The sequence below is a fragment of the Talpa europaea genome, assembly GCF_964194135.1.
Source record: "Talpa europaea genome assembly, chromosome: 10".
Lineage (NCBI taxonomy): Eukaryota > Metazoa > Chordata > Mammalia > Eulipotyphla > Talpidae > Talpa > Talpa europaea.
The window spans coordinates 48,377,167-48,665,524 of record NC_140077.1 but is presented as its reverse complement, the minus strand read 5'-3'; the positions used below and the strand labels follow the sequence as shown (position 1 = coordinate 48,665,524).

Genomic DNA, 288,358 nt, shown 5'->3' with positions numbered 1-288,358 from the left:
TATCTTTGCCTTCACTATCACTGCTTTGGGTGATGTGTCTGTAAAGATGTCTTTGATGTGCAAATCACGTAGTGTTTTGCCTATATTTCCTTCTATATATTTTATGGTTTCAGGTCTTATGTCTAGTTCTTTAATCCATTTTGAGTTGATTTTTGTGTATGGTGTGAGGTGGTGGTCAAGCTTCATTCTTTTGCATGTAGCGACCCAGTTTTCCCAGCACCATTTATTGAACAAACTTTCTTTGCTCCAATGCATATTCTTTGCTCCTTTGTCAAAGATTAGTTGACCATAAATCTGTGGGTTTATTTCTGGATTTTCTATTCGATTCCATTGGTCTGTATGTCTGTTCTTGTTCCAATACCATGCAGTTTTGATGATTATGGCTTTGTAGTATAGTTTGAAGTCTGGGAGTCTTATGCCTCCATTCCCTTCTTTTTTTTTCAGGAGAGCTTTGGCTATTCGGGGTTTTTTGTGATTCCATATGAATTTCATCAATAATTGTTCTATTTCTTTGAAGAATGACATTGAAATTTTGATTGGAATAGCATTGAATCTGTATATTGCTTTTGGAAGGATGGCCATTTTAATAATGTTTATTCTTCCAATCCATGAGCAGGGGATGTCTCTCCATTTCTTTGTGTCTTCTTCTATTTCTTTTAACAGTGTTTTATAGTTTTCTTTGTATAGGTCCTTTACCTCTTTTGTTAGATTTATTCCCAAATATTTGATTTTTTTTGTTTCAATAACAAAAGGGATGGTCTTTTTGATTTCTTCTTCTTCAGATTTATTGTTTGTGTATAGGAAGGCTACTGACTTTTGCGTGTTGATTTTGTATCCTGCTTTACTGAACTGATTGATGAGTTGAATTAGCTTTTCTGTGGAGTTTTTGGGGTTCTCTATGTATAATATCATATTGTCTGCAAATAGTGATAGTTTGACTTCTTCTTTTCCTATTTGGATTCCTTGGATGTCTTTCTCTTGTCTTATTGCCCTGGCTAGGACTTCCAGTATTATATTGAAAAGCAATGGTGAGAGTGGACATCCTTGTCCACCAAGGAGTATTTAGACAGGAAAATATACCTTGTTCAAACCACTCATTACTATGAATTAAAGTTTCCATATTTATTGAAGCTATATGTTAACATAGATTTGGTAAATACTTTCTGTTCTATAGAAAAGATAACCCTTTAGGTTATGAATTATTGCTCTGAAGGTCATTAGCTAGTTTTGTATTTAACCTAGTGATCTTATTCTAATGTTGTTCTGAATTCTTTTTTTTAAAGATTTATTTATTTATGCATACAGGAACTGGGGTACAGGTCAGAGGTGTGGGGGTGGTGGTGAGAGGATTCACCAGAGACAGAATGGGGAACGGAATAGGCAGATTGTGAAGTACACTGCTGAGGGGAGCAACAGGCAAGACGGGAGAGGTCTGCTGTGCCATGTAGGTTAGCTCCCTGGCCAGCGATCGAACTTGTGCTGCAGTGGCTGCAGACAGCTTCATAGGTTGTATCTTAACCCCTTGTGCCACCACGGAGGCCCCAGTTTTGAATTCTTATGAAAATTTATGTCCTTAAAATGTTGACCGAATAAACTTTATCATCTTAATGTTGCCTCTTAAATAATTGAATAACATCTTTGATACATGTACATTTTGTATTTGTTTGACAGCTAGGTTTCTAACTTTGAAAATGATACTTTACCAGGCATTTTAGATTATTGTATTGGAAACGCAGGTGTTGATGCCCTTGGGACAAAGTTAGCATTTGTGATGTTCTTATGGAGACTTTTTAAAAAATGTTTTCCTGAAAAAGATGATCATGGATCCATTTGTAGTCTCTAGCTGAGCACTGCAGATTCCCTAGAGGCATTGGGCTCCCCTCTAAGTTTTACTGTTTCATGGGATATTGAAATCTTACCAGGGTTAATTCCACTTCTGTGTGGCCACGTCTTCACATCTAAAAGCTCTGGGCCTTCTGCTCCCTGATTTCTCTGTGCTTGTCCATTTCTTCAGCATCTTTCTATTCATGACACAAACAACCGTCTAGTGAGACCTTTCATTTCTAATTGTTTTAAATCTTCTCTCAAGAAGATTAAGACTTATATATTTAGACTTATGTATTTAGAGATTCTAGGAGCTGCACTTTTTGGGCCACTTAATACCTTTTGAAGTTAATTTCTTCTTCTGGTTGTCTATGAGGCACATTCCTGAGCTGGTTAGAAGAGAAACACCACAAGTTCACAGAGTAACTTGTCAGTTCTCATGGTAAAAACTTGGCTTCAGATTGAGTTGAGTCTTTCTAGTCTTTGAGGCTGAGTGAGTCTGTTCTCAATTATAGCACTACTGAATGTGGAAATCCACTTCCTGTCATCAGTTCTGCTGGCTGTTTAATCTCTTAGTCACTCGTCAGGAACTTGGGCTGTTCTATTTTTCCCTCCTATGTGTATTTCTTCCCACTGAGCAATCCCAAATTTTCTGGGTGAGCTCATTTTATCCTCTTTCCTCATCTCCCACCCCTTAGAGAGCCTTACTCCTCTTTCTTTTAGTTCAGTGTTTGTTTGTATTTCACCTTCTTTATGCTTCTTAGATAGAACAGGCTCTTGAGAACCAGATTGTTTTTTCCTGAATTAGACTGGATTGTAGGGATGGTTTCTGTTGTGTCTTCTATTCTCTATTCTTCTAATGGCCTCTTAGAGGTGTATCAGTTTTCCCAACTTCTGGGATTCCATGACAGATCAAGGCTGAAGTGTTGAGGCGTTAGCTCTACGTCCAGAGGTCCTATCTATCCTGAGGTAAGTTTAGCTTTTCCCACCAGCCATATATTCGTGTTGATATCTCTATGAGAGGATACTAGTACCTTCATTTTTCCATCTCTGGATCAAAAAAAAAAATGAGGATCTCTGCATTCTCATTATGTCTTCTTTGGTTCTGCCTACATAGAGACTGAAGGAAGCTGTACCCTCAACCTCTATTCTCAGGTCATCAGAATCATTGTAATGGGATTCTCAGATGGAATAGGACTCTGACTTTATACTCTTCAATGACAGTTCTCACTCTGCATTGGAATATGATGATCGTAAGCTTTATAGAGCCTAGAATATTTCCAAAGAAATGTTGCTCAATCTGTGTTTGATTAATAAATTAATGAATTAAATCAGCAGAATTTATTTTGGTCCTTGGATTTTGCTTTACTTTGGGTCTTGCTTGGTTCATATATATTATTCCCACAGATCTAACTATACAGTACTCTTTAAATCAAATGTTACTATAATATCACTTTAAGAATTTCATATTAAATATGGATACCGGTATAAAGGAGATTAATGAAAACCTGGGGTCTGTCAATTTTTTATATTTGGCCACACACAATTCCCATCTCATGGAACATGAGCAAGAGCCAGGTAAAACATGGCAGGTCTATTTGGCACATGTCAAACCAAGACAGCAGTAATAACAGTCAAGATTTGTGGTTGTAAAAAGAAAAAGAAAAATACCGGATGGTCTCACTCATAGCAGGAATCTAGAAAACTTAAATAAGGGACCAGGAAAATGAATAACTATAAGAAAGTGAAAATCAAAATCAACAAAAAACTATGAACCAGAGACACTTTTTGGGGGGTGGGGGCGGGAGGGGAGGGATTGGGGTCAGAATGGGGGGGTTGCAATTGTATGGGGAATATAAAAATAAAATTTATTATAAAAAAAAAAGATTTGTGGTTGTAATGGTAGAAAGAGGATCTGTGCAGTCTTCTTATTGCATTCCTGATTAAAGAATAATCAATGATATGAAACTATTTTGTATTAATATTCATACAAAAGAAAAACAGACTCTTCCTTGCATTGACTACACACTGAGACTGAGTGCTTCCTTTCTGAAATGAAGAAAGATTAGTCACATTCTTAAGAATTCACTCTTAATTCTTTTTTATTCTTGATTTCTATTTTCAAGCTGTTGTTGATGGGATCTAGGTTTTCCCAAAAGGGACAATTTGAAACAGAAATGAATTCATTCTCAAATGAGATATGTGAGGAGAGAGAACAGCATTGGTGTGTATTTTGGTGATCGCCTTCAAATCAGGAAAGGTCTGCTGTTGACTGGAATCATCCTTATCAAATCTACATTTATTTAACTTCCTTAATACATGGTCAAATTCCTGTTTTAATAGAGGAAAAAGTCCAAATAAACATTTTTTAGCATGCATTTTTGAGGTTGGGAGAAAAGGATTTAGCCTAAAATACACTTATGTACAGTATTTGTGTAAGAGAAATTTGAAATTTGAGGAAGTAAATGAAATTTGATAGGCTCAAATCCTCTAAGGAATGAAAAAATCATGTGTACAAATTACTATTATGGAAAGAGTTTTCTTAAATCATCTTTAGGTACCAGAAGCTGGGAGATAAGAAGAGAGTAAGTTTTCAAGGATTGAATGAGTAGTGTTTTTCTGAGAGGTTTATGAAACTCTGCAACTTTCAATCTGGATACTGATGTATTTAGAAACGAGAAGCAAAAACAGTCACACAAAGAAAATATGGAACAAAATGTGACTCATAATGTTGGAGAGACTTTAGAGAGGTTATTTTGTTCATTTTAAAAAGTTTCACTCAAAGGAAATTGGTACTTAGAGAGGTTGAGTGATTTGACCAACATCACTCAGTGACATTGTTACCGAAACTAGTATCTCCTCAATAAACCAGTATTCCTGTGATGTGGAATGACTCTCTGGCCTCTGCTAATCTAAAGTGGGCCACATGAAGGATTGGGAGAATCCAAAATGATACAATTGAAGGGACAGTGAACTGCAGAATAATTTACAACTCAATGACCCTGCTTTGCAGTTGTAGAGTTCTCAGCTCATTTTATTTAAAATATGCTAGTCTCTAAAGGATAGTTTTACAGCAGGGGTATAGTTTAATTTTTTTTTGCATTTTTCCTTTAAAAATAGATTGAAAGCTTCCAAGGACATTGCAAGTAACTCACAGGCTTTTGCCATAATTAAAATTTTCAGGCTGTGTTCTCCATTCAGATTCACTTGAAACAAGGACATGTTAACTTCCACTACTCTACTCGTTTGGTAGCTAAGAATTTGGACATTTATTTTTTATCCTGGGGCATGTCTTTGTGAACATTTATTGGTAAACATTATTTCAATTAATTCTTTTTTTAAAAAAGATTTATTTATTTATGCATACGGGAGCTGGGGTACAGGCCAGAGATGCGGAGGGTGAGAGGATTCACGAGAGACAGAGTGGGGAACAGAACAGGCAGACTGACCGAAACACACTGCTGAGGGGAGCAGCGGGCGAGACAGGAGAAGTCTGCCTCACCATGTGGGTTTCTCCCTGGCAGGCCGGGGATTGAACTCACACTGCAGAGGCTATGGACCACCTCACAGCACGGTCCCCAACCCCTTGTGCCACCAGGGAGGCCCTATTTCAATTAATTGTTTCTGAGAGTTTTAAAAAGCTGTTGCTTTAACAAAACTCTGTTTGGCTGGGCATTTACCTATGAGGGGTTGGGTAACTGGATGTTTCATGGAAAAATGATTTTAATTATATTCTTTCTTTTCTCCTCTCTCTACTGCACATTAATTGTTCTATCGAAGGCCTTACACACTAAGTATGTTTTGTCTTCATGTGGTGACTGGCAGAACCCATTTAGAACAGGTAGTTTGGGAGCCATGGGGTGCTCCTCATTCTGCCGACTAACACACATATATATAACATAAAATTTACCATTTTAACTATTTTCGAAGTGTACAATTCAGTGGCATTAAGTACATTTGTGGGGGGGGGAATGCTGTCCTGAACAAATGCCACAAATAGGTTTTATGGACCCCACCCCCACCCCAGGGCATAGATCCAAGACACCAAGAACTACAAATCCTATAATGTCATCACCATGGAAGGGAGGATTGCTGGGAACTGAGGGTGGAGTTAAGCAGCCAGGTTTGGTATAAAACCAGATATGTGGGCCTTGGGGGCCCTTGGTTTGCATCAGCTTTCAGTGTGCTATTGGGGTTCCAGCTCAGTGGAAGTGGTAGTACGCATTCACCAATATATTTCTCTTTCTCCCTGAGTTATTCCTTTCTTCACTTCCCCCTTTGGTAAATAAACTCTTCATTAACCTTTTTGTGTGTGCCTGCAATTGAGTCTCATTATAAGTCCCTTTTAAGTGAGTGGGTGAGGACCCACAGTCAGGCAACCCATTTCATCTTGGGGTTGCCCTATAACACATTCATAGCCCATATAATTTTTTAAGAACATCACCACTGATTATTTCCAGAAACTTTTCATCATCCCAAATGGAAACACTGTAGGTATTCAATATCAGTTCCCGTTCCCCTTCCCCTCATTCCCAGTAACTCTAGTCTACTTTTCTCTCTTTGACTTTCACTACTCTAGGTATGTCGTATAAACGGAATCATACAGTTTTTGTCCCTTTGTGTATAGATTATTTTACTTAGCACAATATTTTTAAGTTTCATTCATGCTTCAGAATTTTATTCCTGTTTAAGGCTGAATAATATACAAGTATATGGATATATCATGATTTGTTTATCCATTCAATGTTGATGGACGTTTGGTTTGTTTCCACTTTTTGGTTGTTGTAAATAATGCTGCTAATAATATTGAGTATTCTTAGAAGTATTTGCTGGAATCTTTGTTTTTGATTCTTCTGGATACATCTCTGAGAGTGGAATTGCTGGGTCATGTGATAATTCTATTTTAATTTTTTGAGGATTCTCTACAGTGATTTCCATTATTATGTCATTTTACATTTCCAACAACAAAGCACAGGGTTTTAATTTTCTTCTATCTTCATCTATATTTGTTATTTTCCATTTTCCTTCCTTCTTTTTTTTTAAGATTTAATTATTTATGTATACAAGCACTGGGTACAGTCAGAAGCATGGGAGGGTGAGAGAATTCACCAAGCCAGAGCAGGGAACAGAACAGGCAGACCGATGAAATACACTGCTGAGGGGAGCAGTGGGCGAGGCAGGAGAGGTCTGTGGTGCCATGTGGGACCCTTGCTGGTGGCCGGGGATCAAAGCTGCCCTGCAGTCCAGCGCTCAACCGCCTGAGCCACCAGGGGAGGCCCTATTTTCCATTTTCTTGATAGTAGTCATCCTAACAGGTGTGAAGGAGTATTTCATTGTGGTTTCAATTTCCATTTCCCCAATGAGGAGTAATACTGAGCATCTTTTCCTGTGCTTGTTTGCCATTTATATATCTTCTTTGCAGAAATGTCCATATTTTTGGGTTCAGGATGCTTATTTTTATATAAAATTATAGGAATTCTTTATGCATTCTCAGCATTAATCATTATCAGATATAATGATTTACAGATTTTTTTTTCTCTTTCTGTGAGTTGTTTTTGTCCACTTTCTTGATAGTTTCTTATATGTACACAAGTTTTTAATTTTGGTGAAGCCCAGTGTACTTTTTCTGTTGTTACCTGCGTGAGAGGCTTACAAAATCTTGAGTGTCAAATATGCTGGTGGTAGAGCTGTGAAGTGACTCTTACCAGCTATCATCACCAGCCTTGGAAATGCTGGCCTCTGCCTTCACTCGGGGGTGCCTCTCACCAGTCAGTCCCTTTAAGAAGGTTGCTTAAAACCTGGCAGAAGATGGTCAGGCCACAGATCCACTACTGTGCAGTCACATTACTGTGCAGACTGGTGGTCATGTATACTGACAAGGACCAAGCTGGAAATACCGGCGTAGATTTGACTGAATACAAGACTGGGTGAGGGGGGGCAACTGCAGAGTTGTAGCTAACTATCTGTATCTAAATCCTGGTTCTGCTATTTACTACCTGTGGGAGCTCAGGCAAATGACTCAATTCTTTGTGCCTGAGTTTTCTCTTAGGTAATATGGGGATAGAATTGCTAAATGCTTTCATGAGTTAATACATAAAGTGCTTGGAATAGTGCTTGGCATATTGTAAGCACTCAACAAATGTTCTTATGAGGATTAAATGGATTCAAATATGCAAAGCACTTAGAAAAGTACCTGCTGCAGCCAGCATTATTCCTAGCTCATGACATTCAAATGCAAAGGTCTAAAAAAGTTTTTGAAAAGCGAATGTAGACCAAACAACATATTTCTACGGGCCAAATTCAGCCTGAGGACTGCCAATTTGCAATGCCTGAACTGAGACCAAAGAATTTTGTCAAGCCTCCTGGTCGAAATTCACTTCTGAGTGTGGTTGCTCTAACTTTATTGGAATCTTAGATCCTGATCCCAACCTTCCCTCACCCCGAATCTCTACCTGAAATCAGCTTCTGCTTCTAATTTGAACTTGGCTTCTAGTTCTTTTGAAGTAGGAACCTTCCACCTTTCTTTCCTTCACTTTGATGTAAAGTCCCAAACTCTGTTTTTACTTTTTCCTCCAGAAATCTGAGTCCAGCAGACTTGGCTCTGTCACTTATCTGCTCACTCCATTTTAGACCCATCTCCAAGCCCAACGCTGACCACAAGCTGGCTCTCACAGGTGACATACGTTTCCATTGACCCAGCTGATTCAAATGCTTAGATCAGTCTTGCAGATGCCTGGTGCTAATCCAGTGTGTTTTGAATATAAGCATTGATCCATCTTAACAGACTCGGAAATAATGGAAGCTCAAAATAAAAACCCTAGAAAACCAAGATTCGGGAATGTGATGCCACTGCTTCTGTTCATTAATTTCACAAAAATTTTAATTTCTGTTTCTTAAAGATTTATTTATTTATACATACAAGAACTGGGGTACAGGCCAGAGGCGTGTGTGTGTGTGTGTGGGGGGGCGGTTAGAGGATTCACCAGAGACAGAGTGGGAAACAGAATAGGTGGATTGACTGAAGTACGCTGCTGAGGAGAGCAGCAGGCTAGACAGGAGAGGTCTGCTGCACCATGTGGGTGTCTCCCTGGCCGGGGATCGAACTCTTGCTGCAGAGGCTGCTTTACAGATTGTGTCTTAACACCTTGAGCCACCAGGGAGGCCCTAATTTCTTTCTTTAATGATTCTGTGTCACTATATTTTCAAGGAATTATTTTTATGTTTAGTCACTTTATTAAAAAACACAATGTTTATCATATTTGATCAGTTAGAACTAATGTTTTTTCCCCCATTATGTCTGTATTATTCACTCAAAGCACATAAATTGTGATAGTGACCAAGAATTCAGAGATGAGGAGATATGATTCCTACCTCTCCATAGTGAAAAGTCTAGTGTTACATAGATACCTTCTCAGTCTAAGCTCCAGGAAACATATGGGAATTGATATATTAAAGGCAATATTTATTCAGTATCAGTACTGTCAGTTTCAAATGAGGGAAACATAACTCAAACTGGTAGCACTGTATTTGGGGGTTAAAAAATACTGAGATCATTGAGACCCTGTCTCTTCAAATTCCCTGACTCTGCTTCCTTCCTTTTGGCTTCATCCTCAGGCACTTGCTTTCCAGATGGTGACTAGATGGGTCCGAGCAGCTACTGGCATGCATGATCATTAAAGCGTTGAACTCAAAATCCCCTGATCTCCACATTTGTAGTCTCATGGTGGGATACTGATTGCTCCTGTTGAAGATGTTAGACTACCTGAAGTTCACCCACTGGTCTTCAATTCTATTGGATTTATTTTATATAAAATTAATAATAATCATTAGGCATTGTTTTAGGTGCTAGTATGGTGACATTACAGCAAAGGTTCACATCTGGTCTAAAAGCCCCTCCTCTGAGATTAGTGCAACCTCTGGATTGGTTTTCTCGAGCTATTGGACTCACTCTTTGATATCCTACTGTTCCTTCCCCCATCTAACTCCCTCCCCATATGTTGGGGTAAAATCTTAAAGGGGACCAGATAGGTAATTTAATGAGATCTGTGTTTCACTATCCATTGTGATACAAAATGTGTGATGCTTTCTTGTTACAGAGTAAATACCACTATGATTTGTTTCACATGGAATGTATCTTTTTTCCATGCATTATGTTTCACATTAAATCATGTTTGTGACAGAAAAATGAAAATGGTTTTAGAATTTTTACTCTACTATAAAATGATAAATACACATTGTAAACAATTCACAAAGTATAGAGAATTACAAAGAAGAAAGAAAAATTGCTCCAATTTCTGTCACCCAGAGATAAATACTGTTAACAGTTTGATGAATATCCTTCTGGATATCCTTCTGGATATTTCTCTATGCACATATATTATTATCTATCTAAAAAAGGTAAGAGTGAAGGCCATATTTCCTCAAGTGCCATTTGGAGTCCTTGGAAATGCTCATGAGAGCTATTTGAGCATTTTCTTTGCTGACTTATCAAAACAATGAAAGAGTATTTATTTACATACTTGTCCATATGTATATTTCTCCCTATAGAAGTTGCTGCTGGACTTATATTTCAGTCTGGGCTTTTATTCCTGAATTTCTGCTCTTTTCTATATTAAGTCCTTCTTATTTTCCTTAGACTTTTGCTGTCCTTTTTCTTAATTCTTGGTTAAATTTTTAGTAACACATTATGGCAATCTAAATTGAGTCCTGTTTTCTGACCTTCCTTTTATCATCAGAAGAAACTCAAGAGTTCATACTAAACAAACATCTTTCTGTTTTGTTAACTCCCAACTTGGAGTAAAGAGACAGTGGGAGAGGCTGGTGACCTTTTCACATAGCCGGCTGTAACAGATGGTATTGCCATTTACTTTTGTTTTGGAAGCTAGAAGCAAATAACCATAGCATCTGGGATGAGATCAGTTAAATTTAAGGATGGAAGAAAAGAATTTGGTTTTTCTGCAAGATGAAGTTGTAACAGTCCATTCTAAATGTCACCACTGAAGGAAATGTTACCCTTTGCATAAACTTAGCAGTGTGGGCTTACCCAGCAGGCTTGCTTAGTGTTTAGTAAGGATTGTGAACTCCGATGTTCTTAACTGAGTTTGGTGACTTCTCTGACCTATTAAGGCAGGAAATTTCTGGAAATCATATTTCTCCTGTTGATTTAGTGTGGCTAGTCTATTCAGTCTTAGGCCCAGCAATCTGTGACATTAAACCTGCCCCTGTTGGAGGACCATGAGCTTAAATTGTAGCTGATAGGACCAGTGCTCAGTCACTTATGAGCAGTGACAAATGATCAAAACTTGTAGCTCTTTAACCCTTAGTTTCTTCTCCCAGAATATAAGAATAACATAAGAATGAAGATGGGGGTGATTTAAAAAATATTTAGTGGGATGTTGATCCATCTATAGAGGCACAGGTCATGCATTGCAACAGAATCCTAGAGACCTACTTTTCATGCTTTTAATTCCTGGGTGTAGGAGTTATAGGGGATCCTAGGGGAGGAATTTAGATGATCAGGTCTTGGGAGCTCTTTGAGGGTGCTCAGCATAATAGCTATTTGGTATTGGCTAGGATAGCATTCCAATATTCTAATAGCTAGCATTTCAGCCTGGAGGAAAGCACTTAGCATAGCTGGGCACAGTAAACATTCAATAAACGTAAGTTATTGTTCCTGTTATTTGAAAACTATGAAAATTATAGTAATGATGAGGATAACTACAGATATTCCCATCTACAACTTTTGCTTTCGAGTTCCCTGCTTGAAGAAAGATCTTGAGGATTAAGAAAGAATGCATCAGTCCAATTTTTTTTGTTAGTGACATTTCCCAAGCAATTTCTGTTTCTATCATGATTTTCCTTACTCCATCTTAGTTCTTCTCCAAGGATCGTTTTCCTCATTGACAGATACCATATCCGTCAATCCATGAGTATTTAAGACCTCTGATGTGCTCAGTACTGTTAGCACATTATGTCTGATCCTTGTTCTCAGGGTCCTGAAATATCCCTTTGATGGCCTCCCTCTGTTATTCCAAAGCCTTCAATGGTTTCCACAATCTCTGGGCTTCCCATCAAAATTTCTAATCCATCTTTGGCTCTCTTTGCATTCCACATTCCCCAAGCACAGGGGAAGATTTTCTCTTTCCCTATTCTCTTTTATCAGCATATCTTCCCCTTTGTCTTCACCAATCAGGTCTCCTCATGTTTTCTGAAATGCTGTGAGAGTTTCTGATTTTTGCTAGTCCTTCTACAGAATGCTTCCTTCCTCTGTCTCTCTGCTCATGCCTCTTCCTCTAAATGCCCCAATCTTGTGATAACATCCTTCACAGAATTTTCCTACGGCAAGTGCTAACTTGATACCTTATATTTCCTGGTGTGCTAATTTTACATCTTTTACAACTTATATCTTCTGCAATTTCTGTAATTGTTTCATAGACTCCTGGAGGATGTTTGGCATCTTTACACTCACATATTCATAATCATTAAGTAATACTTTGTGGATGGCAGTGATGATAAGTCTGCATTTACTTCTAAATAGGGGATTACATACCCAATGCAAAGAGATTGGATATGAAAAGGAAGATTTTGCAGTGATTTACAAAATGAATAGGATCAAGAGAAAGCTGAAAGCAAGAGGTGAGTTAAAAATTGTTGAAATAATTTATGAAAGGACAAAGGTAATGAAAATGGGGATGACAGTGAGAATGGGGAGGATGGAAAAATCTATGGGCTACCTATAAGAAAAGCACCACAGGATTGTAGTTCAGATTCATTATACAGGATAAAGGGTAAAGTCAGAAATAAGTTCTGGTTCATTTGTTTATAGAAAATTGAAAGAATGGTAGATTACTGAGGAAAAATTGGATACAGATAATTTTGCTTTGTACATTTTTTTTTATAGAGGCATGTTTTATTTTTATTTAATTATTTGTTTGTTTATACAAGCACTGGGTACAGTCAGAAGCGTCTGAGGGTGAGAGAATTCACCAGAGCCAGAGCGGGGAGCAGAGCAGGCAGAAGGACTGATGTACACTGCTGAGGGGAGCAGCGGGCGGCAGGAGAGGTCTGAGCGCCACGTGGGACCCTCCTCTAGTGGCCGGGGAGCAGCCGGGGATCGAACTGGCACCGCAGAGGCCCCAGGCAGCCTCGCAACCCAGCGCTCAACTGCTGCGCCACCGGGGAGGCCCGCTTTGTACATTTTTTAAAAAAGATTTATTTATGCATACATGTGCTGGGGTACAGGCCAGAGGTGCAGGGAGGGGGTGAGAGACAGAGTGGGGAACAGAACAGGAAGACTGACCAAAGTACACTCCTGAGGGGAGCAGTGGGCGAGTCAGGAGAGGTCTGCTGCCCCATGTGGGTTGCTCCCTGGCTGACTGGGAATTGAACTCGCTGCAGTGGCTGCGGATAGCTTCATAGGTTGCGTCTTAACCCTTGCATCACCATGGAGGCCCTGCTTTGTACAAGTTGAATTTGAGGAGATTCATGGACAAGTAAGAGCTGAAGAATAGTCAAAAGTCATAGGACTGGTATTGGGTAAGGTTGTTAAAAGGAAGAATAAGTAGAAAGACTATGTAAAAAGAAAGGTAGAAATACATGGACCGAGACAAGGATCCACTCAAGGACTGACCACTGAGGAGAGAAGCACCTGGAAGAAGATATGAGAAAAGGCTGAATCTAGAAAGTCATGGAACTAAGAGAAGACAGAGTTTGAAGAAAAACAGGTTGTCATATTACTAGTACTTGTGGGTAGTGAAGAAGAGCAGACTGAGAAAATGGGACAGGATCTGTTCTGGGAGGTAGATAAACCATAGGGGAGGTACTTTAATTGGGTAGCAGCTCGTCTGTGAGAAAATGGTGGACTGGAACTAGAAAAATGTATTTAAGCCACTGCCTTAGCTAGTTATTATTGATAAAAAGAAAATGAGAATATGGAGGACCATCTCATGGGACCTGGGATTAGGACCTATAAGCCAGGCTCTCAGAGAGTCTGAGCGGAAACTGGACAGCCACCAACACTGTTTTCCTTTTTGCTGTCTACAGAGTGACCTTCAGAGCTCTGGTGTGGCATAGCCAAAGAAATACCCTATCACTCCTGGATTTCAATGTCCTCAGTTCTAGTTATCAAGTTTCAATTATCTAAATTATTTTTAAAAAAAGATTTATTTTATTTGTTTATGCATGCAAGAACTGGGGCATAGGCCAGAGGTGCGGAGGGTGAGAGGATTCACCAGAGACAGAGTGGGGAGCAGAAATACTACTGAAATACACTGCTGAGGGGAGCAGTGGGCGAGACAGGAGAGGTCTGCTGTACCATGTGGGTTAGCTCACTAGTCGGGGATTGAACTCATGCAAACATGTCACAGAGGCTGGTGATAGCTTAATTGCTTGATCACACTGAGACTTTAATCCCTGTGCCACCAGCGAGGCCCCCCAAGGAGGCCCCTCTGGCCAAAGGATATTATGATAAAAATAAGGATTCTGGGATACAGCCTATGGCTGGGAGGAAGTTCTCAGAGAATGGGTATTTGCTAGGGGTGAAGAGTTATCTAGCAAAAGGAAGAGCAACTGAAGAATGGCAAAAGGGAGGCAACGTCAAATATCTAAGCCTACGAGATGGTCTCACTCATAGCAGGAATTTAGAAAACGTAAATAAGGGACCAGGAAAAAGACTAATTAATACAAAGTAAAAATGAAAATCAACAAGCAACTATAAACTAGAGACACACTATGGGGGGGATGGGTAGGGAGAGGAAGGACTAGGGTCAAAATAAGGGGGGTGCAATTGTATGGGGAATATAACCAAAATGAAAATGCATACATTGTGGAAAAAATGAAAAATGATGTAAGAATTATACAAAATAAAATATTAAAAAAACAAAAACAAAAACAAATATCTAAGCTTAAGGTGGAAAGAAACATTTATATTGAAAGACAGGCAAGAGATGATCCCTTTCAGAGGGACAACTTTATTTTTTTTAAAAAAAGATTTATTTATTTATTTATACAAGCACTGGTTACAGTCAGAAGCGCGGGAGGGTGAGAGAATTCACCAGAGCCAGAGCGGGGAGCAGAACAGGCAGATGGATGAAGTACACTGCTGAGGGGAGCAGTGGGCATGGCAGGAGAGGTCTGCAGAGGCTGTGGGCAGCTTTGCAGCCCAGCGCTCAACCGCTGCACCACCAGGGGAGGCCCTCCTTTAAGATGGAGGTAATTGGGATTTCCAGAGAAGGCAAAATTATATGGAATCTATTGAAGAGGTAGTGGATTAATTTCCAGGAAAAGAGGATATTTTTACTCTGGCTTCAGGGACAAGATGAAAGAAGAAAGGATAATATATTGATGTGAGAAATCGGAAAGCAAAGAGCTTTGATTAGATATCTGTGATAGACAGAAGAATAGCTCCCACAAATGTCTGTTTCCTCCTCCCCAGAATCTGGAATATGTTACATGGCAAAAGTGATTGAGTTAAAGATACTGAGATGGGGAGATTCTTGTGAATTATCTTCGTTGGCTCAGTGTAATCACAAATGTCTTTACTAAAGGAGGCAGGATGTCAAAGTCAGGGAGAAGATGTGATAATGAAAGCCAAAGTGAGGGGGGGATGTAGGGTGGAGAGAAGGGAGGGAGGGGGAAGGAAGAGAGAGAGAATATTGGACATTGAGAGAGAATATTGAATATTTGAAGACTTTACTGACATTGAAGAAGGAAGAAGGGACAGGGATCCAAGAATTGTGTGTTATCTCCAGAAACTGGAAAAGGCAAGGGAACAGATTCTTCCATAGCACCTCCAGAAAGAATGCAGCCCTGCTCACATCTTGATTTCAGGAATCCTCACCTCCATAATTGTATGATAATAAATTTGACTTAAGTTGCTAAACTTGTGGTAATTTATTATGACACAATGGGAAATTAATGCAATCTCAATCTTTTCTGACAGGTATGTGATATCATTTGCTTAATGCGTATGTATGAGAAAGCAAGACAAGGGCGCTCTGGAGAATGTCTGGAGTAAGCACAGGGTCTGTTATTGAGTCATTAGAGTCCTGAATAGAGAACAGATCATGAGATTTGTACCATAGGAGCAATATTAAGTGACAGAATGTCACAGAATGCCAGGTATCATTGTGAGTGGTTTACATAAATTATCTCATTTAATACTTTCATTAACTCCCTAAAATATTATAGGTACTATTTTTTAAAGATTTATTTATTTATGCATACAAGAACTGGGGTACAAGACAGAGGTGCGGGGTGGTGGTGGTGAGAGGATTCACCGGAGACAGAATGGGGAACAGAACAGGAGGATCAATTGAGGGGAGCAGCGGTCAAGACAGGAGAGGTCTGCTGTGCCATGTGGGTTGGCTCCTTGACCAGGGATCGAACTCGTGCTGTAGAGGCTGCAGATAGCTCCACAGTGCTGTGATTAACCCCTTGTGCTGTCAGGGAGGCCCCTATAAGTACTATTATTTGCCCTATTTATCATGAGAAAACTGAGGCATAGAATGGTGAAGTGACTTGCCTGCTGTTACATAGAGTAGCATCAGTGTCAGAAATTGACCCCAGGAAGTTGACACTAAGGTCTATGCTCAAAGCTCTACTATATCACATGATGAGGTGGGTCTATTTGTATCTCAATCCAGAAGTCTTATGTCTGGGGCCAGAATCAGATGGGAGCCTGACTGAGCAGTACCTGACCTATTCCAGCAAGTGAAATGGAAGTCTGGTGTTCCAGTGGGGGTTGAGAGACACAATTCGGGGTCGGTACCTTTTTCCATCTCTGTCCTCTTTGGCAATCTCCACTTTGCCTTCTGCGTAAGCTTTCTCTTTTCCTTAACATTTACTTCTGCAACTCTTCTTTAAAGAGCCAAATATTGAAAGTTAAGATAATAGCGGAAGTTTTTCTAAGTGTCAAACTTAACAATAAAGTAAAATGTGTTTTTCATGTGCCTGAGTTAGAGTTAGCACCTAGTAAATGCGAATAATCTTCCTGTAGAAGACTGTTTTTGTTAGCTTGGGTTGTTATAACAAAACATCACTAAGTGGTTAAAACAACACACATCTATTTTGCACAGTTCTAGAGTCTGGAAAGTGTAAGGTCAAGGTGCTGGCAGATTTGGTTCTTGGTGATGACCTTATGCCCAGCTTATAGGGAGCTGCCTTGTTTCTATAGTCTCATATAGTGGAGATAGATGATGATGATAGATAGATAGATACATAGCTAGATAGCTAGCTACCTATCTCTGGCCTTTACCCTCATGGGCTTATATAAACCTAAACAGTTCTCAAAGGTCCTACCTCCAAATACTATCACATTGAGCTTTAGGGCTTCAACGCATGAGTTTTTGGAGAGAGACAAAAAAGGCATATTTAATAATTGGAAATAAGCTCCTATAAACTAAGTGGTTTCTGACTTGAAGCATCCTTAGAAGACCTAAACAATTGTTCAAGTTTAATAAACTCTGCAAAGTGGAAGCCAAATGAGGACTATTGAAAGAATTTTATGGACAATGTTTTGGTGTTATTTTCAATCCTCTCCTCCCAAGATCCTCAAAGAGAAGGTCATTTGGACCTTGAAAATCAAGAACTTGACAGTCACTGGCTAAAAATAAAACCCAGACACCCTGATGCATTATATATGCTAAGAAAGGTAATATTTAGTTGTGGCTACAAACATGCTTTGCACTTCTTTAGTATTCTGAAAGTAATGCTAGATCCTTTAGGGAGTAGAGAGAATGAGTACATGTCCTAGGTTTCAAGTACTTTTAGTACAAGCTTTTGTTTTAGAATCAAAGAGGCTGAGATTAAACATTTAGTTATCTTTTGAAAACTCTGAAAGACAGATCTTTGCACATGTAATGATTCCAACAACAATAGCACAGAGCAGATGGGTTTGTGTTAGCGGTGGGGCAGAGGGCTCTTGTATGACATGGGCCCTGCACCTTCACACCCCATTTTGAGTCAGGCTCAGTTGCTTACTAATTTCATGAAACTAGGGATGCTTTCCAGTTTCTTAGAGACTTTATTTTTTAAGATTTATTTATTTATGCATACAAGAGCTGGGGTACAAGCCAGAGATGCAGGGGGCGAGAGGATTCACCAGAAGACAGAGTGGGGAACAGAACAGGCAGACTCACTGAAACACACTGTCAAGGGGAGTAGCGGGTGAGACAGGAGAGGTCTGCTGCACCATGTGGGTTTTTCCCTGGCCGGCCGGGGATTGAACTTGTGCTGCAGAGGTTGTGGATTGCTTCATAATGCAGTGCTTAACCCCTTGCGCCACCAGGGAGGCTCAGTCTCTTAGAGACTTTAAATCTGAGATATGGGTCTAAGAGTATAATCTTTGTGAGGATTAATGACATTATCTGGAGTACTTATAATGCAGACTTAAGAAAGTCTTCAATAAATTTAGTGTCATTATTGTAGTAAGAATGCCACAAATCTACTGGCAGTTCTTGGGCTCAGAAATTCCTTGATGCACTATTTTTTTAAAGATTTATTTATTTATGCATACAAGAGCTGGGGTGTAGGCTAGAGGTGTGGGGGGTGAGAGGATTCACCAGAGTGGGGAGCGGAACAGGCAGATTGACTGAAATACACTGCTGAGGGGAGCAGTGGGCGAGACAGGAGAAGTCTGCTGTGCGCCATGTGGGTCACTTCCCTGGCCAGGGATCGAACTTGTGCTGCAGTAGCTGCTGATTGCTTCATAGTGCTGATGCTTAACCCCTTGCACCACCAGGGAGGCCCTATTATTCAATTGTTTTTCATACTCCTCATTACTAACTGCTAGGGATGTTAGATTTAACCAAATGCAAGCTACCCTTCAAAAAACAGTTAATTTGAACTTCAGATAAGCAATGACTACTTTTTAGTAGTTATACCTTAAGTTTTGCATGGGACACAGTTATACTACACATTATTTTTTGTTTATTTGAAATTCAAATTTGGCTTTATCCTGTATTTAATCTGGCAGCTCTATTAGCCTAGGGGCTCTGTGACCTAGGCAAGCTACATAACTTTTCTACATCTCAGTTTTCTCATCTGCGAAATGGGTGATTAAATGTTTTTATATGTTAAATATGTTATTATATAAGCACTTATCACAGTGACTGATTTATAGGAAGTGAGCTGTGTTATTATCATAAGTGTTACCATTCAGATGGAGGTTATATCTGGTTAATGCCAGGTTTTTGGTGATAAGTTATAATATTGAGGATTCAGGCTTGGAAAAAAATTGCATATTTTGGCACTACTGTATTTAGCATTCTATTTGATATTGTATTTAAAATGTAACCTCAAAATGAAATCAAAAGAGATTCCATCCTTATAATTGGTCCCTTTGGTTTTAATGAATTTTGCTCTCTTAAATTCTTATGACAGGATTTCCAAATCTCACTCTTTGGAGTTGAAACTGAAATGACATTGTCTAGTTTCCTCCTTTTGCACAAGTTGCAGAAGACTTGTCTGAAGAGTTATTAGAAGCTTCAAAACAGCTCAGAATACTCCCTCAAATGGAGACATTTGTATTTTATTTATTTTTACATAGAAGAAGTAGGGTGCAGGCCAGAGGTGCAGGGTGGGTGAGAGGATTCACCAGAGACAGAGTGAGGAGCAGAACAGGCTGCTCAACTGAAATACATTGCTGAGGGGAGCACCAAGAGAGACAGGAGAGGTCTGCTGCACTATATGTGGGTTAGTTCCCTCACTGGAGATGGAACTCAGGCCAACACCGAGGGCTATCATGGTGAGAGCTCTGAGACTTAACCCCTAGGCCACCAGGGAGATCCTTGAATGTAGACCTTTGGAATTGAGAGTGTTTCAGAGAAGAGGCTCTGAATCTAAGGTGTAGTTGTGGTTGTTATGGAGAAGATGTTTATTTATTAATTAGACCCAGATAATGCATTTCAGATTTGTCAGAGGTTAGTATTTCACATCATATATTTTTTTTTAATAATAAATTTTATTTTTATATTCCCCCATACAATTGCAAATGTCCCATTCTGACCCCAATCCCTCCCCTCCTGGCCCCCACCCCCCAAAAAGTGTCTCTGGTTCATAGTTTTTTGTTGATTTTGATTTTCACTTTCTTATAGTTATTCATTTTCCTGGTCCCTTATTTAAGTTTTCTAGATTCCTGCTATGAGTGAGACCATCCGGTATTTTTCTTTTTCTTTTTGGCTTATTTCGCTGAGCATGATCCCTTCCAGTGCCATCCATGTTGCTGCAAATTGCATGTGTTTATCTTTTTTGAATGCTGAGTAATATTCCATGGTATATATGTACCACATCTTCTTGATCCAGTCATCTATTTTTGGGCATTTGGGCTGTTTCCAAAGCTTAGCTATTGTAAATAGTGCTGCTATAAACATAGGGGTGCAGGTTCTCTTTGGAATTAATGTTTCTGTGTCCTTTGGGTAAATACCTAGGAGTGGAATTGCTGGATCATATGGAAGCTCTATGTTTAGTAGGTCCAGAAATCTCCACACAGCTCTCCATAGTGGTTGGACCAGTTTGCACTCCCACCAGCACTGCAGGAGAGTTCCTTTTTCTCCACAACCTCGCCAACATTTGTTGTTGCTAGTTTTTTTAATATGTGCCATTCTCACTGGTGTAAGATGGTATCTCATGGTAGTTTTGATTTGCATTTCCCTGATTACAAGTGATTCACATCATATTTTTTCCACTGCTAGAATCTTTACTAATGTAAATGACTATATTAGTCTTTGGTCTGAGAAATTAACTCAAATAAAATGATTTCCCCTTCACTTGAAATATCCCTCCAACTCTTCATCTCCCCCAAATTCTACTAGTCAAAGTTCTACTTATCCTTCCAGTCTAATAAGTTCCACTTAGTTGAGGCTGGGTCCTGCCAGAATTAATCTTTATCATTTTCCTTCTTCAGATGTTGGTGTTCCCTCCCTGGAAGTGGGGAAGGATGGAGATCATTTGTAATTCATCTTTGAATTTGCTACAATGCCTTGCAGCCTGTAGACTCAATATAATGTTTGCTGAAAATATTCCAGCACTTGCTAGAACTTTGTCATTACAAATGACCTGTATTTTAATAAATGATGATGGTCCCTTATGTATGATGGCTCAACTTATAGTTCTTTGCATTAGGTAGAAACTGTGCTTTAAATTTTGAATTAGGTCATTATATTTTTCACTTTCAGCAAAGGATTCACTAAATTACATGAGCTAGTCAACACTGTAATAAATGAGACTTTGGGTTAGATGAATTTGTCCTAGCAGGCTAATGTGAGTGTCTTGAGCATGTTTAAGATAGGCTCAGTTAGTTGTGATTTTCAGTAGGTTAGGTATAGTAAATGTATTTTGATGGGGAGAGGGGTAAAAGAGAGTGTGCTTATTCTAGATGTACGTTCAGAAAATCACAGCAAAAAACAAACACAAAAATGTGATTCATAAAATCATTTGAAATATGGAATTATCTGCTCTGTTAAATGTATACAATAGCTTAGCTTTTTTAAAAATATAGAACACTTCATGGATTTTTGTGTCGTATTTACACAGGGACCATGCTAATCTCTGTATGCTTCCAGTTTTTGGTATATGTGCTGCTAAAATGAGCTCTAAATGTATTTTTGTCTTATAATATTTTCAACTTATGATGGTTTATGGGGAGATAACCCCATCACAAGCCAAAAAAGATTTGTATTTAGGGCCTCCCTGGTGGTGAAAGGGATTAAGATGCAACCTATGAAGCCCTCCGCAACCACTGCAGCACAAGTTCGATTCCCGACCTGCCAGGGAGCAACCCACATGGGGCAGCAGACCTCTCTTGACTCGCCTGCTGCTCCCCTCAGCAGTGTACTTCGGTCAATCTGCCTGTTCTGCTCCCCACTCTGTCTCTGGTGAATCCTCTTACCCACCACATCTCTGACCTGTACCCCAGTTCTTGTATACATAAATAAATCTTTAAAAAAGAGTATCCTATGTTGATACTTAAAAAAAAAGATTTGTATTCCCTTTCGTGAACCAATCTGAAATAGTTACTTTTTTTTTTTTTAAGATTTATTTATTTATTTATACAAGCACTGGGTACAGTCAGAAGCACGGGAGGGTGAGAGAATTCATCAGAGCCAGAGTGGGGAGCAGAGCAGGCAGAAGGACCGAGGTACACTGCTGAGGGGAGCAGCGGGCGGCAGGAGAGGTCTGCGCGCCACGTGGGACCCTCCTCTAGTGGCCGGGGAGCAGCCGGGGATTGAACCGGTACTGCAGAGGCTGCAGGCAGCTTCGCAACCCAGCGCTCAACCGCTGCGCCACCCGGGAGGCCCTGAAATAGTTACTTTCACTACAACAGGGGAAGTTCAAATGGGGGGAAAAACAGAGATTTAAAAAAATCCCAAAGCATATAGTATTTATGTTTTCAGGTTCCACAGATAAAATAGGTTGGAACATGAATAATTCACAGTGGAAATAAGAAATCGTGTTTTGATCAGCATTTTCTGAGTTGAACAAAGGAGCCTCCCTTCTCTTCCTAGATGGAGAAGAATGTTCTTGCTAAAGTCAAGGGCTGACTGGTCTTCCGGCTTCAAGCCAATGTGCCAGGATCAGCTCTGTCATTTGGGAGAGTTGCTTTCTATTTTCCCCACTGGCTACCCCACCCCCATACCCCCTACAGTCTGTCTGGTTCTGAGCCCAAGAACAGCCTAGTCAGAGTACATCTCCCTTGTTCACCTGCTGGCTGTTTCCTGTCTTTTGTTGGCTTTGGGCAATGAAAGGCACCAGTAGGGCAGGAAAAAGAAGCTGGGGTTCTTTTCCTGTTTCTTACTTGTTTTTACATTGCATCCTTGGCAGCAGCACTCCTGCTGGGCCCCTTCTCTAAAGCTGGTTTAGCTCTTCTGTTCTTACTGGCCATAACCCTCTCTCACTATTACTAGTTTCTCACTACCCCTGTTTCTAAAACCCTGCCTTTACCTCAATGACAAGTACTTTTTAAAAAATCTCTCTTTATTTGAAAGATTTATTTGAATCCTTTTTTTCTTTTTTCTTTTTCTTTTTTTGGTTGCTGAGATATTAGCCCTCAAAGCAAAGGCTTAAGAAAAAGGTTAAGGTTTTTGAAGCAAAGTCTTCCCTCAGTAAGTTTTCCTGAGGTGACAACTGTATTCCAAACCCTTCCGTAGGGGTTTGTTCTCTCATCCAAAAGAGTAGAAAAAATTGTTTCTGCTTTTAAACCAATCACAGTCTAGTACTGTGGTGTCTAAAGAGATCTTTAGATTCTGGGAGAAAATTTCTATAAAGAATATAAGAATAAATGTGATAATGTATTGATAATAATATATAGAACAGAGAACAATTCTTTGGGAAACTAGGGGATTCCTCAACACAGAAGTGTTGAGCAGAGCGTTTTCATTTTTGGTTGCTTTTGGCATATTGTGCCTACTTGCTACATATCATTTGCAAGATTAATATTTAAAAAACAGGGGTCTGGGCGTCCCCGGTGGCACAGTGATTGAGCGCTGGGTTGCAAAGCTGCCCGCAGCCTCTGCAGCGCCAGTTCGATCCCCAGCTAGCAGCGAGGGTCCCACATGGTGCACAGACCTCTCCTGCCACCCGCTGCTCCCCTCAGCAGTGTACTTCGGTCCTTCTGCCTCTTCTGCTCCCTGCTCTGGCTCTGGTGAATTCTCTCATTCTCCTGTGCTTCTGACTGTACCCAGTGCTTGTATAAATAAATAAATAAATCTTATAGATAAACAAACAAACAAACAAATAAATAAATAAATAAATAAATTAAAAAACAGGGGTCTCCCTGGTGGCACAAGGGGTTAAGAATCAGCACACTACGAAGCCTTTGGCAGCTACTGCAGCATGAATTCGATCCCCAGCCAGGGAGTTAATCCACATAGCACAGCAGACCTCTCCTGTCTTGCCTACTGCTCCCCTCAGCAGTGTATTTCAGTAGATCTGCCTGTTCTGCTCCCCATTCTGTCTCTGGTGAATCCTCACATCCCCACACACTGGCCTACACCCCAGTTTTGTTTGCATAAACAAATAAAATAAATCTTTAAAAAATATTATAAAAACAATACTTTTAATGTAATGAAATAAAAATTTAACATTCAAAACTAGTCTTAAAGACACAAGGCACATTTCTTTGATACAACAAATATTTGCTTTCCCCTCTGTTTTTTGTGAAGACTAGTGGCAGGAAGGTATATTCTATTTGGGACACTATACCTGTCCCTTCCAGTTAATAGTTGTTTTAAAATAATGAGAAAGTAACTGCTCTGCAAGTAAACTCATGCGACAGAGAGCATTTTGACAGATACTAAAATCAGATGTAGATTTTAATAGATGTTGATTTTAATAGCTTAACCTAGAACCAAAGGAGCAACTTGCTCTATAACTAAAAATTTTACCAGGCTTCAATAATGAAGCATATACAATTTAACTGCTCTTACTAAATAATAAAAGATATTAAAGTTTTTATTATTTAATTTGACAATACAGTTATTTATTTTAATAGATATGATTTAAAATAAGTTACTTATGGCAAAAGAGTTACTTATGCATGCTACTATTACATAAAATTTGTTCGAAATGTTTTGTTTATGATATCTTTTATTGTTCATATTTTTTCTGTATATATTTTTATTCCATGCAATGTAATAGTGCAGTAATTCAAGCATAATTTAACATAATGTAAATCTTAGGGTGTCCTAGAAGCCTTTTTTTTAAAAAAAGATTTATTTATGCAAACAAGAGCTGGGGTACAAGCCAGAGATGCGGGGGGGGGGGGTGAGAGGATTCACCAGGGACAGAGTGGGGAACAGAACAGGCAGACTGACTGAAATACACTGCTGAGGGGAGCAGCGGGCGAAACAGAAGAGGTCTGCTGCCCCATGTGGGTTGCTCCCTGTCTGGCAGGGGATCGAATTCGTGCTGCAGAGGCTGCGGGATTGCTTTATAGTGTGGTACTTATCCCCTTGCACCACTAGGGAGGCCTTAAAAGGCTTTTTAGTAACTTGAATAAGTGATTTGTAAAGGAACACATACAAGCTACGAGAGAGAGAGAGAGAGAGAGAGAGAGAGAGAGAGAGAGAGAGAGAGAGAGAGAGAGAGAGAGAGAGAGGACAGGTGACGTGGGAGCACAGAGAGGAAAAGATGACTTCCTACAAATTTAAGGAGACTGCACCCAGACAACCTTACCTTGTTTTTTGAGAGCAGGAGCAGAGACGGGGTGGAAAGATCATTTTGGACAGAGCCACAGAGACCAGAGAGAGGGGGAGAAAATTTTCTTATACTCTGAGACTCAATTTTGTCTTTTGTAAAATGATGTTAATAATATCTGTCTTGAATAGAGGTGGATATGTTGGAGTGATCAATAATAGCATGTGAAAATGTGAGCACTGTCACTCACAGGTGCTCAAGAAATAGAAGCCTCCCCCAACTTGATTTGAATTTTGTCCTCTTGTATGAGAAGTCTATTCAAAACTCAGTCTTGTCTAACATTCTCTGTGTCTTCCATGTCAGCTTCTGCACTGACTGCAGCCATTTTGACTACTTTCTGTGTCTCATCAGACCAAATGGCCCCAACCTGGGACCTGTCACTTAACAAGGATTACAAAGACTCTCAATGCTCAGTGATAACTGGTATTAACTTACCCACTGTAGGGTAAGGAAAAATGTCAAGCTTTTCTGCCCTCCCGCCATCAGGATAGATGATGGATGGATCCTTGTGGTCCTGAATTCATGCCCGATGGTGGGCACCTGGAATAGGGTGGGGGGGACATAGGTAGATGGGATTCACCTGGGCTAAGACTGGACTTTTAAGGGCGGCGTCATGAGGATGCCAGTAGAAACCAAGAATGAACAGAAGCCAAGAGAGAAGCCAAGAACGCCGGAGAGCCCAGATAGAGTGAAGACTTGCTGGGGGCTGGGAGGCCTGCCAGCCTCCTGGCCCCCCAGCACCCCTGCCTGCTGTGTACCTGGTAATCCCAATAAAAGACCTGCAAAAAACCACTGAGGACTCTGACTCCTTTACTTGGTCTGCTGGATCCTAGAAAACCTGCACCGTGTCCGTTCCTGACCCTACACCCACCAACCTTCAGATCACCTTCTTTGCAATCCTACTATCGTAAGGGAGAAAGTCAAGAGTTGCTACAGGTGTCTGGGTTCTAAGGGGAGATATCTTTACAACATGGCCTCTGTGAAGTCATAGATGGGAGCTGAAACAAGGTTTGGAGATCATGTAGCCCAACCCTGTCATTTCAACAATAAAGAAATGAAGGCAGAAGTTAGAAGACATTTCTAGATTTAGAACCCAGGTGTCCTAGTTCCCAGGACCTTTCTTTACAGCATTCTTCCTCTATGGTGTAGCATTATAGAAACAGTAAAATATAGACTCCAGTCTGTGTCTTATAAGTGGCAGCCTATTATCAACACAAAGTTGTGAATCCATTAATGGGGGAAATAGGAATTTTCCAAACTTACTAGAAAGTATGACTTTGTGATGATAGTCCTTGGAAGTATAACAAAGTCCAATCTGAGACTGATAGGGCACTAGGGAGAAAGGACAGGGCACCATACCCAGCACAGGGATCTGCACACGCACACCTAGCACAGGCTGTATGCACACACTGTATTACTGATGTTCTGTTTTCTTTAACTAAAACTTGCTTTGAACTGAACTGAGATTCCTGCCCCGATGCTTGTATGAGTGCCAGACATTGACGCCATCAGAAATAAACCAAGCAGGCCAGGATGTCCCCAGGTCAAGATAACAGAGACGCTGATAACAAACTCTGGGGGCTGAAAGTGATGGAAAACAGGGACCATAACTATGATGGAGTGATTCAACAGATTCAACTTTGATGGGCTATTCTGATGGGCTGATTGCTTATGACTAACTATTTTTGTTTAACTCATTATAAAAAGGCCAGCTAGAGTTGAGATGGCAGAACAGTCCCTCTGTTCTCTCAGGCCAATGGCCAGTGATCTGAAAAATAAAAGTGCTTATAGATTCAATTCCTGTTTCTGCTTACTGGCTTTTTGGGAGTGACAGACAGCAGAACCCAACCCTATTCCCAGCAATAACTGAACTGAATCTGGGACTCAGTCTCTGTGTCACACTGTCTACATATTCCCCACTCAGTGCTGTTACTCATTCCTCTCATTCAAACAACAAAAAAATAAAAGCGCACACAGAGAGCAATGTGAAAAAAAAAACTTGATCAAGAAGTGAGAAGGTAGCAGCATTCACTTCCTGAAGAGAGACCCAGCTATACTGTGTTCTATTTTTTTTTTAATAAACATAGCTATTGTTTTTATTTATTTTTTTTAAAAGATATATTTATTTATGCATACAAGAACTGGTATACAGGCCAGAGGTTTTGGGGGGTGAGAGTATTCACCAGAGACAGAGTGGGGAACAGAACAGGCAAACTGACTGAAATACACTGCTGAGGGGAGCAACGGGCGAGACTGGAGGGGTCTGATACGCCTCCCAGGCTGGGGATCGAACTTGTGCTGCAGTGGCTGCCAATTGCTTCATAGTGCTGAGATTTAACCCCTTGTGCCACCAGAGAGGGCCCCTATACTGTGTTTGGGATAGAGGTTCTGCTTGGGTGATGAGAATTTGGGTGTGTGAAAGGGTACTTGTAATATTAATGTTTCCTCTCTTTTTTATTGAGAAGACAAAATACTCATTAATTGGGAAAAACTCTCAGAACCCTTTCTAAAGTGATATTTCCAACAAATATTGTGCTTGATCGGGATAAACCAGAGTTGGGTGCCTGAGTTGGGAATGGGTTGTGTTTCTATTCTAATGCTACAATAACAATAGTTTGTGTGTCTCCATTTCTCTCATTTGTAAAATAAAATATTTTTCCCTACCTGTTTCACAGTATCCCTTACAATGACATTTTAGAGCATCTTCCAGTTTACAAAATGCTTTTAATTCCATTACAGCTTCCCATGGATGGAAACCAGACTGGCACATGAGTTTTCCAGGTCCCCAACCAAGACTTGTTAGAGTAACTGTAGGGGCAGGAAGGACACAGCGCAGGTTTTCTGATCCAGCAGACCGGGGTAAGGAGGAGTCATGGAGCCCTCAGTGGTTTTTCAGGCTTTTATTGGGATTTACCAGGTGCATGGCACATAGTGTTGCTGAGGAGCTGGGAGGCTGGCAGGCCTCCCAGCCCCCAGCAAGTCCTCACTCTATCTGGGCTCCCTGGCCTTCTCTCACGTTCTCTCTGCTTCTCTCTGCTTCTTCATTCTGCTTCTGCGCTTCTGCTGGTGTCCCCATGATGCTGCCCTTAAAAGCCCAGTCTCAGCCCAGGTGAATCCCCTCTACCTATGCCCACACCCTACTCCAGGTGCCCGCCATCAGGCATGCATTCGGGACCACAGGGTTCCGTCATCTATTCTAATGGCGGGAGGGCAGAAAAGCCTGATACTTTTATTTATTTATTTATTTATTATATTTGTTTGTTTTGTTTATACATGCACTGGGTACAGTCAGAAGCGCGGGAGGGTGAGAGGATTCACCAGTGCCAGAGCGGGGAGCAGAGCAGGCAGAAGGACCGAAGTACACTGCTGAGGGGAGCAGCGGGTGGCAGGAGAGGTCTGCGCACCATGTGGGATCCTCCTCCGCTGGCCGGGGAGCAGCCGGGGATCGAACCGGCGCCGCAGAGGCCGCAGGCAGCTTCGCAACCCAGCGCTCAACCGCTGCGCCACCGGGGAGGCCCAAAAGCCTGATACTTTTTACCTTACCCTACAGTAACTTAACGCTGTGAAAGCTCTTCATAAATTCCAGACTTTTACCCATATGAACTAGCAGCATCATTGCTAAAGTGCCTTCTGCAGGAGCTCAATATCCAAAACCCATTTATTCTACTGCTTCTCTTTCAAATAAGGTTTCAGATTCCACAGCTGAAACATTCCAAACCAAAGCCTTATAACACAAATTTAATTTTTAATTTCCCATCCTTGCTATAACCTTGGTGTTTGCTGCTTGGTTAATGTCACTTCTAGTGAGTTCCTCTAATCAAGATTTCTGTGTTTTTATCCTGATTCTGTGTTTTTTAAGCTGAGTTTTTCCAACTGTAAAATTAGTACAATTGTTATATAAGAACTTGGAAACTGTAAACGAGGAAAGAAGAAAAGCTCACTCAGAAACAAGCACTGTTATCATTTTGGCACATTTGTTTCCCATTTTTTCAAACATGTTTATAAGTTGGGCTTGTGCTGTTGATTCAGTTTTTGTACTGTGCATTTTCCACTTAACATTATAATGTAAGCTTTCCCTCTATGGACTTTAAGTGGCCAAAATTTACCCAGAAAGGAAGTCTGTGTCTCCAAGGAAGCTCATTCTCAGAAAAGAAAAATTCTGTTCTTTACAAGGTTGTGGGAAAAATGTCTGTTTGGTGGTTTAGACTATCCCTGAGTAACTTTGATTAAATGCAAGTAAACTTCTATTTTCTGTCCTGGTTTGGTTTCCAGAAAGATAATAGCTAGAATAAATGAAATGTGTAAATGCATGTGGTTATATGTACATTTATATATCACATGTATGTGTTTGTGTGGATATACATGTGTATACATGATTAGATGTTTGTATCTACACACACATACACACAAACACACATACATGCTCATACACAGAGACATATACCCCTTTAGGGAAGGAGTTGCAATAAGACATCAAAAAGTGTTACTTTACTCTTTTGAGGAATCAATTTGATTTTATCCTGATTCTGTGTTATGATCTTAATCTCAGTTTTCTCCCAGTAAAGTGGTGAAATAATTATTAAAGACAGTTTGTAGTACAAGTTAATTTGTTGTTGGAGGAACTAATTATCCATTCCAGGTGTTCTCCATCAGTGTAACAAGATAATCTGTAATGACTGACTGTTTCTTATGATGAAGCTAATTAAAACTAATTAAACAGATTTGAGTTTACAATACAACTAATTACAAGTAATTAAGGCATACTAGGTTTGTAGTATACATAAAATAACTACCTTTGAACCACAATCTAGTTTTCTTAGCTTCAAAGAACATGTTTGTAATATAAGCAGGAACCAAGTCAAGAAATCTACCAGGAAATTTTAAAAAATCCAATATCAATTTTTAAAAAATTTACATTATGGGATGTTGCCTAGTATTTTCATTCACAAAGTTTGTAAGGGGATGAATTTCCCCAAGCAAGATACAACATAGAGTGGAACCAATTAGCTGTGAAGTTATAAAACAGATTATTCTTTGGAAGTGTTGAAAAGCTTTTGAAAGTCATAGTGAATAATATTAAAAGATATTCTCCAGTTTACCTGAATTCACCCTGGTCTTCTTTTGTGGATTGAAAGTATGTAATAACTTCACCCCTATTGCCATTGAAGAGCTGAAAAACATCTCCTGATTTCATGCTAGTATTCTGTTCAGTTGCGGGACAGGCCTGTCCAGGAGAGAATCATTCTCATTGCTGAATCCCCTGGGTGATCAGCTCCTCTCATCTCTGGGCTGGTTTTCAGAAGTAAGTTGGAAGGGACAGCAAATGTTATTTCCTCACCCAGACCTCTGCCTGGCTTGAGACTGGGATTTCCTGATGAAAGAGAATTAACATTGGGATTTTGAGTGTCTGTCTTTAGAAAACCTAGTTAGGTGGCTAGTACAAGAGGGAATGAGAGCTGGACTAAGTCAGTGGCTATGAAAAGGGAGAAAATCAGAAAAGATGGGAGAGATACATATTTGTAAGAGAAAGGATTTGGTGATATTTGGGTGTGGGCATGTACTGCACATGCCTTGTACAGCACTTCGAAGCCTATTGCCCTCACCATTTTTTAACCAGAGCCCTGGAGATGAGCTTGAACAGGTTTATACACCCTCAACCTGACAGCCCTCCCAGGCTGGAACCGTGTGGTTCTTGCTCTGCCCTGGAATTCTATGCCCTTGAGGTCCTGCAGGGCACTCAGTATTCAAAACATGGGGGGTGGGGGAGATAAAGCGCTGTGGGGACTGACAGGACTGGAGCCAATAGACACATGCTCTCCTTGGTGGAGAACCCAAAGACACATTTGATTAGGGGATTAGTGCCAGTAGCCATGGCTTTGTTCAACTTGATATCCCATACTTGTAGTGGGTCTCCGTAGAGGAAAAGAAAACCATGAATGAGAGGCAGATTGATCAGTTCAGTTTGGGTTACACTGAGCTAAATTTGAGGCAGAAAATGGGATGCTGGTCACAGAAATCCCAACTAGCATATCAATGACATTGCTAGACAGTGTTTTCTTGAAATCAAAACCCAGGTTTCTTAGCTTCCAGTTTTAGCTTCTCACCAATGCAGTGATGGCTCTTGAGTTACTCTTACTTCTCCAGGGGTTAACAGTCTGTATAAGTTATTTATTGCTCTACAACAAATTATCCCCAAACTTAGAAACTTAAAATAACAAATATTTATGTTCTCACATAATTTCTGAGGGTTAGGAATTCAAGAGCAGCTTAGCTGGGTGGTTCTGGCTCAATATCACTAATGAGATTATATTTAGTCAAGGTGTTGACTGGGGCTGCTTATATGGAAGCTTAATGCGGTTGAGAGGTTCGCTCCCCACTCACTCAAGATGTGATTTCTCCTTGTAGGAGGGGAGAGAGAGAGAGAGAGAGAGAGAGAAAAGCATAGTTTTAAACTTTTTAAAATTAATTTTTTATTTTTACTTTATCAATTAGCACATTTATTTATTTTAAATTTTATTTTTTTAAAATATTTACTTCCCCCTACTCCCTCAGGTTGAGTCCCCATAGAATTTCTTTTTTAGGGGACTCCCTGGTGGCGCAAGGGGTTAAGTACCACACTATGAAGCAATCCTCAGCCTCTGCAGTACTAGCTTGATCCCTGGCTGGCCAGGGAGCAACCCACATAGCGAGGCAGACCTTTCCTGACTCACCTGCTGCTCCCCTCAGCAGTGTATTTCAGTAGATCGTCCTGTTCTGTTCCCCACTCTGTCTCTGGTGGATCTTCTCACTCCCCACAACTCTAGCCTGTACCCCAACTCTTGTATGCATAAATAAATACATCTTTAAAAATTAATAAAAAAATTTCTTTTTTACATCATTGTTCATTTTTAAACAATATTTGCTTGATATGTCATCACTTTTTTTTAAAGATTTATTTATTTATGCATACAAGAGCTGGGGTACAGGCCAGAGATGTGGGGCTGAGAGAATTCACCAGAGACAGAGTGGGGAACAGAACAGACAGATTGACCAAAGTACACTACTGACGGGAGCAGCAGGCGAGTAAGGAGAGGTCTGCTGCACCATGTGGGTTGCTCCCTGGCCTCCCGGGGATCGAACTCGTGCTGCAGAGGCTGTGAATTGCTTCATAGTGCGGTGCTTAACCCCTTGCACCACCAGGGAGGCCCATGTCATCACTTTTGACATAGACAACCTTAGCACAATCTGGGAGAAAGTTTATATAAGGGTATAAATACTGGGAAGTTGGACTCATTGGAGGCCATCTTGGAACATGGCAGCCTTAAAATCTTTTCACTGCAGTCTTTTCATTTCCTTCCCTTAAATAGCTATTTATTTTATTATAAAAGTAAAGTAGACACATTATTTAAAAAAAATCAAATGCTGTAGAAGAACTTAAATGAAGAGTAAAACTCTTCCTAATATTCTACTTCTAGGTCCAGTCTTCCCACAGGAAAGTTGGCACACTTAATTCTGACTTTAAGCCCAACACTTCATAGAAAAGAATTATTATCTGTTTTGTTATGGGAAAGTATTAGTCTAAAATCCTTTCATTAGAAAGAATTGGGAATCTATATTTATAAAAATAGTAAGATTTAGCTACCATTTTACTGAGAATACCAGTCATTTATTGATCATTATCAGGATGATAGACATGTGACATACATTATCTCTCAAGCAACTTTGTTTTTTTAATTAATTTTTTAATTTTTCATTTTTAAACAATATTATTGCTTTCCCCCACCCCCTCAAGTGTAGTCCCCATAGTTTCCTTCCCCAATGCACCCATGCACCATCACCCCTGTGCTCCTCCTCCCTCCCCTCTGATCCCTCTCCCACCTCCTCCCCTGCAGTATGTCTCTGATTTTTAATTGTCTGTTTTTGCTTTGTTGTATTTTGTACTGTTATTGTTTTTTTACACTGATGTCTTATTTGGTTCCCCTATATTCCTGCTATAAGTGAAACCATCTGATATTTTTCTTTTTTCTTCTGGCTTATTTCTCAAGCAACTTTGAAAAGTAGTTGCTATCACTCCATTTTATAAGGAAACAACCTCAATGAGTTAAGATAATGTCTCCAGGGACCTCCCTAGTGGGATTAAGCACCCCACTATGAAGCAATCCGCAGCCTCTGCAGCACGAGTTCAATCCCCGGCCGGCCAGGGAGCAATCCACATGGCACAGCAGACCTCTCCTGACTTGCCCGCTGCTCCCCTCAGCAGTGTAGTTCAGTCAGTCTGCTGTTCTGTTCCCCACTCTGTCTCTAGTGATCCCCTCACCCCCCATCTCTGGCCGGTACCCCAGCTCTTGTATGCATAAATAAATAAATAAATCTTTAAAAAAAAATAACTCCTTCAGAGTCACCTAGTCAGTAAATTCAAAACCAGGATTTAAACCCAGGCATGCTGGAGGCTCCAAGTCATTGTTTCTAAAGTGCTTCTTTTATGGTTTGACAAAAGATGAATAAATACAACAACATTTCAAAAAGTCTCACATTTTTCTTAACTGTTTTTCAATTATGCATAAGAGAGTGTTTTTAAAAGCAGCATTTGGCATGGTTTTCGTCGTCCCTCATGTACAATACTATTTTAAGAATCAAGACTTGTTTACCGGGAGAAAGCCAATATAGAATTTTGAAGGATTTTCTTACAAATAGATGGATCTATAATTTTGTGGAGAGAGAAGGGGAAGGTTTCTTTTGGAAATGGTACTAAGTTTAAAGGTATTCCCAGGGAAAGGGAACTAGATGAATTAGAGTAGCTTATTGCGTGAGTGTAACTTAAAGATTTAGACAATTTGTATAGCAAAAGATCTTTATCAAGGTCTGTAAGGGTTAATCAGATACCATAATATTGAGAATTAGAGATCAAGGAGTTCCAGGATTTACAATATAGGATTTACAATATAGGACTATAATATAGGCTTTACAATATAGGACTTTAGGAGAAATAAGTAGAGGGTTAAATAAATTATGATATATACATTAAATGAAATCCGTTGTGCCATATACATAACCACCACTTCCACAGGCTACTGATGTTTCTTTCTGGGTACCTGGGTCCATGAAATTTCACTAAGATAATGCCAATCATGAATAATTAGAATTTACTGTGTATTTTATTATGGACCCCAATTAGTATTCCTATTCCTTTTAGAATCCTGTAAACTTCCATTTTGGAAGCTATTGCTAATTTGGCTTGCACTCCCCCTAGTGGCATAACCAACAGCATTGTGGATTTCACCAAGATCAAAATTACAATTTGTTTAGTACCAAAAACAAAAACACAAAAGCACCTAATGTCATTAGTTTTATAGGCTGTTAGAATGACCAGAGGTGGAAAGGAAGATTATTATTAATATACAATCAACCTGCAGGAATTCCTCCATAGATGATGACTTCTTGATTCATTCTATAATTATTCAGAGTAACAATGCTCTAGATAGCAGACCAAATTAAAATGCATGCTGAGTAGAGCTGTAATTTTTTAGTTCTAATTAACCAACTCTGTCTTCTTGAGTAAAATGACTCTCTTTCTGCTTTGGGATTTTAGTGTTTAAAATTACTCAGTAGAAATTTTCAAGTAGATTAAAAAATGAATCTATTCAAATATTTCAAAGATAATGCTCCTATTTGTCTTGTCATCAGTTACTACTCTTGTGTGCCTGAGGCACCATCATGGTAATGGGTTGGTCTACTTTTTATATTCTCTCCTGTGTCTCTTAGCCATTTGGGTAAATGGTGGTGGGTGGATCTGCAGACAGCAGCTCTCCCCTTCTCCAGAACTACATGTGAATATTCTATCAACTAAACCCCCTTCTTTAAAAAGCTCACATGCTTGTCTTTTCAGGGTAAGACAGAAAATAACAGAACATGGCCAGCATCCTGTATAAAAATCTATTGAGCATTTGTGAAATAATATACATTGACCTCTGCCCCCCACTCCTTACACAAAACTCCCAAAACTCTTGTAATTTCCTAAGTAATTAAAAGCATAGGAATATCTTTTTTGATCTACTATTTTTTTTTTTAAAGATTTATTTATTTATGCATACAATGACTGGGGTACAGGTCAGAGGTGCGGGGGCTGAGAGGATTCACCAGAGATTGTGGGAAACAGAACAGGCAGAGTGACTGAAATACACTGCTAAGGGGAGCAGCGGGCGAGTCTGCTGCGCCATGTGGGTAGCTCCCTGGCCAGGGATTGAACTCGTGCTGCAGTGGCTGTGGATAGCTTCATAGGTTGGGTCTTAACCCCTTGTGCCATCAGGGAGGCCCTACTATTTGGTTTTTGACACTGGTTCTTGACACAGAGTTCCTCAAACTCTTAGAATTTCCTGTCATAATGAGGTGACTTTAGGTGGAGGGGGGTTGGTCACCAGGAAAACCAAGCCATGACTAGAAGTTTGAATTTTCAGCCACACCTTCCGTTTACAACAGAAGAGAGAGGGGTTGGAAATGGAATTAATGGCCTATATGATGAAGCCTCCATAAAAATGTAAAGTTTAGGTTCTGGGGCACTTCTGGGGGGTGATCCATCCATGAATTGGGAGGGTGGTGATCCAGATCCATTGGAACAAAAGGTCTTGAGCTTGGCACTCTTTCCATCCTCCCCCTATGTATCCCTGCATCTAGCTCTTCATTTATTTATCTATATCCTTTATAATAATCCTTAATATGTAATAAACTGTTAAATATAGGTGTTTCTCTGAGTTCTGTGAGCTACTCTGGCCAATGATCAAATCCAAGGAGAGGCACGGAAACCACTGCTTTGCCACTGATTTGGACAGAAGTTGTGAGCAGCCTGGGGACATACAACTTGAGGTTGGCATCTGAAGTGGGGGACAGGCTTGTAAGACTGAGCCCTTAACCTGTGGGGTCTGTGCTAACTCTGATTAGTATCACAATTGAATTGTGTTAGAGAGCACCCAGCAAGGGTCTTAGAATTGCCTCATGTGTAGAAAACCCACATAGTTGTTGTCAGAAGTATTGGGAGTGTGGTAATATTTTGAGAGTAAAGAAGAAAAACAGGAGGAGTGTGTCTTTATGACACAATGTGTTATCATTCTTTCACTCAATATTTTCTCACAGTATGAATATTGCACAAAGTATTTCCTTTGGAAGAAGTGATTATAAGATGTGTTGTATGTCATTGTATCCATCTTTCTGTCCTTTCTCAAGTAATATTATTTAACTTTTTATTTAAATTTGTTTTTTATGTAGTAAAATGTATAAAGATCTTGTAAAACTTTTGCTCCAGTATACAGGCAACTATGTCATAAAAAGACTATGTCATAAAAAATGAATGTAGTTTTAAATCTCGGTTAGAAATCATGCTTTTTCAGGCCTCCCTGGTGGCTCAGGGATTAAAAGTCTCAGCGCTATTAAGCTATTAGCAGCCACTGAGGCAGGATTTCCATCCCTGGTCAGGGAGCTACCCACATGGCACAGCAGACCTCTCCTCTCTCACCTACTGCTCCCCTTAGCAGTGTATTTCAGTAGATCCATCTGTTCTGCTCCCCACTCTGTTTCTTGTGAATCCTCTCACCCCCCCACACACACCTCTAGCCTACACCCTCAGTTCTTGTATGCATAAATAAATAAAAAGAAATCATGCTTTTTCTTCTTATATTTTTTCCAGTAAAGTTGAGATTTTTGCCACAAAAAAGAAAAGAATAAACTAAGCCAAATAACAACTTGCCTAAAAAAGATTTTGACAGGCTCAAAAATAAAAACAAAAATCTGTCAATAATCTAACTTCCATGTTATACTTCTGCTTAGTAAGATAAATATATTGATGACAAAAGAAAACTTTTCTCAGGTAGAAGGAATTTCCCTAGAGGCAGTCATGCAGTCTTAGTCTGAGATCCAAAATCATAATAAGACTGAATCCCCTCTCTTTTCACAGAAATTAGTGATTATCAAAAGAATTTTAGAATTACTAAGAAAAATTTGTGACTGATAGACCTGCAGGTGGAATAAGAACAGATGTTTACCTAAGCTTCTTTCCTTGGGTCATTTGGCAGCTGAAAAGAATTGATTTGTTACATTTGATGTTAAGCCCTCCCCCCTCATTCTCATATTGCCTTAAATGTTCTATCCCTGTGTTTTCAATAACCATTAAAATGAATGCTTGGATTTGATTATTAGACTAAATAATTCTTCTTTGGGTGACTTTAATCAACAATGCCAATTTTCCTGATAGAAAGGCTCAACACAAAAGGACTTTTAGGAATTCTTTGAAAGACAGGCTTTCAACCTGCCTTGGTGGTGCAGCGGTTGAGTTGAGCGCTGGGCTGCGATGCTGCCCGCAGCCTCTGCAGCGCTGGTTCGATTCCCGGCCACCGGCAAGGGTCCCACATGGCGCGCAGACCTCTCCTGCTGCCCGCTGCTCCCCTAGGCAGTGTACTTTGGTCCTTTTGCCTGTTCTACTCCCCGCTCTGGCTCTGGTGAATTCTCTTAACCTCCCGCGCTTCTGACTGTACCCAGTGCTTGTATAAATAAATAAATAAATAAATTAAAAAAAAAAAAAGAAAGACAGCCTCTCATGTCCCTTGAAGGGGATTGAAGTAGAAAGTCTCGCCATTGGAAATGCCTCAGTGCTGTGAACAAGAAATCTAAAGAACTGATTAGAAGGGATAGAAATGGTGGAACCAAGTAAAGTATGTGTCTAATTTTCTGCTCAGTAAATATAAATTACATGTCTTATTTTTTTGTCCAGCATTTGTGTTTTGCGAGGCATTGCCCCTCCTCCACTGTGATGGGAAAGTAACTCATGGCATCTTGCCCATAACCATTAGTAGGTGGGGAATAGGTCGTCGTTACCTGACCCAAACTAAGTCAATTAATGTTTTCTTCTAGAAGTTTGAATCTTTAAGGGAGAGATCAGTAAAATGTGAGTTGCTGCTGGTCACCTGATGACTGGAGTGAGAGCAGTAGTACCTGAATTATTATTCCTCATGTGCCTAGGGTGACCCTGCCTTCTGTCCTTCTGATGAATATGGTGTTCAGTTATTTTTTCCATAAGTATGAGCTACCCCAGTATATTTCCAACAAACTCTTGCTTAATATAGCAGGATCAATTCCCATTGATTGCCACAAAAAGAAATCCAATGGATGCTTTCAGGTATAAGCAATTTCTGATTTGGAAAATAAATGTGTCTGCATGAGAGAATGTTATTATACAGTATTGTGGCTCCAAGTTGTCAGTAGCTGATCTGCAGACCCTGGTTGGAATTCTTTCATCTTCAGGTTCTATCAAGTGTGGTCCAGCAATTCCAGAGAAGCTGTGAGACAGTGAAGGCTAGCATGTTTCCAAATGTTTTCTGAGAAACATTAACCCCTTGGAAAACTGCAAATGAACAAATGAAAGCATCATGTAGCCAAATAAGATGGAAAAACAATTTACCTTCTATTTGCTTTATGAAGATTTGTAAGGCTCATAAACAGTAAAAACTTTGATGGGTTGTGTAGGAAACTTTGAATATGTGTTTAACTTTTTCTAACCCAGCATTTCCCAAGCTTACTTGAGTATAATCCTTTCTCGCAGAATGCCTATTAATATCTTTTGGAACTAGGAATTTGTAAAACATATTTGGGGAAACAGGTGTAGAGAAATTAGAAAAACTAGGCTTTAGATACTTAAACACATATTTGGTAGAGTGCTGACAGATGAATATTTACTTCATTGCCTTATTTCCTAAAACAGTATTTCATCTTTAATCATATGACTTTTTTGATGATGCTTTGGAGTATTTTATTTAGCTCATTGAAATGAGTATTTAATAAAATGGCTATTTGGATTTCAGTTTCTTAACCACTAACTTCTCCTTTCCTGATGGAAAGACAGGCGACTTCATTACAAACTTTCTTATATGTGATGGCAAACAAGTCCATTGGCAGCTTGAGAGGATTCCATTTTATAACCTTTTCTCAGAAAAGGATTGACTTTCTCAGAAAAGGATTGACTTTCAGAGAAGTCAGAAACAACATCTTTCTTTGGTTTGGGTTGGATCAGATGCTTGTTCTGGGCCAATCAAATCTACCAAGTGGAATGTGGAGAACCCACTTTCTCATGGCAGATTAGTGGGGAGGAACATTATTTAATCTCATGGTAGATTTGGGGGAGAAACGTTATTCAGATGTTGGTGGGAGGTGACTGTTGCCAGAAGAAGGGCAGGATTCTGGACAGGCAATAATTTGGGTTCTTTATTTTCTTCTGTTCCGTGAAATATGATTTTATTTTATGTGACTTGTACTCCCCAAACCTAACATAGAGGTTGGTATATGATTTGCTTCTGTCAATGAGCATTCTTATTCAGAAAAGGAAGAGTACTCTGAGAAGGACCAATGAGGTAGAAAAGTACGGGAAAGAGCTCTAATTATTGCTCTGATACAGTAGTGGCCATTGCCTGTTTGGGTGGGGAGTAGTGAGAAGGTCAATTTCATAAAGGATAATTCCTTCTGATGTTTCCTTAGATGGCCAACCACATTTACTACATGAGAGATCAGAGGGCTCTTTGCAGATAAGATTATCTCTTTAGCTTTAGTTTTATTCACTCAGTGATTGATCAATAAGTACTATCCAACAGCAAATATCCCATGTCATTAATACTAAGTTTTCAGTGTAGACAAAATAGGTGTTTTTCTATCTTGTAAGAGCTAAAAGGTTAATTTTAAGTTGGACAGACTTATTCAGTTTCCCATTAATGAGTTCAATCCCTTTTTCAATGAATGAATTTCTCATATTTCTTTATTATGGGTTCATGCTGAGTTAAAAGAAATTTCATGTCACCTTTCATTCAACCATTTAACTCTTCTATTTTTGTTTAATTTAATGTAGCAGAAAAAGCACAGAATTTTTCAATCATGAAAACCTGAAACATCAAAGGACATTTGATATTCATGGCTTAAATTTCATGATTTTAGAGGAAACACTTCCCTAATGAAAATGGTTCAGAATGGGATCCCGGAAAATACAGCAATGTAATGACTTTGGCATGTATTCATGTAGCTGCTACATTCCATTTGTGAACCCATATTCAACATTTTATATACTATTTAAAAAGGGGTATAAAGTTATCATCTATCAATGCTTATTTTTGCTGAAAAGATAGCTGAGAATTTCTTGTTTGCAATTACCAAATATATAAAGAAAAAAATTCCCTCCAACAAATGGCTCCCAAAGACCATCTCATGAGATGGAGAAAGGCAAAAGTTATTGGGAAGGTGTTCTCCATCATAAAAGCTTTTATATAGAATAAATAGAGAAGACTATGACTCTACTCTGTGTGCTGGATGGTCTGTTGTCAGCTTGGAATTAGGTCTAACTTCTTTTGTGATCTCTATTTAAGGAGGCTGGCAAGGCAGATTCCAGGAACTGGGTTTTCCAGAATCTTTCTCCTGTTACTGAAACTGGGCTAGGGTTTGCCAATGAGAGGAGACTGAACTGTGGAAGAGGAGAGGACTTTATCCTCTCAAGAGGCTCTGAGGGCAGAAGGAGATGTGAAGTTGAATTGATTTCTTAGTTAGCTTCTGGTAAGACATTCAAGTCTGTGATACAGGTTTTCAGCAATGAGTTTTGTGTCTTCTGACTGCTTCTAATTTTGTGTATTGAACACTCCATACTTGGTGCGTGCACTTGATCTTGACTGATACACCCTTCATGCTAGTTACTTCAATTTTGTTTAAACATGAGGCTGACCTATTAACCTATTTGTCCACATGGATGTTAAAATTCTCTAGGATGAGGGCAGAGTGGTGGATTGTAGAGAAAATTATTTTTTATTTCTATATAGTTAGGGCTTTCTGAGCAAAGAAACCTTGAATCCAGGTCAAAGGACAAGTTTTGTTATTTAAAGGGTTACTGGGGAGAAAGAGAACAGCCTGGGAGCTTTACCCCTTGTATGTCAGAGAGGAATGAAAATCAGGACCACAGAGATATTCCAGGGATTGTGAAATTGAAGGTGTTTGGCTTCCTCCCCTAGAAGTAAATGGACACATTTATTCTAGTCCAAAGGATTAGAACCCAGGATCTTTCTGTTCTCTTTCCTTGGAGACTTTGTTTACATCAGGGAGAAAAGTTTTATTTTCTCTCTCTTTTAGCAAGATTATCTGCCAGTTGTGGGTGACAGCTGCTGTTCTCCTTGATATGATCCCAGATTGACATGTTTTGGGTTCCTTGCCTATCACACCAATCCTGGCACTTGTAGGGCAACATCTGCTTCTTGTTGCATCACCACAGTAGGGAATGACTAAAGCAAAGGAGAACTGATGTGCTTATTGCTCAAGTAATAATTTGGTTTCAGAAAACTTGTGTCTACATTCAGGAATGAATATAGATACAGAAGACTTATCAGGTACTGTGATCAGATGGTTTAAATCTTAAAGGTGGCTGTTGTGTTTTGAAGTACAAATAAGAAACCTAGAGAAATCCCCAAGAGGCTGGCAAGGCAGATTCCAGGAATTGTGGAACATGATGAGGATGTCAGTTTCCCCTGGAGAGTTGAGGGAATTTTGTGCCATCACCTCCAGCTTCAGTGGAAAAAGTCTTATTGAATGAAAGATTTAGACTTCAAATGACTTGAAGTGGAATTTACCCTCACATTTATGGGGAGACAGTAAGCACAGTGATAGTGGCTATGTATAATTTTGATTTGAAATGCAACCCCATCAATTAGTCTATGCTTCTGAGCATCTATTATGTAAAAGGTTATTCTGTTAGGTGCTGAGGAGAGGGATGATCTCTGCTCTCATGGAGTTTATTGCCTATTGCAAAGTCTAGACAGATTATAAATGAGCAAAAATATATATTCAATATATATGAATATATCCACATATATGCATATATACACATATGTAATACATATATGTGCATATATCTGAACATATATACACACACTTACAAGCTCTGACAAGTGTTTTACATAGTATATTTTCTATAGACATAGCCACCTATTTATTGAGTGGTCAGGGAAGGCTTCTATGCAAAGGTGAAATTTAACTAAGATCTGAAGGAGAGGAAGAAACAGACCACATGAAGAGTGTCAGTTTTCTAGGTGGAATAACTAGCACTCACAAGCTGAAATTAAAATTCAACATTGCAGAAGTGTGTTTGAGTGAGGCATTTAACAATTGTGGACATTTCTACATTGGTTTGTTGTTGGCTCTGTTTTTTTTTTTTTTTAAAGATTTATTTTATTTATTTATACAAGCACTGGGTACAGTCAGAAGCATGGGAGGGTGAGAGAATTTACCAGAGCACAGCAGGCAGGAGGACCAAAGTACACTTCTGAGGGGAGCAGTGGGTGGCAGGAGAGGTCTGCGGCCATGTGGGACCCTCCTCTGGTGGCCGGGAAGCAGCCGGGGATGGAACTGGCGCTGCAGAGGCTGCGGGCAACCCAGAGCTCAACCGCTATGCCACTGGGGAGACCCTGTTGGCTCTGTTTCTTCATCAGGATAATGGGGATAATGATACCTACCTCCCAGGCCAGAAGCTCTACTATCCTAATGAGACTGATCTAGAGATGACCATCATTCTCCAACTTTGGTATCCAGATAGACTCTGTTTCTTATATGAAACAACATCATATCACAGGAGCACAATGTACCGTTAATGAAGCTTCTTTGGAGGTAAGGGAAAGTGACCACAGATGAGTCCCATTGTTTATTCAAGACCTTGAATAATTTCTGGTCCAGTCTTGTCTGACTGTGACAGATACCAAAATACAATAAACATTGGGTGGAAGATCTCACATCTCTCCCTGCTTTAGGCCTTACTATTATTCCTTGAAATTAGGGGTGCTTGAGGCTGGGTAAAGTCTCTTATTCCTATGAGTTGGATTTGACAGATTGATATGGTAACCACAAAAATGCACCCTCAGAGTTCTTAATGCAGGAAACTAATAGCATGAGCTGTCCTAGATACACCACTGCTCACGCTGGGTCCACACTTCCCCTAATAGCTCCCAGTCAATGCCTGAGCACAATGGGACTACCAATGCAAGCCATTCCTATAGGATTCATGGTTCCTTTTGTTGGGGACTTTTACTCCAGGACTGCTTAATGGCCTGTCTGAGACTTTCTTGGCATTGCATTTCAGTCTGATATTTTATACTCCATTCTATGTACCCAACCTTTCACAGACACCAGACCTACATTATGGTCTGAAGATATCCTTGCCACCAGGTAGGCCAGCTAGAGGTGAGGAGACATAAAATTAAGAGAAAAAAGGACAAGGAAGAATACTATCAGTTGTGACCCTGAGATTCACTTCCTTAATCTGTATTTTCACTTTTCCCTAAGGAAGGGTGGTCCACAGGAGAAATAGAGGAGCTGCCCCTCAAACCTGGAATTAGATCATGAGGAAATCTGTGGACTTTGGTGACCACAGAAATACACCATTTCTAACACCTGCTATGGGGAGAACATGGTTAACTGATTCTACTGTCTCACTCTTTTCAATACTATCCTCTACGTTATTCCCAGTCAGTCCTGAATCCAGTGAGACTACAAGTACAGAATGATTTCTGTGGGATAGGAGGGCCTGCAATGGTCTACTTTGCCTTGTGGATGCCACCTCGGCCTGTCTCAGACTTTCTTAGATTTTCCCTGCAGGCTAAAACTTAATCCTCCTTCCTTCTCCCTATCCTTTCATAGGTGTGGATCCGTATCTTAGTCTGAAGTTTCTCCCTGTCTACTCCTCTTTCCTCATCTTTTCCCTTCAAAGACATTTATCACCATAAATCTTTTGCACATCTACTCCCATCTTGGATTTGCTTTACCGAGGGCCTGAACTAACAGAGCTCAACATGCACATTTATCCAAGGAATAGATTGAATATGTTGAAGAGTGGAAATGAAAGGTTTAGGAAGGCCAGATGGTGAAGGGTTTTATCTGCTATGAAAAGTGTTTTTGACATTTTCCTCAGGTCAATGGAAAGCTACTGCAAGATTTTAAGCAAATGAATAACAGGTTTTAGAACTATTGCTCTTGTTGTAGGTGGAGAAAGAATCAGAAGATAACGAAATGGGAGGAATGTGCATATTGTAGTTACACCAACAAGCAATGATGATGGCCTGGATGGAGGTCATTACATCTATGGTGTAATGCAAATGTCTGTCTGTCCTGGAAGATTTTGAAAAACCTGGAGTCCAGGACTTTATTCTTCTTGCCACCCTAGTCCAGCAATAGCTACTCAATAAATGTTTGCCAAGGATATTTAAATTTTCCCTCTCTACAAAATGCATTTGAACATTATTTATCCCTTTATGATGTATGTTAGCCTAAAATCAATTGCTCTTCTCATATTGAGCTGTCAGCTTGAGCTGTGAGGCATTTTAGTAAATTATCTGTGATCACTGTTCTTTGCAATTCTGATTAGCTTTCCCACAGGATCTCTGAGGAAAAAAAAAAATGTTAGCTATTATAGTCCATCTTAAAAGTCAATTTCAGTTTTGCTCTGTCAGGTATTTCTAGAAGCGATTTACTTGTATATTCAGCCATTCTTGGTTTTAATCATACAATACATGTTAAAATGGAAAGGAGAAGGATTTGTTAAGAAAATGTGTTAAAATGGTATTTATCCTAGTAGCAGTTACATTTGAATACTTACACAAGCCCAGTGACAACTTTTTAAAAAATATATATTGTCCTCTCTTCAAAATAAGAAAAGCAGTTTGACAAGTGTGTGACCTATGCATGGCCCCAGCACTTAGGAGGGCTCTATGATTGGATTAATGCTTATCTGTCAATATCAGAAAATTATTAATAATTTTTGAAAAGGGACCTTACATTTACATTCTGCACCGAATCTCCAAAATTATGTAGTTCGTTCTCTCTGAAAAATAGGTGTTACCCTCCTAAATTTCATATGATGAAATTCAAGTACAGAGAATTTAAATAAGCTTCCTAAGGGCACACAAATGATAAATAACAGAGGAAATTACTGAACTCTGGTTTGTTTGGCATCAAAGATCATGCTTTTCCCATTATATTGTGTCCTTCTGTGTGCCATTCTGCCTTGGGTGGATGTGAGACTAGGCCACAAAGAGTAATGATAAGACGACTCCATGTGTAGCTCATCAATAATTCAATGAGGCAGGAGACTCAGAGCCTTTGGAGTTCAAAAGCTGTGCTTTCCATTAGGGTTGTTTCCTGTAGATTTAACATTACATTATTTCAGATTGCATTTTCAGAGAACATGGAATCTTAGAGATGGACATCACCTTCTCTACGATGAACTGTGTTAGCAGCATTGTTGCTTTTAACTCTGGTGGTACCAGGAATCACCTATTGGACACTTTCACCTCCGATTCATGCCTTTGTCTGGAATAGGTCTCATTTGAGTAGTGGTCAGGGATGAGAATCACTATAGCCAGTGTTCCAAGGTGAGGTGTCCTTTTCAGACAGTCCGTAGACCTCACATTTTTTCTCTCTTGATGAAAGTTGGGGCTTTTGTCCAACTTAATCCATGTATGTCTTATTTTCCCCATGATTTTTCAAAAGTTATCAATTGTGGTTGTGTTGTAACCTCCACAACTTCTTTCTAGATCGAGGATGTAAATATTATGATTTTTGAGTCTTTAATTCACTGTTGTGGATAGGACTACTTTTACTTTCTTCTTTTCTATCTTGGGTTTTTGTTCTTTCCTAGGGTGGCTTGCACTGATTTTCCATTTATCAATTGTAGGTGAAAATAAAAACAAATTAGCAGTAGTTAATTTGGGTGGCTTATCATCTCTCTGTTAAATGCTCATCATTAATTAAAATACTGAAAGCGGGATTGTACCTCTCTTTTTTTTCATCTTTTGGCTCATAATTGCCTTACCCACCATCACTGTTCCTAGCCCGACTTTTCGCCTTAGCTATTTCTACTTTAGTCTTCATGAAGCTGTATTATGCTTAAAATTTACATGTCTGTAAATTTTATGTGATGCAGAATCAGCATACTAAAGAATTTTAATTTTGTGAAGAATTGGTGGTGTTGGATTGCAATGGGGAATGGGAGTGATCTAATCTTATTTCTTTATCTGTTGGTTTCTTTCAGATAAGTTTTCTATTCAGGATTCAAACTTGATAAATTTAAATTTTAAGTGTCTTTAAAGGATCATTCTCTAGTTTACCTCAAACAGTAGTTTGTATTATTTATGTCTCCTTCCCTATAAGAGGATCATATGCACTTTTATTGCCTTGAGACTGGTAAAGAAGTCTCCAACCCACTAAAAAATTCAAACCTGACCACGGACTTATATTTAGCCAATAAATAAATAGATGTGACCAAGTGCAAATTATGAGCAAAGTTTTAAGACCTTTAATGTGGTTTTGCCCATGCTTTCAGTGTTACCCTCTATCAGGAATGCATGAAGTTGACCAGGGCTTCTCCTTCACCCTGGGTCCCAGAATGAAGGTACCTAGAGGGCTAGAGCCCTGCAGTGCCAAAGTCAATCTGTAATCAATACATAAAGTAGAAAGTAAAGAGTGCTCAGTAAAACAGAGATGCTTAATTAAGCCATTTCCATTTAAGAGTTCATTTTCTCCCTTAAGCTCAAAGAATTTCATTTTTCACAGAACCATCAAGTGTTAGAAATGAAAGTGATCTTAGAGACAATTTTTGTCAATTTTCAATTTATAAATGACAATACTGAGGCTCAGAGATGTTACATGACTTACTTACAAAGACATAATTGTATTAGTGTAATGTTTATGTCTGGATAGGGCTAACTGCTGATAACATAACCCTACATCTTAATGGCTTATAAGAAATAATAAAGGTTTCTTGTTTGCTTATATCATAGTCTATGTGGGTCCTTGTGCATGAGACTGGCATGTTTCATGCAATCACCTTGAAACTCAGTGTTTTCATTATCTTATAGGGTCTTAGAGACATAATTCTCTGCATTTAACCAGCAGACATAAAAAGACTTGCTCTGAAGTGCCTCAGATCCAAAGGGGTGAATCATTTTTATTCATCTGCTGTGGATGAGAATTGACCTTATGAACCCACCTAGCTGCAAAGGAGGCTGGGAAATGTAGTTTAGCTGTGTATCTAGGAAGAGAGAACAGGTTTGGTGCCCATATATTCCATATTGCTGCAATTGTTCAAGTGGCAGAACTGTTGGCATCACCTGAAAAATTGTTAGAAATGCAAACTCTCAGGTCTACCCAGACATACAGAATCAGACTCTGAGTGATTCTTGTGATTTTGACATATGTTAAAGTTTGAGAGCTACTGACATATCCTGCTAGATATAGTCCAGTGGTTCTCAATCCTGGCTGCGTGTTAGAATCACCCAGTGAAACCTAAAGCAAAGTAAAACAAAATAAAGTTGCCTGACCCCACTCTGATTAATCAAATCAGAATTTGTAGAGGGTGATCCAGGCACTGGTATTTAGAAGAAAAGTTCCTGGTATTCTAAGTGTGCCCAAAGTCAGGAACTATTATTGTGAATGTTAAAAACTACAGTTTATATTCCTTTCTTGCATAGTATAGCACGCAGCTTATTACCCATGTAACTTTGGATTAGTCAGTTAACTTCTCTGAACTTCTGTTTTTCTCATCAGTAAAATGGGGTATAATCTTGAATCTACTTTACTGAAGTGTGATGATTGCAAGAAATTGTGTCTATAAAGTGCTTATATAACAGCTGGCACATAGTCAGTGCTCATGCATAAAAAATAAAATTTTATAACATTTGGGTTATTCTACTGAGAGAACTATAGAGAGAAAAACAGAGTTGCTAAATCAGAAGTCAGAAGAGTATCACATCTTTCCCTAAATTTTTAGTTGTTTTCTTTCTCACTCTCTGTTTCAGCTTCACCCTAAGCTTAAAATTTGAGGCTTTGATTTGGAATTACTCGCCATTTGGGATTGTCTATATTATTCTTTTCTTTCAGGGGCTACATTCCCTAAGCTTCCTATTGGGCCTTATTTTAAGTACTGAATTTGGACAGGACATTGATCTAATGTGTTAAGTGAAAACAAGGGGGTGGGTTTTCTTACCTTCACAATTGCTTGTCAACCATGTGGTGTTTATTTGCACCTGGACCCCAGGAGGCTCATCATCATCTGTGAGTGACACCTCTATAGTTTCTGAAAGAATGTAGAGATGCATGTTGCCTTGTATTTGGTGGGCTGCTAGAAAAGAGAAAGAGCTAAAAAAAAAAAAAAACAAGTCGTGGTTGCTTAGGTTTGTTTCTTTTACACGTAGCTTGCTGATAATGGTGATTTTTTTTTTTTTAAAGATGTATTTATTTATACATACAAGAAGACTGAGCGGGGAACAGAACAGGCAGACTGACTGAAATACACTGCTGAGGAGAACAGCAGGCGAGCAGGAGAGTCAGGAGAGAGTCAGGTTTCAGCTGTGCTATGTTGGCGGCTCTCTGGCCAGCCAGGGATTGAACTTGAGCTGCAGAGGCTGCAGACAGCTTCATAGGTTGTGTCTTAACCCCTTGCACCACCAGAGAGGCCCCATAATGGTGAAATTTTATTAAGAGTCTGGATCACCTAAAAAATGCTCAGGATAATCACCCATCCACTGTGGCCTTTTAGCGGGACAGCTTAATCCTGCAGAATTTGCAAGCAAAATAGCTCATTGACAGGGCAAAATAGCTAGCTCATTTACCCTTATTTCAATGGAATTTAGGTTCTACCTCTACTTAGAATTAAGTGTTCTCTTCTGGTGTATATCTGTAAGATTAGCTAGAATATTGGATAAAATCTTCTATTGGTTAGTAAAACACTCTTCAATTTGTGGTTGAAATAACTGTGCTTTAAAGAAATGCTTTGAATGACAGTGGTGATGGATTAAACTTGGAAACAAGACATAAATGGGTCCTATACTTGACAGAGAGCAGATGAATCATGTTAGGGTTAATATTCTGACAGCAAAATACTTGCATTTAAACTTCTGAAGGGCTATATATAGTTCTGTCTATTCAGATATCCTTGCAAGGAGAATTTAAGATCCTGTTAGGATGCTGGTTTTTGAGAAGCATAATTTCCAAGGAAATAATTCACAAAACTGGGTGTTGATAACTTTGAGTTCAAATTCTGATTCTATAATATTACATAAATCACTTAATTTCTCTCTGTAAAGTATGATTCACCATGTTTCTCTCCTAATCTCATTGTAAAACTCATTCAAATACTTCATATTTCATGGATTAGGAGAGAATGAAAAATATTTCTTACCAAATTAGAGACATTTTTCTTGAAAAAAAAATTCTTTACTCTCTCCCTGTTAGAAAAATGAAGAGTCTTAGACCAATTAGATACAGGAACAATGAGAAGCGTTAAGTACAAGCTAAGTTATAACCAAGTTCTGTTAAGGGAGTCAGACATCATTCACTTGGCTTTGATAATTCCTCTAAGCAAGAGGAAAATCTGACTTTTTAGGAAAGCCACTTTACTCTGTGGGCTCGTTATTTTGGCTGACAAATGGAGAGGTAAATTGACAGTGACTTTCCAGTTAAGAATACCGTGTATGTTTACCACCATAGGGAGCCAGAGTTTTGTCAGTTAGCATGATGGTTTTTTAGCTTTCCTTACTAAGATTTCCAAAGGAAACAAAAAAAAAGAGTAAAATTTTATTTCTATCAATGAAAAAAACCATTTAAGCTAGGGAGGTTTATTGTTGGCGCTGGCTGTTCTTTTAGAGGAACTTGATGAGACTGTGTTAAACTGTCATAGACTGGCTTCAGGCATAAGAGGGAAGTTCTCGTATCATCATCAGACATTGAATCAGCATGGACTCACTGAATAACATGAAACCAGCTAGTAGGGTTGTAAAGTGTTGAAGACATCCTAGAGGGGCAGTTAGCACTGCGAGTAAGGGGTTAGGGGATTATCTTTAGGAGTTCAATAGGACTAAGAGGAAATCCTAGCTTAGGATCCAATTTATGTGTAACTTTGGGCAAATAACTTAAATTCTTTGTGTATGGGCCTCCATGATGGCTCAGGAGGTTGAGCGCAGTGCCGTGAAGCTGTCTGCATCCTTTGCGGTGCGAGTTCGATCCCCGGCAGGCTAGAAGCAACCCACATGGCATGGCAGACCTCTCCTGTCTTGCCCGCTGCTCCCCTCAGCAGTGTATTTTGGTACATCTGCCTGTTCTGTCCTCCGCTCTCTCTGGTGAATCTTCTTACCCCCGGTGATTCTGGCCTGTACCCCACTTCTAAAAAAAATTTTAAAAATTAAATTCTTTGTTTGCCTTTGAATTCCATTTTTTTTTAATTGAGATGTTAGTTTATAAAACTGTATGTGATTTAGGAGTGTAGGCTAACTGCTCTTCAGATATACGTTACCACACCTACAATATTGTCCCATAGTCCATTAGGCCCACTCCTGCATTTGCTCCCCAAGTCCCCTCCCTCTGGTAGCCTCAATTCTACATTCAGATTTCTAGGGTTTGTTTTGGTTTAGTTTTGTTAGTTTGTTAGTTTTGTCAGTTCTTGTTTGTTTCTTTGTATTCCACATATGAGTGAGATCGTCTTGTATTTGTCTTTCTCCTGATTTATTTCACTTAATCCCCTCCAGTTCCATCCATGTTGTCACAAACGACAACATCTCATATTTCAAAAAAGGAGTTGAGTAGTATTCCATTGTGTGTGCGTGCATGTGTGTGTGTGTATACACACACATTATTAGCACTGTCAGCATAAATCGCTGTGTGCCTTGCTCTAAATGATATTGGGCCTCTGCGGTAGTGTTAGCACCTTTTGCAAACTTTTATGTTGGTGACTTTCCTGACTGCAGGAAATTAAAGATAGATTCAAATTTCCCCCACCCATCCCACGAAAAGTTAGTACATATTTCCCTTTCCCTTGAAACTACAATGGTTCTATGACTTTACTTGACCAACAGAATGTGGCAGAAATGAAGCTCTGTAATTTCAGCGGTCGGGCTTCAGGAGCTCTGCGATGTTTAGCTTTTTTTTTTTTTTTTTAAGATTTATTTATTTATGCATACTAGAACTGGGGTACAGGCCAGAGGTGGGTTACAGGGGGTGAGGGAATTCACCAGAGACAGGGTGGGAAGCAGAATTGGCGGATCTACTGAAATACACTGCTGAGGGTTGCAGCAGGTGAGACAGAAGAGGTCTGCTGCCCCATGTGGTTAACTCCCTGGCCTGGGATCGAGCATGTGCTGTAGAGGCTGTGCACAGCTTCACAGGTTGCGTCTTAACCCCTTGCGCCACCAGGGAGGCCCTGATGTCTAGCATCCAGCCCCCTGCTGTGAGAAAGCAGTCACAAGGCTACAAGGACCATAGCTCCTCTGACAGCCAGCACCAGTTCTCAGCCACGAGGGTGGCCATTTTGGATTAGGTGACATTATGTGAAGCAAAGAAACACTTGGTCTACTTAGACAAATAATGGAAGTAGTTAACTACCGATGCTTTAGTTCATGAAAATTTGGGGTGGTTTGTTGCACAGCAACAGATTATTTGTAGTTCAGGAGAGATAGTGCCCAAGAACTGGGACAGAAAAGGAGGAAAATTGCAACCTGATAAAATAGCTAACAAGAAAAGTTAAAAGAGCACACTTGAGAAGACTTCAGAGGACTCCCTGAATTTTGGGACTGAAAGGAGATGTGTTGCTCATTTATAAGGGATAATTGAAGTTATTGTACAGATTACATGAGATAATGTATGTGAAACTGTAATTTTTGGCATAAATACACTAACTAGTAGTCATTATTGTTACCCTCATTGTATCTGAGGCTAGTGCCCTAGTTTGACACTCAAAAGAAAGCAGGCACATTCATTGTATACACATCTTATTTCCACTGCAAGATGGTTGCATTGAAGACTATAGTTTATATTTTTCTCTCTTTTTTTGAGTTTAAATGCATTTTATTTTTAGACAGCCTATAAGAAATGTTTTCCTTAAAAACAATGCCTCCACTCCCTATAAATCCAGGTCAAAATAAATGAAGACCTCAAGATGACAAAAGTCTCATCTATCCTGCTGTTGTGTGAATGAAAAGCAGCAGCTGGTTATATGACAGGTGATAGATCCAAAGTAATAGCCAAATTTATTAACAGTTTTCCATTTCCAAGCCACTTTTAAAGAAAGTCACATATGGGGTGGCACTAACCTCCTGATAGTCCAGCAAAGCAACCATACCCTCTGGATTCATGCTTTCACCAATAATGTACTGGTAGTTTTTGAAATTAGCAAGGTTATGCTCATGTATTCTGCAGTTCCTGTCAATAAAGGTTTTCCTTTTTTAGTCCCTGTTCTTCAAGTTCGCCTTTAAGTGATTTCATATAATCTTTGATCTACTTTTTGTAGGCTTCTTTTCTGAAGCTGCTTTCCTGCAAGTGATGGCTCATAACAATCTCAACATCAGTGATTATTATCCTTTTGGTACCTTTGCCCTGAGGGCCTTCAGTGGAGGTGTTTCTACCAATAAGTGAGTCATCAATTTTACCCTCTGTCCTACTGACCTACTTCCTCTCCACCTCCAGGGACAGCCTGTCAGTGATGTCCCAGATCTTGTAGATGTGGCAGAACATCTCATCATGACCGGTGAGAGTCATGGCAGGTCATCTTCATGATGCCTGGAGGGAATAGTGGGCAGCGCTAACTTAGCAGGATCCTGTGGGACAAGGTTGGGAGAGTGTGGAGTGGGTGGAAAAGTGCTTACATTTCTTCATGTGATGTAGATGCTGAATAAATACTTGTTGGTTTATTGCCTAGTAGTACAGCAGACTATATCACATTTCTTGTAGGAGTCTAGTCTCATTCATGTTAGGCTCTTGTGTTAGTGTCCGATCATTGCTGAATTTCTAAAGCTGAAGGACAGGTCCTCCCCGGTGGCTCAGCGGTTGAGTGCTGGGCTACGAAGCTGCCTGCAGCCTCTGCAGCACCAGTTCGATCCCCGGCTGCCAGGCGAGGGTCCCACATGGCACGCAGACCTCTCCTGCCACGCCCGCTGCTCCCCTCAGCAGTGTACTTCGTCATTCTGCCTGCTCTGCTTTCCCCTCTGGCTCTGGTGAATTCTCTCACCCTCCCGCACTTCTGACTGTACCCAGTGCTTGTATAAATAAATAAATAAATCTTAAAAAAAAGAAAAAGAATTTCCTTGAGAAAGAATAAATTATTAAAAAAATAAAGCTGAAGGACAAATTGATTGAGTTTCAACTAGCATGGACACTTATTAGAAGGATACATAAAACCATATGCTCTGTTGTCAAGGAGATTGTTCTCTTTTTTCTTGACCTTAGATCAGTTACACTTGTATCATGAACTCCAGGTTGCCTTTCTCTGGAGATATGGACAACTTTGTTCAAAGTCAGACACCATAACAGACCCGTAATTACTGGCAAAATAACTGTAAGAAAATTGAAGCAGTATTGCTTTACATTCTTATTAGTGTTTTGGAAGACTAGGATCTCCCCCTTCAGGTGTAGTGACCAGAGTGCACCCCCCACCAAGGCACCCAGAATCCTCCACCATAGTCCACTGGGTGCTTCTCATCCCCTCTTCCTCTCTGGATGTCTCAGTACTATCATCAGCTTTTTTTTTTTTAATCACCCTACGAATTTTATTTATTTATTTATTTATTTTTAAATAAATTGTATTTTTATATTCCCCATACAATTGCAACCCCCTTATTTTGACCCCAATCCCTCCCCTCCCTGCCCCGCACCCCCCATAGAGTGGTTCATAGAGTGGTCTCTGGTTCATAGTTGTTTGTTGATTTTGATTTTCACTTTCTTATAGTTATTCATTTTCCTGGTTCCTTATTTAAGTTTTCTAGATTCCTGCTATGAGTGAGACCATCCAGTATTTTTCTTTTTCTTTCTGGCTTATTTCGCTGAGCATGATCCCTTCCAGCACCATCCATGTTGCTGCAAATTGCATGTGTTTATCTTTTTTGAATGCTGAGTAATATTCCATGGTGTATATGTACCACATCTTCTCGATCCAGTCATCTATTTTTGGGCATTTGGGTTGTTTCCAAAGCTTAGCTATTGTAAACAGTGCTGTTATAAACATAGGGGTGCAGGTGTTCTTTGGAATTGATGTTTCTGTGTCCTTTGGGTAAATACCTAGGAGTGGAATTGCTGGATCATACGGAAGCTCTATGTTTAGTAGGTCCAGAAATCTCCACACAGCTCTCCATAGTGGTTGGACCAGTTTGCACTCCCACCAACAGTGCAGGAGAGTTCCTTTTTCTCCACACCCTCGCCAACATTTGTTGTTGCTAGTTTTTTTAATATGTGCCATTCTCACTGGTGTAAGATGGTATCACTTGTAATTAGGGAAATGCAAATCAAAACTACCCATCATCAACTTTTATTTATTTTATTTTTTAAAGATTTATTCATTTATTTATACAAGTACTGGGTACAGTCAGAAGCCTGGGAGGGTGAGAGAATTCACCATAGCCAGAGCGGGGAGCAGAGCAGGCAGAAGGACTGACCGAAGTACACTGCTGAGGGGAGCAGCGGGCTGCAGGAGAGGTCTGTGCGCCATGTGGGACCCTCGCTGGTGGCCGGGGAGCAGCTGGGGATCCAACTGGCGCTGCAGAGGCTGCAGGCAGCCTCGACGCCCAGTGCTCAACCGCTGCGCCACTGGGGAGGCCCCCATCATCAGCTTTTAAAGGTTGGCTTTAAAGTTTGCCTTTGACCATTTATTTGGTTTCTCTCTATTCTCTCTATTCGTTTCTCTCTATTCTTTCTATAAGTGACACCCTCTGGTATTTATCTTTCTCCTTCTGGCTTATTTTGTTAGTGTACTCTCTTCCAGCTCCATCCATTTTGGCAAAATAACTTCATCAGGTATGTAGAGTTGAATTCTTATAAGTAGGCTTGAAGCTATGACTGTATGTGATTGGTCCTCTCAAGTACTATCTTTTCTGATTGGCTGCTACCACCTGTGGCATATATGTAAACAGTGGCAAGGGTCTCCTCAATCAACTGAGTGTGTTTCCAGCACTGCTCTGCTGTCAGTCAGGTCCGGGAGTAGTCTTGATCCGTTATGACAACAGCAAGCAAGGGGTGTGTGTGTGTGTGCGGGTGTGTGCGCATATCTGGTTGCCAAATATTAAGTATAGCAAGGCTCTCTGGCCAATACAGTCTAATTTCATTTAGAGTCTGGTCACTTACATCTATTCATAAGAAATTAAATTCCATATGTGTGGAGGAGCAGGTATTTTATTTCCAGGAGGAACAATAAACAATTTTAAATATCTATTTAGGCAATGCATGTAAAGTCTCCTCCAGCACATTCCATTCTTCACCAGGAAATTCTGGTCTAAGAAGAACAAAAAGACTTAATAATCAAATTCTTTAAATAGAATGTGTGAAATGATTAACTGTGACTCTTTGAGATATATTGATACATGATAGAATAATTTCTATAAATTATTTGGAGTTAGAAATTCTCTCTTGAAATTCAGATTGATGATTGGTTTTAGACAGTGCCCCTCTTTCAGGAGCTTAAAACAGGACTAACTTTATAAACTTAGTAACTAATTATTTATTTGGTATGATTTGGGTGGCACCAAGAAGGATTCTATACTTCAATACAGTTTTCCTACCCAAATGACATGGGTTCTGAAACTCTGTCATTAGAGAGACTCATTCTTTTAGGTTAGACAGGGCCTCCTTAACTAGCCCTCCTTGTAAAAGTAGATAACATCACGTATATTTTGAGGTGAACTATCTTATTCAGTTACCCCTCCATCTCATGATGAGGAGTGTGTATGTGTGTGTTTGTGTGATGTGATTTATGTGTGTGTGCATGTGTGTTAGTCACACAGGGTTGCTGCTGTAGGCCACTGTCTACACAGAGAGAGTGTTGGAGATTGGCCGGGGAGGAAGCATCTGTGAGACATCAAAATTTTGCACAGGGTCTTATTTTATTTATTTATTTATTTTTACCGAAGTACACTGTTTTGCATCCTTATTAGAAATTTGTCACTATAAGATATCTCCCCTCAGGTGTAGTCATTGTAGCACTCCTGCCACCAAATCACCCATAGTCCTTCACCATGATCCATTGTGCTCTCTCCTCCCACCCTATCTGCCCCCCTCCCCGATGCCTCACGTTTATGGTCAGCTTTGAAGGATTGGTTTTGAAGTTTATCTTTGATTCTTTGTTTGTTTCTCTATATTCCACATATATGTGACTCCATCTGGTATTTATCATTTTCCTTCTGGCTTAATTTGCTTAGCATAATCCATAGGGGCTTATTTTAACAAGGTCTCTTTTGGGGGTACAGCCTTAGTTTCTCTCAATGATCATAGTTTAAAAACCAGGTACACATTCTGATTGGTCTATTATCATGTGCCGTGCCTGCAGTGAATCACAGATTTAAAGACTTGCGATTGGTCAGCTGGGTCACATGCCAAAGACTTCCTTAACGCAGGGGTAGGAGGTACACTGCAATTGACAGCCTCACCAGAAGCATCTGGTAAGAGGGCTCCCCAAAGGTAGGTTTCCTAGAAAATAGAGGTTGGAAAAAGTCTTGGGAGGACAGAAATGACTCTAACTGGACTCTTCTGTCTCAAAAGCATCTCCACTTAGAGTTGTAAAACAATTTATTCTAACCCGAAGAGTGTACGCCATCGAAAGGGTTTACAAGAGCAAAATATGTGCACTACAAGGGAAAAGATAATATTGAAACTGAGCCTCTCTGGTTGAGACAAAAGTAATCAACATCAAACAGATGTATTTGACCACATGATATGATCACATAAGTTTGGATCGATCATGAATGTGCTAATGATGAGACCAAGTTAAGATATTCCATTATTCGGCATTAAAGGTGTGGCTTCGGAACTATATTTTTAATAGAGTACTTGAAGGGGGATGAAGACTGGTTTGGGGAAGGGTGAATAAATCTTACCAATAACAATGATTTGTGGCCTTTCAAAAGGGCTACATCACATAAATATATTCACTATCATGGGGGGAGGGATTAGGAAGATACATCTAAAAGGACTCTTTCGGAGGACAAAAATTAAGAAAAAAAGGTTGAGAAACACTGTTCTAGATCTAAACAAGTTGGTGTTTCATAGGAATATATGACAGAGGTTGTGAGACTCGTGGTCAGAGATGCAGTGTGAGTTGTGAAAACAGTGTGATTTGTGTTTGAATCCAACCCACTTTCTGGTGATGTGGACATGAACAAGTACCTTAAGCCCTCTGCACCTTAATTTCCTTCTAGTAGCATTTACAGTAATCTTTGCTTCAATTATGGGTCCCAGACAACCATTGTTCTGCTCGCTGTCACTACAGTTTATTAGAATTTCATTAAGTAAGCTTATGTAGTTCAAGTCTATTGTTCTGACTTCGTTTGCTCTTTATGTTTTTGAGATTCATCCATGGATGTATGTATTAGTATTTCATTCCTTTTTTATTTCTACATTGTATTCCAGTTATCAAGTCATAGGTATTTGGATTATTTCTAGTCTGGGGACAGAACACCTTGTGAATAAAGTTGCTACAAACATTTGTGTATGAATCCTCTTATAGACATATCTTTTCTAACATTTTTTTCATATTTCTTGATTCCTGCTGCTAGATGGCATTTGATAGCCGATATACTCTCTGTTTAACACAAGTCTAAACTACATCATGACAAAAAGACACAGGCAATAAAAAAAAAGAATTTAGTAAATTCTTTTGGAAATGCTGAGGATTTTTAATAAGTATATATTGCTTGAAATAGCATTTTTTAAAAAAGATTTATTTATTTATTTATTTATACAAGCACTGTGTACAATCAGAAGTGCAGGAGGGTGAGAGAACTCACCAGGGCCAGAGTGGGGAACAGAACAGGCAGACCCACTGAAATACACTGCTGAGGGGAGCAGTGGGCGTGGCAGGAGTGGTCTGTTGTGCCAAGTGGGACCCTTGCCTGCAGCTGGGGACCGAACCGGTGCTGCAGAGGCCGTGGGCAGCTTCACAGCCCAGCGCTCAACCACTGCGCCACCAGGGGAGGCCTTGAAATAGCATATTTTAAAAAATACCCGAAGTATAGAAAAGTATGTGATCATATTAATATTAAAATGTTGTAAAACGAATGTGTAATTATATAAAATACAAAATTAGCTTAAAGCATTTTTGGCAAATTTATTATAAAAACCTTAATTTATAATTCCTAATTCAGAATTCTAGACAGAAAATATCATTAGGGAATTGATCATTAAGCAAATAAATTTCAGGTAAACAAATTTTTTTAGGCAAATTTATACTAGGCAATTTCATTGTTAGTGGAAAGGAATTTGTGATTAATTGAACATACATGCCAAAAGGAGAGATCAAAGCTGGAGCGATTCTTGGATTTCTCTTGTGGATGACCTGGGAGGGAGATAGAGCTGTTATTCATGCAGATGGGGAGCACAGGAGGAATCAGGATGGAGAATGGAGGAGGGGATATGAGTTCAGGTTCATTTGTGCTGAGTTTGGGCTGCCTGGGAGACAGCCAGAGATAGGCGGTCAGTAGGCAGTTGAATTTATGGAGCTCAAGGTCTCCCACCAAATCAGACTACCTCCATAAAGAAGCGCATGTGATGGTGAGAATATAACCTTGTTTGGGAATTGTATTAACTCCTAGCACTAGGGAGACTGCAGTTGTGCTAGCTCTAGAAAAGTTCCCATAAACATCTTGAATGGAGAAAATATCTCCAAGAAACAAGAGAAAAATTTAAAAATAAGCATTTCAAAATATTGAACATAAATACTGGAATTGTATTTTGATTTTTTAAAATGAAAGCTGTCTAAGTAACACCCCTGCTCTTCTTGGCTGGCTGGCAGGCTGTCAATCTGCCTGACATCCCAAGGCAGGGGTTAGCTTTCGGAGTGGGAAAAAACTCCTTCCATAGCATCTGGTCAGCGGCACGTGTCTTGCAGTGTGGCACTGTGTCCTCTAGATGGCGATAAATCTCCATCTTTGGTGTCTCCTCTGAAAATTGCTTTCGGGTTGAGAAAAATGAGAGGCACTTTTTCAGAATTGACTAGAAGCTGCTGAGAAAGCTCTTCCTTGCCTCTTAGTTCTTGAAGGGCCTTTGAAACACTGGCAAGGGTTCACTGTTTGGAATATTGAAATCTAAGTGAGGAAGCAACTGCTGCATTTGTTAGTACCCTGGAGCTGGGATATACCTGTTTGGAAGGGAGGCTGTGTAAAGAGCTCCCGGGGCAGTTTTCCTGTTGATCAGGAACCACCTCTCTCCTGTGGCCTAAAACCTGATAGGTCAGTCCCCTCTGGACAGGAGCAGGTGTTCATTCCTCTGTAAGGCAGCTAACACGAGCCAAGCTTTGTGTCTTTGCCTTTGCTCTTATCTGCCATATGTCATGATTGATGGCCAGGTGTTTAGAAGTCTCATTTAACCCTCCAGGTAGGTTCTTTTTAAAATAAATGAAAAACTAATACAGACAAGTATTAGTATTACGCTGGAGTTGGAACACTCAACCACTATATTTCCTCAAGGACAATAACTAAAAATACCTTCAAACCTTTGGAAAAAGGAGCTGAGTAATGGGTCGGGAAAGTATCTCTAGGAAAAATGGCTCAGGTTGTCAGAAGGGAGCATGAGGTACCCTGGAGGGGGTCAAAGAGGTCTGAGGTGTGTGTGAGAGCCGAGGAGGATATGGTTTTCTTTTCTGCATCAGCCAGGGGCCTGTTCCATCTGTGATTAGGGACTGGATTTTTTTTTTTTTTAAAGATATATTTATTTATTTATACAAGCACTGGGTACAGAGCCATAGCGGGGAGCAGAACAGGCAGAAGGACCGAAGTACATACACTGCTGAGGGGAGCAGCAGGCTGCAGAAGTCTGCGTCCCATGTGGGACCCTCGCTGGTGGCCGGGGATAGAACCGGCGCTGCAGAGGCTGCGGGCAGCTTCGCAACCCAGCGCTCAACCGCTGCGCCACCGGGGATGCCCGATTAGGGACTGGATTTAATGGTGGTTATGTGGCACCACCAAATGCATTCAGACTTCTCAGTTTGGTAGTGAATAACCTCCTTGGAAAACTGTCAATGAAGTGATGTGTTCAAAGAAGTGTGCAAATACAGATTAGACCTAGAAGTGAAATTGGCTGTTGCTGGCCTATTGTATTTTAGGGCAGGGGCAGCTTTTCCTTTCAGCTGTGTTTCAGAGAAAGGCCAAGTGTGATACACGAGCCAGGAGAGTTTGGGGCCAGTGTGGTGCAGGAGTGTCCACTGTGGTCTTTCATAAGGGAGTCACCACCGGCCCGATTGCTCAGGTTTTCCTTTTGATAACACAGACAGCAGAATCAAGAGTATATTCCCTGCCCTTTCCCCAGTGTGCCTCTAGAATGATTAACTATGTTAACAATAGTCATTTATTGATTGTGTGCTTGCTATGTGTCTAGCCTTGTAATGAGCCATTTATATGCACTCACTTAGCTCTCACACAACACCATCTGCAGATCAGGAAACTGAGGTTCAGAGTAGTTAAGTAACTTCCTAAAGGTCACACAGTAAGTGGCAGAGGCCTGGTGTGGATTACTCCTGAATCTTCCTCTTACCCACTCTTAGGCAGACCCTGCCTAAAGTCCTAAATTTGGTTCATTGGCTGGAATGGTCAGAACACTGCATTTCAGAGAAACAACTTCCGTGATTAGAAGCAGGTGGAGACAGGTACATAATTATGGCTGCAATTCTGAAATCACAGGTTCCTCTGTGCCTCTCCAGAGCAGTTAAGATTTAGGTTGCAAATAAGGTAAGTGCAACATAAAGGGAATTTGATTTAGAACTGCCAGACCTGAAGGAATGATATTTCTACTCTCTGCCCACTACTGTGGGAAAGAGATTCCAAGGCTGGAGGGAGGTCATGAGGTTGGCTACCAGATCCCAGTCCTTTGCTGGCCCTATGGCTATTGTTCATTTTATTGGTACTTATTCCATGGACTGTCTTTAATAGCAACATTGATATTCCTGATGCCATGACTGCAGCAGGAGCTTGTGGTAGATGGGACGGCTCAGTCCTGCTGACTGTAGCGTGGCTAATATTGCAGCCACATTCGTCTCAACCCCCCCGCAAAGGCTCCTACTGTATTTTCAACATCCATCCTAAAAATGCTGTCAATAGCTGTTTTCTCTTTTCCACAAGGATCCTGCATTGCTTCACATGTATTCTTCCCACTGAAAGATAGCAGCTTGGTGTTATAGTTTATCCCCATTTACAAGATGGATAACCTGAGCCTCCTTTCATATACCATGTTGCTCTCCAGAGATAAGTATGTACAGAAACACAGATGCCTTATTTATGAAAATATAGGGGAAAGCATTTTGAGTATCTACTTTTATCAGCACTGCATTTTCCTACTTAATATTAATCCCTGGTTCATTTTTGTTCTTCAGTAGAAACACATTGCCAAGTTAGCCAAGAAAGAAAATTAAGATGATGTCAATCATAAAAATGAGTTGCTTGTCTAAATGTTTTTATCTAAATGTCCTTTTCTGCATCTGGGCCTGACTTTACCTTACCATATACTTTTCAGGAAAAAATCATGTTCTTCAATCTATCAACTAACTGATCAAACTCTTTGTATATGGCACTATGCATGACTCTGGGGGATATGTGAATAGGTTTGTGCATATTTCCCTCCATAAAGAAGCTTACATTATAGTGCTATACATCTGAAATCTATATAGTGTTATAAACCAATGCTGCCCTCATAAAAAAAATTAAAGAAAGAGTTTACAACCTAGCAAGGAAGAAACCTGCCTCTTGATGGGTATGTCAGTAGAAATTCATTGCTTCTGTTGTTAGTTGTGACAGATGAGAGGCACAGAGATAGCCCCTAGAACTTCACAGGAAGGAAAAGACTAGAGTGGGCTGTTAAGAGACAGTTCTAGGAAGGGGCTCACTCATTCATCCATGCAACAAATATTTGTTGTGGCAGCCACTGTGCAGCTTGCTTGGCTATGATGATGGATTAGAAAAGTTCTTTTAGGAACTCTTTCAGATAGGGTGAAACATATATTAATAGCTGATAATAGTCCAGGCCTAGGTGACTGAGAAAAATTGCACAGTTTGCACTGTAAGTGTGGCCTGAGGGGGGAAAATGAGGTGAGTGGGGCTGAAACCAGCCTCTAGTGTCTCCTCCAGGGGTGTGAGTATTCGAGGGGTTTTGGTCACCAGAGAGGTGTCTTTTTGTAAATTCTGCTGTAGCGCCATGTTTACAGTGCCTGCTTTTACCATGATCAATTTTTTTTTCTATTTATAAATTTTTTTTTATTTTTTAAAGATTTATTTATTTATGCATACAAGAACTGGGGTACAGGCCAAAGGTGTGGGGGGTGAGAGGATTCACTGGAGAGAGAGTGGGGAACAAAACAGGCAGATCTACTGAAATACACTGCTGAGAGGAGCAGCAGGCGAGTCAGGAGAGGTCTGCTGCGCCATGTGGGTAGCTCCCAGGCCGGGGATCGAACTCCTGCTACAGTGGCTGCAGATAGCTTCGTAGGTTGGGTCTTAACCCTAGTGCCACCAGGGAGGCCCCTATAAATTTATTTTTAAATTTACATACATAAAAAGACCTGGTCTTTTTTGTTAAATTCATAGAACTGTATATCCACCATTATACTCGTGGTATAGAATATAGGTCTAAAAATTTTTCTCCTACTTCATTATAGTCAAATGCATCCTCATCCTGGCCCCTGGAATCCATTAATCAGGTCTCTGATCCTCCAGTCTGTGTGCCAGCATATCATACAGGTGGAATCATACTGAAGGTGGCCTTGTGAGTCTGACCTCTTTCACTCAGCCTAATGAATCTGAGATTCATCCATGTTGTGTATATTGTATTCATTGGTTTACTTGTTCCTTTTTATTACTGAGCTGTATCCATTGAACGAATTCACCAGTTTGTTTATCCATTCCCTAGCTGAAGGATATTTTGGTTGTTTCCAGTATAAAGCTGCAAAAAATATTTGCATATTGTTTTCATTTTAATGAACATAGTTTTTATTTCATTTGGATAATTATCTATGGCATTCCTGGCCTGTAATGGTAACATATATTTAACTTTATAAGAAATTAAAGAGAAAATAAAACTAAGATAAAAACAAATTCTTTATTTTTTCATATTTTTAAATTTATATATATTTTACATCATTGTTCATTTTTAAACAATATTTGCTTTTTTTTCCTCCCTCGGATGTAGTCCCCATAGAGTTTCCTTCACCAATGCACCCATGCACCATCACCTCAGTCCCCTGTGCTCCTCCCTCCCTCTGATCCCTCTCCTTCCCCATCCACTGCAGGATGTCTCTGGTTTATAATTGTCTGTTTTTGTTTTGTTTTGTTGTATTTTGTATTGTTATTATTTTTCCCCCGATGTCTTATTTGATTCCCCTATATTCCTCCTATAAGTGAAACCATCTGATATTTTTCTGTTTCCTTCTGACTTATTTCACTGAGCATAATTCCTCCTACCTCCATCTATGTTGCTGCAAATGGCATAAATTTATCTTTTTTGATTGCTGAATAGTATTCCATTGTGTATATGTACCACATCTTCTTGATCCAGTCATCTATTTCTGGGCATTTGGGTTGTTTCCAGGTTTTGCCTACTGTAAATAGTGCAGCAATAAACATAGGGGTACAGGTGTTCTTTTGAATCAGTGTTTTTGTGTTCTTTGAGTAGATATCTAGGTGTGGAACTGCTGGGTCATATGGAAGCTCTATTTTTAGTAGACTGAGGAACCTCCATACAGCTTTCCATAGTGGTTGGACCAGTTTGCACTCCCACCAGCAATGTAGGAGAGTTCCTTTTTCACTGCATCCTTGCCAACATTTGTTGTTGCTAGTTTTTTTGATATGTGCCATTCTTACTGGCGTAAGATGGTATCTCATTGTGGTTTTGATTTGTATTTCCCTGATTATAAGGGATAAAAACAAATTCTTTTAAAGTGATTGTACCAGTTTGTACTCCCACCAGCAATAGATAAGAGTTCCAGTTGCTCTGCATCCTTGTCAGCACTTGGCATTGCTAACTTTTTCATTTTTAAATTTAAGCCATTCTAATGGTTGTATAATGACATCTCATTGTGGCTTAAATTTTCATTTCTCCAATGGTTATGTTAACATATTTCCATATACTTATTTGCTATTTGTATATCTTCTGGTTGAAATTCTGTTGCATCTTTTACTCACTTTAAAAATTGGGTTTGGGGCCTCCCCGGTGGCTCAGCAGTTGAACGCTGGGTTGCAAAGCTGCCCGCAGCCTCTGCAGCTAGGGTTTAATCCCCGGCTGCTTCCCAGGCACTGGAGGAGGGTCCCACATGGCGCACAGACCTCTCCTGCCGCCCGCTGCTCCCCTCAGTGGTGTGCTTTGGTCCTTCTGCCTGCTCTGCTCTCTGCTCTGGCTCTGGTGAATTTTCTCACCCTCCCGTGCTTCTGACTGTACCCACTGCTAGTATAAATAAATAGTAAATAAATAAATAAATAAATAAATCTTAAAACAAAAACAAAAACAAAAAACAAACAAAAAATGGGTTTGGCTGTTTGCTGTTGAGTTTTGAGAAGTTCTTTTACCCAGTCTAGATATAAATCCTTTGTCTAATATATAATCCATAATTATTTTCTCATAGTCTATGACTTGTCTTTTCCTTTTTTAGTTGTGTCTTTCTCAGAGCAAAACTTTAAACTTTTGATAAATTCCAAATTGTCAATTTTTTCATTTATTGACTTTACTTTTGGTATCTGATCTAAGACCTTGTCTAACTCAAGGTCATAAAGACTTTTCCCCATATTTTCTTCTAGAAGTTTTATGTCGTATATTTAGATGTTATCCATTTTTAGTTAATTTTTGTAAATGGCACAAGGTTTAGATTGAAGCACTTTTTTGCATATGGATGTAAGTTATTTCAGCATCATTTATTGAAAAGACTATCCTCTCTTCATTAAATGGCCCTTTTTTGGTTAAAAATTAACTAGCCATGTGCCTCCCTCGTGGCGCAGCAGGTTGAGTGCCGCGCTGTGCAGCTGTCCACAGCCTCTGCAGCACAGGTTCGATTCCTGGCCGGCCAGGGAGAACCCCACATGGCGCAGCAGACCTCTCCTGCCTCACCTGCTGCTCCCCTCAGCAGTGTCTTTGGTCTGTCTGCCTGTTCTGCTCCCTGCTCTGTCTCTGGTGAATTCTCTCACCCTCCTGTGCCTCTGACCTGTACCCTAGTTCTTGTATAAATAAATAAATCTTAAAAAAATTAATCAGCCATGTTTATGTGGTTCTATTTATTGCTTTCTATTCTGGTCCATTGCTCTGCCTGTCTATTTCTGCAGTATGAGTGTGGTGACTCTTAAGTTAGGAAAAAATACAAAGTGAGAGGAAAGCTTGTGGGAGAGGCAGGAAGGGCTGGAGACTTTCTAGGGGACTGCCTTGTCAGCTGAGGTCTACAGTGATTAAGACTGAGTGAGGAGAAGAGAATGGGCAGATGTTTTAGGTAATTTCACTCACTGGGAGCACCATGTGTAAAGGCTAGAGGGCAAGAGCTGTGGATGGGATAATTGAATGACTCACAATGACTAGATCAGAGTGTGGGAGACAGGTTGGAGATGACCCAACCAGGGTCAGGTCAAGGGAGGTGTGGATTTGATCCTCAGGGGACGGTGGATGCATTCATTTTAGAGAAGGATATATATTTTTTAAAGATTTATTTATTTATGCATACAAGGACTGGGGTACAGGCCAGAGGTGTGGGGGGTGAGAGGATTCACCAGAGACAGAGTGGGGAATAGAACAGGCAGATTGACCACAGTACACTGCTGAGGGGAGCAGCGGGCAAGTCAAGAGAGGTCTGCTGCACCATGTGGGTTTCTCCCTGGCCGGGGATCGAACCTTGCGCCACCAGGGAGTCCCTAGAGAAGGATATTTAAGAGGTCTCCAGGATGAGTAAAACAGTTCTACTTTGTTATTCAAACAGCGCATTGTCTCTATCTCTAAAAGAGGGAGTCGTCCTATTAAAAAAAAGCAGATCCCTGCCCCAGTCCTCAATCCGCACCGTCCACCCGGGAACCATCCACTCAGCCCATGACAGACTCCACCTTACTCATAAGCACCTGTGAGAACTGAAACCTGCTCTCCACTTTTTCCAGTTGCCTCTGACCCTGTAATGTGAGGAGTCGCTGTGCGTTTCCCGGGGTAGACCTGTAGGTGGCAGCAAAACCAAGGTTCAGAGCGCTGAAACCTCCCGGTTCTCCGCCTGCAAATGAGAGCAGCTCTAATAATGCAGTAATTTGGTGTCTGCATAACAGCAGGCTTGTTTTTTAAATCTCCACCGCCCCCAATTCGGAAAATAATATTTTCTAAATCTTTTGGACTCAAACCTGCCAAACAGAGTGTAACATGTTTTCTAATCATTTGGGCCTCATTCTCCCTTCTGAATGGGTGTTGGTTTCAGTGAGAATGTTTTCTGCGGCTGTGGATCATTGAGAAGATGGTTCCCATTTGCTCTGGTAATCTGAAGAAATAGTCAAGCAAGTGGCATGAAGTGAAATAAGGACAGAGGCAGGAGATCCCGAAGGCAGCCAAGTAGGGACACATTAAAGTTCTGCAGGGCAGGTGAACCAAGCGCCCCGCCCCCGCCCTACACTGTCGCTGGTGCTCACCTGGCCTGGTAAGCCTCTTTCTCAGAAAATACTCCTCCCCCACTGCTCTGGACTTCAAGAATTTTGTTGTGGAGGACAAAACCTACCACAGAGTTTAACTGTTATTTCCTCTGGAAAGTGATCTCCCCAGCACTCCTCCTGTCCCCACAAGCCTCCCTCCCCCTAAGCCAGGTTATACACTGGCTCATAGGGTGCAATGCCCCCTGTGCTGCCTAGATGTCACAGTGTGAAGAGATGACTGGGTGTTACCATTTCTGTGCTCTGTCTACTAGATAGTAAATCCCATGAGGGTAGTAATAGTCAGTTTTGCCTAATTCTGTATTCCACAACCTGGCATAGCAATAGGGATTAGGATGGCACAATGGCTTATTAAGGAAGTATAGAATACAGAGGTGGAAAGGGAGACTGGTCTGGGTGAAATCCCATGTCTGTCACTTACCCACTTTGTGTAATTGGATATGTTGCTTAAGTTTTCCAAATTTAAGTTTTCCCATCTGTGAAATGGAAATGCTAATCCCTATTTTGCAGGGAGATGATGACTATACAATGAGAAAATCTGAAGTATGAACAGAGTAAGTGCTTAAAGAACAGCATAAGTACTTAAATATCATAGTGTCATTTGTGTGAATGAGCCTTCATATCTAATTTGCTGGGGCAAACAACATGGTTTTGAATTCACAAGGAGATGAAATGACTAACACAAGAAACTGTCATAAAGCTTTGATAGGAGTGATGAAGATGTGCTGCTGCTGTGTTGCTGAAATGAATGACTTTGAAGTTCTGAAACCGCTAAAATGTTCTGAGCTAAGATTTTGACTGGGAAAATACTGTTTGGACTCAGAATAAATAATAAGTTAACTAGGCAAAAGCATATTCTATTTTAAAAAAGGAATGTGGTTTCTTAATTGATATGTGTCAAGAATATAAGACTGAGAAAAACAATTAGACCTTTAAGTTCCAGCAAATCAGTTGTAAATGAACTGAATTCAGTGCTGCGCTCCATAGTGAAAGAATGGTGTGTGTAATGCAAGCCATAGTCTAGAAGGAGGAGCTTTAGTGCCCTCACCCTGAGGATGCTTTTGAACTGTTCAAACTGTTGTATAATGCTTTAAAAGAAGGCCTTAAAAATGCTTTTAAATATTAGGGATATTTGTAATCGTCAAAAAGTAGAAACAAGCCAAATGTGCATCAACTGATGAAAGATAAAACAAAATCATGCAAGGAAGAAAGTTCTGACACATGCTATCACACAGACGTACTTTGAAAATATTGTGCAAAATAAAATAAGCCAGACACAAAAGGACAAATAACATATGATTCCATTTATATGAGGTATCTAGAATAGTCAAATTCATATAGACAAAAAAAAATAGAATAATGGTTGCCTACACCTGGGACTAGGAATGGGGACTGTCTGCTAATGGATATGAGTTTCTTTGGGGGGAAGATGATTACATTTTAAAATAGATTATCCTGATAGTTTTAGAACTCTGTGAATATACTAAAAACCATTGAAGCATACACTTAAAATGGGTGAATTATATGCTACATGAATTTTATCTCAATAAACATATTAAAAATGTTAGGAATAGATCAGTGGTTCTCAACCCTAGATACACATTACAGTCACCTGAGGAAGCTATAAAATCTTGACTCAGGGTCCCACTTGCAATTTAAATCAGAGTATTTGAGAGGTGGGATCTGACCCTGGGGATTTCTTTTTTTTTTTTTCAAAGATTTATTTATTTATTTATTTATATAAGCACTGGGTACAGTCAGAAGCACTGGAGGGTGAGAGAATTCACCAGAGCCAGAGCGGGGAACAGAACAAGCAGAGTGATGAAATACACTGCTGAGGGGAGCAGCGGGTGAGGCAGGAGAGATCTGTCACACCATGTGAGACCCTCATCCCGTGGCCGGGGAACAGCCGGGAATCGAACCAGCGCTACAGAGACTGCGGGCAGTTTCGCAGCCCAGCTCTCAACCACTGTGCCACCAGGGGAGACCCACCCTGGGGATTTCTGAAGCCAGAGTTGAGAGTTTGTGGGCTGGATGATTAAGGATAGTTTGGTTTTTCTATCTCTAGTGAACCTACTATGGGCAAAGAATGGGTACTCAATTTTTTTGTTGTTGTTGTCTTAGTTTTTAATATTTTATTTTATATAATTCTTACATCATTTTTCATTTTTGTACAGTGTATGCATTTTCATTTTGGTTATATTCCCCATACAATTGCACCCCCTTTATTTTGACCCTAGTCCTTCCTCTCCCTGCTCCTCCCCCTCCCAGTAGTGTGTCTCTGGTTTATGGTTGCTTGTTGATTTTGAGTTTTACTTTGTATTAATTAGTCTTTTTCCTGGTCTCTTATTTAGGTTTTCTAAATTCCTGCTATGAGTGAGGCCATCCGGTATTTTTCTTTTTCTTTCTGGCTTATTTCGCTGATCACGATCCCTTCTAGCTCCATCCATGTTGCTGCAAACTGCATGTGTTTATCTTTTTTGATTTCTGAGTAATATTCCATTGTGTATATGTACCACATCTTCTTGATCCAGTCATCTATTTTTGGGCATTTGGGTTGTTTCCATAGCTTAGCTACTGTAAATAGTGCTGCTATAAACATAGGGATGCAGATGCCCTTTGGAATTAATGTTTCTGTGTCATTTGGGTAAATACCTAGGAGTGGAATTGCTGGATCATACGGAAGCTCTATGTTTAGTAGGTCAAGAAATCTCCACACAGCTCTCCATAATGGTTGGACCAGTTTGCACTCCCACCAACAGTGCAGGAGAGTTCCTTTTTCTCCACAACCTCGCCAACATTTGTTGTTGCTAGTTTTTTTAATATGTGCCATTCTCACTGGTGTAAGATGGTATCTCATTGTAGTTTTGATTTGCATTTCCCTGAATACAAGTGATGTTGAATATTTTTTCATATGCCTGTTGGCTATTTGCATTTCCTCTTTGGAGAAGTTTCTTTTTAGCTCTTCTGCCCATTTTTTGACTGGATTATTTTCTTTGTTTTTGTTGAGTCTCATCAGCTCTTTGTAGTTTTTAGTTTTTTGTGATCAGTCCTTTATCATTAGTGTTGTGTGCAAAAATGTTCTCCCAGTTGGTGGGGTTTCTCTTTGTTTTAATTTTGTTGTTGTTTTTACAAATTTCTGTGTTTGAAGTAATTTCTATTTAGTTTTGCTTGTTGACAGATGAGTAGTTGTACTATTTGACCTTATTAGAATCTTTCCATTTTTAGGATTTTGTGATTAAATTCATCTGTTGTAAAAGTGATAAAAAGAGACAAGCATTTGTTCTAATAATATCTGGACTTTAGTATAACTAGACACATTCTGTTTATTTAAATGTAGTAAGAGGGGTAGTGACATGAACATTTTCATGCCAGAATTGTACTTCTCAGTTAGATGAATGAAAATGATTAAGATTTAGAAAGAAACTTTGTTTTATTAATGTTGCCATTATTGTTAATATTATAATCAAAAGCAATTAATTGTCCCTTTATTCTACATGCTGGAGGGGGACATGTCAGACCTGTCTTGTTAGACCAACCACTGTATTTTCTGAAGTATAATAATAAATGAATGTCCCTGTCAAAATTTTTATGAAAACTGACCAGAACTTGTTTGAATTGCAATAACCTTTTAAAGAATGGAGAGCGTGACTGATATCTTGAATTTTGCAGCGCAAGAAATAATATCGGAAACTTTCAAAATAAACACATTAAAATAGAGAATGCCATCTTATTAAATTGGATTTTGGAAGGGCAACTCTGGTGGCATGAAAGGAGGAAGAAGAGATAAAGAAAATTTACATTTATTGAGCCTCTATTATGAGTAAGACACAAAGCTTAATGCTTTAATACAGGATGTCACTTCATTCTGTTCTCAATTGGTTTTCTAGATAAGCATTGTCTATTTTTTTTGTTGGTGGTGGTTTTTTTTCATTATCATTAACTTAATTCTTCAATCTAGTTAGAATTGGAAGGGGGTAAGGAAAATATGGAACCCAAAGAACTGTGGGGAGAATATAAAGATTATAGAATATTTAGAGCAGATGGGGGTGAGGCCTACTTTCCTGAGCTACAAAAGGAATGGTCTGGTGGTTAAGAAAAAACACAAATCCATTAAATTTGTCCACAGCCAGCAGTGGTGATCTTCTAGCTGGTCTTGCCATTTGTGAACCTGAAGTACTCCATGGCTTCTGCAGTAGTCAAGTCCTCTTCCACCTTGCCAAAGACCACATGTTTGTCATCCAACCACTCAGCCTTGGCAGGGTAGATGAAAAACTGGGAACCATTTGTGCTGGGTCCAGCATTTTCCATGGACAAGATACCAGGACCTGTGTGCATCAGGATAAAATTCTCATCATCCAATTCTTTCCCATAGATGGACCTGTCTTGATAGTGTGTTAAGTCATGACCCTGGCACAATTCGTGAAAGAAGAAAACTTAATAAGCAAATACTTTTTCCCCAGGGGACAAAAGTTTCTGCTTCTTTGGAACTTTGTCTGCAAACACCTTGATGGAAACACAGTCCAAAGGCTCACTATTGTGATGTCAAAGAACAAGTTGGGGTTGAGCATGGCTGTGTGATATACCATGGCTGCTGGTGGCAGTGGTTTTCAAGGTGGCCTCTCTCTCTATTGTGGACTCACTCTCTATTTAATTTTTTTGCACATGAGGAAAAAGGATTTAGGGAGGTCACCTATTTTGCCCCCGGCTGCAGGCTTGTGAGTGGGGTCCTAACCCAGCTTCAAGTAACTTTGCCAACCTGCTATTCTGAAGAAAGGCCAAATTCTTTCTTTTTTTTTTTTTAATAGAGGCATGTTTTTTAAGGGCCAAATTATTTCTAATTTACAATTGTGCAGAAAAGAACACTGAATATTGGAAGAGGTAATTTCAAATTCTGGGTGTCTTGGGCAAGTCATAACTCCATGTCCCAGTTTCCTGAGCTATAGTTGGGGGTGTGGGCATTTGCCTTGTGAAGATTAAGATGCACATCAGTCACTGGAGGTGAAAGTGCTTAGCATTTTGCTTGGGACAGCACAAGTGGGACATCACAAATGTCAAATGAGAACTTCAATTCTGGATTTCTAAGCTTGGAGTAGCAAGATAAAGAGGTGACCTATCATGGTAAAATCTAACCAACTTCTTTTAAAACCATCCACAACAGGGTTGGGAGTGAAGACCCAAGTTGGCAAAGGACCCCAGTGGGTTTTTTCTGTCTGGGCAGCTATTTTTGTTTTCTTTCTTTTCTTTTCTTTTTTTTTTTTAAAGATTTATTTATCTGGGGTAGAGGCCAGAGTTGCAGGGGGTGAGAGGATTCACCAGAGACAGAGTGGGGAACAGAATAGGCGGATTGACTAAAATACACTGCTGAGGGGAACAGCGGGTGAGACAGGAAAGGTCTGCAGTGCTATGTGTGTTGCTTGCTCCCTGTTCTGCTGGGGATCAAACTCATGCTGAAGAGGCTGCGGATTGCTTCATATTGCGGGGCTTAACCCCTTGCCACCAGAGAGGCTCTATTTTGGTTTTCAAAGGAATTATATTCCTGGCTTGAGTTCTTTCAGAAACCCATTAATCTAGAAACCAAGGGGAAGATGTTGAAGACCTGCTCTGTGCTAGGTATTCTGGGGAGCGATCTTTATTTTAAAAAATTTAAATTTAAATTCCTGTAGTTGTGAGACAGCAAGGGCCCTGAGACAAGGACAGAACAGGATTCAAGGACAAAATTTTGCTATTCTAATGGAATGGTAAAAAAGAGGTTAAAATACTTATGACTCTGGACCTGGATACCTGCTGCTGTAATTTGTCTTGGCCCATGGTTTTTATTACTAATTTTCCTCAGCCTAGGCATTCCTGAGCTATTTTTTTTTTTTTAATAGCTTAGCAAGTTGGCTGCTATGGAAGAAGGAAATTACAGACCTTGAAACCAGACCAGTTTAAAATGGAGCTGTGGGCACACAGCCTCCATGAGACTTTCACCTTGGAGGTGATCGCCAGCCCTGCACAGCCACTGGGCTGCAGCTGATCAGTGTTCACAATTAGCAGCAAGAAACGGACTTAGCCAAGTTCATTCTCCTTGCTTTCTCGGCCCATAAAATTTAATTCCTTTGCTTTCAACCTCCTGTCCTAAAACCTATACAGATCTCTGGGACCACAGAGTATCTTATCCCCAGAGAGCTCTCCCCAGAGTTCTCTATCTTGCTCTTTCACTAAACAATAAATGCTGCCTCCTTCCCTGCCCTCAACAGTGTCTGTGGAGTCTCTTTTCCATCTTGACAGAGGGTCTCACGAGATCTTTCCTGGGTTGGGAGCAGGGCCCCTCGGTCCATCCCTCCGATTCCCAGCCAGTGGAATGATGGACAGATTCTGGTACCCTCTCAGTTTTTCTGCCTATGTTGTTGGAAGGTGGGGTAGGACTGAGGATCCCCCCATCCCGGATCCTTTCCCTTGTCTGGTGACATTTCCGGGGGATAAAACAAACACTTGTGAAATAATAGTAATACCAGAAAAGATAGTATAGCAGGTCTTTGAGTAATGTGTTTCCTTCAGTATTGTTATAATATTGATGAGGAAAAAAAATTCCAGTGCATGTTCAAGAGAAGACTTTATTTGAGGATCTGCTTTTGCTATATTTCATCTTGCTTAAAGTCATAATTTCTAAGAACCTAGCAAGGATCTTAAGTGAGGACACTGCATTCATTTAAAAAGAGAAAGTAACATAGATAGTAAGGATTCAAAAGTGCTGAAGGACGTAAGGTAAAATGTCAGTCCACCTACCATCCCTGCCTTTCAAGCCCTGGTAATCTTTTCTTCTGATCAGTTTCTCTGTAATTGTGGAGAGTGTCGGAGAAGGTCAGCCAGAAAACGTGAAAGCTGGTAGACCTGGGATCTCGACTTAGACCATTGGAGGCTACTTGCTTCTCCCTTCTACTCGGAATATGCCCAACGACATAACTGGAGCCATTTCAAGGCTGAAACCTTGCGAGAATGACAAGTTTTTGAGACGACCTGGATTACATATGCATGATTGAATACCGTTAAGGCCTTGATAAACTTTCAAGATCCTGGGGTTGGGGTGGGGGTGGAGAGGGTGATGCAGAGATCTACTCATCCTACAGCCTCCAAGACAAGTTTCAAAAGTTAAGACCTAGACCTGCGAATTGGAGATAATGACCTTTCTCTTTTGTTGACCTCTCCTTGTCCGAAGGACAAGCGCCCATTTGTCCCTTTTTCTGTGTGTGAACCTGTTTCAGGGAAACTCCTTAAGGGTGCTAAGCAGGAGAAATCTATATGCAGACACATAGGTACATTGCAGCACCTTTCCTTTTATCAAAATGTCAAATGAGACATACTGTAATACTGTTCTGCACTTTGCTTTTTAAAATTCATAATAGATCTCAGATATTGTGCTGTATCAGTATATATTGATCTCTCTCATCTTTTCTAATGGAATTTCTTTGTATGAATGTACCACACTTTATTTAATGGCCCCTTATCAACGGTCTTTTAGGTTGTTTCCAGGATTTTGCTACCTGAACAATAGTGCAATAAATTCTCCTGACAAAGAGCTGTAATTAAGGGCTAAATTGTGTGGTCCAGACTGTAAGTGATTCCCATTCACAGTGCGGGTACTAATAGCATTTTGGATGTGACAGTTTTTTGTCCTGTGGAACTGTCTTGTCCGCTGCATAATTTTTGGCATCTCTATTCCCTCCCTCCCCTTCCCATCCCAAAGTTGTGTACAGTATGCTGTTACCATGACAACTAAAAATACTCAGCCCTCTCATTTCTAAGTACCCCCATGGGATGTTATTGCCCAAAGTGGGAACTGCTGTAATGGTAGGGGTTCGAGTTGGAACTCTGGAAGGGAACTCAGAGCAGGACTTCGAGGACTGCACAGGCTTTGGAATCAACCTGAGAAATGACCAGAGGCAGAAATCCTCACAGAAGGATTTCCCTTCTCTTTGCACCTTCTGGCTTACTTCCAAAGAGAGGGTGTGTTGTCCGTAAAGCTGATTGGCTTTACAGGCCAAGAGGTGCTTAACTAGTAGTGTGAGTCCTGGAAGCACCCACACTGTTCCATCTTCTTTCTCCAGGCTGCCAAGCTGGCCCCAGGTCTGGAGGGACCTCCAGGTACAGTGTGAAGATGCTGGCGTCATGGCTTCACCAATAGAACAGGGAGGGGTATGCCACAGCTGAATGGGGCTTGGGACAAGTTATGTAATGCCTGGATTTTTACTCTGCCATTTTGTGACAATGAATCATAAAGTCCTAGCAAGTCAAAACTAGAAGGAACTTTTTATATCACTAGCCCTTCTCAAATACAGAGCATTTAACATTAATCAAAGACAGGTTAATGTTTCAATTAGTTGCCAGGGGAAAAACTGCAAAAACGCCAGTTGGTAAGGGGTGTTAGGAATTGGGAGGGGAGATAGGGCTGACTGTGATAGACTCCATGCCAAGAGGAAAATAATCAAAATTAGTGGTCCCTAGCTTGCTTGACATCAGGATTATTTGGGAAAGTTATAAAAAGAAAACAATACATTTTCCAAGTTTCTACCTCAGACCAAAGAACTTAGACTCTCTTGGAGTAAGGTCTGGGAATCTGTATTTTATTATGATCCTCAGGTGGTTCCTATGCCAGGGAATGGCCAGAGTCAAGCTTGGGAAACTGATTTAAACAGACTCCAATCACATAATTCCCACATCACAAATATGAGTGTAGAGGAGCCTGGAGTGCAATGCTTTGCTGGCTGTCTGCCCTATTGGTTAAGATAATGTGCTAGGTGGTTAATTACACTGGCATTTATTCATTCTGTAATGTTTACAAAAGTAATTAGAAGTCAGATTAGGTTTGATGCTCACTGACCTTTAAGGAAGAGCTTGGCTTCAAGCAACCAAAAGGAGAAAATAAGGAAAGGGAAAAAAAAGAAATGCCTATTTCAAAGGTTAATCAGAGCAAAACACAACATGATTAGAGGGGGTCTCTAGCTTGCAAGAAGAAGGGTTTTATTTGGCATTAAGGAGGAGAGTAGGGGAAGGAAAGATCATCACTTCTGGGGCATTGTTTTTCTGGCTTGGGGATGTGAAGGCAAACTTCTTAGAAATGTGTCCTCCTGAGAATGAGGCTGAGAAAAGGTATTGGAGGTCTGACAATATTGCTCAACTCTTTCCTTAGTCTGGAATCTTTCCTGGCTGGCTCAGAAGTTTTAAAATAGTTCCCTGTCTTGCTGGGAAGATCTTTTCAATTGTGAGTTTAGAGTCTTTGCTCCATGAGGGCATATAATCAATTCAGACCCTTGTCCATTCATACCTCAAAGCCTAGATACTATCACCCCACCTTGTAATGGTTCTAATTCCTCCAGCGCCCACAAAATAGCTTTCTCTTAGCTAGGGATGTGTATTTGGATCCTTGGTTGTTGCTGTTTTGGTGCAGAGTGAAGCTGTGACCCTCTTCCCCTTACAAATCCATTTTCCACCCTACTCGGAGCCCTGACAGTCTGACTCTTGTTGACTACATCACTCTGACTTCCTAGCCAGATGATTTCCTGCTGGGATCTGCGCCTTGGTTGATTGCCAGGGCTCTCAGAAGGACAGCGACTCCCATGGCTACATCTCCTCCACGTGACTGCACCTTCCAAGTCCGGGTCTTCTCTGACATCTGGTATCGCCATTTCTTCCCTTTGCACCTTTTCGATTAGCTGCGGTGATGGCCCCCTGTTGGTGATCGCTGGATGTTTCCTTATCTCTTGCATACCAGGGTAAATTACCCATTTAGGGATCTCTCCAGTTAGCACCTGGAGGGAAGTGTTTTTTTATCCAAGTTTTTACAGCTATTAAATGGCGAAATAAACCTCGTTCTGCCCGTCTTGTGTAGCTGTGAGGATAATGTGAGATCCTTTGGCCGCTGGTGCTTAAGTGGAAGCATCACTCTTACTGTGATGGCACCTATTAATAAGGCCTGAGACATTCTCATAACCCCAGGGCACTTTAGAGTTTTCAATATTTGATATTTGCACAGTAAATACTTGATTAATTCAGGGAGCAGAAAGTGGGGAGTGATGACAAGACTGAGTGCCTACTTTGACGTATACAGACTCTCTGTGTTTCTGGAAGATACAGGAATGTCTAGTTTTATGATCTTTGTTATTTATCATAATTTGTGATTCTGGCAACAGATTGATGTACAGCCCCAGTTTTCAGAGTCACATTAAATTTTCTTTTATGTTTGGATTCCACAGGTGTTTTGTTGAAAGTTAGAAGATAAGTGAGGGATTACGGGTAAGATTTCATTGTAACCTGAAAAACCTTAAAAGCAAAGTCTTTTAAATGACTGCTCACATAAGTCATAATTTATTAGCCATTGCCCCATTGTTAGATCGTTAGATTGTTTCCAATTTTGCTTTATGATGGATAGTAATAGAGGTGACCATTCTATTACAGTAGCCATCACCTCATTCAGCAATGCTAGACATTGCATCGGTGAGGTCCTTGTGGATACAGCAATAAACAAAGCAAAGCCCTGCTTTCAGGTACTTATATTCTAGTTGGAAGAAAGACAATAAACAAACTAATGAATAAAATGGGTAAAGCAGGGTAAGGAGACAGAGGATGGATTGCCTATTTGAGTAGGTTAATCACAAAAAGTCTTTTAAATATGGAGACATGTAAACAATGATCTAAATGACTTGAGGCAGCAAGCCAGACAAATATCTGAGGGAATGGCATTCCTGGCAGAGGGAACAACAAATACAAAGGCCTGGAGGTTGTAATGTTCTTGGTGTGCTTGAGGACTAACAAGGGGGTCGGTGGAACTGGAGGGGAATGAGTAAGGGAGATTAGTAAGAGCTGAAGTCACGGGGAGAACTGGGAGAAAGATCTTGAAGGTCTCTAGACCACTGGGGGTGTGTGTGTGTGATTGTCCTTTTAGTGATGGACTAGGGGAATCACATGATCAGGCTTTCATTTGTTTTTAATTTTTATTTATTTATTTCATTGCAGTAGCATTGGTTTACAACACTGTATGTGATCTAGAACCAGAGGCCTATGATCACAGCTCCTCAGATGCTTTATTTTATTTTATTTTAAAGATTTATTTATTTATGTATATAAAAACTGGGGTCCGGGCCAGAGGTGTGGGGGTGGGGTGAGAGGATTCACCAGAGACAGAGTGGGGAACAGAATAGGTGGGATGACTGAAATACACTGCTAAGGGGAGCAGAGGGTGAGACAGAAGAGGTCTGCTGCACCATGTGTGTAGCATCCTGGCCAGGCATTGAAGTTGTGCTGCAGTGGCTGCAGATAGCTTTATAGGTTGAGTCTTAATCCCTTGTGCCACCAGGGAGGCCCCCTCAGATGTTTTAAAAGGCTCTTTTGGTCATTGTGTCTAGAAAGGCTATAAAGGGTTCAAGGATAGAGTGAGGGTGATGAGTTAGGAGGGTTTGGTATAATTTGGGGAGAGATGCTGGTGTGTTGGTATTGGGGTTGTTGCAGTGGAGGTAGTGAGAAGTGCTTGGATTCTGGGTATATTTGGAAGGGAGAAGTGGCAGATGTTGTTCGTGGACTGGATACAGTGTATGAAGAAAAAGAGTTAAGGATGAATCTGTGTTTTGCCCTGAGTTCATGGTGGTTGAAGGTTAAACATGTATGAAGTTAGTTTTGTCAACTAGGGTGATGTGTGTTTTACAGAAATCTAATGGGCAGAAGGCAGGGATACAGCTAAACCTCATACAATACCCAGAACAACCCTCCGCAACAGAGAATTATCTGACCCCCAATGTCAATAGTGCTGAGACTGAGAAACTGAGTTGGGGAGATCATTGCTGTTTTCTTTTCTCAGCCTCTTTCTTCTAGGTTTTGTTCTTTTCTCCCCTCCAGATGGTTTCTTTGCTGCTTCTTATACAGGTTAGGAAATGATTGGCTCAGCTCTCCCTCTCCCTCCCACCAAATGTGATCTTTAAACTCCCAGATCCAATCAACTCAAAGAGTATACAAATACTCTTTGTCCCAATTCCACATTTCCAAGAGAGAGAATTTCATTGGCCCAGAGGTTCCCTGGGTTCCGATCAGGCACATCATGGGGTAGGCTCGCCTGGGACCCTGCCTGCTTCCAAAGACTGCCAGAAAGATATTCTGGGAAAGAGTGAGGGTTGGATGAGAAAATTAACTGAAGTGTCTATTGTATGGCCGTGGAGATGTCAACCAAAAGATTTGACTCCTGGGGCTTAGCACAGAGAATTGTCTTGGCATCTGCAAATTAGTAAGGTCTTCAAAATTAGCAGCAGAGGGAGACTGGGGATGTGGTGGACTGACTAAGGATCTGCTGGACCATGTTCAGAATCTGGATCCCCACAGAGCTGGAAGATGAATGCTTGCTACTTCCTCTTTCCCCTTTTTAATTGATTTTGCATCCGGTATATCTGCATAGGAAGTCATCTGGAGCAACAAACACTCAAAGCTATGACTGGCATGAAAAATAATAATGGAGAGAGTATGGAATGCAACGTGCATTTATTATGACATATGGCTCTCCTCCTGGATTTCCATTGACTGTATTATCCAGGCAGGAAGTTGTTTTCAGAGAGACAGGAGTATTTTGCAGATGGCGGCATGTTGGAATCATTGTCAAAAAGAGGTGAGATTATATCAGACTCATATTGAATCAAACATTCAGATCAGAATTAGTCTGAGATCATGCAGTAATGAGCATTGTAATATCTCCAGCCCGCTGTTCCACATGACTGATGCACTCCTTACAAAGAGGAATCCCTGAGGGTCTCGAAATAATGCTAATAAAATCTGTTGTAGTAACAGACTGGTGATGTTGAGGAGCAGGATAGCCAGTTCAGGCCCAGGGAAGTGCTAGCCTCCCGGCCTCAGCAAAACACAAGTCTCCTGGCAACCAAATGTCTCCTTTGCACCTCCCATCTGTTGAAAGTACCTGTATTTCCTAAATCTTTGAGGTAGAACTTTGAAAGTCTCTGCAGAAGGGTGGTTATCATTTAATATTTAAACCATGAGGGGCCATTTGTACATAAAGATTACTTTATTTATTATTTTGTCAAGGGGCCTCCCTGGTGGCCTAGGGGTTAAGTCTCAGAGCTATCACCATGAAGGCCCACCACCATGGTTGGAGTTCGATCCCTGTCCAGGGAGCTAACCCACATAGCACAGCAGACCTCTCCTGTCTTGCCTACTGCTCCCTTTAGCAGTATATTTCAGTAGATCTGCCTGTTCTGCTCCCCACTCTGTTTCTGGTGAATCCCCTTACCCCCTGCACCTCTGGCCTGCACCCCAGTTCTTCTACACAAAAATAAATAAAATCTTAAAAAAGTTATTTTATCGAGTTGTAATTTACATACAAGTCACCCATTTAAAGTGTCATATTCATGGTTATGCCTTTATCACCACAATCAATTATAGAACATTTTCATTGCCTTCAAAAGAAAACCAAGAAATTCTAGCTCCAGACAATCACCTTACCTACTTTCTATTTTGATAGACTTGCCTAATAGGAAAATTTCATATAAATGGTATTGTGTAATATGTGGTCTCTTGTGTCTAACTTCATTTACTTAGCATAATGTTTTCAAAGGTCGATCATGTTGCATTATGTATCATTCATTCTTTTTTGTGACCAAATAATATTCCATTATATGGCTCTATCCCATTTTGTCTATTCATTCATCAGTTAATGGACATTGGGGCTATTTCCACTTTTGGGCTACTATGAGTCACACTGCTGTACACATCCATGTATAGTCTGTCTGGATTTTAACACTAACTACTCAATCTAAAATTTTTTCCAAAAATTATTTCACTCATATAGTCATTTGCTCTAGAAGTCTGCTATAAGCTCTTCTCCTTTCTCTGGACCCTTTGTCCTTGTCCCAGTTAGCTACTCGCTCCATTCTCATAGCATCTTATACTCTTTCCATTATAGAGTACTTGTTGTACTCTACTGTGATGATTTTCTTATTTTCCTAGCTGTCATCATGGCAAGAGCCATGGATTATTCATCGTTCTGTGTCCAGCACCTATTAAGTTTTAGCTGGTTCTACTTCTTAAATAACTGCTACATTTCTAGGTATTACCTTTAAAGACAGCGAGTTTTTATATCTTACCCTTTAAGGGAAATTCAGTCTCAGTTTTACATCTTTTTCTTTAGTGTCCTTCTTATGGGTCATTTTAAAAAAAGATTTATTATTCATGTGTACAAGCCAGAGGTGTGGGGGGTGAGAGGATTCACCAGAGGCAGAGTGGGGAACAGAGCAGGTAGATTGACTGAAATACAATGCTGAGGGGAACAGCAGGTGAGTCAGGAGAGATCTGCTATGCCATGTGGGTAGCTCCCTGGCTGGGGATTGAACTTGTGCTGCAGTGGCTGCAGATAGCTTTGTAGGTTGCAACTTAACCCCTTGCACCACCAGGGAGGCCCCTTATGGGTCATTTTTTGTTTTGGCCAAACTCAAAGCTGGCTGGAACCTGTTTGTCCTGGTATTTCATGATGAACTAGAGGGAGGCATCAAGGAGATTAAAAATCAGATTATTATAATTTTTATTATATTATAAAAATTATATAAACACAACATATAAATAAAAAAGTATGCAATATAAAATTATAATTATTATAATTTTTTGCTTTTACTGGATATGTTAGATAATCTTTTTTTTTTTTTTTAGCTCTGGAGGCAGAACACCTAATGGGAACCCTCATGGGGGTATTAATGCCAGGAAGCATTGAGCAAGGCAAATAACAACCATCATAAAAGTGTGGCGCTGCTGTCAGGGGTGGGGCTTGTACCTGGCAGAGGACAATGCTGCTACTGTTGAGCTCTTCTTGAGCATCTTCTCAGATGGAGCTGCCACATTTTGTATATTTTGTAGAAAATCATCAGATCTTTCTTCTGGATCTCCGGGATCCCTGCACTCAACTTGCCTTTCGGAGATGATGCAGTCCTGTATAGCCGAGAGACAAAGATCATATTAATTGGACTGAGTCCTCTGACAGTGCAGCTTCTGGGTGAGGGGCTGCCTCCCCTCGATGTTGGGTCACTGTGTCTCCCTCACGGCTCTTGGACATGGGTGGGTGACCCTGGAGGGTTTGGAGTAGAGGAGTGACATGATCAGATTTTCGCTTAAAAGGTTCTCTTTTGTCAGTAATAGAAAATTCTCTGAAGGGGAAAAGGTTGTAGGGTGAGGGTGATCAGTTATGATGCTTTTGGGGTAGCGATTGTTGTAGCTTGGACAAGGGTTGCTGCAGTGGAGGTTATAAGAAATAGTTGGATTTGGGGTATATTTTGAGGGGAAAGGTCATAGATTTTTAATTGTGAGCTGAATGCAGGGTATGAAGGAAAGGGGTTTTGCCCTGAGTGATGGTCGTTAAAAGGTAATAAATGAAGGTCAGTGAGAGCAGTAGTTCTCACCTTTATCCCCTCACGTGACGGTCATATCCTTTTTTGTGGTCACTCATTTCCTGACCCAGAGGCTCCATGGAATCCACAGTCCCGGGAAATCAAGTTATTGTTTCAGTTGTGTGTTCACAGTGCCAAGTGGGATGCTGGGCATTGAGGGTTCTCATTGACTCCTCTGGTGACTTTTTTTTCAGTAAGACTCCTCCTGGCATCCTCTTAGGTCTTGGGGAGGAAGTAGGTACAGAGGGAAGGGTCCTTTGAATATGGAAAACAAATATGTACAAGTGTAGAATGAGACTGGTGGTCCTGGCACATTTTTGCTCAGACAGGGGCAATTCTGGAATTGAAACTTTGCTCAGGTGAGCTAGCCTGGGGTCTTCTAGTTGCATGGTATCTATCTATCTATTCTCAGCATGCTAGACTTTACCATAGGGCCTCAGGGATAATTTCTAGCTCTAAACTTTAAAACACCTTCCACTCCTGATTTGGAATTATCTCAGCCTTAGACTGTTTACTTTCACCCTAAAAGTAAATCCCTGGGCATGTATTGCATTTGGTACTTTTTCTAAGTTCTTTTAAAGCATTCTTTCATGAAGCCCACACGGCCCCTTAGGGCTGAGGCCAGGTGTCATCCTTCGCTCATCTTAAATACAGACACATTTCTGCCTACCAGAAGATTCTCAGTGCATCCAACTTCAGTAAGGATGTGGTCAGAATTTGCTTTTCTATTTGTACAACTAAAACAATGAGGATTAGAGAGGTAACAATTATTGAGAGCCAAATATAAGTTTTATCTTTTTTTAACCACTGTCTACCTATAGTCATTCTGCTGGTAATTTGTTTTGATGACACCTGATTATTTTAGATAGTAAAATAACAGAATATGGCCTAGTCTAGTAATATAACACATTAATTCCTGTATTTGCCTTTTATTTATTTATTTATTTATTTATTTATTGAGGCAACATTGGTATTTCTGTATTTTCTTTGAGCTCACTCTTTGGATTTCCTTTGCCTTCCCATCCTTCTGCCTGTCCTATGAGAATGAAGAACACGGTAATCAATTCTGTGAGGCATCTCTGTAAAACAAAATAAACCCCCCAAATAAATGAGAGTGATGTTTATGTGCAGGTTTTGAGAGACTTCAACCACAGAGGTACTAATAAATTGAATAAAATTGAATTCCAAGACTCAGAAGCCCTATCATTCTATTCCACAGCAGCACCAAGGGGTATTTCAAGTACATGCAGTGCCAGGAATGATGAATATGATGTTGTCCTCTTTGTAAGTACTCAGTAGTGATTCATGCAGGTTTTCTAATCCTGCTTGAGGGGTGGTGCCATCTCTTCTACTCTATGCTTATCTTCACTGTCCCCAAAGACTGTAAGCCTTCTATGTCTTCCCAACACTCACAGTGCCTCCTGTGCTGAATTCCAATGAAGAATATTTGTATCAACTGAATATTTCCATCTGAATATTCCACCTTCAGTCTCAACTTCTTATGAGTTATCTTAGTCTCTTCTCTGTTCTAAAAAGTATTTACGTCTACCTACATGGATGTTATAAGACAAGATAACAAATTAGAGGTTAGGGAGAAAAAAAGAAAAACAAGGATATGGCCATAATGTGGAGCCCCCATGGGGCACATGTGCTACAGGTGAACATTGCTTTGGCTTTACAAGACTAAGTAGGAAACCAAACTGGTCACACAGTTCATTGTCCATAAAATAAAGCTAGCCAGCTTCCCAGGAGGAGCACAACCTCTGTACCCAAGAGTCTAAAGAAGTTTCCAGAGGGCTGTCTCTAAGATTTACAACTCTCGGTAGGCCTGTGCTCTCCAAGGGGTAGATTTTTGAGTATAGAGAGGAATGAATGGACTGTATAGCTTTCTTTCCATGAGTCCTTCATAAATTTTATTTCTCTCAACTGAGCTTTTGTTCAAATGCAGTTTATTTTTAAGAGAACATATCCATCCTGCCCCAAACTAAATCACCCCCCTGCTTCTCTTTTTCAGAAAGAAAACTGTAATCACGCAACCCCCATGAGTCTGTATGATTATAGTTGTATGAGACTCCATTTCCATGTCTTCTCTTAGCCAATGAGTTATATAATGTCTCCTTTATCCTCTACCCCCCTCTCCCTTCCTTTCCCCTCCTCCCCTCTTTTCTCATCCCCTCTCTTCTCCCTTCTCTTTATCACTTACTACTACCAGGAGCTGATTATGCACATGAAGGCATGATATAAATATATGTAACAATAGACAAGGGGACTGATCAAACAGAAAGACTATCAGATTTGGCATAGCAGCAAGGTTATCAAAGCTTTCTTCTGTTCCAGACACAAACTTTTAGCAGTTGCTCAATTGGGCAGGAGAATAACTTGGGGGAAGTTTCAGGAAAGGACTGGGGTAGTTGGTTGGGCACAGGGTGGGTGAGTAGTGATTTTAGGTAAGAGGCTACTTACCCACAAATATATGTAGTGTTTCAGTATTTGGCCAGCTTATATTGCTGTGTTGTTAGATGTTGGTGCTTAGTAGTTTTGTGTATATAGAGTCACAAAGGTGTCTCGGCCATGGTTTCTACTCTAACTATGCTAAAGTTCACTATTTTCTAAGTATGTTTGAGAAATATCCTTCTCTTTCTGTTTGTGCCACCATGACAAGTTTAGACCTTTATTTTCTTAGGCTTCATTGATTATAATTATCTTTTAACTGGTCTTCTAAATCTTAATTTCTTCCCTCTATTATTATTTTCCTTCTTTATAAGTTTTCAAGTATGTGCTGCCAGAGGAAATTCCTCTGCTTTTATCATGCTATTATCTTCTACTCCAAAAGTGTCAATGGCTTTCCCTCATTTCTAGGTTAAGATTCTTGCTCTCTAGCTGGGCACTCCAGGTCCTCTATTTTATACCTATACGCAGGTACGGGTCCTTCCTGTTTTTAAATAGCCTAAAAATCATTGTCCTTCCTGTCATTAAGTAGCCCAAAATGGACAGTTGAGGTATGGGAGAGATGTTTGTGATGATTGTCATGTAATAAAAGGGGATATAGGAAACAAGTAGGTGATAGCTATTGTGTGGGCAGGCAATGTCACTAACAGGGTTGGACCATCAGGAAATCAAATCCCATTGAGGCGGACCTCTCTTGGTAAGCTGAGGGCAATGAATTTCCAGGCATAGGCCCCTGATGTTTAGGTGGTTGAGCCTGGGACAAATGAAACTTGCCTTATTTACTTTCTGAATGCAGACCCAAAGTCTTTTCAAAATTTAAGCACCTTAAATTAAATTCCAAACAGGGGCAGCACAAGTACGTTTGCAACTCACTCTCACATATCCTACAACTTTTCCCAGAAATTTACCCTTAGCACTCAACCAACATCTGGTAGGCGTAGGCCCAACTGAATTCACAAGATAAACTCTGGGGAAAGGATGTTCCGAGGTCCTTTCTCTGAACTGTTCTTTATGAGGAAGCTTGTCTCAATTGTGCATTGCATTAGGACAAGAGATATAGTTCCAGCCTACCAAATATTGGGAACCTACTTCCTTACAAAGCCATTTTGCTAACTAACTTTTCCACACACAGTCTCATACACCATTATCTTACAAGGTAAGTGTTACAAGTAAACCGAGACCAAAGACTATCTTATCTGAGATCACCCAGTGGGTAAATCCCAGAGTACTGATTGTAGGACTACCAGAATCTAGCTTCTTGTTACCCTTTCATTTTACCTTTCTAGAGCTAAAATTTTCTGGGAGTATTGGCAGGACAAAGATGTCACATGTCTTTCATCTGAAACATTGGGGTGAGACTTTAGAGCTCCTAAACCCCACTGCTGTTTCCCCTATTGATAAAGGTTATTGAATGTTCACCCATCCTGAGGAACAAGGACTCCCTGTGTCTCAGGCAGAAGTACCTTTATTTCATGATTGAGTGACCACAGCAAGACTGTCAGAAACATAATCATATACCTCTACACTAATGTCAATGTCTTTTCTGACCTTAGACATTGAAGTTTCTTTTACAGAGGCCATTATTCTTTTACTTCCTAATATCCCCACTATGAATCCTGGTTTAAATAAATCATTTATGCTACTTCTGTTTGGGATTTGAACTGTGTTGTCATGAGGTCTACATAAGAAACTGCTGGTGAAGTGCTTAATACAGTGACTGGCACATTTTCAAAACTTAATAAATGATAACTATTATATGATTTTTATTATCTGTGAGTTAAATTTCTCCATAATCCCAAGATTGGTCCTTAATCCAACTGGTTATTTAGTTGAGTGCTGGTCACCTGGCAAGACCCTGAGGAATGGGGTACACATTGAATACACTTTTAAACAGGGAAGGAGGTGAGGAAGTCTTGATATATTTGATGGCATACCCTGGATGTCCTGAGCAACCACACGGACTATTTAACTAAGACGGGGTTCAGCAAATTAGGACCCATGGACTAAATCTGGCCCACTGTCTGTTTCTGTATGATCTGCAGGTGAAGAACATTTTTTTCAATTGTAAATGGTTGAAAAGAATAGAGAGAATGATGTTTCATAGAATATGAAAATTATATCAAATTCAAATTTCACAGTTCATAAGTGAAGTTTTGTTGGCCTGCAGCCCTGCTGTTTGTGTCGGCACCATCAATGACTGCTTTCTCTCTGGAAATGCAGAGTTGAGTAGAAGCGACAGAGACAGTAGGAAAAAGCTGAAAATATTTACTCTTTAGCCCTCTGTAATAAAGGGTTGCTTTGGTATAAGCATGATTTAAGAAAGGAGGGCTCAAATATACTTAGTCAACAAAGTTTCCAAGGGGGAACCTTGCTGTCTTAGATCATGCAATTAGACTCATCCTAGTTTCATTTCAGTTCACTGAGTGCTTACTGAAAACTCCGTTATCAAAGGCATTGTTCTGGTTGTAAGAAATTACTTTCTGCCCTTAGAAACATCACACTATTATCAATTCATAGGATTGTGGGAAGGGATGTGGAATCGCTGAGATTTAGATTCAAATCCTGGCTATGTCATTTACAGATGTGTGCTCTGTTGATATTTTCTGTTTGCCTCCCTAGGTTCATGCTCCTGCTCTGTGCTTTGGACTGACTCATAGATTTCACAGATGAACTCCCTTGCTATGCAGCTTCCAGGTGGGTTTGGCCAATGGGAGGTATAAGCAGGAAATCCGATGCAAGAGGAGAGGGAGCCAGACATTTATTCTCTTGGTTCTAACCTTGTCAGTCAGTTTGTTGTGCTTGGCTGCATGCCTCCACCAAAGGCATCCACTCCTGCTGAAAGAAAATTTCCAAATATTACTCTCTTGATAGAGTACTGACAACTACTTCCTTGTTCTCTTGGGTTTAGGGTTATAAGAAACTACAAAGGTCAAAAGCTTTAAGTTGTTGCAATACTGCTTAGTAGTTCTTAACCATTACCCAAACATTTATAAATAGTTCAAGTCAACTTCATATTCTTCATCTGTAAAATTAGGATATCATATCAGTTGTTATGATCAAAATATGTAAGTCCTTAGCACAGAGTCTGGGTATGCAACAGGAATTCAGTAAATGGTATTTATCCTCTGTTTCCCCTAAGAGCTTATTACTTCTTAAGGGAGCCAAAACAAAAGGTTACAAAAAATTTTAATCAAATTAAAGTAGTAGCTTAGGGATTACTAAGAAATGACACATTTGTGAAATCATTTTTAAATAAGCAAGATGGGATATGGAAAGGAGGGGATTTGGGAAAAATCTGGGTTTTTTCTTGGGTTTTTGTGTGGATAGTGGCAGAGACAGAAAGTGTGGGAGGAATTTTTATTACAAAAGAGATGATGAGTTTCATTAGGGCAAGTAAAATGTGAAATGTCTACGGGATGACCAGGTGATAATATTAGGTAGGGATTTGAGTGGGAGGCATTGGAGAAGGGTCTGGACAGGAGAGAAGCATTAAAGTCATCATTTCACATTATGAGAGTCGAAGAGACTATTGTTAATAGTGGGTTTGGTGGGAAGACAAGATTCCCTACTGGCCAAAGGATTAGACTAGAAGTCAAGTGACCTCAATTGTTGTCTTGTTTGCACTCACTGGTGTTTAACCTTGGACGCATTACTTAACTATGTTGAGATTCTCTTTTCTCAACAAATGTAAAATGAGGAGGTTGGATTAAATGTTATTTGTGATGTTGTAGAACTTGCAATCTCGTGTGTGTGTGTGTATGTGTGTGTGCGCGTGCGTGGGCAAATCATGAAATAAGCAGAGATTAATGATTGTATTCTCAAGTGCTATGTGGATGAGAGACCCGTGTCTCCCTAATTAATGACTATAATTTAATGAGAAGAAGGTTAAGAAAAATTGTCTGTAGCAGTTTCATAGAATAACCATAAAAATCATCATAATAACAATGGCCAGCTTTCATTGTGTGCATACTGTCTGTCAGGTGCTATTCTATGGCCTTAACATATATTAATGTAACATTTACAATCATCTGAGTCAGGGGGCATCAGAGCTGCCATTGTACATTTAAAGAAAAAGAGGGCCTCCCTGGTGGCACAGCGGGTGAGCGCTGGGTTGTGAAGCTGCCCTCAGCCTCTGCAGCTCTGGTTCGATCCCCGGCCTGCGAGGGTCCCACATGGCGTGCAGACCTCTCCTGCCGCCCGCTGCTCCCCTCAGCAGTATACTTTGTCAGTCTGCCTGTTCTGATCCCCACTCTGGCTCTGGTGAATTTTCTCACCCTCCCATGCTTCTGACTGTACCCAGTGCTTGTATAAATAAATAAATAAATCTTAAAGAAAAGAAAAACAACTCAAAGTTATTAAGCAGTAAGGATTCAAACCCAAGCTGCTATGCTCCAGAATTCAAGCATTTAGTCCCAAACTCTCTAGTCATAGGGAAAACTTTGTGACCTGTTTAGGGAAGAGATTGTTAGCAGCATATATATTGGAGCTAGTAATGAATTTAGGTTAACCACAATTTTAAGAGAAGCAGGGTCAGGAAAAGACTTGTCAATTTTGATATCTTTACCAATTGTTGGAATCTTGGTTGATCACTCGTATTTTCACTACATTTACAGATAATAAATATACTCTTCATCGATGCATTTTGGTACACTTGTACACACATATATTAAGTAGTCACATGTATTAATATGTATAAATTCAGTCTTTTGTGTAATTATCACCTTCTCCCTTAAGAATTACTTTTTTTTTGAATTGTGATTGACTGTATTACTGTCAGTTACTGTCAATTACAATGAAGATAGGTGATGCCAGATGAAATTGATCCTTTTGAGTATTGGAAGAATATTGTTGAAGGGGAAGGAAAGGTATAGGGCACTAGCAGGGAGGCTTGGGATGAGTGAATGAAGCATGTGCACATCAGAGTTGTAAAATGTAATCCCAAAGTGAAATAGATATGTAAACAACTGAGAAATTAACAAAAAATCAAAATAAAATGCACAAAACTAAGTTATTTTACCATAAAATAAACACTTGCTGGGGAAAAAAGTAATACTGTTGCGGTCATTGCTTATTTACATTCTATAATGTCCCTTTACTGGGGCTCCCCAGGTAAAATTCTCTTATGGTCTTGGGCATATTAATTGTAACTCCTAAAGCAACTACTTTATGTTGTCATGGAGCCCCTGTAACAATTCCAATGATCACGTTTTTCTTTTTCACTTTGGGTTCTTAAAGGTTTAAGAGCCAAATCTGTGACTAGCGTTAGCATATGTGCTAATACCTGATTAGCTTTATTCCTGGTCCCACTTTATGATCCTCTGTTTTTATTTCTTTTTTTGCTGACTTCTATTTTATGGCATTGTGTTGCAATTTATGTTACCATAACCAGAAACAAGACAGAATTTAAATAAATATATGTATGCGTGTAGACCTACCTTTAAATAGATATTCACAAGCACAATGCATTTTGGACTCTCCAGGAGTCGAGTGTTGGCTTGCCAGTTAGGGACTATTATGGTTCTATAACTGCTCCGCACACTCACTGATAACAAGGAGGTCATCAAAAAGAAACTGATAATTAGGCGGATTATCACAACCATCAATTTACAATCCCTTTGATGAGTGGTGGTTGCACTTAATGACTCACTGAAGATCAAGTCACGCTGCCTTTCAGCAGTAATATGAGCTTAATAAACATTAGTGTGATGATGACAATGAGTAAACAATCATCTTAGTAATGATAACAATTTGGTCCAGGCAGGAGGGAAAATATTCCTGACTGGGCTTACTTGACTGTGACAGGAGATGGAAAGGCAGAAGCTGGTAGAGGGAATGCAAGGGCTGGTAGGGTCAAAAAACATCAAAGAAATGAACTTAAGACACATAGACTTGGGGTGTGGTGGTAATCTGCATATAAGATTGGAGGATATAGTTTGAGCTTTTTCCAGAGAGGGGTGAGGGAGGTGTCACACTGGAGTGTATAAATATACAGGGATTGGAGTCTGTGTGACCTTGGGTAGTCATTTGTGACCTTGGGTAAGTCACTTGATCTCTGTGTGCCTTAATTTCCTCATCTGGAAAAGCATAAACAAAAAGTATCTACCCCTTGGGCTTGTTGAGGAGTTAGATGGTATAATTCATATAAAGTGCTTGGATTAGTGTCTGGTGCATTGTGGGTGTGTAATAATTGATAATCTTTGTGCTACTGCTGTTAGACCCTAGTAGAGAAGATGCAAAGATTTTTATCTCAGGCTTTGAAGGGGCTTATGTGGCATTTTGAAAGTAGGAATGTAATTGTGGGAGCAATTACACTGAAGCAACATATAGATTAGTATTTGTACTGTGTATTATGTATCATGTGTTTCATTTGTGACTTTCTTTTATATTGTGTTCCTATTGTCTCATCTCCCCACATATTGCTTTGTATTACATGTAAACCTAGTCAGAACATCCATAAAGTAGATGGTCAATAAATAGTCATTGAATCGAATTGAGGGATGCACTTCATATAGTGGAATGATGAAGAAATTAGTGAGCTTGAAATTTCAAATGAAAATATTACCATGGGCCTCCCTGGTTGTGCAAGGGGCTAAGCACCACACTGTGAAGCCATCCACAGACTCTGCAGCATGAGTTTGATCCCCGGCCGGCGAGGGAGCAACCCACATGGCAAAGCAGACCTCTCCTGCCTCTCCTGCTGCTCCCCTCAGCAGTGTATTTCAGTTAGTCTGCCTGTTCTGTTACCCAGTCTGTCTCTGGTGAGTCCTCTTACCCCCTGCATCTCTGGCCTGTACCCCAGCTCTTTTATGCATAAATAAATAAATCTTTTAAAAAAAAAGAAAATATTACCATGAAGAAATGCCACTATGAATATACAAATACCGATGATCATTATTGTTATCATCATCATCAGATTGCACAGGGCTTCTGACTCTTTCATAAACACATTAGCCCTCCAAAATAGTGTGGACAACACACTGTAATCACCCCCATTTTATAGATGTGGAAACCTGGAGCTTAGAACATCAATCTTGTACCACAGTTAGTAGGTGATGGACACCTACTAACTTAGGTCTTTGGACACCTCCAGAAAGAAATTGTTCATACTGCTTTGGAATTAGGAAACCTGGGATCTGTGATTAGCTGATTATTTATTTCTGTTAATTTCTCTCCTTCACCTATAACATGAAGTGGTTAGAAATTCAAATTTTTGAGGGATCCAAGAAGGTCACATGTACGTATTCAGCAGGCTGATTTGGAAAAGAGGGAGTGTGAAGAATTATGGGTAGCCACAGATCCTTGCACCAGCAGCTGCTGATAAGCCCCAGCTGGCAGTTGCCTTGAAGAATGCAGAGACCAGAATGGCCAATGCTTACGGTGTTTTTCAAATAAAGCCTCAAATTTGACTTTTTATGTGAATCTCCCAATTTTCAGCATTAACTAATCAAAATGAAAAGCAAAAAAAAAAAAATTTACAATCATCACATTAAAAAATATGTGACTGAGGTTGTAGGGGTTAAGACGCAACCTTTGAAGCTGTCCTCAGCCACTGCAGCATGAGTTCAATTCCCCGCTGGCCAGGGAGAACCCCACATGGCGGAACAGACCTCTCCTGTCTCACCCGCTGCTCCCTCAGCAGTGTACTTCGATCCGACTGCTGGTTCTGTTCTCTGCTCTATCTCTGGTGAATCCTCTCACCCCCCGCATCTCTGGCCTGTACCCAAATTCTTGCATAAAAATAAATAAATCTTAAAAAAAAATGTGATTGAGGGGCCTCCCTGGTGGTGCAAGGGGTTAAGCACTGCACCAAGAAGCAGTCCACAGCCTCTGTAGTATGAGTTCGATCCCCAGCCGGCCAGGGAGCAACCCACATAGTGTAGCAGACCTCTCCTGACCCACCTGCTGCTCCCCTCAGCAGTGTACTTCAGTCAGTCTGCCTGTTCTGCTCCCCACTCTATCTCTGGTGAATCCTCTCACCCTCCTGCATCTCTGGACTGTACCTCAGTTCTTGTATGCATAAATAAATAAATCTTTAAAAAAAAATATGTGACTGAGTTCAGGTCTAAGTTGCCAGTTTGCTATCAATATCAGATAGTTTTCAAGTTCCCTTCCAGCTCTGAGATTTGATGAAAAAGGGCAAGAGCTTCCTGCTGAAAGGTGGGAAGCCATTTATCTCTACTCATGGTTGAAACACATCATCTCTGTTTCCATTAGAGAATATTCATTGGTACCAGGGGACGATGCCATTTGGAGCCTCCAGGTTCCCACTGATGCAGGTGAGATGGGACTACCGGGCCACATGGCAGTGAGTGACAGATGTAGATGCAGGGGAGAGAAAAGCAGACCTGGGTTTAATTATGTAAATCTATGTCTACACTTTAATAAGGCACTGCAATAAAACTGTCATAACTGCCAAGTTTTGGGAAATAGGATGAGTGAGGTTTTCATTTCTGGCACTATATTTGGGAAGGAAAAAAGGAAGAAAAGTGCATAAGAGCTGGTTCATCTTTAAAAACCTTCAGAAACACATCAGGGATTCCTGAACTTCTTGCTCCTGCCAAGTGGCATTTGCAGTGACAACTGGTGCCGAAACCCCAGCAGCCCACACAGAACTCCTTGGGAGAGGAGAAAGCTGAAGTTTCAAGGTTGATGTTTTCTAATGAGATTGCAGAGAGGCTGAGCTTTTACCCCTCAAACTAGTCAGACCCCTCTTTTTCCTCACCAGCCTGCTTCTGCTGCCTGTTGGAATGTGGTGAAAGAAGATATGGGCTTGGCAATGCTGGGATTGGTAGTGGTGGTTGGAATTTTCTATCCCATCAGGTGGTGGGGGCTGGAGTGAGAGTAGTACTATTCTAGTTTTAATCACCCACACTTTTAAAATTTCCTTATTAAACAAAAATGTTGATTTTTAAAAAAGATTTATTTATTAATGCATACAAGAACTGGGGCACAGGCCAGAGGTGCAGGGGGTGAGAGGATTCACCAGAGACAGAGTGGGGAACAGAACAGGCAGATTGACTGAAATACACTGCTGAGGGGAGCAGCGGGCAAGACAGGAGAGGTCTGCTCTGCCTTGTGGGTAGTTCCTGCCAGCCGGGGATTGAACTCGTGCTGCAGAGGCTGCGGATAGCTTCATGGTGCTGTGCTTAACCTCATGCACCACCAGGAAGGCCCCCCATGTTGATATTAATGGGCTAGGATTTCATGGCCAGGTTCTTTTGGTTATGGACAACAGGGCTGACTCTAAGAGATGAGCAAGAGGACCCACAGGAAAGGTATTTGCAGAACTGATGCTTTGTGATTTATGGCTGGCTGTCCTGTACTCTTAGCAGGTTCGATCTGTTTATAATGAAGAAAACTGAAAGCGTAGCCTACTGACATTTCTTCAGTGAATATCCGGATAACTTGCATGAAAAGAGTGAGAGGAAGAGTATGGAGGGAGAGAGAAAGAGAGAGAGAGAGAGATTGATTACAGGTCATAAGAATCTACTGAGCCATAATCAATGAAATATTATGGACCATTATTTGTTTTAAAAATTTATATGCCAGCTGGAGAAGTTAGGGACTATTAAAGATTTATTGTTAAAATTCTTATGTGTGATAATGATATGGTGGCTCTTTTTTTTTTTTTTAAGTCTTTATCTTTTAAAGATCCAGGCTGAAATGTTTATGGATGAGATGATATAATGGCTGGGATTTTAAGAAAAATACCAGGGAGCGAAAGAGTACAGTGATGGGTTAGAGCCAGCTTAGACTTGTTGGTAAGAGCTGACTGTTAAGTTTTCAGGAATTTTGTGAGCTAGTTGGTAAATAGTCACTATTGAAAATCAAGTTCTATAAACTTGCAATTACAGAAAATATATTGTTAAAAAGGTACCGACTACTCAGCAGTCACCTCTTCCTAGTTATTTACTATAATTATTATTGTCCATGTTCTTGAAATCATACTATTATATCTGTACGATGAGAATACTGTGTGACCATGTACTTCTGTATGGCTCTTCCTGCTATACATTCTCAGTACACATCATATTGGTAGCTAGAAATCACTCAGAGAAACACCAAAATACTAAATGAGAGGTTTCTCCAGGGGGAAATGGGTATGTTTTTATTAGCATACCACTGGAGAAGTGGGAGGGATTCGGGTGAAAAAATTTGCTCCTGAGTTGGGAATTGCCTTGAAGCAGAGGGAAAGAAACATAAGAGCTCATTTTATAATTCTCTCTACTCAATATGTTAAAATTGACTATATTGAAAAATTTAATGCAATGTACCAGTTCCAGCATTCCCTTGAAGATGCAAAGGTTGCAGTGTTGAGGAATCAGATATGTAATGAAGACCCCCCTCGGGCAAAGAAAGCGCAGTGGTCACAAGGTCAGGGGATGTGAATTCCTTGACTGGTGAGCTGTGGAACTTTTGGAATTTAGTCCGGGTCTCTGTGTCTTGTTATCCTTGAAACATAGTTGTACGGTAAATCCTCACTTAACATCATCTGTAGATTCTTAGAAACTATGACTTTAAGACAAATGACATAAAGAAAGAAGGTCTTTGAATCACATAATTTTGTTTAGTGTAGGACAAGATTGTTTTTTCTCATCATCTTTTTATAACAAAATGACTAAAGGAAATTATTTGAGGACTAGCTGTACTTAATAAAAGGCTTGTGGCATTTATGACTATCACATGAGTGCAAAGATGAATTAAAAGTACAAGTGAGAGTGTGGAATCATATTAAAGAAGGAAATAAGAGAAGTGTCCTTCACTACTAATTTCCATTTATTCTAGATGAAAACCTCTTAGTGACTATCTCCCAGAAACTTTTTCTCTGGAATAATTTTAGCTTCTTGATTCATGATAATGAATCCTTTTGGGGAAGAATTACTTATGATTTTGATACTGGGAGGCTCATTCCTGGTCAGGGAACCAAAACTGATGCCAACTGAAACTGAGGGGTACCAAGGAGCCCCAAATTATTAAGGGAAAAGCTCACATTGCCCATTTTAGTGTTGTGTGCCGCCACACACATAAAGGTAAAGTAATCAGACTCTAGTGTGCTCAAAGATTTTTGAGAGAGAGAGAGAAGTGGGGGAGAGAGAAGAGGAGCAGGGGAGAGAAGAATTTCAAAATACAGATTTCTAATAAACTCCCAAATCAGCCATTTCCTTGTGGGCATCGGTTCAGCTAAAGAGGGTACCCAAAGGGAGTCAGGTAAAACAATAGATTGGGCATGATTTAGAGGGCTAGGAGAGAAGGAGAGAACTTGAAGTTCAAAATATGTCCTATCCAAACTGGATAATCCTCCTTGAGGTTAAGATGATGGCTGCCATTGTTTCTGAAGAGAGCCAGATCCAAAAGCTTAAAAGCCACAAAGAGCAAAGACCAGGAGCAGCCTGCCTGCATGTCTTCCTTTCTTTCTCCTTATTCCACAATGGTCATATCCCTCTTTTCTCCTTCTCAGCAGTCCCCTGTTCCAGAAGTCTGGTTCACAGCATGCCACGAGTTTTGGACAGGGTGGAGTATGAATTGTCCCTCACTGGCTGAGAATGCCAGAGACACCTTCTCTAACAATTACAGAGTTCGTTAACAGCATAGAAGTTAACAGTGTAAGCTTCTAAAAAAAGAGGAAGTAGGGCCTCCCTGGTGGCGCAAGGGTTTAAGACGCAACCTATGAAGCTGTCCGCAGCCTCTGCAGCATGAGTTCGATCCCCAGCCGGCAGGGAGCAACCCACATGGTGCAGAAAATCTCTCCTGACTCACCCGCTGCTCCCCTCAGCAGTGTAACTTCAGTCAATCTGCCTTTTCTGCTCCCCACTCTGTCTCTGGTGAATCCTCTCACGCTCCACACCTCTGGCCTGTACCCCAGCTCTTGTATGCATGAATAAATAAATCTTTAAAAAAAAATAAGGGACCTCCCTGGTGATATAAGGGATTAAAACACAGCCTATGAAGCTATCCACAGCCACTGAAGCACGAGTTCGATCTCCAACCAGGGAGATGACCCACATGGCACAGCAGACCTTTCCTGCCTTACCCACTGCTCCACTCAGCAGTATATTTCATCAGTCTGCCTATTCTGTTCCCCACTCTGTCTCACTGGCTGGTACCCCAGTTCTTGTATGCATAAATAAACAAACCTTTAAAAAAATTAAAAAATAAAAATAAAAAAGAGGAAGTAACCCAATGTCCATCAATTTAGAAGTAGTTAACATAAAATGTGTCATATAAGGGTTCAATGGAGTATTATTATTCAGCCATAGAAAGAAGTACTGATACATGCTACAACATGGATGAAGTGTTATTTAAAAATTTTTATTGTATATCATTAAATATTTTAATATACATTGTTTTTAGAGCAGTTTTAGATTCATAGCAAAATTAAGAGATACAGAGATTCCCCATACATATTAGGCATAAATGCTGAGGCATAAACCAAATAAAATACACTCTATCTATATGAGGACAACGACAAAACACTTATGAAATAATTCAAAGAAAAAATAAATGAAATATTCTATATTCATATATAGAATGACTCAATTGGGTCAATATGTTGTTTATTTCTAATTTATATGTAGATTCAATGTAATTTTTGTCAAAATACCAGCAATTTGTTTCTGTGAATATCAACCAACCAATTCTATTATTTACTTTTGTTTTAAAATGTTACTTATTTATTTTTTAATTGAGGTAATATTGGAATAACCCCATCAGGTATCACTAACATAGTTCACCTACCATCAACTCACCCACATTCCACCACCATAGACAATTGAGCTTCCGTCCCTCTTTGTTCTTACCCCTCCTCACCTTGGTGCTTCAGTTAGTTTTGTATTCAGCTTTCAAAGGTTAGTTTTTAAGTTTGTCTTTATCTGACTCTTAGTTATTTATATTCCTCATATTAGTGAGACCATCTGGCATTTATCTTTCTCCTTCTAACTTATTACACTTAGTGTTATCCCTTCAAGCTCCATCATGAATGAAGTTTTAAAATGTTTTGCTATAGCTTTCAAATAAAACAAAAAGAGACCAAAGATCTCCCTCCCCCCAAAAATGTTATGCTAAGTGAGAGAAGCCAGTCACATGGTCCATTTTGTGTATTTCCATTCATGGAAATGAAATGTCCAGAATAGGCAAATCTATAGACAGGAGTAGGCTCTGGCAGGGGTGGGGGGCTGGTAAAGGACAGTTAAGGAGAGAGGAGGTTTCTTTTGGGGGTGATGAAAATATCATCATTTGGGGTGATTGTGATGATGATTGCTTGACTCTGAATATATTAAAACCATAGACTTGTATATTTTAAATGAGTAAGTTGCATGTTATGTGAATTACATCTCAATAAATATGTCAACAAGAGTGATCTTCACCTGGATTCAAATCCTGGTTCAATTCACTTAACAGCTTTGTGAACTGGGGAAAATTAATAATATTTCTCTGCTTATTTCTTCATCTGTAAAATGAGGATAAAGATGGTACCTACCACATAAAATTTTTATGAAGATTTAATTTAATACAATAAAATGCTTACATTGTTCCCTATCCATGCACAGAAGGCAATAAATGTTAGCTATTATCATATACTTGTTATAGGGGAAGAATTTTCCCTGCTAGGGGAGGGGAGAGGGATGAGTTTGCTGATGTTTGTTTTTCATCTAGTTAATTCTGGCTTGGGGAAGTGAAAATGTAGCAATTTTCTGTAATATCGTTGTAGTGGGTTGAACAGTGACCTCCAAAAGAATTGTCTATATCCTAAACCCCTCCTACCCCCAACCTGTGACTGTGACCTTATTTGGAATAATTGATTTTTTTGCATTTGTAATTAAGTTTAGGTTCTTGAGATGAGATCTTGGATTATCCTGGTGGGTCCTAAATCCAAGGATAAGCATCTTTATGGAAGGAGGAAGGAAGCTATGTGCAGCCTGTTGACACATTGATTTAGGATGTCTCATCTCTCTGCTGTGAGAGGATACATTTCTATTATTCTATTCCGTCAAGTTGATGGCAACCCTAAGAAACTAATACCCCAGTACTGCCTGTAACATGACAGTACTGCCTGTAACATCCCCTTTGTTGATGTGTATTTCAAAGGTCATTTTTTCATTCACAATGTTAAGTTCATCTTTATAGACCTAACCTCCTCATCATCCAAAGCTCCTTCAAGTCTTTCTCTGCTGGTTCAGGAAGCCTTTGACCAAGGCAAAGTGGAGTCCTTCTTCACTGTGAACCCGAGCTCCATGCTGTGTGCTTTACTCTTTTTCTTCCTGCTCCTCTGAAGTAATTTCTGTTGATGCCACACAATTTCCTAAATGCTTATGTGTTCTATATTTTCTGATTATTTTGTATAAAGTGATGTGTATTAGATATTTAAGTTCTTGAGTATGAGATAGCTTACATTTCTTTAGATTTGCCACAGAATCTAGCATAGTCTCACCGACTTTATTTTATTTTATTTTATTTTTTGTGGGATCCTCGCCAGTGGCCGGGGATGGAACTGGCGCTGCAGAGGCTGCGGGCAGCCTCGCAACCCAGCTCTCAACTGCTGCGCCACCAGGGGAGGCCCTGTCTCACTGACTTAAAGCTGAGTGAATAAAATGACTGAAGTGGGAATTTATCTCTCTGCCTTTTTTTTTTTTTTTTTTTTTGGAAAATCCCACACATGAAATTTGTGTGCTGAACAAGGACTGTCCTGCAATAACAATTTCATTTTTTGTAGTCTGAGCATTTGCTATGGAGAGCAGGAGATGGATGGTAAAAGAGAAAATGTGAAGAGACAAAGGGGAGTGGTGGCCTGTTGTCCACCTGGCTTGATGCCTTACACAGACCTCAGAACACAATGTGATTTATGTAATGTGGGGCTGGCTCAATTTTGGATTTCGTAAGTAGGTTTTGGTTACACAAAAGGCTTAGAATCAGCCTGAGAATAAGAGAGCTTCACCAAAAGGAAGCCTTTTCTGGCCCTGAGGAAGAAGGCTGCAGCAGAGTTTGCATGGTGGGGACCTGTTGTAGGCAGAATTTGGATGAATAGTTGCTTCCAAAAGATTCATTTTCTAAATCTCTAAACCTCAGATTTCTGTCCCTGTTAGTGACGCAAACACTAAAGTAGACTGAAACACTAAAGTAGAGTATACTAACGTAGACTCAAACACTGAAGTAGAGTCTACTAAAGTAGAATCAAACAGTAAACATACTGTGAAGGGATTTTGCACATGCAGTTAAGATTATGATAAGGAGGGTCCCCTGGTGGCGCAGTGGGTTGAGGGCTGCGCTGTGAAGCTGTCCACAGCCTCTGCAGCACAGGTTTGATTCTCGATCAACCAGGGAGATACCCACACGGTGCAGCAGACCTCTCCTGCCTCACCCACTGCTCCTCTCAGCAGTGTCTTTGGTCCGTCTGCCTGTTCTGTTCCCCACTCTGTCTCTGGTGAATTCTCTCACTATCCCGCACCTCTGACCTGTACCCCAGTTCTTGTATAAATAAATAAATCTTGAAAAAAAGAGTTAAAAAATTATGATAAGGAGATCATTCTGGATTATCCAGGTGGGTCTAGTCTAACTCTGTGGGCTCTGTCAAGTAGAGAAATTTCTTTGGCTAGAGTCAGAGATACAGCAGAAGATGAAGGCAGTTGGGGACATGAAGTTGAAAGGGACTAGAGAGATCCACTGTGATTGGCTTTGAGAATGGAGGAAGGGGGTCTCAAGTTAAGGAATGTGGGCAGCCTCTAGAACCTGGGAATGTTTCCCAACCAACAAACAGCAGGAAACAGAGACCTCAGTCCCACAACAGCAAGGAACTGAATCAGCCAACCTGAATGAGCTTGGAAGTAGATTCATCCCTAGGGCCTCAAGAAGGAACACAGCCCTGCTGATACCTCGATTTTGGCTTTATGAAATCAGGGAGCCAGCTGAGCCACCCTGTGCCTGGATTTCTGACCTACAAAACTGTGAAATAATTAAGCCAGTGTTTTTTTTTAGCCACTAAATTTGTGGTAATTTGTTACAACAGCAAAAGAGAGCAAACACCGTACCAAAACAGTGCTCCAGGGAAATCTCTGTTTTTGCTGTTTTCTCCTAGTGGCACCCTCCTTCTGCCAAGTCATTGTTTCTAGGAGGACGCACTGAGTCCTGACAGAAATGGAACATACATGCTGCCACTGGTGGCTGTTCTGACCTGTCTGAATTCCTAGGATGCCCCCAGAGAACAGACATACTTTGAGAACCCTCCCTCCACTGCCCTGCAGGCCAGTTCAGAGAAAACTCAACTGCTTTCTCTATGAAATATCAATATAACCAATAGGCAGCCATCAGCCTTTGACATCACAGATGAATGATGGATATTGGGATGGATAACCGACGTAAATGTTGAAGGAAGAGTTGGGTTGAATCAAACACTTTAAACTCCCTTCCCCCCATTCCCTTAATCATGTTAAGTTTCCATATCTCAGGGGAAGCATCGCTTTTATTGGCCATCTAGATGGAGAGGTTGTATGATCAAATTGCGGATGTAATTGTTAAGCTAAATTAAACTGTCAGAAGATTAAATGAAGCCTCTCTGTGGATTGGGGTTCAGTTAACTCAACAAGCAGAATGTGCTTTGTGATTCTGTCCAGAGAGGGGCCATAGCATATATGGAGAAAGTATTAGCTTTCAATGCGATTTTTGAAAACCTCTTTGGAGGAGAAACTGGGTGTCAGGCTGTATCTATTTCTTTTGACTCATCGTTCACAGGGAAAGTGTTATTACAGAGTTTTTCTGGTCTTGGACAACTGCTGTTTTCATTAAGTGACTTCAGAGATCTGGACACGCAGGGCTTAGATGAGCTGTCAGGAGTTTCATACTGCAGACAATGGAAAGCTCTTATTGTTTTCTTTATTTCTTATCGCTAAATTCTGTTATACATTGGTTACAACTCTCAGGGCAAAGCTTCTCAAGCTTTTATTGTGGCCCCCTAGTTGTTAGCCAGCTGATCTTTGGCCTTATCCTTCTTCTTCTTCACAAGTTGTTGTTCATCATTCCCTAGGAGAGACTCTGTATCTGTCTAATTTCTTTTTCTTTTTTTTTTTTTTATAGAGGCATGCTTTATTTATTTGTTTGCTGGTTTGTTTGTTTGTTTTGTTTATACATGCACTGGGTACAGTCAGAAGTGCGGGAGAGTGAGAGAATTCACCAGAGCCAGAGCGGGGAGCAGAGCAGGCAGAAGGACCGAAGTACACTGCTGAGGGGAGCAGCAGGCGGCAGGAGAGGTCTGCACGCCATGTGGGACCCTCCTCCGGTGGCCGGGGAGCAGCCGGGGATCGAACCGGCGCCGCAGAGGCCGCGCGCAGTTTCGCAACCCAGCGCTCAACCGCTGCGCCACCGGGGAGGCCCCTGTCTAATTTCTAAATGCTTCTTTTTCACTTATTTTGTTGTTGTTTTTAATGTATACAATGTTTACCACTTTTTCTTCCCACAGATCAAATTTGAATTTATAACGTCACTCCAAAGGAAATGTTGCTTCAACTCAGTGCCTATTTATAACTGCTCATTTTTATGTGATGCTCTTATCTTTTGAAAGTGTGCTTTAACTCTGTATTTTTATTGTACAAAATGGTTCTATAATATGTGACATTCCCATAGGGGCTTATGGTGGGTTCAGGACCCATTTTGAAAGAAGTGTGACTTATTTGATCATCCTTTTCCCAGCTCAGACTCTTGATTGTGTGCAGGCCGGAATCTCTCAGGTCAAGTACCTCTCTTTGAAAATACACAAGGGATTCTTTTAGCAGGGTTTTGATATGAAAGCTAAAAGAGTTATTTGAGAGTGACTTTATGGATTGAACTGATATTAAAAATAAATAATTATAAGAGTCATAGCCTACATGGGAGCTAAGAAATTCCTGACCCTTAAGAGGAGATAAGATTTGGCTCATAACTATCTAACCTTTTTCCAAGATTTTTTCCCAATTTCTAGATTCATGTATCATCATAGCCACCTTTGATTCTTGCTTTCTATCCCCACAGAGTTACTCTCTTCTCCAGATCTGATGCTGGTCTTTTCACTCTCACCTAGATGTATGATTCAGGTGCTTTCCTTATTTCACACACACACCACCAGCACCATCACCAACACAGCTACAACCACCACCACCTAGACAGTCCACTCACCCATGGTCGTTGCATGTGGCAGCCTTGACCACAGATCTGGAGAAAGTCTGGGAGACCATAATGAAACCAACTTCAAATCATATACTAGATATTTAGTTCTTACACATCCTCCAGCGTCTTTGGTATCTTACTCTGCCTCCCTCCTACCTACTTATCTTGCTTCTTCACCTATCTTTTTCTTCTCTATTTATTAGTTCTTGCTTATTTTTTTTAAGTTTTATTTATTTATGCATACAAGAACTGGGGTACAGGCCAGAGGTGTGGCAGGTGAGAGGATTCATCAGACAGAGCAGGGAACAGAACAGGCAAACTGACTGAAGTACATTGCTGAGGGGAGCAGCGGGCGAGTCAGGAGAGGTCTGTTGTGCCATGTGGGTAGCTCCCTGGCTGGGGATTGAACTCATGCTGCAGTGGATGCAGAGAGCTTCATAGGTTGCCTCTTAACCCCTTGTGCCACCAGGGAGGCCCCATACAAATATATTCTTAACTATATGTTTTGTGTCTGTTTTAGCCTATTGATATTATAAATGGACTGGCCCCTAGGGATCTTATATATATATTGAATTGAATTGCATTACACTAATATATAGGTTTCAGGTGCACGTCACTGAAAATCAACATATTTATACTACATTAAATCATCTCGAAAAGTTCAAATCTATCCTTTCCATATAATTGTCCCCTTTGTCCTGATTCATCCACTCTCCTTACCCCTTCTTTCTAGTAACCGTGAATTGCTTTATTGTCCAAAAGTTTATTTTTGTTTTATTTAGTTCATCTGTTTGTTTTCTCTACATGTGACATATGTGTGAAATCTGTTACCTAAGTTTTACATTTGTTCTCTGAATGAAGCATATTAGCACCACTCACAGTCCCTCCAGGCACAGTAAGCAATATGATGGGTGGTTTTATGTAACAACATGACTGGCTCATAGGGCATGCACCTGGTAAAACATTTCTGGATGTGACTATGAGGATGTTTCTGGAAGAGATCAGCACTTGAATTGGCAGGTTGAGTAAAGAAGAAGCCCTCACCAATGTGGGTAGGTAACATCCAATCCATTGAAGACCAGAATAGAACAAAATGGTGGATAAAGGGTAATTTGCTCTCTCTGCTTATACATGAACATCCATTTTCTCTTGCCTTCAGATAACTAAGAATGTCCTGGTTCTTAGACTTTCAGCCTTAGACCAGGATTTATACCATTGGTCTCCCAGTGGTGCTCTCAGGCATTGGGTTTTGGGTTGGAACCATTCCAACTGTTTTCTTGGGCTTTCAGCTTGTAAATGGCAGATCATGAAAATTCTTAGAGGACCTCCACAGTCACATGACTCTGTCCCTCATCAGAAATTGCTTCCTATCTCTATGTACATCCTATTGGTTTGTTTCTCTGGAGAAGCCTGCCTACGACAGCAGGTTTGTGAGAGGTTGTTGATGATGATGTGTGCACTGAGGTGCTTGATGAAGTGTGGCACCAGCACTGCTGAAGCAGCAGCATGGGGAGAGCCTGGGACTGGCAGGCAGGCCTCGGTTTCAATCCTTACTATGCTTTCAACTAGCTCTGTGACTTTGATCAAGTCCTGCTACCTTTCTGCCTCATTTCTCATCTATAATAGGGAAATGAGATTATTATGAGGATGAACTGAGATAATAAATGGGACAATGCATTGAAAAGTACAAAGGGTAATACAAATGCTGTGTAGTATTAATCAAGGTTCTGGTTATTATGACTGTGTTAAATAATCCATCACATGATAGATAGTGTTAAGGGGAAATAAGGGATCTTCCCCCTAATACAAGTGGATTTGCTTTATAAAGTGGACATGATTCATCATCATCAGGTGAGTTTATTATGGATGTGTTCATTTGTTCATTCATTCATTCATTCATTCAATGAATATTCATGTGCCGACTATGTTCTAGGCACTGTTTTAGGGTCTTGGGATACCTATGTAAAACAACAAAGACCTGCTTGGAACCTTTCCTAATGAGTATAGGGAAAGCCTCTGGCCCTCTTGCCTGAGATGACTGTGCTTGGAGCCAAGGGAGAAGGGCTGAAAGCTGTGTTAAGCAGCCTGAATTCCATCTTCTGAATCCAAACAGGCACTGGACTAGAAGAGGGAACTGAGGTGAAAGGACTCAAGAACAAAAGCAAGACAATGAGTGAGGGGTTCAGGATACCTAAGGAGGGCAACATCTGGAGAAATTCCTGAATCAAAGGAAAACATGACTGTATGTGGCGGCTCCTGAGAGCAATGTGACAATTGCCACAATCTCGCATTAATTGGGTGGCTGTGCTAGTGTGGCATAATAAGCCCCCTGCCCCTGTGCGCTGGACTGGACAGTCAATGACGGGTAAGATCAGGAAGTGAATTCTGACAACCTAAGACAGACGCAGTCCCCGAGGGGAATTTGGTTCCCACCTTTTCAGCCATGACGAATAACTGGAACAATTAGGCCTGGGCGTTGTTAAGGCACCACCAAAATATGTTGTTACTCATTGCCAGTAACAAGGATCATAGTAAAGGAATGCAGCCATGGAAACTGATTCTATTACTTAGTAAATAATATAGCCAAACAAAGGTATAAGAATAAATAATAGTATATGAAAAATATAATACTAAAATAATAATAACAATGTAATCATAATGCAAATGTGCTAGAGTGAACCTCCAGTATGGAGATTAGAGTAAGAAATGTTCTTGATTTGCACTTGATTTCTTGATAGATAATAAGCAAGATGTAATGATATATGACACAATATGCACTTATGCCTTGGTAAATGATTAACCAGACACTGTGCAAAACACAATGAAGTAATTACTGTAAAAATGTATAAAAAGAGAAGATTGCTTTCAATAAATTGCACTCAGATTTTCACTCTCCCTTGAGTGTGTCTGTGTGTCATTCTTTCTTGTCCCTCGCCCTAATTCCTTCGATCACCTTTTGCTCATTCACATTCAACCCTGAGATTGTCTCAATCTCCCGCCACTGCTGGGCTGGTCCGCGGCAGCTGGCGCCCAAACGTGGGGCCCGAGTCCCAAACTGTGGGAGCTCTGTGAAGCTGGACGATTTGGCCTTCTCTGCTTTGTGTGCCTGCGTGTATGTTAGTGTGAGTGCTTGTGTTTGCGCTCCAAGGCTCTTTTGAGCCGCGGAGCCTGTGTGGGCTCGTACCTGCAGTTCCGCGAAAGCCGTCACGGTTTAGTGGGGTCTCCCTTGGGAGTCCGAGACCGGGGCTTATACGGTCACCCCTATACCAAGGCTTTCTAATACTCCGCGAGGAGTACGGTCAGGCGAGCATCGCTGAGTGTTTTTAGTTTCGCTTTCTAAGCGATCCACTCTCTAGGTTTTTCCTTAAGAAGAAGACGTGTTCGCGAGGAATGAGCTCTAGGTAAGCTATCTCTTCACTTTTATATTTTCCTTTATTATCGAAGGATAGGGAGTCTCGTCGGGGCGCCGCGGGCCCGCTGGTAAAGGCTGACCAGTTAAAGAAGGCGAGTAATCCATAACTATGGGACACTCTTACTCTAGAAATAGAGGACTTTTCCTTTCAGTTTTAAGTCACATGTTGAAAAGCCGAGGGATGACAATAAGTAACAGATCCCTCAGTGAATTTTATGAGTTTATTTTAAGAATCTGCCCCTGGTTTCCTGAAGAGGGCAGTTTGTCTTTGACAAATTGGATACGTGTAGGAAAAGAAATTCAAAAATTTTATATTCAAAACGGCCCTACACAGGTGCCCGTTCAGGCTTTTCCTCTATGGGTACAAATTAGAAATTTATTAGTTGATACTACAGAAGCAGATCTATGGAAAGGAGAAATCTCAGAAAAAAGTAGTGATCAGGAAGCTGTTCCTTTTGCCAATAAATCTAAAACATATTCGGGTGCTGAGTTCCCTACTGCACCTATTGCAGAAGGAGAACTTGTAGATTGTCACCCTGGAGATCCTGAATATGCAGAAGTTATGGGTGATGAGGATAATAGTGACTTTCAAGAAGCATTTGCTGATCTTTGTAGGACAACAGAACCAAAACAAAACCCCGTGCCACAAAATACTCTTATGGCTCCAAATTATTTTAACAAGAAAAAACAATGTAAATGCTCTAAACCAAAGAGGCTGCACACCCCTCCTCCAGGAACAGTAAGTGACATAAGGATGGACATAAATTAAAACAAATAAAAAAGAATCAAAAACAAAACTCTCCTCTCAGAGGGGCAAGCCCTCAGCCCCGTAAACGAAAGAGGGTCTGACTCGGCGCCTAACAACATCACACCGACTGAAGCGCCTGACTCTACTGTAACCATACATGAATTACCTAGAGGCACTCCAGGAAGTGCCGGACTTGATCTTGCATCGGTTGCTGATGTTATTCTTTCAGCCATCGATGGAGTTACACCTATTGAAACCTGCTTAAAGGGACCACTACCCCAAGGAACAGTGGGGCTGATAATTGGCCGTAGTTCAAATTATAAAAAGAATTTTGAAGTACTTCCGGGCATTGTAGACTCTGATTTTACTGGAAAAATTAAAGTTATGATCAGACCTTTAAAGGAAACAATACAAATTCATAAAAATCAGCGTATTGCGCAAATTCTTGTGCTTTCTTATATTAAGTTACCAAACCCAATTTTGAAGGAAGAAAGAGGAGAACAAGGTTTTGGGTCCACAGATGTGATTGCTTGGACTCAAAATATTACAAAAGAAAGACCATTGAAAAAGTTAATTATTAATGGACACCCAATTATGGGATTGTTAGACACAGGAGCTGACCGGTCATGCATTGCAGGTAAAGATTGGCCTGCGGCTTGGCCTGTGTTAAATTCTTCCTCTACGCTGATTGGATTGGGCATGGCCAATAATGTTGCTCAAAGCTCACAAATGTTGTCTTGGCAACTGGGGTCACAGAAAGAAAAGTTTCAGCCTTATGTGATTCCTGCCTTGCCGTTTTCCCTATGGGGACGTGATATTATGGAATCTTTACAAGTGTCTTTAGTTACCCCTGATGTAATAGATGAACAGGCTTTTTTATAGGGGCCATTGAAACTCAACAATATGCTGATAAAATTAATTGGAAAAATGAAAATCCTGTCTGGATCGATCAATGGCCCCTTACTTCAGAAAAGATCCAGGCTATTCAAACTATAGTTAAAGAGCAATTAGCTAAAGGTCATTTGGAACTGTCTACGAGTCCTTGGAATACTCCTGTTTTCTGTATAAAGAAAAAATCTGGCAAATGGCGATTATTGCAGGATCTGAGAGCGGTAAATGCCACAATGCAAGACATGGGGGCCCTACAACCAGGGTTGCCCTCTCCTGTAGCAGTTCCAAAAAACAGCTATGTTATTATTATTGACCTTCAAGACTGCTTTTTTACAATTAAATTACATCCAGATGATTGTAAAAAATTTGCCTTTAGTATTCCATCTAGTAATTTTCAGAAACCGTGGCAACGTTATCAATGGAAGGTTTTGCCACAAGGTATGAAAAATTCTCCTACTTTATGTCAAAAGTTTGTAGATCAAGCTTTACAAAAGACAAGGTTAAAATTTCCAGAGGCCTACATTGTTCATTATATGGATGATATTCTCCTAAGTCATCCTATGAAAGAAATTGCGGATCTAATATTGAAACATCTCATAGGACAATTGACTACATATGGCCTAGTAGTGGCCCCTGATAAAATTCAAAAAGATAGACCTTTAAATTATTTAGGAAAAGTCATATATAATAATTGCATTATGTCACAAAATTTACAGATTCGTGTTGATAAACTACAGACTTTGAATGATTTCCAAAAATTATTGGGAAATATTAATTGGATAAGACCTTACTTAAAAATTACTACTAGAAATTTACATCCACTTTTTGCAATTTTACAGGGAGATTCAAACCCTAAATCTCCTCGTAAATTAACTCAGGAAGCATTGCAGAGTATTAAATTGGTTAAACAAAAATTATCTGAAGCAAAAGTTATTCAAGTAAATTATTCAAAAACTTGGGACTTATTAATTATTCAGACTGTTTATACTCCAACAGCTTGCTTATGGCAAGACGGCATCCTGGAATGGCTGCACTTGTCACATGTACAAACACGTGTGGTCACTGCATATCCATTAATGTGTGCCTGGTTAATCATAAAAGGTATCCTGAGGTCTCGAAAATTATTTGGCAGAGATCCAAATAATATAATAATTCCATATAACAAAACACAATTTAAATTTTTATTGCAAAATAATAATGATTGGGGAGTTGCCATACAAAATTTTTCAGGACAAGTTAAATCTCATTTGCGTCAACATCCATTATTGAAATTTGCAGAAAAAACTAAACTTATTTTTCCAAAAATTATTAATTCTAAACCTGTACCCAATACAAAGGTCATTTTCACTGATGGCTCTTCATCTGGAGTCTTTGCAGTTTATAGTCTTAGAGATAAACCTTTGCAAAAAGTCTCTAAAAATGTCTCTGCTCAGCAGGCTGAAATAATTAGTCATTATGACACTTGAGCATTTTGCTCAGCCTTTAACTTTGTTTTCTGATTCTAAGTATGTGGTTAGGCCATTTATTCTTTTAAAATAATAAATAAAATATTTCTAAATAATAATATTTAAAGTTCATTTACTATTGCTAAGGTAATAAAAAATGGTTAAATATAACTATATAATATAACTAAAGGTTTTTATAATGATATTCTAAACCCACTGCAACGAATGGGTGGGGGCTGCCCCTGATCTCAACAAGCAGCTGCCTGGACTTTTTCTCCAGTGTTGGGATCACTGGCAAGTCTCTACTGCCTTCCTGCTGTGGGGGACTAAACTGTTTTGGTTCATTCTAGGAAAAAGGTTTTATTTCCCTATGTTTTTTTTTTTTTTTTTTTTAAATTTTAAAGTCTAAATTGTCTAAGTAAAAAAAATACTGAGTTATTTTAAATTTGCTAACAAGCTATACAAAATGCTTATTGGTTGAATAAAAGTTTTTAGATTTACTTATTGGACCTGTAAAAGGTTAAATTTCTTGTTAAAATTAATTAACCAAAAAAAAAAAAAATTAAATAATAATACAAACATATTTGAGCTAAATTCAAACCTCAAATTTTAATAAAAGCCTAAAAACAAACAAACTGTAAAAATTTCCCTCTTCTTCTGTTATCAAAATAACAGTATTCTTTTTTGTTTTAATATATACTTGCTCTCAGTATAATAAAACATTGACAACCTAAAGCCAAATAATCACTTCTTAAAAATATAAACTCAAAAAATATTCTCTTATCTAAAAAAGTTAATAAAACTGCCTGATTGTTGTGGTCTCGAGCCCAAGGTCTTTAATAATAATTAAAATTAAATACTTATTTTCTGCACAGTTTTTAGCTTTTAACTCATTAAAAAACCTCAGTGACGTCACAAAAATTAATAAAATAACTATCTCTTAAATTATATACATATGGCCAAAATTTTAAATATATATATCAAGAGATCTCTGTATCTGTTTGTCTGTCTTTGTGTTTTGTTTTGTGTTGTTTTATTTTGTTTTGTTTTTGACCTCTAGAGGACTAATTATAAATGGCGCCTATATAAATTCTCATAAAAACAAATCTTACAATCACTATCAAAAATTTTTTTTAATTTTTGGAAAACAAAAACTAGTTCAAATTTTATAATATAATTCAAGGCATATATGCCTTAAAATTATGTTAAATATTAATAATTTACTTTGTTTAAATGTGTTTATTAAAAAAAAAAAATATTGAGTCACCTCTATGTAAAAAATGTACAAAGTATCTATATGGTACTCTAATTTTTTTGTTCCTTTTTATTAATTTATCTAATACTTGTTTAATAATGCTAATTCACCCATCTGGTCCCTGCTAAATTAAACCAACACCTTGGTTCCTCCTCTGCACTGACTGAAACCTGAAAAGTCACAGATCACCTACTTCTTCACCACTTCCAATGGAACTCGTGCTTACTTGAACTTTTTCGTCTTTTTGCTGCTGTGAATACTATCAAACTTTTTAGCACCAGACAAAATATCTACGCCGTATGAAATTTCAATCTTCGTGCCTGCATTGAATACCCCTATACATTGCTTTTTGGATCTGCCAACACAATGAACATTTCCTGCCATGGGAATTCCTATTCTGTCACCTGTTCTAAATGTGTGTTGTCTAATTGCCTAACTCCTAATATTGTTCATAATTTTTCTACTATGGTTATGTTAAATAGACCTTCTTATGTTATATTACCTGTGGATTTACAAAATACCCCATGGTTTGACAATATTGCTTTACAAATTATTCAGGAAATCAATGCTTTAATTCATTCTAAACATTTTGTTGCTACGCTTATTTTACATATTACTGCCCTGATTGCAATTGTTACTTCTCTTGCAGCATCATCTGTTGCCTTGGTACAGGAAACACATACAGCACATTTTGTTAATGATCTTACACAAAATGTAACTTTGGCACTTGCTTTGCAACATTCCATAGATAGAAAAATGAAACAAAAGCTTAATGCTCTTAAAAAAACTGTATTGGCACTGGGAGAGGAAGTACAGCAAATCAAAAAACTTCTCTCCACTCGTTGTCATGCACAATTTAAATTTATTTGTGTTACACCTAAACCTTATAATTCTTCTCTTGATTGGAATTTTGTTAAAAATCATCTGCTTGGTGTTTGGCGTGAAAGTGACTCTAGTCATGATATGTCATCTCTTCAGGCAGAAATCTCTGCGATGAGCCAGGCGCATTTGTCTGAACCAGCATTGTCTGATTTTGCTTCTACATTTTCTGATTCTCTGCGTTCTCTGGCTCCCTCAAATTGGCTGCATTTTTTAATTTCATTTGGAGTGATTACACTCATTGTTTTGGTTGGTTGCCTTTTAATGCCTGTGTTTTTAAAGCTACTTAACAAAAATCTAAAGATTCTTCGTCGTGATATGCATTTTGCAGCTTCAATTTAAAAAGAAAGGGGGAACTGTGGCGGCTCCTGAGAGCAATGTGACAATTGCCACAATCTCGCATTAATTGGGTGGCTGTGCTAGTGTGGCATAATAAGCCCCCTGCCCCTGTGCGCTGGACTGGACAGTCAATGACGGGTAAGATCAGGAAGTGAATTCTGACAACCTAAGACAGACGCAGTCCCCGAGGGGAATTTGGTTCCCACCTTTTCAGCCATGACGAATAACTGGAACAATTAGGCCTGGGCGTTGTTAAGGCACCACCAAAATATGTTGTTACTCATTGCCAGTAACAAGGATCATAGTAAAGGAATGCAGCCATGGAAACTGATTCTATTACTTAGTAAATAATATAGCCAAACAAAGGTATAAGAATAAATAATAGTATATGAAAAATATAATACTAAAATAATAATAACAATGTAATCATAATGCAAATGTGCTAGAGTGAACCTCCAGTATGGAGATTAGAGTAAGAAATGTTCTTGATTTGCACTTGATTTCTTGATAGATAATAAGCAAGATGTAATGATATATGACACAATATGCACTTATGCCTTGGTAAATGATTAACCAGACACTGTGCAAAACACAATGAAGTAATTACTGTAAAAATGTATAAAAAGAGAAGATTGCTTTCAATAAATTGCACTCAGATTTTCACTCTCCCTTGAGTGTGTCTGTGTGTCATTCTTTCTTGTCCCTCGCCCTAATTCCTTCGATCACCTTTTGCTCATTCACATTCAACCCTGAGATTGTCTCAATCTCCCGCCACTGCTGGGCTGGTCCGCGGCAACTGTAGTAGCATTTTGGGCAATTCAAAGATCCTTCAGGATAGGGGAGCTTGATAAAAGAAGCAAAAAATGGAGGAACAAATAGTTAAAATCCCTTGATGTATGAAGGTGGACCTGATAATGAATTGAGGGGCAGGACTAGCAAGAGGTGAATTGTCCTGCATCCTTAAATAGAGAAATGAGAACTTTGGGGTGGGGGAGGGAGGTATATCAATTAAGCAGCAGTGGGAGAATTACCCAGGTACAATGGATATGGTGCTGAAAGGTGGACTTGGGCAACAGCAGAGAGCCTTTTACCTGGCTAAGGACTTGAAATGTAATTTTCTGTGCATTGGGATTATAGATGGCATTAGAGTACTGATATAATCAGAGATTATTCATGTACTATCAGCATGTTAAATTGCCCAGAGGGGGAAATGCTGAAAGAGATAACAAATCTTCCTCAATTTATGATGTGATTATTTCTAGTAAGTCCATCATAAATTGAAAATATCTTAAGTTGAAAATGCTGACTGGGAGCTGCCGATTGTGGCCCCCCTGTGCCTAGTTTAGGGAGAGAGTATGGCACCCCGGTTTCTACTGAATGTCTATTGGTCTCATAGCATTGTAAAATTGAAAGTTTTAAGATGAAGTATCATGTACTGGGGGCTGTCTGTGTTTGGGGAGGAAAAGGAGTTGAAAATTTCCTCTCTGTTCAGAGGAACATGGTTTCTCTCCTATAATGTGAAACAGTTTTTGGCTCTGGCTTCATGTTAGACTTCCTTGGAAAATTTTAAAAATTTACTGAGTTTCAGTGCCCATTCCAGGTTTATTTAATCAGAATCTCTGAGCTCATTTACTGGCAACAGTCTTTTTTTTTTTTTTTTTTAAGCACCTCCACATGATTTTGATGTGTAGAGACTGTGAACCAACCTTACTTATACAGCAATGGAAAAACTGAGCCAAATTCTCATGTTTTATTGCTGTATCATCATAGACACTTAAAAGGGAAAAGATATCATCCCAGCAAGCTTGACAAGTAGGCCTTTAATCCTTAACTAAATTGTATTAGGCCTTTTCAAAACAAAATTGTTGCTAGGAGCATAATGTTCCTGAGGAGGTAGAAATCAGCACAGGCTAGAATGGACTGGGCTTGGAGTAATGTGAGGACCAGCCTGGGAACATGAAGTAGAGAATTTTTTTTCTTTGTGCACCTAGATTTTGAACCCCTGGAAGACAGGGACCATACTTTATAGGCCATGTGTCTCCCACAGTGCCTGTATGGGAGCCTGCACTTGGCAAGTACTCAATGGGGACGCATTGCCCTAAAGAACTGTTTGGTTTGGGTGCCTGACATGCTGCTGATATTTCCGATGCATTGAGAAGACAAGTGACTACATTTCAGGGTTTCTGAGCAAGAGGTAGGGATCTTTGGGGGTATGAGTGAAACATCAGAGAGGAAGCTCAGTCCTAACTCTGTTCAAAGGCTTCCAAGTTAGGTAAGAATAGTAGAAGATCAAATAGATGACATTATCTTCTAATTAGAGCTTTTAGACCAGAAAGACCCAAAAACTGTCACCCTGCCTCTCTCTTTCAATCAGACCAGGCTATATTTACTACATCTGAGAGATATACGATGCAATTGCACCTGTTTACATTAGGGATTTCTTTGCCTTAATTTATGTGTTTGCCAGTGTACTGAATTATGAATGCTTTCTGCTTGTTTTTCAATGAAAATACTTGACTTCCTTCCAATGGAAGCACATAACGAATAAAAATATTACTTTCTCCCCCAAAGCCCAGCAGAGGCACTTAAATTTGCTTCTCTTTTTTCTCTTTCCCTCTCTATGACTCCTCTTCTTCTTCTTTTTTTTTTTTTTCCTGTTTCTAAAGTAGTCCACCAAAATTTAATTGCTCAGTGACTTGCTAAGTGTTTGAATTCTCTTGGGGGCACTTATGTGCTTCCTAATGCAGGACTGAATCTGGATGAATTTCAAGCGAGTGGATGAAGTGGCTTGGCAGGAAATAAGGGAAGCCTTTTACTCTTTGAAGATGCCAGAGAGGCATCACTGTCAGATCAGCCGATTTGAATAATTCCGGAGCACTGGGGTATGGGTAATGTCTTGCTTATGATGTGGGGAATATTGTAGAATAGGTGATAATTGCTAAAGTGCTTTGAATTTCTAAAGAACATAAAAATAATTTTGTCGGGCATTTGTTAGAAAAAAGCTAAAGATTTACAGAAGCTACAATAGGAATGTGGGGATAATGAAATATGGGATGATGGGCATCCTCATTTATTTAAGACAGTATTTTTCCTACTATAATTCCCACTCCTGCTACCACTATGACTGAAATTTACCAGGTCCTATGATCCAGGCACCGTGCTAATGTTGTATGCATGCCCTCACTTTCCGTTCGTTGGTTCATATCAATCTTATGAACTAGATACTACTATTCTTAATCTGTGCTTGAGGAAGCAGATACTTAGATTAAATAATTTGCCTTAGGAATCTCTAGCATGAAGACCTAGAACTGAGATTCACCTGAGATATATTTACTCTAAGTTTGTATCCTTAACTGGTATGCTTCACAGAAACATAGTCTCTGTAAATATATATGTTGATTCAAACTGGAAAATTATATTGATTAGACAGATGATTTCCCTTAGTATTATGAGCATATGTGAAGTGCATGTGTATGTATGTTTTTGTTGCACTGTGCTGGTGACAACGTAAGTAATAGTACCAGACAAAGTTATCACCCTGAGCTTGGGAAGGGACGATCCATCAGTGGGGATTAGGATGCCTCTTCCCCATCGTGAGAATGGATTGTAAACGTGGTGTCCCTGAATCAGAAAAATCAAGTCTGAAGAGGAGACTGTTAGAGAGCTGAAAACATGTAATTCTAGGAAAGTGGTTCTGGCATTTACCCTTGATTGTAGCAAGATGTTTAGTTAGATTGTGGTCATGTAGTGGAGACAAGCTGGTTCTCAGTGTGTGGAGGCAGGAAACCAGAAGTGAGTATCAGGCAAGGTGCCTGTGAATGCTGCCAGCCAAACTAGAGTCAAAGGATAATTAATCAGTTATTTTTTTTTTTATAGAGGCATGCTTTATTTATTTATTTGTTTTGTTTTTTTACACATGCACTGGGTACAGTCAGAAGCACGGGAGGGTGAGAGAATTCACCAGAGTCAGAGCAGGATGCGGAACAGGCAGAAGGACCGAAGTACACTGCTGAGGGGAGCAGCGGGCGGCAGGAGAGGTCTGCGCCCATGTGGGACCCTCCTCCGGTGGCCGGGGAGCAGCTGGGGATCGAACCGGCTCCTCGGGTGCGGGTAGTTTCGCAACCCAGCGCTCAACTGCTGCGCCACCGGGGAGGCCTGATAATTAATCAGTTATAATGGTGATTTTCTGAGCAATTTTTTAAAGACTGCATTTATTATATTCTTTTTATGTTCTTAATATTTATATTGTACTCATTTTCATCTACTTTTTTCTATTTTCCTTCCCTCCAGAAAAATTATTTTTGAAAAATGCCAATTTGTATCAATTTTGCTGAGAAAAAAATGTTTAGGTCCATGTCCCATGAGGGGCATTGAAAGCTTGGGGACATGAGTGGTGGTATCAGGGTAAGAAAAGGGGTGACACAAGGGAAAGGGGGATTTTCAGGGAGAAGGTGACAAGTTGCTGATAGAGTCGCTACTGAATTTTCTTGACTGAGGATTACTTTGTTCAGCCTTTGTGTGGTTTTTCTTTCAGGCATAATTTTTAAACATAATTAAAATATAGAAGTTTAAAGGTTAAATGGATCACCTTGTTCAAAAGCAACTAAAGATGAAGGCTAATTAATTTGTTAAATAAATGGAGTTTACAGAAACACTTGGATCTTGAAGATAATAAATGAATTTTCATAATTCAGTGATTTTTCATCTCGTTTTTGGGCTATCTGCTACCACAAGTAATTTGTTACTGATAATAAAAGAAGAAATTTGCAAAGGTGTCATTAATATTTCAAGGATAAGTTAGAGGAAAATTAAGGTTATATCAGTCAGGGTAGGATAACAAACAACCTTAAAAGTCCCAGTTGCGGGCCTCCCCTGGTGGCTCAGGCGGTTGAGCGCAGCACTGTGAAGCTGTCCGCAGCTTCTGCAGCGCTGGTTTGATCCCTGCCAACAGGCGAGAATCCCACGTGGCGTAGCAGACCTCTCCTGTCTCACCTGCTGCTCCCCTCAGCAGTGTATTTCGTCAGTCTGCCTGTTCTGTTCCCTGCTCTGTCTCTGGTGAATGCTCTCGCCCTCCCACGCATCTGGCCTGGACCCCGGTTCTTGTATAAATAGATAAAAAAATCTTTAAAAAAAAAAGGTCCCAGTTGATTAAAACAATGATGTTTGATCTCATTATTACTACATGTCTATTGTGGGTATTCTGGGCACTCTCCTTCAGATTATTTATACTCCAAGATGAAACTGATGGATGCTTATACTGAACATTTCTAGTCACTATGGCAGGCAGAGTGGGCCACTCACTCATTGGATATTGAAGTTTGGAGGGGAACTTATCATTTTTTTTTTAAGATTTATTTTTTTATGCAGACAAGAACTGGGGTACAGGCCAGAGGTGCGGGGGCGGGTGAGAGGATTCACCAGAGACATAATAGGGAACAGAACAGGTGAATCTACTGAAATACACTGCTGAGGGGAGCAGCTGGTGAGACAGGAGAGGTCTGCTGTGCCATGTGGGTTGCTCCCTGGCCGGGGATCGAACTCATGCTGCAGTGGCTGCCGACAGCTTCATAGTGCTGTGACTTAAACCCTTGTGCCACCAGGGAGGCCCCGGGAACTTATAATTTCTATTCACATTTTGTTGCCCCAATAAGACATATGGACTCGCTCAACAAGAAGAAAGAGAGGAAGTGCGACTCTACTGTTTGCTTAGAAGAAGAATTTGAATATTGGGGAATATCTGACATCATCAAGGTGAATCCCTTTCCTTCTTTGCTTTTTGTGAGGGTCATAAGAGGGAAGAGATGAGGATATTTTACCTTGTAATAAACTTTCTATCTCTACTCTGTTCTAATATTTAACCTTGATGGGGTACTTACTGTGTGCCAGCCACTGTCCTAACTTGACTCATTTAATAATCCTCATGACAACTGAAGGAGGTGGGAACTATTACTACTCCCATTTTACAACTGAGGGATAAAGAGTTTAAGAAACTTGCTAGTGAGTGGAGGAGCTGGGATTTAATCTCTTATAGGATGATTTCAGATTCCACTGTATGGCCTTTTGGCTACCAACACAGTCTGCCTATTTGGAGAAAATGAACTCTATTTGAATGTGGATATGAGCAATGAAATGCTCAATGATGCCAGTAGTAGCTCACAGCATTCTCAGGGACTAAACCCTATAATCTTACAATCTCTATTTAAATCAACAGGAGTAAACTAATGCAGAGTTGCCAGTGGCCGAGTAGGCACCTTCATCTTTATGGAGCTAAGACAGCATCTTTACACTATTGTTAGCAGAGCCCCTGTCACCACCAGCAGATGATAAACAAAAGAAAGTAGATAAACAAAAGAAATATCTGTGTTTTAAATAAACACAGATTTCTAAAGGTCTAAACTCACCACTATGTGCATGCAAGGAGAAGCATAATAAATTCTATAGGAAATCAATTATAGCAAAAATAAACATTCTTTAACTCAAAAAAGGGAACTGTCTAACCATGAGTTCTATTCAGGGAAGTTATCCAAAGTTGTGCTATAAATGTTTAATGATTTGTCCTCTGAAAAAAGAAGAAAACCTGTTGTAGTGGTTGGCAATTCCCATGATAAAGTTCCAACATTTCAATGTCAAGTGGCCAGTGTGATGTCACTAAATGCAGTGCTGGAAAGATACGTTAGAATTGGCTCTTCAGGGCCAGTAGGAGCCAGTTTGTGCACACCAGTAACATTACATCGGAGAAAGAGGACTCCCTACAACTCAGATTTGTAAAAAATATGTCGTATTTGAAACAGACTAACTGAATTGAATGTATCATAGTATCGGAGCTGTGCAGAAGTGTATTAATTATTTTTGTTTGAAAATTCAGCAAAAATAATTCCTCTTCATACATATCCTACTAATTTCTTTTGTGCTGCTCTTTTGGCTCACTTTCTGGAAAATTTACTGGAACTGCCAGAGAGCTGCCACTTCTAGGAATTTCAACTCTGAAAGAGAGAGAAAGACCAGGATGTGAGATTGTGGGAGTGGGGAGTGTTGCTGTGGCGGGGCTGGTGTGGAGCTGTGATCTGGGGCATGCCATTTACCTTGAAGAGATAAATAGGACCTCAATGTAAGGTCATCTATACTAAAAATGAGCCTCGCTTAGATCTCCCTGACAGTGTATGGTTTTAGTCCAGCCAGAGGGGATGGTGAGAAGAGAATAAGGTAGAGCAACAGAAAGGGGACAGAAAATGGAGAAACAGGAAGAAAAAGACTGTGGGGAAGCTGGAAGAGAAAAATGGAGCTGAAAGAATTATGGAAAAACTTTTACTGAGAACCGTTAAACTTATTACGCAGCAAAAATTATACTGAGTTAATTTTAAAGACCTAATTGGATTTATTAAATGATTTGTGAATCAGACAGCATCTCATCTAGCAGATAGAGGGGTGCTCGGAAATGCTGTACAAAATAAAAGGTTTTTATGGGCAGAAAGAGGGCAAGATACAGGAAGAGGGAATTATTTCATATTTTCTCGTATTCCTTTGGGAAATGGAGATCACCTCCTTAGATCATTTCTTTAGACCAGGAAATTCCATAGTGCCCACTTAAGACTACATTCCTGGGGAGGTTGGAATGACAGGCTAGGTATTGAGTCTTCATGGGCTTAGCTCAAGTACCTCCATTTTGGGACTGTGGTTTTCATTTTTTTTTTCATTTTTTTTAATTTAACATTTATCAATTTTTTTTTACCTTTTTTAAGACAATATTTGCTTCCCTCCACCCCTTCAGATTGAGTCCCTATAGAATTTCCTTCCCCAAGGCACCCATGCACCATCATGTGGTTTTCATTTTTAACTGCCAGTGATTATGAGATAATGAGTGATTATATGAGATTTTGATTGTGATTAGGAAAAGTGCTTTATTTATGTCATCTAATTTAATTTCCATGTCAACTTCGTGAGACACACATTATTTTCACAGATGAGGAAAATGAGCCTAGAGTACAATTTTTCATCTAAAGTCGCCCTTCTAGCCTGTGGCTGAGCTGTAGCCCTACACAGGTCTGAACAACTGTAAATCCTGTGCTCTTTGGACCAAGCAGTGCTGCCTACATGGGCAGGAGATTTGAGAGGAACGTTAGATTAACACTGTCCCAGGAGGACTTTAGGACTGTGACTGTTAAGAATAATTCTTTGACAAATTTGTTGATCTTCTTTGCCTCTCTTTAGCTCTTCAAATTTTTAAATTTTAAGAGGCTCCAGTATGGAAAGAGTGATTTAAGCAGCCCTAATGGCAGAAATCATCTACCGGAATAAAGCATCCATCTCCAGAGCAATAAAAGCCTGGGGTTGGGTAACTTTGGCTCTGGATTGGAAGTGGCCCATTGGATTTCTCTGATGAACATTGGCAGAAAGTAGTTCTGCTGAGTTTGAACTTTAACATCAAAGTTGGGGAAAACTGGGCCTCCCCAGTGATGCAGATGGTTGAGCACCGCACTTTGAATCTGTCCGCAGCCTCTGCAGTGTGGGTTTGATCCTGGCTGGCCGGAGAGAAACCCATATGGCGAAGCAGACCTCTCTTGTCTCTCCCGCTCCTCCCCTCAGCAGTGTTCTTGGTCTGTCTGCCTTTTCCGCTCCCTGCTCTGTCTCTGGTGAATCTTCTCACCCTCCTGCGCATCTGGCTGTACCCCGGTTCTTGTATAAATAAATAAATCTTTAAAAAAAGATTAAAAAATAAAAGTTGGGGAAGACAGAAGAAAGAGGAGAAGGGGCTGGAGAGAGAAAGATAATGATGTTAAAACAAGGGGCCCGGGCCTCCCCGGTGGCGCAGTGGTTGAGCACCGGGTTGCGAAGCTGCCTGCGCCCTCTGTGCTGGTTCGATCCCCGGCTGCTCCCCGGCCACTGGAGGAGGGTCCCACATGGCGCGCAGACCTCTCCTGCCGCCCGCTGCTCCCCTCAGCAGTGTACTTCGGTCCTTCTGCCTGCTCTGCTCCCCGCCTTGGCTCTGGTGAATTCTCTCACCCTCCCGCGCTTCTGACTGTACCCAGTGCTTGTATAAATAAATAAATAAATCTTTAAAAAAAAAAAAAAAAAAAACAAGGGGCCCAATGTTTTCACCAGACCATACTATCAGAATACTGATGCTCATTCTCTAAGTCTGGGTTAAAATCAAAATTTGAAACAGACGTTTGCTTTAATCAATAAGTAAATATTGATTAAAAGGATCAGACTCCCTCAGTTCCCCACTTCTGGAATCTTGCTGCTTTGATAGGACAAATTGATAACTCTCTTGTGAAGGTTTCAGTTCTGATTTGTGAAATCGGAACTGAACCAGGTTCCTGTAAGAATCACCACCCTCAGGGGAGTAGATGAAGATCGCAGTAGAGAAACTGCAGTGTATAGTGGCTCAAGGCAAGCACATTTTCCACTCAGGCAGCTTCTACTCAGGACATGAGGAGTCCTGAGTCAAAGCTCTGGGCGACTTCACAAGAGACCCCCTACTGAGCAGGAGGAACCAGATTCCATCAGGGAACAATTATTTTATTATACCAACAGGGGTGGACCTATGCCTCTGTCATATAGAGTAAGTGCCATGAACTCGAATTGCAGGCACCAAGCTGAGTGCACTTGCTGTTGGGTCATCTATATCACAAAGCTTGTTCTGCCTTTTCCACTCTGTGTGGAGGCAATAAAGCCAAATGAATCAGTGCTGGTACTGATATATGCACATCTCCTCTGTTCTTGCTCAATAGAATGAAAGGTTAAACATTTTCCTGGCTTGGAGAATGAACACACATTTGGGAGTCAAACAGACTCATGTTCAAATCCATTGTCCATCAACCACTAGCTGTTTGATGGTGGGGAAATCAGTTCATTTTTCTGAACTATTTCCTTGGCTGTGAAATATTGATAACAGTAGATTCTATCTTCTAGGATTGTTGCAGAGATTTACTGGGGTCCTCCAAAAAGGATTTTTAGTAGACGGCCTAATATGTAGTAAGCACTCTATAAATTGAGCAGACATAATATCTCAGTAATTCTCCTAGGTTTCTAATGAATACAAATATTTGTTACTAGGTGGGGTCTGACTGAATAAATGTAGAAGTGAACATTACTTTCTCCAAGCAATTTATTTCTCTTCCACTTTATATTTATGACTTTCAGGTGAAGTCAGTAACTAGTTTTTGGAAGGCCTCCTCCCTGTCTATAGAAGTCTATCACCGAAAGTGTTAAATAGAGTCACAGAAAGTCAGCTGTTCCTTGGCTGTGTGACTTTGAGGATAGATGCTTCTGTTTTCTGAGTTTCAGTTCCCTAGTCTTTAGGAAGACTCAGGTCGTAGGGAATTTGACATTCCTTTAGTCCCTCTAGTGGGAATATTTCTGTATGATTCTATGTTCTGTTTCTTGACACTGTGATTTTTTCCTCTTAGCATCTGTCTATGTCTTGAAGAATTTTGCTTTTTTCAGTCTTTCTTTCTCCAGGGTGAGGACCTACCTCTGTGTCAGCTATTAGCAGTTTCTTTCCACTGTCTGAGTTCAATTCCTTGGCACTAACTGATCATTTCTGTATGAGTAATTCTTTTGCTGTGTGGTGTCCTCTAGTTCCCTCTACTTGCTCCTCTCTCCTCACACTCTGTGGGGATGTTTACTTATTTGGGGGGTTAAATAAGCCTAAGTAGTATATTTGTTGTAGTAGTAAATGAGATAAGCAGGGTGTTTTGTCTTCCATTTAAGTTGCTTATTAAATTTTGTATAACCTCTTTCAATGAAGACCGAAGGAAGAAATTCTGCAGATGACAGTATCAGGGACAGGTGTTTTATTTATTTATTATTTTTAAAAAAGATTTATTTTATTTATTTATGCATACAAGAAGTGGGGTATAGACCAGAGGTATGGGGGATGAGAGGATTCACCAGAGACAGAGCAGGGAGCAGAATAGGTGGATCCTCAAATACACTGTGAGGGGAGCAGCAGGTGAGACAGGAGAGGTCTGCTGTGCATTGTAGATTAGCTCCCTGGCCAGGAATAAAACTCATGCCCTGCAGCAGTGGCTGGTGAGAGCTTCATTGCACTGAGACTTTAACCCTTGTGCCACCAGGGAAGCCCAGGGATAGGTGTTTTATTGCTCTTCTCAGCAGTGTATTTCAGTGCATCTGCCTGTTCTATTCCCCACTCTCTCTGGTGAATCCTCTCACCCCCCACACCTGTGGCCTACACCCAAGTTCTTGTATGCAAAGTAAATAAGTATTAAAAAAAAAAAAGGAGATAGAGAATGTATGGTCACTATGATTTACTTAACTGTGTCTTTTTTTTTTTTTTTTTTTTTTTTTTTTTTGCTTTTTTTGCTTTGGTAACTGAAAAGCTGAGAGTCGATTTTTTTTTTAAAGACTTATTTATTTATTTATACATGCACTGGGTACAGTCAGAAGCACGGGAGTGTGAGAGAATTCACCAGAGCCAGAGCTGGGAACAAAACAGGCAGACTGAAGAAATACACTGCTGAGGGGAGCAGCAAGCACGGCAGGAGAGGTCTGCGCACCATGTGGGACCCTCCTCAGTGGCCGGGGATCAAACCAGTGCTGCAGAGACTGTGAGTAGCTTCACAGGCCAGCACTCAACCTCTGAGCCACCAGGGGAGTCCCTGAGAGTTGATTTTGAGTTTCTCTTGTAAGATTTTGTGGCAGGAATTTTGTGTCTTAATTACTAGTCTGAGTTCATTATTCTCTTATTAAAATTTCTCACTTACTCTAAAAAAAATTCTGTTAAATTTTGAAAGTTATTCCATTCCTTTTAGAACAGGGTGAGGTCAAATAACTAAATGAATAAATTCTGTGCCTTTAGTATAGTTGAATGCTTGGCCCAACCTCAGAGTAAAAGTCAAAAAAGGCTTCCTGGAGGAATGGGTGTTGAGGTAGTCACATATCAACTATTATGCAGTTCAGCTAATCATGAAGTCTCCAGGTATCTACTGATTTTAGATAGGAAGGTGTAGGGATGAAAGTGAAATATAGAAAACCTCATAATCTATATTAGAGTTTGAAACATTTGGCATATGATATAGCCTAATGATGGAGCAAAACCCCATTATATTTGCCTCCACACTCAAGGGGAGGAGATTATAGGTTCTGTCTAACCACAGGTAGTTAATGTGTTTAACATCACATCTTGTCTCAAAAGTAAGAGCTTTGTTATGCTATGTGGGACCCTTGCTGGCCGGCTGGCCAGGATTAAACCGGTGCTGCAGAGGCAGAGGCTGCAGACAGCTTCACAGCTAGGCGCTCAACTGCCTGCGCCACCAGGGGAGGCCTAGTCTGCCTGTTCTGTTTCCTGCTCTGTCTCTGGTGAATCCTCTCACCCTCCCGCACATCTGGCCTGTACCCTCGTTCTTGTATAAATAAATAAATTAATTAATTACTCTTTTTTTAAAAAAGGTAAGAACTTTGTTTCTATGCCTCTGGCCCTTCTTTTGATTACCATTACCATGTTATGACCTCAGGGCATCACTGAGAGTAAGAAGCATATCAAAAGTTTTCCTTACCAATTCTGTGACCTTTAACTCCATGAACTTTGCAACTCTGACTTTGACCTTAAGATCTAGCAATTCTTTGCAGATCTGTCTCACTTTCCAAAATCAATCCATTGCCTTTATTGCTCTTGGACACCTACCTGGCCCTCATCAGCAATAATACCACCTCTACCTGCTAACACTCTGCCTGCCAACAACCCATTTTACTCTGTTGCTCTTTCTCTATTATAAAAGTAATGGATGCATTTTAATAATCTATCTTCATGGAAACAGAAAAAAAATAGTGCTCAAAAAAGATAATGTTTGCTATAGATTGATTGGCAAGGTATTAACTGTTTTGTCAGGGCCTTGCCATATGCATATACCCAAGTGGGTTTCCAGCAACAGAATCCACTTCAAAGCATCCTTTCTTGGTAAGAGCAGCAGGATACGCTCTAGGTGCGGGGAATTTCTTTGCTTCCAGTGACTGTCTATGAGTGTCTCCTCTCCACCAAGGCCTATGAGGCCCCCAGGGTGGAGGCAGTAGAGTCATCATAAGTCTTCCCTGATGCTAAACCTACAGAATCCAACTTTATCCAGAGACAGTAGTTAGGCCAGTCACTTTTTTTTTTTAAAAGATTTATTTATTTATTTATACAAGCACTGGGTACAGTCAGAAGTGCGGGAGGGTGAGAGAATTCACCAGAGCCAGAACGGGGAGCAGAGCAGGCAGAAGGACCGAAGTACACTGCTGAGGGGAGCAGCGGGCGGCAGGAGAGGTCTGCGTGCCATGTGGGACCCTCCTCCGGTGGCCGGGGAGCAGCCGGGGATCGAACCGGCGCTGCAGAGGCTGCAGGCAGCTTCGCAACCCAGCACTCAATCGCTGCGCCATCATCACTTTTTAGTGATGAATCAAGTATCAGACTAAAAGAATTTTAAAATTAACTTTTAATTATAAAAGTATAATTATAATTAACTTATAATTGTTATCATGTCTACAACATGATATACTGTTTATATATATTGTGAAACAATCACCATAATAGGGCTAGCTTATCTCCATCAACATACATAAACATTACTTAAACACTTTTTTCCCCTTGTAAGAGAACTTTTAAGATTTGTGCTTTTAGCAAATTTCATTATGCAATACAGTATCAACTATAGTCACAATGCTGTGTATTACATCCCCATGACTTATTTATTTTATAAGTTCATACCTTTGACTCCCTTTAATCATTGCTACCCCCATCTCTCTCCTACTTCTATCAATGACCAATCTTTGATTTGCATCTATGAGATGAGTTTTTAAAAATTCTGTTTGTTTGTAGATCCTACACGTAAGTAAGATCATACAGTATTTGTCTTACTCTTTCTGATATTTTTCACTTGGCATATGCACTTAGTTTCATCCATGTTGTTACAAATGGCAAGACGACTGAATAATATTCCATTCTCTCTCTCTCTCTCGCTCTCTCTCAAAATAATGCAAATCCTCTAACAGTGGGAATTTTCAACACCATTTTGTTTTGTTTCAAGTTCATAGAACCTCTAGGACATCAGCTAGACTCCCAGAAATCTATAAACTGCTAGTGTCATTGGGTGATCATTTTCAGATCCGGAAGTTCACTGGGGATATGGCTCACAACAGTTCCAGGATATCTGAAGGCAGAAAGCTGGTTCAGGCCGCATATTCCAAAAGAGCTATTACAAAATCTCAGTGTCCTGCTTGCTTCCCCAAACTCATAGTCCTTAAATATACTATTGTTGAGAGTTTGTCACATGGCTCCGTTTATATATGAAGGGAGATGGGAAACTCAGTTCACCCACTGTGTGCCTAGAAGAGTAACTAGATTTGTGAGCAGCTAGATGTCTTAGTCACTGTTTAGAAAATATAGCAGTGTCACCCCCCTTGTATAGCTGAAATAAGCCTTCTAAATATCTGATAACATAAGGTCTAAATAAAAATCATAAGACAATTTAGTAAAAGATCAAGGAATTTTAGTTAAAGAACATAAACTAAAAAGTCTGAAATTATAGTTATTACCTATTTCTCAGAGGGAGAAAACCAAAATGAAATAGATAAAACATTGACCTCAGTCAAATTTGATTTCTACCTTTGGTTAATATTCCATGATAAGAGAAATTGACAACATGAGTTTGAGCTACCCCCAGAGACTGAGAGGTAGGTACCAAGCGGTTAGTCACCCAAAGTTCTAAAGAAAGAAGATGCTGGGCCTCCCTGGTGGTGTAAGGGGTTAAGCATCGCACTATAAAGCTGTCCACAGCCTCTGCGGCACGAGTTCGATCCCCAGCTGGCCAGGGATCTACAGATGTGGTGTGCCAGACCTCTCCTGCCTTGCCTGCTGCTCCCCTCAGCAGTGTACTTCAGTCAGCCTGCCTGTTCCGTTCTGGTGAATCCTCTCACCTCCCTCCCCCACATTCTGGCCTATATGTATGCTTTTGTATGCATAAGTAAATAAATCTTTAAAAAAATAAAGAAGATGCTTTCCTTTAAAAAAATAAATCTTTAAAAAAATAAAGAAAGAAGATGCTTTCCTTTGTCCAGTTGATAACAAACCTTAAGTAGACCTTAAGTGTGAAGACCTTGTTAAGAGAATTATCTGATGAACTTGGGACTTTCCTAGAAGATAAAGTATTTCTTTCTTTTAAAATTCCCATATAACTAATGAACAGAAAAGTGAATATTTATTGAAAGCTTACTTTGGGCCTGGTTTTTACCCTGTGTTGTCTCATTTTTCTTCATGGTAACCTGAGGTGGGCACTACTAACCTTACTTTACAAGTGAACTGAGAAGTTAAGGAAGTCTCCAAAGTCACATGGCTACTGAACGGGACAGCTGCTATATGGACCATCAGAGTCCATGCACTAGGCCACTGCTTAGAAACTGTCAACAACTGTCTTGGGCTTTACATGAATTCTTATTAGAGATCATAAAACAGTAATAGCATGAGATCTGCTTTATATTATTGCAAGGTGGTGGGGAAAAGTAGGTGGGTAAATGGACGAAAAGTATGGTCATATATTGAGTATTAGTGAAGCTGGGAGATGCCATTTGAAGGTTATGCCATTATTTACTTTTGTTTATATGTAAAATTTTACATAATACAAGGAAGATGGACACCTAGACATCCAGTTACATGTTTTAAGTTAAAATGAGCCTTTCAGGTTTGACAAATGAAGAGGAATTCCAGCAATTCATGTGTGACCTTTCTGACACCCCATGCCTTTAGTCTAACTGCTCCAGCTAGAATTTTGTGCTCAGCGGAAAACAGTGTGGTGTATTAGTGGTTGCCAGTCACCTTCCTTGTATTTCTCTTAAAGATAGTGACCGCATTTGCCTTTTTCAAATATCATGGCATTTCTTCTGGTTTCCATATATGTTGAGAGCCACACAGTCTCTGCCCTTTCTATTTGAAAACCTCAGCAGGTTTTCCTGTTCCTTACAGTTTGGCAATGGAGTTTCTCAGGAACACACAAAACACCCTGAAAGATAAGGGGCAGAGAGCAGGGGGCCTCGGATATGATGGATTTAAAGAGCCAAGGCAGACAGTGGCTGTTATTTAGAGACCAGAAACCAGTGTGAAAGTGGGAATTGAAAAAGGGGGTTGCAGAGATATTAGTTAAGCTATTTAAGGGGGAAAGAGTCCAAAGAACATTGTAAAGGATAAAAATGTGGCCATTTATATCTTCATTAAGGAGCTTATTAATTAGAGTTGAGCTGTTAATGGTTTATAGTTCCCTGGGACTGGGATGAGCCTCTAAGAGGTGCCCAGCCAGAGAACAGCTCGTCTGGATAATTACCATGGCTTGCCTTGGGGTTTGCCCCTGCCTCATGGAGAACTTAATATTTGGCAGCTAGGTGAACCGGCCTGGGCTGCTCTGCCCATCAGACAGGGCAAATTCCCCAGCTCTTGGTCAGTTGCCATAGTCGACTACTCCCTTTTATTGGAAGTAAAAGACAAGCTAAATAGTCTTGCTTGGCAGTGACCTAGGACATCTGAGAGCTCCTTTTCCGATGTGTGCAATGTTCTCATTCATACAAACTCTGTCTCTAAACCACAGTGATGCACCAGGCACCTTTTCCTCTGGTGCCAGCAGCAAAGAGTGAGCTGGTGTTGGTGACAGAGTGCAGCCTCCTGCTCTGATCCACTCCCTTTTCTCATTCTTGGTTGTGACTCTTATTTATCATTCCACACCTATATTTTGGGCTTGATGATTTTATTTTCATTGGATGCTGACTCTTCAGTTCTGCCTTAAGGAGAAAAAAAGAACCAGCCAGGACTGGTAGGAAGATGATATCAATATGGGAAGTTGCTGGATAAAAAACAAAAATAAAATGATTAAGAAAGGTCAGGGCATGCTTTGAAATGGAGAGTGTGTGTCCTATTTAAAGACAATCAAATCACAATTTCTAAATAAGCCCTGACCAGCACAAATAATATATACAATTGGGTGGATTTATTTTGTGGGCATACAGTTTGGAGCTGCTGGCATTGACTGTGACTTTTGGGACCCTATATTTTTGTGGAATGTCATCTGGGCCTACCTAACTCATAGAGGGTATGGGTGGGGTGTCTGTGGTTCAGATCTGGGCAGGGAGCATCCTGTAAGAAGCATGCACAGATCCCCTTCTCTCATTCCTGATCCTAATGCCTATGTGAGACACAACATTTCTTGCCACACTGGCCTAATCCTTAATTGCAAATTAATCCTTAATTTGGCACAATGGCCAAATCCTTAATCCGGCACACTGGCCAAATCCTTAATCCTTATTATGTTTTTAGTGCTCAAGTCTTACTACCTTACCGTTCACATTTCCTCTCCTTTATTTCCAGGTCTTTCTTCTTCCCCTGTGAAAAGACAGCTGCTTTGGTAATTTCTGGACTCTAGTGATTAGATACACTAATCTACACTAAAGTGCTAAAGGCTTAAAGTTATACTTATTTCATTTTTTTTTTTAAAGATTTATTTTTATTTATTTATACAAGCACTGGTTACAGCCAGAAGCGCGGGAGGGTGAGAGAATTCACCAGAGCCAGAGCGGGGAGCAGAGCAGGCAGAAGGACCAAAGCACACTGCTGAGGGGAGCAGCGGGCGGCAGGAGAGGTCTGCGCGCCACGTGGGACCCTCCTCCGGTGGCCGGGGAGCAGCCGGGGATCGAACCGGTGCCGCAGAGACTGCGGGCAGCTCCGCAACCCAGTGCTCAACCCCTGCGCCACCGGGGAGGCCCAGTTATACTTATTTCAGAAGTTGTTGCTATAGCTCATGAACAATTAAATCTCATGAAGGAATCCTCTGTAATAGTAGATTTCCATGTATTTTTGTGCTGGGGTAGTGAATATATTTTGGAAAGTTTGTACAAGTCAGGTGGTAGATTCTGCTGATTTCCTTTCCTCCACTTCCATTTTCACTTAGCCTTACATTGTGGAGCAGTTAGAAAACTAAAGCATACATTTCCAAAAGTTCTGTATAACTCTGGATATGAAATAGATTTTTCCAGTTAGACATATTTGTGCCCAAATATAGAGATTGGAAGATAGTGTTACAGAGCAGGGAGAGGGGCACCCCAGACCCTGCAAACCTGCCTACTCTAAAAGGTTCTGCCATCCGCCGCATCACCACAAAACAAGAATTTAATGAAAAGGAACTTTAATACAATTAGTAAACATTACAGAAAAGGCAAAGTGGGTAAAAGTCCACCCAAGCAGGATTGGCCCAGAAAGCCTGCCACAAGTCTAAAGCATCTTCCAGTGGGGACCCACAGAAAAGGATCAGAAACAACCAGACAAGTCTGGAGGAAAAGAGAAAAATCAAAATCAAGACAAAAAATGCCATTGTCATCTCCCCACAGGTCTCTCACCCACATCTGTATCAACCCGTCCACGACCAAAAGGCAAGCACAGTTTCTTCACATGTCTCTCAGCTCCATATGCCTCCTCCAGGGCTCCTTCTGGCTCTCCATCCTGCTTCCTTCCTTCCTCAGTCTCCTCTGCAGCTTCTTCTCTCTCTGCTCAGCTCCACCCTCCTTTTGGGTGGGGCAGGAAACCTGGAACCTCCCCATTTCCTGGGGACCATCCTGTTACAAGAGGTATGGGCTACTTTTCTGCTTTTCTTATCTGTTTCTGTTGGCAAGCAAGGAGGAGAAATGTCAGTTGTTACATCAGTATTCCAGTGTCTAATCTCTAGCTTCCAGAGTATTGAAAGGCTGATAGAGCAATAATATCTTATTGATTCTGTTCCTTGATTCTTAGATACAGCTGAATGTGATTTTGTGTTGATATATCCAGGGGCAACCTCAGAGTGGGTCAGTTTGATTGTTCTGGGAGTAATTCTTGGAGGCCCATCTGAGAACTTGTTTCTTTAGCCCTTTGTCAATTGTGTAAACTTTCAATTCCCTTTATTAAGTCCCTTCCTACTCAAAATACCCAGAGTGCTTTATACTTTCTATGTTGAATTTTGACTGTTATATTTTTCAAGTGATTTTAAACTTACTCTTACACCTACTCCTGTTCCTAGAATTTGACTTCTAAGTATGAAATGAAAATTAAAATGGAAAAAAGTGTTCTTTTAAAGAGAAGATCATGCAAGTGTGGGGACTAAGTGTCACAACTGTGACATTGTCTCGCATCTGACTCCTCAGTAATTCATTTTTACTATGCCACATATGTGTTATCAGACAACATATGTTTTCCCTGCTATGAATGTTGCTAGTGTCTTGTAGAGGGTTTAGGTCATCAGAAATTGTATTGACAGCCAGCTTTGTTTTGTTTTTTAATTTTTAAAATTATCATTGTGCTAAAGGGCAGATGTGGGTAGCTTAAATAGCTGATGGTTATGTGTGTTTGCTTATTACCCGGAGCCTTTGTTAATTGTTGAGTCGATCAGTGAGGATAATGTAGTCATCTTTCCCAGTGAGGAATGTAGTTTGGTGTGGGAATAATTGAATTGGTAATGGGAAGGTGGAAGTGTTGTTTTGTGTTGAAATATTCATTTCTCCCATAACTGTTGAGTAAATGTAGCCATTAGTGTATGCATACAATCTTCCTTAATCCTCTGAGCATTCTAGCAGCAAGTAGACACTTCCTGCTGAGAAACATATTTGAGTGAGATGAGCATTTTTAAAAGGAGTATGAATCTGTTTGCCATCTGGGGAGGTAAGAATTATTCTTCTGTGTGCAGCATGAATTCAGGTGACTTCAAGAGGGAGGGAGTAAAGATGTTGCTCTAAATTTTGACTGCCTACTGAGTCTAGCTTTTCTTGTAGCAGCTGCAGCGGAAGATACCCTGGTCAAACAATAGCTTAAAAGCACATCATGGAAGTTGGGGTCTTTTGTATTATCATTCTTTCCAAGTTGGTCCTGTAACCAATTTTAGTTTTCTATAGATGTTATTTCTTAAATGTGTGGTTTTCTGATTGCACATGGCCTTGCCCTACATTCTCTATACTTTTATTTAATCAGGACTCATGTAAATGGTGATTTTTGTGCATGACATATTAACTCCATCCTTATAATAAAATTTAAAGGTAGGTACTATTATTTCCCCCTTTTTATAGTTGGAAAAATGAAGGACCAGAGAGATCAAGGAAGATACCCATGGTCACACAGCTAGTAAATCAGGATCAAAAACATTACTGGTTTCAGAATCTCTGCTCTGAGCCTCTGTGCACTGAAGGCTCATCTTTATCTTCATTTCAGAGAACCTGCCATCTTGCCTTCTTACCAAACCAGGAATGAAACATTTTATACAGATTGCTTGCGTCCAGTCAAGGGAGTTAGGAGACTGAAATCTAACTTGTCTGTGTGTTCTGGTATTTGCAACCAGCCACCATGCAGAATCTGATTTGGACTAAGGTGCTTTATGGGGTGGTAGTCATTCTCTGAGCTCACTACTCCATCCACACACTGGAACCCAAGCTGTCCTATCCTCTTCTAGTACCTGATAACATTAGTGACTTCCCAAACATGGGCAAAAATATGTCATGATGAAATGTATGAAATTGCTGTTAATATCTGTTCATCACTGCACAAAAGCCTATATATAATATACTTGCAGGTGGTTTTAGTTTCTCTTGCCTATACCACAGAATCAATATTTAAACCCCTTCATAATTTTCATTGCCTTTTTCTGGGAATCCTTTGAAGTACTCTAGGTCCTCTTAATTATAAAATTGCCTAAGAATGAAAAGCAAAGTCAACATAAAAGTTAAATTAAAAAAGTTAAACTAAAGTATTAATTAAACTATGGAACCCAACTGGCTTTTATAGCATGGTTTCTATAGGAAAGGATGTTCTGAATTTCATTTTAGGATCCCTGGAGAGCATTTTACCTCTAACCTAAGGGGTTGAGAATGTAAAGGGACTGGTGCTGACAATGAGGAAGTGGCTGTTTATGTGACTTGGCCATCTGCAGCTGGGTGTTCATAGCCTGGTGCACTTCTTCTGAATGACTTCCCAGGTCCTCTCTTGGCATCTTCCAGTTCACTCTTGACATATGCAGGCAGACTGATCTTTAAAGATACAACTGTGACATTGACACACTCTTTAAATCTTTGCATGGCTTCTAATTGCTATTAGGGTAAGACCTTTAACATGGCCTATGACATGATCTGGCACCTCTCCATCTTTTCAGCTGCATTTGTTTTTAAAGATTTATTTTTTTATTTATGCATATAAGAGCTGGGGTACAGGCCAGAGGTGTGGGGGGATGAGAGGATTCACGAGAAACAGAGTGGGGAACAGAACAGGCAGACTGGCTGAAACACACTGCTGAGGGGAGCAGTGGGCCTGACAGAAGAGGTCTGCCTTGCCATATGGGTTGCTCCCTGGCTGGCTGTGGATCGAACTCGTGCTGCAGAGGCTGCAGATAGCTTTATAGGTTGTGTCTTAACCCCTTGAGCCACCAGGGAGGCCCATACATATAAATTTTTTAACAGTTAACTTGACTCAAGAGCCACATAAAATTCATTACTTGGCGAGATAGGAGAGGTCTGCTGCGCCATGTCGATCAGCTCCCTGGCTGGGGATTGAACTCTTACTGCAGTGGGCTGCGGATTGCTTCATAATGCTAATGCTTAATCCCTTGTGCCACCAGGGAGAGCCCTAAGCTGCATCTTGATTTGTTCTCCTCCTCTTGTCTAGTGGCCACATTGGTTTCCTTTTAGTACTTCGAAAGTTCTAAGTATTCTCCCAATGTAATTTCTACATATGCGCTTTGCTGAAATGCTCTATTCCTCACCTCACCAACTGCCACTGATCCTTCAGATTTTCAACGTAAATGTGACTTTTGTAGGAAAAAAACTAATGTGCTGAAGATGTTATGTAGCTTTCCTTTGTAGCACTTCTTACACATTCAAATTGTTAGGGGGAAAAGGATGTCCCAAAGCAAATTCCATATAGGCTTTGTGGACTCCACCCCCACCCCAGGTCAAAGCTAAAGACACTGGGAACTCCAAATCCCATCACCACCAAAGCCGTTCGCTCTGATCCTGTATGGAATATTTCAACAAAGCCAGCTAAAAATTGCTGTCAGTTATTTCTGCCCTGTGATTTTATGCAAAAATAGGAAAAATGGTTTAAAAGTAGATTTAGTTTGCAAACTTTTGCTTTGCTGTTAAAAGTTTGGGATCAAGGTTGAGAAAATTTGTGGTTTTTTACATCAGTTGAACCATTTTAAGATTTTTTTTTCCTGTAATTTTTACATATCTGCTGTCTTGTTTTGGCTAACGTCTCCAGATTTTTTTTGGCTTAAATGGATGACCTATTTTTCCTGGAGTGGAGGACTTTTTGCTTTCCACAATGGACAAATACCTGGAGAGACTGGTTTTCTTTCACACTGCAACCTGACAAAATGTTCATCTGAGACTGCATCCCAACCTCCATATATTCGATCTTCATCACCATGGAAATGGTGGCAACAAGTGAAAGGGGGGAATTGTTAGAGGGAAAAGGATGTCCCAAAGCAAATTCCATATAGGCTTTGTGGACTCCACCCCCACCCCAGGTCAAAGCTAAAGACACTGGGAACTCCAAATCCCATCACCACCAAAGGGAAGGTGGCTGGGACCTGAGGGTGGGGTTAAGCAGCCAGGTGGATACAAAAGGCAGACACGTGGGCTTTGGGGCTCTCTCCATTTTTGGGCTCTTGGCCAGCAGCAGCGTCCGGTCAGCTCTGAGAGTGACTTTGGGGTTTCCAGGTGGTCGGATCGGGTAGGACGCATTAAAGACTTTATTTCCCTATTTTCTCCCTGAGTTGTACATTTTCTTTATTTCCTTTTCTCTTGTAATAAACCTTTTATTAACCCTTTTGCATGTGTCTGTAGTAGAGTATTCATAAGTCTCTTTAAAGCGCGCGGGTGAGGACCCACAGCCAGGAACCCGTTTAATATCGGGGTTGCTCTATAACAAAATGAAATGCATTTAATGTCTCTTTTCCTTGGCAGACTGTAACCTTTATCAGGAAGGGGCCATGTCTACCTTATTTTTTCCTTCTGGCATCTAATAAGTGTTAAATAAATATTTTCTGAACGAATAAATGAGTAAATGAATGAATGAATTAACCAGTTTAATTTGCATACGTGACTGTTTTCTTTCTCCTCCCAGACTTAAAATTTCCTGTAGGCAGGGATCATGTCTTTACTCATTTTTATAGAACTGACATTGTCTAGTACAGGGTTTTGCAATTGATAAGTCTCCATTCTATAAAGAGTTGCTGGATAACAAATGGAGCTGCCATGCTCAGATTAATTAGTTAGGGTATGAAAAAATGGAGAAAATTTAAGATGAAATATGTTGGGTCATTCTGATAAAAGAGTGCAGTCTGATGTTTCAAACTACAGTGATATACTGGATTTTGCTGGTGTCCGATGATCAACAAATTGGTAGATTATGTCCTATATTGAGCTTTCTATTTTCAAACTGCTTAGTCGTTTAACTGATAATTTTTGTTTCCACTAAAAGTGAGTGGTTAGCATAGATAAAGATCCTGGACATCGACTAGTAACAACTGCTCATTATATTTTGCCTTTTTCCTGAGAGTAACTGGTATTTTTCATCAACTTGTTAAGAAGCCAAGGACCACCTGTAATAGGTAACAAATTAACTATGTTTGATGATGAAAACCAAATGTCTCAGGTTCTATCTTTTAATTTATTGATTTTCAGTAGGGAGCAGTTTTTACGACTGCAGACCATACATATACTTGTTATCACCACAGCTATCCATCTTCGATTCTTTCAAATGGAAAAAAGCAGGACAGGATTCTGAGCCTCTTGTTTAGAGGGCAGCAAATCAATCCGCCTCCTATGCCTACTGATTCTGACTTAAATTAGTGAAGTCCTACTCTGTATCTACTTTTCCATCCTTTCTACATTTAAAGACATTCTCTGCTGTGCAGTGAAGAAAGACAAGAAAGCAGAAAAATAATGGGAATAGATTTTTTCTTGCTCTAAATTATCATCATCATTAACTTCATTTTCAATGCCATCTTGGCAGATTGTACTTTCAAAGGCCTTTCACGTGTTTGTCTCATATGCTTCTATTCCAATCAGTGCTCAATTTATAGCTGAAAAATCTTGGGTTTATAGAGGTCAAATGACATCATAATGCTAGATAATGATACTGGCTTTGTTTGCCAAGACTTTTCTGGATGTAAGGGACAAAACTCAATTTGAATTAGTTACTAGCTTAAAAGAACAGGAATATATTGCAAGGAGTTTGGGGCTTTTCACAGAATGGAAGGAAGAATTAAAGGAGATTGTCAATTCTAGAGCCCTTCAGAATGGCAACCAGAACCCTGAAGCCGGCAGGAATTTCTCAGGCCGTCTCATAGCTTTGTATTTCGGGTTATTTGGTATCATTGGGCCAACCCCCTCCCCCCTGCCCCTGTGGAGTAGGAGACATGGCTTTTACACAAGTGGACTGTGTGCAGTATACAGTTGTGTTCTAAGAGTCCTAAATCATGGCATATACATCAAAGGATTTAAATGTTCATTATGGAACATTTCCAGCAGATGGCACTCAAGTGTCTTTTCTAACAAAAATCAGTAAAATAACATTTTTCTTTTTTTAATATATATTTTTATAGTTTATTCTATTTTATATAATTCTTACATAATTTTTCATTTTTGCACAATGTATGTATTTTCATTTTGGTTATATTCCCTGTACATTACCCACCCCCATTATTTTGGCCCTAATCCCTCCTCTCCTCCCTCCCATTTGTGTGTCTCTGGTTTATGGTTGCTTATTGATTTTGATTTTTTCTTTATTATAATTAGTCTTTTTCCTGGTCCCTTATTTAGGTTTTCTAAATTCCTGCTATGAGTGAGATCATCCGATATTTTTCTTTTTCTTTCTGGCTTACTTTGCTGAGCATGATCCCTTCCAGCTCCATCCATATTGCTGCAAATTGCATGAGTTTATCTTTTTTGATCGCTGAGTAATATTCCATGGTGTATATGGACCACATCTTCTTGATCCAGTCATCTATTTTGGGGCATTTGGGCTGTTTCCAAAGCTTAGCTATTGTAAATAGTGCTGCTATAAACATAGGGGTGCAGGTGCCCTTTGGAATTACTGTTTCTGTGTCCTTTGGGTAAATACCTAGGAGTGGAATTGCTGGATCATATGGAAGCTCTATCTTCAGTAGGTTGAGGAATCTCCACACAGCTTTCCATAGTTGTTGGACCAGTTTGCACTCCCACCGGCAGTGCAGGAGAGTTCCTTTTTCTCCACATCCTTGCCAACATTTGTTGTTGCTAGTTTTTTTAATATGTGCCATTCTCACTGGTGTAAGATGGTATCTCATGGTAGTTTTGATTTGCATTTCCCTGATGACAAGTGATGTTGAACATTTTTTTCATATGCCTGTTGGCCATTTGCATTTCAAGAGGTTCTATTTGCACAAATGTGCCTTAAGAAGTACTAGGGACCTTGTCTTCAAGCATCTCTGAGACTATGTTCTTCCTGATTACAACCAAAGAAGGAAATAAATCTGCCTCTCCCCCCCAACCCCCACTAACTCCAGCAGAAAAAACCTAGACAACAAATTTGATGGATCTGGCTTAGGTCCATCTTGCGTCAGTTTCTATGGCTTGGCGTAAGGTTTCATATTTTGAGACCTCGGGCATTACAGTCCTTCCTGTGGTTGCCCTGTGTGTATACATTTGCCTACATTCTTCTCCCCATCTAAATATCGAATTCCAGTTTCTGCCTACAAGTCGCAACTCCATATCCTAAAAATATACTCCCTTCTCCTTTGAGAGGGATTCCAAAGTATCATCAACTGCTGCCTTCTCTAACAGGGTTAGTCACATCAGATATGGCCCCTCAAGACTCTGAAACCTAGGAGCTTAGGACTAACAGAATGGCTTCCAACCTGCTCATGATACAACAATAGAGGAAAAAAAGATCTGCCACAATTAGAATTCCTGTTTGGAAGATAGCAAAAAAGGATAACATAAGTGGGACAACTCCAGAGAATAGGCCATAGTCTACTCAATAGGACCAACAATGCATATCCATTTTGATGCACTATACTGGCTATTATTAGATCTCTGACACTCTGTCCCCAGGATGCTTGGCTTCATCATTTCCTTCCAGGGCCACAGTAGATAGAGAGACAGCCCATGGAAGGTTCTATTCTTCTAGAATCCCAGTTGTTATCATTATGGTTATATGGACGAGGGAATTACTTTAGAGTTGGAGCTATTATAGAATCCTCATTAGGAGTCTCTCTAGCAAAGCACCTCATTTAAGGAGCTAGCTAGTTGTTAATGTTGAATTAATTTTGATGGGCTCTGTTGACATATAACTGACCAGAAATTGTTTTGAGTCATAGCTGACTCTGCACTCTGCCATTGAAATTTATTTCTTTGAGAAACATACCCATATGTTTGACTTCTTATGGTTTCTGTTTAATAACTTCTCTCTTGGCCCCTGCCTCAGGGCAGCTGAAGCAATAGCCTGAGTTGGTAAAACAGAGTTGAACTGCCCTCTGGCCCTGGACTGTCTCCCAATTATTTGCACTTTATGATGGGAAAGATTGCTACCCTCTCTCAGGGGGCTGTGCACAGCAGAGGTTATTTAGGAGAAGCCTAGGCGGTCAGACTTTTTTCATCTCTAGGTCACTCCTGTGTATCCCCTCTCCTTGTTGGTGAAATAGCTTCACTGTGGCATAGAGAATTCATCTTTAACAGTTTTGCAGGTGGCCTGGTTTCTGACCCTCAATAGCTTTGGATCACTAGCTCCACACAGAAATTGTCTCTGTTTTACATGGTATATCTATACTTTTATTTCCTATCTACTTTAAGAAATGCCATCTGGGACTAAGTCTTACTTTCTGTTTGAAGGACTTTACTGAAGGCCATAAGAAATATCCAACATGCTGTTATTTATTTATTTTTTTTTTCGTATTTCTTTTTTTTTTTTCTTTTTCTTTTTTTTTTTAAATTTTCTAGAGGCATGTCTTATTTATTTATCTATTTGTTTGTTTGTTTGTTTGGTTTATACATGCACTGGGTACAGTCAGAAGCCGGGAGGGTGAGAGAATTCACCAGAGCCAGAGCAGGGAGCAGAACAGGCAGAAGGACCGAAGTACACTGCTGAGGGGAGCAGCGGGCGGCAGGAGAGGTCTGCGCACCATGTGGGACCCTCCTCCGGTGGCCGGGGAGCAGCCGGGGATCGAACCGGCGTCGCAGAGGCCGCGGGCAGCTTCACAACCCAGCGCTCAACCGCTGCGCCACCTGGGAGGCCCTGCGCCACCTGGGAGGCCCTTTGCTGTTATTTATTAACATTGTTTCACCAAGCCACCACAATGTTGTAGTCTGCCTGTCAAGATACTACAAGTAATAGTTAATATCTACTTTGCTTTCATTTAAAAAGGATTACTCTTTGCCCAGCTAGGAATGGTGTAACTCTCATTGCCTCTACCTTGTATCATCTAAGTCCATTCTGCTTGTTTTATTTATCTTTATTACTCGGCTTTCTAGTGCTAATATCTGTATTAGTAAACGTTGTATTGTGAAGAATAAAAACTCAAGTGTAACTAGATTAAGAAAATAAGGGGAAGGTGGGAATTATTGGAATGATCTAGAATAACTCACGTAAGAGTGACGAGGAGAGGCAGCTCTGGAAACTTCTATGACTAGAACTGGGGAATTGACTCCTATATCTCCTATTCCATATTCTTTACATGTGTTGGCTTCATTTGCTCAGATTCTTCCACAGGAAGCACCTCACAATCAAAGCTGGAAGGAGAATTCATTTTTTCTGCTCCTGGAGAAAATTGCTGGAGATGGGCTTTGCTTAGTCTACTTCTCAGGTATGGGGAACTCTGATATCCTATGAAGTGACAGCTGCTGAATTCTTGGTTAGAATCTTATTTTGTTTTTGTAATGGTCAGAATTAAATACCCCAGTATTTTCAAAGCCATCTGAGAAACTGATTTCCTTTTAATAGTAAAAATCAAAGTTATTATCCATTATTTACAGAGACAACCAACTTTCCTCTCAAGATTGTTGAAATTTTTCTTGCTGATGCCTGCTTTCCAGCTTTGGAAAAACAGTCACGTTCTGCCCAAATTATGCTTTTGATGAATGTGGTCCCTGGATATTCAGCTGGGATGGTGATGTACAGAGACAGCAATTGAAATAGCCAATCACAGGAGCCACTAAATCATGCCCAAGTGCAGGTGTGTGATTAACAGCAGGTGCTGAAGATGTCAGAGCTGGTAAATTGGTGTCTTCCTTTCTTCTCACCTTAGTGATGCTTTAAGTTTCTCTGGAACTGAAATTTCTGTAGAAAGATAAACTTTGTCACAAACAGCTGTTCACTGGATACTTAGAATAGACAGCTTTGTATGGGGAATAAAATATTTCCTGTCTTCTTGCTTGACTGTAAAGCCCTTGGGATCAGGGAGCAGAGTTTATACTTTATAGACTCACTTCCTGGATCAGTTTTGTGTCCACACGGGATGTTTAGCCAGAGTTGGGGGGTTATTTATCATGAAGGCATGAAAGAAGTGCCATGTTGGCAGCAATGTTTTTTAAAAAACTATATAGAAAAGTCTCTCCAGTGTCAGGTGAGTGGAGAACTATGGTTGTGGAATAAGCCTTGATTTTATATAAGTCAGTAAGCATCTGGATTCTGGTAATTTTTACCTTGACTAATTTTTGGAGCAAGTATATTAAATCAATAAGCATATGATTAAGTGTCTATTATATGCCAGGACTTGGATGTAACTGTGAAGCTGATAAAGTCTCTTCTTTCATGGAACTTTCATTCTAGTGGGACAACACAGAATACAAACTAGAGCCTACAGTCCTATGATGGAAGCCTTTCAGGATAGGGAGGAAAGGGGTAAGATGCATGGGAGTTAGGAAGGTAGGTTCTGGAATAAGAAATCTGAGTGTGAACCTCAACCTCTTGCGCTTACTGTGTGTCCTAAGGAAAAGTTATGTACCTCTCTGAGAATTAGTTTTTTCATTTGAAAGATAAAGTTGTAAATATTAAGCTAAAAATATGAAATTCACAAAGTATTTATTATAGTGTTTTTTGACCATTGTCCTCTGGGTTGTGACAAAGTCATTTGAAATGTATTTTCTAGAAAGTTCTAAATTTCTATTTTTTTTGTGTGGTCCAATTTTCTTTCTTTCTTTCTTAAAAAAAGAAGAAAAGAAAAAAGAAAGAAATCTTTCTGATTACTTTCCAGGTTCCAAAGACTTTCAGTGAAATAGAAGATGGATAATTGTCATTTCTATTTAACTTTGCAGTCTTCTGAGCTGAGTGTCTTTAAATAAGAGGAAACAGTCATAAATCTCTAAAGTTCAAAATCCATTACCCAGGGATATGGTTAATGTCTCCCATCTTGAAGTGTAATTATCTTTTTAAGAATAGAGATGGCTAAAGAAAGCCCTGGTTGGTTTAAAAAAATTCCAAATCTACCATTAAATCAACAGTTACTCTTAATTTAATTCATGGCATGTGGTCCCTGGTGTGGGTGCAACAAACCAAAGGATTTGTGAGACGAACAGAATTAGATTTTCCTTTGCTCTGTATATACTGGTGGGAAGATTAGAATGGATAATTTCTAATAATATGCTACTCAGGGACTTTGAAGCACACATCATCACCCTTCATAGTAGTGCTTAGATGCCTAGTTTCAATGTTCTGTAAGGCAGGTGCACATTGCAAAATAACACTTCACCGGGAGGCCTGAGTCCTACCTGAGGAGCTGAGTCCTACTCCCAGTCCTGTCACTTCCTCATTGTGTGAATATGTGCATCCCTATCCCTCCTCACAAATATGAGTCATCTATCTATCTATCTATCTATCTGTCTGTCTGTCTGTCTGTCTGTCTGTCTGTCTGTCCGTCCGTCCATCCATCCATCCATCCATCCATCCATCCATCCATCCATCCATCCATCCATCCATCTATCTATCTATCTATCTATCTATCTATCTATCTATCTATCTATCTATCTATCTATCTATCTATCTATCTCCTGTCTATCATTTATCTATCAATCTGTGTATCTATCAATCATCCATGAAATCAATTGCACAGAGGCAGAAATCTTTCTTATAAAGCCTCTTTAGTTTCAAAGCATTTTCCTCAGAAGATTTTACTTAAATATTTATAAAGGGAAGAAATTACAAGAGGATCTATAATCTTGCTTACCAATATACTGCAGTTGGAAGTTAAGGGGGCTAATCACCCACCTTTGCTATTGTTTGAATTATTGCCAATTAAGAACAATCTGAACCATAGGAATTGAAATGAAACTTTATTGTCCAATAATTGCCTCCTCACCATGCAGTACTGATATATTTGACTTAACTGTGTTGAAGGACATAACAGAGACCAGCTCAAATGGGGTTTGCAGTTCCTTGGCCCCCCCTCACTGCATTCAGAGCAGCTGGATGTAACTTAGAGCTGGTATAATTTACTCACTCACTCAGTTACTGGTGTGGGAACTGGGGAATGGCACACCTCACGGATGGGGACAGTTCCTGGTGGGCCAAATGCATAGTAACAAGTGGGGGGTGGGATAAAGGGCAGGAGGAAGCACCTGAGGGACAGAGGGAGAGTGGGAGGGAGGAAGGCTGCCTGCTCTTGTTTCTGAATCAAACACTCGTACACAGAATTTGTTATTGGGGGGTGGGGGTTAAGATCACTTGCCTGTGCCTATGAGAAGAGCTAGCTTTGGGTTAACTGCCCATTTATTCTCAATTGTTAGTTGTTATGTGTTTATAACTTCATTTAGTAAGAGCACCTAGGTGTCCCACAATCTACCATCCTAACTATACTTTTCTCATAGGTTGTCTTATTATCTGGTCTCTTTTGACCTAGCTCTCCTTTCATGCACCCACCCCATGATCTATTTCCTCAGTCCTCAGTATAATCTCAAGATCTATTTTCTTCTCCAATGTTCATATTTTTTTATTATTTATTTATTTATGCATACAAGAACTGGGGTACAGGCCAGAGGTGTGGGGTGTGAGAGGAGTCACCAGAGACAGAGTGGGTAGCAGAACAGGCAGACTTACTGAAATACACTGCTGAGGGGAGCAGTGGCGAGTCAGGAGAGGTCTGCTACACCATGTGGGTACCTCCTTGGCTGGGGATTGAACTCATGCTGCGGAAGCTGCGGATAGTTTCACAGTGCTGTGCTTAACACCTTGCGCCACCAGGGAGGCCCTCCAATGTTCATCTTTGATCATGCCATAAATATTTATTTCACAGTAATCTTTGATGCCTTAACACAAAGTTGTGACGTATATAAAAATCTCAGCTTTCAAGGTTGGTAAGTGGGGAAAATGTTTAATTCACAGAAAATTTCTCTGCCCCTTAACTCTACTACAACAGGAGACAGCCTGCTCTCCCGACACACAAAATTGCTGTTGGCCACAATCATCTCCTAGGACTAGATTTTTTCCTTCCCTGGAAGGAAAAAAAAAAAAAACTAAATCAAAATGATCCCAAAGTCCTTTGAGGAACAAGAAGAAACTTTCTTTTCCCAACATGACAGTGTCTAATTACTTTGAGGAGAGTTGAAGGAATTGGGGATGTTTAATGGAAAGAAGAGAAATTATCTGGGGGCTTATCTGCTTCTTATATTTGAAAAGTTGTTATTTGAAGAGGATTTCTTCTTTTATATCCAAAGGGTATGAGTTAAAGAGATGTCACTGGGAGCTTGTCACAGACTGACTTACTTATGTGGAAACCTCTTCATCCAGAGAATGGTCTGCCTTAGTTTCCTGACCCTTGAGATGTATAAGCGGAGGCTAAATGACTACCTGCTACTATGCTGCAGGATGTGTACAGAATAAGGTGGGGGCAGTGACTGCTAGGGGTCCTTCTTGGGTGAGATGTAATGGCATTTCAGTGCCTTTTCTCCTTTCTTTCTCTACTATTCAAGTTGCAGCAGGGTGTTTGAAAAAAAAAAAAAGACTTATGTTTCAGATTTCCACAGTTGCTACATTTCTTAGCTTTGTTAAAAGTAAAACAACTCCTGGAAATCTTGATAATGAGATGTTAGGATAAGCTTGTCAAGAAACTGATGAACCAAGGGATATTGTCCTAATATTTGAATGTTAGATTTTCAGAAAGATTTTCAGAAAGTTCATGTCAGCCTGCATCTTAGTCTGTTTTTGATGACTGTCATCCTCTAGACATTAACATTTGATTCAATTTTTAAATGAATATTTATTCATTGAAATAGGTACAGGGAGACACAAGGATTACGTGATTAGCCTGATGAAATATCATAAAATAAACACATTTATATAATCACTATGAATATCAAGAAATACATAACACCAAACCCAGAACTGTACTTAAATAGCCTCACTCCCTACCTGGGTTCTTTCCCAGTCATCATTCCATCATCCTATCCTCAGAGATAACCATAACCCGATTTCTAACATTGTAGGTAAATTTTGCCTGTTTCTGAGTTTTTCATAGTCTCACTAGTAGCAAATAAGGCTTCCACTTGCTCTACGTTCTTTACAGCACTTGGTATTATTACAGTATCTTATTACTTTAGCCATTTTGCTGGGTGTATAGCTTCATGACACCCGTTTTTAAATTTGTAGTCCCAGGCTGAAGAAATTAAAACCTTTATCAATGTTAGTCAGACATTCAGATATCCTCATTTGAAAAGACCTGTTCATTTTTTTTTGTTCAATTTTCTTTCTTTTTTTTTTTAAGATTTATTTATTTTTGGGGTTTTTTTTTAATAATAAATTTTATTTTTATATTCCCTATACAATTTCAACCCCCCCATTTTGACCCCAATTAGGCCATAGGTGTGTGTGTGTGTGTGTGGTGGGGAGGGTGAGAGGATTCACCAGAGATGAGTGGGGAACAGAACAGGCAGATTGGCTGAAATATACTGCTGAGGGGAGCAGTTGGCAAGCCAGGAGACGACTGCTGCAACATGTGGGTAGCTCCCTTCCCAGGGATCGAACTCGTGCTACAGTGGCTGTGGATAGCTTCATAAGTTGAGTCTTAACCCTTTGCACCACCAGGAGGCCCTTTTGTTCAATTTTCTATTGGATTGTCTGTCGTTTTTCTTTTTGACATGTAGACATTCATTCTGTTCTTTAAAATTTTTTTTTTAATTGAAGTAACATTGCGTTATAACATTGTATCAGTTTCAAGTGTTCATCACTGGGAATTAACTTCTGTATATATTACACTAAGTTCTCTGCTAAAAGTACAAATCTATCCTTCATCACAACGTGGTCTCCTTTTACCTGATTCACCCACCCTTTTCCTCTTTCTGTTCTGGTATCCACCAATAGTTCTAAAAGTCCAAGTTTATTATTTTTTTGTTTTATTTAATTCATGTGCTTGTTTGTTTCATCATGTGTGAAATCAGATGGCGTTATGTCTTTTTCTGACTTATTTCAATGGTTTATTCTCTCTAGGTCCACCCATATAGTTGTAAATGGCAGAACTTCATCTTTTTAAATATCTATATAGTATTCCATTGCAAATAAACCATTTTTTTTAATCCATTGAGCAATCAATGGGTACTTAGATTGTTTCCAGTTTTTATCTAATGTACATAATGCTGCAACGAACATGGGGGCACCATTCTCTGAATTTTTTTTTAAAGATTTATTTATTTATTTATACAAGCACTGGGTACAGTCAGAAGCACTGGAGGGTGAGAGAATCCACCAGAGCCAGAGCGGGGAGCAGAGCAGGCAGAAGGTCCGAAGCACACTGCTGAGGGGAGCAGCGGGCTCGCAGGAGAGGTCTGCGAGCCATGTGGGACCCTCCTCTGGTGGCCGGGGAGCAGCCGGGGATCGAACCAGTGCTGCAGAGGCCGCAGGCAGCTTCACAACCCAGAGCTCAAACGCTGCGCCACCGGTGAGACCCTGTTTTTGTATTTTTCAGGGAATTACACAGGAGTGGGATAATTGGACTGTATGAGATTTCTATTTTTAATTTTTTGAGGAATCTATGTACTGCCTTCCATAATGGCTGCACCAATTTACATTCTTAGCAACAATGTTGTAGGGGGTTCCTTTGTCTGCAACATTTGTTGCTTCTTGTCTTTTGGATAATAGCCCTTCTCACAGTTGTAACAAGATGTCTCGCTGTTGTTTTGATTTGTATCTCTCTAATAATAAGTGATGATGAGAATTTCTTAACTTTAATATAATCTAATTTTCAAACATTTCTTTTAAATGCTTTTTGCATATTTTTTCAGAAGTTCCCCCTACCTTGAAGTTTTAAAGCTCTTATTCCTATATATCTCTAGAAATGCTGACATTTTAACTTTTATATTTAGATATAAAGTATGCCAGGGATTAATTTTTGTTATGGTGTAAGACAGATGTCAGATTCTCCCTGCCAGACAATCTCCACCCCACACCAAGAATATCCAGTCTGTTCAGCATCGTTCTTGAAATGCAGTGTTAAAATTTAATGACAAGAGGCCATTCTTTTCTTATTTCTGAAAGAATGAGACAAAGTCTTTAATATTTCACCATTAAGTATGAAAGTTTACAGTAGATTTCCTTTGCTTTGTTTAGATAACTTGTATCAGATTAAGAAAGTTTAATTTCTATTTGCTGAAGATTTTTTTCTTTTTACCATGAATGATGTTGACTTTTATCAAATGTGTTTTCTATAATTCTTTTGAGATGATCCTTGATTTTTCTTCTTTATTCTGTTAATGTGGTGAGTGACATTACATTACTGGAATAAACCCAAGTCAGTGAGAATGTGTTTCTTTTATCGGTTACTGGATTTGGTTTGGAGACAGCAGTGATCTGCACTAAGGAACTGAAAAAATATTTGTAAAAATAATTTTTGTACTGTATATGAGCAACTGAACAGGCTTGAAGACCATTTTTTTGTCTTAGATTTATTAAATGTTTTCTCTGCAGTCACATTTATACTGACAACTAGATTAGACATCATTCTGCTTAAATTCTCTTTTATGGACAAAGAGTTTACTATATTTGCAATTTATCTTCTCTTGAAGAACTTTATTTTCTACTAGAACCAGAAAGTAGGATTTGTGTATACTTATACGTGACTAGAAATTATAGAATTTTTACTTTATCCTTTATAACCCGGGAAGATTACTTGCTGATTTATATTTCGTTATGTTCCCTAGCTAACATGTATAAAGACTTTAAAATTTTAAGGTTTTTTTCAGGGGTTATTTTTTCCTTTACTATCTAATTTGTTCCTCACAATCTTATGAAATATGTAAGATTAATATTACTGTTAATAAGAAAGATAAGGAGGTTTTATATTCAAACTGGAGGGAGATCATTTTAAAATCTCTTTTCTCTCCCTCTTTTTTCCCTCTAACCAAGGCACAACATGAATGGCAGCCTTGAAAGGTCTTTGACTGAAGGCTCTTTTACTTCAGTATTTCAGAATATCTTCTCCTACATAATATGTTCTGTATTACGGTGGCACTTTTAAGAGGGACCAATTATTCTTAGGTGCATCATTTAGAATACTTAATGCTAGACCCAGGAGAATACTCAAGTATTTAAAATATTTTTTAAATTTATTTTTGAATCATTGTTCATTTTTTTTTAATTTTTTTTAATAGAGGCATGTTTTATTTATTTATTTGTGTGTTTTGTTTATATATGCACTGGGTACAGTCAGAAGCACGGGAGGGTGAGAGAATTCACCAGAGCCAGAGTGGGGAGCAGAGCAGGCAGAAGGACCGAACTACACTGCTGAGGGAAGCAGCGGGCGGCAGGAGAGGTCTGCGCACCATGTGGGACCCTCCTCTGGTGGCTGGGGAGCAGCCGGGGATCGAACCGGCGCCACAGAGGCCGCAGGCAGCTTCACAACCCAGCGCTCAACTGCTGCGCCACCGGAGAGGCCCTCATTGTTCATTTTTAAACAATGTTTGCTTCCCCTCACTCCGTCAGGTGTAGTCCCCATAGAGTTTCCTTCACCAATGCACCCGTGCACCATCACCTCAGTCCCCTGTGCTCCTCCCTCCCTCCCTCTGATCCCTCTCCCTCCTTCTCCCCTGCAGGATGTCTCTGGTTTATAATTGTCTGGTTTTGTTCTGTTGTATTTTGCAGTGTAAAAAAATAAAAAGTATTTAAAATATTTTAAGGCAATGGAGAATAGAGAATGGTTAGAACAATGAGTTCATAACTATTGTCAAGGAAATGAGGGTCTGGAAAACTCCTGTGCCTTTGCTCTCTTCATTGTGGAATATGGCTTGGTGATGATTACAGGAACGGAGATTAGGATGAAGACTAGAGAAGATACTATAAAATTAGACATATGAAATCTTTGTGAAAATCACTTTAGAAAGGGATTTCTAAGTGGTGCTTGGAATTGAATTTAGCATACTTCTGGGATATCCAGCCAGACATCTTGATGTCAATAACATCTAATGTTTTGAGAACCAGAACAAGCTTAGCCATCTCTGGGTGATCCTGGATGCTGAGGGACATACAGAGAATTGAGAAGGGCACCTTGGGAACATTAACGATTACCCTTAATTTTCATGCCATGACCTGAGGGACTTGATGCTCCTACACAGTTGAAAGCTGGGACTGGCAGTAGGGCTGACACCAAGCTTTTTTGATTTCAGACTCTAAAATCTCAGATTGACAGTTTTGACTTTTATATAATTTTCATCTGTCTTTTAAAATACCACTTGACATTTGACAAGCTTGAGTATATGCATTTTGTGAGGCTGGGGGAAGAAGGAGCATCAAGTTTTGTGCTTCCAGATGTGGTCTGTTGGTATCATGGAAACATATCTGGTGGAATTTGTGCAATCCCTTTCCTCTCACTTTTCCTACTCCCATGTTCAATACCAAGTCCCAATTTGCCACACCCTCATTTTTAAAAAAAAAAATGTAATTTTTAAAGATTTATTTATTTATTTATTTATACAAGAGCTGGGGTATAGGCCAGAGGTGCGGGGAGTGAGAGGATTCACCAGAGACAGAGTGAGGAGCAGAACAGGCAGACCGACTGAAATACACTGCTGAGGGGAGCAGCGGGCAAGTCAGGAGAGGTCTGCTGCCATGTGGGTAGCTCCCTGCCATGTGGGATCAAACCCGTGCTACAGTGGCTGTGGTAGCTCATAGTGCTGCATCTTAACTCTTTGTGCCACCAGGGAGGCCCAACCACACCCTCTTTGATAGAATTTGATAGTACCATACTTGTATTGAACATTTTTATGTTCTTCTAACTGATGATGTGGGGAAGGTAATTTTATTTATCACTTTATTGCTAGAAATGTTCAGCACAGTGAAATGGCAAGAGCCCTTTTGGGTCAAAGAACAGGAGAGCCCAGACCCGAAATGGAGGGCAGTGATCCTCACTCTCTAACCACAGCTGCTCTGCAGCAGACACATTGTCCTTTGTAACCTGATAGTTTTTCTTGCTCTTTATAAAAAGCAATCATGTAGAACCATTAAGTGCATATTCAAAAAATATGTAATTCCTCCACCAACGAGTTGCTTCTCTTAATTTTTGTATGTTTTCCACTGGTCTTTATTATATTGTGTGCTTGTTAAGTTGACGTGCTTTGGAGATGATAACCCTTTTGGACAAGCTAAAAGCAGAAATAGAATGAATATTGGATTATTAGAAAAATCCAAAACTCTGGTTTTCTTTCTTTGGAAAATCTTTGCATTGATAGCAATTGGATTATTAACTAGACTTCTTCCAATTTTGATGTAGTGGTTGTGCTATAAATTATTTTATCTTGATTTTACTCTAGGGTTTCTAGAATTAGATTTTGCTGGAGTCAGCTTTGATTTAATGCTTGTATGCATTACAGGTATTAGAAAAAAATCCCATTCGCCCAAAAGTCTTTGGAGCACTAGCAAACTAATTAAAGCTACCCAGCTAAGTAAATCCATTTTCGATTATTAGTAACAGTGAATTTCTTTATAAGGACAAAGTTTGCTCTGTACTTGAGAAAAAAACCCAATCTATTATACTAATGTTTGACATTCAAAGTGTATCCATAGATTTATAAATGCTTTAATATATTTTATTACAAAGACTTTGGATTAATTCAAATGGCAAGCATGAGCTATTAAGAGGTCCAAGGACATGGTTTTGAATGGTGGGTATGGTGGAGGGAAAGATGAAGGGGCACCCAGAACCCCCAAACCTGCCTGCTCTAAATAAGTTCTGCCATCTGGTGCATCAAGAGAAAACATACTCTAGTGCATAAGGTCTTTAATAGAAAGTAACTTTAATACAGTTAGTGTGCAATAAAGAGAAGAGAAAGAATATACTTAAAATAGTTTCCAATTAAACATCCAAAGTTACCCATCCGCTGTGGGTAAATGCCCAGCCAAGCCAGGTTGGCCCAAAGCAGAATCACTGAGGCCCAACAGCTTACCAGAAGTCTAAGGCACCTTCTGGTGGGGACACAAAGCAAAGGGGCAGAAGGGGCCAGACAAGTCTGGAAGAAGTAAAATCAATGTCAAGATAAAGGCTGCCATTGTTAACATCCCCACAGGTCTGCACCCATGTCTGTTCAAGTGTCTCTGCACATGTTCCCCAAATCCTTGGTACCAGTGCAAGGCTGAGAAGCAAGTGCCGCTTATTAACACATCTCTCTGCTCCATGTGCCTTCTCCAGGTTTCCTTGATCTCTCCCCATTTCTCCTCAGCCAGGTCTTCTCTCTCTCAGTCCTTTTCTCAGTATTTTCTAGTTTCAGCTCCCTGCCCAGCATCACCTTTCTTAGAGGAGGGCAGGGGACCTGTAACCTCTCCTTTCTCTGGGGCTTACCCTGTTACAGGTAGACAACTAATGGACGTGTCTGTTTCATGATCTTATATCACTTCTGACATGAATGAATGCCAGTAGTTACTGAATTCCTAGCATTGCCTCCCAGAAATTTGTATAGGATTTTTTACAATGTAATTTTATGTTCCTTGCTGATTGCTTAGGGAAAATGTGGATGGGCCATTGCAAATGTGTTAGTAAGTTTAGGGAAGACATTTCAACATTTACCATGCTGGAAGGTGGCTTAGTGGTAGCACTTCATATTCAAAGGGATAAGCAGACAGTTGTTCTGGCCCCTGCTTTGTGACCAGTCAAAAAGTAGGGAAAAATTTTTCTAAGCCCAGGTTTCCTAATCTATAAAATGGGCTTAATAATATATGCCCAATTTGCCTTCCAGGTTTGAGGGGAAGATCAAAAGAATTGTTAATGTTGATCAGAATTCTAATGAATGATTTTGGTCTTCTTTCACTCTGTTTAATATGTATTTGGTGACTTCTCTTAGGGTTCAGGTGGTATTCAACTATACTAATAAACTAGTGACTAGGTCTCAAACAAGCCAATGATTGGCTTAGGAAGCAGGGGGAGATGATCTGTAACTCAGAAACCTCTGGAACTGACATGAACACTGGTTTTGGAGGTAAGATTAGAAAGATTGACAGTGGAAATCTATCATGAAATAATGTTGGCATCTCCACTGTTAACATAAATTAAAACTACCGAATAAGCCTTCAAAACATTTTACAGTCAACTAAGATATCCCCGAATCATTTTATAACCTTATTTGTGCTTTTGGTCATCAGAACTCTTCAGGACCAACACAGATATTTGAAACCCTCCTTTCTCAGTTCTTTCTACCTTTTGAATGTTGTAACTTTTGATCATTGACCTATAGGACAGTAAGAGGAAAAAAAAGGAACCTAAATAATATGGGTACTTTACCATCAAGATAGGTATTATTCATTTGATTATTAATCTGTTATTGTTGGCTTGTTTATTCACACACTCATTCAAAATCTATTAAGAAACCCTAGAAATCTGTAGAGTTGCAGAGAGGAGAGGGATGATGAAGCACAAAGTGTGGAGGGGTCCTAGAACAGTGAAGGACTATCGGTGCTTTGGTGGTGGTGTGATGTGGCAACAGACATTTGGTGAGATGTGATCCTATACCTCTGAGTCACAGTGTGCTTTTATTGTAAAATGAAGCATATATACAAAAGAAAATGTATCACAAACATGTACAGCATAAGGAATGATATAAAAACAACACCTGTGAATCTACTACAAAGTTTATTTGGTAATTAAGTCCCCTTAACCTCCTCATTTACATTCACACCTAGTCCACTCACCTGACATCTTTTTCTAAATCTCTTAGCAAAGTAAGAATTGGTGGGAATTCCCTTAATGTGGTGAGGGCTTATACAAAAACCTTTTAGCTAACTGCATGCTGAAAGCTTTTCTCCTAGGATAGGACACTGGAAAAGGATATTCAATATCTCCACTTGTATTTAACATTTTACTGGAGGTCTTAGCAAGTGTGAGAAGGTAAGAAAAAGAAGTAGGCACACAGGTATAAAAAGAAGTAAAATTGTCATTATTTATAGTAAACATGATTTTGTATATAGAAAATCCTAAGGAATTTACGAAGAAACTACCAGAAGTTAAAAGTGAATTTAGCAGTCCTATTATTGGAGAACAAGGTCAATGTATAAAATGCCATAGTATTTTCTTTTGGGGGGGATGTTTCTTCTTTTGTATAACTCTTTTATTTGTAGTGCTTTATGTTTACTTGTTTAAATTGATGTGCCATTGGTTTAAAACATTATATAGGTTTCAGGTGTATGGCATTCCAATTCGACATCTGTGTATACCACATATGATCACCACCAAAAGTCTATTTTTCATTCATCACCATACAATTGAACCTCCATTTTACACCTCCCCTCTCCCTCTGGTGACCATCATTTTGTTCTTATAATCCAAGAGTTTTTTTGTTCCTGCATTCTTTATCTTCCACATGAGTGGAATCAAATGGTATTTGCTTTCCTTTTAACATTTCACTAAATATAATGCTGTCTACATCCATACATGTTGTTGCAAATAGCAGGCTTTCATGTTTTTTTTTTTAATTTTTAAAAAAGATTTATTTATTTATGCATACAAGAGCTGGGGTACAGGCCAGATGTGCGGGGAGTGAGAGGATTCACCAGAGACAGAGTGGGGAACAGAACAGGAAGACTGACTGAAATACACTGCTCAGGGGAGCAGGGGGCAAGACAGGAGAGGTCTGCTGCACCATGTGGGCAGCTCCCTGGCTGGCCTGGGATTGAACTCCTGCTGCAGAGGCTGCGGATTGCTTCATAGTGCAGTGCTTAACCACTTGTACCACCAGGGAGGCCCTCATGTTTTTATTTTTAATATTCGAGTAGTATTGCATTGTGTGTACAAATCATATCTTTTGCCATCCATCCATATCCATCAATGGCTTGTTTCCATATCTTGGCTTTTGTGAATAATTCCACAATGAGCACAGGGATGTATGTATCTTTTCCAATTAGTATTTTCACATCCTTCATATAAACACCCAGAAGTGGTACAGCTGGCTCATATGGCATTTCCATCTTAATATTTTCTATATATGACCTTTCTGCCCAATAGTTGGGGTAGTTCAAGTATCTGCCTTTATGGGGCATCCTAGCAGAAGTGTGCCTGGCCAGGTAGCAAAAGTATGGGGTGAAGGGGTGGTGGTGGTGGTGGGGAAAGAACTCTTGTGCTGTGAAGGTTCAAAGGAAGACTTGGGGGCACTGGCACCTTGTATTTCTGTAGTCCCATCTCCACCTTAGCTCTTGCCTTGCTGCAGCCATTCCCAAAAAATGGCCCCCATTTTTTGGCACGGGTGGGTTGCCCCGGCTCTGAGAAGGCTCTGATTTTCCCTTAGGGGGCTGGGGGGAGCCACAACCACGGATTGGGATTACAAATTCCCTGCCCTTGCCTGGCCGCTCCCTACCTCCAATCCCTTCATTTCAAGCTGGCCCCCATTATTTATTTATTTATTTATTATTTATTTATTTATTTATTTATTTATTTATTTATTTAAAATTTTATTTTTATATTCCCCATACAATTGCAACCCCCTTATTTTGACCCAATCCCTCCTCCCCCCCCCAGTGTGTCTCTAGTTCATAGTTGTTTGTTGATTTTGATTTTTTCTTTCTTATAGCTATTCTTTTTCCTGGTCCCTTATTTAGGTTTTTCTAGATTCCTGCTATGAGTGAGACCATCCGGTATTTTTCTTTTTCTTTTTGGCTTATTTCACTGAGCATGATCCCTTCCAGCGCCATCCATGTTGCTGCAAATTGCATGTGTTTATCTTTTTTGAATGCTGAGTAATATTCCATGGTATATATGTACCACATCTTCTTGATCCAGTCATTTATTTTTGGGCATTTGGGCTGTTTCCAGAGCTTAGCTATTGTAAATAGTGCTGCTATAAACATAGGGGTGCAGGTGCTCTTTGGAATTGATGTTTCTGTGTCCTTTGGGTAAATACCTAGGAGTGAAATTGCTGGATCATATGGAAGCTCTATCTTTAGTAGGTTGAGGAATCTCCACACAAGCTGGCCCCCATTTTTTGGCACGGGTGGGTTGCCCCGGCTCTGAGCGGGCTCTGATTTTCCCTTAGGGGGCTGGGGGAGGTGAGGAGGAAAAGGCCAGGAGCCCTGGGTCCTGCAGGAGGTTGGGCAGGGCCGACTGTTGAGCTCCCGGCCTCGGGCCTCAGCGGTCCTGAACCGTCGCTGGCCTGGAGCGCAGGGCGCCCCCGCGAGCCCAAACGCCTGAACACGAGCGCAGGAAAGACCGCTGGCGGGCGGTTGGGAGGCCTTTGCAGTTGGGCACGGGGCCTGGGAGCCGTTTCTCCTACCTGAGGGAAGCAGCCACAAGCCAGACCGCGCCTGCTGGGCCCAGAGGAACGTTAGTCAGGCAGCTTTGAGTTCAGGAGTCGCTGCCCTGGCAACAGCACAGAAACTGCTTTCTGCCCGTAACTTTCTCAGAGAGCTTCGCGGCCTGTGGCTGTAGGTTCATCCCTCCTCTGCCTCTGTCAGCCTGGACTGTCTGGCCAGGATCCCTGGCTTGCTCGGACCCCTCCTCCGTCCTATTGGCTGTTGGCGTTTGTTCTACCAAGATAGCTACTTTTACATCCCTCGGTTTTACAGTACTGGGAAGACGTGGTATCTCGACCTCTTAAAATGGCTCTGAAGAGGCTGGTGCTGCACACCCACTTCCAGGATGTGTGCCACTCGAGGGCCACCCAGAAGCCCTCCAGTCACCCCCAGATCCTGAGGGCCCAAGGACAGTGTAAAAGGCACAGTGAGAGGGACTGTCAACCAGTGCTAAAGGCAGGATGTTTGGAGAAGAGGCCTCCATACCTGGTAGTGTACCATCAACATCTAGATCTCTGGAGGGGACTAGAGGGACAATTCCTTCAGGTGCCAAGCTGGGTTTCTGAAGGGAAAGCTCTTATCCAAATCTCAGAAGATAATTTAAGAAAAGCCACAGTGCTCTCTGAGCTCCTTCACCAAAGGCCATGCCATTCCCAGCTTATGGGCTGTGTTGGAGGTGTCCTGCCTCTTTGGAGGGGTGATCCAGGTACAGCAGGGCTCTCTGGTCCAAAGCTCCTGTTTCTCAAGACGTTGTCAAAGGCAGTGCTTGAGGAAGGCCATCAACTCCCTGATCAAGAAGATGATACAGGGAGAAAAATCTTTCAAACCTGTCAAGCAGGAGTTCCCTAGGGCAACTACTATTTATGGGTCTTGCAAATGGAAAATTTCAATGTCACTGCTGGGCCACTGCCACCAACCATTGTAGGGTGATGAGCTGCCAGCACCTCCTCCCTCCGCTTCCTTGTACAGTCATTGCTGGGCTTTGAGAAGACTGCTGAATACCAATGGTGTGATAAGGTCTTGGAGGTGAAAACTGAGGCCGTGTCAGACTGCAGGGCCACTTAGTCTGCCCTTGGCCACCTTGAACTTGCAGATCTAGGTTACAAAAACAGTACCAGTCACTGACCTATGTGCCAGGCCCCCAATCCTGTCTGGCCCTTTACCTTCTCCCACACTGGAGATTGGTTATGAAGTGAGATGTACTGTTCCTAATTCTTTTTGCTGTTTATTCCCCTTTAGGTTTAAGCTCCTTTAGGGGTTCCACTTAGGAGGAAGAATCTGATTCCTTGCATCCCTGTGCCTCAGCCATAGCTGCAGCACATTCTACTTTGATCTCCCTACATCTGGATACTTTTCTTCAAGCCTGCCTCCTGCAGAATGGAGTCTCTACACTTATGGTTAGAGATGCTCCTCCTTTTATCTGACAGACCCCTTCTACAGTCACCTCCACCAGTACCTAGTCTTTGCTTGCCAGTTCATCATTGCTTTTGGAGATACATTGACCACCACAACAGGCACATCTGCATACTTAGAACTTTGGTGTCACTGACATGGCGCCACTTATTCCCATGATTTCACCTTGAGGTCTCTCCCAGATTCTAAGGGGAACTTTTCCCCATTTTTCTATGGCACTTCCTGGAACTGAGAACTTGTCACCCTAGTGGCAGCATTGCCTCAGACCTGGTTTCTACCAGCCTGCCTGCAGGTGCTCTAGGCCCTTGTGTCTCCGTTTAAAATGAGGCCACCTAGACTTCTTTCACTCCCCCACCCCCTGGCTAAAACACAGGGGGTACAAGGGACTTCCCTTTCTGCATATAGTCAGTATACTTGTTCTCCCTTATGCCCCTTGATGCCCCCGGCTACAGGGTGAGTTCCATTTCTTTTGCCTAGGTCATTTGTGAGGAGCAGATATCTTCTGCAAAGGCTCCATGCTCTACTGACCTATTTGAATGTATGATCAGCAGCCTTACCATAAACTCTCAACCTTCCCTTGGACCCAGGAGCTCACATTTGGGGCCTCTAATGGGCCCAATGAGTGGTATTGGCCTTTCTGAACACTCTGTATCCAAGCCTACCTTTGACTCTGATGAAATTGACATTGATACCACACCCCCTCCCTAGGCTGTCATCTCTGGTCTCCTCCATCTCCAGTGATGGCATCTCCCCATTTCCCATGGATCTTCTTGGTTCTGAGAACACACTACCCAGTGGCAGTATTGCCTCAGATCCAGTTTCCATTAGCTTTCCCAGAGTCAGTGCATGCCTCAAATGCAACTTTCAAGCTCCCTTTGACTCAGGAATCAATCTGCAGCCCATATTTGGGGCCCTTGATCAGCTGGGACCATGAATTTTGGCAATTCTTTTCCTTTTGGAAAGTAGGCAGCTCCAGCACAACCTCCTAATTTAACCCGTGCTTAGACACCCCATGATAGCACAGCTCAATCAGCTGTGTGACATCCCCATTTTCCCACCTTTGGTATCCCCGTCAGCACCCAGCCAGTCTATGGAGAAATCCCAGGTGTCTTTCTCATCGGGATAATCATTGTTTCTGGTTTTAGAGCCATCACCAAAGTGCCCAGCACAGGACAGTAGCTCAGCATTTGCTAACACCACTGCAGACCCATTTGTGTTTCTGAGATCTACAGACTTTGAGTAGAGGCAGTTTTGGGGTGAGAGTGGCTGCCATTTTGGATCACTTGGCTTTGGTGCAAGGCCAAGCAGACACTAGTTCCCTAGGGTGAAGACATTTGATACCTAAGCACCAGAGTCCTGCCAGTCTATAGCGCCCTATTGCAAATGGAGAATCTACTTCTACAGAAAGCAAACCTGTCCTGAGGGACACTTTTCTTCTTGCCTATAGTCAGAGCACTTGGGAAAGTCAAGGTGACGACACATCTGTGACTACTGGAGAAGTCTGCACCACTGAAAAGAAATGAGTGCTGGGACACACTTGTTCTTCCTGGTGGTCAAGTCAGCTGGACAAGAGCACATCGGCTGTAGTCAAGGGAACCAGCATTATACTTGTGTTGGATGATACTTCTCTTTCCGCCTTGTTAGAGTTCACATGGTCACAGCACACGTGCTGGTATGGGAATGATCAATACCCTGGAGACACTTTTTCATGCCTACAATCAGGGCATAGGTCTGTACTTTGTCCAAGTTCACAGCTGGCACTGTGCCCTTCCATACCTGCAGGTCCTTATGTCCCATCCTACAGAGAGCTGGCATCCAAGTGATACAATGGATGGGAACATCACCGGACTTGTGACTGGGGGCCTTCCCTCCATCATTCTGAGCTCCTGGGTTGCTCAGGATCAAAGCACTTTTGCTATAGTCAAAGGGACAATGCCATACATTTTTAGGGAGACATTTGTACTTTTGCCTGCCACCTAGTCATGTTTGCCTCCTTTGACTTATGGGGAGAAAGCATAATGAGAAAATACCTGTGTTTTGAGGCACTTTTGCTCTTACCTTTGGTCAGAGTAATTCCAAGCCTGGTGTAGTCACCACAGCCTCAGCCTTGTCTTTGTGGTACCTTCATTGCCACATAGGATGTAGGAGGTCGATGTGCAGGATCACATCTCTTCATTTTCTTCTAGTGCAAGATGCAGGATCTCAGCAAATAAGGAACAAAAGCTTCCATGAATGGAACTTGCTCTGCTGGGGAGAGGCTTAATCTTTTCTAAGTCAAACAAAGTTAATCTTGCCTGATCTTTCTACTACAAACTGGAGGTCTGAAACCTCTGTATGTGTCAGGGGGTGTGCAGTCGGTGAGGCTGATCAGGACTTAAGAAGTTCCATGGTAGAGAGTCGAAGAGAGCTCTGTAGACATCATCAACCAAGCCCTTCCTGACTTTGGACTTTAGCCTAACCCACCCAGCTTCTTGTTCTGGAACCCTGCTGCCTACAGTTGCTTCATTCTCCTCATTTGCCTCAATGGGCCATTTGGGACTTTGTCCTGGATTATCTATATAAAGCCGTGGTCTTGCTAATCCATTCTCCTGTCTTTGCTCTTTGACTCAACACTGACATGTATGAATGGTGTGTGATGTGATTGGCCACACCTAACTATGCAGTTTTCTGTGCTCCGGCAAATAGTGGATGCTCCCACACTTTTATGACTTCACATGTGACTTCTGTTGTCTCTTTGTAGCATAAGGGATGGTAACCCAGGAAAATGTGAGATGCAGAGGATGGAGAGACAGGTGAGTTACCTTTGCCTCTTCTCTTTGTTTTTTTTTCTCCTACTATCTGACCTCCCTGCAGAGACATGTGTTCAAAAACCTTCCTGACGTGTTCAAAAACCACACTGTAGCACATGAGTGATTTTGGCTTCTTTTCCTTTTAGATTTAGGGCAATTATTCTCACATTCACATTTCACCCAGAGAGGATGACTCTGGCATCTTAGGCTCATGGTCGATGAATAAAGTCAGGAAGAGTTCCCACCTGCTCTATAGTGACTGAACAGTAATGTTACCTATTATGGTTATCATTCTCCTGAAAGAGAACACATCCTATTTATAGGGAAATATCAAGATAGGGCCTATATGGGTAAATAACAAGTTTGGCTCTTGTTTACAACACTAAAATATCAGATGGCAAGAATTCTCATTCAGATGGGGCTGACCTTAGAGAATCTTGCTGCATCTCTATTAGACTTAATTGCTGACAATGTAATCTTGTCTAAAGCATTTTGCAACAGGGAAACCTACTCAGGATGGGGGGATGAGAGAAGTACAAGCATTTTCCCCACCAAATTGCATATTTTGTTAAACATTTATTCAGTTACACTAGACTCTGTGTTAGGCGCTAATGATAGAAGAAATATTACCCTCTAGTTCCTGAGTTTACAATTGTAGTTGCAGAGAAGACAGATGAATAGACCAAAAATTTTAACTAGAGGGCTAAGTGCTGTTGTAATGCTGGCAGATGAGAGAGACTTGAGACTAAGTCTGTGATAGAAGAGACCTAGTTGCTCCTTAAAGAGGAGAGGAAGCAGGGCCTCACCTGGTGGCGCAGGCGGTTGAGTGCCACACTGTGAAGCTGTCCGCAGCCTCTGTAGCGCAGGTTCAATCCCGGCTGGCTGGCGAGGGTCCCACATGGTGCAGCAGACCTCTCCTGTCTCGCCCACTGCTCCCCTCAGCAGTGTATTTCGTCAGTCTGCCTGTTCTGTTCCCCACTCTGTCTCTGGTGAATCCTCTCACCCTCCTGCATATCTTGCCTGTGCCATGGTTCTTGTATAAAAAAATAAATAAATCTTAAAAAAAAAAAAAAAGAGGAGAGGAAGCAACCAAGTTGAGAAGGGCTGATTTTCAGGTCAAAGAACTATGAAAAGTCTAGGAAGGAAGGAAGATCATAAGGCAGTGGAACACCAGGCAGGAGGAGTCATGTGTGGCTGATCTGGTGCCACTGCAGGACTCAGCAGGGGCAGATCATCGACAAACTTGTATACCATCTTGGGGATTCACCTCTTATCCTGATTGTAAGCAAATAAAGGACAACATTATCTGTAGATTTTAGAAAAAGCCCTATGGTGTTGTGAGAAAGAAGAGTTAAATGGCACTTAGCAGTGACCCAGGTAAAGACTAGACAATGAACTCTTTCTGGACTAGAGAGATGCCTGCGGGGATGGAGAAGAAGTGAAAAGAGAGGTGAAGTACTTCTCTGCAACAAGACCAGGCTTATTCTATTTATTGTGATTAAAATAGATAAGGGTGGTTTTGGCATAAATAATATAAATCCAGTTGTTATAAGTATATACCAATTAAATAATAAACAGAAGAGCTGGGGACACGGTTAGTGGGATCTTTCAGTGTGCATTTTCTCCACATATAAACCACAGTGGCCTCTATGGAAGGTGCAAACTGGAACTTCCTTTTCCTTTGAGAGATGTCGTTTTCTTGCTGTCTTTTTACTTAACTTGTTTAAATAAGCAAATATATGAGAAAAGAGTTTAAAGGAAGTAAAACAGAAGAAGAAGGTGCAGGCTAGACCAGAGGGACTCCTCTCAAATTCTTTGGGAAGAACTGGGGGCCAATATACTCTCTCGTGACACACTCTCAAGCTTATGCATATGGTGCGCCCTAAAATTTACTTCATGCAGTTTTAAGTTTTAAGAATCTTGAAAGATTTTAAGAATCAATGAAATTATAGGAAGTGTTTTTTTAAAGCTGAATTACTTACATGTCATTATATATATATATATATATATAAAATACATATATCTCCAGATTTGTGGGTTTTAAATAATAAATGGTTAATTTCATTTTTTTCAGACTGTGTCAAGGTAACAAAGATTGCCTGAAACCAAACATTAAAATTAAAATTTTATTTTTCAAAATACACAAAACTAAATAGATGACAAATTTAAATAATTTAAATTTTAAAAGATGTTTATAGGCTTGCTGCATTTATACTTCTGAAGTTATTAAAACTTAAACTAGCATTAAAACTTTTTGGACAGACATTAAACAGTCCATTTTTTAAGAGGTTAAAATTGTGCAAACTATCAGAAAACAAACTTGCGGGCATGGGAGGGCTCCCTTATTACTGAGCTCAACTTTTTCTAAGATCATTTGAAAAGCTGAAAAACTATGCAAGCATTTACATGAGGCATCAGCATCAGAGAAAATAAAATAACTTCATTCACAATCAAAATTTTTGGGGGACCTTCTATTATGGACTGATACATACCTGTATATAGCATAGGCTATTGACAAAGATACTTGTTTAAAATTCATACTATATATGCTGAGCCTCCCCAGTGGCGCAGCGGTTGAGCGCTGGGTTGCGAAGCTGCCCGCAGCCTCTGCAGCGCTGGTTCGATCCCCGCTGCTCCCCGGCCACCGGAGGAGGGTCCCACATGGCGTGCAGACCTCTCCTGCCTCCCGCTGCTCCCCTCAGCAGTGTACTTCGGTCCTTCTGCCTGCTCTGCTCCCCGCTCTGGTGAATTCTCTCACCCTCCTGCGCTTTTGACTGTACCCAGTACATGAATAAATGAATGAATAAATAAATAAATCTTAAAAAAAAAATCTCATACTATATATGCAATATAATCATTCATTCAATGAAATGTTTATTATGTGCTATAAGTTAGGAATGCAATAATAAAATAAAAATTCCTGTTCTCATATTTCTAATAGTTCAGTATATACAGTCCTTATTTCAGTTAGGGTTTAATCATTATTAAATGTTTTAGAAATCTTCATAAATCCTGAGAATGAATAAAAAATAGAATTTTTTCAAAATAATTTATCTTAGGAAGAAAATCATAAATATTAAGGGATAATCAAATTTGGGTTTGTACTCCTTGGGTATCTTCACTCTCACAAACCTCTATAGTGCTCTGCTAAGCCTACTGAATTTCTCACACCAACTCACTTTCCACTTCGCCCCTCTCCTCTCTGCAGATCATCTGTCCTTCCTGAGCTTGCTCATTTTATTTCACTAAGAAAAGAGAACTTCCATATCTTTGTATGTGGAGACTTCTAGTCAAACTACACTTACTACAGATACCCAGCCTCTCTTGTCTGTTTCTGGATGCGTAATAGGCAGCTATCGAAAGGCAACGCCACTTTTTGTATACTGGAAGCCTAATCTCTTTGGCCCACTAAGATCTTTGTTGCAACAAATTCTCCCCTCTCTCCTGTATCATCACCTTTTACCTCTTTATTGGATCTTTTCCTTTGGCAAACGAACACCATGATTTTATTGCTAAGAAAAAAGCTAACCATTCTCTCTAACCATTGCCCAACTTGAGGTACATACTAGCTTGCATTCTGCTTTTTCAGATGCTGCATTAAGGCTCAGCTCCATCCTATGTACAGGCTACTGGGAGCCCAGCTGGAGTCAAGTCAGGGGTCAAGACTTTATTTTTAAAGATTTATTTTATTTATACAAGAGCTGAGGTACCCGCCAGAGGCATGGGAGGGTAAGAGGATTCACCAGAGACAGAGCTGGGAGCGAAACAGGCAGACCAAAAGCACTGCTGAGGGGAGCAGCGGGAAAGACGGGAGAGGTCTGCCGTGCCATGTGGGTCTCTCCCTGGCCGGGAATCGAACCCATGCTTCAGAGGCTGTGGACTGCTTCACACCACTGTGCTCAACCCACTGTGCCACCGGGGAACCCGAGGACACTCTAATATTGCATCAATTACTAGTTACATCTATCTTGGCATGGCCCCTATAGGGGCAGGAATGACACAGGGCAGGTTTTCTGATACAGCAGATCTGGTAAAGGAGGAGTCAGAGTCCTTAGTGGCTTTTGCAGGTCTTTTATTTAGATTTACCAGGCATGTGGCAGGCAGGGGGTGCTGGGGGGTGCTGGGAGGCTGGCAGTCCTCCCAGCCCCCAGCAAATCTTCACTCTATCTGGGCTCTCTCTGGCATTCTCTCTGCTTCTCTTCTTCTCTTGGCTTCTGCTGGCGTCCCTGTGACGCTGCCCTTATAAACTCAGCCTCTCAGCCCAGGTGTACCCACTTCGGGTGCCCACCATCAGGCATGCATTCAGGATCACAGGGTTCCCTCATCTATCCTAATGGCGGGAGGGCAGAAAAGCCTGATACTTTTACCTTACCCTACAGGCCCCTAAGATGATACTGTCTTAAGACAAAGTGTCATCCACTAGATGAATGAGCAGTTATTTGCAAAACTTCCTTCCTTTCCTCTGCATCCATAATAAATAAGCTCAGGTTTATAACCTAGGTGGTTTTTTTTTTTTTTACTTTTTGGATGTATTAGAATGGTCGTGATAAACTGTAATCCTGTCCTCCTTTGTTGAGTTAATCAGGGAACATTGAGAATCACATCTTAGAATTCTTTACAGATCAGGCAGATTTCAAAAGAGCTCCCCCTACTTTTGTCCTCCTTACTCCCCTTCTCAGCACATCAATTCCTTTCTAATTTTTTTTTTTTTTTTTGCTACGTCTGTAAAGTTATTCATTGACATGACATAAAATCATGGACTGGTCAGTTCTAAGCATTTCATGAAAGGAGAGTTTTCACGGCACTGGGAACCATTTGACTTTCTCTCTGGACAGCTCAGGAGAGCAAATTATCATTAAAAAGGAATCTTCTTGGTCTGTGAAGGAAATTCTGTATTCTTCTGAATTTATGAAAATAATCTACTTGGCGGGCAGAGAATTAATCGTAAAGGGATTTAGTGAAGGGTACTTGAGTTCTGGTTCAATTAAAAGTGCCCACTGTCCAACTGAGAGTTGAACAAATCTGCTCCCCCACATTCTTTTGTCAATTGACATATTAACTTTTTAATGGGTTGATTTTTGACAAGCAAAGAAGCATAGAAATCTATTCTATTTTACTTGTCTCCAGCAGTGTGCATTAAGGAGAACCCAGTGGTATGGTTTTAAGATTTGAGGAGTGGGGAGAAGCTGCACATTAATAAACACGAAGGTCAAGAAACCTAAAGTACAGAAGGTTTTGTTATTCTTTCAACATTTGTCACCAGATGCTTGCCTCAAATAAGTCTGGCTTTGAGAAATGCTTTTTAAGACTTGCTTAGATGTGACAGCTGTAAAAGTCCCTCATGAACTCTGAAAAGGCAATCTCAGCCCAGCTGCTCGTGTTTAGGGCTATCCAGAATGAAAATGCTGTTAGCGACAGATTCATTTCTCTCCCTGCAATGGCTGTGACAAACATTCAGTGCCAAGGATGAGACTGGGTTTCTTGTATTTTCCCTTCTGTCTGGACTAAACAACAGTCCTGTGTTCTGGAGCACCAGGTGTGTGCAAAAACAGTAATAAACCTTGTGTGTAATGAGTGGTAATCACAAGAATGATCTCATTTGGGGAGGGCTGATTTTCCGTGACCACCTTGTGAGACAGGTTCTGTGGACCATCTCAAGAGAGGAAACTACACCAGATTAACTAATTATATTCCAATGCATGCAGGAATTTAAATGCAATCTCACACATGTTGGGGGATCTTAGAGAATTCCCGGGAGGTAACCGATTGATGTAAGGAATAGTACAGAGCTGCTTTCAAGAAATTAAGTTTGCTGCACTTTGTGAATAGATCTGTGTCTCCTATTAGATTGTCAACATAATGAGAGTGTGAATTATGTCTCATTATTAATATTTTGTCATTATTAATGGCCATATCCCTCACAAATCCTAGCATTTTGTCATACTCCTTAATTCCTCAACTAATTTTGTTTTTGTTGGGTGACACGTTAAGAAGACCAGAACTTGGAAGGAGTCAGGATTTGTCATTGGGGATGGGGATGGGGAAGTGGCTACTTACTACTTGACAACGCCATAAAATGGTCTGCTCTGCCTTTGCTATATAGGTCCAAGCCAGGACCCCTGGAGTAGTTTCTTATGTTATGTAACCTAATCTTCCAAAGTCCTACTTATTGTTGGTGGTCTTGCTCATATATCACTATCTCTGACCAAATCACTCAGTTGACATTAATTTTCTCCTCATCAGCACAATTTCTTCACCTAAGCTTTCTTAATTTTTTTTTTGTTTGTCAGATAATTGTTTGTTATTTTGGGGGATGGGTGTGTTGGCGGAAGGAGTCATCTGTCCTATTCATTGTAGGCCAGTTAGCAGCATTCCTGGCCTCTCCCTCCTTGCTAGATGATAGTAGCACTTACCCAGATATGACAACCAACACTGCCTCCAAATATTGCCAAATGTCTCTTGGGGGCAGGCAGGGCCAGCAAAATCAGATTCATTGTCCTATAGAATATCCTTTGGACCATAATTGTGGCATTTGTCACATCTTCTATTTTTTAACATTAGTACTTGCCTGTTCGATTTTTAACTCTATTCATTGAGTGTGGGTAATCTACATTTTTCAATTCTGGTGAATGCTCTCCACCAAATTCTTAGCACATTGCATTTAAAAAAATTGCTGCATAACAAATTACCATAAATTTAGCTGTTTAAAATAACATCCATCTCTTTGCGAGTGCATGTCTTCCCTGCAGGTATGGGAATACTGAGGGTAACATCTTCCATAGTTCAGGCCTGTCTGATACTCTAAATAATTAAAGAAAAAACCAGCAGCCATTTATTAGTTCATACTTATGTAGGTCAATAATCTGTATTGGCTTGACTGGGTTCTCTGCTAATGCTCTTACAGGTATCACCCAGATGACCTCTTACCTGGAGGCCAAGGGGAAACTCAGTCTGGTTGTGGGGAAGCCAGCTAATGTGGTTGTATGTTGGAGGTCTCTGTTTTCTTGTTGGCTCTCAGGTGGGGCCCACTCATTACTGCTAGATGCCCCCTTTATTCCAGTCCATGTAGTTCCCTCCATCCTCAAGCTATTGAAGGTGGGTCATGTCTCCTTGGCCTTCCCATTTTTGACTTACCCTTGTGGTTCTCATCCATCTTGTGCCACTAGCCTGAGAAAGTTCTATGCTTTCAAAAACTCACTTGATTAGATTAGCCTCATCCAGTCTCCTTTCTTCAGGTTAGCTGTGCCATATAACATGACAAAATCATAGGAGTCATTTCTCATCACATCATAAATATTAGGTTTATTTCTCACATAACTGAAACCTCTGGGGACAGCAGGGAAGGACACACACATAGATGAAATTGGCTTTAGAGAGCAAGGAAGTGAGGTTGACTCAGAGTTTTTATTGTGCTTAGGGGATAGTTTAGGTGTTCTTATGCCTGAGGATATGATTTGCGCAGTGTCAAGTCAATCCAATTTTGCTTTTGGTATGCCTGTACTTTCTTTTCACTTTACCCAGATGTAGGGCAAAAGGGGAAAACCAAGAGGCAAAACTTAAAAGCTGTCATTAGTCCTACATGAACAAATGAGTCTGATTCTTAAAACATAACTGGTCATTTTACATGGCACCGAACAAAGATCTTTTCTCAGACCTTTAAAATACAAAGTCATTTAACTTTTTTCCTGAGCATATTCTTAAGTAGTGATGAGAAACTTTTTATACTAGTTTATTAGTCCTCTGCTGGTGTTTTTCTTTCTTTTCAAAGTTTGAATAATGGTGAACAATGTTCATTTCCTCCAACTAAGAAGCAGGTAGGAGAAGAGATGTTTGTAGATGGTTGGTATTCATAGTCACAACATGGTCTATGCCTCCAAGAAGTGAGATTGTGACAGGGTAGTCTCCAGGAAAAGGGGTGGTTCCAGGTTCCCTGGAACCTGGGAGGGTGGACCTAAAGAGAAGAGAAGAAGCTGGAGAAGAGACTGAAAAGGAAGGAAGCAGGATGGAGAGCCAGAAGGAGCCCTGGAGGAGGCACATAAAGCAGGAGACATGTGAAGAAACTGTGCTTGCCTTTGGTTGTGGACTGGCTGAAAAAGATGTGGGTGAGAGACTTGTGGGGAGGTGACAATGGCAACTTTTACCTTGATTTTGATTTTGCTCTTTCCTTCCAGACTTGTCTGGTTGTCTCTGATCCTTTTCTTTTTCTTTCTTTCTTTCTTTTTTTTTTTTTTAAGATTTATTTATTTATACAAGAACTGGGGTACAGTCAGAGGTGTGGGAGGGTGAGAGAATTCACCAGAGACAGAGTGGGGAGCAGAACAGGCAGACGGAGCAGCCGGCAAGGCAGGAGAGGTCTGCCACGCCATGTGGGTATCTCCCTGGCTGGCTGGAAATCGAACCTGCGTTGCAGAGACTGCGGACAGCTTCACAGTGTGGTGTTCAACATGATGCGGCAGCGAGGAGGCCCCCTGTTTCTGATCCTTTTCTGTGGGTCCCCACTGGAAGATGCTTTAGACTTGTGGCAGGATTTGGGGCCTTGTTCTGGGCCAATCCCACTTGGGTGGACTTTTTTTTTTTTTTAAAGATATATATTTATTTATTTATTTATTTATACAAGCACTGGGTACAGTCAGAAGCGCGGGAGGGTGAGAGAATTCACCAGAGCCAGAGCGGGGAGTAGAGCAGGCAGAAGGACTGAAGTACACTGCTGAGCGGAGCAGCGGGCGGCAGGAGAGGTCTGCGCGCCATGTGGGACCCTCCTCCGGTGGCCGGGGAGTAGCCAGGAATCGAAACGGCGCTGCAGAGGCTGCGGGCAGCTTCGCAACCCAGCGCTCAACCACTGCACCACCGGGGAGGCCCCTTTGGTGGACTTTTACCCACGAGGGGACGGGTAACTTTGGGTGCTTGATTTAGAAACTATATTCTTTGCCTTTCTTGTATTGTTTACTAATTGTATTAAAGTTCCTTCCCATTAAAGTCTTACGTATTTTGTGTTGATGCTGTGGATGGCAGAACCTATTTAGAGCAGGCAGGTTTGTGGGGTCTGGGGTACCCCTCTCCCTGCCCTCTAACAGAATGACTAGAACTCCTTTTATAAGTGATTGACTTCCATGATACCCAATGTATGATTTTATTGGCACTTGGAGAGATTGGTTTTCTATAAACACTAATAGAAATATTACTTGTAGCAACTATGCCTGATTTTTATGGAAGAGAAGAACTATGTTTTGGGTGACATTTTTTGCTTCAATTTAATTTTTGATGCTTTGATGGCATTCGTTTTTAGAATGAAATTGTCAAATCTTGTCAACAATTGTCATGATCTTAAAATATAAATGATAATAAATTGAATCTATTTCTCCTCAGATAAAGGAAGGTTTGTCACATGGGAAATGCCTAAGAAGTACCCCCATCAGTGCTTCCAGGAGTCTCCTGATATGAAATGTGAATAGCAGAATCACAAGTAAAAATGGCCTTGGTAATTGGAATGACAAACTGAAGATAACAAAAATATAATGAGGATATTGGGAAAAACTCAAGGGTTTTTGAAAACCCTTGTAGAATGGTTTTGTCTGTTTTGGTTTTTTTTAAGATTTATTTATTTACACTTATAAGAACTGGGGTACAGGCCAGAGGTGCGGGGGGGGGGTGAGAGGATTCACCAGAGACAGAGCGGGGAGCAGAACAGGCAGTTTGACTGAAGTACACTGCTGAGGAAAGCAGCAGGCAAGACAGGAGAGGTCTGCTGCACCATGTGGGTTGCTCCCTGGTCAGCCAGGGATTGAACTCGTGCTGTAGAGGCTGTGGATTATTTCATAGGTTCGTCTTAACCCCTTGTACCACCAGGGAGGCCCAGTTTTGTCTTCTAATAGGAATAGGGCTTATTACTTTCCTAATCACTTTTCCTTCACAATGTGATACCTTTTTTAATTGGAAATAAAATCTCAATAATTGTTAGCCAAAGGAAGTTTATTAGATAATGAAAGTCAGGATTTGAACCCAGGTAGCAATGTGACAGATTTTACTCTATGAGGCTGTTCCAGTAAGCACACGTTTGAACTTACTTTAAGTAGGTAGGAACACTGAGTCACTTACATTAAGAATGCAGTTGTTTTTGATAGGAATTCTTCTATTTAGTTTAAAATTGCCTCTGCCTAAAGATATGCTGATGCTAGAGGAAGACAATTTAACCTCTTCCTTTCTAAAGAATGAACTGCAGAGATGCAAAGCCTGGGCACTGTTGTTAGATCTTCTTTATCTGGTTCCTTTGTCATTGGTGGATGTGAGAAGACTCAATTTACCTTCACACAGCAAAGTTCCTGCAGAGGTTGCAGAACAGAACCTGTTCTCACGTTAAGTCCATGACAATGGCTTTGTTCTCTGGCCTGCAAGACTGAGGTGATGAGGAATCCCCAGAAAAATTTTACAATATGTTGATACCTTTAATTTAAAAATATCTTTTGGGGCTTCCCTGGTGATGCAGCAGTTTGTGCGCCGTGCTGCGAAGAAGCTGTCCACAGCCTCTGTAGTGTGGGTTCGATTCCCGACCAGCCAGGGAGAGACCCACATGGCACCACAGACCTCTTCTGCCTTGCTTGCTGCTCCCCTCAGCAGTGTCCTCTGTCTGTCTGCCTGTTCTGCTCCCCGCTCTGTCTCTGGTGAATTCTCTCACCCTCCCGTGCCTCTGACTGTGCCCCAGTTCTTGTATAAGTAAATATATCTTAAAAAAAAAATCTTCTGTCTACACTGAAGAATGATAGGTCACTTATAACAGGGCCATGCTTAAAGTTCCTTTTGCTTTGGAACTGGGATTCTATTTGAATTAAATGTCAGCAATAGGGATATTTAGTCTTAAGAAAGATTATGTGTATGTGTGTGTGTGTGTGTGTGTGTGTGTGTTTCTTGGATGGTTGACTTGAACCTGGTTCCCAAGGTAGCCTACTCTAAATTAAGTTGAAATGCCAGGACTTCCAAAGCTCCTAAAGAGCTTTGGTCCTTAAAGTTTTGCTCACAGTTCCCAGGGGTTCCCTGAATCCATTTCAGGAGATCTGCAAGTTCAAGACTATCAACAGCCTTTTTGTAGCAATACTAAGATGGTATTTCCCTTTTTCATTGTGTTGATATTTGCACTGATAGCTCAAAAGCAGTGGTGGATAAATTTCTGGCTCCTTAGTGTGAATCAATGTATTGGCACAAAATTTTACAAGTGGTGATTATGCTTTTCACAGCTGAGCCCTTGAAACTTTTGTTTTTTTAAAGCCAGTTTTACTTAAGGTCATCTTTGATAGAACATTTAAAACTGTTAATTTTATCAAGTCTCAATCTTTACCTATATGACTTCTAACATCAGACACAAGTACAAGAGAAATACAAGATTATTTCCCATAATTGTGGCATTCAAAAACTTTTTATAAATCCCTTATTTTATATATTATTTCTAGTGGTTCAATTTCTCTGTTAGAATCCAGACTGATACCAGCCTAGTGGAGGGAGTTAGCTGTCTTCAAATATTTGCGAGGTTATTATATGACCAGAGAAGCTGTTTTCTTCTGTGTTGATTCAAAGACTAGAAGGAAGTCCCAGTGGTAGAGGTGAAATGCAAGATGGGGCTTGGACTCTGGAGAGATAAGTTTAGTTTGGCTTAGATTCTAGATGTCGTTTACTTGCAGCTTTGATTTTCTTATCTGTGAAATGTTAATAATAACGGTATCCACTTCTCTTGACTGTTACAAGAATGAAAGGAGTAGGGCCTCCCTAGTGGCGCAGTGGTTGAGTGTTGGGTTGCGAAGCTGCCCACAGCCTCTGCAGTGCCGGTTCGATTCCTGGCCACTGGCGAGGATCCCACATGGCACGCAGACCTCTCCTGCCGCCCGCTGCTCCCCTCAGCAGTGAATTTCATCTGTCTGCCTGTTCTGTTCCCCACTCTGGCTCTGGTGAATTCTCTCACCCTCCCATGCTTCTGACTGTACCCAGTGCTTATATAAATAAATAAATAAATCTTAAAAAAAAATGAAAGGAGTTAACATTTGGAAAGTGCTTCAAAAGACTTTCATGTAGTAAGCACTAGTTTAGGCTCTGTTACAGTTTTCAAAGTTATAGGGAGATAGAGTTTACTACTTTAGAAACTTTTTAATGATCCCAGCTGTCAAACAAAATAGTGGCATGCCTTGCAAAGAACTGAACCTCACTTGCCCTTTGCAAAGGAGGCAGCAGAAAAAGGAAACATAGATTTGTAGTCCAAAGACTTAATTCAAGTTTTGGTTCAACCATTTGTTAGCTGTGTCATCATAGGAAGTCATTTAATCTCTCAAAATCTCCATTTCATCATCTACAATATAATTTAGGTGAAACAATAAGATTGAAGGTGCTTTGTTATCTGCAAAACGTCCTATAAATGTCAGTCCTTGTTATTTCCTTGAAAGCTTTGAGGCAAAATTTGTGTCATTGGCAATGACACCGGAGAAAAGACTCTTGTTTTGCAGAGAAATTTGGACTAGATAATGCCTACAACAGCTCAGAAAGTCTACTAACTCTTTCTTAAGTAGCCTGCCTGTCAAGGTTTGTGATCACATTAAAGGAGTTAATAAGAGAACAATTTTGATTTTATTTTTGATAGAGTGAATGAGATGGTGCAGTACTAAATAAGGAAGTTAAATCAAGCAATCAGTGGGGGAACGTTAGCTCTTTTCACATATATAATTGTCATGATTTTTGTTGAGGCCGTTATTCATTATTGCAGAGGTCCTTCTTCATTTGAATTATAGTCAGTTCCACTTGAAAGTGTGCAATTCCATCTTTTATACTAAGGTTTAGGACTATTTGTACTTTCTTCCCTCTTCGAGCTTCAGATTGTTATGGTTAAAAATAAAGTATTTATCTTTGGTTTAGCAATCTAATAAAACTTTGACAGGAGTGTGAAATGGTATAAAGCATCTCTTCAACAAATCCATCTCAATAACACTTCCTGACAATCAAAAAACCTTCAGGGCCGCTCCTTAATGACTTCTGAAGTTTTATCGGATTTGTACTAAGGGTGTGAGAATGACTGGAAATGGGTTTTAAAGTAGTGCTAACTTGTTTGTTTTAAAATCCACTCTGATTTGGTTTTTGAAGAGGGTTTGAGAATATGCTTCCATTAAAATGTAGACTGATGAAGTGATTACGATAATGAGTGCTACTTGCCTCCGGTTTGGAATTACTAGGGAACCGCTCCAAGTAAAACTTTTGTAAAGGAAAAAATGTTTCTGTGAAGGTTAGAATCAAGTCCCAGAGGAAAGAGGTTAGCTAACAGTCTATCCTACAAGAGCTGGTTGATTGTCAAAGATGTGAGGCCCTGGATGTCTGGACCTAGCTGAGTCTCAGTGATTCTGGTTTAATAGATCTGAAATATAGACTAGGAATTTACAGACTATATATAAATATAAGTAAGTAAGTAAGTAGCTTTCCAGATGGTTCTGATGATCAGCAATACATAGAAATGACTAGAACAATGCACTCCTCAGGAGTTTAGGCTTATTTAGAAAAGAGTGGTATTTATAGAGTAGATTTTAAGAATGGAGTCATTGTGGGTGATCTTGATGCATCTGAATCTTTATTACTAGTCATGGGTGTTGTAGCGAAGCAAGATGCACTTGTCAGCTCTTATGGGGAAATAAGCCTTAGGGAATTCAGACAACTGGTTGGTTTCAGTGACTTAGTTGTATTGCTCTGAAGTTCTGTGATTATATATAATAGCCCTAGGTCCATATCTGATAGAACTGAATACATGTTCTTCCAGTTTTGCTGAGGTCTAGGGATATTTTCTGGGAAGGAATACAGAACTAGATTTTTGATTTAAGATTATCTTTGAAAATATCATCTCTTCATTTCATCACACATAATAGCATCTGCTGAGGTTTGACCTTTGGTCCTTGGTTTAGGAAGAAACTAGGCATAATAGGTGTTTAGTACATATTTGTTGAATGAATGAATTAAATATAATCTGCATTTGGCATTCAATATATCATAGATGTACTCTTTATTAAATCTATGATCCTATTTTATTGTAAATCAAGGTTTTGTAAGTCCAGTGTCACAAATCACTTAAAATTTTAGGAGAGTTTACTGGTAAGGGTTATCTGGCAATGGAGTCTTCCTGAAAGTAAGTAGCTTTATGCAATGGAAATGACATGCCCTAATACATCTAACAGATGGGAAATACATTTTGAATATTTTTTTCTTCAAAATATAACTGATCTGTACCTGAGTATTAGAGATTTAAATATGCCTTCTCAGGTAATGTTAACATAAGGCAGTAGGAGAAATTGCAGTTGCTAAACAGTCAGAAAGGTTTTGAGTGATGAATGGGAAATGGAAAATTACGGGATAATAAAGGAAAAAAGTCTCTTACTAGTTGGATTCTAATGCTGGGATTTGATTCTAATTCTGATGCTAGGAATGAATCTGTGTCCCCAAGTTTTCGGGGGGGAGGGGTATTAGTGCTTATTAATACCTGCCTTCTCCTTTGGCCTCACAGTTGGAGCACATTTCCCAGCCTACCCTAAAGGTGGTGTGGTCTTTGTGACAGTTCTAGCCAGCAGGATATGAGTGGAAGTGTAACAGGGTAGTCCCCAGGAAAAGGGGAAGTTCCAGGTTCCCTGCCCCACCCAAAGGAGGGTGGAACTAAAGAGAAGAGAAGAAGCTGGAGAAGGGACTGAGGAAGGAAGGAAGCAGGTTGGAGAGCCAGAAGGAGCCTTGGAGGAGGCACATGGAGCAGAGAGACATGTGAAGAAACTACACTTGCCTTTTTGTCATGGACAGAGTGACACAGATGTGGGTGAGAGACCCGTGGGGAGGTTAACAATGGCAGCTTTTACCTTGATTTTGATTTTGCTCTTTTCCTTCCAGACTTGTCTGGTTGATTCTGATCCTTTTCTGTGGGTCCCCACTGAAAGGTGCTTTAGACCTGTGGCAGGCTTTCAGGCCCTGCTCTGTACCAATCCCGATTGGGTGGACTTTTACCCACGAGGGGACAGGTAACTTTGGGTGCTTGATTTAAAAACTAGATTCTTTGCCTTTCCTGTATTGTTTACTAATTGTATTAAAGTTCCTTTTCATTAAAGTCTCATATGTTTTGTGTTGATGCGGCAGATGGCAGAACCTATTTAGCGCAGGCAGGTTTGTGGGGTCTGGGCTGCCCCTCTCCCTGCCCTGTAACAGAAGCAATGGATGTTACTCCTTTGTCTGGGTGGTCGTAACTTCTCGTGTGTGGCCTCCATTCTCTTCTCTCTGCTAGCAGGCACACAGAGAACTCCAAAACTCCTTCCAGTTTGTGGCCCTGCCATCTCCTAGAGTCTCAAATATTATGTAAGAGATAAACCTCTCCTATGAGAGCTACTGGAATATGACTGTTTGCTACAGCAGTTAGTGTAGCCTAGCTTATGTAGTTTCTAAACATCAGGTTGCAAATATAGAGTTGGATCTCCTTATGGATTCAGAGACACTATGGGAGAGTGGTTTAATACATGGGTAAACTTCGAAAACAGAAATACTTTACTGGCATAAAGTCTAGTCCCATCTCTATTATGAAGCTCTGTGGCTTTGGGTCACTTTTTTAACTTTTGTAGGTCAGGTCTTAGGTTTTTTTTTTATTATTATTTTTAAAGTGGAGATAATCATAGTATCCACCTCAAAGGATTGCTGTGAGGATTGAATGAAATTGCCTCTCAGAACAGATAATAACTGTAAATAAAGTTAGCTATTATTGTTAGAATTGGCGATGGATTCATTCTAATTTATTCAAGCACATTTTCTAAGTGCTTAGTATGCCATGGTAAGGAATTAGGAAGGATATAAAGATTAACAGGACCAATTGTTGCCTTCACATATCCCCTAGTCTAGGAAGACAATTGAAAGGTATACCAATAATTATAGTGGTGAATGGCTTTGTGAGTCTGTCAGCTTTTAAATCTGAGGAGTATAATATATGAAATAGTCCTGCGCTAAAGATATGCATCAGTGGGTGGAGACAGGAAAAGAATTCTTTGAATACTTAATATATCTCTATCTTCTGTGTCTATCTATCTGCTTATTTTTTATCAAACTGGCTGATGAATTTAAAAACTGTTATGCTTCATTGGAAGTCAGTTGACCCTTTTATTAGTGAGTGTTGTAAGTGCAGGTTTGGTCATTTCAGGGCAATATTTGGAAGCTTGTAAACAGCTTGAGATGATTAATTTACTCTAACAAAGAATAAGAGAGCTGTGCAATCTAGGGTATCCTCCAGGCTGACTTTTTAGTGGTAATTTTACTCAGTCAATCATCTCTTTTTCTCTTCTTCAATTTCAGCACCACTAAACCATACCAAATGAGTAAAATGCAGGTAGGTGATAAAACAGAGGGCTTTGAAATCTTTCTGTACCTTCAGGGCACTGGGAATTTTACCATTTTACCATTTTACACCCAAACCTGAATTAGACTATCATTAAAATTTTTTTTGAGCTTATGTGAAAGCTTTTCGGCTTATATGAAAGAGTTCCTAGAGATAACCTTAGTACATTTTGTTTTCCTCACATGTGAACAAACACTTTTTCTAGCTGTTGCTAGTGAGGCACTGAACTGGGAGTTTTGGGCTCACAGATCCAAAATCCAAAGTCTTATGGAAAATTCACTTATACAAATGTGTTCACTTTTATAAATGCTATAATAGATAAATATTCTAATTTTCATGGTGCCACCAAAAACCTGAGCCTTGTCTGCACGATGCCTTGTCAGGAGAGATGTTCAAGGATGCTATGGCTCAGCTGCTTCTCTAAGGGAGACTGAGAATTCACAGGTGGAAAAGAGGGAGGCAGGCTTTACAGGCAGTGTAGACAGAATGTGCTGATACAAGGCCCTTTTTAATTGTCATGACTTCTTTGGTTTTTTTTTTAAGATTTATTTTATTTGGACAAAACTGGGATACAGGCCAGAGGCGTGGGAGGGTGAGAGAATTCACCAGAGACAGAACGGTTTGCGGAACAGGCAGATGGACTGGAGACATTGCTGAGGGGAGCAGCGGGCAAGACAGGAGAGGTTTACAGCACCATGTGGGAATCTCCCTGGCCAGCCAGGAACGAACCCGCGTTACAGAGACTGTGGACATCTTCACAGCGCGGCGCTCAACCCGCTGCACCACCAGGGAGGCCCTGTCATGACTTCTTTGGATCCTGAAATACCTTAAAAGATCTAAGCCACTGATGTCTGCTCAGAATACTGGGAGATTTTATTAAAGACATGATATCCACCAGATGTCAAGATGTGAGACAACCCTTACTTATTGAAGAAAGATGGCAGGATAACATTATGTAATTATATAATCATATATTTAAGTAATATAACTCAGGTGTGCATCATTAAAAATCAGCACTATATATACACTATTAAGTTCACCACTAATTGTCCAGTTCTGTCCTTCACCATGCACTTGATCCCTTTTACCCGATTTACTTCCCGCATACCCCCCTTTCCTTCTGGTAGGCACTAATTGGTCTTATAAAGCTAAATCTTCTAAACCTAACTCAGGGAAAGTTTCATAAATATTAACTTACCACTCCTGTCAGATTGTTTTCTCAGTCTAGACTCCTCCCATTATTATAATAACTCTCCTAATGAAAGGAGCAAGAGAAGTTTCTGATGTTTTCTTGTCCAGAAGCCTTATCCTCTTCTATTTCTTGATGTATAATAGCTCAACAAAGTGCTCTGAATATCCCAAGTCACCTAAAATTAACATATCAGCTAATTGGATTTGATACTATTAGAGGCATGGGGAAATATTCTAAGGCAACTGGTTGGAATCAAGGACATAAAAAGAAAGGCATTATGCAAATGTTTGGTTATTAAGATATTCTGCCCAGAGGGGATAAAGTCAGATAATGGGAAATGAATGAGAATCAAAAATTTCCTCTATGTTTTCATATTACATTTCTTCAAGAATAACATTTAGCCTCTTTAGTAGCTTGTCTTTGCCAACACAAAGGAACTGAGACCTGGAAGCACTGGGCCCTCCGGGGAGGTGCGGATGTGGAGGCTTGGGAGTGGAGTGAGGTGGGCGAGAAGGTGGTAGGAGGTGCTGAGGTCAGAGAAGTGGAAGGGTTCAATTATGGAGCGCTTTGCATAGTGTAGAGGGCTACTTCTAATGTTGGTAATAATTTGTTTCTGAATATTTAGTGAGACTAATAACTTTGTTTATATACCTTGCAGGTAATGGGACAGGACAATGTCCCATTCATTATCTCTCATGACCATCACAGCAGTTTGGAGGTGGACTGGTGGCTGCCCCAGGTCACACAGTTAGACACAGGGATGAAGCTTTCTGAGGGTACCTTCTTTCATTTACCTGCTGAAAACAATTGGGATGACAGACCATGAATAACTTGTTATATTTGGGCATTGAGATCATAACTGATAATCTAGTTGGTAATGAGATTTTTGAACTTGATGAAATTTAATTCTGGGGTTATTGCTTCTGACTTGAAGAATTTAGACTACTAACTTGAGTGGGAATGTGTTTCTGCTTGGTTGGAGCTTGCTTAGGCTTTGCAGTTTCTGGTACCTCAAGTATTATTGGGCAAAATTCAATGAATCTGGCTCTGTAGAACTTTTGAGAGATGTTCCATCCCCAGGCAGTGTATGAGCACTCAGAGGGAGGAGTTCCATAGACTTCAGTTATTCTGCCTATTATTCCCTAATTATTATAATAAATATATTTATGTTATAAATATAATATTTTTATATTTAAATAATTCTATTCAAATATATATTTAAATATATCAGAAATATATTATAGACATAATAATAATTATACAATTATCATATAATTATTATACTAATTATTATTCCCTAAGCCACAGGAGGGTTTCTAGAGAGAAGAAAGCCTCTTTTACTGAATCCTCAAAGAAGGAGACTTATTCATTTCTCTCTATCTTTTTCTATGTGAGTTTATAAATTTTCAGTCTGTGGCCTTAAATTTGGAAAACTGAGCTGTAAAATAATGCTTGGGTCTGATTCACATTTTCAAATGGCATAATAAACTGTTGTGTTCTAAAATAGTTTATTTTCTAAGTCTTTTCTTTCAACAAATTGTAAGTTGCTGGAGGGCAAGAAACTTTTTTCTACGTCTTGTTTTCAATTACTGTCTTTCACCGTTTTGATATTTATATCTTGATTTTAGAAGAGGTTGATGAAAACTTTGTATCTCATGAGTGATTAACAGTTGGACTCTGAAGGCAGGTGACCTAACTTTTAAAATTCTACCTCTGTCACTTGCTAATTGTGCAGTCTTGGGCAAGCTTATAACTCCTCTAAGCCTGTTTCAGTTTCCTCAACTGTAAACTGGAGATAACATTTGAAATTACCCAATATGTTTATTGAGGAATTAAACTAGATATTGCATCTAAAGCACTCAGCACAGAGCTTAGCACACACATGTTCAATAATTATTTGCAGATCATCATCATTAATCATTACTATCATCATTGTTGCTTTTTGTCACTTTTATTTCCATTTGTTTTATGTTGAAATTAGTCCTGGGCACCATAAGATTTGTTTCTTTAGTTTCTTCTGGGATATCTTTTCCTTCTGTGCAACCTCCTTTTCTGGTTTAGGAACGATCTGTTCTTTTTCAGTAAGGATCATCTCAATGTGGCAGGGAGAGCTCATGTATGGGTTAATCTGACTTTGAGCTCTGTAAATTCTGCAATGCATCTTAGGGACTTTGTTGACCTGAATGTACTCAATGACCAGAGAATCTTTATCTAAGCCTTTAAGTTCTGTGTTACTCTGCATTTTTAAGAATGCACAGTAAAATTCAGCATTCTTTCTGGGCCACTGGCCCTGTGTCCAGCCCCATTGTTTTGCTGAGGCATACATATCAACTCCATCATTGTAATGACAGAAAGGTATGCACTGCTTTTGTAGAGTGACATCCTTTAGGTACTTAGAGACTTGTCAGATATGCATACCTTTGATGGTCTAGGAAGTTTCAGGAGTGTTTTTAAAATGAACAAAAAAATTTGAACCTCTTGATGTGCATGACTGTAGGGGTTTTCCATCTCAAGTGAATAGCAAACCATTTTCAGAGATCACCTAAGGCCTTATGGGAAGAGGCTGTCAATGTTGTTTTTATTGTTTTCATCATCCTTGGGGATGGCTGATACTAATGCAGTTAAGTGTTAATTTTGGTAATTTTTAGCCTGGAACGAAATTCTTGGTTTTATGCCACAGGGATCTGTCCTTGATTTTATCCTGTACGTATAAATGTCCTGTAGATATCATTGCCTAGTTTTATCATTTCATTAAAGGTTTGAGCTTCTTATTTAACTAGTCATAAAGATAAAAGGAATCAGCAGGTGGGCAGATTTGTTGGATCATCCAACACTGTTCATCATTTTGTAGTTGATGACTCTTATGATAAACTTCAACTTAGGGAGAGTATTCCTTATTTGTGAGTTTCTTTATTTCTTTGGGTTTGACCTGAAAAACCAGTTATATCACTTTATTTTCCACTTAAAAGAGCTAAGCCAAGTTTCTTTCTGACCAGTGAGTTTCCCTTTTATCTTCTTCCTTCACCTATTTTTTCCTCTCCTCTCCCAGATATTATGTTCTCTTCTGTTTTTCCTTCCATGCTGTTCTTCCTTTCATTAAGTTAGTTAGATAACTGAATTCTAGCTGGAATTTTTCATAGCTTAATAATGACTTGGATAGTAGTATACCTTTCAGATCATACATCTGTTTAAAATGTACTAACAATTGGTGCTCTAGCCAAAAGAAGGTTAAATGGCAAGAATTTTGGAACTTGTAGCAGACTGGTACTAGGGAACTGTCTTTTATTAGGAACCTCAGCACTGCAGGTGGTTCTAGTGATAGCAGAGGGTGAGCAGACCTCTAAGTTTCCCTTTTAGGGTAAGGGTGAGGTCTTGGCACAGAGATTAGAAGTTCATTGATTGAATGCAGTGAGATCAGGTCAAAAAATTGGTTATTGAAGTTATTGGACTCTGCTTTTATCCTGAAATCAGAAAAATCTGCTGGCATTCGGATTTGATCTCACTTAGCTGGAAGTCTCCTGGAGGTAGTGACTGTATTGTATTGCCCAATCTATGACTATACAGGTCATGTAGACCAAAGAAGGAATATTGGGTAAAAATAAATTTTAAGAGAGCAATTAGCCAGCAATATAAGATGCCACTTAAATAAATTGGAGAGTATACTTTTCACCTTAAATATGCATAAGGATCTCAATTTATATCATTATGGTTCTCATTCCCTTCTAAAGTGAGATAAACTGGGATATTTTGCTCTTATTTTTACTGTAGAAGTTATATATTTCTATTGGTCATCTTCCATGATTTTTTTGGGGGGGCAAGTAATTATGTCAATTATATCACAAGGAGTGATTAATAAAAAGATGATGAATTAAAATGGAAGGACTTTTAATAGTGGTACTAACTCGGTTGTAATTGCTTTATTCATTGCAGGGGAAAATGTAGCATGACAATGCACCAGTGTATTTTTACAAATGCATGCTTCCTTTATGCTTTAGGGAAGGGAGGCCACAGACAGGATGATGAGACGAAAAAGAAAATAAGAGTATTTTCTTACTTGAGTTTCAAAATACAGTTTGGACCCAGGGCAGAAACAATAGTGAAAGAAGAGTAAAAATAGAACAGTCAAATTTTTGCCCTGACCTTGAGAGGGGGTTAGGAGAGCTATGGGAAGCCAGTGGACCCTAGGAGTCTACAGGGCTGGAAAAGGGAAATAGAACTGGAATTTTGCTGGGTAGTGCTAGGAGGGTCCTGGTGAGAACACAGATGTCAGGCTCAGTGGATGCAGCATGGAATGATAATGACATCCTGTGACTATGGGGATGAGTTACGTCTCAGGGGTGGCCTGTGTGGATGGATGACAGACCTGACTCCTCAAGGGCCTTGACATTGTGTCGTCTTCCCCATCCCCACCCTGCTCCAGGACAACTTTTAGATAAAAGAGAAATGCAGAATTGACTGAGTTCACTAAATAAATATTGCCTAAGATGAACACTTATATCCCCGGTGGAAAAAGGATTTAAGATAGACATTATGTTTGGTTTTAGAAAAATACAGTTATATTTGTGCATATCTGATTTTTTTTCTTCTTGCTAATGCTTTTAGAGAAAAGCACTGAAGGTGACAGACTAATGGACTAAGTGGGCTGTTTTCAGGTTGGAAAAAAAGCACTCCTGTGCAAGGTAGGGAATTTAGATTTTAGCCTTATCGTTGTTGCTATTTGACCTTGGGCACATTATTTTCTCCTCTGGGTTTATCTGTCTCCATCTGTGGGCTTGGCCAGAGTTGAAGCTTCTTAACTTAGTGACTGAGCTTCCTTGGACAGGTTGAAGAGTTTTTCTAAGACATCTTGAGTCCCTGTGTGAACAAATCATTGTCTGTAGATGGAATAAGTAATATATTTTTGCATATAATTACTACTGATTTTTTAAATGTGGTTCTTTCTGTGTTTAAAAAATGTGATTAATTCATTTAAAAGCACCACTACTTTTGTTTTCTTTTTGTAATTTATTATCTTCTCTATTAGGCAATACAAAAATTGTAGCTATTTAGAAATCATAGGGTCCTCTCAGCCTAGAATTTATTCTAAAATGTAGTTTCTCAAAAACAAAAAGGCAACCCATGGATTGGGAGAAGATATTTCCATAGCACACGTTAGAGAAGGAGTAAATTTCTAATATATATAACAAATTCATACAACTCAACAACAAAAATCAAACAACACAATAAAAAAAGTGGGCCCAAGACCTAAACAGGTACTTCATGAAAGAATACATTCAGATGGCCTATAGGCACATGAAAAAAAAGATGTCAGACATCACTTATTTTTTTTAAAGATTTATTTATTTATACAAGAACTAGGGTACAGGCCAGAGGTGCAGGAGGGTGAGAGAATTCACCAGAGACAAGAATGGGGAGCAGAGTAGGCAGATAGACCAAAAACACTGCTAAGGGGAGCAGCAGGCAAGACAGGAGAGGTCTACCACGCCATGTGGGAATCTCCCTGGCCATCCGGGAATCGAACCTGCGCTTGCAGAGGCTGCAGACAGCTTCACAGTGCTGCGCTCAACCTGGTACGTCACCGGAGAGGCCCAAACATCACTTATTATAAGGAAAATGCAAATCAAAACCACAATGAGTTATCACCTCATACCTGAAAGAATGGCTCACATCAAAAAGACTGGAAATAGTTAATGGTGAGGATGTGGCGAAAAAGGAGCACGCTGTCACCATTTGTGAAATGTAATTTGGTGCAGGCTCTATGGAAAATGGTGTAGAGGTACCTGAAAAATAAAAATGGAAATACAATATGATCTATCAATACTGCTGCTAGGTATTTACCCAAAGAATAGGAAAATGGTAATTGTGAAAAGATTTATGTTCAAAGCAACTTTATTTATGATAACTGAGTCATGGATCCAACTTAAATGTCCTTTGACAGACAACTGAAAAGAAATTGTGGACTATGTACTCAATGGACTACTACTCAGCTATTTAAAAAGATGAAATCTCAAGATCCATGATTATGCTAAGTGAAATAAGTCAGAAAGTGAAAGACAGTTATTGGATAGTTTCACTCATTTGCAGAAAATAAATAACTATAAATAAATAATAACACCAGGAACAAACCCCAAAGCAAAAACAAACTGACAAAACACAACAAAAATAATTTTTAGACTGAAAAATCTACTGCTAACCAGAGCAGGTGGGAGGCACGGAGAAGGGACAGGGCAGGGCAGAAGACAGGGTTTTGGCACTAAGGCTTTGTTGGCAACTGAGAAAAGCATGTGGACATGTGGAGCTGTGAACTTGCACTCCCCGAATTACATAATTTTGTAAATGACTGGCAAATTAGTAGAATTTGAGGAAAAATCAACATGGTTTCAATGAGACTGCAGGACCCTTAAAAGAGCCATTCCAATTTCTACTCACTACAGTTCTACAATGTGGTTTATGTTAATTAAGTCTCAATAATACATAATTGTCCAAGAAATGATTGAGTCTTACATTTTCTCCATCGGTGGTACCAATTGGTTTATCTCAAAAATGTAAAGAAACAGTAGTAGTGGAGATGTTTTCATTACTACACTTAAATCATCTCTCCTTTCTGTTGCTGAGAATATACTCTATCTCTAGGAGAGGGTAGTGATAAAAACCTAAATTTAAATCTTGCTTCTTCTGCCTACTTTCTGTATAATCCTCCCTGAGGATTATAATCCTCTGCCTCTTAAAATGAAGATAAAAGCATTAATCAACATAATATTGGGAAGATATCAAGATAACTGGGTACATTATATACCTAGCAGAAGGGAAGTATGTAAAAATTGTTAGTTTCCCTTATGCTCCTCTAGAAAGCTTATTTAATGTAAATATGTAAAAAAGTGATGTAGAACTGCCTTAAATATTAAATTGTATAATTTAAAGATTAAATTAGCAACAATTTAAACCCCATGTTGACCTGTCCACCTTGTCCAGGGCTGGGTTAGTGCCACCCCATCCACTACAACTAATGAGTGAGGCAGTTTTACCTCCTGGAAGGGAGATTTAGCACTGGATCCTGTCTCTCTAAAAAGCTCAGAAGAGTTTTCACCGCAAGTCTTCCTTTCTTTCTGAGTAATACTTTCTCAGAGTATTATTCACAATGTCTATTCAGCTGCTGCCAAGCCTGTGAATCCTGGAGGTGCCCTCTATTGTGAGGTCTTGAGGTAGACTTGAATGGAGAGAATGTGATTTCAAAATAATTTATTTTGAATGCATTCTCACTTTGGTGGTGGAGAGGAGGCACAGATGGCTGAATTAGGACATGTGCCAGTTCTTTCTTTATGCCAGGCATCCAGAGAATTCAAGCTTTGGGAGAATGAGCTTTAGGAGAAGAGTGAAGGCTAAAAGAAGCCAGAAAGTACTCTTAGTATATGGTCCCTGGTCCACCATTTAAAGCAACTGTTTTGGGTAATCAAAGGGCTTCCCTCAGACATAATGTTGGCTTCTTGAATATTTGTTGGGGTGAAGACCTTGAATAATAGAAATGGGTTTTGTTGTTTCCTAAATTTAGGCAGCGTTCTTTTAGAGACAGTGGCTTGGATGTGAACAACCAGTGGAGGATCACTGCAGTGGATCGCACTCCCCAGCAGAAAGTTTGTTAGGATGTAGGTTTCCCAATTTCACCTGATTGTCTCCTTCAGCTCTGCCAAGTGGTTGAAATTGCTAGCTGGATGCCACTCTCTGAAGCTCTCTGGAAAGTTTTTTTAAAATTTTCTGATCTCTGATTTGAGGATCCCAAAGCACTAGCTACTTTGCTTCTAACTGCTTCATATGCTTCTTCCTAAATGCTGTTGAACTCCCTCTGATTTAGCTAAGTTCTGTCAGGTTTCAGGGATCAGAGAATCTCAGGTAATCTAAGCTAGTGGTGGTTGTCATGAGTGTAAGTGAACAAAATAGGTTTCTCAGTGGTGAAATAACCTTGAGGAGCAGAGCAGATGTTTCTGAATCAAGAATAATGACATAAGAAAATAAAGATAAATATTTTTTTTAAGTTTAAAAATGGAAAAGAAAGAAATTCCTCATTAAACTCACTTTCAGTGTTTTTGAGATACTTTCATGAAAAATTTTTTGTGAAGTAAACAAGTTTTCCAAATTTGCACTGAAAAATAAAGTAACTCTGGGTATCTGGCTGGTATTCTAGGGCTCCTCCACAAAGTACCATAAACTTGATGGTTTAAACAAAAAAGATTTATTGTCTCACAGATCTGTACACTGGAATCTGGGATCAAAGTATTGATGGGATAACTTCCTTCTGATGACCATAAAAGAGATCTGCTCTATGGGTCTCTTCTAGCTTCTAATAGTGTGCTGACAAACTTCCCTGGTTTGTAGATGCATCACCTCAACCTCTTCCTTCATTGTTACCTGCTGTTCTCTATGTGTGTTTGTCTCCAAATTTCTCCTTTTTATAAGAACACTAGTCATACTGAAATAATATCCACCTAAGTGATCTCATTTTAACTTGGTTACCTGTGTAAAGACCTGTATCTCAGCATCACATTTCCAGGTACTGAGGATTAGGACTTTGACATGTGAATTTTGGGGTAACAAAATTCAACACATAACAGTATTAACAGTTACTTTTTTTTGGTTTCCTCATAGTCAATCATGTTCTTAAATAAGTCTGTTTTGGGCCTCCCTGGTGGTGCAAGTGGTTAAGACACAGCCTATGAGGTTGTCCACAGCCACCGCAGCTCGAGTTTGATCCCCAGCCGGGGAGCTACCCACATGGCACAGCAGACCTCTCCTGACTCACCTGCTGCTTCCCCTCAGCAGTGTATTTCAGTAATCCGCCTGTTCTGTTCCCCACTCTGTCTCTGGTGAATCCTCTTAACCCCCACACCTCTGGCCTTGTACCCCAGTTCTTGTATGCATAAATAAATAAATCTTAAAAATAATAAGTCTTTCTTCAGTTTCTATGAAGATTTTGTCATATCTGCTATTAAGTGTTTTCTCTTTTCTCCCCCTTTCCTGACTTGTACTTTCTGCAGTCATGACCTCTGTGTACGGACTTTGCTCTGTATGCCTTTGGCTTCTATATGCGTCCTTGATTTCTGACTTTTTTTTTTTTAAGATTTATTTATTTATTTATACAAGCACTGGGTACAGTCAGAAGCGCGGAGGGTGAGAGAATTCACCAGAGCCAGAGCGGAGAGCAGAGCAGGCAGAAGGATGGAGTACACTGCTGAGGGGAGCAGCGGGCGGCAGGAGAGGTCTGCGCGCCATGTGGGACCCTCCTCCAGTGGCCGAGGAGCACTCAGGGATCGAACCGGCGCTTCAGAGACTGCGGGCAGCTTCGCAACCCAGCACTCAACCGCTGAGCCACCGGGGAGGCCCGATTTCTGACTCTTTTGCAAGTATTTAAAGTTCCTCAGCATCTCATCAGTTTAGTTGCTCAGTGACAAGTATAGAACATCCTTGATGGTGAGGTTTCCGTCAGGTAACGCTATATAGACTTTAGCTGTCTTTGGCGGTGGATTGACTCACCCTTGCATCAGTTAATCAGCTTTGCCCATGATAATGGATCCCATGGAGTAAAGCATGACAGCCTACAAAGAAATCATCCCATATGACTGCTTTTTAAAAAGGCTGTAGACATGTGAACATGCTGAGCTTTCAGAGTGGCTATGTCACTGGCCCTGTAATTAACCCTGGGCACTCAGAAAAAAGTTATAATTTTTTTTGGTTCATTTTTTTAAATGAATTATTTATTTATACATACAAGAACTGGGGTACAGGCTGGAGTTGTGGGGGGTGAAGGTATTCACCAGAGACAGAGTGGGGAACAGAACAGGCAGATTGACTGAAGCACACTGCTGAGGGGAGCAGCAGGAGAGTCAGGAGAGGTCTGCTGCACCATGTGGGTTGCTCCTTGGTCAGCCAGGGATTGAACTCGTGCTGCAGTGGCTGCGGATAGCTTCATAGGTTGTGTCTTAAACCCTTGCACCACCAGGGAGGCCCTTTTATTTTTTTTTTTGGATACAGTTTTCCTTAGGGGACCTGGATGCTCATCCTGTATATTGGAGAAATTTCTGACCTGAGAAGATATGATTTCAGGATTTTGCTGACTTTGAAATGTATCTCATAGAGCCACCACTGTTTCCAGGTGGCTGGCATACTAAAAAAAAAAAAAAAAAAAAAAAAAGTAAGAAATGACTAAAGAGAATTACAGATATTATAATATAAATATGTAATATAATAGCCTCTAACCCCTTTGGTTAGCCATAAGATCATTACAATATTTATAAAAGTATTACTCGCAGGTAGTCCAGTAAAAAAGACAGAAGCTTATAAAATTGCTTGGTGCTTGCTTCTTTATTCTATTCTGTTGTGGGATATATTGGCCAATTTTTTCTTCATTTGAGTATACCATAAAGTTCTAAAATTGTAAAAGGTCTAAAATTCAGAAGTCTTGTGATTTTGACTCCCTTTTCTTCCTTGAGAGGATTGGCCACCAGAGATATAGGTCCAGAAGGGATTTTATTACGTTTACTTGATTCTGTACAGGTTCTAATTTCAACGACTTAATTAAATTACATAAGTCAAGAAGCCTACATCCCATCTAAATATTCCCTTTGAATTTTAAGGATCATTAAACAACATTCTGGGCCTAAAACTACAGTAGGCTCCTAGGAGAATGCAAAACTGGTCAAGGCAGAGTGTGCCTCTGATCAGTTCTAAGTGGGTACAACTCCTTTGTCTTAGTCCCCGTGATTATGGTCTTTCATTTCTCAGCTCTGTGTTGCAACTTCTGAGTTGTCCTGCCTACATCCTCCTTGCTGGCATTCCTCTTTGTGCATTCATTCTAGAATTCTCTATCAACTCGTAGATTTTTATGGTTTTTATTTTTCTTTTAACAATGCTGACTTTTTGGCCTTCCTGTTTTTCCACAAACATTGCCCAAGGGTTATGTAGCTTCAACTAAATGTAGAGGTTTTTAACAGACATTTACTTCCATAATTTATTTTTCACTGTTTTCAATTTCATATCACACTTATGTTTTAGAAACAAGATGATTTATGAGGAGTTCACAGATAATTGATTTCTGAGATCTGGGTGATCCTTAGCAACTGGGAAAGGGTTTCACTGGCTGCTTACTATGGGGTGAAAACAAAACAAAACAAATAGAAAGTCCTTGACTTAAGAGAGGTTGTGTTTCTCTGGCTTTGATTGATCAAATAAAACCAATGAATTTATTTATTTTATTGTTGAACACTGGAATTCACCTAGATATTTCTGGTTCAAGAAAAGACTTTTTTTTTTTTTTTTTTGTGGTCTATTTGTTTTTGAAGTAGTGGTTTTTCTATATGAAAGGAAATAAATGTTGAAGGGGCCCCTCCTTTGTCTTTCTTTTGCCACCTTTACTGTATTTGAGGGCTTAAATCCTATTGTATTTTTTAAAGTGATTTTTTTCCCCTATAAATTTTAGAAATGTAGGGCCTCCCTGGTGGTGCAAGGGGTTAAGATGCAACCTGTGAAGCTGTCCACAGGCTCTTCAGCACTAGTTTGATCCCTGGCCGGCCAGGGAGCAACCCATGTGGTGTAGCAGACCTCTCCTGACTTGCCTGCTGCTCCCCTCAGCAGTGTTTTCAGTCAATCTGCCTGTTCCCCACTCTGTCTTTGGTGAATCTTCTCACCCCCCCACACCTCTGGCCTGTACCCCAGTTCTTGTATGCATAAATAAATAAATCTTTAAAAAATATTTTAGAAATGTAAGACTCTTGTGATATTAAAGCTAAAAGAAAGTTTAGAAATCAGGTTTGGTTTCAGCTTTTTCCTTAACCTAAATACCCACTGCTACCCATAACTCCATGGTTTGAAGTCATTAATTTATTAAAAATTTGTTAGCAGTATTTACCAAAGTTATGGATTTACCAAGGTAACTCATAACCACCCCGAGGAACAGCTAAATACAAAGAAACTTTATATTATAATTGACTGGTAAGGATTGGTGACAAATTCCTTGGAAATTTATTAAGTAAAAATAAATAATAGAAAATATCACGGACCCCTAGATTGTCAGAGTTCCAATTTATAAACCACTGATTCAGTTTGTTCAATCATTTTATAGATGATGAAATTGAGATTTAAAAAAACATTAAATAATCTTATCAAACGCCATATAGCTATTTCCTTTCCAAAATCAGTATGGGAGATGTCACTAACACGTAGCTTGTACAGCTTTGGTTGTGTTTCAGTGTGGTGGAGCCCAGGGTTACACTGAAGTAATGAAATATCCAAAAAAGTGTCAATCTTTCTTAAGTCTCTCCTCTCCCTCTACCCCACTCTCTCTTTTATCACTCTCTCTTAAGTTCTGTGATGTAGTATCGATGTCTGTCTTTTATTTTACCTTGATATGATGTCTTCTCAGCAACAGAGAAAGAACACAGAAAGTGAGGCAGACACCTAAGGCTCACAGCCTAGAGGAAGAGATGTGAAATGGGAATGAGAAACCCCAAAACACCCCTCAAGTGCCCTCTCAGACTCCCCTCTAGGAGTGCCTGGCTTCAAGTTGCTGCCTCTCTTGAGCTTCGGCCTTGTCCCATTCTTTCTGCAGACTGCCTTTCTCTGCTCTCAGTGGCTCAGGGTAGGTGTCCCACAGAGAATGAACAGAACTTCTCAGTTCCCAGGAGAAAGGATGTGATTTGCTTTGGGAACCATTGGATGATCTCAGAGAAGGGGAATTGTGGACTGGTCACTGGAGTCGTGTAATGGATTTAGTGCTCTATGGTTCACAGAGTGCTTTCTCCAAGTATTAACTACTTTAATTTTCACCACAAACCTGAGGATGTATACTATAGTGGACTCTTTCCTAGGGCTGTGGTAACAAAGTACAACAAACTGGGTGGTTTAAAACAGATATTTATTTTCTCACAGTTCTTGAGTCTAGAAATCCAAACTCAAAGTGTCAGCAGACTTGGGCTGTGAAGAGAAGGTGTTCCATGCTTTTCTGCTTTCTTGGGATGGTCAGCAATCCTTGGCTTTTCAGTTCTTTGTAGCTGTATCATTTCAATCTCCAACTCCAACTTCCCAAGACATTCACCCTGTACATGTCTGTATCCAAATTTCCCTCCATGCACAAGGTTATCAGTCAAATGGATTAAGAGTCCACCTTACTCTAGTAAGACCTCATGCATTATCTAATTGTATGTACAAAGACCCTATTTCCAAGTAAGATCACATTCTGAGGTACTAAACTTTAGAGACTTGAATATAACATAATACAAATTATAGTAGATAGCTCGCCTAAACTTTGAACTCAAACTCAGAACTTCCAAATTTTTATTTTTTTTTGTATTATATATTTATTTTACATTGTTGTTCATTTTTGCACAGTGCTTGATTTCTTTCCTCAGGTGTAATCCCCATAAAATTTCCATCACCTAATCACCAATGAAACATCACCATTGTCTCTTGTGACCATCCCTCCCCTGTTAGAACTTTCAACTTTTTAAAGGAACTTATTCATCATTGGTTGTTTTTGGCAACATTAAAGCAGAAAACTATTATGGCTAATTTATCCTCTTCTATTTGGCATTGAATTGAGCAATTATTCAATGGAGTATATAAAGCTCCTGGCTAATTTATCATTCACCATACTTAATCATACAAGATGTGAAGCAGGGGTTTAGAAAAGAGAAAAAAAAATGTGGTCAACCAGTTGTTTTGTCTTTCACTAATTAATTTAAAATGATAAAAGAGTAAAGGAAAACCTTCACATGAGAACTGACACAATAAATATGCCAATGCTGTTGCTGCATGATTCTATGGAGTATCTGGATAATTTACTTTCAGTTTATTCTATTTCCCCCACCCACAAACTCAGTCATATTGAGCACTCAAAATAATGGATGTTTAAAAGGAAAATAAATCCTCTAACTGTGAGCATAGACTGAAGGGCAAGATGGGAAAAGTGCTAGTTTCTGAATACCTATTTTCCTACCCTTGGTTCCAGAACAAAAAATTCCATTCATTTTTTTTCTAGGATGGGATATGACTGGAGTGATTATAAAATTTGTTATCCAAACTGGGAGTCTTTCTAGAGTAATGGGTTTAAAAATCATTAATATTATACTGACCATCAAATTGTTTTATTTTATTGGTGGTATATAGAATAGTTCCAATCAAAGGATATTTTCAAAAAATAACTCATCTTCAATGATAAAATTAAAAACTTAATATTTGAATATTTTAAAATAATAGAAGCAGCCTAGTTATTCCTGGTAGGTACTCACATTTCTTTATCAGTTTCTTAGATGTCTCTATCTCAAATATTATGTCACTACAATCTTTTTATATCTGTATCTTTGAGAGTACTGATTTGCTCCTCTTTTTCATCTATTCTATTTTCATGGCTTATTTTTTCAAAAATTTTTCACTCCTCCATTGATCTTTTAGTATCCTATTTCCTTTATTTTCTTTTTTAAATATTCAATCTCGTTCTTCTGTTCATTGACTATATTTCTCACATCATGTTTTTCCTTTTCATCATTTTCTCTTAAATCTTTGAGCATTTTCATTATGGTGATTCTGAATTCTTTATCTGTCAGGCAGAGATATTCTGTGTCAGAGTTGGTGACTTTCTTTCAGTGGTGTATTGTTTCCAGGAGGGCTTGCTTGACCACTGGTATTTTTCTTTCTAACTATTGTTTGCTTTTGGGTTTGTTCTATGCATTGGGTCTCGTGCAGGCAGGCATGACATCTGCGCGCTCTTACCCAGACATGGACATATTTGCCTTGTGCAGGGGTGGCTGTGATTGGGCTTGTACTGGATGGCTGGTGCTGATGGGTGGGGCCCCCAGGGTCTCCTGAGGGCCACCAGGGGTCTCTGCTACCTGTGGGCTGTGTCACTACAATCTTTCTAAAAAAAAATTTTTTTTAAAGATTTATTTATTTATGCATACAAGAACTGGGGTACAGGCCAGAGGTGTGTGTGTGTGAGAGAATTCACCAGAGACAGAGTGGGGAACAGAACAGCAGACTGACTGAAATACACTGCTGAGGGGAGCAACAGGCGAGTCAGAAGAGGTCTGCTGTGCCATGTGGGTTTCTCCCTGGCTGGGGATCGAACTTGTGCTGAAGTGGCTGGGGGTAGCTTCATAGGTTGCATCTTAACCCCTTGAGCCACCAGGGAGGCCCTGAAAAAATTTTTTTCTATATGATTTTATGTTTAAAATTTTTTTTCATAAGTTGTCTGAAATGTTTTTCAGGGTTGCATATTATGGTTAATAAATTTGAAATTGTTGCCATTTAAATTGACTCTTCTTGATAGCTGTCATGTTTTTCAACAATAAAATAATTTCTAATTAGGTGCTGAAGTTCCTGGTGAAGCAAGAGTATATTTAGCTAATGGTGGACATTCTCTTTTTTTTTTGGAAATGTTGAAAAATTCAACTTCAATATTTTTATTTTCACAGTTATGTTTTTAAAATGGCCTCTATTTAAAATTCATTTTGCATCAAATATTTTACAAGACAAAACCTCAACATTAAGTTTTTTCAAAATCCTTTTGGTTGTTTCATCATACTTAAATGTGGCAAAACTAAATGACTTGGGTCTCCCCGGTGGCGCAGCGGTTGAGCGCTGGGTTACGAAGTTGCCTGCAGCCTCTGCAGCACCCATCGATCCCTGGCCGCCGGGCGAGGGTCCCACATGGCACGCAGACCTCTCCTGCCACCTGCTGCTCCCCTCGGCAGTGTACTTCATCTGCCTGCTCTGCTCTTCGCTCTGACTCTGGTGAATTCTCTCACACTCCCGTGCTTTTGACTGTATCCAGTGCTTGTATAAATAAATAAATAAATCTTTAAAAAAAGAAATAAAGTTAAATTAAAAAAACAGAACTAAATGCCTTATCAATTTATTTACAATATATTGGAGAATAAAAATTTAACCTGTTAGTAGTAGAAATGCCAGCAGAATATTTTTCACTTATAAAAGATGGCATATTTAATGGAAAATCATAGGATTTAAAATTAATTCATCAGTCCTTTGAAGTCTTCTAGTTTCATTTGCTGTATTTGAAATGAAGCAATTTTGATGTCTTTGTTGGCCTGCTCTGATTTTAATTAACGTTCTTTGTAAAATCTTCAAAAATCAAAGATTTTTGGTGTTATGGTACTCTGTAATTTTTTGAACTCACATATTTGAACTGATTTTGGCAAGACATAAAGATTAATTTACAAAATTGTCAGTATATTATGGTACATGTGGGTTGAATTACAAAATAATTTTATAAAAACCCCAGGCTTTCTATAACCCAATTGGTGGTGAGCAGCAAACACTGCATATTGCCACATAGAAGTTTCATTTTCATTTAATATTTACTTAGAAAAATTTGTAGTCATTACTCTGCATAACAAAGAAAAAAAATAGAGCTCTATTTTGATGGGTAGAATCATAGGTTGTTTGGAAGCAATTATGAATTATATGTGCAACACAACTAATTCCAAGAACATATTTGCTCCATTGACTTCTTAATTTAGTAAAAACATTGTTTTTGCTGTGATATGCTCCACCAAAATTTGTGTTCATATCATCTTGGCAAAAAAACAATTTTTCATCTCAAATGAACTTTTTAGCTGATTTTGTAATAATATAGTCAACGATATCTTATGTTTCACTTTCTACAGAAGTAACTTGCTAAAAACTTTACTCTGATTATATGAATTGGATGGAAAAAAGAAAAAGAACCATGAATGACATTAAGTTGATTGATTTTTCTATTTGAAGTACCTGATGATTCTGATATAAAGCTAGTATCATCTGTGTGCAAAGCTTTTTTTCTGATAGTGGAGCTAACACATTGATATCTATTGCTTCTTTATTATATGCATGAGAAAATTTGAAATAGAAAATGGAAAAAAAAGCATTTTAAATGATTTTTGATCTTAAAAGTCATGCTTTACATAGTGATATGTAAATGAATTTATGCAACTGCATTTGTTAAATTGACTTGGGGTATAGTCCTTTTAAGAATAGTACTAACCTTTAAAGAGACTTTATGTGCTCTACAGCAGGATTGCTGTATTTTTTCACATAAATTTATCATACATTTCAGCTATAATTTCTCATATTTGGCATTGAGCTCCCCCTCTCAAGGTCTGGCAGCTTTGTGCCTCTTGTAGACTTTAGCATAGGTCATGGGATTTGTCACCTGCTGGCTCACTATTGCCAGCAGTAACATGGGGTGCTCTTCCCCCACTTCTTGACTGGAAGGAGCTACTAATCCCTAGTTGCTAGAGACAGGACTCACTTTGATTTATTTGGAGACACTTCCTTGTGCTCTGATAGGCTGTCTGCAAAAGTTCCTGAAAAGAGATGAGTTATCAATGGTCATCTTTTGTTTTAAGCAAATAGTAAAGTGGTTATGAATCTTTGTTTTATAGATGTCTTAAATCACCATGTAGATTTTCCCACATTAGAGTGAGAACTGTGCTCACTGCTCATGTGTCTCATATACTAAGTTACATGGTGGCAGGCACTGGAAGCACAAAGTGGAAATCTATCTGATCCATTTCATTTTTAAAAAAAAAATACAACTATTAAGGATAATGCTTTTGCTGTAAGATGAAAACTTAAACTTTTGCTATAAGATGAAATACCAAGCCAGGCTGGAAGTAGATGTAACCAGGGAAGAGGGTATAAAATCATTCTAGATACAGCAGATGTGAATAATGATTCCTAGAATGGCTGTGCAAATTCTTTTCTTAAATTGAACTTGGGACCTGGTGGTAGAGTTGTGCCAGGACACCCATAGTGATAGGATAAATGGAAACCCTACAAAAATCCCAATGTGGGACTTGGGATGCAGTCATTCATTGTTATCTCCAGCTGGTAGTTTGTTGGTAAATGGTTAACAGCTGATTGCGGTGGGGCTGGGGGTGAGGGGGGAGGAGAGAAGATCTGTTAGTGTTTTTTTTTTTTTTAAAGATTTATTTATTTATGCATATAAGAGCTGGGGTACAGGCCAGAGGTGTGGGGGGTGAGAGGACTCACCAGAGACAGAGTGAGGAACAGAACAGGCAGACTGACGAAATACGCTGCTGAGGGGAGCAGCGGGTGAGGCAGGAGAGGTCTGCTGCGCCTTGTGGGTTTCTCCCTGGCCGGCTGGGGATTGAACTCATGCTTCAGAGGCTGCAGATTGCTTCATAGTGCGGTGCTTAACCCCTTGCACCACCAAGGAGACCCAAAATCTGTTAGTGTTTGATGATTTTTATGGTGTAAATACTCTCATGACTGATTTCAACTTCTCAACTTTGACAGCTGCCAACTTGGAGGTGAGAAGATATGTGTACAATTGGTCAGTGTACTAATGCCAACACTCCTCACCAAATTTTTTCCACCAAATTTGATTATTGTTAAAGAAAAAAATATTCTGATACTTGTCAAAACAAAAAAAAGATTTTATTCAGGACTGCTTAATAGGTGTTAAGACAATTGTAGCAGGGCAGATGGGACCCAACTCTGAATCAAGGAAAAGTGGAGATTTATAACCAATAGAGAGTGAGGGCGGTCTGTGGATGGAAAAGCACTAAGAGGAGGCATCAAAGACAGGGAGATTCTTGCTAAATTGACTTGACAAGATTTTTGCTGAAGGCAGACCAAAGTGATTAAATATTAAGGGTGGATGATGAGGAGTTTGATCAGATTCAGATTCCATGAACGTGGATTATCATGAAATTGATTGAGCAGAATGGGGGTAAAGATCAAAGCCTAGATGAGATGACAGGTCAAGAAACCTGACTAAAGTTTGTCAAGAAGAGAGACTTTTTCAATGAACTCCTCCCAGTTACACCAGAAGTAGGGTTTTTCTTATACTGATTTACTTCCCCTAAGACCCAGTTATGGAAAAAAAAAAAAAAGACCCAGTTATGGTACTGTGTGAGATTAACTGTCTAGCTCAGCTACTTTATTTTGGGGAGAAAGTTTAATAAATTTAAATAGCTTTTCTTTTATTATTTTGAGCATTACATATTCTGATTCTGATTCTAATTATAATTTGTGGTTTTCCCCCCACATCACTAAGCAATTCTCTGACATTATCTGGGTGTCTTACAGTTAACTTAGCTCTTACCTGATCGAACTAGAGAGAGCGTCAAATTACACAGGTTAAGGACTCAGACATACAAGGCTGCCCTCTACTTGAGACATAATCTCAAGTCTAGGTTGTCCCTGGTGCTTCTGACCAACTGGCTACAAATCAGAGTCTTGTAATACCAACTTGGGTTTGATTAATTTGCTGGAGTGACTCACAGAACTGAGGAAACTGGTTTACTAGCTGAATTACCATTAGGTTACATGAGCTATTAAAGGACATGGATCAATGAACCAAATAAAGAGATAATAGGGTGAGGTCCTGAAAAAAGGAGCTTCTGTCTTCTTGGAGTTGGGGACCCTGCATGGTGGCATGTAGGAGCTCTGGAACCCCTTCCTTTGGGTTTTTGGAGACTTCATTACATAGGCATGATTTATTAAATCATTGGTCATTAGTGATTGATTCAGCCCTCTTCTCTCCCAGAAAGTCAGCTGGATAGGGGAAAAGTTCCAACTCCCTAATCAAGGTTGATTCCTTTGGCAACTAGCCTCCATCCTTAGGTGGAGTTCCTGTGTTAATATGTTAATGTTATTGCATTAACATAATAAAAGACACTTTCATTGCTCTCTGGTCAACATGGAGGGAAGTAAAACACTGCAGATGAAGATTCCTTTAATAGCTGCTTTTTAATATCCTATCTCCCCTAATTATATAACAAAATGATTTTTAGGAATAGTCTCTAAAAAATTGAAGACCTAAATTATTTAAACCACAGAATAATTAAGTTTGCTATGATCTTGATATTACTAAGAAATCAAACGATCTCTACCAACGCACATGAATGTCACAGGTATGCCATCCAGAGTTTGAGGAAATAAAGGAGTTTAGTGCAAAGCTAGATCAGAAGGAAGTAGGATCCTCAAGATTTGAATGGCTGGGGGAGGAGCCTTACATCATGTTTTGGGAAGAGTGTCATGAGAGAATATATGAGATGGATTTTATTGGCTTGAGAGTAGGGTAGGGATACAGGAAAGAGGGTTTGACAGGCGGTCATTGCGTGAAATGGACAGGGAACAGAGGATGAAAGTTGGCTGAAGTCCACTGGGTAGTGGTGGCCTCTTGTCTGGATATGGGCTGGCAGTCAGGTTCTTCTGATTCCTGGATGCATATTGGACAGAGGGCTATACCTGGGTCACTAGGCCTTTTTTATCTGGTGAAGCAGAATTGCTCAGAAAAACAGGTTATCTTGGTATTGTATGAAAGGCATCCTATATTGTCTGATTTAACTCACCAGGCTGGAAAACAGAAAGGAGTTAGACTTGGTTAACAGCTATGCAGTGAGCAAAAATAATGTAGCCTACTTTTGGGATAAGCTTCAACTTTTGGGGGCTCATTTCATTTATACCACAGGGAAAATTTCAGTGACTGAGGAACTTAGAGTAATAAACCCTTAAAATATGTGAGTCTGTTCTTATGTATGAAAATAGAAAACTTATATTTTATGCATCAGTTATAGATATTGTTCTGCAACATTTCCTCATAAAACAGGATGTGCCTTATGCTAATTTGCCATGAATATTTCAATATCATTTGGCAAAAGGAGCAGATATATGACCCGTGTCAAAAAAAAAAAAAACACCTCAACCTTGGGGTTACCACATTCTCCAGTGGTTTCTTTAATTACAGATTTATGAAGTGAGACCATTCTAGGCAGAACAGAAATTGAATATACCAATCAGGAAGGAGACACTCATAGCAACTGTGGAACACTGAAAATAAATAAATAGATAAAAGCTACCAGCACCAAAACAAAAAGGGCTTCATGGTTCCATCAAATGGTGCTGTGACAAGTCGGTAAAGCTGACTTTATTCATCTGCAAAGCTGATGGAAAATGAAATCAGCAAAAGTGAGCGGGTCATAAAGAACAATGGACATTTACTGATGGGTTTCACTGGGACACACGCACTCATGAAGGGAATAGAAATGCATCAAAGTCCTATTCCAAAAAAAAAAAAAAGTCCTAGTCCAGGAATTCTCCCTGACCTTTGCTATTAAGCAATTGCCTGACTTCTGTTTAAGTGTGTATTTCTCTTGCCCATTCTGGGTTTTCTAGTACTCCTTTTTGGTATATAATGTAGCACCCTATATATGTATAAGCTTCTGACAGCTTCATATATATATACAAGAGACTCCTCTCCAGAGAAATGATTTATGGAGATGGTTTTTATGTTGTTAGAGCTAGAATTGAGACTATGCTTTTGATCTACTTTGTAGTTCCACCCTGTGAGGAAAATTCTTTCTTCAAATGTCAGAAATATCTTCTGTCAGCAGGACCTGCTCTTCCCCAGATTTATTTTTGCCTTGTTGTATTTGATGAGGAGAGAAAAAGGCCCACTTCTAATGCTCCTTAAGCCTCTCCTCTTGAATAGCTGTAATTCCTCACCATGGGGTGGGCAAGAAGGGGTCAAGTCTTTTTAATACTCCTTTCCTGGGAAGCATAACTACATTCAGGGTATTATTGGCAATTTTAATGGGTTGGGGGAGCGTATCTTTTCTTAATCTATGGAGCCTGCATGGCCATTGTAGAGGCGAAGTAGCAGGTGATTACTAACTCAGAGGTACTATTTTCCTGTTTGTGGAAGGTCACTTTTGCAATACAACAGCATCAGAATTGCTTAAAGGGAAGTTAAGGGAAGTGTTGAATATGTAACAGATGGGACTCAGAAACTTAAGTGAGTTTCTTCTGAAGTACAAAGATTTATAAACTCTGTTTAGTGTTCTGCTGCTTCCAGATGATGCCGCACAAGAACAGAGTGGGGATACAGAGAGAGAGGGAACAAGATTTAGGGGAATATATGCAGAATGTGGCCCAATTGCTGAATGTGTTCAGTTTCTTGCAGCTTGTTTTGCTAACTCCAGGCCTCCTCAAGTTGACTAATACAGCTCATCGCATAAGCTTCAAAGATGTCTTTTTTTCTGCAGCAGAATGTCCTAAAGGAAGTTCAGCTCAATTGCCTCCTTCCAAAAGAGACACCAAACGAAGTGATTATTCGATGGTCCTGGAAAGAAATATTTGTTTCATTTGAGGTTTCCACTTTACCCTTAAAACTTAGGTTTGATGGTGTGAATCATAGCCTGGCTTCCCTTCTTTCTCCCTGGCTGAGTTATAGAGAGTTATTAGGTGCTCGTTAGACTATCACAAGGCTGATGGCAACAGTAAGGGAACCCATGACTCGTTTTTAAATTTTATCAAGTCTCCTTAGCTTGCTGCCTAAGATGCGGGCCTTCTTGTGGCAGGTGGCTTGAAACTCTGAAACACTAGGCATCAGCATTTATGACTTAGAAATGTTACCTCTCTTTTCTTTCACCAGATAATTCTTGGTGTGAGCAGGAATTTGGTATTACTTATCAATTCCTTTTGAATATTCTTTTTGCGACTTGTCTGACTGAGTTCTTCCAACAGTATTGCCAGGTAGACATTACTTCCATCCTACAGATGGAAAGGTTGAGACTCAGAGAGCCAAGTAAGCAATGGAATCTAATTGTGGAAGGCTTGTCTTGACACTTGCTACCTTCCAATGATGAAAAAATAAGTTAAAGCTGTGAAACCTGGTGAATCTGAGAAGAGGATAGACTTGCTGGCTGGTGTGGCCACGAGTGGCACCTATCAGAGGATACCCATGTCTCGAAGAAAAATGAAATCACTATTTTTGCCCACCATGGCAATTCACTTACTCTGTAATTGTGTGAACACATCTATCTTTAGCATGAGATGAGAACTGCAAAATGTGTTTGCAGCTGGACACTTGTGCATTTACTTCCTAAGGATCTCTTTCTTTTCATACTATTTTATATGAGTTCTAAATCCCTTACTCCTCAAGCGAGGGAAGGCCTATGTAGTTGTTCGTAGAGGAGAATGTATCTTGATCCACAAATCCTAGATGTGATTAATACTTTATGATTTTTAAGTTAAGTAAATATCTTTTATTAGCATAGACCATTGCAAGTAAGATAAAAAAAAAATCTTTTAAGACTTTCAAATATTGTAAAATGAAACTGAAAACAAAGGAAACCAGATAGTGAAATAAAGACCTATAGTTAGGCCATGAGGTAAAAAATTTAATTGGTTGGCTTAGGGGATAAGTGTATGATTCAGATATTATTCTCTCATGTCTTGAAAGGTACAGATTATCCCATACGTCTTCCTACAAATTCTTTTTGAACATTTTATTCCCTCTTGGTCTTTTTGATTTGGGGATTTATAGCTTCTGCATATCAATTGCCATTTATAGATGTGGCAGATGTGGTTATAATGTACTCTGTGAATTAATTCCAATTGTTTTATTTAGAAAGTCAATTGTGATTCTGGAAATTGAGTTGAGAGGAGAAAAATAAAGGGTTGATGATACATTATGGTCTACTTTCTTTGGGAGGTACCTGGTGGTAAGCCACAGGCCATGAGTTTAGTTACGTTTTCATTGCTAATCTGGAAAAGGAAGTAATCAGCATGTAATAAAACAGGCAGATGCACCTAATTGGGCCAATGTCAATGAGAGACTAAGGGAGGTGGAACTTATGTAGCTTTTATTTATTTATTTATTTTAAAAAAGATTTATTTATTTATACATACAAGAACTGGGGTACACGCCAGAGGTGCGGGCAGTAAGAGGATTCACCAGAGAGAGAGTGGGGAACAGAACAGGAGGAATGACTGAAATACACTGCTGCGGGGAGCAGCAAGCGAGTCAGGAGTGGTCTGCTGCACTATGTGGGTAGCTCCCTGCTTGGGGATCGAAATCATGCTGCAGGGGCTGTGGAAAGCTTCACAGGTTGTGTCTTAACCCTTTGCGCCACCAGGGGGTCCCCTTATGTAGCTCTTAAATCAAAGCAAATGGGGAGCACATTTAGGAGTGATGTTTACATGAAATAGGTGGAGAAGCTGAGGAAAACGGTTGAGACGGTTATGGCAGAGGAGATAATACAAATGTTTCCCTTTTATTAAAATACATGCCTAGAGTATCTGGGACTGTGGTAACTTTATCCCAATATGATACAATTTTCTCTTTCTCAGAAAAACTCAAAGTTTGTCAGTGAATTATCATTTCCTCAGATTGCCTGGTTCAAATCCCGGAGGTTTTCTCTAACTCGACTACTTTCTTCTATTTATAGTCTACTAGTAACTAACATTTATTTAACATTTACTATATGCAAAGCATTATGTTAAACAGATGACATATTTTCTCATATTATCCTCATGAAAACTCGATGAAGTAACTATTTTGCTTCCACCTTGCAGAGGAGGACAGAAGATACTTTGAGGGATTAAATAACCTTGTCACATCCTGATGGTTAATATAGACCAATTCTCTGCATACCTAAGGTTCATTCACTCTGTAATTCATTGAAATATGGTGGACTATTCATTCATTGTTGTAGTCTCTTTCAGCCTTTTCTCATACTCTGCTTATTGTTCACCGTTCATGGGATTATACTCATTTTGGAGGTGATAATCTTATAATCAGTCTGGCTGAGTCCTAGCCATTGATCATATATGTCAGCTGCATAACTCCTGTTACTTCCATGCTCAACGATATTTTTTAACTACCCAGTGTTGTTTCTGCACAACACAACTGATTCCCTTCTACAACTTTTAAAGAATGCCTCCCTATTTATTTTTATGATGTAACATGCTCTAGATAAGACTTGTTTTTTTCATAAATAATACCAGATAAAATGAACTGCTAAATATATAGAAAAAATGAACACAGAGGAAAATGATCATAGGGAAAATGTGCAGGAAAGCAGAAATAAGTAACTCCTTGTATATTTGCTACAAAAATGCAGATTGAATGCCAGATATTTGCATTAAGAATTGATACTGATTAATACAAAGTAAAAATCAAAATCAACAAGCAACTATAAACCAGAGACACACTATGGTGGGAGGGTGGGGAGAGAAAGGATTAGGGTAAACATAAGGGGAGGTGTAATTGTATGGGGAATTTAACCAAAATGAAAATGCATACATTGTACAAAAATGAAAAAATGATGTAAGAATTATATAAAATAAAATATTAAAATAAAAAAAAAGAATTGATACTGAGGTTCAACTCAAATCATTCTTAAGGGTAATAGTGAAAAGAGAGGACTGGCTCTGGTACAATTGTGATGTTTACCTCCAGCATAGAGAGGAAAATTTTCACCCATATGCCACCACTAGATTCTGTTCATAAATACATTTGGTGAAGAATTTTCCAAAAGGTTAATACCTTTACCTCCAAAATCAAGTCCAGGGCCTCCCCGGTGGTGCAGCAAGTTGAGCGCAGTGCTGTGAAGCTGTTCGCAGCCTCTGCAGGGCTGGTTCTATTCCCGGCTGGCCAGGGAGATTCCCACATGGCATGCCAGACCTCTCCTGTCTTGTCCGCTGCTCCCCTCAGCAGCTCACTTCGGTCCTTCTGCCTGTTCTGCTCCCCACTCTGTCTCTGGTGAATTCTCTCACCCTCCCGTGCCTCTGACTTGTACCCCAGTGCTTGCATAAATAAACAAATGTTTGAGAAAACAAAAAAACAAAATCAAGTCCAAAGGAAACCTAATTTATTTTCAATGCTTCTTGTACTGGACGTTCTGCAAGTATTTGTGTTTCTTATCCTTTACAATGGGTCATGTCAAGCAAATATCAGATAACTAATCATAGAAATACCACATCTCACAGGAACTTCAAAACAGGAATCCAAATTCAGGTTGAGAGGAAAAATCTATGATCCTTTGAATTAGTGCACTTAATAAGTCACCTAGAATTTGATACTTGATGAATACTTTCCCCTATGGTTAGAAAGATAAAACTTTCAAAGCAGTGCATATGGGGACATAAATGTTTTGAAATCCAGATATTTTACAGGAAAATAATATGAAAACACCTAAAATGTCAATATATCAGTGTTCCTACTCTTGGGGCTCTAATATCATGTTTCAGGAGGTGAATTTAGTTACTAAACAGTGCTTCCAGATGTAAGGAAATGCATCTTGGCCTGTGCTGAGTACTATAAGTTATTTCTCTGGCAATTTCATTTTATCTGGGCCAAGAGCGAATAAGCCTAACCAGGTTCTGAAAAGGTTACCCATTGGTTTTCTGAGTTGAGGTTTTTTACTGGAGAGGTGGCTAATAAAACCTTTTCAAGGACTATGGAGAACAGTATCAAGCAATTTGTGAGTGTAGCTAGAGGGTCTTGTTTCTCAAGGAAAGTATGGAAGGTGAATTTATGAGGCCTGTTATAATTTATAAACAATCAGGTTGTATACCAATGAGGTGGGGGCATGTTGAGTGCTGTGGGGATAGAAAAGAAATCCACCCAATGAAGAATATTGCCATTATCACTGAGACATAAATATTGAACTCATTAATTTTCAGAATTACTCCTTGTTCTTCCTTTAGGAAGCAGAGATATGATCCCTAAAGTCCAATGGTAGACATATCGCTGGTCTCAGTAACTGTCCTTTAGGAAGACAGTAGGCCCATGGCCTGGAAGGAATTGGGTCTTACTTTTTTCATAGATTTTTGATATTCTGAGGGATTTATTTTCCCAGTACAGGTCCTAGCAAACTAGTGATGTCCTCTTCTACAAAATATTTCTATTTGTAAAAATGCCAACTAAGACCAGCTTTCCCCTAATAAGCACAGTGAGGAGACCTGGGCAGTGCACACTAGCAGTTCCTCTGGTGACCCCACTAAGATCGGAAGTGGATCAACATGGAGATAATCCTTTGAGGTCAGCCTCCCCTCCAGGTCTCCCAGAGGTTTCCTCCTGATTTAGGAGGCCTCTGGTCTCAGTGAAACAATTCATGGCATTGCATGGTGAATTCTTCCTAAGGAGGCCCTGTTTGTCATTATTTATTTGCTCATGGAATGTCCTTGATGTGGTTTTCCCATAAATCTGATACAGATAAGTTAACATCTCCACTTCTCCCTATTGCCCCAATACCTTTTTGCCCGTTGCTGTCTCATATCTCTATTTTTTGTAACTCTCTGTACATCTCCATTAATTTAGAAACAACAAAGTTCCCCCTCTTCATCCCCATTAAACAACAATACAGATGGTTCTCTATGTAACCCAGATAGACCCAGGTGAGGGGAATTTAAATAGTTCCAGAAAGTTAAGAATTTATTTCATGGAAAATTAGAGCCATAGGAAGGCTACCTCACAACTTTTCCTCTCCCTTCAGGTGAGATTTTCTGAGACTCATTGTAGATAGAACTGGGAAGTCCATAGGGGTAGAGGTGAGAGATTGAGAGGGGATGCAGAGTTGAAGAATGAGTAGAAAGTCTTTTACAGTCCCTGTGTAGGGTGACAGCACCCCTTTATGGTGACCTCTTATCAATCATTGGGGAAATAAAAATTTTAAATATAGAAAATTATAAGGGAAGAGAAAGAACAGGGGATATTTTTTATTCTATGAAGGGATAGCTATTTTGAAGACATAATTTAAAAATTGAGAGTAAAATCAGAGAAAAAAAGATATTGAATATAGTGGAAATAGAAGTAAAAATATAAGAGAATGAAAGTCCAAATACAGATTAAAGGTTAAACATTAAAAAAATAATAGAAAGAGAAAATGAATGAGAGTTAAAATAAATGAGAAAAGGCTAGAGGCCAATAAGATAAAAGGTTAAAACCATGAAAGTAAAATAGATAAAAGATTCAGATGAATGGGATAGGATTAAAAGTTAGAAGTATGAAAGTAGATGAGATTAAAAATCAAGCACAGGAAATAATTAACATGCTAAAAGTAAAAAAGTTTAAGAATATAAAGGATTTGGGGAGAGTAATTCAAAAGAAAATAAAAATGAAAAGCATGAATATTAGGCAACTAAATGAATTGAAAAGAATCAGTCATGTAAGGGCAGACAAGGGCTGAGCAACTGACTTCTTGGAGTGAGGAGTCCACTTGGAAGAGGAGGCCTGGCTTTGGATGGGAGCATTGCAACCCCTCAGCCCAGGCCATTCACCTCACAGCCTCTCTGGTCTTTGCCTCTAGAGTGATACCCTTAGATATTCAAAATAAGTCAGTTTTTCCCCTAGAGAATTTAGCAGAGCCCACTGAATTTGCCTGCAGTTCTTCATAGTCATTTTTCCATTTATTCTAGCATTTTAAAAATGCAGCAGAATTTTTATCTCTTTTAAGATGCATTTCCCATCTCTATCAGCTTGCTTTGAAACACCCATGAGCTGTGAAATTTGGTGTTTGTTTATATGTCTTGATATTCTCTGCTTATTTTTATTTATGTATTTTAAAGTTTCTCCTAACAGGTAAAAGGGTAGAGAGAAAGAATGCGGCAGACTTTAAAATAGTTGTCTTAGTTTAATTGTTAAATTCATGATAAGATTTCATGCTACCTTGATGAAGACAATTTTGTGATTATCAATCCATTCCCCTGCCCGCTTCTTTGCCTTCTGAAGTATTGTTTCTTGTTGGAGGGGAGTTCTCTTTTCCTGTGACAGGTAGGTAGAAAACGGTTATATTCATAATATCTACTCCTATTGAACTAAAATGTCTTGGTTTTATTTCAAGTTTCTAGGAGAGAAAATCTGATTGCCGATTTGACCCAACTCTGATTCAGGATAAGGGAGGATAAAGGAGGCAAAAACAGTGTTGAACTGAGCTGTGAATTGAAGGGGATGTGGTGTTCATGGAGAGATACACTCTGTACTTCAGTTGCAAGGTTTGATGGAAATGGATTCAGTGAGAAGATGAATTTTTGTTTGTTTTTTTTTTGATGTTGTAGACTATAACTTTGAATCCTCTTTGTGTTATATGAGAAATGCAATCTAGGAGTTGGGACTGAAATCATTTTTGGTATCTGTATTATGTTCCTTTGGGTAGGAAATTAGTCTGAAATGTAAATGTCTGAATCTTTGTTTTATTAAGTTTACAGTAAAGATGTTAAACAAAATACAAATTTAGTTAGGCACATATGCAATAAAGTCATTTGTTAATGCAATGTAATAGAAATGATGAGGGATTGTAAGAAAAGAAGGGATAATATCCAAAGGAAGGCAATTTCATTCTGCCATTATTCTTTATTTTTTTTTTTTTAGTAAATCCTATGTACAATATAATATATAAGTGCTATAAAGGATACAAAAGATGGGTAAGAAATTCCCAACAATTTGCTTACAATTTAATGAGAGATGTACTATGTTCATCAGCAACAAAAAGACAAGGTATGAGGCATAAAAGTCAAAAGAAATATTTGTTTACAGTTAAATGAACTTTTTGGAAAGGAGATATGACATTGATTATAGTTGGTAAGAAGTCTTCAAATTTTAGGAGGTCAACTTTTATTGAACCTTATAGAGTCAGATAATGGGTGTTGGGGTTGGAACTGGCATGAGCAACATGGCATAGAGAAGAGATAAGCAAAGATATAGAAGCATAAAAACTTGAATGTGAGGAACAATAGCAAATGGGGCTTTATCTGGAGTGGAGAATTAAGATCAAGAAGGCAAATGATCAGAATTTTTAAGAGTCATTGGGCCAAAGCAGGAATTGTCTTAAATATTAGGAAATGGAATTTTTAGTCTCAATCATTGAAAGTGTTTGAAGATCTTTGATCTGCAGACTAACATAATTGTAACTTATGCTTTGACATAGTATTTGATTAAAGGAAGAATTACAAGAAGAGGAGTAAGAAGTTGCTAGAAAAATTAGGGTGACTGTATTAAGATGGCTGGTAGGTCACTGTAATCTTCCTTCTATCAGAATTCCTTTGAAATGATTAAAAGGGAATATTTCCAGAAGAATAATGGAAAACAAGGACAGGTGTTATCAGTGGAACAGAAACTTTTGAGCTACTTCTAAAAGATTGAAAGAAGAGTGATCGGCTAGATGGAAAAGGGAGAGTAGAGTAAACTATAACCCAAAATATGAATAGGAGATCGTTTCTCAGGAGATAGATTTCTCAGGTCCCCTTTCTTAGAAATTTGAGACTAAGGTATTTTGAATAAATATGAGCAGAAATTTTTATTGTAAACATAAGTGCTATGGAGTGATCATCTTCCATCTGTTGTAGCAGAAACCTTTTTTAAGAGAGAGAAAAATGACACAGAACTGGGCAATAGACATTCCTTTTCTTCAGTTTTCTAATTTATGGTTATGATTAAAGCACCTGTCATTGACTTCCTTGAGATACTCAGTGGCCTTTTATTATCTTCCTATTTCCACCTTACATATGTTGAAGTAATTTTCTATTACTTGTATTCAAATCTTAACTGATAGACTACCACGAGTTCTGGGCAAAAGTTAAGTGAGCATTTTTCACAGCGTGAATGAGAAATGACAATTTTTGTGTCATTATTTTATCTTTTTTAAGGGAGTTGTTGGTAGATGAAGGGGATGGTCCCTTGTGTGATACTGTGCTGGAAGATGTTAGAAATTAAGGTGACCTTGAAAGCAACTCATTTAACTCATCATAAGTCAAATTAATGTTGTCTGATTAGAGTGAAAAGAAAGAAATCCACTGGAAGGCACTCTGAGGCCTCTTAATTAAGATCAGCTCATTCACTAATAGTCTGAGGTGAGTTCTAGTTCCATAGACCATAACCTCAATAAATCCCTCCGCAAATTTCTCTGGCTGAATGTGTTGCTATTTGTTATATTGTTCCTTAAAATTGAAACTGGGTTCAATATTCCCTTTCAGAGTCTCCAGTTGAGTCTATCTTCTACATACCTCTAATTTATTCCATTTCCCATATACTACTGAAATATCTAGTAACTGACAGAATTTGAGTATTCAAAGAGCATTCTTCAGACTGCCTCATTCACTCTGAAATAGCACAAAAATTCTTTGTCAGACTATGTGTTCTAATTTTTCATTTAGAAATTATGTTCCTGTAGCTAAATTCTCCTTCATGCAGAGTAGAACAATTTTACCCTCTCCCACGCTATGATTTTTCACTTTGGTCAGTGTTTTGGAGAGAACTGTGGTCACTAGTAAATGCTGCCTTTTTTTTTTTTTTTTAAGATTTATTTTATTTATACAAGCACTGGGTACAATCAGAAGCACAGGAGGGTGAGAGAATTCACCAGAGCCAGAGTGGGAACAGAACAGGCAGACCGACGAAGTACACTGCTGAGGGGAGCAGTGGGCGCAGCAGGAAAGGTCTGCGCACCATGTGGGGCCCTCGCAGGCGGCTGGGGATCAAAGCGGCATTGCAGAGGCTGCGGCTAGCTTCGCAGCCCAGCGCTCAGCCGCTGTGCCACCAGGGGAGGCCCCGTAAATGCTGCTTTTAAAGAAGCTTTTAGGGCCTCCCCGGTGGCACAGCGGTTGAGCGCTGGGTTACGAAGCTGCCCGCAGCCTCTGCGGCGCCGGTTTGCTCCCCGGCCACCTGAGGAGGGTCCCACATGGCGCGCAGACCTCTCCTGCCGCCCGCTGCTCCCCTCAGCAGTGTACTTCGGTCCTTCTGCCTGTTCTGCTCCCCGCAATGGCTCTGGTGAATTCTCTCACTCTCCCGCGCTTCTGACTGTACCCAGTGCATGTGTAAACAGAACAAACAAACAAAACAAATAAATAAAGAAATAAACATGCCTCTATAAAAAAAAAAATAAAAAAAAAGATTTATTTAAAGAAGCTTTTAGTGCCATGGTGTTGGGCAAAATTGTTAGGGAGGTTTACAAGTTCCTTGTCATCGTCTCTTATTGCCACCGTTTTTCTTTTTCTTTTTCTTTTCCACCCCCACTCTCCAGTTTCCCTACATGTACTGAGAGAACTTCCCATCTTCCCGGTATTCTTCTCTACCGGAGACCTGCTCCCTAGGCATAGCCTTTTACTCCACAAATATCAAGGACTCCTACCTCTGTCAAAGTATTTCTGACCCATGTAATATATATGCAAATTTATTTTAAGATGCCTTAACAATATTACATTGCTAGAAAACCAATACACTTTGAATCAGAATTTTTAGAGAGTTAATTAGAAGGATATATTGTGAGAATTTCAGATCTGATGACAGGGTGGTCAATGTAATGGACCCAGTCCTTAGATGTGTGACCTTCTTCCTTCCTTCTTTTTTCTAGGAAAAAGAAGGTCACAAACATCTGCACCTTTCTCCCAAACATCTGCACCTTTTTCCCAAACATCTGCACTGGGAATGGGCTCTGACTGCCAGTTGTACTGGACTCACCTGCAACCCTGGTTTAGCAAATTAACAAGGGTGAGACAACTGGAACAGGAGATTTTTGTCTCCAGAAAATTGGAACTGGAACCTACAGAAATTTTCAATTTTGTCATGTGAGCTTGAAGGTGGAAGAACAGTTGTGTTCCTGATGAAAGGAGAAAGCCAGGCTGAAAGAGAGAGAATGCAATACCTGAACAGAGAGGTGCAGAATGAAACAGCATGGAGGCCTGGTGGATTTACCTGGTGCTCAGGTCTCTTGAATTTAGCCTCTCTTCAGGTCAGTGAGATAGACTTGAAAATGGCAAGGGGAAATTTAGGCAGTCCTCAACTTTAAAATTTTACCTCATTTTACCTCATTTGTAGTTTGTAATCATAAGACATGACAATGATGCCATGTCGGGAAATATTGTATGGGGTGAATATTTCAAAGAAGAATTCTGTTTATATCAGTCAGATAGAATGGCTTATAACTGCCCATGCAGAGGAGAGAAGAGAGTTGTCTGAAAACGTAGAGCGTTCACATGGGGGCTGAGATAGTGTCCTAAGAGACATTTGCTTGTAAAATGAAATAATTGTTTCCGTGTGAACAGAGTTTCTCACCTGGCAAGTAGTGAATAGGTTACAGGTATGATAAGAAATAGAGCCCTTCAGTGGTCAAAAGGCTCAAACTTAAGAGTTATAAAAGTAAGTCCAGGCGATGCATTGTACAGCAGGGAGACCATAGTTTTAATATACTGTATTGCATATTTGAAAATCACTATGAGAGTAGATCTTAAAATTCTCATCAAAAAAAAAAAATGTAACTTTGCATGATGATGGATGTTAACTAGTTTTATTGTTGTGATCATTTCGCTATATGTAAATTTAAGTATATATATAAATTTCAAATCACTGTGTTTTATAACTGAAACGAATATATTGTTACATGTAAATTATATCTCCAATAAAATAAGAAATAGAGCCCATCAGTCCCTGATGGAGGGATTTCCATTTTTGCCACAAGTAGGTTAATCTTCCTGGGCTTGATGTACAAATGTTATATATTTTTTCATTTAAAGTTTAAATTTTTTTTAAAAATTTCTTTATTTTTGCATAGAAAAACTAGGGTGTAGGCCAGAGGGGGTTGTGTGTGTGTATGAGAGAGAGAGAGAGAGGGAGGGAGAGAGAGAGAAAGAGAGAGTGAGAAAGAGAGAGGATTCGCCTGAAACTAGTAGGGAGCAGAACAGGTGGTTCTACTGAAATACACTGCTGAAGGGAGCAGTGGGCAAGACAGGAGAGGTCTGCTGCACCATGTGGGACACCTCCCTGGCCAGGGATTGAAATCAGGCCATAGAGGTGATAATGCTGAGACTTAACCCCTAGGCCACCAGGGAGGCCCACAAATGTTAATTTTTTTTCAAAATATATGTTAGGTATGAAGAAGGTTAGAAAGCTCTGACATAGAGAACTGATATTTACTGAGTGTTTGCTATGTGCTTCTATTCTTTATGTTATTTAAATTTAAAAGAGATGGTTTTCTTATTATTCCTATTTCATAGATAAGAAGAAAAGGTGGTGCAGCGGGTGAGCGCAGCACTGTGAAGCTGTCCACAGCCTCTGCAGCTCGGGTTCAATTCCCAGCAGACCAGGGAGATTTCCACATGGCGCGGCAGACTTCTCCTGTCTTGCTTGCTGCTCCCCTCAGCTGTGCTTTTGGTCCGTCTGCCTGTTCTGCTCCCCACTCTGTCTCTGGTAATCCTCTCACCCTCCCGCATCTCTAGCCTGTACCCCAGCAGTTGTATAAATAAAAAATAAATCTTAAAAAAAAAGAAGAAAAGGATTCTATAGGTTAAGTAATTTGTAGGCCACACACCTGATAGGTTTATGGAGCTGGGACACAAACTCAGGGAGTGAGACTGTAGACACCAGATGCCATGAACTACTCCTGCTACCACCCCTCCTGAGATCTGCTAGGAAGCACCACAGCCTGTGGAGACATTAAATTGCTAGCTTGCTGCCTCAATTGCTTCACTCACATAGTATATCCTTCTTGAGTCAATTGACTACTACCCTGAGGACAGGCCATATCAACACTTAATTGAACGATATATAAGCATTAAATAATAATAAAAACCCCACTGATCTTCCCTTATTCCTGACAAGGTGATTGCCCTGCTTTTACTCCTGTTAAATTGGCCATTGACACTCAAAGTCAGAAGTTTTGTTTGGAGTTGCAAATAGAGCAGTACCATTCCAAATACCACTAGCTGATGGCAGGTTTTTGACAATTGCTGATTATCTTTGTCATTGGTGAATCTCATTGGCAAACTAGTCATATTCTTTACAGAGAAATTATGATCAGCAATGAGACCTTTTATTACTTTGAATCTGTTTTGACTAGCCATCTCCTCTGTGGAGTACTTTTTCTTTATATATATATCAGAACGGAATAATACATCTCTGTCTCTCTGTCTCTATCTCTGTCTCTGTCTCTCTCCCTCTCTCTCTCTCATTTCTTGTGGAAAAAGAAAAGAACTTTTAATATTGGTTCTTTAATAAATCATTATTAGTCATTAGGACAAAATGGTTACAGAGACCATATAATAGAAGATCACTTTAGGATTTTTGAAATTTAAACCCAGCATGTTTTCTCTTTGTTTACCTAACTTCAACTGCAGATTTCTGTTTTTTGCTAACTAATAGGGTTCAGGAAAGAAAATTTGGAGCTGAAAGTTAGATAGGGGAACTGTTTCTGGCCCACAGGTTAGATGGCTCATCAATAAGGGATTGTTGGTTATAGTCTTTAAAAATAGGTAGCAAAATATTACAATCAGGCTTTGAAATAAAGCCATGCAGGTAAGGGGATTCCAACTTTGAGATGGGGTTTGACATTGTATTTTCTGCTTTGTCGTGTGTACAGGTTGGGAGGATGACTGATTCCTGAAAGCTTTTCCACTGGTGGCTTTCATGACCCCCCTCCCGTTCAGCCCCCTTTCAGAAAACATAGTTATTACAAAAGAAGCACAAGTGTTCTAAAGCCTCTTCAAAATAGAATAATGACATTTTCATAGCAAGTGATTGTGGGAGGAAGTGCGGGGATGTTGAGCTGGCTGAAATCCAGAGGATTTTAAAGAACCAGAGAAAGGTCGTTCACCTCTTAAAAGGTGACAGTTGTGAAAACAAGCCAATTTTAGAATTTGTCATCTTGCGTTAACAGTGTACCCTTTTGTAGTTACTGATATCTGTCAGAGTAAATGCCAGCAGTAAAAAGCTTGACTCCAGGCTTTGCTGAGGAGGTAGAGGCTCGCACCATAGGCTTGTGCACATTTCCTTGCACCGTAGGCTTGTGCACTGTAGGCTTGCTGGAGAGATTTGGTAGAGAGAGATTTGACCTGGGAATTATGACCCTTCTTCGTTTGTCCTGATAACAGCATTGAGTAACTTTGTGATGTTGCAATTCACGAATCTCTGATTTACAGCTTCATCTGTCGCTTGAGTTGTCAAAGTTATCTCTAAGATCCTTTCTAGCTAGTAAATTTTGGGTTTTTAAGTCCTGGATAATGCACAGTGCTCTTTGCACTAATGCTATGCTTTTCCTCCATTTTTTTCCCCAAGCAAATAATTGTCTCTTTAAAAGCACTTGTCTAGTTTTTTGAGGCCTCCCTGGTGGTGCAAAGGGTTAAACACTGCACTATGAAGCAATACACAGCCTCTGCAGCACAAGTTCGATCCCCGGCCAGCCAGGTAGCAACCCACATGGCGTGGCAGACCTCTCCTGTCTTGCCAGCTGCTCCCCTCAGCAGTGTATTTCAGTCAGTCTGCCTGTTCTGTTCCCCGCTCTGTCTCTGGTGAATCCTCTCAACCCCCCACCCCCCCACCATCTCTGGCCTATACCCCAACTCTTGTATGCATAAATAAATAAATCTTTTTTTAAAAAAGAGCACTTGTCTAGTTTTTAATCATAGACAGTCAGTTTGCTATTGGCATTTTGGAAGAAAAGCTGCTGTTTAGCAATATTTCCTCTAAATCTTCCTCATTCTCTAGGAGGGAGGCCCTAGCTATGGCCAGACCCACATCTTTGCATCTTGCCAGGGTCCTTGTACCACATAACTTCTGAGACAGTTGCTCATAGATACTTCATATAGTGTATCTGTGATGGGTCTCAGCCCCCAAACGGACATGTTCTTGAGCAGGATCATGAGTGTTAGAATAGCCAGTTCTAAAAGCTGCAAAGAAATGGAAACTGTGATGATCAGTTTTATGTTTCAACACGGTGTGACTATTGTCACAATGATTCAGTCCAATACTAACCTAAGGGTCTCTGTGAAGTATTTTGTAGATATGATTGATGTTCATAATCAGTTGACTTTAAATCAAAGAGATTATTCTTGATAATCTATGTGGGCCTGATTCAGTCAGTTGAATGAATTTAAGGCAGAAATAAGGGCTTTTATTAAGTTCTTCCTTGTGTTGAAGGCTCAACTTGTGTCTAAGAGTTCCCCTTTGCCCTTCCTGACCCTGCCTTTTGGCTTTCAGACTAGCCTAGCCAGAGACCACAATTGTATAAGCTAGTTTTCTATGATGAATCTCTTAACTTATACTTTTTACTTTTTTGTTTTTCGGGTAGGACCCTGACTGTTACCGATCTCAAGCCCTACATTTATAGTGAAAGAAATGGGTTCCCTCCCCAGAGTTCATTAATAGGAGAGCCAGGTGCCTGGACTCCTAGCCTTGAGTCTCCCACATCTCCACACTCTTCTTGCCTAGATTTCAGCTGAATGTGGACACACGCACATAGGCATAATAAGAACATCTCTTGCCTCCTCACTCCTTGCCTTTAAGTGCAGCACTGTGAAGCTGTCTGTAGCCTCCACAGCGCGGGTTCGATTCCTTGCCGGCCAGGGAGATACCCACATGGTACGACAGACCTCTCCTGTCTCACCCGCTGCTTCCCTCGGCAGTGTTTTCAGTCATCTGCCTGTTCTGCTCCCTGCTCTGTCTCTGGTGAATCCTCTCACCCTCCCGCACCTCTGGTCTGTACCCCAGCTCTTGTGTATATAAAATAAATCTTTAAAAAAAAATATATTCACTTGTACATATTTGTCCTACTTGTTAAGTTCACAATTTTTTGTCCAAAGTATTTAATGGCTCAGTGGAAATGTAAGCATAGTACCCATGACCATTACAACCCATTGAGCCTTAGAAATGAAATCATGTGCTCAGATTTTGCAGAAAGTCACCTAACAAGATACTGAGAGATATCTGAGACTTAGGAGGGTAATCCTGGCAGTGTTATGGGCCATGAGGGACTAGAGAGTGTGTGTAGGACTGCAATGACTCTTCTTGTCCATGCCCTTCATTGGACAAATAAAGCTCTGAAATAATAGTTCTTAATTGCTTTGGAGCAACCTGAGATGCATTGGTGGATCTAATGTAGATTTTTTTTGAACTTGGACTAATTGACATTTTGAGCTGGATAATACTGTCTTTTGGGGAAATAGCATAGAATGTTCAGCAGCATCCTTGGTCTTTACTCACTGGAATCCAGTAGTGCCTTCTCAGTTGGGACAACCAGGAAGATATCCAGATATTGTCAAATGCCTCTTCAGGATGAAATTGCTCCTGGTGTGCTGCTATGAGAATGGGGCAGGGCTGGGTTGTGCGCCTGAGGTTGAATTCAGAACTGAGGACTGTGCTTTTGGTACCATGGTCCTCAGTCCCTCATCCATAGAAGTGCTCCTGGGGGACAGCAGATGCAGTTAGCCTCCGAGCCTCCCTCATGTGGCTCAGAGGGGCTACAATTACTGATATTGGTTTCTCAGGACCTCTTAACAACAGGAAGCAAACCTTGAATATTTTCAGGAGCAGTAAGTAAACAGTATACTTTCCCCTGCAGGATAATTAGAAAACCGGAGTCTGTATTGTAAAATAAGTAGGGAGCCAGTTGTTCAGAATGCACTCAGAACAGCCACTTGACGGAGGTCCCCTGAAGGGCTCTGGAGGTGTATGGAACTGGGGCACTGCAGGTGAAACAGCTCCCTCTCCCCTTCAGAAAAGGGTAGTCTTCAGACAAAATGTACTAAGCAGCCCTTGGTTCCTTCTGCTAGCTCTGCTAGGAGATGAGCTCCCCGCCCAATTAGGCAGCCTCTGTGGAGACTGCTTTCATCAAGCCTTGTTAAGAGGGAAAATAACAGAATGTTCTCATTGCTTTCAAATTTACTTTGAAGCTAGCATTTATCTGCCAGAAGGAAATGTTTGTCTTTGCCCTGAGCTGATAGGTGAGCCCTGGAATTAACAGGTGATGTTTCTCCAAATACTGCTCAGTTCAACACTATCATTATTCCTTTTCATTGCTGGGGATTAATGGCCAGGAAAATTAAGACTCTTCATAGGGAACTTGGGCATAAAGACATAGAGAAGTATTTGGTAAGAACAGTCTCAGATCCTATTCAGAGTTTAAATTCAGGGCTCTACACACTTTCTCTCCCCCACCCCCTTTCAGTCCACTGGGAACTAGAGACAGATGGAAAACTACTACATCAACCACCCTGAAATGTTGCTTATGTAACTTTCTCCCTGAAAATCTTTATTGTTTCTCGACTTCTTCCAAATATTATTAAGTTCTTGATCCTGGATTTCAAGATTGTTCATAATCTGGCTTCAAATACCTTGTTGATGATAAATGAGATAATCAGTGAAACACATTCAAGCACAATATCCAGCACATAGTGGAAAATAATTAGCTTTGATCAATATTACTTTTATTTGCAAAAGCTATTGCTTTAAAAAAAAAAAAACCTATTGCTTTAGTTTGCTTAGCACCTGTCTACTACCTCCCTTTTTCTGGTAACAGTGTCCCTACCTTAAGGGAAAAATCTCTTTTCTGGTCACATGTAATGGGGAACTAAGGAACTTATACTAGTGTCTCTTGTGCCACAGAACTGGGTCTGCAGGCAGACGTGTGACTTAAACTGGATAAAGACAAATCATTTCCTGGCATATATTTCAAACAGGAATTGGAAGTAAAACTCCTTTTTTCCCTCTGGATATAAAGTAGTTAAGCTGTAAGAGCAGAGCTGTCTGTGGCCCTATTTTTTCCCTGTGGGGACAGGCAATCTACTAGAAGAAAGTAAAAAGGAAATTGACATAGACTTCAAAGATGGATGAGAGAGAGTGAGAGAGAGAATGAATGAATAAGGGAGAGGGACATGAAGAGGAAAATATTAAATTCCCAGATTTTAGTAGTTCCTAAAGTCCAACCCTGCTTCTAAGTTTCTTTGAATTGGACATATTTACTTTGTGTTTCACCAATTGACAGTGGCTTTTAATTTCTAGCTGGATACTTGGAATATAAGGATAAATGAAATACAGCACCTGCCCTCAAGGAATTCTATTTCATGGAGGGAAATGAAAAATAAATATCATAAACAATCACAATTTCAGTAGAAATTGTGGCAGCAAGTTCCATCATGAAACCCCATCTCTCTTCTGACATGTCCACTGCTGTAGGATTCCTAGTTTCTAGTTTAATGGCTCCAGAGTTGTTTACTGTTTGAATTTCTTACTCTAAGAAGTAACAACTAAAATTTATTTTGTTTTGTCCGCAAGCCACTGAAATTCCTTATGGCATAAGACCTTTTAGTAAATGTTGATGACTTTTCAGATAGTGTAGGTCTTTCTTCCTGGGAGTAAAAATAATTGAAGGACCCTTAAAAGATGCTCTATATTAAGGGTTTCTCATTTAAGACCCATAGACCCTGGGAGTCTTCCACAAATAGGTTTAAAGGAATAAACTTCTGTAATATTATTCATTAATTTCTAGGGCATATGATTTTGTTGGAGCTGCTGGGAGGGTGAATCTGTGGTTTTTATCAGATTCTCGAAGATGTCCCTCAGCCAAAAACTGCTTCACAGGAAGGTCCTGTGGAAGAATTCCCACAATGTGATGTGACTTTGGAGAGGAATACAAAAAAAAAAAAAAAAAAAATCAAGTCTGCCTTGAATATGAAGCAGGGAATTCCTCCTGGCAAGTCTGGAGAATAGTTAACTTGGAGTCACAAAGACAAGGTGTCTCTTCTAAAGGAAACTCTCAGGACATCCAGTCAAAGATCTCTCCCACTTTCAAGAGGCAGAAGAAGATCCCATCCTCTTTTCCAATAGGATGAGTCATGGCTTAAAATGTCAATGGTTGAAGTCCTGCTTATGGAATAACCTCTTAATACTGAGATTTCCTCTCCTCCTTTAATGCACTACACGGTTGTCATCCTCTGCTGAGAGGCTGTATGTAAATATCCTGTTTATTTCGCATTATTTGAAATGGCAGGATCTTACTCCCAACCCTCATACTCATTATTCCTTTGTTCAACTTTGTTCATCTTCTAGCATATTTCCTGCGCTGAGGTGTCATTTCTTTATTATGTAATTTAATCACCTTTTTACTTATGTTTATTTTCTATCTCCCTCAGCAGAATAGAAGCTCTGTGAGTAAAGCAACCTTGGAACTTATTCATATGTTATATTGCCAGCACTGAGAACAGTTCCAGGTGCAGAGTATGTGTTGAATGAATGAATAAATGAAAGACTCTCTGCCCTTTATCCTCTCACCTATCTAAGTATTTTTTTTAAAGATTTATTTATTTATGCATATAAGAACTGGGTAGAGGCCAGAGGTGTGGGTGGTGAGAGGATTCACCAGAGACAGAGTGGGAAACAGAACAGGTGGATCTACTGAAATACACTGCTGAGGGGAGCAGCAGGTGAGTCAAGAGAGATCTGCTGTGCCATGTGGTTTATCTCCCTGGCCTGGGATCAAACTCGTGATGCAGAGGCTGCAGACAGATTCATATTTGCATCTTAACCCCTTGCGCCACCAGGGAGACCCTGTGAAAACATTTTCATTGATAACAATTACAATCAGAAATGAGACAAAAAAAAAAATATCTTGAGAGAGGATGAAGACCATGTACAGTCTAATCTCTCTGACTCAATTTTACAGATCAGGAGGATCTATTATGGGTTAATAATAGACCTCATGTTCTAATGCCAACTCCATCATGCACTAGAAAACTTTGGCCAGCTTCTTAAGCTTTAGTTTTTTCATCTTTCAAACAGCAGTTCTCTCATTAATTGTGTGGGATAATGTGTTAATGCAGTTAGCATAATGTCTAAAACATAAGTTAATGCCTAGTAATATGTTGCAGTTATTGGTATATGCATAGTAACTGCAGTAAAATTTAACTGCTATGTCTAGTACTTTTCTGTATTCTCTTATGGTTTTTATGATTCATCCACACTTTCTGTCTCACCCATATTTTAAATGTATTTATATGTGTACCTGTGTGTATGTGCTTTGTTTTCTCAAGAGATTAAATTCCCTGAAAGCTTGTACTTTCGATCTACCAGATGGCACAGTCCGGCAGCGAGAACACATATTTCCTTTAGTTCTTGGTGACTTATTGGAATGGGGAACCTTGTCCTCCGTGGTCTCTTATAATTTTCTCTCTGTTCTGTTTGGTTGACTTTCAAGAAAAAGGCCTTTTTTAAAATGTATATTTGCTCCTCCCTTAAAACTCAGAGATGCCCTTATGCACAAAGGGTGCTCTAGATAAGCTAAATGAATGCCTCTTTGCTAGCTAGTACCAGGGAAGAACCTAATCCAACAATCTGTTTCCCCTTGATTCTTTCAGTCCAGTTAGAAAAGATTTAGCATAAATAGCTCATCTCTGGTCTTTTCAGAAGGAGGAATTTCATTACAGGTTTACTGAAACCTGACCTCTTTATATCTTGATTTTTCTATTAAATTGGGGTCATAAAAATCCTAAGTAAGTTTGTGAGAAGACTAAGGAAATTTCCACCAATCACTTTTGGCCATGGTATTACATGAAAGAAACTAATTTTAAGCATTAGCAACTTAGAGCAGTGTGGCCAATCTATTTTAGCATTACCTTCATTTCTGATTTAGTTGGCTTGAAATATATCAATGTTAGGGACCTCCCTGCTAGCGCAAGGGGTTAAGTAGCAGCACCATGAAGCTATCTACAGCCACTGCAGTACGAGTTCCATCTCCAGCAAGGGAGCAACCCACATGGCTCACAGACCTCTCCTGTCTTGCCCACTGCTCCCCTAAGCAGTTTATTTTAATTTGCCTGTTCTGTTCCCCACTCTGTCTCTGGTGAATCCTCTCACCCCAGTACCCCTGGCCTATACCCCAGTTCTTGTATGCATAAATAAATACATCTTTAAAAAAATACATCAATGATTGAAGATTTCTAGGTAGAAATCCCACAGAGAATCAGGCTCAAGACTTTTTTTTTTTGAACCAGGTACTTGAGAAAATCATTTCTTTAGATCTGAACTCTAGTGTCATATCTTTTGGAAGTCCTCCCTAACCCCCAATATAGTGTCCTGTAGTTTTCCTACAGTCCTCATCAAAATTTGGAAATAATTATTATTGCATTAATCAGTTATTGTGTAAATCTGATTAAGGTCTACTTTCTCTACTGTGACCTCCACCAGATCAGGGATGATTTTTCTCAGTAATGTCTGGTATGCAGTAGTCATTCACTAAAGTTTTGTTCAGTAGTGAGTCAGTGAAGGAAAATGCTTTTTGTAAGTGAGGAAATAGAGATGGATCTTCTTCTTTCAAAACCAGGAAAGGACTGGTGGTTTTACTCTGTGCTTTCTTGGAAGGTTTGACATCTCATTTATAATTAGGAAGATAGGCCAGCTGATACCTGTCGATGACAGTTGGTCTGAACTCAAGGAAACAACATCTTGCTGACATTATGTCTCAACTTTTGGTAATGCTTAAGTTCCTGCATTAAACCATAGTCTTTGATGAGAAAAATAGTAATATGGATTAAAATAGGAAATGTGCTTGAATTTCTCTGTAGGATGTGTAGAGGTGTCTAATGAGTAAGGTTATGATTCTTTGGAGTTCTTCGAGGTAAAGCAGCTTTAAGACAAAATAAAAAAGTCCTTGCAGTTGGTAATTTTGACCCCTTTTTGTAACATATTTTGGTGAAATATTCTGCAAAGTCTCTGTCACTTTACCTACCACTTGGAGGATATATACAGGGAATATCCTACCTCAAGTTGTGTTTTGTAGTATATCGGTTTTAGGAGATGTTTACCTATTCACTCATCAACATATTTTTGGTTAACATCTGCTGTGGGCTAGACTCTGTGCTAACCATTGAGTATAATAGGGTGAGAAAAAACAGTCATGGGCCTTTCTCTCATGTAGCTCACCATCTAGAGAGAAGACAGCTATTAAGTAATCAGACAATTATGGGTGAAATTTTCATGTGAGATATGTTCATATATGAAAATTTACAGTACTATGAGAAAATGTGGTTTAGTTGCCAATTTCTTAAAACATGATGCCAGGCAGTAATTTTTTTTTGGTTTTGAAGGCCAAATGTGCAAATTCTTCTGCTGTAGTATTTCAGTACGATGCAGTCATTGACAACAGCTAAACAAGTGTGACTGTGTTTCAATAAAACTTTATTTATGAAACTGGAACTTTGTATCTCATGTAATTTTTATATGCCATAAAATATTATTCTTCCTTTGACTTTTGTCAACCATTTAAAAATGTAAAAGCTGTTAGCTGCCTATATAAAATAGGCAGTGGGCTGCATTTGTCACAAAGGCTATATAGTATGGAGTCTTTGCTCTCGGGGGTTAGGAAATGCTTTCCTGAAGAATTGTTTGATCTGACATCTGACATCTGAGTGGGATAACTAGGTAAGGGGGTGCTCATGATGCTGGTGGAGGCCAGTGGAGAAACACCACATCAACATATTAATGGTGTTGCAAATAAAAGGGAATCTACATAATCTAAGGAAAACATCAACACAATTCTGCTTAAATAAATGTTTCTTAAACCTATGTGTCCATAAAACACTTCTCGAGGAGAATACCTCCTAACATGTAGGAAACACATATTTGGGAGTGCAAGTCTAGGGAGTCCTTGCCGATAAAGGAACTCCAGAAAGTATTGAGCACTTTTACACCATTAAATTTATCCATGCAAATGAACTTAGGGTCCATGAAGAACTTTAACGTGGATATTTCTGAGAATTTGTTCCTCTTTACTGAGGGATATTTTAGACTAGGATTTGACATGACTGTTTTTGCAGACAGTGAACTTTTGGGGGGCAAGGGGGTGGACTGTATGGCTCCCAGAGGTCCCTATCCGCCATTTAATGATGCCATTATAACTGCAAGAGAATTGAATGTATTTTACCAAATGCTCAGTGGGGAAAACAATAACAGTAGATATTTAGCTGATGATGACATACAGCTACTCTGGAGAGCTGTGAGAACCTATTGATTCTCACTTCATAAAATGCTTATTTGAAAACTCTAATATCTGTGAGAGTTTGCCAAGTGCTATTCCATTAATGTGGTTTCTCCCAGAGTGCCCACGTGAGCAGTGGAAAAGTTTTTGTTCTATATCTCTGTATCTAGAAATTTTGAGCTGACTAGACCATGTACTTGGATAGTCAGTTTGATTTTCCTCTACTCATCAAGTTATTTTAACACGTGTCCTCACTTAAACACGTTCGTGAATTATTTGTTGTTTTTTTGAATACCAGGCAATGTCCTCTATCTAATTCTTTTGAAATGATCTCCTTTACTACAGCCAGAGAAAATTTTGATAAGCGCTTTTTGATGAGCCCTTTCAAATCAAGGTCACCATTTAGTTTGGGATTACTTTTGCATGGCAGCACTTGTTGGGATGCTGGCCATGCTGTAACAAGCCTGAGAGCTGGCTTGTCTAGGAAGCCAGTGACTTACCATGAAATAGGAAATTCAAGGGAAATATCCACAGTCACCACCAAGGCACTGAGTTTACTCTTTTTTTCTGCCTTAATCTTTTTCTCTTCTGCCTGTGTCCTTGTAATTGCTCCACCTGAGACTTGGGTCAAAACAGGAGAGAATTAAATATACAATTAGAGTCTCTGCTCCTTTGCACTGTGCTGTTGCTGAGGTAAATAAATGATTTGGGTGATTCTGCGGCACTTTTCCATTACATTTGTAGAGGAAGCAGCATTCATTATACATCAGAGCGATTTTCTGTAAATGGTGTATTTATCTCATTTCCTCTAGTCGAGTTTAAATCCTCAGTTGGCCTCCGTGTAAATCTTGCTTAAAGTCATAAAACATTAAAGCTGAAGGGGCCTTACAAAATCTCACGCTGGACTTTCTTGTTTTCAGAAGAGGAAACTGAGATAATGTCAGAGCCGCCACTGACTCCCATCTCCTGACTCCTATTCAGGGCTCTTTCAGGTCTGGCTTCAGGTCTGTTTCCCACTGATCACTTGCAATTCTTCTGACATCTTGTTGATGCCCTCTTTCAATTTAATGTACACAATAACCCTGCAAGTCTTAACGTTAAGATGTGAGTGTCTACCTCCAAGAGAACAAAACAATATATATATTTTTTTTTTTATTTTGGAGGAGATGTGCTGATTTTAAGAGAAGCAGAAATAGAACATGCCATTTGACTAGGTGGAGACAGGAGTTTGGGAGTGGACACTGGAGTCTTTTACAGTAGCCAGATATATAGCGTCTCATAAACAAACTGAGAACTAGTAATAAACTTCTTTTGCTCCCTAGTATATACAGCTAGAGGAAGTGTAACCAGTGAGGGATTTATGTGGATTGGCTACTGAGCTTCTTTACAAGCTTGTTTACGGGGCATCTGTGTAAGATGAGGCAGGAGCAGGTGGAGCTAGGCAGTTGGAAGGGAATAGCTTAGTTAAGGCTCTTTTAAAAAAAATTTAATATGGGAAGAGGGAAAAGCACTTACTTTTTATGAGCTTTCTTCACTGAGTCAGCTTTAGTTTGAGGGAGTTGATGTCCATTTATCACAAAGCACTTGAGAGTATACTCTGCATATGGCTCAGTGCCAGGAACAATGGGGGTAAGGACATGTCTGTCTCTGGATAGCTTAAATAAGTCCATGAGTATACAACAAGGACTTATGCATAGGACTGCCAGGTAAAACACAGAATACCGAGGTCAATTTAAATTTCAGATAGCTGACAAATAATTTTTTAGAGTGATTTCCAAATATGCATGGAGCATGCCGGGGATACTCTATTTTTGTTTGCTAAATCTGGCAATTTTATGTATGGGTGTGTAGCTAGAAATTTATGATAAGGTCTGGAGATTTTTTTGACATTATATCCTTGAGATTATCCTAAACCCTTTAATTTGAATGGACAGAAGTTAGGTTTAGAAAGGATAACTGAGTTGTCCTTGTTCATACAAATGGCAAGTGACTGAGCTTGGCCCTCTATTTTCTAACTCTTGTTATAATGCAGCGCACTGATTTAATGAACAGAATGAGTATCATCATTGATTGGTTTGTTCAAGAATTTCCAAAAGAGAAGTAAAAAGGGAATGGAGCTGAGTTTTGAATGAAGGTAGAATGGTTTGGGGAGGGCTTTCTGGTGGAAGGATGAATGCAAGCAAAAGTACAGAGGCAGGAATAAATTTTGTTGAACAAAGGGAGGGATTTCCATCCTCTGTGACACATAGATCAGCCATTGGTGGGATGTCTTTGTGGAATATAGATTCTTCATTGGGCCACTGGATTTATATGGGAATGAATGAAAGTAGGGAATTTTGAAAAGATATATTAGGTAGGGTTTTTTAGTGCACCTTGGTTATAAGTTTAAGGATTGGACTTTATCTGGAATGTCACAGGGAGGTGATGCTAAAGGTTTTTGAGTGGGTAAGTCGGGTCAATATCAATGACCAAAACCATTTTGAAAAAAAGAGACTTGTTTTAAGAATTTGAATAATGATTTTTGAAAGTCCTTAGGGTTAATTTACCACTCAAAAGTTACAATGATAACCCCGACACTATCACTTCTCTTAGGAAGAATGGCAGCATCCTAATTAATACCTCTTAGAAAATGAGCTAATAGTGGGGCATGATGGGAATTACCCGCTATGATTATAATCACAACTCTATTGGGGGAATGCTGAAAGTGAGGACCTCTTTCCCTGGTGTGTGTGTGTGTGTACATGTATGTTGGGTGAAATAACAACTTGAAGATGAGTTTACATGGACTTTCAAAGAAAGATAGAAGGGGGTCCTCCCTGGTGGCGCAAGGGCTTGGGCCACAACCTATGAAGCTGTCTGCGGCCTTTGCAGCATGAGTTCAATCCCCGGCCGACCAGAAAGCAACCCACATGGTGCAGCAGAAACTCTCCTGCCTTGCCCGTTGCTCCCCTCAGCAGTATACTTCAGTTGATCTGCCTGTTCTGTTCCCTGCTCTGTCTCTGGTGAATCCTCTCAATCCCCACACCTCTGGCCTGTACCCCAGCTCTTTTATGCATAAATAAATAAATCTTAAAAAAAATAAAGAAAGATAGAAGATCCTCGATTCCTTGGTAAGGGAGCAAAAGACTGGCTATTTGGCTGTGGAACAGAATGTATTCCAATGAGGTCCTTAGGAGTTGAGTGTGAAGTCTGGAGTTGTCAATTCTCATGATATTACACTTATTTTTTTTGTGGACACTATTTTTCATCATCTTCATCATGTGTTATTCCAGTAGTAGAGGTTTTCTATTTGTAATCTGCCCAACTCACAACTCATTGAGACCTGGGCTCCGAGCTCAAACTTTACATGCTCAAATGAACTACTTTTTCTGTGCAAGAACTCAAACGGAGCAGTGAAGGCAAGGTTCTTGTGAGGAAACATGGGTGTTAAGGGATTCACACAGCGAATAAGATGCTGTTTGTGCTCTGCTCCCCCAAAATAGGTGATTTTTTCTTGCTATTGATGTTGACAGTTAGGGATAAACACAAGATACTCAGTTGCTAAAGAATGTCCCAAACTGAACTCCTGAGAGTCGGCATCTGCACGTAATTACTTAGGGCACATAATTCTTTTATGGGTGCTCACTTAGTAAAGCATTTACATTTACATTCACAGCTCATTAGGTTGCTTGAGGATTTGATTTGAACATTTTAAGTGGGATTGTTTTTAATCTTTGGAGGCACTATAAACCCACAGCCATGCTCAACTGCCACACTGTTGCAAGGAAAACTGTATAACTCGTTTGTTTTGCTTCTTAGGAGGAGTTTATTAAGGTAAAACTGACCATGAATAATCTAAGGGGAATTATTTTTTTCTTTTTCTTTCAGAGTCCAAGACTTGTGGAACTACTATGATCGAAAGTAAAGTTACTTGAAACTCTGATAGAGAAAGAACAAAATTAAACGTGACTTTTGAATTGTTATAAAAAAAATCATAAAATAACAGATCTTTCAACCAGATGTTTAATTTTAAAATAGCAAACATTGCAGACTTTCTAGAGACTGTCAATGGTTTGAAAAACCAATTCCATCTCTTCCCTTGGGCTCTTGCACTGCCTAGTAATGAGCACTGTTGGTCTTTAGCAAGGCAGTTGCTAAAGCAGTGCGCTACGAAGTGCACCATCTAATGAAACTCTTTTTTTTAAAGAAAACAGATACATTTTGCAATTTATTCATGGTGCCAGGTGTTCCTTAGCTGTGTACTTTGGGCCCAGAGTTAAGTGCCTGTCGATTTCCTTTTTCATGGGAAATCTATAAATTGAGAGATTTGCTGCAGTGCCATTCTTGATGAAGGCAGTGCTGCCCTCAGTGTCTTCAGGCATGTTTGATTTCAAAGCCAAATGTAAATCTCAAGAAAACTTTTCCTTGACTTGGAATTTCACTGTGGGTCTTGGTAGTATGGGCTGTACCTGTCTGATCTTCAACATGTGCTAGAAAAGGCCAGTTCATCCCTTGCAACCTTGGAAATACTTTCTTAGATTTGATTAATATTTGTTTGGATAATCATAGGGTGGAGGAAGTGCTGGGATAAATGCCTTCACAGCTTCTTATCCAAAAATACTGTGTTTCCAGCAATTTTTACTAATGTAACTTACTGATATAATGGTTTTTAAGAAAATGAGAAACAGGCGTTGGAGTAGTGTTAATGAAGGATGCTTCCTTTTTATGCTAGACCGAAACATTAACAGTCAGAACACAGACATTGAGAAAAGCAATAAAAGGTGGATTCTCTTTTTCTGTTCTCTTTCCTGCAAGTCCACAGTGCAGGACCCACCCTCTGTCTAAGCCTGCCCTAAGGAGCTAGTTGTGCCTTTTGTTTATCTCATATCCTGCCTCTGGCTCTGCGTATGGTTCCTTTGGCTTCTAGATCTGCATTTAATCCTCTGACATTTTTAATTTTTTATCCTCTCTGCAACCTAGGGTTGTAGAAAGTCAATTGTGGTGATTTTCTCCCCATAGTGGTAGTTACTGTCTGTGCACCCTGTGGAAAACTGGAGTTGCCCCCAAGACTTTGAAGCTCCCCAGAAGCCAATCTAGAGATTATAGCTAAGACTTGAACTCATTTATCACAGGTCATTTCCCTCATCTCCTTGAAATGCAGCTGCTTCAGTATTGCTAGGGTCTGATTGTGTTCCTCCAAAATTTATTCATATGTTGAAATTCTAATCCCCCAATGTAATGGTATTAGAAGGTGGGCCTTTGGGAAGTGATTAGATCATGAGGGTGGAATCCTAATGAATAGGGTTAGTGCTTTATAAAGTGAGTCCAGAGAACTGCTTTGCCTTTTTCCATCTTATGAGGACACAGTAAAAAAGCACCAGCTATTAACCAGGAGGAGGGCCTTTACCAGAAAATCGCCACATGAGTACCTTGATCTTGAAATTTCAGCCTCCAGAAATGTAAGAAATAAATTTCTATTGTTGATAAACTACTCAGTCTCTGGTATCTTGTTACAGCAGTCTGACTAGACGAAGACAGGAATTTTTTTTTTTTTTAAGTTAACATTGGATTATAATACTGTGTTTATTTTAAGGGTATAGGTTCACATATCTGCAGATGTATGTTATCATACCTTGCCAATCACTAAAGCCCCAATAATCCTCTATCATAGTTTATTGGGCCTTTTTCCCTCTTTGTGAGAAAGGAATTTTTAATGTTAGATACCTCCCAGGTTTTGGAAAATGCTACCATGATATGGTGTTACATAATACGAAATGCATATTTGGTCTTCCTCCCAAAGTAGGAAGAGTTGCTAAAATACTTGGAATTTCTAAAGTAACTGGAGCAATTTAGGTGGCTTTTGTTAAGGTGAATGAGGTGACTTTTAGAAGCACCTAAGAATGGGGACTGGTTTCCTGGGAAACCAAACAAGTGATTTGGAGGGTTGGAATTTTAGTCATTTCTCCTGAGCCCCATCCCCACCACACCTAGGGGAGAGGGCCTGGAGTTCAAATTAATTTAACTGTTCATACCTATGTAATGAAACCTCCATAAAAAACCCCCAAAGGACGGAGTTCTGAGAGCTTGTGTGTTGGCGAACACATGGAGATTTGGAAAGAGTGGCATGCTTGGAGAGAGTATGGAAGTTCCATACCCTTTCCCCTGAACTTGACCTATGCATCTCTTTCTTTACCATATCCTTTTATAATAAACCTGTAATTGAGCAAATAAATGTTTCTCTGAGTTCTGTGAATTGCTCTAGCAAATTCATGGAACCTGAGGAGGTGTCATAGAAGCTTCTGACATATAATCAGTCCATTAGAAGTGTGTCTGAAGTCCAAGGAGGGGTCTTTGCAGTCTCCAATCGGTGTTCCATCAATTAGAAGCATAAGTAACAACCTAGACTTGTGACAGGTGTTTAAAATTGGGGGTGTGGGTTGTGGTACTGGACACTTCACTTACAGAAACTGATGCTGTCTTTGGATAATGGCAGGGAACCCAACTAGTGTCTGGAGGATTGATTGTTGTATGTGTGGGGAACCCTCTCTAACACTGGTAACTGGTACCAGAACCTGTTTGGTTACATAACTGTGGTGACTTTACACCACGCACTCCTCTACTCTAAGAGGTGCTGTTCCCAAGACTCAAATGTGAATGGTGCCCCATGGAGTTGTGTTATGTGGTGGCCCTAAAAGTTTTGTCAGATGAATTTGTTAAATGTCTTATCTAAAAGATTCTATCTTGAGGACTCATCCACATTCCCCATAAGGCTTAGCATAATGCCTTGCATAACATATTTATTTATTCAGTAGTGGTTGAAATTTAGATATGTTGATATTTAGATATGAACATAGATATCTATATTTAGATATTTAGATATGAATTTAGATATGTTCCAAGCAAGACAAGTATCATAAACAAAATAGGCTATAAAGGCAACAGAGGAAAAGAAGTTGACTTTATTTGCTTTCCATATAACATGCAGAGGCAGAAGACCTAGTTTCAAGCTCTGGCTCTAATATATTTACTAGCTGTGTGCCCTCTCTGAGCCTCAATTTTCTTATCTGTAAAATGAGCCTGAAACAACTGAGTTTTCTACCTCAGAGGGTGGTTGTGAGACTCAGATGACATAGTAATTGTATAGTAGTTAACTTCTGAGGGTATTTTTCTCAGCTTTAAGTATTCCCCTTGATAGCTGGCTCCAATTCTCATTCTAAGGAACGGGCTCCTGACTGTCATGTTTGTATAATGCCATCAGTTGAGCACATCAGAAGGAAGCTGGACTGCTCTAAATTCCTGCTCTTAGAATTTGGAGACAGACAGGAGAGAATCAGGCTCCATTGTCTGAGTGTGTAACTTGGGAAGTCAAGATAAGAGGATATCTATCTTCTCCCTGCCACATTAGCAAATGAGAAGCAGAAAATGTTGGTCTTTAAGAACTAGAAAAAGGCCTCCCTGGTGGCGCAGTGGTTGAGCGCTGGGTTACGGGGCTGCCCACAGCCTCTGCAGCGCCGGTTCTATCCCCGGTCACCAGGTGAGGGTCCCACTTGGTGCGCAGACCTCTCCTGCCGCCTGCTGCTCCCCTCAGCAGTGTACTTCATCAGTCTGCCTGCTCTGCTCTCCGTTCTGACTCTGGTGAATTCTCTTACCCTCCCAAGCTTCTGACTGTACGCAGTGCTTGTATAAATAAATAAATAAATAAATCTTTAAAAAAAAAAGAAATAGAAGAGGGCCTCCCCTGGTGGTGCAGGTGGTAGAGCTCCCGCTCTGTGAGGCTGTCCGCAGCCTCAGCAGTGCTGGCTCGATTCCAGCCAGCAGGCGAGGATCCTACATGGTGTGGCGGACCTCTCCTGTCATGCCCGCTGCTCCCCTCAGCAGTGTATTTCGTCAGTCTGCCTGTTCTGTTCTCTGCTCTGTCTCTGGGAAATCCTCTCTCCCTCCTGTGCATCTGGCCTGTACCCCAGTTCTTGTATAAATAAATAAATAAAAAAAGGAATAGAAAAGAAACAGATGTTGTGTTAAAAGAATCAGAGAGTAAAAGTGATGCAGAATTACTGTCTGGGTTCTAGCGACCCTGCTACATTTATGCTGTTGGAAAATCTGAAACAATCTTGTGTCCTTGTAATAAATTCCCATTTTTACACCTTAGTTAACTAAAGTTGATTTTTGCTTCTTTCAATCAAAGCACTAAAGGATTCTGCAGTGCATTTTCTGATATAATTCCCCTCCCCGCCCAATAGGTTTAGGTACAGCTTCAGAGCTCCTATTCCTCCCAGGAGAAGATCTCTGTATTTTAAAATTAATAAGTAATAGGGGCCTTTTCTAGCAGTTTTGATCAGAAGCTCAGAATTTCTAGCTATGTCACTGTCTCTTCTTATTCTCTCTCAAGGTAACAAGCATCCCAAACCCAGCCTTGGTCTCCATGGTGATCAGGAGTCCCTTGTAATATTTGCCTGGTGAGGGCCACACAACATCTATGACCATAACATGTGTGGTATGCTGAATTAATGCTGTGGGAAAGCATCAGAAAAGGAAGTCAGGCCACAGAGGCTCCCTTTTATGCTATTAATGACTTTCGTTTCTGCCTACCTTTTTGCCAGTGCAGCAGAGCAAGGTACAGAAAGCTGCTACAGAAAATTAGCTATAATTTAGGTAATATCTCGAATGCCCTGTCAGTCACTTGATTATGTGATTGAAAGGAACATTTCATTTGGAGATTTGCAATTTTCTGGTGCTATTGGCATTGCACAATTACATTTCCTGTCATTTATCACATTGTGGAATACCAAGACAAATTTGCTTCTTCTTGCATTTATCATATTACTGGGAAATATAGAGACAGATTTAGCCAATTGCTTTACTCCAAATGATGCCCTTTGTTAGTTGGGGACATTCAGCAGCTTTTCTGTTTAAAGATCTCTCTTGAACATATTCTGTGCCAAGAGGATTTTCCCCCCAATTGCTTTGAAATTGAGATTTTCCCTTTAACTGCAATGCTGCCTTTCAGAGGAAGGAGCGAGGCATATCTGACTTTTGCAGCAGGTGCTCCGATTGAACTAAGAATGACAATGCTGTGAAGGGACTCCCTTCTCCTTGGGAATGTGGAAGCAATGGTGCAAGACAGGGCACTTAGGTGTAAGACTATGCAGGAACTTTAAAAATGTTTAGGCATGGACTTGCAAGAGTCATATTTAGAGCCACTTAAAAAAAATTCAGGTTTTAAACAAAGGTCAATTAAACATTTAGTTTAAGAAGCAGGTAAAGCGCCTTTGAGACCTTGCACAAATGCAATTTACTGCAGGAAGACAGGTTCTTTTTAGCTTGTGGGACTGACCTAGATTGTTTTTTTCTGTATGAAGATGATATTAGACATAAATCAGTCTCTGCCTCTTGGTTTAATTCAGCCTTTCAAATGGTTTGTATGTATTGGGTGCCTGCATCGAAGTTGGTGCTTGTCAGAAACACACATATTGTAGCCCAAGCTACAATACTTGGGGCCTGAGGAATCTACCATTTGTTAAAGATCGAGAGGTTATTTTCTTAGGCAAAATCACCAGTGGTTCACATCCCTGGATGCTCATTAATCCAGGGCTGTTTGGAAACTTCTGTGGCCAGGGTTCAGAGCCTTTGGGAGTAGAACTCAGGTTCCAGATGGTATGAATGCTCTCCACATAATTCCAGTGAGCATTTACACTTGAGAACCCCTGAACTGAACTGAGGCAAAGTCACTATTAAGAAGCAAGATAACTGGATTCCAGTCCTCACAGTAATGAACCAGGAATGATCTGAGCTATGATTGCCAGGGACCTGATTTGTAGGCTGGAGAGCACTATGACATCACTGGTGCTATTTGTGCTCTGAGGACAGCTGCTCCTCTGTGGGTTCCCCAGCCCCCTTTGTTCTCGGGCTATTGTCTTGTTGTCCAGATTTCCTACTGGTCAAGCTAAAATATAGTCAGGCAGGGGGCTTCCCACCAGGAGAAAAGTCTTGGTATGAGGAACATACTGGAAAATCAGTATCTGCTGAAAACACCAGGCAGACATTATGGCTAGATTAGCATAACCAGCTGGAGTACCTTGTCAGAAAGTTAAGTATAAGCAGGAACTAGAGAGAGGATGCTTTTTTTTTTTTTAAGATTTATTTATTTATGCAAACAAGAGCCAGGGTACAGGCTAGAGGCGTGGTGGGTAAGAGGATTCACCAGAGACAGATTGGGGAACAGGACAGGCAGACTGACTGAAACACACTGCTGAAGGGAGCAGCAGGCAAGTCAGGAGAGGTCTGCTGCATCATGTGGGTTGTTCCCTGGCCACCTGGGGAGTGAACTTGTGCTGCAGAGGCTGCAGATAGCTTCATAGATTGTGTCTTAACCCCTTACACCACCAGGAAGTACCCAGAGGGAGGATGTTTTGAACAGCAGCAACAATGGCACCCCCTCCAGGCAAAAGCTCCTATTCAATCCTCCCACCCCCACCCCAGCTTGTGCCAGGCTATAATGCATCCCCTGTCCACATCGCCACTGCCACCACGCACATTCCTCCACACATTCCTTCATGTACTTGCCAACCTTCCCTGAATCTGATTTCCAATAAATGTAAGATTGCCCTGGCAAAAGGTGCTACACTCCCTGAGGTATAAGTGCCTCTAGGTCTCTCTCCACTTGGATTTTGAGTTGTCTTTCCTTCATTCTGCTGCTGCTCCCCATGCTGGTTCCCCTTGAGGCGACACTCCCATGTTGGGGAAACGGCAGTGGTGAGGACTATGTGCCTGGGTGCCTAGGAGTTGGAGCACAAGCTAAGACAGTGTCAGGTGTGGGGTGAGGAGGAATGTAACTCCATGACAACGTGCAACTGCTGCCTAACTAGAGTTGTCTGGGCTCAGGTATGTAGATGAATCCTGTATTGCCTCCACTGGTGGGGTTGACCTGCCAGGTTCTCTTCGCAACAGCCTAAGATTGATAGTATTTGAGTCTTTTTGCTTCAGGAAACAGTGTCTCTAGTTGGACAGAACTGGGAGAAGTCAGGATGGGCAGCATGTGAAATTTGAGAGTCTGTTCATGGTCATTGGGTGCCCTAAGGTCAAGGGCACTGGCACAGAGCTCAGTGGTGAGAGCCCAGATGTGGGAGACCTGACATCTATGTCGATATCTGGCTGAGAGACATAGCACAAGGGATTTACCTCTCTGAGCATCAGTTTCTATACTTTAATGGAACTCACTTCGGGTTGGGAGGCAAATGAGTCCTTATAATAGTTAAAAATGATATTAAATAAAAATAAAACTTTTTTTTATTATACCTATTGCCTTTAGGTACTCCGCTGTGTTAAAATGTGATTTATATGTGAACACTTTGCTTAGTATTGTGTTTATGTCACTCCTCCCTGCCCCCCTTCTTTTTTTAAGTTTAACCCCTTAACAACATCCTTTAGCTATGCTTTCATGCTTAGGTTGATACCAAATCAAGATCTCAGTACGAGCGCTGGGTAGTATCCATCCCAGTGACTCATCTGGTTTCTTTTCAGTTGTTTGCCCCTTTTTTTTTTAAATTTATTTATTTATGCATATGAGAGCTGGAGTACAGGCTAGAAGTGTGGGGGTGAGAGAATTCACCAGAGACAGAGTGGGGAACAGAACAGGCAGACTGACTGAAACACACTACTGAGGGAAGCAGTGGATGAGTTAGGAGAGGTCTGCTGCACCATGTGGGTAGCTCCCTGGCTGGTCGGGGATCGAACTTGTGCTTCAGAAGCTGCAGACAGCTTCATAGGCTGCGACTTAACCCCTTGTGCTACCAGGGAGGACCTCAATTGTTTGCCTTTTAATTAATTCAGTAAACTTGTGTCAGACCCTTACTATGGCTCAATTACTTCTTTAGGAGATGAACAGCAATGCTTCCTATCACATAGTTTATGGTATGGTATGCATATTGGGGAGATAGGTGGAGTCTAAAATATTATTGTTCCAAATATTTGTTTTGAACTGAACATACAGAATAATAGCAAGCTTCTACTTTCCCAAATCTTCTCACACACATGATGTCATTTAATTACTGAATACACCAAAGAGGGAGCATCATATATCCATGCGAGGAGTCAAGATTGGCATAAATGAACAGAATCACTCCAGGTCCCATTGTTAATAAGTGACAGGGTTAAGGCTCATAAGTAGGACCGCCTATGTTTAGGTCTGATGCACTTGCAACAAACTGCAGCAGCCCTACGTTACAAACCAACACACACACACACACACACACACACACATGCTCATGTATTATTGATATGAATGTTTAATGAGTGACTGTTCCTGGAGGATGAATTAAGTCATACTATTAAGATATTCCTCATGTTTTGCCAGCCAGCATTCCAAGGGTGCATGGAATGCTGAAGATAACAGATCTGGGTTTCTGCTCCCCAATGAAATGATGTCTAGGTGGCAGCTGATGGAGGACAAGAACAGAAAAACTGGAAAGGAGGCCTCACAAGACTAAAACCTGACTCACACAAGGAAGTGGGGGTCGAGGAGAATAACATGACCATTAACCTGGCTGTAGAGGTCGTGACCCTTAGGCACCAGTGCCTTATCACAAGGCATGAGACCCAAGCAGGGTGAGACTGCTGTAGGGAGAAAGATATGGAGATTGGGCCCACCCTGGAATCTTTGATCCCTTGCTAGTTTTGCCTGTTACCCAACATCAGTAACAAGCAGGGCACTCTATGGAGGAGTGACCCCTCCCAAAGAGAAAAGGACTATATCAATGCAGTCTCTGCACAGGCTCGGGGCAGCATGCCCACTGCCCACCTGTGACTATGCAGGTGTTTCCTTTCACCAACTCTCCCTCTGTAGGGCAGCAGCCTCCTGCCTGCCCGTGACCTGTACCATACCTGAACTTCTCTTCACTGACCTCCCTCAGCTGAGGCCGCTCTCCTCAAGGCCGCCTGCCTGCAACATGCAGGCCTCTCAGCAAACCTGTCCCTTGCCCTTTCCCTAATAAACCTGTTTTAAATATGACTAATGTCTCTGTCTCATGGAGAAACGTGCCTGGGGAACTCACCGTGTGCCACTGAACCGGGAGCTCTGGTGAAACCTTTCCCAGAGTGAACCCAAGGACCCCACAACTCCAGAAAATGACATCAGCAGCCATCGGTGTTCATCCAGGGCTGAGTCTGGCCATCTGGCCAGGTGTGTGAGTCAAGGTCCGAAACAACAGATGTAAGAACCATTGCCAGAGGTGAAGTATGAAATTCTTCTCTCTGAAGAATATTGCCTGCCAGTGAGGTAAAAGTAATTACTTGTTCCTGCTAATTGAATTCTGAGCTTTAAAGTAGAGGTTCTGACTTAGGTTGACATGACATGGGCCAATTTAAAATTTCAACTTAAAGAAAAAAATGGCAATGAGTCTCAGAGTTTGGAATGAGCCCTCTAAGTCCCTCAGGGCTGGCGTCAATTTTTACAAATTCTGCTGGCGCTAGTGTCCTGCAGAATTGTCTTCAGCACTCCTTGCTTGTAACCTTGGATAATGCAAAAGGCTTCCATTACTGTATGGCAGAAAATTATTTCAATTTCATTCTTTCTACCCTCTATGCCCCCTCTACCCCCTACTCCTATTTAGTTTTGGAGTGATTTTTAAGTTTAGTTTTCAAATATATACTTTTTTTGAATTTACTGCCTATGGGGAGCAATATTGATAACTAACATTCATATATTGCTTACTATATATTGGCCATGTGTCTGTAGGGGGAAAAAAAGGTTATTACTTGATTTCAGAGTCACCCTGTGAGACAGGCAATCTCCACTTAGCAGCTAAGTTAACTGAGTCACATAGAGGTTAAGTAATTTGTCCAAAGTCACAGAGCTAAGAAGGTAGCAGAGTCAGGATTTGGACCCAGGCAGACTGGCTCTGGAGTCATTGTGATGACCCTCTGTAGGGTAAATGAATTGGTCAGGCTTTTTATGCCACTTGCCCCTGTGGCTATTGATGGAAGGCAAGAATGAAAAAACTGAAAAGGAGGTGTTGCAAGAGTAGAAACCTGGCTCACACAATGCTATGAGCTGGAAGTGGGGGTAGGGGATTAGCATAGCCATTGACATAGCTATGGAAACCAAGATCCTTAGGCACCAATGCCTAGATTACAAAGCATAAGATCCAAGCAGGTATCAGACTGCTGTAGGGAGTGTCTAGAGCACAGGCCCAAAGGTAAAGATATGGAAATTTAGCCCATTGTGGAATCTCCGGTCCCTTTCAGTCCCTTTCACATTCTGCTTAGTTATTCAAAATCAGCAAATAACCAAAGAGAAAAAGACTATATCAGTGCAGTCTGCAATAGCTCCGGGCAGCAATCCCTCTGCCTACATCTTCTTATGCAGGTACTACTTTTCACCAGCTCTCTCCCTCTGCAGGGCAGCAGCTTCCTGCCTGCCTGTGACTTGTTCCATGCCAGGACTTCTCTTCACTGACTTCCCTCAGAGGAGGCCACTCTCCTCAAGGCCACCCACCTGCAACCATGCAGGCCTCTCTCAGCAAACCTGTCTCTTTTGGAGCAGCTCTTCCTGCCCACGTTTGTCTATGCAAGTGTCTTTTACTCTTCTGTCCCTTTCCCTAATAAACCTGCCCTTTAAATATAGCTAACGTCTCTGCCTCCTGGAGAAACTCGCCTGGAACTTGCCGTGGGCTGCTGAAACTGGAGCTTCGGTGAAACTTTTCCCAGAGTGAACCCAAGGACCCTGCACTCCAAACCCACTGACTCCAAAAATGACATCAGCTATCACCTGTGGCCCTGATCTGTTACTGCAGAAGGTACTTGGGAGCGTGGCTCGGGGCACGCCTGCCTGATTGTGGACACCTGGAGCATGGGTGTGCCCACATGCGTACTTGCGCACTCCTGCCTGGAGGCAGAGCTATAAGGGTGGCATCACTCAACAACAGAGGATGGCAATGGGAAGGTGTAGTGGGCTATGAGAGGATGAGCGGCATGACTACAGAAGAGTAGAGAACACGAAAGAATGCCAGAGAGCCCCAGAGGAAGAACTCAAAGATTCACAGGGGGTTGGGGGCTAGGTTTCCTCCCGGGATCACCAGCCCCCTGCCTTGCCAGCTGTAAGATTGCCACTAGATCTTCTCAAGGTAAAGTCCAGTCACTCTGTGACTTCTCCTCTCAAGTACATACAGGGTAACCTATGCCTGGGTCTGTGTGAACTCCAGTTTTCAAAATCTTAATAAGAGCAGCGTGAAAAATACCTGGCTTGTGTTTGGCATATTCCCACCTAGCCATGAATGTGTTCTATGGGATGCTATTTAGGAGAAAATACCCTAGTCTTTGGGGGAAGAATTGATATCAGATGATTGTGTGATTGCTTCATAGAGGTCTTAGTGTCAGCTGCTCTTGTTCTCGGCATGCCTTTTGGTAGAGGTAGGACCTGACCTGAAAGAATGGAAACTCTCACTGTTAGGCATCCCAAGGAAAGGTTAACATGGGTGAGCAACAACTTCTCCAGGAGCATTTCTGAAGTTGGTGATGGAGCTGCCTTTAGGAAAGTCAACTTGTTATAGGACAGGGAGAGGGGCAGTCCAAACCCCGCAAACCTGCCTATTCTAAATGGGTTCTGCCATCTGCCGCATCAACACAAAACATATGAGACTTTAATGGGAAGGATCTTTAATAAAACTAGGAAACAATACAGGTAAGGCAAAGAGTCTAGTTTCTAAATCAAGCACCCAAAGTTACCCGTCCCCTCGTGGGTAAAACTCCATCCAAATGGGATCGGCCCAGAACAAGGCCCCAAGGCCTGCCACAAGTCTAAAGCATCTTCCAGTGGGGACCCCCAGAAAAGGGTCACAAACAACCAGACAAGCCCGGAAGGAAAAGAGCAAAATCAACATCCAGATAAAAGCTGCCATTGTCACCTCCCCACGGGTCTCACCCACATCTGTGTCACCCAGTCCACGACCAAAAGACAAGCGACCAAAAGACAAGCGCAGTTTCTTCACGTGTCTCTAGGCTCCATGCGCCTCCTCCAGGTCTCCTGGCTCCATCCTGCTTCCTTCCTCAGTCTCTTCTTCAGCTTCTCCTCTTCCTACTCAGCTCCACCCTCCCTTGGGAGGGGCAGGGAACCTCCCCCTTTCCTGGGGACCACCCTGTTACAAACTTAAGGGATTCCCAGGTGGGTCTGCCCCTGTGTGGTAATTGTCATATATTCTCTGTGTGTATTTTCTTTTTGTGCTTTGGTAACTGAGGGGTGAGACCTGTGCCATTCCTGAGTAATATAAGCAGGAGGTATGATTAACTTTTTGCCTGAGGCCAAAGTGAAGGCAGCAATTGTGGTGACTGGCAGATAAGGTCTTACCTTTTGAAGCAGTCCCTTCCTGCAGGCACTGATGGAAAGAAGTGGCCATGGCAACCCAGCGTGGGCCCTCTTCCAGAGGACTGAGCACTCCCAGCAGCCAGGGTCACGGTGGAGACGTCTGTTGAGTCTCCTGCTCCACCAGAAGTGACATGGACAATGAGGTGTGGGGGTAGATTACTAGCAAATGGCACTAGATGTTTCGGAACCTGTCAGGGACAGAAGTCCAAGGGGAAGATTGGATTTCCTGTTAACTTAGAGACTGGGGTCCCAGAACATTTCTATTGATGTAAGGGTGACAGCATTTATTTCTCTAACTAGCAATAACATGTCCTTCTTTCCCTGGAGTGATTTGGAAGTGGCAGAAGTGGATTGATAGGGGAGGCTGGGCTGAGTTGCTTAGTCGCTTAGTCACTGGCCTGGAATTCACTGATCAATGTAGGAAATGCTATGACTTAGTTTGTATCAGAAGCAAATCAGTAAGTCAGAGAATTAAGGGTCTCAGAGTTTAGAAGACTCCTGTAACAAAAATTTTTATGGAAAAACATTTTTTTTTAAGATTTATTTATTAATTTATACAAGCACCGGGTACAGTCAGAAGCGTGGGAGAGTGAGAGAATTCATCAGAGCCAGAGTGGGGAACAGAACAGGCAGACTGACGAAATACACTGCTGAGGGGAGCAGCAGGCGGCGGGAGAGGTCTGTCGCACCATGTGGGACCCTCGCAGGCAGCGGGGGATTGAACCGGTGCTGCAGAGGATGCGGGCAGCTTCGCAGCCCAGCACTAAACCGCTGCGCCATCGGGGAGTCCCTGGAAAAACGTTCTTTAAGAGGAATTCTAGGGCTTCCCCTGGTGGCACAGCGGTTGACGCTGGCTTGTGAAGCTGCCCGCAGCCTCTGCAGCGCCGGTTCGACCCGCGGCCGCCAGCGAGGGACCCACATGGCCCGACAGACCTCTCCTGCAGTGCCCGCTGCTCCCCTCAGCAGTGTATTTCCTCAGTCTGCCTGTTCTGTTCCCCGCTCTGGCTCTGGTGAATTCTCTCACCCTCCCGCGCTTCTGACTGTACCCAGTGCTTGTATAAATAAATAAATATATAAACCTTTAAAAAAAAAAAAGAGGAATTCTATTCTGGTGTTATTTTAGCTTTTGGCAAAATTTCAAACATTATTTAAAACAATGAACCTTGGGACTCCCTGGTGGCGCGTGGGGTTAAGCACCACTCTGTGAAGCACTCTGCAGCCTCTGTGGCACAAGTTCTATCCCCAGCCAGCCAGAGAGAAACCCACAGGAATGGCAGACCTCTCCTGTCTCACCCACTTCTCTCAGCAGTGTATTTCAGTCAGACTGCCTGTTCTGTTCCTCACTCTGTCTCTTGTGAATCCTCTCATTACCCCCATCTCTGGCTCCTGTATGCATAAATAAACAAATCTTTAAAAACAAACAAAAAAACCTCAAAAATATAATGAACTTTGGTGGCATTGAGTGAGCACTCATTGTTACTTGATGGAAAACCTTTGGAGTAATGAAGAATGAATGTCTTGCATCTTCTATTTCTTACCTGTAAGATGGTGGTGATAATATCCCCCTCAGGAATGATTGGGAGTGTTCAGTCTCATTAGAAAAGAATCTTCATGGGCCTCCCCTGTGGCGCAGCGGTTGAGCGCTGGGTTGTGAAGCTGCCCGCAGCCTCTGCAGCACCGGTTCGATCCCCGGCTGCTCCCCAGCCACCGGGTGAGGGTCCCACATGGCGTGCAGACCTCTCCTGCTGCCCGCTGCTGCCCTCAGCAGTGTACTTCGGTCCTTCTGCCTGCTCTGCTCCCCGCTCTGGCTCTGGTGAATTCTCTCACCTTCCCGCGTTTCTGACTGTACCCAGTGCTTGTATAAATAAATAAATAAATCTTTAAAAAAAAAAAAAAAAAAAGAAAAGAATCTTCATGTATAATCAGAAGAGTATCACAATGTTTGCATTCTAGAAAGAAGCTTTTGTAGTTTGGTCTCAGTTGTAATATCTCCATCCTCTTAAGGACTATCTTTTTATGCTGATAATTCAAACCAGTTCAGTTAGACATAGAGATGTCTCTGAAGGCCATGGGACTATTAATGCCCAAGCTTATTAAATGACAACTTCAATTTTGACAATACTGATTTACTTATTGTGGGCAAAGTGCCAAATCTGGAGTGAGTTAATTGAATTCAAGTATTGCCCTGTTTATCCATTACCTACCAAATGATTGTGGGGGTGTGGGTGTGGTCGTGTGTGGAAGCATGGGTATGCATACATTAAAAACTACACAAATATAATTGGTACATAGCTCAATTTATAGAATAATTTTCATGCATGCTGCTGAGGGTTTTATTCCACTGTTTCCACCTCAAACTGTGGGTGGCAGCAGAGACTTGGGAAATACTTTCTGTATAATTCAAGTGACTATTCAAGGTATATGCGTGGCATGGAAATGATTGCACTAAGAAATAACGTGGAGCCTCATTTTTTGAACTGCAATTTTTTTTATCATTTTTTATCATATTCTTGTGGTCAAAGTACTGAAAGAGGATTGTGGTCTGAGGCCTCACCAGCATGTTGTCTTTTAAATAGGCTTTTCAGAATCTTGGGTCAATAAGCTAACTTCCTTTTATTAGAAACCACAGGCTCTCCCCAGGAGATCGTTTTCTTTTGGTGATATCTTATTGCTTTCATCTGACCATTGTGGCTTCTGGTTTCCTTTGGAACCCCCAAAATGTGTCCTAAAGCTGTTGGTGCACTAGTGCATGGAACTTGAGCTAACCCTTAAGTTCTTTCTGCACAGGTCTGTCCCCCTTGATGTGGGCATCTCTTCACAGGATGGGAGAGCTCCTGCAACTTTGTCCCTGCCTGAAAGAATAGGCACACTGGTCTTTTGACTTCACACCCAATCCCGGATTGAAATGCATAGGGCAATTAGAGATGACGACCCACTTTTCACCCATGAAGTATTCCTCTTTGAGCTGTGGGAGAGAGCAGGGAATGTCATTATGGAAGTTGATGGGCTGAGAGAGAAGAGAAAAAAGGGAAAAGCAAGAATTTTAAAAGAGCGAAAGCAAAGAAAGATTGTTGTATACCACTACATGTAAGCTCTGATTCCATTTATATAAACTGTGTCTCTATGTGACACATATAAAGAAATTAGAAGAAAAGATTAAGAATTCTAGTCTACATTGTAAGGTCACTTTTGATATTTCATGAAAAAAGCAGATTGCATATTGAGCACGAGCCTATTTTGGGAAAATCAAATGACTAGAGCCTTGTATATATCTGAATGTGCTCAAATACATTTAAATTAATAAGGATAAAGGTCTGAAAAGATACATACCAGTCTTACTCCTTCCTTTTTTGGGATAAAAGGTAAGAGTTAGACAGAGAGGAGGTGCTTGTGATGATGCTAGGGAGGTGACTCGCTATTTACAAACCTTTGTCTAGCATCACCTTGAAAACACTGGTGGATTGGTTTTATCATTTGAACACCTCACACTGAAAAACAAACAAACCCTGGGTGACTGATGTGATGGAGATTGAGTCTTGTTTTACTTCCCAGGTAAAGAGGTTTAAAGACTACTTGAAAACAGACTGACAATAGTTTCCTGAAGCTGAGAGGATTTTTTCCTAAAAACCAAGTGAATCATGATGGGTTGAATCAAAAATCTTCAATTTTCTTGTTATTTATTATGCCCGAATTTTCCACATCATGTTGGATTGTACATAGATATTTGTCTTTAAAGCACACACATACTGAGATGGTATTTATTGATCATTTTGCTATTTCTGAAGATGCATTTATTTTGGTGCTATGAATATCTGTTATCCTCTTCAACAGTGGAAGTATAGTAGGTGTTTCTAGGTTTGAGGCAGTCTTGGGAAGGACAAAGAAGAGTTGATAGGTAACCATTATGACTACTCAAATCATTTGATTTTGAGCTCCCATTAGCCAAGCTCCTTCTCTTTCCTTCCCTCTTTGGCTCCCTTTCGCCTCCCTTCTCTAACTTTAGCAAACATTTATTAAGCACTTACTATGAGCCAGACACTAGATCCCAGGGGTACAGCTATATCTGGCTGTGAGTCTAGGTTACACTCAACTCTCCCTTTCATGGTTTCATTAATGTCACCCATACAGCCAAGGCACTGAGGTCTATGTCCCTTCTTGTCTTAGTCTTGCTGTTGCCTCTTCTACTTCTATAGCTGAGGGCCTCTGGTGAGGCCATTTCTACTCCCAGTGGTGGCTCTGATTGCTGATCTCAGTTTCAGTGTCTTCCATTGCTAGCTAGAGTGGGTGGGAGGCTGCTTCATGCTATGGAGCTGGCCCTCACAGCATCTCTGTCTCTGTGCCCAGTCCTGCCTAGTTTGCCCTTTACCTTTTAGGGAGTAATAGTCTTTTCAGAGTCTCTTCCCAGAGTTACAGACCATTCTGATCTTATCACCTCTGTTGCCTTTCATACAAACTCATTATCTTTTCACATTTTGGCCTGTATTTCTCTCTCTCTCTCTCTCTCTCTCTCTCTCTCTCTCTCTCTCTCTCCCTCTCCCCTTTCCCTCTCTCCCTTCCTCCCTCCCTCCCTCGCTGTAATATCTATGCCTTTTTCCCTCTGGATTATTATTCGTGTGTTTTACTGTTTTTATCAGCAGATCTGACTAATTTTTAAAAAAAATTTATTTATTTATGCATACAAGAACTGGGGGATAGGTCAGAGGCGTAGGGGGTGGGTGGTAAGAAGAATCACCAGAGACAGAGCGGGAACAGAACAGGTAGACTGAAATACACTGCTGAGGGCAGCAGTGGGCGAGTCAGGAGAGGTCTGCTGTGCCATGTGGGGTAGCTCCCTGGCTGCTGGGGGCATTCAAACTCAAGCTGCAGTGGCTGTGGATAGCTTCATAGTGCTGCACCTTAACCCATTGCACTACCAGGGAGGCCCCACAACTGACTATTCATTCAGTTCTCTACTTCCCAGGTCAGGAGGTAAGACTTGAATATTAGTGAAATTTGGTATTAGTGGACATCATTTTGGTTTTGGAATCCACAAATTTTTCCTAAACCGACATTGTTTTATTTTCCATTTTGTCAATGTGCTTCCAATTTTCTGTACTGGTGGAGTTCAGAGAATAGGGAAAAATAATCTGAACTAGTAGGTTTAGGAAAGGCTATAGGGAAGAAATGACAGTTGTAGTGGACTTTGATGATGGAAGGCTTTGGATGCTAGACCTTTTTAAATTAAAAATATAGTAATAGCTATGACTTTTATCTATAATCCTTGATAAGAATCTGGGAAAAGAAGTTCCAGATCAGTTGTCCCCTTTGGAAACGTCATCGTTAGACTTGGAGAAGTAGAATGATTTGAGCAGATTGCTGGGGCACTGGTTTTATATATTTTTGTACATGTGTATATATATGTATATATATATATTTTTTATATCATTCATCATTTGTGTACAATTATTCTGTCTCTTCTCAGGTGTAGTCCCCATAAAATTCCCATCACCAATTCACCTTGCACCATCACCATAGTCCCTTATGCTCTTTCCTTCCCTGTTTTCATCTCTCTCCTTCTTCCTTCCCTGTGGAATGTCTCTGATTTATAGTTGCCTGTTAATTTTGTTTTTTAATTTATTATAATTTTTTTCCTGATCCCTTATTTGGTTCTTCTATATTCCTCCTATAAGTGAACCATCTGATATTTTTCTTTTTCTTTCTGGCTTACTTCTGAGCAAAATCCCTTCCAGCTCCATCCATATTGCTGTGAATGGCATGAGTTTATCTTTTTTGATCACTGAGTAATATTCCATTGTGTATATATACCCCATATCTTCTTGATCCGGTCATATATTTTTGATCATTTTGGTTGTTTGCATAGCATGCTATTATAAATAGTGCTTCAATAAACAGGGGTGCAGTTATCCTTTTGAATTAATGTTTTTGTGTCCTTTGGGTAGATTCTTAGGAGTGGAATTGCTGGGTCATATGGAATCTCCATTTTTAGCAGTTTGAGGAAACTCCACACAGCATTCAATAGTGGTTGGACCAGTTTGCATTCCTACCAGCAGTGTAGGAGAGTTCCTTTTTCTCCACATCCTTGCTAACATTTGTTGTTTCCTTTTTTTTTTAGTATGTGCCATTCTTGCTGGTATAAGGTGGTATCTCATTGTGGTTTTGATTTGCATTTCCCTGATTACAAGTGATGTTGAATATTTTTTCATATACCTGTTGGTGCTGGGTTTTGTCTGTGTGTGTACATTGTGTTCTGTGAAGTGCTTCATCATGTGAGGCAAGGTTGGTGATTCTGTAAGGGCACAATGTAGCTAGAGGGAGAACTGGAACTGACTTTCAAATTTAGACTATCTGTCTTTCCATCCTTCTTGTCTCCCAACATGTTAGTTAGCTCTAGTTTATAAATTAATCCCAAGTCTAGAAAAAAATAGAAATATGGCATATTTTCTAGAAAAGAGTGAATGATGTTTTCTATGGAATTCCAAAGACTGAATAAAAACGGAGGTATCATGTTTCCTGACTTCAAACTGTACTCAAAAGCTACTGCAATGAAAACACATGGTATTGATGTAAAAACAGGCACACAGGACAGTGGAACAGGACTGAGAGCCCAGAAATAAACTCACACATATTTAAACAACTAATTTATAACAAAGGAGCCAAGAATATACAATGGTAAAAGGAAAGTCTCTTTGACGTTATTAAAACTGGACAGACACATGCAAAAAGAATGAACTAGATAACTATCTGACATCATACACAAAAATTCAAAACAAAGATGTGAATGTAAGACCTGAAACTTTAAAATGCCTGGAATAAAACAGGGGATAAATTCCCCAATTTTGACTACACTGATGTTTTTGTGAATTTGACTCCATTGGCAATGAAAATATAAGCCCAAATAAACAAATGGAATTACATCAAACTAAACCTCTGCACAGTGACAGAAACTATCAACAAAATGAAAGGACAACTTACTGAATGGGAGAAGATATTCACAAATCATATAAATGAAAGTAGTTAATACTCAAATGTCTGGGCCAGCTGGGCAGATCAACACGGTACCTGGGGGAGGAAGCAGGGGCTTGGTATAGGACAGGGGTACGCAAGGAGTGGAGACAAAGCCAGGATCATCGCCAGTCTCATTTATTCAGGAATGTGTACAAGGTTATATAGGGTTCAGAGGAGGAGGTCTCTCCTTATCTAGAACAAGGAGAGACCACCAATGCAAACAAGCCACAAGGAGCAAGCAGGGGGAAGGGTTCAGTCACAATAGGAAACTTGAAACCTTCACTGGAGCTAACATGCAGTACCTGCTTCAGGCAAGAACCCGGATGTTCAGGTGGGGGGGGGCGACACTCAAAATATAAAGAACTCATACAACTCAACATAAAAACAAACAGCTTGATTAAAAAATTAGATATATCTTTAAAGAAGTCAATAGCTGACAAATAGGCACGTGGAAACCTGTCCATCATTACTTATCAGGGAAGTATAGCTCAAACCACAGCGAGATACTTCCTCATACTTGTGAGAGTAGGTATTATCAAAAACAGAAGCTATAACAAGTGATGATGAAAATATGAAGAAAAGGGAAATCATATCCACTGTTGGTGGGAATCTATACTGATATGACTGCTATGAAAAACAGTTTAAAGAATCCTCAAAAAATTAATAGAAATAGCATATGAACTAGCTATTCCACTTTTGGTTGATTGGAGAATATAAAAACACTAATTTGAAGAGATATATGCACTCCAGTGTTCATTACAGGATTATTTTCAATAATCAAGAAGTACCCATTGATGGATAGATGGATGGACGGAAATGGTATATATACACGATAAAATGCTATTCAGCTTTAAAATTATAGCATGAAGTCTTGACATTTGCAGCAACATGGATAGACCTAGGAGGTATTGTGCTTAGTGAAATAAGATAGATGGGGGAAAACAAATGCTGTATTATTTCACTGACATGTGGAAGATAAAGAAACAAAGCAAGCAGGTAAACAAAACAAAACAAACTCTTAGATTCTGAGAACAGAATGGTGGTTACCAGGTGGAAGGGTGCTGGGGAAGAAAGTAAAACAGGTAAAGGGGGTTAATTGTATGGTGGTAGATGAAAATTAGTCTTTGGTGGTGATTATGTGTAGCATACACAGATGTTAAAATATAATGCTTGTATATAGAAACTATATAACATTATAAAATAATGGATAAAAATTTAACCCCACCTTCATACTTCTAATAGTGTGCTAACGAAGAAGCTTTTGGCTGGGTGTGGGATGGGAGAAAGAAATAAAATAGGCTAGGGAGGGGGAAGAAAAAGTGTGAAATCTTTTGTGAGAAAGTATGTATTTTCCCCTTTTCAGATTGGTCATGGTCATGATCTCAGATTATCTTTCTTGAAGAATGTTCTTTAATGCACTTCTTATAGTTCTTGGAAGAAATATTATCTTGTCAAGCATTTATTCCCAATTGAGAACTGTGGATTTAGATCTGCATCTCAGGCTTACCCTTGGTATGTGCTGAGTACAAAGGCAAATGGATTATCTGCAGTCTATAATGATTTCTCTCTCAATGCATTTCACTTTAATCAAATACAATGTGATCCTTGTTTTGATAATTTTGGTGTCATTTACCTATTTGAGAATTTGTGGAAAGCTGTGTACCTATTCCTGAGAAAAATGTACCTATGTGTTTACATAAATAAAATCTGGCATATAATTTCAGGGCATCCATAATCCATTTGTAGATTCTCAGGCTGAGAGGAGTGTTGTGTCAAAAGAGTGAATGCTTCCTTCCATTTGGCTCAGAGAGAGCAGAGGGAACAGATGGAGTTCCTCAGTAAAGACAGATGCTGGAGCAATGGAGAAATAGGGGTTAAAGCCCATTGGCAGCTCCTGAGATCTGAATGGTGCCAGAGACTCTAAGTGCTAGGGAACCTGAACCCCAGAAATTCTGGAAAGTCATGATCCAGCAGTGACCCCACTTCTGTAGTTCAGGAAACCAAAAGAGTGCTATAGGCTGTCATTCACTGTATTCATTCAGCCTGTCATTCAGACTATGTTCCTGCTTTATAACCTCAAGTGTATTGCTATTATTTTGACTTGTGGGAGAAGGACCATGGAGGAATTTCCTTGGTACTTGGGCCAGAGCTAAATGAGAAGGGATGAGTTGTTTAAATCCTTATAATACTGAGTGAAGCCTGAGTCGAACATATCTTGGACTACAACTAGGGGTCTTTGATATTTCCTCCTGGGTAGTTTTACTTTGGGTCCAGATATTGTTCCATCACAATTTTTGAGAGAATCATAGCTATTTTTTGCTCTGAACTTGTTTTTTTAAATTTTATTTATAAGGTTTATCCTTATTTAATAAAATTGACAAGTGGTTTCACATTGCTAAAGTGAGAATAGAACTTTCTACAAGGAAATTGCCAGCCAGGTATATTTTGAAGGAGAGAGAAACAGGGAAACATCCCAGGGTCCATCTGGACACTTTTTCCAATAGCAAGAGTCCTATAGGGAACTATTTGAACCTTATGTCCTTCAGCATATCAGAGTCAAATTCCTTTATTCTCAACAAGAGCCTGCCAACTGTGACCTACAGACCAAATATGGCTTACATTTGTATAGCTGTGAAGCATACTATATAACCCATAAGGGCTAAACTAATATTCTATATGGCCCTTCACAAAAATTTCTGCAATCCTTGTTCTGAGCAATTTTCTACTATTTTGCATTATTAATACAATGGTAGAATGTACTAATCAGCCCACAGCAAATGTCCAGTCTGCTTGAGAGTTACATTTCTCATCCTAAAACTGTAAGCTGCCATTCTGGTTGTGTTCAGTCGTTTCTTGGGAGCTTTGTTAGCGAGAGTAGGCAACCTCAATCTCATCATTTCTGGAACATTAGGAACTATGTTTCTTAGTGTGAAGTGAGGATAAGACCAGGTCTGAGATGAATTCATCAAGCGTGTGTCTCTCTTTGGTGACCCATGGGAGAGGGTGCCGACTGGCATTCTCTGGATGGCTGCTCCCTTGAAATTGCTGGCCTTTCTCCTGTAAAGGTCTACAGCTACATTTTTAACTTAAACTACTTGCTTTAGCAGTTTAGACCAAATGGAGAGTCTGAAATGATATATTTATTCCTCATCCTTTTTAATAATCTCCTTCCTTTTGAAAATATTTGAATGTAGATGGTGTCTTTTGCAGTCGTTCAAATCCATGGTAGATTAGAAAAGTGTAATCAATCTTACCTGGGATTCTCCAAGTAGGGCTTGCAATTACACTTCAATTCACTGAGCCCTTCTTTCCCCAAACCACACCCATTGGCTTAGTGTAGATTGGAGGACATATGTTCCTTTGATCACAATTAACTGAAATGACTATGTGATATTTACATGGAGCTTTTAAAATATTTAAGCATGTAACACTAATGGTACCTGGTTGTTTTACTTATTGCATTTTAAATTTGAGCAATGTATTATTCATGGCCGGTCAGAAATCCATAATGCATGAATCTCCTCGGATGCACTCTTGCTCATGTGCATGTTTGGCTCTCCAATTTCCTGAGATCGTCCCCGGGAACTGCTGCCATCCACTGCATGCATAAACACTTCCAAGTCATGTGGTCTTCTGTGGAGGGTACAGGCTTTATCTGAAGAACTCAGAATCATTCACGGGCATGATTCCACCAATTCTTATAAAATTCTGGGGAGTGTGTTAGAGGCAGATGCTGTCACCTGGATTTTACAGCTCAGCAGATAGAGACACAGATCATTTGAATGGAAAGCACAAGTGCATGGCCTTTCAGCACAGTGGGACAGGGAATGGAAGGCAGATCTCCAACACTAGATCAATCAGTCAACCAATCAGTATTACTGAGTGCACATTCTTGGCTCAGCATGGGACTAGCTGTTGTGCCAGACCATTTTATGTCTTGCTTATATGACTGGGGTATTCTGCCATCTTGAAAAAATATTATTTTTGTCAGTGAATTTTCTTGTGAACCAGGCTATAAATTGAGAATAAACAGGGAATAAAGAGGAGGGAATTATGCGATGGGAGGGAATAGAGTCACCATTTGAATGCAGATATCCTCCCAATGCGATGATTCCACAGATTTTTTACTCTATTCCCAAAACTGTTTTCAGGGCGAAGGAAAAAATAGCAATTTTGTAGCTATACAATATGCTATGATGGTGAGCAAAACTCCATGTATTTAGGTGTTTTACATTCACTAACAATGGTATTTCTTAGAATTTTATGACTGACTCAATACCCAAATGCTGACAATTCACCACTGCTCTGATCAAATGACATTGTTGTGCATTTTAAATGTAACTGAAAAAGAAATAACTCGATATCTATGCTGTTGAAATGAGGCTGTTTAGTGAACCAAAATAAGTGAACCAAAATAATATTGATATAGAATCATTTTTTAATTTGTTTTATTTTTTATTGAGGTAACATTGATTTATAACCCTGTACATCATTTGGGGGTATAGGCTCACACCTCTTCAGATCTATGTTTCCCATTGCTTATTATAAGATAATAATAATTTAAAGATAACTTTAAGTGACAGCATAAAGATGAAGCCTAGGAAAGGACATAAATCATAGAATTGTGTGTCTACTCACTCTCTCCTATACACATCAATTTTATAAACAGGAAACTAAAGGCTGTGGACAAAAAGTGTCTTGGCCCAGACACAGAGCTACAGGTGGAACTGAGAGTAGAAATCCAAGTATCCTAACTCTTGTTTTTAAATTTTTTTAAAAGATTTATTTATTTATGCATACAAGAGCTGGGGTACAGTCCAGAGGTGTGGGGGATGAGAGGATTCACCAGAGACAGAGTGGGGAGCAGAACAGGCAGATTGACTGAAGTACACTGCTGAAAGGAGCAGTGGGTGAGTTAGGAGAGGTCTGCTGTGCCATGTGGATAGTGCCCTGGCTGGGCATGGAACTCATGCTGCAGGGGCTGCGATAGCTTCATAGGTTGTGTCTTAACTCCTTGCACCACCAGGGAGATCCCAAGTATCCTAACTCTTAATCGAGTTCTCTTTCCACTGCTTTTGAACTTTACCCTTTGTACAGGAACCCAGGCAATCAAGTCTGTCACCATCTCCCTTCATTAGCTGGTTAATTAGCAAGTATTGGGAAATCATCTTAAAAAAGTGTCATGGATTTCCCCCCCCCCATGGATGTTCTTTATTCAGTAGCATAAATGTTGTCAGAGATTGTATATTGGTGCTTTGAGCTAGAGAGAAAACCAGAAATCTCTGCTGCCAACCTTTTCTCCAAAAAAAAAACAAAAAACAAAAAACAAAAACAACAACAAAAAATCCAAACTGCATCCATTTGCAGCCATTAACTGGAACCTGGGAGGCTGCGTTAGCAGGTGACTCCAACAACTTAATGAGATGCTCCTGTGCAGTGTGATCAACAGAGTTTGGGGGCGGGCGCCACATCTCTGAAACTCTCCCACTCTCTAGACAAATGCAGAGGGCACGGTGGGCAGTCAAAAAAACAGGGTGAATTAGTGTCAAGGAACATCTTTTATTCATGGGAGTAATACATCAGAGGGAACTGAGCATGGCTTAGTTTTGTCACAGAAATAAAATGAGAAGCACTGGAAAGTTGGCACTTTGTCAAAATGCCATTTATGAGTTGTGCAGTACACACTCGGCACTTTGTGCAAAACTGTCTGGTTTACTTATGAGTTTGTTTATGGACTTCAATGTGTACATATCTATGGAAACTCCTTAAAATGAAGGACTAGCTGGCCTCCCCGGTAGCACAGAGGTTGAGCGCTGGGCTGCGAAGCTGCCCGCAGCCTCTGCAGCGCCGGTTCAATCCCCGGCCGCCGGTGAGGGTCCCACATGGCGGGTAGACCTCTCCTGCCGCACCCGCTGCACCCCTTAGCAGTGCACTTTGTCAGTCTGCCTGTTCTGCTCCTTGCTCTGGCTCTGGTGAATTCTCTCACCCTCCCTCGCTTCTGACTGTACCCAGTGCTTGTATAAATAAATAAATAAATCTTAAAAAAAAAAAAGTTTGACTTTAAAAAAAACCAAACCAAAAAAATGAAGGACTAGGTTAGGCAAGTTAGCATTTCTTCTTTTATAGTTGGAAAGATTGGAACATGATTTTTAAATTCCCCCCAACAGTTACTCCCGCAGTTTAGGGAGGATGGTTATCATTGGACTAGGGATTTCCCAACATTCTGTAAGGGTCTTGTATCAGTGAATATTGATGAAGTTCTCCCCCCTGGCCTATTTGTACTTTCCAGAAACATCTTCACCCTTAGCAGTCTGTGGCCTGGTTGTTAGTTGATACTGTAGAATATTTTTAGTAAGTAATCCTGCTTTAGAAATTCACCGCCATGGTAGAAGGGCTCAGAGAGGTAGACTCTCTCCTCATTCTATCATTCATACTGCTTCTCTGAAAAGGTAGTCATAATACTGTCCTCGCATGTCTTCTATGAGGAGGAAATGACACACTTATTCATATCAACATAACTGACACAAAGGCGTGCTCTCCCATTCCAAGTCTCCTCTTTTTCAGCTCAGTGAAGACGTGGTCCTTGGTCACCTATTCCCAGGTAGTAAGAGGTCAGTTACTAAATACGTGGTGTACATAAGCTCAATTTCCTCACATGTTAAGTAAGGGAATAATGGAATTATCTCATATATAGTATGGCAGTATGAACTTGTGGGAGAAAGAGGGAGGGAAGGCTGGGGAGAGAGAACTTATATAGTGTGGCTAGTTTTACTTCCATTCACATTTCCATTCAGTGATCATAAAGCATAAAATAAGCTTGGCATGGGAAGTACAATTCTGATGATTCTCCACTGCGCCTCGGTGACTACATGCCACACATAGTGAGAGATTTCCACCATGAGCAGTATGAGTCTGGTGCAGATATAAATCAGTGCAACACACATATATGTAGACACATGCACACATATACATATGTGGCTTATACTGGCATATGTGTGTGTCCAAGTATAAAATGTCTTTATATCTATTTTCTCAACAACATGGCCCCTAAGCAAAACCAGCTACCCAATTAGATGTTTTATCCACAAACAACCCTCTTTTCTAATGCTTTGCCACACTTACCGAAACATGGTGTTCCACAAAGTGTCTTCAACAAGATGCTTTCTTCAAAGGTGTCTTCAAAGGTAGTTTTGACTCTGGGTGGCTTTTGTCTTCTCCTGTCACTTTAGCCTGTAATCCCCAATGGGAAAATGCCACTGCAGTCTCCAGCCAGGCAGGGCAGTTGAGACAATGGCTATGAAAGAGCTGCAGGAAAGAGGTCCCCCTCTCCCCCCATGGTGTAAGGGATTAAGTGCAGTGCTTTGAAGCTATCTGCAGCCACTGCAGCACAATTTGATCCCCAGCCAGGGAGGTGACTCACATGGCGCAGCAGACCTCTCCTGTGTCACCCGCTGCTCCCCTCAGCATGTATTTCAGTCAGTCTGCCTGTTCTACTCCCCACTCTGTCTCTCATGAATCCTCTCACTCCCGCACCTCTGGCCTGTACCCCAGTTCTTGTATGCATAAATAAATCTTAAAAAAAAAAAAGAGCTACAGGGAAGTTAAAAGTGTGACTCAGGCAAGATGTTTTTGTTAATAATGACGTCTTGATTCTAACTCCTTTTTATGGTTTTGGAGGTACAGATCAAGGTGGAGTGTTTCGCTGCTACTTTATGGAACTTGATTTGCCTGCCCAGGCTAGCAGAGTTCTAAGTGCAAAGGGTTGCAGGGGTTCCTAGGGAAAATGGCCATTCTGCCCACAGGTGGTCATGTCACTATACTATAGAACTGGGATTGGAATAAATTGGGGAGGATTATGATTAAGGGCCTTGAGTGGAGTCTGGAAATTTATCCTTTGAATTAACTGCACAGGGAAAGTTGGTATCAGATAAATCATAATGAAATGAGAAAAAAAAAAGAATTTTGTGTATGGTATGTTTAAATGAGAGTCAAAAGAAGAAAATGCAATTCTTTTGTTATTTGAATTTTTAAATTATATTTTTGTTGAAGTAACTGGTTGCTTGTATGCTCCGAGTGTATGACATTATGCTCCGAGTGTATGACATTATAAATCAACATCTATGTAGACTGCATTTTGTTTGCCACTAAAAGTCTAGTTTCCATGCTTCAACCTACAGTTGACCTTTTTAACTTCATGTAACCACCCTCTTACCACCTTCCCTTCTCTAACCAGGATTTTGTTCTTATATTCCAAGAATTTGTTCTGTTCATTTATTAGTTTGGTTTCTTTACTTAATTATTAAAAAAGGGATAAAATCTTGCCATTTGCAACAATATGAATGGACATAGAAGGTACTTTGTGAAAAGAAATCAAATGGAGAAAGATAAACACTTGATGATATCACTTATATGTAGAAGAAAATAATTCTTGCATGACCATCCTGAGAATTATTTCCTTCTCTTATTGTTAATGGCCCTTTCTAATTCTAATGCAGGAATTGATAAAGTGTAAGATATTTTAAATATATATTGTGAAGATTAGATATGTACATATGAACATACTTTCCTTATTAACACATCCATCACTTTACAAATTTATCTTTTTTTTTTGGAGAGAAGACTTAAGTTCCACTCTCAGCAAATTAGTGATATAAAACAGTGTTATTAACTATAGTCACCATGTTATACATTAGCCCTTATTTGTTTTATAGCTGAAGGCTTGCACACTTCTATTGACCTCACTACATCCCCCTACTCCCCAGTCCCTGACAACTACTTTTCCACTCTTGGGACTTGACGAAATTATACTAAGTGAAACGAACCAGACAAAGACAATGCCTTTTTAGATGATTTACCCTGGAACTTAGGATTTATTATTCGTTATTCGTTCATAAATTTCTAAGTTCTAATGATTCTAGTAAAGAACTTACAATCTACTTGACAAATATCAGAAAATTGTTGTTTGTTAAGTTTGGAGGTTTCAGTGGACCTTTGAAAGTTCTTTTAAAATGAATGAACACCATTCATTTTCATTGATGAAAGTGCAGGCTAGTGGGAAATGTGGAACTGGGTGGTTTGGGAATTTTCTTTTTTTTTTCTTATAAGCTATTACCCATATTGTCTGTATTCAGTAAATTCTAGACTTAGCCATTACAGGTTACTTCCAGAGCTGTGGTTTTTAAGGAGTTCAGTTAAATTCTAACCACTAAGGTGTTTGCTTTTTTTTTTTTTAAACAACGTTAGTCTTTTGCTATTGCTTTTGGTTAACCATGGCTCCTTCTTGATGCAATTCTTTCTAGGACAATTTCAGGAAAGAAAATGGGTTTTCAAAGAATATGATTTGAGTGTGAGACAGATTTTACTTGGCTTCAACAATGTTGATTTAGGAAAAAACAAAACACAACTTCCAGGAAGCAGGTATTGTATTTCAGAGCCAAGGCAGAACTGAGCGGAGTGAGATTGTGTATCCAATAATAGAAATGGTGATTAATCATTGACCTTATGATGGAAATGCAGAAGAACTGAGCCACATTGTGAGATCAGGGTCTTGTGCAAGCATACATAGGGCAGGTTCACTATGGATTTGGGCAGATGGATAAAGGAAAAGCCTTCAGTGGATCTGACAGGCTTTAATACACTCTTGGGGAACCAGGTGTACAGGCACACCAGACAGGGAGGCTGGCATGCAAGGAGGGCAGGCACTGGCTGGGGGGTGGGGTAAGGGAGGAAGTGGGCAGGTAACAATGTCTCTCAGCCCCCCACTAATCTTTACTCTTTCTTTGGGCTCTCTGCAGTGTTCTCTCATGGTCTCACCTCTTCTGTAAATCACACTGCTCATCCTCTCGTAGCCGCTCTTATATCCCTGGCTTCCAGGCTCAGGTGTGCACACTTCTGCATGCTCATGCATCCATATCCAAGTGTCCACAATCAGGCACACATGTCCTGTGCCTACACTCACAAGTGTCTTCTGCATCAACATGATCAAGACCGCAGGTGATAGCCACAGAGGCTAGTGGTGCAAAAAGCCTGAGTAATTCATTTACCCTACACAGGGCAATGGAATTGAAAATATGGGCCAGTAGCCCAAGAAAAGTGGGAAGTAGGGTAAGAAACAGGACATGCAGGAGTTCTGTTCTGATCCCCAGAATTCTGGGATGCTCTGGGGCTCAGCAATCTCAGTAGGGTCAGGAGGATAGAATTAGACTCCACACTCTGGCTTTTCTACTTGCCAGCTGCTTGACTCTGACTGAGTTATTCAACCTCTCTGATTCTCAATTCTTAATTTATAAATTATCTTAATTATCAGGTGTATGAGAAAGCTGCTGACATTATTATTATTTCTATCAGAATAGTGATTCTTCTGTCTCCCCTAATAGGAGACATTGACCAGCTATCTTGGGCATGTGAATGAGGCCAGCTTGAAATGCAAGTATGGATTGGTCTGTCACTATAGTCTTGTTAGAGTTGATTATCTCAAGTCATTCAAACTCCGGCAGGATCTACCTCATTTGTGAAGTTCATATTACTGCGCTCCATTTGTCTTCATTTCCTCCGCATCAACACCAGCTTGATTTTCTCATTAATGGACCATGTTCCAGAAGAGTTTAGCCACTAAACCCTTTTATGATAACAGAATCACCAAGAAGGCCCCTGTATCAGTCAGAGTCTCAGCAGGAAACAGGTGGCGCACTCAAATTGGATAATTTATGGAGTGTTTAATAAAAGAATGATTTAGGAAACTGGAGACAGGTTGTAGAGAAGCTACTGGAGATGGTTCAGAACCCTGGTGCTGGCCACTGCCATGTACTCTTGCTAACCCCAACCTTGGAAAGAGAGGGGTTTGAGCAATTAGTAGTGTTTAGAGACAGCGAGAGCTCCCTGACAGGAGCTATAGTCTGTTTGAAGGCAACTCTGTAGGAAAGAGTTGAAGGAATAAGTCAGTCTCATTTTCTCCCTCTGGTCTCTGGCATGTGCCCTACCTTGACTAAATCCAGTGGAAAGTCAAAGAGCAGGGGAACCTGATAATTTATTCTACAAAGGTCACCATCCTGAGGCATAGAGAAGAGAGAATAAATCTTGAGAGACAAATAGAAGGTAGTTGGCTCACCCTCTCTGAGATTCCTAACTGCCAAGTGTAGCCACAGTAAGTGTATTTATTTATTTATCAAAGATTTATTTATTTATGCATACAAGAACTGAGGTGTAGGCCAGAGGTGTAGGGGGGTGAGAGGATTCACCAGAGACAGAGTGGGGAGCAGAACAGGCCGACTGACTGAAATGTATTGCTGAGGGGAGCAGCTGGTGAGTCAGTTGAGGTCTGCTGCGCTACGTGGGCTGGCTCCCTGGCCGGGGATCGAACTCATGCTGCAGTTGCTGCGGATAGCTTCATAGGTTGCATCTTAACCCCTTGCACCACCAGGGAGGCCCAGTAAATGTATTTATAGTGCATACAGTGATATTGAAGCACCAGCAAGCCACAGAGCAGGTTCTCTATGGATCTGGGCAGACAGGTAAAGGAAGAATCCTGGAGTCCTCAGTGGCTTTTTCAGACTTTTAATGATCTACATTAAAAATGATCTACACTATTTGTAGTGAGACTACCATGTGCTGTGCAGGCAGGGGGCGCTGGAGGGACAGGAGGCTGGCAGGCCTCCTAGCCCCCAGTGAATCTTTACTCTTTCTGGGCTCTCTGGTGTTCTCTTGTGGTCTCTCTGCTGGTCTCTAATGCACTCTGCTGCACGGTCTTCTGCCGTCTCCTGTCCTCTGCTGTCACCCTCCTCTGCGATGTCGCCCTTATTTGGTCAGTCTCTCAGCTCAGGTGTGCCCCCTTATGCCCACCCACACCAAACTCCAGGTGCTGCCATCAGGCCAATATGTAAGACTACATATATTGGTCATAGATGCTAATGGTGGGAGGACAGAAAAAACCTGATAACTTCCATTTACCCTACAAATGTGCAAACATATAAGTGATGTGTTGCAAGATATTTATTGCAAACATAAATTTAATAAATCCTAACCACCTTAAAGAATTTAGTCAGCGATCTGAGTTCTATGCTGACTCTACCACTTATTATCTCTTATGTGCTCTCGGGTAAGTAACTTGCCCAAGATTCAGTTTCTTGAGCTGTCGAATAGCAGCAATGATACCTATATGAACTGTTACAAGGATTAAGTGAAATAATACAAATGAGAATATTTTGTAATATTCTGGTGGTAGAGTCAGCATAGAACTCAGATCGCTGACTAAATTCTTTAAGGTGGTTAGGATTTATTAAATTTATGTTTGCAATAAATATCTTGCAACACATCACTTATATGTTTGCACATTTCTACCACTTATTATCTCTAATGTGCTCTCGGGTAAGTAACTTGCCCAAGATTCAGTTTCTTGAGCTGTCGAGCTGTCGAATTGAGCTGTCGAATAGCAGCAATGATACCTATATGAATTGTTACAAGGATTAAGTGAAATAATACAAATGAGAATATTTTGTAAGTCATAAAGCTGTATAAACATACAATTTTATTCCAAATGACCATTGTAGGATAAGGAAAATGTCAGGCTTTTCTGGCCTCTTGCCATCAGGATAGATGGTGGATCCTTGCGGTCCTGAATCCATGCCTGATGGGGGCACCTGGAGTAGGGTGTGGGCATAGGTAGATGGGATTCACCTGGGCTAAGACTGTGCTTTTTAGGGGCGGCGTCACTGGGACGCCAGCAGAAGCCGAAAGAGAAGCCAAAAGAGAAGCCAAGAGAAGGCTGGAGAACCCAGATAGAGTGAAGACTTGCTGTGGGCTGGGAGGCCTGCCAGCCTCCCGGCCCCCCAGCACCCCTGCCTGCCGTGTACCAGGTAAATCCCAATAAAAAGACCTGCAAAAAGTTACTGAGGACTTTGACTCCTCTTTTACCCAGTCTGCTGGATCAGGAAACCTGCACTGTGTCCAGTTCCTGCCTTTACAACCATCATAATGCATACACACATTATGAAAGAATATGCAAAGACTATGCTGACCCTCTATTGTCAACAAATTATGTTCTATTCTGGAAGAAAAATTGCAATTCTAGTGAAGAAAACTAAGACGCTCTGAAATCTATTTGGTGTTCTGTCAAAATATGATTTTGATTCTCATTGGGGAGCCAAAAAGTTTCATTTGAAGCGAAGATTGTGTGTTCATTTATACCTATGGAATCCTTGTATAACATTTCAAAATCTTTTTGTAAGATAATGGCTCTAAATAGTTATGACTTAAAAAATCTAATAAATATAGTAACTTTGTACCTCAGCGTAATGAAAAAGTGATGTTTTGGCTATATCATTCCTCATTGAAATGCATTACTTTTCCCCACCAGCGTAAATCTCAGAAGTGGAGATCTTCTGTTGGTCTCCTTTCTTAAATAAGACTTGTCGTTTCTCCCACAGCTCTCCCAGCTCAGAAAGTTCCCAGCACAGATGGAAGTAGAGCCTAACGCAGAATGGCCATGTACAAGGGAATTTTAAAAGTGCATCACAGAGAAGGCATTTTCCTTACTGTACTTTACGTCCCATATGGCCATTCCATTTAACTCCACCTTTCTCCTCCCAAGTGTTTCTAAATTGTCTGTCATTTTATTAAGTAAAACATCTCTTGCTGGATTTTCCAAAGAGAAGCTCCTTCGAAACAGAACACTGAAAGTGAAGTCAACAATGAATTGAAGTAAGGGATTATACACACTTAGCGTGTTGAGAAGGAGGAGGCCAGCAAGTAGGAAAAAGAACAGGAGCAGCTAAGCCTGACTAGTTAAAATGAGGATACTGCTGAGGGCCTGTCCAAAGAGGAAATCATTTAGGGTCACTCAACTGAGTTGACTGCTTGAGCAGAAGCTAAAATGGGCTCTGCCCAGATGCCTAGAGTCTTTGGTGCATTGTTCAATAATGAAGTTCTTAACCTTTGCAATTTTTTTTCCTTCCACCTTGATTGCATCTTAGATGACATTTCTATGGTCAAAACATTCCCATGAGCATAACCAGGGTTTTGTGCCAATTTCTATCAATAATTCATTCCATCCCTTTCTCTTCCCAGGTTGGAATAAAAAGGAAAGGCACACATTAGTGTGAAACCATGTATATGTTCGAAAATAGATAAAGATATTTGGATATGAATGTTGAAAAACATGTTGGTTTCATCTTTAAACTATATCAAACATCTAGCCACATTTCTCCACCTGTGCAGCACTTGCATTGGCCAGAACCACCACACTGTCTCACTTGAGTTCTTGTAAGAGCTCCTGAGTAGGTTCCCTACAGCTACTCCTTCTTCTTCGATTTTAAGCTCAGTGTAGCATCCAGGGCAGTCTTTTGAAAATGCAAGTCAGATCCTATCACTCCTCTGCAAAAAACCTGTACTTGCTTCCCATTCCATTCAAAGGAAAAGCTGTAATCTTACAGTGATCCATGTGGCCTTCTATGACCTACTCTTGTTAAGTTCCACTGCCTACTGTTCTCCTACCTGCTGTGTCAGTCAGTCTTCTCCTGGCCTCACCTCATGGCCTTTGTACTAGCTGTTCCTCTTCTCTGGAGCACTCTTCTACCAGATTTTTGAATAGCTGAATTTCCTATCTTCCAATATTTGTTACTTTTCCCTCCAGGTCTAGCCTGACCATTGTATTTAACATGGCAACTCATTTCACTTCCATGCACCAAATTCCTGATCCTTCTCTCCTGTCCTCCTCTCCCCTAGCATCTATCACTTAACATACTACATGATTGTATTACTATGTTTAGTATCTTATAGTCTGCGCTACACCAAGGCAGCTCTTTTGCTTGTTTGGCTTATGATATATTTCAAGCACAAAGAACAGTGCCTGGCACATGACAAACAATAAATATTGATTGAAAGGAATTTGCTGATTCATTCAATAGGGATAAATTAAATTTGTACTTTGTACTTGGCATTGTGCTATTGGCTGAGGTAAAGTGATAAAGAACACCAGATAATGTTTCTGCTCTCAGGCAGCTCAGAGCCTTGTCATGAATCTGAGGCATTAACCCCATAACCAGAGCATGGTGTGCTCCTGTTCATTTTTTGTGCTCATGTTTGAGGAAACTGTCGATATGAGATTTTTAATCAGGAAGAGAGACATTAGTCCAGTGTAATTGTGGTCAAAGCAAAAAAAGTCTGGACATTAGTAAGGAAGGAATTTATCGAGGGACACTATTGCAATAAGGCATTATTGAGGGACACTATTGCAATAAGGCACTATTGTAATAATGTTATGTGCTTGTAACAAACTCCATGTTTTAACTAAACATTGTCACCAATGTTGTAATATCAGATTCCAGTTGTTAAGCATGTTTTATTGAGAGGTATACTGTACCTATAAACACTGTCAGCAATAGGTGGGAAAACACCAACTAATATCAAAATGAGCCTGCTCAATGAACTATAAAACTGGTGGGTTTTTTGGAGCACATGAAGACTACTGCAACCTGCTACCGAAAATTGCATTTTTATAGTGAAAAATACTTCTCACAGGAGGCCTTCAACAAAGCCACGGTGTCTTAGATTTTATTTGGCAAAGTCAGTAGCTGCTCCCAACTCTAATCACACATGCTTTGGCCTCCTATAAGTACATCTGGCATTTAGACTGTGGAAAACCCTACTGGGTCTTGAATTCTCCAACAGAGTTACTGAGAAATTCACTGAAATGTATAACAGCCTTAAAATCAGTCCATAAAATTTGTGTCTGTACCTGGAATTATATAATTGTTCTGGCTGTAAGAATACTGGGCTAGGAGGCTGGGAGGAAAGAATGGTTGGAGCAGAGATAGGATGGTGTTCCTATATCCATAGATATCCATGGTGTTCCTACATAGCCCATTACTGGGCTTACTGTGTTACTTATGTCATTTACTTTCCAAACAGATTTGTGATGGGTTAATGTCCCCATTTTGTAAATTAAGAAATAGAGATTCAGAGAGGTGAATTATTCTACCTAAGTCACACAGCTAGAAGAAGGAAACTATCGATGTGAAGCCAAGTCTATCTGATTTGAGTCCTTTCTTTGCCTGATTACAACTTCAATGCTATCTGATTTGATTATGGTTTTGAGCATATCACCTGTTTCTTTTTTTTCTTTTTCTCTCTCTTTCTTTCTTTCTTTCTTTCTTTCTTTCTTTCTTTCTTTCTTTCTTTCTTTCTTTCTTTCTTTCTTTCTCTCTCTCTCTCTCTCTCTCTCTCTCTCTCTCTTTCTCTCTTTCTTTCTTTCTTTCATAGCTGGGGTGACAGGCCAGAGGCGCGGGAGGGTGAGAGGATTCACCAGAGACAGAGTGGGGAGCAGGACAGGCAGACAGACCTAAATGAACTGCTGAGGGGAGCAGCGGGCATGACAGGAGAGGTCTGCACGCCATGTGGGAATCTCCCTGGACAGCCGGGAATCGAACCTGTGCTGCAGAGGCTGCGGACAGCTTCACAGCCCTGTGCTCAACCCGCTGCGCCACAGGGGAGACCCCATATCACATGTTTCTTTGATTTTCTGTTTTCTCTGTTGGAAAGTGGAGCTATAATCAGTCCAGTCCACTTCACAAATGTGATGTTAAATTAAATTTGTGTGAAAACATATATGAAAAAGATTTAAGAGCTTTACAATGGCAAGTTATTGTTGTTATGGAATTGAGTGAAATTAACATGACTTTATCTGCCTGGAATATATTTGCTGCTGTCATTTGGTTAAGGCATATTAGACATAGACAGTTGGAAGAGTACTGCTAGTCACCAGAGTCCAGGAACACACACTAAACCTAGGGACTTAGAGATTCCATATGCTTGTTAATATATGTGAAAAGTATAGTACATCTATGTTCCACTGACTGAAGCTGTTTGCAAATTAATAAGGTATTTTTTCCATCTGTCATTTCATGGAAAGGGTACATTTATGACCTTGAACAAGTCACTTGATATTTCTGTACTTGTCTGTCATTATAGGTAATATGGTAATAATGATACCTACCTCAGAATATTTATCCATTCACTTATTTCATACATATAAATGCCTAGTAAACACTGGATGTTATTGTAGATGTTGGAGTGCAATAATACACGAAATAGATAAACATTCTTACTTGCTTATATTCCAATGATACATAAAAAATAAAAAAATATGTACAATACAGACCACTTTATATGGCGGTTAAATGTTGAAAAAATAAAGCAGGAGAGGGAAAAATAATTATTAGGGAGGGGAAGAATGACTGGTAATTTTAGATATGGCAACTCAGATGGCTTCAATGGAAAGTGACAATTTAGTACTGACTAAAGATAGAGGAGTCACATAGCTGGCTAACCCGAGATAGAAGTATTCCTTGGGTGTTTTGTGTGTGAGGGTGATGTATATGGAAGAATTTCAAATGGACTAACATATATCACTCATAATAGGTGCTCAATACCTGTTTGTTAACTGTGAAGGTACAAAAATATTATGTGGCTATAATTTATGCAAGGGGAATTATGAATCCAGAAAGAATGACTTTGTATATAAAACTGCAAAGCAAACAAAAAAGTGTATGGGGGTGTTAAGAAATCTCAATGTAAGGTCTATTTATCAGTTGCTAGGAGCCAGCCCCACCCTTTTACATGTCTGAAGACTTTTCTTGGCTTAGTTATTGCTCATTTGCAAACTAGAATTCAGAATGGCCTTGGGTAAATTTTATGACCTGCAGACCCATTAGAGGTACCAAGGGGAGAGAACTTTTTCAGCTTCGTGTCATAGAGGACACCGATCCCTCCCTCAGTCCTTCCTTTATAGTTGTCTCTATAATAGCATATTGAGCTTAATGAACCATGGATCCGACTAGCTTTAGCATTCTGTAATTCTTTTCAGTGACCTAGTATGACTTTTTACTAGACTCTGAGATAGCAAATAAGTTTTAGCTCTTGTCCCAACTCTCATTGATTGGGAGTAATGGACTGGAGCACAGTCTTGGTAAATGCTGAGGCCTGTCTGGGCTCATTGGCAAAAAGGGTTGTGATGGTTAATTTCATGTGTCAGTGTGACTGGGCAATGGGCTGCCCAGATATTTGGTCAAACATTATTCTGGGTCTTTCTGCAGGGTGTTGTTGGAAGAGGTTAACATTAAAATTGGCAGGACTGAGTAAAGCAGATGGACCAATGTGGGTAGGCCTTATCCGGTCAGTTGATAGTTTGAATAGAACACAAAGGTTAATCCTGCCCAGAGAAAGAAAATTTCTTCTGCTTTACTTCCATTGAACAGGGACATCAGCTTTTTCCTGCCTTTAGACTCAAACTGAAACATTGACTCCTCTTGTCTCTTGAGCTTACTGGCCTTCACACTGGAAGTACAATATCAGCTGTCCTGGCTCTCAGTCCTTTGGACTCAGATTAGGAATAACTTATTGATTCTCCTGGGGCTCATCCTATCATTCTTGGGTTTTTTTCCCTCTATAATTGTGTGAACCAATTCCTTATAAAATATCTCTTTACATATGTGCATATATATATTCCTCTTCATTCTGTTTTTTTTCTGGAGGATGCTAATTAACAAAAGAGCTATGACTAATTGGTGGGAGGAATGGAGAGTGGTCACTCACATTTTCAAACTCCATTTAATTTCTATGCACAACTACATGAGAAACAAAACCAATGTTCTGAATTAATTTTTTTGTAGGTTAATGTTTAAAGACCAATCAGGCTTCCAGATGAAAGAGAGGAGTTTGTTCCATAACTTGATAGGAAGAATCTTCAAGGAGAAACTGAAAGTCTGTCTGACATTTGCAAAGCATCAGAGATTTGTGAATAGACTCTAGTTATGTTAGAAATAGACAGGGAGGTAATGGGAAATGAGGGTAGATCAAGCTTTGATTTATTTAGCCATTTGATACCACCTTTGACAACTTTGTCTACCTTGACATGCCAATAAAGTTATTAAAATGAAAACCGAAAAAAAAAAAAGAGCAGAGCATTAGAGCGTAACAGTTTCATTTCTAAGTCATAGTGCCCAACAGACCAAGAGAAGCTGAGCCCAAGGCACAGAGTGACTGCTTTAATTCCAGGCTGCCACTCACCTCTGCTTGACATTTGACAGTGTACTTAAAAATGCTCCAAAGCACATCAGGGGAAATGAATGAGTAAATAATTGGTGGCCCCTTTAAAAATAGAAATATTAGGTTAGGGTTTAATTAACTGCCATAAATATTCTCAGCCTACCTGTTTAGTGAGGAGCCACTTTTACTTTTTCCTCCAATGAAGGAAAATTGCTCAAGTCACTTACTTTGCAAGGGAGCAGTATGAAAAAGTGAGGAAAGTGAGTTTCCCAACACTGAGACTATTAAGGGATGATGAGATGAAATTTCTGGAGGCTCTTAGATGTTGGGCTAGAAAACTAGTGAAGTTTGGGTGCTTATTTATCCCCACTGATGTTTTCCTGGACCATACATGACAATATTTTCCTAGAAAGACCTAGTAGAATCACCAGAACACCCAGCTCCTCTTTCCTTTTTTTAAAAACACTTTTTAAATGTTGCTTATTTCTGAAAGAACCACTTAATGGGAGGAAAAAGAAGACTCTTATGAAAATAATGACTATCCAGGAGAAAATAATCTAACTCTGTACATGTCTATTAACATGGACTATGTGTAAGGCAGGTCCTAAACCTCATGGAAAATACAAATATCAACACATCATCCAACCTAGTGAAAGGTGAAACACAGCAGGTTTTCAATTAATTATAATGTGGGCATCAGATACTAAGATATTCAGAAATGATACAAATAAAATGTTCTGAGTGGACAAAATAGGGAAACATTAATTCTGCATAAACTAAGAGTGATGGGTGACAAGGATGGCAGTTATAAAAGATTTCTTGGAGCAGAAGGCATTTCAAAGGAGATTTCACAAATAAGAAACGTGTACAAGTAGAACTGGGGAAAGGGCAGCTTATGCCCAAAGAACTGTAATGACGAAAGCTCAGAGTTTGAAAAGCAGCAGGGAATTGAGTGGGAGATGAGATTGGTTTGGGGAAGGCATAGAGAGACTTAAATGCTAAGTTGAAATGGCTGGGGTTATTTAACAGGACTCTGACAGTGTTTGAGGCAGGAAATAGCAAGTTGGACTGAATTTTAGAAATATGCCCACTGGGGTGGAAAATGCATGTGGCGGTGATTTGGGGGGAAGGACTGGTACCTGGCTCCAAGTTGCTCCCATAATCTATGAAAATGGAACTTGGCTGGACAAAGTTTTCTGAAAAGAGGCAATTGCCATGGAGGTAGAAATAGAAGGGTGATTGTAGCCATGTAACTAGGCACTCAGAATGTAAGCAGATCTCTGGAGCACTCTGCAATCTCTAAAGTCATTAGATAGTTATTAGATTATGATTAGAAAGCGTATTCTTTAATGTTAGCTATTTTGGTTACCTGGATTCCATCAGTCAACTCACATCTGGACTCGCTAGTTTCCTATTTACCAAGTGACACCAGATTAGACCTTTGCCAACTCTGCCAAGGTCACAGGCTCTTTAAGAAAGAAAAAGGAAGGAGTAGAGAGGAGGAACAACTAGCTTTGAAAGGTAGCCTGGAACTTAGATTGGGACGGGCAAGTATCTAGAAAGTATTGAGCTGACAGCTGGAGAGGGAGACACCCCAGGAGAGGTAGATATCCAAGCAAGCCTATGAGACGGTAGAGAATAGCATCAGGAGATTGCAAAGATTCAATGGTAGGCCAGTGTCTGGAGATGTATCAGCTATTGCTCTGGTGAGGGCTGAGTGGTCCTTATGTTTACAGAAATTGGGCTTTAGTTTTAGGTAGGTTATCGAGGCAGGGGATCAGATCAGAGGTTGACTTAATGTTGAATAATTTTCTGTGTGTTTCATTAATTCATACAATGGTGAAACTGGAAGGGACACAAAAAATTGTCTACTCCAGCATCCTTACTAAACACACAAGGATACCAAAGCTCAGTAAGTGGTAAAGGGAAGATTATTAAAATTCCTGTATTCTCATGGAGCCATTTGTATATAGCCTATTCCAACATTTTTGTGTAGTGAAAATGATATAAGAAAAACTGGCAAATAATACCTGGCTATTAGCATTTTTGATGATCTGTTTTCTTACCTGTCCTGCCTACCTCACAGGACAGTTGCAAGGATCAAATGAGAGGAATGATGTGTGTGAAAGATAAACTCCAAATTGCAGAGCAAAGATAAATCACCATTGGTAATGTTGATAATTGATCATAGAGATTTAATGTTGGAAGTGCATTAGAGCATACCTCCTCTGGTCACATGGACTGATAAAGAACCTGAGACCCAGAGAGTTGAAAAGCGTTGCTCAAGACAAAATCAGTGAATAATTAGCTATTGCTTCAAGTCCTTTTCTAACAGGCTTGGTATAAATTAGCTTATAATAAATAGTGAATGGTGGAGCTGCCCCTAGAGCCCATGTGCCCTGACTCCTAGTCCTGTGTAATTTTTCTCAGTGCTGTCTTTTTAGCCTTAAATCTGACAATTTCCCTAGGAATGGGATCCAGATCCATCTAAAAGGTGGCACCTTGTCCTTGATTTGTTCACTTGGAAGTGGCATAGGAAACAGGTTTCCATTTTCTTGGGCTGTATTGTGAACTGGTGGGTTTTTCCATGGGGGGCGGGACTGGCTCTAGAGGGCAGACTTGCACTATTTTGGCTTAGATACAAAAGCATTTCAAATCAAATCATAAGCAGCAGGACAAAAACACATCTAATAATTTGCCTCTATCTCCTTTTATTCATAAATCAGTTGGATCAATAACTGTTTGAAATGTGAAAGCCTTTATTTGGCATGCTGCCCAAAGAGAAAAAGGAATGTTAAAACTTTTTTGGGGAAAGAGAAGCATGCTTTTTTGTTTGAGAAAGGGGAAAGCATCAAAATCTGGCCTCTTGCCCTAGTCTGTGGGATCCAGCAATGCTATCATGGAGTGTGGAGTTTGTGCACTAATTAAAGTGTCTTACTGATGACTTGTTTGGATTCCAGGACAGGCACCAGATGTCACTCAGCCCACAACATGGAGAGTTACTCTTAATTACAACTTGAAGTTGCCCTAGTTGGAGGTGATTATCCTACCCCCTCAGCTGAATAAATTAATTCACACCGAAGAGTCTTTTTCTGCTCTCATGTCATTTTCCTTTATCTACCAAAAAATGGTGCTTTAGAGGGTATTAGAGTGCTGGCCACTTCTTAAGGATTACCTAAAAATGAAAACAAAGGCTAAAAAAGGGAATTTTCAGTCAAATAGAAATGGAACTGCACATGCCTTTTGCATTTTTTCACATTCTTTGTGTTCCTTCCTTCCCCACACTTGTATCATGTGACTTGTGCCAAGGTATTTTCTTCAGAATGTGTCCAACTGCACATCCAATCCTGGGCTGACAGTACATCTCTGCTGATTAGCACTGGAGAGAGACATCTGTCTTTAGTCAACCACAATCTGGCTTGAGTTCAGTAATTCTGATTGTTCCTTCACATGAGTATAAATGAGAGGAAAGAAAAAGCTTTAAGCTTTGGCTACAGTCGACTTTTTCACTTCCCAAACCCACAGATGCTGCTTCCAATAGAGACAAGAGTGGCTTTTATAACCAACTCAGAGAGGACTAAGCACTGAAGGGCACAGATTCTATGAAGAACCAATTATCTTTGGTTCCAACAAAGGCTAAGCCTTCACAGGGTCTCAGAACTAAGCCTGTGATATTGTTTGGATCGTAAGTATTATCTAGAAGAACTCTTTAACTTGGAGTTTTGGAATATAATAACCGAAAGAATCAGAGAAGAAAATATCACAACATAGCAGGGTAACCTTATACAGGCACGTGGAATGTTTGTATTAGCCCATCCATAGTCAATATTAGGTAGAATACACTGGTATTTCTTTCTGTGCTATTCTAGAGTAAACCAACAATATATTGTCAGTAGGGAGCTGACTTTTAAAATCTTTATCTAAGAGTGCTGGTGGCCATCTTATTTTTTCCTACTCAAGTTGAGTAGGAAAATGTATTGGTTTTGTCCTGAGAAAGATCCGAACTTCAGTTTCTTATTTGTCTTTCTTCATTGATGTAATGTTGGTGTACCACACTGGACGTGACTCAGAGGTATAGGGTCACACCTCTTTAGCTATATGCTACCACACCACACCTATCAACAACGTACCCATAGTCTTCCACCATAGTCCATTGGGTGATCCTTAGTTTCTTTATCTGAAAAATGGGCTCAATAATAGATACCTTAAAGGTTCCTGTGAAGATAAGAGAGCATGCCTAGCTTGTAGTAATAGAGTTAGTTGTTATCATTGCTGTTATTATCATCTTTATAATCCTGTCTACATTTATGCTTCACTCTCCTGGTATTTGAACCAAGTGAAGTCTTCACTCAAATAGTTTTATTGAGAACCCAAAACAAGATATTTGTTCTCAATAATTGTTTATAATTAGTCTAAAACTTCTTGTTTTAAACTGGTGTTTCTCAAGGTGTCACCCTTGAGCAGCAATTTTAGCTACACATGAAAACTTGAAAGAAATGCAAATTATGACCCCATCTCAGAACTGCAGAATCAGAAGCTCTGGGTGTGGGTCCAGCAAGCTGTGTTTTTAACAAGTCTTCCAGAAGCTTCTGATATGTTACAGTTTGAGAACCACTGTATTTAAGCTATAAATTCATCAGCTGCCATTGATCTATCTTTATTAATGCTTCTTATATATTGCAATATAAATATGGACAAGAGGGCTTGGTAAAATAATATGGGTACCACTTTGTAGAAGTTCTTTTGGACCCTCTTCTTAATAGTCTCACTTGTGGGAAAAGTAGACCTCCCATTTAGACTGCCTCTTAGGACACAAATTCTTTTCTGTTGGTAGTGCTTTCCCACTATAACATTGCCACATTAACTGTGAAGATGTCAGCAAAACAAAAAGTAGAAAGACATTAATTATAGCAGCAATAACCCCCCAAATATTCTTGCTCCTGGGCTATGTTCCAGAGAGCAAAGCCCTGTTTAAAAGCCTGTTTTACCATTATAGCATTACCAATTATGTGAGGGTCATATTGGCTTGTTGTGACACCTCCCAAGTCTGAGTTCTCTGCTTTAAGCCCCAAGAGACATGACCATGAAAATTTAATAACTCACATCACCTATGATTATCTGTAACTCATTGGCTAGTTTTTCCACAATAGGGGACATGTTCTTCCTTGAATACCCCTTCTAAATTTTGTAGTTCACCTTTAAAGCATCTGAAGTCTCTGGGTTTTGTGAGAAATGATTAATAGCCTGTTATTGATTTTCAAAAGTAAGGAAACACGGTGGCATGAAACTGTGAATAGGAAACTTAAATTTTCCATTACACATTCACTTTTTAAAGGGTATTTGGAAATGACTTTCTAGGGGGAATGTCAGTGAGTTTCTAAATATTAAAAAATCTTTTCATTTGATGTTTAAAGGTGACAAATGTTCACATTTATATTGCTCTTGCTTTCTATGGTACAGAACAATCTTTTCTGAATGTATCCAAACCAGGTAAGTTATTTGGAAGAATCTCTTGTAGTTGTACATGTTGGATTGAAGGAAAAATGTGCAGATTTTTGTTCATTATGTGCATGATATATTTTTGTATGTTTACCTATAAATGGTATCATTTTATACAGAGCTTTTTAATTTCTCATGCTATTTCTGGAATGCCTTTCCTGAGGGAGTGTTAGAGTCACTATTATCAACATGGAAAACCTGGGCCCACATTGCTTAGTAATGCCACATTTGCAACCAGAACCTAGCTCTTCTAGTGTCCCTGAAGTAAAATAATTTCTGTGGGAATTCTGTGTTCCCTGAATAGTGAATGTGTCCTCATAGATGATTTTATACTTCTTTTAGTGACTGAGGGTTTCCATGGTTTCTAGAAAACCCATTTCAACTTCCAGTTTTGCAATTCATACCCCATACAAAGCATACATTTGAACCTCACACTCACATGTGGTGTGTGTGCCCTTGGCATTTCTATTTTTCTTGGAAAGTACTTATTCCCCACCCAGAGGTTGGAATAGACACATTTTGACCTATTGGGTAGAATTATTCCAGTCCTTTTTTCTTATAGTTGGGTCATGCTTTGAGGGTGCTCACTTTGTGTTGAGGTGTCTTCCAGCTCCTGTCTCAAGTGGGTAAGATTGTAGTATAATGGGCTAAATGATAATCTCAAAGATATGCATTTATATATCTATACCTGTATCTGTGTCTATGTATCTGTATCTATATCTGTCTGTATCTCTTATTTCCTGGAACCTGTAAATATTATCTTACTTGGAAAAGTGTCTTTAGATATCATTAAGTAAAAAATCTTGAAATTCTGTGATCATTTTGGATTACTGGGTAGGCTTTAAATCAACTGACAAGAGCCTTCTCTTATAAGAGAAGCAGAGGGAGATTTGAGACAGGTTGAATGGCGACTACTCACACACACAGAGGAGAAGGTTATGTGAAGACAGTGGCAGGGAATGGAATGGCTTCTGAAACTGAGGAATGATTGCAGTCACTAGAAGATGGAAGAAACAAAGAACTGATTCCACTCTGGCGTCTCCTGAGGACATGGAGCCCTGCATGAAGGCCTTGATTTCAAACTTCGGCCGCATGAAGGCCTTGATTTCAAACTTCGGCCTTCAGAACTGTGAGAGAATAAATGTCTGTGGTTTTAAGTGACAAAGTTTATGATTATTTGTCACAACAGCCATAGAAAATGGATACATATAGCTTTTGCTCCCTCCCTCTAGACCTGTAAAACCTCAGTCACCACTTCATAGGATTTATATTCAGGCATGATATCACTTCTGCCCCCATTTTTCAGTTTCATTCCAAGAGTACCATTTACCTAGAGCAAACTCTCCTTAGAATTGAGCTACCTGCTGTCCTTCCATTCTAGAATAACTTCCTCTTTTGTTTTAACTGGGGATTCGGGGTGGGGGGGGCTGTTTTGTTTTTCTTTCAGCTACTTGCTTAAGATGCAATGTTTTGCTACATTTTATCCAGGATTTTCATGTCATTTGTAGTGAGTAATTGATTTGCATAAAGTCAGTCTTATTTTTTGAGGAACAAGAATTCCCTGTATTAGGGTTCTCAGAGAAATAGAACCAGAATCTGCAGAGAAAGTCCCATGAGCTGCCATCTGCAAACTGGAGAATGGGAAGCCTAGAAATGTAGTTCACTATGTGTATGAAGGCCTAAGAACCAGAGGGGCTGATTATGTAAGTCCAGTGTGACTCTGAAGTCTTGAGAACCAGAAGTGCCAAAGCTAGGGCAGACGATGGATAGCTCAAGCAAAAAAAATGAAAACAAATTTGCCCTTCCTCCACCTTTTTCTTCTCTTCGGGTCCTGTGATTTGGAGGATGCACACCAGCACCGGGAAGACATCTTGCCTCAGTCTACCAATTCAAATGCTAATTTCATCCTCTTAGAAACACCAGAAATTATATTTTACCAGCTTTTTGCTCCCACCTTAGCCCATTCAAGTTGACACATAGTTAACCATCACAGTTCCTTTAAATATATTATTAAAGAGAAAGTGATTTAAAAGCTTATATAATTCTTGTGTGAACAAGCATATTTAACTATTTCTATATGTTTTTGTCTATTTGTTGTTTCTTAACTAATACAGTGTGGTAAAATCTGTTGTCTTGATTTCCAAAGGAAATATGACTTGACATTTCCTCTGTGATGTGAAGAAGAAATAGTGTTAGCAAGGTGGTCCATTTATTATGCTGGTATCTTAATTCAGCAGCATTCGAGGGCAGTGAAGTGGAAATCATAATGGATTTTGAGAGAAGCTTAAATTAGAGCTATGTCACCAAGGTAAGTATAGACTAACTGAAAAGTCACCAGTAGAGAGAGGAGAGGAGATTCAAAACAAATGAAATTATTTAAGGTGTTAAAATCAGAGCCAGGGTCTTTGGCTATATTTTTCAGTGTAAATTCAGCAGTGCCAGGAAAATTATTTTATCCAACTTTTCTTTTTTTGACTCACTCACTGTTTTTTTAAATTATTTTATGACATCCAAACTACACTTACACCAGAGAAAAATTGACTCTTCTTTGAGAACGAGAAAGAGAGGTGGGGCACAAGGGTCTATGCGGTAGATTATGTCACCAATGCCTAAAGGGGGGGATTCTGTACTTCTGTTATGGAAATAATGGTATAAAGCAATATTAACTCAATAAAAATACTTTAAAAAGCTGACTCAATGAAAATGTAGTTCACATTAAGATTATTATGACTATTATCACAGAGCATTATATGCCTGAAATAAGTATGCGGCTGAGAGGCTCAATAGATGCAATTTTGCATTGCAGTGATTTCTGTACTACCTTTTTTTTCTTAATAACTTATTATCTATTGTTTATTAATAAACTACTTAAAATTTAGTATTTTTTAAAAAATATAGCTTTTGTGGATCAGGAAACAGTCATGTCTTAATTGGGTCCTCTGCTTCATTGTCTCTCACTGCCTGCAATCAAGATGTTGACCTAGAGTCTGTAGTCTCACCTGAGGTTTCTACTGGGGAAAGTTTCAAGTTTACTCATGTAGCTATTCAAATAATTTAGTTCACTTAAGGGCTATAGAACCAAGGGTCTTAGTTCCCTACTGACTGGCAGGCTGAAATTTGCCCCATCCTTAGACAGGTAGTCCTCTTCATCATTGAAATCGTGTAAGAAGGACTAGAATGAGAAAGCTAGTAAGAAGAAAGCCCAATCTTTTATAACTTAATCAGAAGGAATGTCCCATAACTGATCACATTTTATTCATCAGAAGCAAATCACTAGACCTAATCTTTATCCAAGGAGAGGGGAGAAGTCATTGGTAGCCACTTTATTTTTTTTTTAAATTTTTAAAAAAGATTTATTTATTTTTGTACAAGAGCTGGGGTACAGGCCAGAGGCATGGGAGGGTGAGAGGATTCACTAGAGGCAGAGCAGGGAACAGAACAGGCAGACTGGTGAAATACACTGCTGAGGGGAGCAGCGGGCGAGACAGGAGAGCTCTGCTTCACCATATGGGATTCTCGCCGGCTGGCGGGCATCAAACCTGAGCTGCAGAGGTTATGGACAGCTTCACAGCGTGGTGCTCAACCCGCTGCGCCACTGGGGAGGCCCTTTTGGTAGCCACTTTAGAGGCTTATTAGTCTATCTACTCAGTGATACTCTTTTGGAGAACAATAACATTGTCTAATTCATCTGCACGTTGCCATGGAGCCCAGGGAGAGTAAATTATCCATAACAGAAAAACATGACCCATTATTGGTATAATACCCTCTTCATTTATTTTGAGAGATGTTCTCATTCATACCTCACTGGTATGAATACCTCACTGGTATGAATACCTCATTGGTATTTTTCAGGGTTCTTCTCTAATTTTACCTTACCTTTAGGAGCTCTATAAATTGAAATGCCCCCAGGATCAGGATTCTGCTCTCTGTATAAATGATTCTTTTGGCGATCTCCTTATGCTTTAAAAACCTTCTATGACTCAGATAGATATATTCTACCTTGTCTTCACCTCTAAACTTTACACATCAGCTATCTGCCATTCAACTTCCCCATTTGATATTAAATGCTTATTTCAAATAAGATGTCTGAGAAAATTCCCCACCCTCTTAATCTTTCTTCTCAGTGAATGAAAACTCATTCTTCTATGTGCTCAGGCCAAAAATCTAGAACTCATCTTGACTTCTCTGTCTCATAGTCCAGATTAATAAATGTTAATGTTTCTGTCTTCTAGTCCCTCTGTAACAGGGTGGTCCCCAGGAAAGGGGGAGGTTCCCTGCCCCACCCAAGGGAGGGTGGAGCTGAGCAGGAGGAGGAAAAGCTGCAGAAGAGACTGAGGAAGGAAGCAGGATGGAGCCAGGAGACCTGGAGGAGGCGCATGGAGCCTAGAGACACGTGAAGAAACTGCGCTTGTCTTTTGGTCGTGGACTGGGTGACACAGATGTGGGTGAGACCCGTGGGGAGGTGACAATGGCAGCTTTTATCTGGATGTTGATGTTGCTCTTTTCCTTCCGGGATTGTCTGGTTGTTTGTGACCCTTTTCTGGGGGTCCCCACTGGAAGATGCTTTAGACTTGTGGCAGGCCTTGGGGCCTTGCTCTGGGCCAATCCCATTTGGATGGACTTTTACCCACGAGGGGATGGGTAAATTTGGGTGCTTGATTTAGAAACTAGCTTCTTTGCCTTACCTGTATTGTTTCCTAGTTTTATTAAAGTTCCTTTTCATTAAAGTCTCCTATGTTTTGTGTTGATGCTGCGGATGGCAGAACCCATTTAGAATAGGCAGGTTTGCGGGGCTTGGGCTGCCCCTCTCCCTGTCCTATAACACCTCCACCTGAGCCCCAACTAATATTTCTTGCCTGAATAATTCCAGTTGTCTCTTAAATATATTCTTGTTTCCACTCTTGGCTTTTGGTTGTCTGTCAAAAGCTAATGTGACTTTTAAAAACTTTAAGTCAATTCTGCTCAAAACTTTCCAAGTGGATAGATGTATTGCTTGGAATAAAATTCTCACCATAGCATATGTGAACCTACATGGTCCCTTTATTTACCTGTCTGACACTATTTGCTTCCACTTTCTTTGCCTTTTCCACATGCTACAGACATACTGATCCTCTCTCTGTTTCTAGAACACATCAGCTATGATCCTCATTATTTTGGCATTTTCCTGATTTGCCAGAGTTTCATTCTTTCATGTGCAAGGAAGTAAAAAAGTCTTACAATCTACTCTTGCAAGGTTGAGAACCCAAATTCAGTGAACTTATTATTATTAAGACTGAGTCTTTAAACCTGAAAATCAGGAGCATTGATATCTAAGGGCAGGAGAGGATGAATGTCCCAATTTAAGCAGAGAGAAAGTGAATTTGATTTTCTTGTGTCTTTTTGTCCCATTTGGGCCTTCAGTGATGTGGGTAATACTCACCCACATTGCACAGGAACCATCTGCTTTGCTCAAATTAGCAATTTATTTGCTAATTCTGTCCAGAAATATCTTATAGACACACCCAGCTATCTGAGCGTCCCTTTGCCTAGTCAAGTTAACATAATATTAACCATTTCAGATTGTATAAATACATTGTTGCATGAACAGGAATAGAGCATTGAAGGAAGTTAGAGCCTGAAATACTTAATGTGGTTCCAGTGAGTCAGATGCAAAGGTATGCAAGTCTCCAAAGAACAATCTGTAATTGTATGTGAAAGAATTCCTTTGTTTCCTGCCATTTGACCATTTCTTACTGTCAATCAGTTATGATGTGCAGTCTTAGTCTCTTTAAATGCTCAGTGATTAAGAGGACATATTAGTAAGATCACTTTCTTTTTTAATCCTTTCAAGTAAAATGCTAGCACATATCCTGATAGCTCTTGAGTTCAGGACAAAGACATTTAATCTGTGCAAGCTGTAATGTCGTTCTCAATAAATTTCAAAGTAAGAGAGAACCTGTAATATTTTGTCAGTTATTATCAAATGCCAAAATGAAAAGTGATGATCACTTATAATAAAAGAATGGACTATGCAATTTATATCAAGGCAGATTCAATTAATATCTAATCCTTAAATGTATGTAACTGGATTTACATATTCACATCTTTGCAATTAGAAGTTGGTATTTAAAGGGTAAGCTTCCTATTTCCCATTTTCGTTATCACAAAAGCCTAGTGGGGCCTTTTGCTGTTGTAGAATTACAGAATCAAGGTAAATAACTTTGCCTAAATATCTCTAATATCTCTCATGGGAAAAGAAAGGTTTGGTTAATACAGATCCTTTAGAGATACAGAAATATTAATGGTTGATTTAAGTGGTATTTAGTCCTGACATTCACATTTTATGTTATGATGCTCATTTTTAATTGCAACTGGTTTCCTTTTAATTTATACATCGGAAATACTTAAGCATAAAGGTTAAGTTCTTTTCTCTTGAATCTCAGGAGTGGATACATTCTCCATTTACAGCACTTTATGCTGGAGTGTTTCAACCTATGACACACTGGTATACCACCAAGTAAATTACAGAAACCCGGGTATCATTTCATTTAATGAAGTGGCAATTGACCATAGAGGCCCAGAAGAACTTAAGTCTGACTGCTAGTCCTTTCAAACTGCAGGTGATGTACTATGTAGCAAGATATCTCAGAAACAGGTCAGGCACATTTGCAGTAATGGATGTAGCCTTTTAAGGACAATTGGGAAATGTGTATCAAAAGTTTTAAAAATGTGTTTTGTCATTGACATAAAATATTCTGTATAAAGGAAATTTTCATAAGGAAGCATTGTATGTGTAAATATAATTGTACTGTGATATTCACAGCAGCCAGTGAACTATCCAAAATCCCCAGTAATAGAGATTTATTAGATGTGTTATGGTAAATTTAAACAGAATTCCATGTACTAACGGAATAAGATGATATTTTGACATAGAAACAGATTATAAAATACTTTTTAGTAAACATAACTTAAATGGATTACAAAAAAGTATATGCCATTATAGTAATTAGCCAGGATGATAACCCAGAATCAACAATGGTTATTCTTGGGCATATTTGTTATTTTCCTCTTTTATTTTTTTAAAGATTTATTTACATATACAAGGACTGGGGTACAGGCCGGAGGTGCGGGGGGTGAGAGGATTCACCAGAGACAGAGTGGGGAGCAGGACAGGCAGTTCTACTGACATACACTGCTGAGGGGAGCAGCGGACAAGACAGGAGAGGTCTGCTGCGCATGTGTGTAACTCCCTGGCCTGCCAGGGATCAAACTTGAGCTGCAGAGGTTGCGGACAGCTTCACAGTGCTGTGTTTAACCCCTTGTGCCACCAGGGAGGCCCTCTCTTTGTTTTCTATTGCAAAAGTAAACTATGAAATGGACATAGTATTATATTAATATAAATCTCAAGTTATGTAAGATGTGTCACTTTCTATAAAAATGTCTACTAATCATCAATTAACTGTCTTCCATCGCTTTTACCAGAGAAAATTTGTTGTTATGGAGTACACATTAATTAATGCATTTTAACGAACAGAAAGTTTCCCTGCAATTCTTTACTACTTGTTTTGAATGACAGTTTAATTTTGATAAGATGTACTATTTTGCTACTCTGTTACCAATTTTTGATCAATATAATTAGCAGGTTGGCCATTTCTATTTTAAAAAGCCTCTCAGACATTTCCTTTATGTTTTATGAAAGGACATTTCAATGACTACAATGAAATTAATAATTCAGAGCTTTCAATGGTCAACTCATACAAATTAGTCTATTTGGTTCTTGTTTTGCTGATGATATGTTTTCATATGAATTACTCCTCTATCATCAGGCAAAATGCTAATGGTATTAGTATCCGCACAATACAACCTTATTTTTTTTTTTTTTGCTTGGATGATATAAAATCAATTATGCCCCTTAGAAAAGCTCTGAAATTGGTTTTTGTTCTGGATATGTTAATGCACAACACTTGATTTGTAACTTGTTCTTGATTTCCTCCTAACTTTTCTATAGAAAAGAAAGCTCAAGTGTTCTCTTATTTAAAAGTATCAAGTTATTTTGTAGTTGAAATATGTGAGATCATTTAACTGGCATGACTTGAAAGAAATAATTTTGCCTTTTTTTTTTAGGAAACTAAGGTGATGTGCCTAACCATACCTTCCTCAACCTAAAAACATATCATTTAACTTGAAATTGCTGTTCAGCTGTGCAGTGGTGACATGTCTTTAGGTTATGCTGATCTTTCTTTTAGACTAAAGTAGGAAATGATGCTAATTGAATCTAATCTTTTAAATTACTGAATCAGAATATATTGCACCAGCCTGGCTTGATCATTCTTATTAACTATTTTATCAAGCTCTACAGAAACTACAAAAGAATGAGCACCGTCTTTTGCTGTCTTTGAACAAGTTACCAAAATAAAAAGGATAAAGAAATACTAGAGGGAGGTAAAAAGATTTTTTTTTAAAGATTTTTTTATTTATTTATACAAGTACTGGGAACAGTCAGAAGCGCGGGAGGACAAGAGAATTCACCAGAGCCAGAGTGGGGAGCAGAACAGGGAGAAGGACCGAAGTACACTGCTGAGGGGAGCAGCGGCGGCAGGAGAGGTCTGCGCGCCATGTGGGACCCTCCTCCGGTGACCAGGGAGAAGCCGGGGATCGAACCGTTGCTGCAGAGGGATTGAAGTGGCGCTGCAGAGGCTGCGGGCAGCTTCGCAACCCAGCGCTCAACCGCTGCGCCACCGGGGAGGCCCTAAAAAGGTATATTTAATTTATTACAACATATACCCTATCAAAATGTAGGGTGTATGGACTTAAAGTGGCTTATGACAAAAATACAAGCATAAGGTTTACAAAAGTTAGTAAAAATTATCAAATGCAAAATGAGAAGCCCTAAGGAAGAAAGGAGAGAACAAAGTCTGAGATGATTCCCGAAATCAAACCTTGTATTTGTCCAGATTTTTCTAATATTCAGAAGTAAAGAAGGAAGTAGGATAAAACATTATTGACTGTCCATTAAAGAGAGTTGACAATTTTCAGGAAAGAGAAAAGTTTTCTTGTAGCTAAATCTAGGAAAAATTTATAGAGTGTAAACCCATGTTTAAGGATTTTGAATAAGTGACCAAATTAAATTGCTTCCTTTTTCATGATGTCTTCTCTGTTTTCTTTCCTTTCCTTTCAGGTTACACTTGATTTTTCTTTTCTCTTTATCTGTGACACTCTTATGGCATTTTTCTTTTATTATTTTTATTTACGATTCTATTTTGTGATCCCTATCAGACTGTGATTTATTCTTTTATCCTTTATGGTGTCGTTCATAAATGTAACTATATATAGTGAGTGTTTTCACCAAGGAGTAGGCTATGCTAATGTTTTTATGTGCTTACTTTCATTTTATCTCCATAATAACCATGGGTCCAGACTTCCCATAATGCTGCTAATGCCCTTGTTTCATCAGTAATTGATTACATTTTGGAGAGATTAGAAATAATATGCCCAAATCTCACATTTGTTAACTGATGCACTGGAATCCATGTTTAGTTGATCACAAAGGGTTTGCTCTTAAGAACTCTGTTCAGCAACATGGATGGAGCTGGAAGGGATCATGCTCAGTGAAATAAGCCAGAAAGAAAAAAAAAATATCGGATGGTCTCACTCATAGCAGGAATTTAGAAAACCTAAATAAGGGACCAAGAAAAAGACTAATTATAATAAAGAAAAAATCAAAACCATCAAACAACTATAAACCAGAGACATACTACGGGGAGGAGAGCAGGGATTAGGGTCAAAATAAGGGATTGGGGAAACAAAACAAAACAAAAGAACTGTTCAATTGTAGGTAGTGTTTTCACTTGTTTCGTTTTTTTTTTAAACAAACCTATGGAGACATTCTGTATATGGATGAAAAAATTATGTTTTCACTGCAGACCTCAGTTTGTGGGATAGGGAGGAAGGGATTTGGATGAAGACGTCATGATAAAATAGTCACCTCTTTTGTGTTTACCCATACTCCGGTCTTTGGACAATCCCTTAGGAAGACTTGGAATGCAGAAACCTGTATCCCTTCCTTTTCAGTGAGATTACAACAAGTTAGGTTGTAGTAACAAATTACTCTAATTCTTAGTGGGTGTAACAAAAAAACATTTATTTTGGTTTACATTGAATGTCCCTCATGGGTTGCTGATGATTTCATTGAGGATGTCATCACTCCTCTCCTGAGGCCGAGAGAGTAGCTTCTTTTTGGATAATTGGCATCCTGTGGCAGAAGGAAACATGGCGAACATGACATAGCTTTAAATGTTTTTACTTGGAATTGACACATATCACTTTTGCCCACAAATGACTGGCAAAAAAAAAAAAATAATAATACAAATTTCATGATGAAGCCTAATATCTATAGAGCAAGATACAGTTTTCCCAAAGGGAGGTATACACCAGGGGAAGTAACAATTTTTATTTCCACAATAGTATAATGCACCACATATTCTAATGTCTGGCTATAGTAGGTCTAGTTGTTCTTATCTATATGTTTATTATAAATTAGGCCAAAGCCACATTTGATTGTAGAACTTTGGGTCCAGTTTCATGAATTAGGATGGGACAATGAACTGAGGTCATCTTTTACTATTCTTACCATGTCTTTCCACAAGTCCACCCAGTCCACCATGAAGAAATAGTTGTACACAGGGGCCTCCCTGGTGTCTCAGGGGGTTGAGCACAGTGCTATGAAGCTGTCCACAGCCTTTGTGGTGTGAGTTTGATCCTTGGCCAGGAGCAACTCACAGGGCGTGGCAGACCTCTGAGAACCTCTCCTGTCTTGCCCACTGCCCAGCAGTGTGTTTCACTACATCTGCCTGTTCTGCTTCCCGCTCTCTCTGTTGAATCTTCTCACCCTCTGTGACTCTGGCCTGTACCCCACCTCTAAAAAAAAAAAAAGAAATAGATGCACACAGTCTGTACCTTGGAGTCAGCCAGAACACATAGTTCCCTGGAAGAACATGGACAAATCTCTGCATCTGTTTTCTCAGATAACCATGACTGTGCTCAATAAATAGCAGCAATTAACATAATATTTTTCCTAATGTTTAATTGTCAGGTCACTTATGATAATTTACTTTATTTGCTTGTCATCAGCGCTCAGTATGTATCATTATGGTAGCTTGTTATTTTGTTTGCTATCCCCACCCCCCATCTCCCATTGGGAAAGTAATTTATTTCTCATAACAGATCTTAAACCCTAAATGTTATATTTATTGACCTTTAGATTCTTTATTATTTCAAAAACTAGTCCAAAGGAAAGTGTAACACATTCAGGGAGACACTAAGAATACTAAATACAGGAGGAGAGACTGTTTCCTTGCACTGTGACTGATAAGTATTTACAACAGATTTTGTTAACCATATTGTGCGGCTGAATTGTTCTTTTGATGTTTCAGTTAACTGAAGGGAAGGTGGGAAGACAAGTGAAGAGAGCAGCAAGAACCAGAATTTACCTCCTTTTTGATAATCTCCTCTTCTGAACTGGAGGCCCCTGGGTGGAGGCCTGCCATTTGTTCAATGGGGAAATCAATCTACTTTTTGTTACCTCTTCAAGAGGAAATAACAAAGGCTTCAAATATTAGCTGTTTTCCTGACAACCTGGGAATTTGCCTTGTTTGTGTGAAGCTTCTTTGTCGATCACGTTTGTGTTTCATAAAAAGATAGAGTCAGATACTGACTTTTCAATGAAACAAATGATGCTAAATACAGACAATTCTGCTTTGATTAAAATAACCCAATTCAAATGGACAAGACAAGAAATGTTATATCTTAATGTGCAAGGGCTTAAAAATAGGTTGTTGTAATAAGCATTTGTTTTTCTTGCTGAATATTGTTGTGTTTATTGGGTTGGAGTGAAAAATAATATTTTTAATGTTTTGCGAAACAATGTTTCTCATAGAGGTTTGACTGGTGTATATTCCCATCATCAGGTTACAAAAGTTCCTTTTGCTCCAGCAATTCATCAATGCATATTTTTGATCTTGGATATGGGCCATTCTCACAGTGGAAGGTGGTACTCATTTTTTGACTTCATTTCCTTATAAATGATGATGAGCATTTTTTCCTGCACCTCTTAGTTATCTGTATGTCTTCTCTGGAGAAGTGTCTATTTAGCTCATCTGCCCATTTTTTTCATTGGGTATTAGTTTTCTTGTTGAGTTGTATGAGCTATTTGTAAATCTTGGATATTAACTCCTTTTATGATGCACAAAAGTCTTCTCCCATTTGGTAGGGTGTCTTTTTGTTTAATTATAGTTTTGTTTTTTTTTTAACTATGCAAAAGCTTTTGATGTACTCCATTTGTTTATTTTTTTCTTTTATTTCCTTTTCTATTGGTTGGCATTTAGTCCCCAAAGACATCCTTGAAACCAAAATCAGGAATGTTTTGCATATGTATTTTAAGGTTTTAGGTCTTATATTCAAGCTTTGATCTATTTGGAATTAATTTTTGTTTGTGGTGTGAACTAGCAGTCTCATTTCTTTTCCTTGTGGCTTTTTAATTTCCCCAACAATATTTGTTGTAGAGACTTTCCTTCTTCCATTATATGCCCTGGCTCATTTGTCATAAGTTAACTGTCCTGTTAAGTGTGGGTTTATTTCTGGGTTCTCATTTCTATTCCATTGACCTGCATGTGTATTTATTCCCAGTACCATACTTTTCTTAATACTATGGCTTTGTAGTGTAATTTAAAGTGTGGGACTAAAATACCTCAGTTGTTCTTTTTTTTTGGGTTAGAATTGCTTTAGATATTCTGGTTTTTTGGGAGATTCCATACACATCTTACAGTACTTTTTTTTAAAGATTTTTATTTATTTATTTATTTATTTATACAAGAACTGAGATACAGGCCAGAGGCATGGGAGGGTGAAAGAATTCACTAGAGACAGAGCAGGGAGCAGAACAGGCAGATGGACCGAAGTACACTGCTGAGAGGAGCAGTGTACGAGGCAGGAGAGGTCTGTTGCACCATATGGGTATCTCCCTGGCTGGCCAGTAATCGAACCCACGCTGCAGAGGCTGCGGGCAGCTTCACAGCATGGCACTCAACTGCCTGTGTCACCAGGGGAGGCTCTGTATATTTTTTAAAGAAAGCTATTCAAATTTTGATAGGGATTGCATTTAATCTGTATATTGGGCCTCCCTGGTTGCGCAGGTGGTTGAGCGCAGTGCTGTGAAGCTGTCTGCAGCATCTGCAGTGCCGGTTCGATCCCTTCCAGCCACGGAGCAATCCACATAGCTAGGCAGACCTCTTCTGTCTTGCCTGCTGTTCCCCTCAGCAGTGTATTTCAGTCAATCCACCTGTTCTGCTCCCCACTCTGTCTCTGGTGAATCCTCTCACCTACCTGCACATCTGGCCTGTACCCTGGATCTTGCATAAATAAATAAATCTTAAAAAAAATCTGTATATTGCTTTGGATAAGGTGACCATTTTAACAATTATTCTTCCAATTCATGAGCTTGGAATGTTATTCCATTTACTTTTGTCTTTTTAAATTTTTTTTTAATTTTTTACATCATTTTTCATTTTTGTACAATGTATGTATTTTCTTCTTGGTTATAGTCCCTGTAAAATTCCCACCACCCTTGATTTGATCCTATTCCCTTCTTCCCCCCTATAGTGTGTCTCTAGTTTATAGTTGCCTGTTGACTTTGATTTTTACTTTATTATAATTAATCTTTTTCCTGATCCCTTATTTGGGTTTTCTAAACTCCTGCTATAAGTGAAACCATCTGGTATTTTTCTTTTTCTTTCTGGCTTATTTCACTGAGCATGATCCCTTCCAGCTCCATCCATGTTGCTGCAAATGGCGTGAATTTATCTTTTTTTGATTTCTGAGTAATATTCCATTGTGTATATATACCACATCTTCTTGATCCAGTCGTCTATTTTTGGTCATTTGGGTTGCTTCCATAGCTGTAAGTAGTGCTGCAATAAACAAAGGGGTGCAGGTGTCCTTTTGAATTAATGTTTCTGTGTCATTTGGGTAAATACCTAGTAGTGGCATTGCTGGATCACATGGAAGCTCCATTTTCAGCAGACTGAGGAAACTCCACAAAGCTTTCCATAGTGGTTGGACTAGTTTGCACTCCCACCGGCAGGGCAGGAGAGTTCCTTTTTCTCCGCATCCTCACCAACATTTGTTGTTGTTACTTTTTTTAATATGTGCCATTCTCACTGGTGTAAGGTGGTATCGCCTTGTAGTTTTGATTTTCATTTCCCTGATTACAAGTGATGTTGAACATTTTTTCATAAATGTTTACAATTTTGTTATACAGGACTTTACTTCCTTTGTTAAGTCAATTCCTAGGTATTTCATAGTCTTTGTTGCTACTGGTTGTAGTATTGTTTTCTTGATTTCTTTCTCTTCTGGCTCATTGTTTGCATACAAGGATTTTTGTATATTTTTCAACCTGACATATAACTCTATTGATTTATTTTTTTTAATATTTACTTAGTTACATCTCTAGGGTTTTCTTTGTATATTATCATGTGTTCTACAAATTGTGGTAGTGTTGCATCTTATTTTCCAGTTTGTGTTAGTTTTATTCCTTCCTCCTACGTACTTACTGTAACTAGGACCTCTAATATTAAGTTAAGTAGCGGTGGTAAGAGTGAGTATCTTTCTCTTGTACCTCATATTAGAGGAAAACCTTTCCATTTTCACCATTGAATAAGATGGTATTTGTAGATTTGTGGCATATGGCCTTTATTATATAAAAGTGTATTCATTCTATTCTTATTTTTTGAGTTTTTATCACAAATGGATTTTGGATCTTGTCAAATGCTTTCTCTGCCTCTGTTGATAAAATAGTAAGCTTTTTATCCTTCCTTTCATTGATGATGGTGAATTACATTTGTTGATTTGTATATGTTGAACCATCCTTGATCCCCAGGATAAATCCCATTTAGTCATGTCGTTTGATCCTTTTGATGTATTGTTGAATTCGGTTTCCTAAGATTTTGTTGAGGAATTTTCATTTTTGTTTATCAGTGATGTTGCTCTCACAGGCCACTATATTACTGCATCAGGAAACAATAAGCAAACTGACTTAAAAAACCCAGAAAAATGTGTCCGTAAGTGTAAACTAACATAAGTTTCTACTAAAGAGAATGTATTAGGAGAGCAAACTTTTTGATCCATGATTAATATTTGGGAAATATATTTCTGAGTATGGCAGTTGTCTTTAGTTCAAAATATTTACTGATTATCTGCAATTTAACACAATCTGCAAAAATTTCACTTTCTATAGAATATGGGTAGAACTTTTCTATTTGCAGAGTTTATAGTTCAGTTGCTATTCTAAAAAGGTCTATTTGTTTTTTTTAGAATATTATGGAGGTTTTGAAAGTTCTTGGGTCAAGAACTATTCTCTTCAGATAGATAGGTCAAGTTGCCTTATTGCTTTAGTGGAAGGAGGAAATATCAAAACATATTTACTAATTTATTTATGATAGATAATTTGATACTCAAAATAATGATCCCTTTTTTGCCTACCTGTTGGGCCTGGAGAAACAGACAGTGCTATACCTTACTGCTAGATGTGGCCATGGTACTCAGTTTTGGTCAATGAGAGGTAAAAGAGATTTTCTAAAGGTGTCTGGGGAAGAGACTTCTAGAACAGAAAGAAGTAAACAAATTGCAGAATGCTGTGTCCTGCTTCCTCTCTTGGAGGATATGGGTGGTGACAGTGATCATGTGACCACCTTACTACCTATTAGAAACATTCAGAGAAGCTCAGAATCACTAACCAAAAGACCTAAAACTGTTAAGTTTCTGAATCAAGGCAAAAATTTGCCTACCTTCTCTGTTAGACATCTGCTTTTGCTTAGGCGGTGTTTGTTGGCTATTTTGTTACTTGCTGTCAAAATAATTCCTGGTTGATACAGCAGAACACAAGGCATGTTTTAACTACTGGCTTTATTTTAACCTTCAAGGTTTTGGAAAAGATCCTGGGTATGGAATAGTATAACATTGTGGAAAAACTTGTACTTGCTTTCTGAATTTCCATTTCTCCTATTTGGTGAAATTACCCTGATTTTTTTCCAGGGAGCTGCCCTCCCCACGCTGTCAGAACTTAAGGTTTTGTGGCACTGATCCTACTCATTACAACAGGATTGGAGAGAAATCTTGGGCTTGGAAAATGTGAGTATTGTACTCCTGTGCTATTGTGAGTAGTTCGGATATAGGACCAGGAAACGGAAAGAGAGGATAAGAATCTAATGGCAGTAGTCAAGTCCCTTAATTGGGAAATGCCTGAAATATGGTATAAATCCAGAAATTACTATGTGAGAAGATATATTATTTTTGACCCAGATAGTGTGGGTCAAGTTTCCCATACCAATAACCAAAATGGACGTATAAAATCACTCACCAGAGCTTCAACATTTTCATCATCACTGGCTTCTGTTTTGGAATGTCTTAATGGAAGCTAGGTGGCTACAAATCTGGGATGCTGTGAAGGGATTTTAGTTCTGAGTAGGAAGTTGAAATAAATAACCATTAAGGTCTCTTTTAATTCTCAAATTTTGTGTTACTTAAACATCCTGTGTCTGTAGGGAAATTGTGCCAATGAGAGGAGTGTTAATGGATGCGAAGCAATCTGCTTTTGCATAGGACATGCTTGACAAATGCTAGATGAGTTGAAGGGGTGGTGGGGATTTGGACATCATGGAAATGAAACTAGAATGTTAGACTAGAAATGTAGATTCTGATCCAACTTCAGAATTGGATCCCATCTTAAACCCTGGCTAGCTAGATTGATCTGAGCAAGTCCTTAACAAATCAACAGTTCAGTAAACTGATTTGTAAAATGGACATAAAATCACATAATTGAAAAGAAACCTGGGGAGAAGAGAATGGAGTAGCAGCGAAAGTATGTTGAGGATCAACTGTGGGTCAAACCTTGTGCTAGATATCTTTTTTTATGTAATTATTTTATATAAGTTTACAACAACAAGTGAAGGACAGGTTATCATTCAATTTTTTCAGATAAAATATGGAAATTTAGTAGCTTAAGTTTGCCAGAAGTTATACTGCCTATCAATGGGTGATATAGACTAAATGATTCTGTGGTCAAATACTGAGCTCATATTTATCATACCATATAAGTTCAAGCTCTATTTTATAGATATGGCTGAACAATGAGTGGGCGACAAATATACTACTAATCTTCATGTTTTTAGGCTTCCATATGATCTGCTAATGATTTCTGCCTCCCTGTCCCAATGGAATGATTGTTTGAGATGAGACAATGGCTAGGAAAGTGATTTAAAGGGTGTAATGTGCTGTATACTATCATTTAGAATTCGGAGTCTGAAATATCTCAGGTCTCTTTCTCTCTTTCCCCCTTCTATTATTAGTCTGCTTCTCTCTGTAGACTTTTTCTTTCTTTCAGACTGGTTATCTCAATGAGATGGGCACTGTAGCAGCCAGTAAAATCCTGGGCTCTTATATTCTCAACTTTCCCCACAGAATTGACTTAAATGCATATTGACTTAAAGGCATATTTGTCACAAATGACAAGAAACACAGATATATGCGACTGCTAGAGTTAACTCAGTAGTGTAGGATGCCAACGAAGCATTTCAATGACCCTCTCCTAAATTTGTTCAAGGTGATGGCAGTTTTTCTCTTACATCAACTCAAACTAAATAACTGAAGTGCTACAGCAATTGGTCTAGGTATGTGTACTTGACCCAAGTTAGGTTAGAAAGAGTCCTTCTCCAGGAATTTGTGAAAGTGAGTTGGAAAAGAAAAAAAATTTCCTCTATGTCACATGGTACATATAGCTGCAAGGGAGGCTGAGAATAAGTACTTAGCTTTAGTGTCTTTAGGATAGAAGATGTAGACATTACCAATGACTACTATTCAGTTTTTCTCCACTTCCAGGAATATATCCTTATCTCATAAAGTGAAGAATGGTCCTAGGAGTAGTTTTTCCCAGTATAGTATATTCAATATGTGTAACTTTCAGCTCAAAGCATTCAAAAGCTACTTTCCCCATCATAGCTAGCATGGGAACACATTCTTCTATGGTTACCACATCAGAAAAGCAGCCTGAATCATTGAGCCCATGGGAGAGCTGTCTGGAAAGCAGCCTGATCCAGAAATGAACTTGAATAGGTGGAAAAGAAAGCTTTTAAATTTAAATCACTGAAATTGAGGATATCACAGCACAGCTTAACTATCCTGTCTTACATAGAAAACAAGGGTAAAGAAAAGAGGATTGGAAAGGGTAATGGTGTTAGTGGGTAGGCCAAAATACAGAGGCTTCTAAGGTGGGTTATGAAGTTCTTTTTTTTTTTTTTTTTTTTTTAAAGATTTATTTATTTTACACAAGAACCAGGGTACAGGCCAGATGCGTGGGAGGGTGACAGGATTCACCAGAGACAAAGCAGGGAACAGAACAGGCAGACTGACGAAATACACTGCTGAGGGGAGCAGTGGGCTTGACAGGAGACGTCTGTCGTGCCATGTGGGACCTTCGCTGGCCACCCGGGATCGAACCAGTGCTGCAGAGGTTGTGGACAGCTTCACAGTGCAGCGCTCAACTGCCTGTGCCACCTGGGGAGGCCCAGGTAATGAAGTTTTTAATGAAATCATGTGTTAGAGTGACTTGGGACTAAAAGAACACATAGCAGAGACAGGGCTGCTAGTGACACTGCTGTGAGCCTTGCTACCAGAGGCTCATGTACAATTGTAGTAGTGAATTCTTTAGATTCACCCAGGAAATATTAAACACTATTCCAGGCACTTTTTAGGTACTGAGGACATCATGATCAATAAGGTAGATATGGTCCTGGATCTCATAGATTTTCTTGCAGGGAATTGTTATTGAAGAATTAATTATGTGAGCATGCAGTGTCTCAAACGAAGGAAGTACCATTGGAACCTATAACAGATGGATTAATGTAGGGTAAGGGATCAAGGAATGTTTTCTGGAAGAAATGATAATTAAACTGAAATCCAATGAAAGCAAAGGTAGTAATAGCTAGTTTTCTAGGCAGGAAAGGGAGAGTTTCACCAGCAGAGAAAACACTGAATCCTTAGCCACGAACTGAGAAACTTTGTCACATTCAGGAAATTGAAAAGAAAACCAATAGGAATAGAATGTAGAAAATACAGGGAACAGAAGTATACTTGTAGGTCAGTTATAGTGCTTGAATCATTTGGAGATAATCCTTACCTTCTTCCTCATTTATTGGGTATCCTACTTCTGCACGCTGGGTTCATTTCCCCCATTTTTTCTTGTAAGTCTGTTAAGAACCCACATACACATGCTTTTCCTTGTCCTGCTTCCCAGGATATATTCAGCCCTAGACTGCTTGCCTGTTTCCTCACTGTAATTCTCCCTGTTCCTCCCTCACCCTCATCTTTATTTTCTTCTTTAACAACTTCAGTATCTGTCCAGGTCTTTGAATGACACTCCCTTTAGTGTCTAAAGATTCATGTTTCTTTTAGAGAAATTCCAAACTACTGAGATTTTATGCAGGGAGCCCTCTGGTGCCTGCAGGGAGTAGCACTTACTAGTGCTGGCAAATAGCTGTGGGCTTACCCTCTGTTCAAGTTGGCTAGATCCCCTAATCCTTCCAACTGCACTCTCTTGAAAACCAATAGTCCTATAAGGCTGTATTCTTTGAACCCCTTTCTCACAATGCCAAATTCAATAACATCACCTGGCAGAGCCAAAGTGCCTCTAAGCTTGTTTGGGTTTCTTTCATTTCATAGCACATATTGCTTCTGTTTGATTTCTTGTGGAGAATTTAATAGTGCCTGTAATCTGAATTTTGTAAAGAAAATTGACTGAATTTAAATTACTTGTGTGTAACAAATGCCATCACTCTGCTAAATTGCTATTTACACCT

At 40.0% G+C, this 288,358-nt stretch overlaps 1 pseudogene across 1 annotated transcript; it reads right to left on the bottom strand.

The window, feature by feature from the left end:
* Positions 1 to 178,035: 178,035 nt before the first annotated feature.
* LOC311178718 (large ribosomal subunit protein uL22-like) lies at positions 178,036 to 178,598 on the bottom strand (annotated as a pseudogene). The gene has a single exon. The product of its transcript is annotated as a large ribosomal subunit protein uL22-like (transcript).
* Between the last annotated feature and the right edge of the window lie 109,760 nt (positions 178,599 to 288,358).